Below are 288358 nucleotides of genomic sequence, written 5' to 3'. Positions count from 1 at the left end.
TACTACTTTATATACAGGGTGAGTCATTGGCTCATTCACTATTCCAATAGTAGATTCTTCATGTCAGAATAAACACTTTCTTCCTATACCATTTCTTTTGATTCAGCCCTGATAAAAGATATAGCCATTTTAAGTTTTCATAATGAGCCTTGTCACCCCTGGAAAACAAAATTATCTTCAGAAGAACTAGCTAAATCTGTGACATTAGACATATATGGATCTTTTAAACAGAGTTGTATTCAGCCAATTTTTCAAATTTCACTGATACTTTTCAATTTTTGAACATCAAATTACTCGAAAACGGCGCATTATACGAGAAACTATGAAGAATACTTTCATTTCTTGAAACGTTCAAATATTCATTAGATAGCGTCCAACTCAGTTACAAGAGTTTGGTTCTTTGATTTTATGGTAATTTTATGGTACGTAATGCATGGTCATAATGAGAAAACTGGAAGACGTCATATCTTGTGTTCGAAAATGATTCTTCAAATGAATGGTGAACTATATTCCGAAATTCATTTAATTGGATAGAGAAGAGAGAGAACTGAAATAAAAATTTTTTATGGTTTTTCAACAGCTTGTAGCTCTTAAACCGAACCAATTCGAAAAAAATGTTTAAGGAAAGAAGTGATTTTTTTGACCTCAAGAATCTACTTTCATCATTTTTGAGTTATTTCACGTTGAACATGAAGCTGTACTGTTTTTGTTGATGTGTTCCAGCTGAAAAAATTTTCCGTTGAAGTCTCCTTTGACTAGCAAGCTATAACGCAGCGTTTAAAGGATATTCAATTAATGGTCGAAAATAAAAGACAATCTTGCAATTCTCATTAACGGCTCTTAACAGGGACATTTCGTCGAAATTAATCAGTGAGTGCAGATCTAATTCCTGAACCTGCAACGGTGTGACAGTGTATTTAACCGGCTGAAAATAAAGGACAGGTCCATAATGCAATCCATTCCTGGAGTGGAAATTGGAAAGCGGTAAATGGAAAAATTCCCCCCGCTGATTTCGAACAACAATTTATGGAATTGAATCGGGTTGTTTGTTCGTTCGAAATCTGCCATATTTCGGATTTCCGATTCGGGCAGGAATTGGATTTTATTAGATGGTTCGGCGCCGGAATGCTAACAACAATCTGTCCGAACTATTGCAACAAAAATGGCCGAAAATTCTATATTATTCTTGTTCCGTTGGTAGTACAGTCTTTGACATATGTCAAAAAATGTATACCATAATCATAGACATGGACTGAGCAATATCAGCGTGAAATTGGCTTTTTTATAGAGAGAGAGAGCCATCTTTTTTTTATCTGTTGACATGACGAGAATGTGGACCGACCATCAATAAAAATTCTAGAAAAAGACAAAAGTAGCTTACCTGATGTTCAGTTTCTCCCTGTCACTTTTTTTGACCGTATTGAATGCACAGGTGGAAAGGCAATGCTCAGTCCATGTCTCTATGTCTATGACCACAATAGGCAACAAACTCTATGGAATATACGAGGATATATTCTAAGCCTACTATATAGAACCAAACGAAATTTCAATGTTAAAATATTTTAGTACTCAACATATTCTCCTCTCAATTGGATACATTTATTACAGCGAACCTGCAAAGTCTCTAGACTTTTCAAAAAAAATATTTTTTCTTGCTCTGCAAACCAGACCTCCACAGCTTTTATTACCTCCCCGTTGCAAGAAAATTTACGACCTTTTAAACTTTTTTTCAGTTGAGGAAAGAGATGATAGTCGGATGGAGCCAAATGTGGTGATCAAGGGGGGTGTTCTAGTAATTCAAACCCAAAATCACTAATTTTTTGCATGGCAACATGAGATTTGTGTGCAGGGGAGTGTCCTGCAAAAACAAAACACCTTTGGATAGCTTTCCACGTCTTTTCTCTTTAATTTTTTCTCGTAGAGTGGTCAGTAATGTCGAATAGTAACCTCCGGCTATTGTTCTACCCTTATCCAAAAAGTCAATCACGATTACTCCATGGCAATCCAAAAAAACTGAAGCAAGAACTTTTCCAGCAGATTTTTGGACACGAAACCTCTTAGGTCTTGGAGAACCAGAGTGTCACCATTCCATTGATTGTTGCTTTGTTTCTGGATCGTAGAAATGTACCCAAGTCTACATCATTTTCGAATCAAGCATAGATCGAACGCGATGCTTCTAACCTTGCACGCTTTTGGTCAACATTCAAACATTTGGGGATCCATTTTGCAGCAATTTTTCTCATACCCAAATGGACGTGAAGATGATGAACGCGTACGTATGAAATATTCAGTGCTTCAGATATCCGTTTTAGCCCAATTCGACGGTCTGATCAAGTCCAATTTTTCACGGTCGCATACGAAGGACATGGATCACCAAGGGTATTAAGCATATCTTCGTAAATCTGCTCACCTCTTAACCCTCTTAAATACAGGGACTTGATGATGGCTCGAAACTCCAATTTTTCGATTTTCAAAATTTCGGTGGACATCTTCTTTCTTTTAATTTATTGCGTAACTCTGGTTCACTTTTTTAACCTCAGACATCACACTGACACTTCTAATGAGTTATTGTTCGTTGCTATGGTAACGCCATATTTTTTTATGAATGGAACTGGTCTAGGCTAACTAGATATCAATACATCCTCGTATATTTATATGGAGAAAAATAGCCGAATGAACCTCCAGCTTATTTACGAACTCTGACAAGAATTTTCAAGTGGATGTTTCCCATCCGATGATGAATAAGAACTCTGTACCGTGCAGAACAGAAGTCCCTAATTTCCTTCATCTTCATCTCCCAGAAATCGTTCTTCCGGTTACGGAAATGGCAACTTCGCGAAAACGGAATACTTGATGACGCTAGCTGGCATCTTTGAACTTTCGTTCTCGGTAAATAATCAGCTAATCCCGTTACTGACGACATTCCCCATCCTTGGGAGAATCGAATTTTGCTCCCTAATGAACACAAGCTGAAATTATGGGTTTTCTTTCCGTGTGCGAAACGTGGAATCAAAAATAGGTCCATATCTCTCCAGATGAAACTAATAGAAAGTCATCCCATCATATGTCGTGAAAATTTTTATCTTTTTCTCCACCCCAAAAGGTCCAAGCCAGCCGATAACCCTCAGTCTTGTTGTTGTCAATTTTCCCCTTATAATCCACCGTATAAACATAAATATACTCCCATTTACATGACTTTGTCTTTGGGATTTATTGATGTAGTTCAGCGTTCTGCTTGTTCAGCTCAAGATCTAGACGGAAAATTATCAGAGGGAAATGGAAAATGAAGCACTTTCCCAGAGAAATGTTCTGATGCCGCCATAAAGATGAACGTAAATTTTTTACGGTTCATCAAAATGGGTTTATTGACAGTAAACGATGAGCATATCCACGATTTGAATTGATAGGGACGTCCCTATCAATATCAGTATGTAATACTGTACAGTATTATCAATCAATTATCAATTTCTGCATTCGATCTACGTCAAATATACAAAGTGAGAATTTGAAATTCATCAAACCAACGCAGACATTTGAGCACAGATTTATAAACAAAGAATTCCTCTTCTTTTTTATTATCCTTCATTGAAGATAGGACCGATAACACATCGAGGAATGCATGGAAAAGAGTGATATTTGAGAATACCAGTACTGTAATATTTTCTCTCAGTTTCAGTGCACTTTGGTTCGGGGATGAGTTCAAGATATCAGAAGAAGAATGGTCCTTATTCTATGGCATTCCTGACATAATAAAATTGTCGTTAAAAATTGATATTCACTTGTATGCTACTAAGATGTCTAAAAACATGGTGTATGCACTGATTAGATTTTGTTTTTCCCGCTTCGAAAATAAGAGATAAGTTTCGTTTTTCCCACTATAGGTAGCGCCGTTTAGGAATTGACAGTTGTCAAATGATATTTGAAAATAATTTGATTGCATTCCTACGACTTGCGAATGTGCTGTATTTATAAGCGATTATTTGTGTGTGAAAATGTATTACTTTCGAGAAAGGTCGTACAACATTCATTCATTGAACATGTCGTTCAGTTTTCTTTATGGACAATCAAGAACTACAGCTAAGAATTCGGTGTTTTTGGACTATCGCCCTTTGTTGTTGGAAATTGAGGCAGAGCCAAATCAGATGAACATTCGGGACGGATAGAGCAACAGTTTTATGGCAACTTCACCGATATTTAATCGAAGGAACTGTATTGAAAATACGTAATGTGAATTGTGAGCATGTATTAAGAAACAGAAATATGTTAATCTGTTCGAGTCTGTTCTTCAAATATTCTTCACAAGTATATTGAAAATTGCGTTTCAGTCAACTGAATATATTGAATATTCCGCCAATCAACTGTGTTTTATTGAAATCATATTGATTTGCCTTCCTCACGAATACAATTTGACAAACAAAAATTATCTTGAAGAAAAATAGAAGTACTCCTTCGAGTCCTTCTATAGTGTTGAAATATCTGCAGATTCGTTTTTACAACGAAAATACAAGTGTAAATCACAAATATTCGTTAACAACTGATTCTTTGATGGATCAGGAACACATAGAGATGACTGTAATATTTGATCGATATAAACGCAGAACAAAATAAAGCGAGAGAGTATCATAAGATTTTCTTTCATAGAACAAGGATAGAACATGGTGGCGCCGCCATGAAACGAATCTCTTATTTTCGATTTAGTCCAATGTCATTCCATTCAAAAATTGACGAGTGCATACACCATATTTTTAGACATCTTATATGCTACTAAAAACCTCCTTATCCACTCGACTCTCAACTGTGTGAATAAAAGCGAGGAATAACAGTTTTATGAGATGAATCTTTATCTTCGCATGCATCCTAAAATGAAACGATAAAAATTTATGGATTATCAGAGATTGGAAACTTTCAACTGCAATTATGAAATTATTAGATTTTTCGACATTAACTTCCTAATCCTATTCTTGATTGTATATCCAGCCATTTATTTCTTCTTCAACTATTTAATGTGAATCAGGATTTTCTCGTCATAGATTTTGAAATGTGACATTTCGTTTGAAAAATAAACACTTCAAAATTACAGTTTTAGTTCGAATTCCTAAGATGAACGGGTTGAGATGAGATGAAGGGTTGATTTTATGGCTCCCCAGTTTGTGTTGGGTATACTTCTGGGACTTTTGATTTGCTATTACCTATATTGCCCAGATGATGTCCTCGATAGAGTTACGTGGCTATTCTACAACTTCGCGTACGGTTAAAACTATTGAAATCTGGAATGTTTCGAAGTGAGTAGCTGATTAGCCTTAAGATCAGAGATTTTTAACTCTTCCATTTGTTATTTTCAGCCAATTGGCACTTCAACATTGAACAATGCAAATTGGTAAACGGTGGATTTGGGTGTGCTTGATCATTTTGATCTGTTTCTGGATTGCTATGCATGAGGAGCTCCTTCAGTTTGTAACTGATTTGATGAAGTGAATGTAATGAAGACATCAACAAAAATATGAATATTATCGACTATTTGCATTATGTATTGTCTTTTCCTGCTTAATTGATATTTCATGATACTGGAAAAAAGTTTTGTTCAAAATCTGTTTTAGAAGCTGAATCGGAAATGTCAAATAGGTACTATTAGGGATGATAGTAAACCAAAACGATGTTTACTAATGAAGTTTTTAAGGATCCTCAGAATGTCCAATACAATTTCCATGAAAGAAAAGTGAAAACAGGGGATCACACGTTTTGGAATATTTCTGTGGGGCCTATTTTCCGAAAAATAACATTACAATTTTCAATTCTGCCATTATGTAGTATTCTATTACCAGTTTTGTTATTTGGAGCGAAAATTTATAGGGTATTTAGGAGAAAATCATCAATTCGGACGAATCAAATTCATCAAACTCAAGATTTTCAAATTATAATTTACATTTTTTTAATATTCCAGTCAATTCTATCTGAAAAAAGAAGAGGGTTACCTAAATAAACCATATATACCTTAAGTCAACTTTTTCTATGGAAAAAAAATTCAAATAAGGAAAAACAGTCTGTGGCTTCCAGAAACAAAGATGGAAACTAAATATTCGATGTTCCTATAAATAATTTTCAAATTTCATGAATTTTTTATGGACTTTCAATGAATCCCAACAAACCATTCATCAGGTACAATTCAGGAAGATTCAGCATTTTGTAATATATCTTCTTGGTACAATTCAAAATGCCAAAATAATTAATCGAATTTCTGTAGTTTCTGGAAGTCACAGACATAGATATAGACTCTGTGTAAGATGTCTAAAACATGTGTTTTAGACATCTTAACTCTGTGCGTCATTTGAAATAAGGAAATAGTTCCACCGTCACTCTGCATGTATTGCATGAAACCTCCAATTACTTATTGGTAGATATGAAATATATGATATTTTTCCCATAAAAAAAATCTGGGAGAGATTGGGAAAAAACAATCCGACACATCTAGAAGCAGGCAGACGGTGCGCTGAAGGGGAAACGACAGATAGACATTAAGGCCACACTCCACGCGTTAAGGAGGGAATGAGAGTTGACAATTTTCATCCACATATCACCAATAAAATCCGGATGTTCGGATGTTGAAGGACCGAGACCGCACATTGCAGAAGCTCTCAAGGAAAAACTGGAAAGTGACGAAAGCGGTTTATTCCTGTCGAGGATATTATTTTGCCGGCTTCTATATTATAGGTTTATGAAGCAGAAATGTCACGAGTATGTCAGGCGGTTTTCCAATCCCTCGATCTTGAAAATATGTCTATTTTTACCATTGAAAATCAGCTTGAAAGGGGAAACATTCTGAATTTGGAAATTATAATACCATTGAATTATATCCTGATTATGTTTATGCAATTTTGTCGCTAAAGAAGGATTATGGCATCTGGTGCAATATTTATTCGTTCAAAGTATGAATTTCAACATTGGAGGTTGTATCTTTTATGGTTTGAAAATGAGAAACGTAGGCTCTGTGGATGAGATAAGGCAGCATCTGAACACATACAAGTTTCCAACACTGGCTGGCCTAAGAACCATACATACACATGTGGAAGCCAGTCCTGGATTCCTGACGAAGTAACAATTTCATGTCCTCTGGTGGCTCGGCGATAAGAGCGCTTAACCGGCAATCAGGAGTCGCAGGTTCGAGTCCCGCTTGCAGAGATAGTTTTTTGCAATTCAATAATTTGTCTACACACCATTAATTTTCCATATCTGTTCCTAATCCAATGGATTTGTCAACACCATCTCCTTATACTTGAATAGTAGGTCCTTTTAGTGATGTTTCATTTCTGTCTACCTTTTTCACATTTTGGATATCGATAACACCTGATTCTAACAATGTAAAACCTCCCCCAATCTATTAGACACAAAATCCTCCTCCCCTCGCACCCCTAGCCTGGATATATCATCCGTTCTCGCCCTCAATTCGTCGTGAATATTAAAGTGCCACGTGGCGCAGAGAACAGCCTATAAAATTGGAAATTTATGCTCTTGTGGGCCATTTTATTTCACGGTTGCGGCATTCCGAAACGTTAAGGAAGAGTTTGGGAGTTTGGAATTCTGAGGACGATTACAATTATTGTTCGCAAGGGCTCGGATCACGTAGTCACGACGATGTAATAATTCCGCGTGCCATATTGGTTCGAAAATAACATTTTACTTTTACTTCTTTAGAGAGAGGGATGGTTGATAGATTCGCAGGGTTTTTGTTAGGGAAAGGGTATGGGATATGGAAATCGGACGTGACGTAAAATATATACCCTTACTTTTTGAACTGAAAACATCTTAATGCAGATCTTTGTGGAATTTGAGTATTTCAATTTGTAGGAGCATTTCCCCAAAACTAGGGAAATAATCACCTACCAGTAAATGGCAACATTGAAACCACAGTGATCCCGCCAGGCGGCAGTGGTGTGAGAGAAGAAAGTCTCTCTCGAGATCTGTGGACGCATGCGTGTCATTAGTTTTCTGGCAGTTGTAAATCGAGCGAGTTGTACGGAATGAACTGATTGTTAATCAAGTCCACTTAAGGACCACAAATTCAAGGAAATATCGTCAAATCATATAAATTTTATTGAAATTCAGATCCAAAGAAAGACATCAGAACACTTCAGTTGTATCCACCAATCTTGAGTCAGTCGTATTCACGGTACATTTGGAGGATATTAGGTTGGGTAGGCATACGAAGTTTCAAGAAACGATCTCCTGTAGACTTTTTCTTACACGGCCTATGAAATTAAGACATCTTTTTCACATAATACTTCAAGCGAATGTTTATTGATATAAAATTGAATTCGTATAAAAATGGATCAGATTATGATTTCGACGCGTTCCTCTGTCAGCCGTACCTTATTGCGTCTATCAAACAGTTTATGCGGCAGCCCAAATCTTCGCTGGAAAAGAAAAGGTACCATATAACTAAACCGATAACCAGCCACCCCAACAGACTCATCTTGTTGGATTGTTCGGTAGGGATCGGAGCCTGATGCTGCAAAATGCCAAAATGGTTTCTTAGTGTGATGCCGATTTTAAGTAGTACTCACACCACATCCACATTTCGGACAAGAGGGGTTATACATGACGAATCGTTTGTTATTGGACATGTTCAAAGATGCTTCACTAACCTATTTTTCACATTGAGATTTTTGGATATTCCTAGTCGACAATTTGGAAATCTGTCATAAATGGCAGATATGGAAAAGTGGCCCTGATCTTTGCTCTCATAGAAGTCGCTATACCTTCTTCTTTCCTGAGTCGTGAATATCAGATCAGGTAAAATAATCTTAGAAATAGTAGAGTAGAGGTCTGAAACTGAAGTCAAATATCTGAAAATAACTCTATGATAAGCAAGCTTTTGTATAACAGTCATATTGAATTTTTGAATAGAACCTCGCTAACTTGAACCATAGTTGTTTCATCCATTGATATATGTCTATGGCTCATCATCGTTCTCGGAACGGGCGCGTTCCGCAACTTTGTATGGCCAATCCATCGACTGTTTCTCATTCTCCTGAAAAGTTTGGAATAGCTCGTAGACTAATTGTCGACCATTCAAGTTTCCTCCCCTATTAAACACCTATCAATCTATAGCTTAGTCTCCGACAGTCGCTAAAGCAGCCGAGCGAAGTTCGACTGGAAGCAAAAGCAGGAAATTGGATTGGCGGAACAGCGTCAGCCTGATAGATTCGTTTAAACTGCGATCGTTTCGGGGGTAATTATTGCGGTCGAAATCACCACCGACGAAGGGTGAAATCGCCCAAGTCAGGTCCGTCAATAACATTCACGTCTGTCCCTCACTGAGGGAGCCCGGAAACCAGGAGGCCAGTATAAGCGGTTTAAGGATACACTACATCAATCCCTAAAATCAGTTAATGCTAATCATAACTGGGAACAACTAGCGTTAGACAGGTCACAGTGGAGGTCTTTGGTCCACAGTTATAGTGGAGAATCGAGAAGGATACAGCGGCGGCCAGATCTGGTTGGAGACTATCCATGCCCTGAGTGTGGAAGGATCTGCAGGTCACGGTTGGGTCTCTTTAGTCACAGGAGGGCACACAGTCGCAACTAGCACTAAGAAGTTACAAGTCTGTTCGAATTTTTTTTCTTCTTCTTTTGTAGATTTATTCCCGGTAACGGGATACAGCAATGAATGAATGAATGAGCAGTCTGATTTCCACCCTTAGGTACCTGTTTATCATTTCCAATAAAAACTTCTTGAAATCTCCACCGTATATTGAATCAACCACTAGAGAGATTTTCCATACAAAGAAGAGAAAGCTATCTATGAAAGCTATCCCAGACCAATTTGACAGATTGTACTTTATCGTATGGATAACCATAAAATAGTAAAATACGCGGACATAGAGTCTATTTCTACGGTAAAATAGAAGCAGGAGTGCGAACACAGAATACCAATAGTCATAATTCCAAATTGTAAAGAATTTTTGGCAACACTCGTCGAAAAAGAGTCTTCCACATCACCTCCCTTTCGAATTCCCTGCCATAAAACTGAATAATCATTTCCATAGCGGCTTATTTCGAAAAACCCCATCAGCCCTAATCATTTCGTCGAAAGACAGTCACAATGAATTAACCATCACTTCCTGAGTAACTTACCACACGCGGGTTCCTTCTCCAAACCTCCCCCCACCACAGTTTTCCAACCCTCCGGAAAAACTGTCATCCAACAGGGACCGGCAAAGAAATATGGTAATAAGTGGAGGCGACGAAACGTCCGCAATTATAACCGCTAGAAGGAATTTCCATTTTCCGTCTCTGGATGCGGCCCGTCGCAAGTGGAAAGGAACACTTTTCATTTACATAATGAGATAAGGGAGGGGAGGCCAAGATGGCATAATTTATTCAAGACATTAAGGTATTAACGTGTAGAGAGAACTGTTAAATGACAGCAACGCCAGACCCTCCGAAACTAATTAGTTGGCGATTGCAGTTACAGTTCGTTACTGTGTTTCGGCAGCATCCTACAAGGGTTAATTTGATAAGGCAGTCTGCAAAGCAACAGACTATCGCAGAAAAAGAAAAGGAATTCATTGGTGACAATTTCCTCATCTATGGACAATTTCCCCTGGATATGACGTTTGCCCGGGAAAGTCTCTCTGTGTTTCATTCATAGAGAATACATCAGAGTTATTCAAATAAGAACTGGAACATTAACACATAACTACGCAGCATTTCTGCTCGAGATGCTCCAAATTACAATTGAATTATTTCTCAAGCTACCACCCTGGGTCCACTTTATCCAAATAGTCCCAAGAATAGAACGTGAGGAAACTAAACCTAGTAATAAACGCCTTCTGCCTTCTTGACGTGCTTAGAGATTGCATTACCACATTCTCTGGGTCTAATGGCCACTTCAATCATCTCGGGAACAGTTGTTAAAGGGAACTCTGCATGTTAGGGGAAATTTAATGGAGGCATATATAGAATTAGCACTGCGAATCGGCAATCGGCTTATACTTTCTTAAACGGTAAAGGGAATACTTGAAATACCTGCAGTTCTTATTTATAGAATTTATAAAAATAAAGATTCGAATCAGAGTGTTTATAAAAGGTTGCATAGAAACACAATTCATAGAGTTTGAAGCATAGACATATGTCTATTATTTGAGCTTCTGTGTTTGAATGTCAAAGGTTAAATAGCGCAGATCTCAAATTCTTAATTTCATCTCATTCAAATAATAAAGAGCGTCTTTTCCTCTAGAGACCACTCGCCGCCTCATCGCTTTAATTCCATTCGTACCTGTCTGCTCTAACAAAAGCAAAGGTAGCTTTCTTAACTAACTCGAGTTAAAGAAAATTTCCGAATCTTATATCTCGAGTTTCACCAAACTGGAGCTTCCTGAAAGCGCAAACTTCTTGTTCATCTGCAAAAAGTTCTCGGTTATCTTTCAATCCTCTGTGAATTAGAACTCTAAGCTTTTCGTGGTCGCTCTGTTCATAATTATGTAAAATTTTAATGTGAATTATGTCTGGGGATATCCCCAAAGTTTCACTTCTTTCCCGGGGACAGGACCGTAACGCAAAAAAATCGAAGAATTGGAACGCCAAGAAACTTTTAATTCCTTTCCGGATACTTCAGAAAAACCAAACTCGGTGTCTACATAGGAAGTGTTAAGCTGCATTCACAATAAATTCGCGGGCCGAAGTGCACTTGGGCACGAAATTCACCATTCCCAATAATCTTGGAACCAAATACTCAAATGAATCAAAAATGTAACTGATCAAAACATAAGCATCAGCATCATCTATAGCCGGCACGAAATTCCTTGCCGAAGTGATAGTTTGCAACTTGCAAGAAATTTTGTCTTGAATTTCATTGTGAATGGTAACGGAGAACGCCATCTGCAAAGCTTCCGTGCCAAATTGCACTTCGGCCCGTGAATTGATTGTGAATGTAGCTTTACTGCACGTAGAATATAACGAAGTTTTTTTAATTGCCTTTTTTTCAATCATCTGTTTAATTTTTCTGCAGGTGGCGCTGCTTCGGATGACAACTCCGCCATCTTGAATATTTTATATAGGCGATTTTTTATGAAATTCTTTATTCTGACAGTTCTATATTAAAAAAGACTCATCTTAAACACTTACTTCTTCTTGAACATTAGGGGTAGGAGTGTCATAGTATTATAAATAAAAAGCGATATCTTCGATAAGTTTTACTATAACCCAAACAATGTTATAGATTTAAAACAGTTTTGAAAACATTATAAAATAAGTATCAAAATAAATACAACATATACATAATAAAAATTCGAAACTTTTCAATATTATATAAACTTACATCTTAGCGTAATATAAACAAGATTTTCTTCATGAAGTCTTGAATCATACAATAAAACATTCGTTGGAACACTTTAGGATCGTGTACAAAATAATTATTGCTTAAAATTGCAGGTCAAGAGAAGTAAAAGTAGAGCTCTCCTTGTAAAACGGGTCAAAGACTCAAAAATCAATACTTTCAGAGTGAGCATTCGGTACCCAGAGAAATTTAAGAGTACTCTAATATTTGAGCTAGATACTTACAGATGTTAAATGTGACCTGATATTCATAGATACGCTCTAATAGGGACCTGAAGATTTCAAACATGCAAAAAAGACAATTCTCCATCCCTGCTGAATAATTGGGACATTTGATGAGACTAAAAAATTTCGAATGTTTGAAGAAAGATATTGAAGTGCTTTTAAATACAATCAATCGATGACTAGAAGTGACGATTATCATTTCTCAAACAAAAAAAAAAAGGCTGTAACATCCAACTGTCTGATATTGTTGGTTTTAATTCCGAATGAAAAAAAATTATGATTCGTGTCAGTACTAGTCACAACTGAAATGTAAATAAACACAACGAATCGTTAATTTAAAAACAAATCAATAGAAGTAATGTGCAAGTATTCATAAATATTTAGGCTCAGTTCGATTCGAAGGTGAACAATTATTGTTTTTTTACTTCTGTCATGCTATCAATTAAATTTCAGTTTTTATATGACACTCTAACAAATTGTCAAAATCGTTTGTTGCCATTGGTTGATGTGGGGCAGGAGAAGGCTGCCAATGGGTAAAAACTCGCTTGCCCCACAGTAACCAAAGGCAACCGACGATTTTGACAGTTCGTTAGAGTGCCGACGAAAATTTCGAATTTTGACGTTTAGTATTACAGAAATGAGACCAATATCAGACTATTCGAATAACTAGGAAAAAAAGTTCGAAAACAGAAGAAAAAAGCGAAGGTTAACCAAAATGGCGCACGTTCGATTGACAGGACAGGTAAAAACTTGTAGAAAATAAGGAGCTTTCAGAAAACTTCGACGTCAATCGGGCTATCGAATCGATGCTCGGCATTTGACAACAAAAACCGTCAAATGTCGAAATTCCACAGCCACCTCGACGACGAATTTCTTCGAACGCTTCACGAATCGATTTCACACAGAATCCTCATTGTGGCTTCAATTTCGAAAAAAAGGTGTGCGAATCTAAAGCTAACATTCCCCGTGAGAACTAAAGCATCTCTATCCGATAATCTTGTCATACAATACACAAAAATACTTCTATATATCGTGATCTCTGAATGGAATCTTATTTGGAATAATATCACTATTTTTTCATATTTTCAGTAGGATTAAATCAGTCATGTCATACTGTCGTATTTTTGGCTCTGGCCAGGGGGCCAATTCGGAGCCTCCGATGCCTCGGGAGACGGGGCCCTCGTGAACGCGTTCATGAAGGATTCCTGAAGCCTTTCGCGGAAGGTTTTGTATTCCATATCAGAAAAGTCGGTTCCGAAGTTGAAATCTGCCACTTCGACGATAAACCTGGAAAGTGGAAGTGGTTATTTTCGATATTGGCCTACAGCCAATGGAAAGAGAAGGTGGTTGACCAAGGTTTCTGCCTTAGCAGACATCATCAGAACAACACAACTCACACTTCCCCACCCCAAAATTATTATATCATCATTGAATTCACTGAGTTTCAACCTTATGACGGTAAACTTATTGCATATATTTCTCCTCACCATTTCAAGATCATCAAAAAAAAAGTGTAAGAAAAATTTTTAAAAAAATTTTCAACATACCTTTCACGATTCTGTATGTAATAGGCCACCCCGAAGACGACCGCGACTATCGCCACCAAGCTGAAAGCCAAAGGTACCACTATAACGGATAACTGAGCCTGCTTCTTAACTGAAAAAGAACAAGAACATATTTCAGTGGAATAAGCGTCGATGATTCTTCTTGTACTTCAAAGTCACCTTCGTAAATTGTAACCGCTACCGTCTTCACCACTTTGGTGACATCGTTTTCTAGGATCAGGAGAACAGTGTGCTCCTCGGCATCCCCCAAGTATCTTTGAATCAGGAAGTTGCAATTTCCCAACGTGAGATAGGAACGGCACGATTCTGTGCCTGTGGCATTATAAGACCCTCTGTAGAACTTCACACAGTATCTCAGAGATGGCGACCCGTTACACGATACTACCAAGGCCAATATATCCCCATGTTGAAGCCAATTGTTCCCAGTGACATTTACAGAAGAAATAGGATCTGGAATATAACTTAAATTTCAAGAGACAATTCGGCTTAAAATAGCTGCTTATAACAAGTTTCATTGGGAAGCTCCTTCCATGGTCACTGTCACTAATGTCAGTTGAATCTTCTGACAGATACCCATAGATTTGGATTATTTTTTATATTTTCTATGTTGTTTGGAAATTTTGACATTTTGTACTAACCTACTGCAAATGGTTTATAATCATTTCAGATTTACTTACCTTTTGCTACAATTTTCCTGGAGAAATAACCATAAGCATTGACGTCATCAACGGCAACAGTACCATTGCAAATATAGGGGAAACTACCGTTATAAGGTTGCAGCGTCCCATTAACATTTATTCTTATATTCTGGATTTTATTTGACACTGTATTATTCAATCCCTGTTCCACACTCCTCTTAACTTTGAGTGTCTTGTTAACAGTTTGTTGTTTAGGGATCGAATTTGTAGGAACTGTAGTGGTTGAGATATTGATGGGATTTTTCGTTACGGTTGTACTGTAAGCTACTGTGGTTGGTTTCGCAGTCGTGGTGGTGGTAGTCGTAGTGGTTGGTGGTGGGGGAGGATGAAAATCTGCCACCATCAATGCATCGATGGTATGCTCCTCATCGGATGTTGGGAATAAATGTGAAAACTGGGCATTATTCGTCGGACCATAATAAATACAATCAATAAACCAGAAAGTTGTGACAGATGTCGCATTGGAAATGAAATTTGCATCAAGCTCTGATAGCTTCACAGATGAAATGAGTGGTGTATCTGTTGATATGAATTGATTGTTTCTCGTTTCATTTTTCTGAAAGACCTGCAGATTACCAGTTAATGTACCTGAAAAATAATGCAGATAATGGTAACAAGTTAGAGTAGGAAATCATATTTCTTATAAGCATTTCATAATTTCCCATATGCACAGCAGCTATTGTTCACTTTTATTTGTTAACGAGTCAGTTGAGAAGTGAAACTAATATGTTAAAGATAAAAACAAAGTCGGAAGTGTACAATACAGTAATTCGGAAGTGCACAATACAGTAGTTACTCCCTTAGCGCAATTCTCTACGAAATGTATTACTAACCTGATATAATGAATTGGGTTCGACTAGATGTGATTGCATAATAAAATAAATAGATTTTTTTCTCAACAGTGACTTGAACTTCATATTTTCCGGGGGGATACTTATGATCATATTTGACATCCCAAATTGACACTGGCTTATCGGATTTGATCTAAAAATTACACCTTGATCAAGTATTGTACAAAAAATTTTTAACTATTATATTATCAACCTCATGTTGATGTTTTGGTATGGCATTATCCTCCCAATAATATCTGAATTCCCCGGAGGCCAGGTTGTTTCCATGATAAAGAGTTGCAGTAAAACGGATTGTAGCACCTCTTACTACCGGTCCGTTATTTTTTATTTCGACGGTATAGTCCTCACATTCCACAACACCTAAAAATAGAACATTTTTTTTTACTTTACAACAGATATAATTTTCCCTTATCACTCACTTAAGACATGAAGAAATATGACACATAATACGGGCCATTTCCATCGAGAAAACATAATGAAACCTCAAAATAACATCAAAATTTATTCGCCAACCACCTGACAACGACTGAAATTAAATTTCCAACTGAAATAAGGAAAAAAATGATATGTTAAGAAAAGCAAGAAACATCTGATCGTGGTTGTCAAACTGACACTTCACAAAAATATTTACAGATCGCTAGTGACATGACATTTCGGTGCAAGGTGCAATGGACTAATTTGGAAACTCCAAAAAAAAAAACAAATAATGATATAATAAAAATTCTGAAATTTCTTGCACCATTTAAAATTACTCCACTGCTTACTAAGAATGAACTAGACTGAAAAAGAGAAAATTCACATAACCTTTCGTCAAAAGAATAAATAATACAGGTCGCTCATCGTTTCATTACAGTTATTTTTTTTGAATAGTATGACTTTTCTGAGTCGATCTGCTTGAATTCGTTAATTCGTATCCTTAGCTCCTGCATGAAAGTCAATTTTATACACCTGTCTACTTTCTCCAAGTTAATTTGAAAGTAAACAACGCCATTTTGTATTTGTATTTCCCGTTCTACAAAAAATTGTAATGGAATTCCTGAGAAGTGAGACTTTACTTTGAGGCCAAAAGGTGACTTAATGAGGTGAGTGATTAATAAGTCTTTTAGAATTTTTCATTGACGAAGTTTTCTGAATTACAGATAGTGAGAATCCAATAATGAGGAGTAATAATACTAATTTACTTTAGTCAAAACATTACTGAAAAATTAGAAATCATGTCTGATGCACGCATTCCAAATGTTGGTACTGTCCCTAAACTAGGAAGGGTGAATGAAATATGTCAGGAGTGGATGGTTCGCGAAGATGGAGCTATGGCCTACCAGTTACAAAACCAAGAAATCAGACAACATTACTCAGGTAACAAGCAACGTAATGCAATGGTCAGAGAGGATTTCCCAAAGGCTAAAACTGAGCAACAACGAGAGCAAGAATTGGCAGAACAGGCAGCTGCTGTTTATCGGAGGATGCTGGAGGAACAAGAAGAAGTTGATCGAATATTAGCAGAGAGATTGAGCAAAAAATTGGAACTGGAGGAGAGAATGAAGAAGAGTGCAGCAGATAGAGAAAATTTGCATGTTGCTAAAAGGCTCCAAGATGATTTCGTGAAACCACCAGTGCTTAGACAACTCAAGCCCCCTCAGGAGTCTTATATTCAGGCTGGGGGTTCAATGGGTAGGAGTGGCAGGTTATTTGAGCCTGAGGAATTAGAATCCACCTCTCCTGATATAGGTAAGGAGATATACGCTCTGTTTTCATTGAGTGGGGCAGAAATATGTTTTTCATAGCCAAAAACTGGTTGATTTTGCATAATGTGGTGATATTCTAGAGTTGGGACCATATATGGAGCTCCCTCCGTCCGAACAAATATCTTCCATTTACAATGAACCCTATGTGGAGAGAAATGAAGCTCAAAAAACGCAGGAGGAAGCTGATGCTGAACTAGCAAAGATGCTTCAAGAGGAAGAAGGTAATCTGGAAGAGTGCATTATGCAAAGAGATAGACTACTGGCAATCGAGGCTCAGGACAAAGAATTGGCTAAGGTTTTGCAGGAAAGGGAGAGAATTAAAGCTAAAAAAGCTAAAGAGAGGGCAAGACAGAAGGCGTTGGCCAAAAAACAGCAAAAAAGACAGGAGGAATTACAAAACCAAGATGTTATAATGCCAGATGATGCTTATTCAAATCCTGCAGACATGATATTACCTTCGACAAGGTAAGAACCTCAGTTTATATATAAATCATTTGTCAACATAACATGACACATAACATAACCTAACCTAACCTTACATTCACCCTGAATGGTGTCACAGTGACAGTTTTCCTTGAATTTACTCACCTAAAATTTCTTCTGTGATCCTTTGCCAATAAAAAACAGCGTTTCTTTTAGGAATACCATTCCGAATTTACCCCCTCCAAACAACTGTACGCCTCAGACATATGACGAATACGAAGACAACTACAGTCTACCGGTAGACAGGGTAGAATCATCCAGACCAAGTGCAGACTCATCTAGACCAAGTACCGAAAGTGGTTTACCCGATTACCCAAATTACACAGCCGGTCGCGAAGAAGCGCCAACGAGGCCCTCGCATTTAGCCGTCAGACCAGTTTACAAGCCCCGTTATCCGGATCCAGAAGATTTGGGCAAGCCGCATCTCAATATTGCGATGGCTATCGATCCAACTTATCCGAAACAAGACTTGGCTCAATCTCCTGGTTCTTACATACAACATATGTCACCGGCTAAAAGCGTTTCTTCGAAGTCGTCTTCCAGGAGTTCGCCGAGTAGTTCTTCGAAAGAAATGGACGGCAGATTGGAGATGACTAATGCCCCTCCTTATATGCCTATTCAGGGACAAAAAAGGACTGCTTCTTTGGAGAAAAGAAGAGTTAGAGATGGCTGCAAGCAGCAATGATGTTGGTGCTCTATTTATTATGAGAATCCTCTCAGTAGTTTTGTTACTAGATATAATTGTGTTTAAGCACAATACTGCAGTTATGTCCATATCAAAAACCGTGATAAAAGTTGAATATTTTCTTATATTGCATAAAGTATATGGCAACTGATATTTTTATACTTTTACAAATATACTTTTTGTACTGGCTTGAGTTTTTTCATTTATTCACATTTAATGATCAACTTCGGAACTCAGTTCTTTCCTAAACATTAGATTAAGATAATCTTTGCCACTTGTTAAAAAAAAGTAGCCAGTAGCCATGACGTTTGTTTCGTACCAAGTTGATGTCAACAAAAAATGCCTCTTGACAATTTAGCAGTTCTGTGTTTACCATAGACCTAATAAAGCGGTGTCTATGGTGTTTACTGATTTGTCATTACATTCCTAACCTGGAAATCCTTGAATGTTGTCATCTGTCTTTCTGATAGATTCCATATGTTTATTTATTTTCTTTAAAAAATAAAATATTATGGACGAGCAAAATATTCCCATTGATATTCACGTGAACAAACTGCTGGACTGGCTTGTGAGTCGTCGACATATAAATAAAGAATGGCAGAAAGGCGTATTGGAAATACGAGAAAAAATCAACAATGCAATCCAGGATATGCCAGCTCACGATGGTATAGTTAAATTGTTATCAGGACAACACATAAACTACTTCCACTGTTTGAAGATTGTTGAAATCCTCAAAGAAACGGAAGCTGATTCTAAGAATATATTTGGTCTTTACGGTTCACAACGAATGAAAGATTGGCAAGACATAATTTCTTGCTACCAGAAAGATAACAAATATCTTGCGGAAGTTTCTCAGATTCTGTTGAGAAATGTAAGCTACGAAATCCCCAACTTGAAGAAACAAATTAACAAGTTGGGGCAGGTTCAATTAGATTGCCAAAAGAAAATTAAGGAATACACTAAAACAGAAGTGACTTGTTTGAAAGAATTTGAAACCTTATGTAAGCAACTGGGAATTCCTGGCAAAAACATTAAGAATGAACTTTTGGAGCTCATCAAAGACCTACCAGAAATTTATGAGAAATCTGCTGAAAAACTGAAAGCAGTTGCACCAGCGATAGATTTATATGAAGCCTTCACCGAGTATCTAGCTGGCGAAAAACGTGAAGTTCTTAAAACCTTGAAATATTTGGTCAAACATGGAAATACAACAACTTATGAATATGTGAAGGGAAGAAAACCAATTAAAATTGATACACCAGAAGCAAAATCGCCCTCAGAAGGTACAGACAATACTTCAAGCAATGAAATAGATTTTGGAGATGATATAGACTTTGGAGTTGTGAACGAAAGTATTGACTTTGAAATTAGTTTGATCGATGAGAATGCCGATGGCTCTGCAAAAACTGATGATGAATTTGAAATAATTGATCATTCCGATGCAAGTTCTAAAAGTGCAGATATTGAAATTGAGGTAGTTGATGACAATGGTATAGCCACAGGTACTGATGCATTAACTTTATTGGATAACCCCTCAACAAGGGAAAATATCATAAACAATCTTCTTGAACTACAGGCATTCTTAAAATTACGTACTTTTGAAATAAACCAAGAATCTGATCTTTTATGGATTCCTCAAATGCAAAACACACCTTCAATCATTCAGCTTCAGAACTTAGAAACAATAAGTGCACTTATGGACGTAGTTAGTGAAACTTTCAATGAAATCACTGATAAAAGGACCCTGCATCTGCATAATCTGAAGCACTCTACAAACTATGTAGATATTTTGACTTCCCAGTTAAATCAGAAACTATCGCAAGTGAACAGAATGAAAACATCTAAAGCTGACATGGAAACCAAAGTGTCCAACTGCCAGAAAGAAGCTAAAGAGTTAGAAAAGCAGACTTTGAGGGTTATAACTCAAACAAAAGAGATCCAGAAGCAAATTGAACAAGATGTGTCAGCTAAGTATAAGGGGAGAGTTGTAAATTTAGTTGGTGCTATAAGTGTTTTGAAATTGAGCTGAAATTTTCTGTGTATATGATTTTATAATAATATATAGGGTTTATTAAAATGGTTATGCTTGTTATATTGTTGCTAATTGAACAAAAACCTTCAATGTTTTTCTATACAAGATGGATAAAAGCTCTAGGTGAAAATAGTATTGTGTAATCTTTTTCCTACGATGTTGAGCTTTTTGTTTGATACCATTAATTCTAGTTACAAAAGTGACACCAGGTGGCGCACCATAATGTGATATGAAAGGGATCGAGCATTTTTTCAAATGAAGAAATTCACGCAAAAAATATTCTTTGGCGTTAAGCATAAATCCCAAATTACCACGTTTAAATATGGATGCATCGCGATATTTTTGCAAAATGAAGATTCGAAAAATTCCCTTACCTGACGGTAAGTTTGATAGACCTACCGGTCATAGAACCAAAGAGTATCAACCCTTTGATAGAGCGTTATGCTGTGTTATCAAGAATGCTCATGTCGTCAAGTTTGTCATGCACACATGTGAAAATTCATTGAACATCTTGTGTCAAAATTTTGACGTGAATTTTATCCCAAATTGAAAAAAAAGGACCAACGTTGCGATGAATCAAATTAGAAGTAAAATTCTCGGCTATAGAAGAACCCTACCAGGGATATTTCAGTATTGCGCGAGTTCTTTAATCACGGCTTCCAGAAACCTGTCAAGAGCGCAGACTCGACATGCCATAGCTACTGCCCAAGATGTGGCAACCGAAGCGTGCGCAGTGAGGACGCACAAAGGGTTGGTTCTCGGCCTTTACACAAATCCAGACGATTTCTTAGACGTCGGCACCTTGACTCCTACAGGACAGAGGTACAACAGCTATGTGAACAACAGAATCATGGAACTTCTTCATTTTACCGGACCACCGCCGAGGAAAGGGGTAGTTAGGATATTTTATGACGTGGACAAAGCTTTCGATGCTGTGGCTGTTGTTGGGCTGGGAAGGCAATGCCAAGGGTACGACGTTTTCGAACAGATGGACGAAAATAAGGAAGCTATAAGGATAGCAGCGGCTGCTGGATGTCAGGCGTTGCAAGATCTCCACATGAGGAAGATATGCGTAGATAGTTTTGGCCACTCGGAATCGGCAGCAGAAGGGGCGGCTTTAGGTACATTTGAATTTTATCTCTGCAGCTGTGCTGCAGGTGTTTATGATGATGCCACGATATAGGTGGTATCTATCTATATTGAAATATTTTCAATTGCACTTTCCGATTCTGCAGGTGTCTGGCTGTACCAGGAGAAGAAGACGAAGCGAAACCAGCTTATCATCCCTCTCCTCGAGCTCCACGACGACTGCGATTGGACGGGATGGCAGATAGGTCTGCAGAAGGCTGCGGCCCAGAACTTAGCCAGGCAGCTGATGGACACACCCGCGAATCTCATGACGCCGACTTCCTTCGCCCAAAACGCGGTGGAAGTACTGTGCAAGTCCGGGGTTAACGTGGAGGTGAAAGTCAGAGGCTGGGCGGAAACAAACAACATGAACGCGTTCTTGGCCGTATCGGCGGGTTCCTGCGAACCTCCGATATTCCTAGAAATCAGCTATTACGGATGCTCGAGGGACGAGAGACCGGTGGTCTTGATCGGTAAAGGGGTCACTTACAACAGCGGAGGGTTGTGTCTGAGGAATCTGGCCCATCAGCAGTTGATGAGGGGTGAGATGTCCGGCGCTGCGGTTGTAGTTGCCACCTGTAAGGCCGTAGCCGGCCTTCAACTCCCCATCAACGTCCGCGGTCTGATACCCCTCTGCGAGAACATGCCCGGATGCGGTGCAGTGAAACCCGGGGACGTCATCAAGTGCAGCAATGGGAAGAGCCTGTTCATCGAGAGCACCAAATGCGCAGGTCGTTTGGCTCTGGTCGACACAGCCTTCTACGCTCAAAACTTCTGGCCTAGGTTCATCATGAACGTAGGAGCCATATCGGCCTGCACCAGGAAGAGTTTCGGGCAATCTTGCACTGTGGCGAACACAAATTCGGAAGCCTTGTGGGAGTACATGTTTGCCGCCTCGATGCACACCGGAGACAGGGTCTGGAGGATGCCTCTGTGGAAACATTTCACTCGATTGCTCACTGAAAACCACGAATGCGACGTCAAGGTAAATGGGAGGGCCAGATCTACGGATACGCATTACGGAGGACCTTGCAAAGTTGCTTCTTTCATAGACGCGTTCATGCCAGCTGGCGATTGGATCAATCTGGACACCATGGGAGTGATGTATTCCACGGGAAATGACTTCGTTTATTTGAGAGAAGGCATGTCGGGTCGACCCACCAGAACCATAATCGAATTCTTGTCCCAAATAGTTTGTCAGAATGCTTGCGCGTGATGTGTGCATGATACACCTTGTCAATGTGAATGCCAATAAAAATCATACTTCTTCCACAATTTTTACTCAGTGAATGGTTAAATTAGTTGAAGCGAAGTCCAAGCATCATACAACAGATAATTTTGAGTTAATCTATGGTCCTACTTGATAAAAAAATCGGTGTTACTATCATCTATGATTATAACCTCAAAAATAAGAAAATTCAATCTTTCCGAAAATGATATAAATATAAAAAGTCTAAAAATCCAAATAAACAAACCGTTCTCTTTGAAAAGAACTGACTCAATACCGAGAAAATGTTTTCGAGGACTTGCTTCACATCTCAGTTCAGAGATTATACAAGATCGATACAAAATAATAGAGTAAGTTGTGATATTCTGAGGTTCATCACGATTAATGCATAACTTTTCAGAAAACCATTCAGTTATATAAACTGAAGTTCTCTACTACTTCTATACTTAGGACCGATGAAATAGACAGTCAAAAGTATTCACCAAGGGTACTGATACATATGATATTCCTGGTTTCGTAAAGTAATGAGTTTGTTGTAGATCATAAATGATGGTTCCTTAACGAAATCAGTATATTTAAGAAAAGTACAACAATTATTTTCAAACACAAATATTGGTACTCTGGGTGCTGCTGGTTTAGTGGTTAACGCAGATGTAAACTCAGAAAAAGTAACGATTAACTCACACGTTGTAGACCAAAGCCCACAAGGAAGCAGTACAATTATTTCAGATGTTGCTGACCAAACTGCATCAAGAATATTAGATCCTACTGTTAATGTTATAAATGAAAATATTGTAAATGCACCTGAGTCAACTGTTGTAGATACCACTATTGCTGCAAATGCACCACAAGTTACCACAGAAGAGATTGTAGAAGCTACTGTTATATCGTCTCAAGCCAACACAGAAAATATCTCTTCTCAAAATATATCAATTGATCCAATTCCTGAGCCTCCTGCCATACCTGATTATTTGCCTGTAGATGAAGTTGTTCAGCAGTTGAATGCTTTAGGACAACCCACATTTGCCTCTATGGGATTGGGGGGATGGACTCCTGTTGGACTGATCCAAGAGTGTTTTGAATTTTTCAATGTAACAATAGGAGTACCATGGTGGGGGGCTATTGCTTTAGGTATCTCGCTTGCGATTTAAATTAATTTGGACAAAAGATACAGTTTTATTTTTTTAGGTACTGTGATCATCAGGTTGGCTATGTTTCCGTTAGTTATTATATCTCAAAGAAATGCAGCTAAAATGAATAATAATTTGCCTGGACTACAAGCTATTCAGTTGAAACTAACAGAAGCACGGCAAAGTGGCAATCAGCTTGAAGCAGCTAAATATTCTCAAGAGATGATGATATTTATGAAGGATAAGGAGCTGAATCCCTTGAAGAATTTGGTAGTTCCACTTGCACAGGTGAGGATTCTGTATAAATTTAGGATTTTTTGGTTTATTTATGGAAATATTTTTCCAGATGCCAGTATTTGTATCTTTCTTTATGTCGTTAAGACAAATGGCCAACTTACCTGTTGAGAGCTTGAAAACAGGAGGAATTTTATGGTTCACAGATTTGACCCTTCCCGATCAATACTTCCTGTTGCCAATTATAACTAGTGCAACGTTATGGGCCACTGTAGAGGTGCGTAAATTCATTTTTTTCATTTAAGTTATTTGTCATGGTACTAACTCAGTTTTCAGTAGATTAAATATCAGATTTGAAAATTTCATATTTGTTTTCAGATAGGGGCCGATACTGCAAAATTATCTAGCCAAAATGCGCAGATAATGAAGTATGTTTTGAGAGCCCTTCCAATTGTTATATTACCGTTTACGATAAATTTCCCTGGGGCTATATTGGTTTATTGGGCTTCCTCCAACTTTGTATCCCTAGCTCAAGTTGGTTTTCTGAGGTTACCTAAAGTTCGGGAGTATTTTAAAATTGAAAAACAGATCAAATTCGATCCAACAGCATTGCCAATAAAACCAAAAGGATTCAAGGAAGGATTAACAGACTGTAAGTTTTTATCCATCGAAAATAGTAACAGAATTCTTATTCATTGTTGATATCGGGATTCCAGCTTGGACTAACATGAAAATAGCCAGGCAATTAGAGGAAAGGAGAAGACTTGACGAAATCCAGTTCAGAAGAGCAGGAAAAGGACCAATTGTTAAAACATACAAATACGACCCCACCAAACAAACAAGTCCTAGTAATTCAGCGGCAATAAGTGCCAAGGAAAGATAAATGTATTCTAATTTTGTAAATATGTTATGAATAAAGGTTCCCAAAAAATAAATCTATTTTTACTTAACACATTCGTTTAATCATATTGTAGCTTCAACAAATTCTCATAATAAACAATCTCAACAGGTTTAATGGATTGAAAGTCTGAAGTTAAGTACTTGAAATTTTGATGAGTTTGTGTTTTCAACCAAAGAGAATTAAATGATAAGAAAATATTTTACTCAATCAGGTGTTCACAGCTTCTTTGTTTGGAAAAATTTAGCCTTTCTTTCTTGGTATGCAATCGTTAATTACGCTGATAAGGTGGGTATTTTCTAAGGCTGCAGCTACCCTTTCCTTATCAGCTAGTTGTTTATTGATGGCTTTTTCAGCATTGTGAGTACCGGGAGTTACCTCTACAGTTACTTTGAATCTGGGAGGTAAACATCGTAAGAGTTGTACCCTTATTGATAATCCTATTAGTGTTGCCATACTGCAATAAGGGATTGTTGGAGTGAAATTTATCTTGACATAATTTTTTTCGTCGCTAACATCTATTAACTCTTCTTGGACTACATTCAGATCTTCCAGTGTGACAGGATGTTCTGGATCTATTATATGTCGAATGAGGTCTGTAAAAGAGATTTTAACTAGATACTACGTACGTACGAATTGTAGCGATCAATTAATTTACCGAAAACGTTTTTATTGTTGAAGACTTCAATTTCTTGCGTATCTTCGGCGATCGTTTCATCTGGTGTATTGTTTTCTTCACTCTTACAGGTGCTCTTATTTTTCAAGACAGGATTAGGGTTTTGTTGACAGCAGTGTTCACTTCCACAGCCTCCACTACTCATATTTTTGGTTGTAAATAAACTCGACTATTTATCAACTAAATGAAAATATTGAGCCTTGCTAATTTCATTAAACGATTAAATAAATTTAATTTTTAGGTTAGACTTATGTCATTATGACATTGATTTTTCAATTCTTCTTCTTTTGGCGTATCGGCCATCATCACAACGAATTTGAATCATAACTTTTTGATTCTGGGAACTGCATAAATTATTGGAAAAGTATAAAAGTAATCATGCTCCTGGTTAAAGATCCCTATTGAATAATTTATTGAAGACGTTACGTTTGCAGCTTATGAATAAATTATATCAGATAATGAGTTTTTAATTACAAAATCAATAACATAAGTTATTTGAAATGTGAAGGTGTTTCGTGCAATATTATTGCGAAGTTAGTTTGGAATGTTTGAGGAACTAACAGTTTGTTCGAGACACAATTTTCTTTTTTCGCTAACTGATTATACAAGCTTTTTCATGAAATCCGTACTTTTTTATCATACCTACTTATAACTTTTTTAATTGAATGTTGGCTTTTATTTGAAGACAACTTGAAGGTAAACGCCAAAGTAAACATACCCACTATGTCCATTTTTCGATTCGAATCATTATTAGTTCCATAATTTCTCGAGAATTATTCTGGAAGTCGCGGATATTTCACATACTCTTCATTGGGTCGTAAAAAAAGAAGATATTTGAGATTGAAGTGTATATCACACTTCTGAAATTTTTATTCAAGTATGATATAAATGATTTTCATTCATTATGATATAAAACAACTTAATAAATGAAAGAGTGTCCAGTCTATATCAGTTTTAGCTGTCTGGGACTTCAAGAGAAAGATCTGCATGTACACAGTATTGGTAATCATTTCCCAAACCATAGTTTTCTCACCCCTCACTGACCGATTTCCATATCGAATGTAATAACCCTTCAAATCACCAGCAATTTTGATGGGACAAGTATCGTGAATTAAGTGACAACCTGTCAAAGCTATAAGGGCATGAAATGATGTGCTGACGTAAATGTAAAAGCCTCAAGTAGATCGGAATGATTTTTCTTCGGGAAAATCCCTGACCCAACCTCCTATTTCAAGATCAGACCCTGCTTTCACGCAGATCAATAATTCAGCAAAGCGCAGCATCCAGACAGGGCCGTATTGGAACTGTTTTCCACCCATTCTCACCACCTACTTCGAAATGATGCATCAGCAAGACACGTAAACCCATAAACATATTACCCTGATTTTAATATGTTTATGGGTAAACCTAGTCATCCTATTCACTGAAGCCAACGAATGCTTTTATCAACAGAAACCAAATGATCAACTATGGACAATAAACTTGCGGTTAAGTGTATTTAGGATAATATACAATGTTTTTATGGCTTTTCATTGTGTTGCTGGATTTATGAGCTATCATTGAGAGTTCGGAGTCGGAAATTAAACAGGGTGTCCACTAGTATCTATCTAGAGAGCCGAATGATAATACACTTAAAATTTGTCATTATTATAATGCATGATCGGGATCTATTCCACGAAAACATTCTCGTCTCGATGGTACTGCCGGTAATACCGGAAGTTGTGCCAAACTTTATTATTTCGATAAAGGTACCCCATATTTTTGGATTCTTCCCAAAATTTCAACTTCGGTTTATCTGAACTTCCCCATACCCAAACCTCAAGTAAGATTCAAGATTATTCCTGGGAAATTTCAAATGCAACACTATAAATCTAAACTACTCATCAATTTTGGCCACCATACTGAATGACTCATCCTAAGGGATTGCATTCTTGTTCACAAATGTCCAAAATATCCAACAATATTTCTGGTCCTTCGAGTCGGATTCTCGACCGAAGGCGCCAGCCCGTCTCTGTCCGTTTCCTAACTGATCTACGTAGTCCATTGTGGAGAAGTGAGTGAGTCACTCTCCCACCGTTCTAGACGGTTGCCGACAAACAGCCGCCACTGGTCGCAGTGCGTTTGTTGCCTGATTCTGTCGTTTAATCGCGAAACTTGCAAAACTCGGTAACGCCGGCTCCAGCACCAAACCCCAGTCACCCAGTTCTGGATGGATTCCACGAAACTATGCCCGGTATAAATGAAGATGCTGATGAAACAGACATTTGAGTTTAGGTAGGTGTTCGTTTTGATATTCTCGCTGGTTTCTGTACCACATCCAATGGGTGTAAACAACATAACACGAAGAGGTTAGGTTGTTCTGTTACCTGTTAAGTTGATTCCGGTGGCTTTCCAGTGAATTGTTCCGTTGTTAAGTGCTTTCTAGTTCTTGGTGGATGCTTCTGATGGATGTGAGGATATTTGAAGGATTATAGAGGTGTGAATACCCTTCAGTGATCATTAGGGTGTGAATTTCTTGTTTGCTTGACGACAGAGCCGAAGGAGCTCCCCAATTCTTTAATGCAATTGTTGCCCTTTTATAACACCCCCAGAAATTTCCAGATGTTGATGAAAGATTTAAAATTGTCATTCACAACTAATTAATTCAACAAGAAGTGGTTTTTCACAAAAAATTTTGGATTTAATTGATTGGAACTAGAAAATAATTAAAGCCATCTTGATTATAAATTCAATTTTCGATTTCAGAATAAGAAAAGGGGTAAAGACTGACAGGAAGTCAGGGAGCTTATGCGCGTTTGTATCAAATTCATAAGTAGGGTGGTCGCCCATTCAAGTATTGAATTCCCTCAAGGCTGCTTGGTCACAGAAAAAATCTGTTTTTTCCAAAACTATCAGATCAATTTGGTTTAAAACCATAATCTGAAATTATAATAATAATAGAATAGTTATTGATGTACCTACGCAATTCGTAGTTTAAGGAAAAATTCATAAGACTACCCACTAGAGTGTCCAATAGAAAAAAGTTCAGAGCAGGCCATTTGAAAAAAAATTGGCCCATTGACATTTTTCAAAAGTCATTTTGGAAAAAACGCAATGTCTGTCGGACCACCTCTGTAGAGCGATCTGAAAAACTGCAGAAGTCTTGAAAACTCTAGGGTAAATTTAATGAGAAAAATCATACATTTACCTCGAACAGCATACACGGTAAAATCTCTAGTGCAAATCATCCTAGATCAAAACCATGAAATTTTTCGGAAAAAGAAAATTTTTCGTCAAGAAGACGCACAGATAAATTTTGGTGTAGTTCGTAATTAGAATTTTTTGTATAGATCAAGAAAGTGAAATAAAAATTGGGCATTCCCATTTTAAAAGTATGGTGGTACACTTTCGGAACACTCTATAAAGTCAAAAATAATTTTTGGGTTAGTAGAGTCTATTCCAACACAGTTTTAATCATTCCTCTAATCTAGATAAACCGTTTCGAGTTTTATAGAACTGTTTTAATTCTGCTAATAAGGCACATCGCAATCTTTCATCGAATAACAAAACTAAACAGTTTATTCACATGGATTTTGTATAGACTAAAGAAGTGTAATAAATAAAAAGATTCACGAGGCAAGAATAATAATATTCCGATGTTTGAGTAATATAAAACATATAAACATTTTGTTTGTGTTTACCAGGAATAATTTTTAAGTTACATATGACGTTTTGAATTTCCACTTTCCAAAAGAGCTACGTCTTCATAAAAGAACGCGTATAGCCAAGTAAGAACAATAAAATTCCTCGATATTATATGTCGGAAGAACTGAGAAAACCTTGATAATCCATTCTATGTCGTGCATACTAGTACAAAATGAATTTCCATAGCCTACTTCGTACTTCATCAGAACGAACGCTTGTTACATCAAATAAATTCTAAGTATATACCATATACAGATTTTTTTATGTTACCTACTATATCTTTAATCATACGTAATTGAATATAATTGGTCAAGTGAACAATTTATCCAACCAATTTACTGATGTTGTTTCATAATTAATAAAATAGAAAAAATGTGTTAGTAGCAAAGGTATATCAAATTATATCGAATTGCTCTGCTTGAAAGGAATATTTAATGAGCTCCAATTTTATCGTCCATTGAAATGTAACGTTACCGTCTGTTACGTGTCATTGAATTCATCAATAACATCGTCATATTTTTTTATTGATGAAATACGAACGAACAATATTTGATCGATTAATAAATTATTATATCTAGAGTGACTATGCACCTATCGTGAATCCCTAGTTAAAGAAATCTTGGTATTGCGCTCTTTAATTTGTTTTATTGATCTTTGGCACGACTGGATCGGTTTTGAAAGGAAAAGCAGTGAAGGAAGGTTACGATTACTGAAAAATCGATTTTCACGACTAAAAGTAGTGAAAATTGCTTTTAGAAAATTCAAGAAAGTAGTACCTAGTTCGATGTGGTGAGTTTTCCGGAAAATTGTGACTGTGTGGTTTCTCCCCCAGCGATCAATACAAATTTAGTTCCTCTGTGACAATGTATGTCCAGGGAATAGCCTACAAAACCGCAACAAAAGAGCCATTGAAAAGCCTTTCAGCAATTTCCGGGGGGTAATATTTTCCGACACAAAGAAAACGGCAATTCAGTAGTTTGAAAGGAAATCTCGATCGATAATTCTTATACAATGTATTCCGAAATTGGTACGTCAGGTTCAGTGACAGCCAACAGTGGCAGCTTCAGTTCGAATGAAAATTTTTCTTTCTACGATCTCTTGTTGAGACGTTGAGTGGACCAAAACCACTCCACAAATGAAACACATCGTTGTTTATTTTTCTGATGGATTATTTTTGGTGCAAGTGCAAAGTTATAAACAGAATCACCTGGAAGAATAAGCTCTCTCAACAGAGTTTGAAATCTACGAGGATATATTGATATCTAGTTAGCCTAGACCAGTTCCATCCATAAAAAATATTGCGTTACCATAGCAAAGAACAATAACTCATTAGAAGTGTCAGTGTGAAGTTTGAGGTCAAAAAAGTAAACCAGAGTTACGCAATAAATCAAAAGAAAGAATATGTCCACGGAAATTGTGAAAATCGAAAAATTGGAGTATCGAGCCACCTGTATTCAAAAGGGTTAAGAGGCAAGCAGATTTACGAAGATATGCTTAATACCCTTGGTGATCAATGTCCTTCGTATGCGACAGTGAAAAATTGGACTGCAAGCTTCAAAAGAGGTGAATTTTCCATTGAAGATGATGACCGATCGGGAAGGCCAGTTTCTGTGTCAGTCCAAGAAAATATCGATGCAGTTCATGACATGATTTTATCAGACCGTCGAATTGGGCTAAAACGGATATCTGAATCACTGAATATTTCATACGAACGCGTTCATCATATAGTTCACGTCAATTTGGACATGAGAAAAATTGCTGCGAAATGGATCCGCAGTGCAAGGGTAGAAGCATCGCGTTCGATCTATGCTCGATTTGAAAACGATGTAGACTTCTTACCGAATTGTTACTATGGATGAGACTTGGGTACATTTCTACGATTCAGAAACAAAGCAACAATCGATGGAATGGCGACACTCTGGTTATCCAAGACCTAAGAAATTTCGTGTCCAAAAATCTGCTGGAAGAGTTTCTGCTTCATTTTTTTGGGAAAGCTATGGAGTAATCATGATTGATTTTTTGAATAAGGGTAGAAAAATAACCGGAGATTACTATTCGACATAACTGACCACTCTACTGGAATAAATTAAAGAGAAAAGACGCGGAAAGCTATCCAAAGGTGTTTTGTTTTTGCAGGACAACGCCTCTGCACACAAATATCACGTTGCCATGCAAAAAAATCGTGATTTAGGGTTTGAATTACTAGAATACCCCCCTTATTCTCCAGATTTGGCTCCATCCGGCTATCATCTCTCTTCTCAACTGAAAAAAAGTTTAAAAGGTCGTAAATTTTCTACGAGAAGGTAATAAAAGCTCTGGAGGTCTGATTTGCAGAGCAAGAAGGAACATTTTTTTTTAAAGGTCTAGAGACGTTGCAGGTTTTCTGTAATAAATATCCAATTAAGAGGAGAATATGTTGAGTAATAAAATATTTTGACTTAGAAATTTTGTTTGGTTCTATAGTAGGCTCAGAATTTCTCAATATATCCTCGTAATTTCAACTATGTTATCGCCCGTTTTGGAAACGCTGTATTTCTGCACTCCAGAAGATCATTAATGGAAATAATGCACAAAAATGAACACTCCCTGCTCTACGTGATGCAGACCATTGTGTTATGAATGGCCGAGGCACGATATTTCAATGTTTTGATCTATTTTCGTGATAGCTATCCACAGATCCTGCTATTACCTCCGATGCTTAGCGTGTGAGGAAATATAATTACCAAGTGCGCAACTATCATATTCATTATCGTGCATCAAGATAAAGGTTATAATTGTCGTTGTTTCCTATAGGTTTATGCATTTTTTTCTATGTAAAACACCCAACAACTGAGTAGTAGATGTGACGCAGATCTTGAACTTGAAATATCGTGCTAAATAATTATTTCTAAGCTTGACTGAACGATCTCATGATAGGTTTTCGGAAAATTATAACTAATCAACAACTTTTCTTCATGAAAATGGCATTCAGACTGAATTTTATTGGTCTTACCATCTCAATATTCATTATACATGAAGAGACCACCTGTCTCCAAATTGTCCTATGCCATCCCTGCTCAGGATAGTAATAATAGAGGACTAGAATGCTTTACGTAAATTGCATTTTTCAAGAATATTATCCCGACAATAAAACTTTGTTATTCTATTTGATGAACAAATAAATATAGGACATCACGCTGAATTTTATAGTGTCGATAATAGTCTTTCATCCATTGTTGTAATCATCAGTAATGTACCGTAGTGAATTCATCGAAAATCCATGTTCATTGATTATTTACTTGCAATAACGATTGAGGTCATATCGTAAGTTTCGCGAAGCCTTGAAATATGGAATCATATATCGCAATTGTGATAATTTAACATTTTATATGGATGTTGAAGGCAGTCAATTAATCTTATCAGAGTTTTTCACGCTTTGTTCAAAGCAAATGAACGTCGCTGCAACGGAAACGGGTGAGAAAAATAGTGATTTTTTTTTTCAAAATAATTACTGGAGATTGACAATGTTTTGACTGCTTGACGAGTACTAATAAATGTGCCCATATCCCGACAATGACGAGCCTTTTTCAGACGAAAACAAATTAACCGATATGTCACAGAAACTAATCGATTACCTATCTCAACATATTTCAACTATAATTGGTTGTTCCTATTCAAACGTCACTTAGCATAATATGATGAATGTTCATTTACTGCCGTCTAATATTTTAACGCGCATTCAAAAAAATTTATAGCTGACTTGAATTTTGATGAATAGTCCAATAGTTTTTTTTTTCAACAAGATGAAGCCACAGCACACAGCTGCAGAAACCTAAAAGCTACTTCAAAGAATGATGTTGGGATGAAATTACCACCCAACAGAGTGAAAAGCAAAACCTAATATCTTATTCCTTCAGACAATTTACGACTACAATATGCCATATGTGATTGATGCCGTCGACAATATTAGTGCTTGCAGTAGAAGTGTTAAATGACAAACCCCAGCAGAGTTCGATTTCAAGATTTATTACTATATAAGTATAGAAGACTTGCTCTTTTTGAATATGGATCATATCAACCTCTACGATAGTTTTTCTTGGAGCTACGCGTGACGGAAATCGGAAATGGACCTTCGAAAAATTCTGTGAAAGATGAGGTCAGTTAAAAACTCGTCATGATCTAACTGTTACACTGAGATCGATGAAATCTCGAGATTAATCACTAGAAGAGTTACTCTTTTTGAATATGTATCACATTGATATCTACGATGATTTTTCTGGGCGATACGCGTGTCGAAAATGAACCGTCGAAAAATTCCAAAAATGAGGTCGGTTAAAAATTCGTCAAGACCAAACGGCTGTATCGATGTTATTACTATACTCTATTCACTTTTATTTTAGCACTCGGTTGGCCATGGAAATTTGACAGATTTTACTCTGTATAGTACGAAAATGTGCGGTTATGAAGCTTGTCAAAACATTTTTTGGTTTTAAATCAACGCTATGTTGCCCGTTCTACGTAAAAGTTTCTGTTATTACGTATTTTATCACAATGTCGTATCTCTTCGGAAAATATGGGACGAACATAACTGAAGTTTATACAAACTGACTGAGGCATACCAAATCCAGTTATTTGCATGGAAAATACAAGAGATCAGTATAATATCATAATATGCACTAGCTTGAGGAGAGTTAATGTTCGTTATCTTCTTTGGCTAAAGTTTGAATACGTTACATCAGTTGTAGATTTCAAAAATATTAACCCGAAGATGAAACGCAAATGATGCAGTGGTTTGGAATGGGTATCTCCCGAATGAATTAACAGATAATTACAAGAATTTTAAATTCTTCAACAAAAATCATCTTGCATCAATATAAGTGAAAGGAATTAAAGGTAAAGTTTCAAGTCTTGATGAACTTCACCTTTGAACAAAAATTTCACATGAATAAACAATTAACAAGACAACTGGCGCGTATTTGTGGCTGTTCATCTTAATACATTGATATAATAATAATAATAATTAGGTATTTATTGGTACCTTAAGACATTTACAATGTATAGGACAACTCAAATGAAAAATAGAAAAATCAATTTTCGGGAACTTATTCTATGATGATATTAATCGAAAATCCTGTAGTAAACTTTTCGCATTAATTCACTCAAACATAAAATTATCAAATGCCACCACCTTTTGGGGCTCTCAATATAAGGAAATTCTTTGTCATCCTCCTCATTCACAATCTTTCTGATTGTGGAAATATTCAGCTGAAATATAAGTCGTTTAGATTCAGATGAAACATTATATAAATTCTCTTACATTGAATATGTTCGCTACCGTCTGACGTATTGTGGATTTTAGAATATCAGGGTATAACTTACTGTTTGAGCGGACCTGAATTCTAAATAGCACTTCCTGAAACCCTGTCTATTTTTTCAATCACTTTCGGCATTTTCGTAATGAAAATTGATATTAGTTGTGGCAACGGCGCTATGACATTAACGACATTTCATGAGTACCAACCCTTCTCCGTTCTAGTTACAAAAACTTGAGAAAATTATTTCATGGCCAATCGACTGCTAAAATAAATGTGAATGGAGTATAATTGAACGTACTAAAAACGTAATACCTCGATTCATCCACAAAATTACGATACATAGGTTTATGTCAACATTGTTTATATACATATTTTCATTTTGTGAGCATGTAATGACGATTTTTTTCGAACGCGCGTTATAATCAAACTTTTAAACATGATCGACTTGCGTTAAAGTTTCGAATGTTCCTTTTCGTGCTAGTAGTGTCATTAACTATACTATTATATAATTTCATCCCACCTAAATGAACCGAACCGATAAAAGACAGAAAGATATGATTTTTTTCACGTCCATCTGATCCTCGTTATAATTGGAAATTCTTCGATTTTCGTGCCTGGAATATCCGTTAAATATTTCATGATTCCCCCTCCACATCACACGTGCGTCAATCGGAAAATATGAAAATGACGGTAAAACCTCGTATCTAATGCAGATGGAAAAAGCTTTCCCACATCCTACGGCCTGATTCTATCCGGGAAAATTCACGATGAGAGCTTGTCCAGCGTACTCGCCAGCCTTCTAATAAACTGCGCTATTTTTATCGATTTCCCATCAATTTTTCAATCGATGGTTGTTAACATTGTTGTTCTTATAATTCGAAGAGCAAACATCGAGTTGGCGACGAACTTCCTCTTGGCAACGCAACGAATCTTCGGAATAGGTGCACTTAAATTCCTCAGTCAAGGTTGGGGAAAATAGGGCGAGATTGTCGCCAACTTTTGGAATGGTTAGCCTATTTTCACTCGCACATGAATCGCACAAAGAACCTTCATTAAAAACGTAACGCAGCAAGAAGAACATGAGGAATGTTGAGAATTTCACACAGAAGCTTCACTCTTCGAACAGACGCGATGAAAGTATTTTTCGAACCTTGAGAAAATACAGAGTGCGAGTAAAAAGTAACGCACAAAATCAAAATCTTCGTTGTTTACTGTTTTGTAGGAAATTCTCGATTTTTATTATGAATCATGCAACTTCTCATGTATAATCGAGGAATTCGCTAAGAACTCTCTAGAATAGATGTAGGGTTACTAAAAACATACCCTTTTTTGAGCTAGTAACTCAGAAATTATCTTCATTTATTGCTGTATCCCGCTACCGAGAATAAATCTACGAAAAGACTCAAAAAAAAATATCGGTGCGATCAAACCTATAATTTCTTAGGGCTACTTGCGACTGTGTGCCCTCCAGTGACTGAAGAGACCCAACCGTGACTTACAGGTCCTTCCACACTGCAGGCATGGATAGTCAACAACCAGATCTGGCCACTGTATTCTTCTCGAGTCTCCATTATAACTGTGGACCGAAGACCTCCACTGTGATCTGTCTAACGCTAGTTGTTCCCAGTTAAAATTGGCATTAACAGATTTTATGGATTGATGCAGTGTATCTTTAAACCGCTCATACTGACCCCCTGGTTTCCGAGCTCCCTCTGTGAATTCGCCATACCGAGCTATTTTAGGGAGTCTTGTGCCTTACATCCTCAGAATGTAGCCGCTCCATCTGAGTCAGGCCCTCGTTACTTGAGTCTCTATTGTTATACAACTCGCGATCTGCAAGACTTCTGCATTTGAAACTTTGTGGAACCATCTGATGTGCATTATTTGTCTTAGATGACGTTGTTGCGTTTGTTCAAGCTGTTTAATATGTCGCTTGTAGGGCGTCCAGCTTTCGCTTCCGTAAAGAAGCGTTGGGAGTACCACTGCTTTGTAAACAGCTGTCTTGGTCTTCAGATTGAGTTCGTGATTTTGAAACACTATGTCCTTTAGCTTCCTGAATGCCCGTGAATCTTCACAAGTATTCGAACTGCTCGACCTGTTCCAGATTTTCATCCTCCAGGCTGATATCTCTTTGAAGGCTATCTGGCGGACTTACCAGGATTTTGGTTTTGTTAATATTGAGTCTAAGGCCTAAAGCTCCGTATATATAGCGTCCAACATTATCTGTAGATCCTCTGAGCTGCGATAAGTGATAAGTGAGCAGTCGTCTTCATATTGAAGTTCCATGATTGTTCTGAGGCGCTTCAGGTTAAACAGGCCTCCATAAAATCTGAATTTTAATCCAGCACCTCTTACAGGCATACTCATGTCAGCAATTATCGAGACAGCTAATCTCATCTTACATTAATATCAAAATTACAATAATAAATTGATAATCTAATGCTGCCCTATGAAATGAGCATGTTTTCGAACATCAATCACTTCTAAAGTGTATGTCTTTGACCTCCAAATATTTATGTGAAATTTGGTAAGACAGAAAAGAAATTTTTTCAATTTCGAGCCTCAAGATACGTGATTTTTTGGCGTTTAACAATTCCAAGAACTAGAAATCGATGAATTAATAGCAGCATCGAAGGAAACAACATGTTTTCATCACGTTAAGAGTCTGCCTCTAGATGATCGCCATCCTCTGTCAAATCAGGTTATCTGGTGGGGTTTATCCTCAGCATCAGTGTTTTCAGGACCCAAACACTTGACCTATTTACGAAGGCGTCTATTGGAATGGACCGATTCCCTGGGGGGAAGGGAATATGACCAATAGGGTGGTCTACCCATTGCAGCAGGTTGCGGTTCAGCAAACTTTCGATTCAGACCGCAATTTGCCTAGAAGCGGCCGATGTTATTCCTGGAGGTTGAAGGAATAGGAAGCGGTGTCGGGTTTGATCGCGGTTTTATTGAAATTAGATGGATATTTTATTCCGTACCTGAGGAAAGTTGAGAACATCAATTCGATGGTATCACTCACTTATTGAATTACTTACTCGATAAAGTTCAGTTTGCGGTATAAGATCTGATGAATATGAATATAGAGAACTCCTATCGATGCCTACTTCTCGATAAATTCATTTATTCAAATTTTTTAGAGTCGAGAAATAATATTGAAGAAGTCGTGTCCTATTTGAAATGGTCTTATGCAATTTGGGATGGGGTTGGGCAGCCCAGGAGAGAAATTTGGAATATACACGAGAGTTTCAGATCAACATAAGGGGGGTACTTTGGACCCATATTAAATATTAGCCCTGTACACAGGGTGAAATTTTAACCACGTATTCTACATCAAAAATAAGCCATTGTTTGTCATACAAACATATGTCGAGAAATGTTTCCTCTCCGAGATACGGGGTGTTAAAATTATAGAAGAAAAAATGTTTTGTATTAATAACTTTCACACTGCTTGAAATATTTTTATGAGATTTGAGACATAGATTTTGTGCGTTAAGGAGCACTTTTTGCATAACATCATTTCTTTTCTATTCTACCAGTGGCGTCCGTACTGCAGCGAGACTGAATATTTTCGAAACCGTAGTAAGCTTTTTATTGATTTATCAAATTTTGGCGATTTCTTCATGCATGAGAATGTGTTTTATTTTTTTAACCGGAAACGGTGCCTCGTACAGCAAAAAGTCAAGAGACCGAATTTGCTCCAAATTAAATAGGGATTCGAATAGTAATTTTTATTGTCGGAAAAACCAGTGACGTATCATTTTTTTAACTAAAAATATTCAGTGTCGCTGCAGTACGGACGCCACTGGTAGAATAGAAAAGAAATGATATTATGCAAAAAGTGCTCCTTGACGCGCAAAACCTATGTCTCAAATTTCATAAAAACATTTCAAGCAGTGTGAAAGTTATTAATAAAAAACATTTTTTTTTCTATAATTTTAACACCCCGTATCTCGGAGAGGAAACATTTCTCGACATATGTTTGTATGACAAACTAGGGCTTATTTTTGATGTAGAATACGTGGTTAAAATTTCTTGGTTACGATCTGGACCACCCTGTAAAGGGTGAGTCTTTGATTCGTACAACTATTTTAACACTAGATTCTTGAGGTCGAAAGAAACACTTTTTTTTCCTTACCAATCTTTCCGAATCAGTTTGGTTTGAAAGATACAGTATGGAAAAAGCATAAAAATATGTTTTTTTTTTAGTTTTATCTCACAAACGGTTTCATCGAATCAAATGAATTTTGGAATATATAGTTTTTCATTTTTTTTATGAATCTTTTTCACACACAAGATATCACCCACGTCTTCCAGTTTTCTCATTATGACCATTCGTACAATAAAAATACCAAAAATCTAAAGAAACCAACTCTTGAAACTAAGTTGAAAGCTATCTAATGAATATTTGAACGTGTTGTAAAATGAAAGTATTCTTCATATTTTCTCGTATAATGCGTTACTTTGGCTGAATGCAACTCTTTTTAAAAGATCCACAGATGTGTAGTGTCACAGATTTAGCTCGTTATTTTGAAGGTAATTTTGTTTTTTCTTTGGTGGCACAGCTCATTAAGTCATTATGAAAACTTAAAATGGCTTTATCTTTTATCAGGGCTGAATTGGAAAAAATGGTATGAAAAGTGTTTCTTTTGACCTCAAGAATCTACTGTTAAAATAGTTGAGTCAAGACTACAAGGGATCTGTGTAAGACAGCGCATTAAAATTTCAAAAAACAAAAATATCATCGAAGATACTTGAAAGTGTCAGATTATTAGTTAATTATATAATTACATGTCGAAAAGTCCACATTCCGAACATCTGAAAATCTGAGCGTTACGATAGGAAAATGGAGTAGATCAAACTCGTGAACAAAAAAAAAAGTCATCTTCACATGTAAAATATATAATCTGGCCCTTTTCACGAGACGAAGCATTGAAAAAACGTTGATAAAAATTATAAAAACCAGTTTTTCTGAAATAAATCAAATCAAAGTTGTATATCATGAGATTCTCTACAAGTTTCGTCTGAAGCAATTCTTTACACGTTGAACCGTTTTTGAGATAGAGCGCGATGAGTTCAAGGCGTTCAGCTATACAGGTTGTCTTTAAATGAATGCAACAGAATTTGGTCACATTCCCGGGACAAAATTAGGCCCCTAAGAATAGTCTTTTCTTCTTATCTCAGAATCCGGTCATACGAAAATCACTGAATTTGGTACACAGGAGTTTGATGATTTTCGAAATCTCATAGAGCTACACCTATTTCGGTGATGGACCGTCTTAAGACACTTTTTACTGGGTCACAATGTCTTTCAAGCCACTGAACTTTAACCGAGTATTTGAATCCCTTGAAAATTGTTAAAATTGTCAAGCCCATTCAATTAAAAAACTTGTCTCTTGCAAGATTTCTCTGTCAATAATTCCCAGATCCATTTATTGGGGGATCAGAAAGACAAGAACGCTATTCCAATTCGGAATTCAGGAATGAAACTAGTTTTGTCGTTGACCCCGAATGAATTCAGTGAGGTTCTTGAGCCCGTTTTCGTTCTAAATCGTCGTCAATTAGCGTGAGAGTCAATCGTACGAAAATGTGTTTGCATACAATCAATCGTGCATGTTGAATAAAATATATGACGAGGATGACAATGCGGAACGAATTTTTATAACTAGTTCCACTAGAATAAGCGCAACGGGTAGTAGCTGGAATTTCTCAGTAATTTCTGATAGTTGTTTCCTACATTGAAATAGATTGTTTACGTCTACACTGCTACCTTGAGGTTGAGACTGATGTTAGAGAGAGCCATTTTTGAAACCTATCGACAGATATATCATAGAAACGAGACCAGATGATTTTTCTATCTTAAGTGATTGAAACGATGGATGGAAAATAGAAAGGTTACGAGGCATTCAGTAATCAGGTAATCCTTAATTCTCCCTCCTCCCCTCAGTTACTGCCAGACATTTTACGTGCTTGCTTAGGCGGCAATGTCCTTCAAGTCAGTTAGGTTTAGCCTTTTTACTGATATCCAGATACACTTCAGATCTTCAAGGTTTCTTTCTCCCTTTGTTATACAACTGAAAAATTCCTAATCAATGAAAAATGTTAGTGTTATTAGCCTCATCGAAAACGATATGAGACCCAATACACCCAAAATATGAAATTAATGAAGAATTGGGTAGTCAATAGAAAGGATATGGGATATAAGAAAACCTATATTTTCGTGAAAAACACTCAGCTCTCTCCCTGTAGGTAATTGTGACTAAATGTAGGTCTTCACTTTCTCATTTTCCAGTTTATTTTGTTTTGAACTCTGCCTCATTAAACTAAGGTAGAATTAATGTCTCCCTATGCAGAACTGATTTCACACTTTCAATGTGCAACAATTGTTCGAGGGAGGAAGGAATACAACGTTTTAGGGGCATCTATAACCCCTAAACTGATGCAAATATCCAAAACCATTTAACATTATTATTCGTTGTTATTTACGTCTTATTTCTTTACAGGATGACAGAATCAACCAGGCTAATGCAACAAAATGACGGCAAAACGTAATTGGTCCAACTTTGCTGTCTCCCTCCTCGCACTCTTCATGGTCATAGCAGTATGGCAGGTCTTTTACTCGCCCAACATCCCCGTAGAAATACCAAGATACACCAAATCTGCCTACACCCTCTACACCAACACCAGCAACTACGTCTACCCCATAGACTCCCTGACAGAGATCGACTACAACCAACTGATAGACCTGAATTTCACCTTTCAAATGAACAACTTGGTCTGTAACGAAACATCACCCTTAGTCCTGGTGATGGTACACACCTCGCCGAAGAATTTCGCCAAGAGGAGAACCATCAGGGAAACCTGGGGTAGATACAGGGATAAGGTCAAACTTCTGTTCGTTGTAGGCGACGTGGAAAACTCCACGCTGAAGAGGAAACTGATCGAGGAGAACCAGAACTATTCCGATTTCACCCAGGGATCTTTCAAGGACACCTACAGGAACTTGACCTACAAACACGTCATGCTATTCAAGTACGTCATTTACCACTGTCCCGAAGCTAGATACATCATGAAAACTGACGATGACGTGTTCGTCAACATGCCGACCATGATGAACTTCTTAACGCAAGAACTTTCTCCTTTCGGCGCTGGAAATTTATTGTTTTGCAACAGCAGGGCCAACTCTAGGGTGCTCAGGAGCTACAGATCAAAATGGCGAGTTTCTTTCAGTGAATACCCCGCCAAGAATTACCCAACATACTGCCCGGGATGGTTCTTGTTGTACTCGCAGAATGTAGTCTTCAACCTTTACAAAGAGGCTCAGAAATCCAAGTATTTTTGGATCGACGACATCCATTTAACAGGGACGCTGGTCAAGAAGCTCAATCTGGTCCACGAGGACTCCAAGCCTTACATGATATCGCAGGATGAGTTGAATGACGTTGTCGACGGAGGTAACATAACAAGGCCTTTCCTGATTGGACAACCGAATCTCAGTGAAAAACAGATACGATCCCTTTGGAATTACGTAGATTCACATTCTGTGTCTAAAAATATTATTCAATAAGTTTAGCTAGATGTACCGAGTATGGAACATATGTTGTAGACACATTCCTGGAAGAAACACCCTTACAAAATCAATTTAACTGTTGAAAAAACCTCACAGTGTCCACAACATATATTCTCTACATCCCATTATGATATATTGAATATTTTTGTATAAAGAGAGAGATCAAGGAAAGACAAATAACTCGTTGTATAAGGACAACTACAGTCCATATACAACGATGCGGTGGTTCATAAATGCGCCAAGCTAAATGTCCATAGTCTGTCTATATTAAGGAATAGTTTTTATAATGTTCAACAATTAGTATTAACAAATGTAGTGGATGAAATGGTATTGTGAAATTCAAAAATACATTCCCTAATCGTGGAATCCTAGGACATTACAAACTTAAAGCAAATTTATTGAGATTCAATGTAGGAAATATCGCAATATTAGTTTATCCACGAGACTGAAATACGATATTTAGTAAGGACACTTCAATGAAGTCATTTCTTATTATTCTGGTACTAATTTTCAAACAAATACTCTCAATATTTGAATTCGATTGGAAAATACATTACTAAGTGAATATTTATAGGTTAAGCCAAATCGGTATATCTATAACGGAATAACTTAATATGAGAAGTACATTTTACAAAGTTAAATACACCAGTTATACAGAGGGATAACTGAACTAATAATGAGAGATCATCACAATATATCTTTCATGTTCAAATGTGTCCAAATTCGCCTGCACAAAATTATGAATGGTCACACAATATTCATTTTTATAAGGTTAAAATTATTTCTTCTCTTATTGTCTTTGTGTTATGTTTCATCATTCTACGAATCTATTTATTAGGAGTAGAATTTTCGACCAAATCTGTTTCAGAGTTACGAATGAAATTTATGTTTACCCTAAAAATTCTACGAAAGTAATGAATAAATTAATGAAAAACATCAATGAATGAAAGTGTTACGTAGAGAAAAGGCCATAAAAATATCCTCGATAATATTTTCCTCTGATCAAACTTAATGAACAACAAATCGACTGTATCAACTTCTATATAAAAAAAGTTCACTTATCTCTAATTAATACTTCATCAACTGAACGACTGAAGTTGAGAACTCAGTCAGCGTTTAATAACTTTGTAGCCTGGCTATCTAATCATGCCGACTGTATTTTTGTTGTTGAATAGGTGAGTGTTTACAATCTTCTAATGTAACTTTTAAATGTTGAAAATTCTCAGTTCGAAAATATCTAAAATTAAGTAAATCAGTGCCAAACATGAGAAAATTTAATACCGAGCACATTTTTACACGAATTTAATATCTAGAAAGATCCACGATACATTTCACGAACCATTCAAGAACAGAAATTGAATTATTTTCCTGATTATTATATTATCCAAGACTGTTCTCTTATGCCAAGTTGATTTTTACTTTACAATTATTTTTATATGAATCATGAGTTGAAATTAATATTACAAATTTGAATCGCCAATTTGAAAGTATGTACAAATTAATTTAGTAAAGAAAAATTTAGTAATTAGATCATTCCTCAACAGGATGTATATATTATTATTATTCGGTTTTTTGTATCATAAAATTTTTTACACTCCTATTATTAGTATACCTTTATTATAATTGAAGCACAATATTCTCAAATATTTTAGGTATAAGTTATAAAAGTAAACAGTATGCTAAGTTGAAGGCTGTTATATTTGATACATAATTGCATCTTTTCTGGAAACAGTTGATTGTGATTTTTGTGCAATGTTAATTTTTTTCTCGTTGCTTTTGATATTATATTCACATTGTAGGAGCCTACGTTAAATCTCAACTTCTAAAACTACAGAAGGCCTATTATATGAGATTATTTTAGTAGTTAGGTAGAAAAACAATTTTCAGAATTTCAGACATTTCCATATTTATATTTAGATATTGAAAGTGCCTTATTCAGAAATGAATAAGTTTTGAACTAGCTGAATTCAGTTTGTGATTTGTTTTTTGATTAATTTGTGAGGGTCCATGTTGAAGTACCTAAAAGTAGGATTAGTATTTTGAATGGATGTTCTTTTTATTTTATAGATTTGTCTGCAAGGTGAAACTCTCGATTTATAAGGCGATTTTTTTGCCGTCTGTCTGATTTTTGAGTCTTTTCAGTTTGCAGTTTTTATGGATCTGTACTTATATTTTTATCGTTTTAAGAGGTCAATGCATATTTTACTACTGAAATAGTCGAGTCGTGTAGGTTATGGATGGTTAAGATCATAGTTGCCATATAGTATTCCCATGTTTCGAATATACATATATGACGAAAATGATTATTTGAGTTATGATGTAGATATGTTGAAAAATAAACATCATTTAAAATGCGTATATGGAAATTGTTGTTTGATTTCGGAATGATTTCACAATAATTCAAAAGCGTGATTTAAAGAGTGTGTCATATTGACGAAACAGAGCGAATTTTTTGCAATAAAAAATTGATTTGATTTTGATTTTCCACTGAACTTCGGACAATCCGAAACTTCCACATTTTATAATAGTTTGAAAATACTATTGAGACGAATAATCTGGTCTCAAAGAAGCTTCCTTGTTTCTCCTATCCTATATATTGTTATCGAACACGATAAAACATAAATATCCACGTTTATTTTTATCTATTTTGAGTTTTTCAAATTCCGCCTTGTGTAAATTGGAGGTACTAGTAGAGCTACTTTTATCTTGATTGTTAAGTATTGAAAACATGCTTGAATTTTTGTCATAAATATGTGCACAGTAGAATATGGTTTGAACTTTGTGTTGAAGTATAATTTTGTTCTTTCGACTAATGAAGATACAATCTCGCTTTCGAAGCATTACTGATCGAAATATGTAAATTCAGCAATCGCGGTGAAGGTCCTCATTAATAGAAATTGAAAGCAGTGATAAAATTCCAGTTGATAATTATTATATCCTTTGCTTTAGAGGGTCCAGTAGATAGCTGTATACGATAAAGCTTGAAGGGCAGCTAAAATGAAACACTTCTTAGAAATCTATTTATAATATGATACATACAGTGATCTCTACTTCACTGATAGCATACAGGGTGAGTCTTCGTACAAATTTTCAGCAATAGATTATGGTGGTCAAAAGAAACACTTTTTTTTCTACCACTTTTTTCGATGCGTCCTTAATAAAAAGATATATGTATTTTAAGTTTACATAAAATGAGCTGTGCCATCCCTGGAACAACAAAATTACCTTCAGAATAACGAGCTAATTCTACGACACTACAACTTCTGAAAAAAGTAGCATTCTGTCAAAGTATCTAATTTATCGAATTTCATGCCGATACTTTTTACTTTTGAACATCAAATTACTCGAAAACGGCTCCTTTTACGAGATGAAGAATACTTTTATTTCATAAAAAGTTCAAATATTCATTAGATAGCGTCCAACTTAGTTTCAAGAGTTGGGATCTTCGAATTTTTGGTATTTTTATGGTACGTAATGGCCATAATGAGAAAACTGGAAGACGTGGGTGATATCTGAAAAAGATTCATCAAATAAATGAAAAACTACATTCCGAAATTCATTTCATTCGATAAAACCGTTTGTGAGATAGAACTAAATTTTTTTTCATGCTTCCTCAACAGCCTGTATCTTTTGAACCAAGTTGATTCGGCAAAATGGTAAAGGAAAAAAGTGTTTCTTTTGACCTCAAGAATCTACTGTTAAGATATTTGTACGAGTCAAAGACTCAGCCTGAGAGGTACCATAAACCATGGTATATGAAAGTCTGTGTAGGCTCTACTATCAGGAATGTTTATCTGCAAATTTAAAACTCCTCTCATGCCATAAGGTCTGAACTAAACTAAACAATTTCTGCAAATTCCAAAATCTCCCTCTGTTGGGAATACGAAAATTATTTCAGCAATATGAAAGGACGGAGTGCAGTATAGAGGTTTATCATAAAATTCGTCAAACAAATACGTATTATTCTACGAAGAAGAAAACGACCAAACGACTGATGATATAGACTATAATGGGCGTTATTATATTTATGTTGCTAAGTATATCTAGTACGATTCATTGGCACATATGGCACAAATGGAGCGTCTGATCGTGATAGTTTAATGACAACATTTAAAGATAAAACATGAATCGAATTGTTTTCGTGTGAAGAAAGTGAACGGAATGTTTTTATCGATTATTTTTACCTATTGTAAGTATTTCATTGATTCACGATGAAAATTCAATTGGATTTTGAGAAATAATTAGAGTCAGTTAGATTTTGATTTCCTGTCAAAAAATAACTTTCACCTCCAAGCTGGACGATCAAATATGTTTGAGAAACTATTTTCAAAGAAAATTAATATCAGAAAAAATATGTTATAAACCTATTTGGAGATGAAAGTTATCACATGTTTTTGGGTACCATGTGAAATACGAAATGGAAAAATTGTTTGAAAGTATTATAGTATACAATTAAGTATAAAAGGATTTGAAGTCATTGGTTGATATTTCGAACCTTTCGTACACATTCGCAAGCAAAAATTATATAGTAGAAAGATAGGAAACGAAGAGACTTTAAGTGACGTGAGCGACATCTGTATTTCAAATGTATTTTTAAGGCCCTAAGACTGGTTAAAATATCAATTCTAGGGACATTTACAGAAACATATGAAATTTCAGATGGCCATTCTGATTAAAGTGGTTTTAAATGTTTTGATTCTCGTACGGCCTTTTGTTTATCAAACTTGTTCTAGTTGCTGATTATTGAACTTCTTGTCTAATTTCTTGGTAAAACTTCAAAATATCGTTCAAAAATTATTGTATGGTAAAGAACTGTGGATCAAATAAAATGAATTTTACTAAGGAAAATGGGAATGTAAGTATCAAAACTGGTAACATGTGACTCGGTCATTCATTGATTCTTATTTTCAGTGCTACGAAGTGGATCAAATTTTCAGGGCGTAAAGGCCTCCAAACACTACTGACTTCACCATGTGCAATGAATATTTTACTTCAATTCAATTGAGAACTGTTCAGCCACGTAAATTGTTGTAAGCAGGAAGCATCCCTTGCATGAAGGGCCCATTTAGGGGAAATTATGACTTTTATACGTCCATTCAAAGATTCTCAATTGCCTTCAATATATTCAAAAATGCAAAAGTTTTATGGATTTCGATTTGGTAATCGGGTGACTGTCAAATTGTTGTTTGGAAAGTCAAAGTTTTATGAAACCTGCAGTGAGTGTTTTGGTTATTCAATAATCAATTTGTATATTGTTTCATAAAGAGACCATACCATGAAGAAATCATAAAAAGCATGAAGAAATTATACTAACGGGCTTGAATACGGGTCTTGTATACCTCTGTAAGGTTTTTTCAATTGTGGTTCTGAAAATTTTGTAAATAATATGTCAGTAACGGAAATGTGTATCCTATGACGGTAAACTGAATATTGGTTCATATCAATTTTCGATATAAATTGTACAAATTCAACTTAGTTTATTAATTCAAAACGTTTTCACAGAAAAAACACCTTTGTCGTACCTATAGCAGATAACCAAATACTCTTGTGTCCTTGTCAAAGCTCTATTCGTTGTCCATAATTTAAAATTTTTGTAAATTTCTTATAGATTGCAAATAAGAATTTATCACATCCAACAGCGTATTTCATTCATATCAATCGATTCCAAACAATGTTCAGATGAAAACTAACGTCCTGGTCACAAAACAAAACCATCCTTTTGTTTTGTCGCTCAGGATGTTTGTTTTCTGGTCTCAACAAGGTCATCAATATTGAAATTCAATACAAGGAATAGAATTCGAATTTCGCGCACCTCAATTATAAAACAGAAAACTGTATTGACAATACGTTTTTAGCGCCATCTCATTGTCAAATGTGTTTTCACTGGCCAAAATGTAGTCGGTTTTTAGTACTAGAGATATGAAGGCGTTTCCTATCTTTCTACTCTATAATCATTGATTGAAATTATCTTGACAAATGTCATTACGATCGTTTTCTTCCAGGTCAATCTGAACTGATACAAAACAAAACGGTAGAATAATAAGCGAGTAAGATCCAACCACCAAGTCCCGAAACTAATGAAGAAATCCCGCAGTACCAAACCCAATGAAGACCAGATTATTTCTCATACCGCTGATACCTATAGCTATCCTATTCTTCCTGCTCTACCGAATATTCGAGGAACCGGATGACATATCCAACGTACCCCATTCCCTGGTGGTGGAATTCAAGAGGTTCACCGAACCCTCACATTCGACAAAAAAATTGGGATACCAGGAGAAGGATTATCACCACCTCCTCGACATAGATTTCAGATTCAAAACTCTGTCCCTCGTCTGTGGAAAGCACCAGCCTTTTTTGCTGATCTTGGTCCACTCGGCTGTCGGTAACTTCGAAAAGAGGAGGGCCATCAGAGAGACTTGGGGAAGGGGGAGTAATGAAGCCAAAGTGGTGTTTCTTCTTGGGTCCAGCGTTGATTCTGAGATGATTGAGAGGATACGGCAAGAATCTAACTCTTTTTCTGATCTGGTTATAGGATCTTTCCTGGATACATACAGGAATCTGACTTACAAACACGTGATGGGTTTGAAATACGCGTTGTACCATTGCAGTTCAGCTGTATACGTCTTGAAAACTGACGACGACGTGTTTGTTAATACGCCGTTCTTCGTGGAGCATATAAAGTCGACCATTTCACCATACGGTGCGGAAAAACTACTGATGTGCAACGTTTGGCATGGTGCTAGTGTGGCAAGATCACACAGGTCACGGTACAGGTTCTCCTTCAAAGAATTTCCTTACAAGAGATTCCCAACATACTGCTCTGGTTGGGTGGTGCTTTACTCACCTGACGTGGTGTTCGATCTCTACACTCAAGCACAGCAATCCCAATATTTCTGGGTGGATGACGTCTTCATAACTGGGATTTTGGCGGAAAAATCCAACATTCCACACTTCAATTTAAGAAACATCGTCATATCTAAGGGAAAAATGGATGAGATTGCTGATGGAAGATGCGATGCTACCAATGGGAAAATCTTGCTGGGTAGACCGAACATAGAAAGTGATTTAGTGAGGAAACTTTGGGCTTGTGCTGTATTGAGTGATAGGCAGATCAATTCTTGATGTGATCAGTTTCGAATTGGGTGTTTTTCAAGAATGTGATTTTTTAGAAATCGTTTATTTTTCTCTATAAATCAATTTTTCATTGAGTCAGAATCGTGTAATTTATTTATTTTTTTTCATTAAATAATTTTTTTTCAATTTTACATCTTAGAGGGAGAAGAAAACAAGCCGTTTTTGGAACTCTAAATCTCTGCTTATGTTCTTCCCAGAAGTTCATGATTTTCAATTCAGATTTTCTACTCAGATTGAGGAGATTTTCAATTCAATCCAACAAATATAACAGGAAATATCAGATTTCAAATTTGTCGTTAAAAAGAAATTTTGAATTTTCCTTTTTAGTTCACTTTGGAAAGCCCCGTTAGGTGTAATCAACTGTTTGGTTTTCAAGTACTTCAAAATAATTTCAATCCATTTCAAATCCTAAAATTGACACATATACACTCACCGGCAAAAGAACTCGGCCACCTAAAATTTGCTGAAGTTCGTTGTTCAAGAACTTTTGTAATTTTTCACCGATTTCAATTGTTTTTACGCCAAATTGTAGATAAATTCTTTGGGATTGAAACAAACTCTAGAAAAGACTTCCAAAAATGTTGAAAGCCTGTATATATACAGAGTGTTTCGGTTAGTATAGGACGACGAAGAATGTTTCCTCGAATTTCATCCCAGAGATGTTCAATCGGATTCAGATCCGTGCTACTTGCTGGCCATTCTAATCGTTGGATATCAACCTCATCCAAATATAGGTTAACAATATTCGCTACTTGCGGTCTTGCATTGTCGTGCAAATGAAGTCATTTCCAACAAACGGAACATAGGGAATAGGGCTTCCTGAGGAACGTCTTGTATGTAACGTTGAGCATTTAGAGCTCCGTTTTCAATAAATAATAACGGTACGTGCTTCTCCTGATAAACTGTGTTTATAAAATTTCAGGTTTTATTTGAATACATGTAGGTACGAGGATATATTGAAAAATTGTTAGCCTACTATAGAAGCAAACAAAATTTCAATGTCAAAATATTTTATTACTCAACAGATTCTCCTCTTAATTGGATACATTCATTACAGCGAACCTGCAACGTCTCTAGACCTTTAAAAAAATGTTTCTTCTTGCTCTGCAAACCAGACCTCCACAGCTCTTATTACCTCCTCGTTGGAAGAAAATTTACGACCTTTTGAACTTTTTTTCAGTTGAGGAAAGAGATGATAGTCGGATGGAGCCAAATCTGGTTAATAAGGGGTGTTTTCTAGTAATTCAAATCCTAGAGCACGAATTTTTTGCATGGTAACATGAGATTTGTGTGCAGGGGCGTTGTTCTGCAAAAGCAAAACACCCTTGGATAGTTTTCCGTGTCTTTCCTCTTTAATTTTTTCCCATAGAGTGGTCTATAATGTCAAATAGTAATCTCCGGTTATTATTCTACCCTTATCCAAAAAATCAATCATGATTTCTCCGTGGCAATCCCAAAAAACTGAAGCAAGAACTTTTCCAGCAGATTTTTGGACACGAAACTTCTTAGGTCTTGGAGAACCAGAGTGCCGCCATTCCATCGATTGTTGCTTTGTTTCTGGATCGTAGAAATGTACCCAAGTCTCATCCATAGCAACAATTCGGTTTAAGAAGTCTACATCGTTTTCAAATCGAGCACAGATCGAACGCGATGCTTTTACCCTTGCACGCTTTTGGTCAACATTCAAACATTTGGGGATCCATTTTGCATCTATTTTTCTCATGTCCAAATTGACGTGAACTATTGATGAACGCGTTCCTATGAAATATTCAGCGCGTTCCTATGAAATATTCGGTCGCATACGAAGGACATTGATCATCAAGGGTATTAAGCATATCTTCGTAAATCTGCTTACCTCTTAACCCTTTTAAATATAGGTACTTGATGATGGCTCGTTACACCAATTTTTCGATTTTCACAATTTCGGTGGACATCTTCTTTCTTTTAATTTATTGCGTAACTCTGGTTTACCTTTTTGACCTCAAACTTCACACTGACACTTCCAATGAGTTATTGTTCGTTGCTGTGGTAAAGAAATATTTTTTTTATGCATGGAATTGGTCTAGGCTAACTAGATATCAATATATCCTCGTATCTTCAAAAGAAATCAAGAAATCAAGGTGAAATATGAACTGAAAGATGGCGAAAAGGATTGTCTTTGTAATAAACTAAGCGTAAACTCTATAAATCCCCCGAGCTGTTTCACAGGGTGTTAAGAAATTGGCTAACAATTACATGGTTTTTTTCACCCTGTGTAAATAAGCTTTCAACTTTTTTCGAAAACTTTTCTGGGCGTTTGTTGTGACACCAAATAATTTATCTACAATTTGGCGTAGAAACAATGGAAATCGATGAAAAATTACAAAAGTTCTTGAACAACGAACTTTTAGGTGGCCGAGTTTTTTGCCGGTGAGTGTATGTAGTAACGTTACTGCTACGAAACCGAGTTAGTGGAAAATCGGCATGCGGCGCTTTTTCCAGACGATGACAAATTTCCCGCTTGCTTTTCCTTGTGGGGCAGTGTACCCGTCAGTGTAAAGATAACCATAGCCTCATAATGTCCACAGTTTTCCGACCTGCGGTTGCGCTCTCACTTTGTCAGTGGAATACGTTTTCTAATAGCGAGGACAGTTCGATTTGTTTACTGGAAAATATTCTAGTTCATCTGGACGCTAGTTTGAATTGGATCAGGAAATAATTGTTCGTGCAACTGATGCAGAAAAGGAATTTATTCGGCCAATAGCGTAAGTTCTTTGCGCTTGAAAATTGAGTGAGCTTAGTTGCTTCGAGATTTCAAATATTATCTTCAAGAACATGCTCAACAGTCATAGATTTGATATTCTTCTGCTTAATTTATCGTACTTTTTTTTAATGTTGTACAATGCAACCTTCGTTGAAGCCCTTCTTGGCTTCAAATTGCTTGATTACGAAAAATTAGTTTGTTTTAGGCATAGAATCTTACGAAGAAAACACTTTCATGTATTATACACATGATAAAAAAATTTATCCTTTTGAATCGTGATATAGCACAACTTTTGATAATGGTCTGTTTAACATTTTTATTCTTTTATGTTCGGTTTTTGTAGATTTTGTTCCAAAAACTATGTTGTCGAGGTATAACAGGTTTTTGCGCTTCTTTTATCTCACTCTATTTCATGCGTTTCGTTGTATTTTCTCCCAAATTTCTCTTTAAATGAAATTGACTACTACAATTTGTGAAAATCCAGTTCTGATGAAATTTACTGGAGGTTATCGATACTTTAGATAAAGGGTCCTTTTCATAGTTTATTGTCATATTGCAGAGGGAGTTCTTGAATATAGTATATTTTCAAAGGATAATTTTTTTTCTCGTTTTCTACAAAAGTTTCATTCTTCTGTTTTAGATTGTTTCGAAACAAAAGATTGATATGACGACAATTGTAAGCAATGGTCATCATCATGAGGACTATGCTAAAACTGTTTTTGGTGGAGGTGAGATCGATCATTCCTGATGCAATAAAAACTGCTGAAGATGTTGAATGTCAATAGATAGCAAACTCAAGTTTTACATGCTGAATTGTGAAGCTTAAACTGAATGGATTTTTCTGTTGACGCCTCTTGCTTTTCACCTTATTTGTGTTTTTTAATCGCTTCTAGCAGCACACATTACAGTTCCTAATTCCGAAGTAGTACAGAATTTAAAACTCCAATCTTTGAAGACTATCAAGGCAAACACTAGAAAGCTATTGACGAACTCTACATCCATATATGTAGGCTGTGAAAATATCCTCTTTATAGGCGATAGTTTTATGAGCAGGGGTTGATTTACCTTTCAATCGCTGATTCTACGTGAAATACAGTTCAGAAGTTATTTCTGTCTCAGCGTAAGTGCTATTGGATCGATTAATGGAAGGAAAACATTGTATTAGTCCAGTGGAGGTGTTTGGTTTTGTAACCGAACATACATTTGTGGTGTTTTTTACTGGCTCTTGTGTAAATACGCTAAATCCAGAATCATGGCACATTTATTTTCAATCGGAAGACATGTCATGGTAGCCATCTTTGAAAGAGTATATAAATGACAATATCTGTAATATACAGGGTCGGAGAAATATTTTCACAGTAGATTCTTGAGGACCAAGGAAAGATTTTTTTCCTATACCATTTTTTCCGAATCGGCTTGGTTTTAAAGATACAGGTTGTTGAAAACCATAAAAAAATTTCACAAACGCTATCATCGAATGGAATTAATAGTTTTTCATTCATATCTTTTTCGAACACCAGATATCACCCACGTCTCCCAGTATTCTCATTATGACCATTACGTACCATAAAAATACCAAAAATTCAAAGAACCCAACTCTTGAAACTAAGTTGGACTCTAATGGATCTAATGAATATTTGAACGTTTTGTTAATTGAAAGTATTCCTCATATTTTTTGGTATAATGCGCCGTTTTCCAGTAATTTGATGATCAAAAATTGAAAAGTATTTGTGAAATTTTGGCTGAATACAACTCTGTTTAAAAAATTCATAGATGTGAAAGGTATTTTTGTCTTTCTAGGGTTGGCAAAGCTCAGTATGACAACTTCAAATGGGTATATCTTTTTATCAGGGATGAATCTGAAAAAATGGTATAAAAGAAGTGTTTCATTTGACCTCAAGAATCCACTGTTAAAATATTTGTACCAGTCGAAGACTGCATGTTGGTACAGTTTCATTTATGCAAAATACAGGCTCCAAAAACATCTGGTTATAATCCAAAATGATTGCTTGCTTGTTGTGATTCAACGTTATCTCCATAAAAAATCCATGAAAAATTATTGATACATATATGAATTTTACTCTTCACTGTCCACCATATCCGGCTTATATGCATACCTATTAATTTTCATCAATTATGAAGCAAATTTGTCTAAATTTAGGTTTTTATGGAGTTTTCCATTATTCCGCAACAATTCAACTAGATATACGCTTAAAAAGTCTGCATCGAAACCTGCTTTGATTAAATTACAACACTTGATGCATCAATGCAAAATGTCATCAGTAATAATCACATGGCATTTGATAGAAATGCACCGAAAAATCTCATCAAAAAATCATAATTTTTATTGATTTCAACTATTGTTTTATAGGTCGTGGAGATCATGAAGGTGAGTGATATGTGTAATGGTTATGATACTAATGATTATGTAGGGTGCGTGAAGTTATTACCCTTTCCAACCACCTGAAAAAGCTATTTTCGACAGAGAAACGCGTGTGTGTGTGGTAATCACCCATCGTAAGTGAAATTCCCGTAATTTGACACAAATTAGACATTTTACCATTGAAAAATTAGGTCCCTTAAATCTGATGCTATCAGATGTTCAAATTGAATTAAATTATTATATGGTATACGTCTAATTACAACTGAACTTGATATATTTTTGATAGGTGTATTGATTTCATAAAAAATCGTTCAAGTTGCAAGATATCGAAAAAACCACGAAGATCCTGAAGCCGGCTTCTCATTCTCCAGCTACTGGACCAATCTAGAAAACGTTTGAGGCTTTATTTTGACCAATTTTACCGTCTGTCCCAAACACTCCCCTTCAAAAACACTCTGTATTTCGTTCATTTGAACCAGGGGGTGGAATTATCTACTGCTCTTCAGTATCGAACAAGGTAAATCGAAAGATTTTCACCATTGTTGAAACTGGAGAGGCGCCAAAGCGAAAGAAAAGTCATGAAATTTTCACTTTAAACCCCTTATCGAACAGGCAGGATTTTGTTTGATCCTAAAATGAAATTATCGGGAGAGCTTCTTATCTTCTTTGGCGAGGTATTATGCTCGTGTATTTCCGTCAAATTGAGCCTCACTTTGAACCTTTTGGTGTACGAATCCTCTGCGAAAAAATTGACAGTGACAGAGACAAAAGAACACACAGTATTAATGAAGTTATTAGAAAGAACTTGTAAGAGTATAGGTACAGGGTGTATTTGAAGGTGAGGCTTTTTTTTAACAGAAGGTAGAACTGGTCAAAAAGAAGCGTTTCACTTATACAAAACTTTCAAAATGACAAAGTTGAAAAAAAAATTAAATGATCACCGAAATAGATCCTAATTACGACCCTAGACCCTTTGTTAGCTGAATTATCGCAATGCAGTGGGAAAAAACTCATCTCCTGATTCGACCATGTGGTTTCGTTTTTAGAATATTGGCTTGTTCGATATTTACGTAATGAGAATGTAAACTAAGGATTGCCGAATTGTTCTCATTATTTTTAAGTAACTTACACGATTTTATGAAATGGCTCATTTCGATATCATCTGACAGAAGATACTTAGGACACAAGTGTGAAAAATAGAATAATACTTCAAAATGTCACCAATAAAATTCGTCTAAATTATTCACGAATTTTTTCACAATGGGCCTCACAATCTTCTTGTTCGAACGTTCCAACAATCGTCGTAAAAATGGGATGATATGGGGAAACATCATAGCAGTTTTTCACTTAAGCTCTTTGAAGAAACTGCCTCGATTTTCTTCATTTTTTTTTCACCCTAAATTGCACGATACAACAATTATGATTCTCTCAAAAGTGACCTGATGCATCCAATCCGATGAACTTGGTACTGAACCATTCTATGTCCATCCATATTTTTATGTTTTCTTTCGTTTTTGCGATGCCGGGGTCACCTTCCACAGTCCCCTACTTGAAATTCAATGAAATTTTGTCGAACTTCTAGGGGTTGTATCTCAGCCATCTTGGATATTTTATATAGACAATTTTTGGTTAAACTTATTTTGATGAGTTCTACCTTCTGTCGAAAAAAGCCTCACGTTTGAAAACACACTGTATTTTTGTATATTTTTCGCGATAAAAAACGATCGGTTTTTCAACAGTGTGATTTTTGTGTTATCGTTGGTTTTCACAAAAACATACCACGTGATAATTTGACCAACACATTTTCCTAACGGTTGCAACCTTCTCAAATTTTGATCCGATTACTTACCCAAGACATGTGTACAATAAATTGTCAAAATTGTTCAAAATTCATTAATAGTGAATTCATTGTTTCGGCACTCAGTGAATCTATCATCGGTGATGAATAACAGTCACAAACCAATTGACAACACTGTTTCCCTAGCAGATAATTAATTTCCTAATATTCGAAGTTGAATTCGAATCCCTGGAATCCCCAGCAGACCTCAATGATTCCATAATGTTATAATCCTGAATTACTTAAGATCCAATTTGATTTTGCGTCTCTAATGGTCTACGTTATCCCATCTCCCTGGAGGTTTCAGCCGATTCTCTGGAAACTCGGATAATTAATTGAAGGTACACATAATTAAAAATGGTGGGATGATGGCGAAGACGACCGAGTATTGACCTGATGGTTTTTTAATGAGGAAATTGGATTACACTCCAACTTCAACATTGTTTTGTCGAAAAGAGGCGAAAAAGTTTTACCGCTTCAACCAAGGTTTCGATCTCAGAATATAAATTGATATTTGCACTTGCTCGGTTTGTAGTTGACGTCGATTTTTTAGAGAGTTCCTTGGGACTTCTGACTCGGATGGGATATCTGTTCAAGGTTGGGAAATATTTGTCGCCAGATCAGATTTTTTTAATTTACAAGGAATACATCAGACAAGGTCTCGAATACTCATCCTATGCATTATAATTCTTGGATTCTGATATTGGATTGATGTAGCCACCTGAAGATGCTATTGTTATAGCGAAACATGTGTCGTGGTTTAAAAGCTGATCTTTGTGAAAATCATTTAGTATGTTTAACGTTCTTGAACAGCAGTACCAACTTCGCAGAAGGAATCAGAGCATTAGATCAATAAAAACCATGTCTGAATATTCACGAATGGTTGGCCATAACCTAATGGTGAATGAGGGTCATCTAGGCCTTCAGAAGCAACTTTTCTGAAAGGCCTAGATGAGCTGGATTCACTATAGATACTAGCCTATGACCAACCACTCGTGAAATACTCTGTAAATCTCATAGCACTCGTTATGTACGAGGATATATTGAAAAATTCTTAGCCTACTAAAGAACCAAACAAAATTTCAATGTCAAAATATTTTATTACTCAACATATTCTCCTCTTATGTGATACATTTTTTCCCGTAGAGTGATCTATAATGTCGAATAGTGATCTCCGGTTATTGTTCTACCCTTATCCAAAAAGTCAATCATGATTACTCCATAGCAATCCCAAAGAACTGAAGCAAGAACTTTTCCAGCAGATTTTTGGACACGAAACTTCTTGGGTCTTGGAGAGCCAGAGTGTCGCCATTCCATCGATTGTTGCTTTGTTTCTGGATCGTAGAAATGTATCCAAGTCTCATCCATACTAATAATTCGGTTTAAGAAGTCTTCATCGCTTTCAAATCGAGCACAGATCGAACGCGATGCTTCTATCCTAGCACGCTTCTGGTCAACATTCAAACATTTGAGGATCCATTTTGCAGCAATTTTTCTCATGTCCAAATTGACGTGAACTATCTGATGAAAGCGTTCGTATGAAATATTCAGTGCTTCAGATATCCGTTTCAGCCCAATTCGACGGTCTGATAAAATCATGTCATGAACTGCATCGATATTTTCGGGGACTGACACAGAAACTGTCCCGATTGGTCATCATCTTCAATGGAAAATTTACCTCTTTTGAAGCTTGCAGTCCAATTTTTCACGGTCGCATACGAAGGACATTGATCACCAAGGGTAAAGCATATCTTCTTAGATCTGCTTACCCCTTAACCCTTTTAAATACAGGTACTTGATGATGGCTCGATACTCCAATTTTTCGATTTTCACAATTTCGGTGGACATCTTCTTTCTTTCAATTTATTGCGTAACTCTGGTTTACTTTTTTGACCTCAAACTTCACACTGACACTCCTAATGAGTTATTGTTCGTTGCTATGGTAATGCAATATTTTTTTTTATGCATGGAACTGGTCTAGGCTAACTAGATATCAATACATCCTCGTATAGGCTGAAGTCGCTTTAATTTGTTTTCCACCTTAGCTTGTCTCTGATTTATCTTGAGTAACTAAACCAAAAAGTTCCAAGTTTCCATTGGTTAAACCCTGCTCTGTAAGGAAAGTGCACCAATCAAAGATTGAAGACCCAAGGTTATTGACAAAAAATGTTCTGCAACCGTAACTGGAAGACCTTTGTGGGGTTTGAGAAAAAAATAATCCTGAAACAAGAAGTAACGACTGAATATGGGTCCTGACAATGAAACATTTCCAGTACCTAAATATTCACATTCTCTTTCAGCGCAGGATCGATGAAGGAATCAATTCCAAATTCCCGAATTAATTTGGGACTCATTGCATCTTCTATGGATTCCCATCGTGACCTTTATCCCAACTATTCCAAACTAACCAACCTGGCTCTTTGAAATACCTTCGTATCCCGTGTATCCCAGGGAATTAACGGTGTAATTAAATTCGTATTGAGATAAACAGGAAGAGACAACTCCAAGTTCGTCTTATTTAAATGTCAAAATATTTATGCGAACTAAGACACAGGCGTAGCTCATCAGCAGACAGGGAAGTGTCTTCGAGATTAAAGTTCGAGCTCTCTGGGAAGGGAGTTCTGCTTGTCTCTTGAGCATATTTCGCAACTCGATTAGGCTTTCAAACTCGAGGAATGAATTCACTCCGAGGTATGAATTCGATTGAAATTCTTCTTGAAAGGAACACTAAACGGATATATTGAAAAATTCTTAGCCTACTATAGAACCAAACAAAATTTTAATGTCAAAATATTTTATTACTCAACTTATTCTCCTCTTAATTGAAAACATTTATTACAGCGAACCTGCAACGTCTCTAGAGCTTTCAAAAAAAAGAGTTTCTTCTTGCTCTGCAAACCAGACATCCATAGCTTTTATTACCTCCTCGGTGGAAGAAAATTTACGACCTTTTAAACTTTTTTTCAGTTGAGGAAAGAGATGATAGTCGGATGGAGCCAAATCTGGTGAATAAGGGTGGTGTTCTAGTAATTCAAACCCCAAATCACGAATTTTCTGCATGGCAACATGAGATTTGTGTGCAGGGGCGTTGTCCTGCAAAAACAAAACACCTTTGGAGCTTTCCGCGTCTTTTCCCTTCAATTTTTTCCCGCAGAGTGCTCAATAATATCGAATAGTAATCTCCAGTTATTGTTCTACCCTTATCCAAAAAATCAATCATGATTACTCCATGGCAATCCCAAAAAAACTGAAGCACACACCTGGAGCACATTTTTGGACACGAAACTTCTTAGGTCTTGGAGAACCAGAGTGTCGCCATTCCATCGATTGTTGCTTTGTTTCTGGATCGTAGAAATGTACCCAAGTCTCATCCATAGTAACAATTCGGTTTGAGAAGTCTACATCGTTTTCAAATCGAGCACAGATCGAACGCGATGCTTCTACCCTTGCACGCTTTTGGTCAACATTCAAACATTTGGGGATCCATTTTGCAGCAATTTTTCTCATGTCCAAATTGATGTGAACTAAATGATAAACGCGTACGTATGAAATATTCAGTGCTTAAGATATCCGTTTTAGCCCAATTCGACGGTCTGATCAAATCATGTCATGAACTGCATCGATATTTTCGGGGACTGACACAGAAACTGGCCTTCCCGATCGGTCATCATCTTCAATGGAAAATTTACCTCTTTTGAAGCTTGCAGTCCAATTTTTCACGGTCGCATACGAGGGACATTGATCACCAAGGGTATGAAGCATATCTTCGTAAATCTGCTTACCTCTTAACCCTTTTAAATACAAGTACTTGATGATGGCTCGATACTCACAATTTCGGTGGACATCTTCTTTCTTTTAATTTATTGCGCAGCTCTGGTTTACTTTTTTTACCTCAAACTTCACACTGACACTTCTAATGAGTTATTATTTGTTGCTAGGGCAACGCAATATTTTTTTTATGAATGTAACTGGTCTAGGCTAATTAGATATCAATACATCCTCGTGAACTAAGGGTGCAAGATTCGTTACTATACACGTAGATGAATAATTTTTTCATTGGCAAAGGATCCTTGAATTCTTAAAAAAAAAACAAAGTCTAATTTGGCTCTCGGAACAAGATCAGATTGATGATCAACTGAGCGTCTGGTGGTCGGCGGAATGAACAAATTCCCATTCTGTTTCTCTCGGTGGAGACGAACAAACCACAATCCCATATTTAATTAGATGAGCCGATCTAAAAACTTGCAAATTTTCCGTCTGAATAATTCATCCCTCGGACCGGAAGCCATCTCGATGACTGCGAAGAGAGCTGCTGAATGCCTCATTAGCAAATTGAATCGAACCGTCTCTCTTGCAGAAGTTTCTCGCAGTCGGGGTATGAGAAATTTCCGCAACTTCTGATGGGACCGAGCGTAACATCTTGAGCGATATACACCAGACAAAAACCGTCGGAGTTTGGGGGACTGAAGAAGTACGTAATTTGTTCATTTTCCCCGACGAGTTGTATGTGCTGTTCATTTGTTTTCAGGCGTTAACGTTACGAGTTTTCTGTCGAGTTTTAACGATGCTTTCAAGAGCAGAAAGTATATTCTTACTCCAGTTATCCTACGCTTTTGTTTACACGGTGTTGAAGGAGTAGAATACCATGTCCAGAAGGTGCTATTTTAAACTGAGGCCTACTGAGGGGCGTTACAATGAAAGGAAAGTATCCTCCTGGTAAAATTTCAAAGAATTTTATGAATCTGTGACTTCCAACTCTCTCTAACTTTCTAACTCCACAACCAAGCTGTTAATGGTAGGATATTTATGCTGCGTTACTAAGAACTAAGCCCTAGGTTGTAGATGCAGAATTTGGCATTTTGTCCCTCATCAGAGCTGTTTTCGATATTACTATGTCGTCTATAGCTCTTCCTCCAGTTCCACAGTTCTGATGAACTCCAAGGAGGTTACTTCTTCGCTCCTACAAGTTTATTGTTCTGTTTAACCTGAATCGCCTCAGAGCAAAAACCCGTACAAAATTTATCACAGAACTTCAATATGCAGACGACTGCGCACTTACCGCTAGCAGCTCAGAGGATCTACAGATAATGTTGGACACCTATAAACATATATACGAAGCTTTAGGTCTTAGACTCAGTATTGAAGAAACCAAAATTCTGGTAAGTCCGCCAGAAAACCTTGAAACATATATCAGAATGAAGGATGAAACTCTAGAACATGTTGAGAACTTCGAATACTTGGGAAGCTAAAGGATAGAGTATTTCAAAATCACGACCTAAATCTGAAGACAAAGACAGCTGTTTACAAAGCAGTGGTATTCCCAAGGCTTCTTTACGGAAGCGAAAGCTGGACTCCCTACAGGCGATACATTAAAGAGCTTGAACAAACGCAACAACGTCATCTGAGACAAATAATGCATATCAGATGGTTCCACAAAGTTTCAAATGCAGAAGTCTTGCAGCGCGCGGTTTGTGTAACAATTGAGACTCAAGTAATGAGAGCCCGACTCATATGGAGCGGCCACATTCTGAGGATGGAAGACACACGACTCCCCAAATTAGCTTTGTATGGCGAATTCAAAGAGGGAGCTCGGAAATCAGGAGGCCATCAATCCCTAAAATCAGTTAATGCCAATCATAACTGGGAACAAGTAGCGTTGGACAGATCACAGTGGAGGTCTTTGCTCCAAAATTATGATGGAGACTCGAGAAGGATACAGCGGTGGCCAGATCTGTTTGGTGACTATCCATGCCCGGAGTGTGGAAGGATCTGTAGGTCACGGTTGGGTCTCTTCAGTCACAGGAAGGCACACAGTCGCAAGTAACCCTAAGAAATTATAAGTTTGATCGTACCAATAGTTTTGTTTTTGAGTCTTTTTGTAGATTTATTCTCGGTAACGGGATACAGCAATGATGATGATGATGATTGTTCGTAGAAAAGAAAGTTGGAGTTCCCAAGGCACTTTTTGAAGGGATCCATCTTTGGAAGAATCTGCCAGAGTGCTTCTCTTTCAACTTTTTTCTTCTCCCTGAACCTTTTCTTGTAGGTATATTTTCCTATTCCACAGAAGGATTCAGGGCCAATGAAAGGAGGTTGTGAGTGAACCAGACTAATCCCAGAAAACATAACTCTTCTTTTTCTGTTTGTTCAATTCAATCGAACATTCCGAGAGAACTTTTCAGGTGATTCCGAAGAACCTCGAAAGTTCTCCAGGTTGATCTGAATGAATTATTCATAGCTGTTATGACTGGGGAATATTAACGTTGACAAAGTGAAAATTCAATATCTATGAATAATTTGTGTTGGGAGATCGATATTCTATGAATTTTTCAAAGATGGCCGAATTTATTGGGTGAAAAAACCATAGCGAAGTGCATATGAATTATTGATGGGAGTAATTCGATTATTCTTGTTTTTTTTTTGGCGACGTATATAATATAAAATTCATGATGAATATTCAGATTGATCAGAGTAAGATTGACAGAAGGGGAAATGAAGAAATTGTCGGGTTCAGCTTCTGAACTAGGTGCCCCATTCAGGATCAGTTAGGAATTATTCACATTATTCACATCTGAAACGATAAGAACGAAAGTACATATAAAAATAACAAAAAGAGTTATTTGCCTCTGGCACACAGTCAGTTATAGGTTGTAGATCACGAATATGCAATTAGAATTTTTGTGGGATCCGTATTTTGTAAATAAATAATATTTAAAAAAAACTGGTCAACTTTGAGGAACTGTAGCAGCCAGAAAGAAAGGACTGAATATATGCTGGTTTGTTTGGTTCTTTGGAAATAGAAAAAACCAACCTACATTCGGAAGGTCCAAAATTTCCGATTTTCCATCTATCACAACTTGAAAAATAAATTTTTTCAAAAATATCTGTTTGCATATTCGTGTTCTACGCCTTCGAATTAGTGTACAGTATAAATTTGGTTTTGATGGGAGACCAAAAATATTTTTCAAAAAATCGCAATTTTTCCATACATATGTATGGAAAATTTGAAAAATTTTCGATCTCCCCGATTTCCACCAAAATTGGATTTTTTACAAAATCGGGGGCGTAGATTACGAATATGTAAACAGAATTTTGCTGAAAGGATTAGTTTTCAAGTTATGGTCCATGAAAAATCCCAAATTTTGGACTTTCGCGGAAAAAATCATAAAATCTGAACAGTTTGTAGTTGTTGAATAAAAGTTGGTGTTTTCCATTCGCAATGGAAAAAAATCAGCATATGTCAAGTCTTTTTTTTTCTGGCTGCTAGAGTCAATCAAAGTTGTCCAATTTTTTCGATTGTTTTCCCAAAATACTGACCCTAGGAAAAATTTTATTGTAAATTATTCGTAATCTACGACCTCGAATAAGTCAAAAAATGACACGGGTTGATATATCAGTGGTTATTCATTTGAAAATTGAAAGAAATTCAAAAAACTTCTGACACAGCATCACAAACCTGATAGAAAATCACTTCTATATATCTTCGAAAGCACCCAAAATTTTCACCTGCAGATCGCAAGTGCGTATTCAAAAACTTCCTTTCTCTCTACTCCACTACTTAATATCCTGTATTTATAGGTCTGCGTGGATCTTTTTATGAAAAAGTTCAAATTTTTGCAAAGGTTAACGCAATTTCATTTTTATACTTCAAACACCTGCATTTGTTTGTCCCTGTTGGAGTTCAAAATAAACTTAGCTTTATACATGTTTAGACGTTAGTTTTTATCACTTATATGCCTGTTAAATATTAATTCTATAAGATGATTTTATTATTAAATGGTAATTTCTTTTATCCTGTTCCAGTTATTGTGGATAACTGAATGAATAAATTGGGCTTCGATTTCTATACTCCATTCACATTTATTTTAGCAGTCGGTTGGCCATGAAATAATTTTCTCAAGTTTTTGTAACTAGAACGGAGTAAGATTGGCCCTCATGAAATGTCGTTAATGTCATAACGCCGTTGCCACAACTAATATCAATTTTTATTACTGAAATGCTGAAAGTGATTGAAAAAAGAGACAGGGTTTCAGGAAGTGCTATTTAGAATTCAGGTCCGCTCATTCAAATAGTTATACCCTGATATTCTGAAATCCACAATACGTCAGATGGTAGTGAGCATATTCAATGTAAGTGAATTTAAATTATGTTTCATCTGAATCTAAACGACTTATATTTCAGCTGAATATTTCCACAATCAGAAAGATTGTGAATGAAGAGGATGACAAAGAATTTCCTTCTATTGGGAGACCCAAAAAAGTGGTGGCATTTGAGAATTTTATGTTTGAGTAAATTAATGCGAAAAGTTTACTATAGAATTTTCGTTGAATGTCATCGTAGAATAAGTTCCCGAAAATTGATTTTTCTATTTTTCATTTGACTTGTCCTATACATTGTAAATGTCTTAAGGTACCAATAAATACCTAATTATTATTATGATATCAATGTATTGAGATGAACATGCCACAAATACACGTCAGTTTTCCTGTTAATTGTTTATTCATGTGAAATTTTTGTTCAAAGGTGAAGTTCATCTTGACTTGAAACTTCCCTTAATTCCTTTTACTTATATTGATGGAAGATGATTTTTGTTGAAGAATTTAACATTCTTGTAATTATCTGTTAATTCCTTTGGGAGATACTCATTCTCAACCACTGCATCATATGCATTTCATCTTCGGGTTAATATTTTTGAAGTCCACAACTGATGTAACGTATTCAAACTTTAGCCAAAGAAGATAACGAACATTAACTCTCCTCAAGCTAGTGTATATTATGATATTATACTGATCTCTTGTATTTTCCATGCAAATAACTGGATTTGGAATGCCTTCAATCAGTTTGTATATACTTCAATTATGTTCGTCAAATATTTTCTGAAGAGATTCGACATTGTGATAAAATACGTAATAACAGAAACTTTTACGCAGAACGTGCAACATAGCGTTGATTTAAAACCCAAAAATGTTTTGACAAGCGTCATAACCCCACATTTTCGTACTATACAGAGTGAAATGTGTCAAATTTCCATAGCCAACCGAGTGCTAAAATAAAAGTGAATGGAGTATATTTATTGGTGTCGTCTCTGACGCTCAGCGTCGCTTGTTTGTATAGCTTTTAATAAATGCAAGCTGCTGATCTCGTGAAATATATTAATTTCGTCTGACATCACCCGGAAAACCGCCTCGCTCCCCCTATCCGAAACCGATGGACCAAAAACGACAGAAAAGAACGAGAACGTCGAAAAAACCGAACCGTAACTCGATCAACGTCTCCAGAAGGTCCCTAATTACTGCCGAAGAACCTACTCGCGTTTTTTTCGAGGCCGAAAAAAAGATCGCGAACCCGTCGGTTCTTCCCGGAAGATGCCGGAGCGGCCGTGGGCGGGATTTTCCGGAGATCCTGCGAGTCCAGACTGCTCTGCCGCACTCGCAGAATCCGGTGCTCCAGTACATCGAGCCGCCCCGTCGAGTTGAGATGCGTTGAGCCCCCAGACCGCTTGTTTTCCGTGGGAAAATTGAAAAATGGTGGAAGGTTAGTTTTTTGCGTATCTGGTGGTAATGTGCATGAGTCGATGTTGCTCTGAATTTTTCCTAAAAGATACGAGAGCATGTTTCGAGTTTTTTTTTAATTTCCGGTGGAAAAACTTGAGAGAAAGTTCGAATAGTTGTGACACTTTTATATGGAAGGTGTTTCGTAAACATCGGGGACAAATTCAGGATATTGTTCTATGAGTTATTTGGAGTAGAAAAGGCCCAGAAATGCATCGTTTCCAAGTTACAGGAAGTTTTCAAAAAGCTTTTCAAATTACAAGAATTGTTGAATTTGGCCTCCACCAGCTAGGATAGATGCAAGAGTCTTTAAGAGGAAAATATCTCATATATTTGGAAAACATGTAACGCCCTGCATAAAAGAAGGCCTACAGGACCTTTCCGACTCCAAATAACCCAGAGATTAATATATACTCCTTTAACTTTTATTTTAGCAGTCGGTGGGCTATGGAAATTTGACACATTTCACTCTATATAGTGCGAAAATGTGGGGTTATCAACGCTATTTTGCCCGTTCCACGTAAAAGTTTCTGTTATTACGTATTTTATCACATGTCGAATCTCTTCGGAAAATAAGTGACGAACATAAATGAAGTTTATACAAACTGATTGAAGGTATACCAAATCCAGTTATTTGCATGGAAATCACAAGAGATCAGTATAATATCATAATATATGCATTAGCTTGCAGAGAGTTAATGTTGGTTGTCTTCTTTGGCTAAAGTTTGAATAGGTTACATCAGTTGTAGATTTCAAAACGATGACATTAATCGAAAATCCTGTAGTAACTTTTCGCATTAATTCACCTAACCATAAAATTCTCAAATGCCACCACTTTTTTGGGTCTCCCAATAGAAGGAAATTCTTTGTCATCTTCTTCATTCACAATCTTTCTGATTGAGGAAATATTCAGCTGAAATATAAGTCGTTAAGATTCAGATGAAACATTATATTATATAATTTCTTTTACATTGAATATGTTCGCTACCGTCTGACGTATTGTGGATTTTAGAATATCAGGGAATAACTTTTTGAATGAGCGGACCTGAATTCTAAATAGCACCTGGAACCTTGTCTCTTTTTTTAATCACTTTCGGCATTTTCGTAATAAAAATTGATATAAGTTTTGGCAACGGCGTTATGACATTAACGACATTTCATGAGTGCCAACATTACTTCGTTCTAGTTACAAAAACTTGAGAAAATTAATTCATGGCCAACCGACTGCTAAAATAAATGTGAATGGAAACTTTAGGCAACTCCATAATTCTCAACCATCTAGCAGGAAATTAAAGAAAATAAATTTCCTTCCTCTGATGGGAAGTAAATATTAACATTATCTAATATGTATCCCATGATTTGATACCAACCTTGATAAAAGTTGAAGTTTTCTCTCTAAATTAATGGGATCAAAAATTTCTCAAGTCTTCTTAAGTCCTTAAGCCTCAAAAACTTTCTTAATACAAATTGCGACCTCAATTTGTCAGTGTTCTTGAGCATGCCTGGGATTTTGATAACCTCCAGAAGCTTTCGTTTTTCCAATTATCAGTTTTTTAAGTTTGGCTGAAAAATATAGGGACATCACAACATATTCAAGTGAAATTTCGATTCAAGAGTATGAAATGATTCTTTATATGATTTCCTTGATGGAAGGATCTCTCCTTGCAAGCATACACAGTAGTCGGTCATCATATTAGAGTCCTTCTTCAATAACATGTTTCCATTGTCCCTGCTTTTCACTTAAATAATCGTCCAGATTTACTTGGACGTGAGTGTAAGAGTGGATTTTTAGGAATTGTTTCATCCTAGATCTCGATTGCATGTTCAAAATAAGCACGATACACCTAAATCAAACCAATTGCAACCTCTCAATTCTATTTCACTGGTCGATTTGACTTATCCGAAATACACTAAACAATTCTGGCAAACAATACGAGGTACCCATGGCTTTTCTTGATTGCACAGCTTCAATTTGGGCTAAGCACTGAAGATCTATTATTATTTTTCAAAATTTTTTGAAGACACAAAAGTCCCAACCAATCGTTTTGACCCAAATCGAACAGAACAAACCAATTTCACCTGTCTCTACCTTAAAACCCCCCCGATCGTATTTATATCTATCGATGAAATTTAGCGGGAAACTCCTGGGTTGCAATCCCAACGGGTCACGTGCCCAAGCTCTGAAAGTTGGGGTTGGAACATTAAATTCCCATTCGATTGCCCTCTTTTCTTTCGTACGGGCTCAGTGATCACTGCGAAAAGCGAAAACACGTAGTCAATCCTACAGGATGTCCCTTCGGACACGTGACAGGCTGGAAGAATGTCGAAAACTGCATTTTTTCTTTATTCGCCTCCCTCATAAGAATACGTGATATGGCAGGGGTCTTATATATGGTGTCCTGATGGAATCCGGGTTATATTTATCTGTTCTGGGGGAGTTTTTGTCTCTTTGTTTGAATTATTTCAACAATTTCTTCTTTAAAAAATGTTCCAAGGTAGATATTTGCTAAATCCTGGATTTCTTGGATTGGTAAGTGGAGTAAAAAACAGATACACAGTATGTCAACATTATATTTCGACACATAATGATAGAGAACCCAATTAACTTCACTTTCCTGTATATTTCAACTACACCTTACCCCCTGGAAATAATCGTCTTTCCCATGATTTATATCTTCAAACAACGACGGAGAAAGCCTCCGTGACAACAAATTTTATCTCCCGCATATTTGAATAATACCTGCTTGGAGGTTGTCAAATAACGGTAAAGCCTAAAGTGATTTAAGGCCTCAAGGAATTCAGGAAGTCGGACTCCTCAAAATAGAACGCTATATTACCATTCTAGGAGGTTTTGTGAGGTGCTTCTCATGTATACAGGGTGAGTCTTTGACTCGTACAAATATTTTATCAGTAGGTTCTTGAGGTCGAAAGAGACACTTGGTGGGCGACGAAAAACAACACCTGCTAAGGATCGTTTCATCACCGTTTCGGCGAGAAGAAACCCTACATCTACGTGTAGAATGCTACGGAATACTCTTCGAAATGCAGATGGTGTCCAAGTTTCCATCGAAACCATCAAACGACGTTTGAGAGAGGTGAATCTAGGTTCTAGACGTCCATTAAGAGGAGTTCCATTAACACGTGATCATAAGCGTCAAAGACTGGAATGGGCAAGGCAACATATCAATTGGAACGATCGATGACGTAGTGTCCTTTTCACTGATGAATCCAGATATGGACGATTTTCAGATTCTCGAAGAATAAGGGTATGGACAATCCCACGCATACCCCGTAATGCCCAAGAAGTCCATCCATTCCGAGGGGGTAGTGTTATGGTATGGGCCGGGATATGTTTCAACGGGCGCATAGATCTACACATTTGTCCTGGGAATATGACACCCTTACACTCAAAGGAGCATGTCATTGACAATGTTGTGCCAAATTTTCACGCTGCTATTGGTCAAACATTTCAATTTCTAGACGATAACGCTAGACCGCACCGTGCAGCCATAGTTGAGAATGCGCGCGAGGAGCTTGGTATTCCACATTTACCAATACCTCCGTACTCACCAGATTTGAATTGCATAAAACATGCATGGGATATGCTCCAAAGAAGATTAGATAATCATCAACCTACCCCAGAATCCTTAAATGATCTGAGAGAGCTTCTGTCCTGATTATTTTCCTCAAGAAATTTTCAACAACCTCGTGTGTAGTATGCAAATAAGATGTCAAGCTGTTATTGATGCCCATGGAGGCCTCACATTGTATTGATAGTCTTAAAATGCTTGAATTCTCTGGGAATAAAATTTCGTTATTTTACTCGATTTTTCTTAACCACCCTGTATACGCTGCAGACCTACAGGCTAAAACTAATTTGCAACTTGAAATCATATCAATATGAATTTTTATCACAAAAATCTTATTTTAACTATATTTTTTTGCAATTTAAGTCAATATCCCAATCCCATGTTGAGCAGTTTACATAACAAGATCTTTCATACTCTACACTAATATGCATGGTTTCTCCTTTATACTAAGAAAGTTGGTAAAACCGGAATCTTCAAATATTACGACACTCTACAGCCTACCTTAAGACTCAAATATCGCTTTTTCATGTCAACTTCCCTGTCTATGTAAACAAAAAAGTTAGGAGAAACCCTTATTCGCAAGAGAAACATTCAAACGAATTGAATTTTGTTATTTCATTCCGTCAACAACGATAAGGCTTAATTTTTCCAACCTCGTATTTGTTTTGTTCCCATCTTTCACGCCTTGGTGGCCATTTTCCTGTTCATGCGGATAATATGTACCCAGTAACCTGTGGAAAACAACATTGTTGAAATGTGGAACGGGCATATTCAATTAAAACCAAATTTTCGGCTCAGACACAAAGCCTCGTAATGTGGAATGCAATCGGAAATGTAATTATGAACACGCATAAAGAAGTCTCTTCTTTATTTCTAATAACAGCCCTCGGAATTCCCCCTTTTTCCTTGTTCGTATTTTGAGGGATGTAGATTGAAAAACAAAATTCTTTTATCAGTCTTTCATATCTATTTTTCAAGACTAAGTACTCTGGATAGCTACAATGAAATTTGTTTAGTCATAGTTCCTAATTAATCAATAATTCCTTCAGCTCTGGGCTTTGCTCATTAGTTCGTTTTGAGGTTTGAATTCTTCCAAACGCATTGGGGATAAGGAAGTATTGTAGCTGAACCCATAGAACACGAAAAATAAATCGATATAATGAAGCTTCACCACGGCATGTGCTAAGTTCAACAGCTTATAAAATAACTTTTCAATAAGAGGTTTCATTTTGATATTAAATAAAAGATAAATCAATGGATGTTTATTTCATTGTAGAGAGGAAGGTATGCCATCAATAATGGGAAACGATATCAGCCAAATGGCCAGCAGTTAAGGGTTAATTTTAAGGGACACTTAACACTAAGTGCGTTTGGTGCAAACGGGTCTTAATGAACAATATCCTCAAATTAATTTTATACGGATAATAATATGATTTTTCATCGAAGACAGATTATAACTTTCTATTGAAAAACCTCAAGAGTCTTCCATCATCATCCTGAATGTTTACAGTTTCTGGACTATGACAGATACAGATATTTTTATAGCCCGCAAACTTTCTTTGATTTTACTCGGCTCACAAAGGAAATGATAAATTTCCCTGCCCAGAAGCAACTTTCCACTACATTGTTTCAATTCAATTTTCGCCGCAATTTTTCTCAATTTGATGAAAGGTATATAAATCAAGCCTGATGAAAAAGTCGGACAAATTCATCATATTTCACCGTCCGAAAATGTTTTTGCACACTCGGCGCCGTAGATGAAATAAGTTGAAAGAAATGGTTTCTTTTCCCTTACTTTCGCCCGTATGTTGGAGCAAGATGAGGTGAAAATTCGCCAAGCATGTATGAGAAAAAAACGCTGGGATGAGTGGTCAGGTAATCTTTGGAATTTTGTGTCCAATTACTTAGCTTCTGCTGTCTGCTCTCCCATTTCCCAGGTGATCTGTCAAATTGGGGTTTTGGATTGTTATTGTAATAAAATTATCAACAAAGGTTTTTACGGACGTGTAAAGAGCATTCATTATTCAATCCAACTTCAGAAATGGAGTCAAAATAGAAGGCGAGTTGAGGTATTCTATTGATATAAATGTTTCAGATCCAGTTTTCCGATATTTCTGTGGAATATACTGGTACTGTTCCGCGGTGTGTTAGCATGTTCCGTGAAATAGGTACTGTTTAAACAAAAAAAGAAGTTGTAGATCAAACAAGAAGGCCCCATAGTTAATCAACAATGTTGAATATGTGATGACAGAAGCTCCACGAACCTCTGCTGGGAGAAAGAAGATATAAATCTGCTATATGTAAGGATGCCTGTGTGACAAGATATTTTTTAATGGTTAACACCAAGTTTTCTTGAAATTTTCCAAACCAAATGATAGATTCCCTCAGATCCCAAATGACGAATCTATTTTTAGCGACGCGTTCATTTGACACCGGTTATATAGGCAGGTTGACATTGAAATATCGACCCGATAGTGGTTATCCATCAACAGTAGCTCTCGTTTACTCTCCATATTCTCAATATTCTTCGGAGAAACCGCTCAATCATATGGGAAACCGACGAAAAAGTGCCACAAACTCTTTTTCGCGTCATCCCAGCATCAGATCCGAATCCAGCAATAAAGGAGGATACAGCCGAAGGTTTACAACGTGGAATCCATTAATCTCTGCATGTAGAATCACGTGAATGTCGCTAGGACCCCATAAAAAGTTGGGAACTATCTGCAGCTTTATGAGTTTGAGTGCTTCATCTTTTACGATGGAGCCGAGGAAGTCTCGGTATCTATTGCTCCTAGGAAGTCACTGTTAACAAGTGATACGCTGCATCTTTCAGCAGATTCAAAATAGTCCATTTAAATCTACTAATCTGGTTAAGAGCCAATCCAGAAGTAGGAAGGTTGTAAGAAAAAATTTCCTTTCGAATCCGAAAATCTTTTCTTTCTCAATATTTCCGCCTAGGAAAAGGAAACCTGTCAAGTGCAATACCTGGTACATTTGTCTCCGATGCATTGGTACACTCTCTTTCCCAAGGACCATCGAAATCACGATCAGTAATGTCGGGAAGGTCCTAGAAACCACCAAATCCCATCATACATGTTAGATTTAATAAAACACGTGGTTGGTACTTTTTATTCACAAAGTAAGATGGCGGTCGGTTATCTAGCACGTGGAGGCGCTCTAACAAAGGGTCAGGTACAAAGCGTACCGCCCGACAAGGTAGTTCAAGTAATTGTGTCTGCTCCTGCTCGGCCTATGCCAGAGAGAGCAGGTAACATTGGAGCACAGAGTTCACAGAGCATAGGTTCTATACTCTTATTCTTCCTTCGACATTCGTCGTCGGACATTATCAGTATATTTTAAGGGGGGTCAAATTAACATTTGCTAACATACATTATTCTGTTCAACCTCCATCGACCACAGTTTCATCAGATTCGCTCCACAAATATCTTCATAATTTTAGGGATTGTCGCCAACTTTACCCATTCAGAGATGCCTTATTCGGATGTCTATATTGAAACCATTAGTTCACCAGCGTTTCCACCTGGAATCTAGGACTCTGCACGAGTTCGTTCGTTGATTCCGATGAGGCTATAGATTCCCTCATCAGAGCGTGGAATAGTAAATTAACCTACACGCCGAGCGTTTAAAATGGGAGGGTCGTTGCACTGTTGATCCGGTTGACATCGGGGTGAATTGCCACAGTTAATTTTCCTCCCCACCAAGGGGATGAAGAGATTTTCAACTAGGGACAGATTTGAAACATTCTTCCTTACTTTTTGTGAAGCAGTTTATTCTTCTTATTATACCAAAAGAAGATTAAAAGAGCCGGCATTTGTATGGAGTATCTAATTGAATTTTTTTTACCCTCTTAAGTTCTGTTGCATTAGGAGTAGGTATACGGGGTGAGAATTTGACTCGTACAAAGTACAAATATTTCAACAGTAGATTCTTGAGGTCAAAAGAGACACTGTTTTGTTATGCCATTTTTTCCGATTCGGCCCTGATATAGCCATTTAAAGTTTTCATGATGAGCTATGCCACCCCTGGAAAAACAAAATTACCTTCAGAATAACTAGCTAAATCTGTAACACTACACATCTGTGGATCTTTTAAACAGAGTTGCATTCAGCCAAAGAACCCAACAACTTTTATTTTACAAAACGTTCAAACATTCATCAGATAGCATCCAACATAGTTTCAAGAGTTGGGGTCTTTAAATTTTTGGTATTTTTATGATACATAATGGTCCTTATGAAAAAACTGGAAGACGTGGATGATATCTTGTATTCGAAAAAGATTCATCAAATAAACGAAAAACTATACTAAGAAGATAAAACCGTTTGTTAAATAACATTTTGTATGGTTTTCCAACAGCCTGTAACTTTTTATTAAACCAAATCAATTCGAAAAAAATTGTATGGGATGGAAGTGCTCCTTTTGACCTCAAGAATCTACTGTTAAAATATTTGTACGAGTCCTACGAGTCAAGGACTCGCTCTGTATATGGAAGATAGGGAAAACGAAGGAGGAATTTCAAATTTCTTCTACATAACTGTCATGAAAGAGGCTGGGATTCTTATCCCAGGCTGGGATAAGACTTTATTAAAATGAAATCGCAAAACCATACTGTTGTCATATCCACCTAGATTTCGAAAAATATCAGAACATTCAGTATCCTCCTCTAATCGCTCCTTGTCAGTGCCGAGCATCTCTTATTATTTTAATTAACACAATTAGTTATTCCAATGAAGGGCGAACAGTAGGAACGAAAAGACTCCCTTAATAAGGACGATTCTGTTAATTAGGGAAGGCAGTAATTGTTCTTTATTTTTGTTCGATCTCTTTTTCGAGATGTCAGGTCGTTTACGTTGCGAAGAATGTAAGTTTCATTCCACAGGGTTTTATGTTTGAGCTAAAGCACGGAAAGAATCGTTAATCTATTGACCTCAAATTTTTCGATTTTCTTAGCTTTTTTCAAACCGTTTTCAAAGGTGAGGCTTTTTTTGACAGAAGGTAGAGCTCATCAAAATAAGTCGTTAAACCAAACATTGTCTATAGAAAATATCCAAGATGGCTGAGATACAACCTGAAGAAGTTCGACAAAATTTCATTGAATTGTGGAAGGTGACTCCGGCATCGCAAAAACGAAACAAAACATAAACATATGGCTGGACAATGAATGGTTCAGTACCAAGTTCATCGGATTAGATGCATCAGGTCACTTTTGAGAGAATCATAAATGTTGTATCGTGCAACTTAGGGCGAAAGAAAAATGTAGAAAATAGAGGCAGTTTCTTGAAAGTACTCATGTTAGTTATGTTGAAAAAGTTCAATGATGTTTCCCCATTTCATCCCATTTTTACGACGATTGTTGGAATGTTCGAACAAGAAGATTGTGATGCCCAGCATTGTGAAAAAAATCGTGAATAATTTAAACGAATTTTACTGGTGAGATTTTGAAGTATTATTCTATTTTTTACTCTTGTGTCCTAAGTCTCTTCTGTCAGTTGGTATCGAAATGAGCCATTCGATAAAATCGTGTAAGTTACTAAAATAAAATAAGAACAATTCGGCAATCCTAAGTTTCCATTTTCATTATCACGTAAACATCGAACAAGCCAATATTCTAAACGAAACCACATGGACGAATCAGGAGATAAGTTTCCCACTGCTTTGCTATAATGCAGCTATTAACAAACGGTCTAGGGTCGTATTAGGATCTATTTCAGTAATCATTTTCAATTTTTTTTTCAACTTTGTCATTTTCAAAGTTTGTATAGGTAATTTTTGGCGAAACGACCAGTTCTACCTTCTGTTGAAAAAAAGCCTCACCCTCAAATACACCCTGTATATATATATATATATATATATATATATATTTATATTAGATACTCCGTTGTACCTACTATGCTGCAAAGTTGTATAAATAATGATATGATATTCCCGACCCTGTAGCAGCTTTCATTTCACAACCAGTCAACTCTGTTCAAACATCGCAATTGTCTGCGAACTGCGACACATCCTCAACCAAACTAATTCATACCACCACCGAGACTCAATTAACCACCGAATGGATCTAAGGAGATAATCTCATAAACTCAATCTGGTTCCAACTCAAACAATTTCCTCTCATAATCCGTCATTGCACTGATGCTGCCAGAGGCCGACATCCCACTTCGCACGCATGCATAAATGTCACATTGATTGGCATACGGCAAACAGATAAGTTTCAGTTCCTGACAGTTCAAGTTGAACATTGGCACATAGGCACAAGTACAAACACGTAGAGATGAGGGCGATATCGATTTCATTTGCGTGAAACTGAGCATTCCGCCGTATTATATCCCAAGGAAACGAGGTTGAAAACAGCGTTAATTACCAAACCGCCATGGGTATTGAGGCTGTGGAAAGGGTATTAACAGGATACCTCTTTCAAGGACGGTTAGATAATGCGATGGAGCGGTTCGAGGAGTGTTTGTTAAATGTAGAAAGGGGTTGATAACAATGGTTTTTATCACATAGCACGTGGATTTAATATCCCTCCTGTCCTTTTCCTAGTCTTCAAGGTCCAAGGGGGAACGAAAGTGTGAAAACTAAATATAAGATTCTTTCTAAAGCCTATAAGGGTAGTGCCCTAGTATATGCTAGGACTAACCTGGACACGGAAATACACAACCGTATCAATTCGGCATCACGGGCATTCTGGAAGCTAAAGGTCAGAGTGTTTCAAAATCACGACCTCAATCTGAAGACCAAGACAGCTCTTCACAAAGCAGTGGTCCTCCCAACGCTTCTTTACTGAAGCGAAAGCTGGACGCCCTACAGGTGTCACATTAAACAGCTTGAACAAACGCAACAACGTCATCTAAGACAGATAATGCACATCAAATGGCTCCACAAAGTTTCAAATGCAGAAGTCTTGCAACGCGAGAGTTGTATAACAATTGAGACTCAAGTAACGAGCATAGACTTATTACCCCGAGTAATATGTCTAAAATAGCTCTGTATGGCGAATTCACAGAGAGAGCTCGGAAACTAGGAGGAAAGTATAAGCGGTTTAAGGATATACTGTATCAATCCCTGAAATCAGTTAATGCCAATCATAACTGGAAACAACTAGCGTTCGACAGATCACAGTGGAGGTCGTTGGTCCTCAGCTTTAATGGAGACTCGAGCAGAATACAGCGGAAGCCAGATCTGGTTGGTGACTATCCATGCCCAGAGTGTGGAAGGATCTGTAGGTCGCGGTTGGGTCTCTTCAATAATAGGAGGGCATACAGTCGTAAGTTGCTCTAAGAAATTATAAGTTTGATCGCACCCATTAGTCTTTTTGTAGATTTATTCTCGGTAACGAGATTCAGCAATGAATAAATGAATGAACAGGATACTGGATAGTTCGAGTACATATAAAAATGAGGAAAAAAACATTTTTTATTGATGTATTAAGGATTAACCTGGCTCAAATGACAACAGTGAGCATGAAGAATAAAGATTCTACCTGATGGAGCCTGCATACTTAAAAAAGGTAGCTTCTGTTACAAACACTTCGAAATCAAGGTTGAGGGTTCCTCTAGCTATTCGTAGTGCTCTCACTCTATTCGATTTTGTGTCAATGGGGTCGGCAATGAAAGAATTGGCAAGCTGTTGTAATGTCTGCGGTGGGGTCAGATAGGCGGTGTAATTGCTCTGACATTGCAGACCAAACATTCGAATTAAGAAAAGAGTTGGACCATAAGGGTTTACGCCACTTCAGTCTGGGAATCGAATTTTGTGCAATATCTATAGGACACGATTGGAAATGAGTCGAGAAAGGATAATTCAGTAGTTATCACATAAGAAAAGAATGCAATGAAAAAAATTAGGTCCTATTTTTCAAAGTTTATCATCATCATCATCATCATTCCTGTATCTCGTTACCGGGAATAAATCTACAAAAAGACAAAAAAAAATCAAAGGGCCAATTGCGACTGTGTGCTTTCCTGTGACTGAAGAGACCCAACCGTGACCAACAGATCCTTCCATACTCCGGGCATGGATGGACACCAACCAGATCTGGCCACCGCTGTATTCTTCTCGAGTCTCCATTATAACTGTGGACCAAAGACCTCCACTGTGACCTGTTCAACGCTGGTTGTTGCCAGTTATGATTGGCATTAACTGATTTTAGGGATTGATGTAGTGTGAATTCGCCATACATAGCTATTTTGGGGAGTCTTGTGTCTTGCATCCTCAGAATGTGGCCGCTCCATCTGAGTCGGGCCCTCGTTACTTGACTCTCAATTGTTGTACAACTCGCGTATTGCAGACTTCTGCATTCGAAACTTTGTGGAACCATCTGATGTGCATCATCTATCTTAGATGACGTTGTTGAGTTTGTTCAAGTTGTTTAATATGTCGCCTGTAGGGCGTCCAGCTTTCGCTTCCGTAAAGAAGCGTTGGCAGTACCACTGCTTTGTGAACAGCTGTCTTGGTCTTCAGATTGAGGTCGTGATTTTGAAACACTCTGTCCTTTAGCTTCCAGAATGCCCGTGATACCGAATCGATACGGTTGTGTATTTCCTTGTCCAGGCTAGCCCTAGTATTTATGAAGCTTCCCAAGTATTTGAACTGCTCGACCTGTTCTAGAGTTTCATCCTCCAGGCTGCTATCTGTTTGAAGGTTTTCTGGCCGACTTACCAGAATTTTGGTTTTGTCGATATCGAGTCTAAGGCCTAAAGCTTCGTATATACGTTTATAGGTGTCCAGCATTATCTGCAGATCCTCTGGGCTGCTAGCTATAAGTGCGCAGTCGTCTGTTGATAGGATAACGTTCAAAGCCCTAGTTTTCACCTAATCATCCAGCTTACCTACCACCGTAAATTTCATTAGAACCACCCAATCAATCGGAATCCTCGACGAACGTCCATCGCAAATTGGGATGCAGCAGAAAAATTGGATTTCCTTGGACGTGCAGTCGTATAATCAAAGCCCGAATTCATCAAACCAAATCGCTCGTCGTGTTCACATGGGATTCGATTCGTCCCAATCTGCATATCATTCAATTCCTACCGTGTTTCATATACAGAATGAACGTGGTTTCCGCATTAATTCCAGAATGGTAATGAGGAGAGCAAGAGCCGCCGCAGAATCAAACATCGGGCTTCGATTACGGACGAGCGATACCTCGGTGGTAAATTGAAAAACGAACGGGAAAAGTTTCTCAATTATTCCTCGATTTGAATCTGGAGAAATCGTATTTTTTTTAGTGTGGGGTTGATCGGATTCTATTGCTTCAGGGAAAAGTTTTGATGGGTTTCTGGTTGTAGGGGAATTTAATATCTGATTAGGCTGAACGATTACTTCAGGTTTCCAGCACTACTGTTATAAATTGCTATGGATTTAATGTGCATATTATTTTAGATTAATTACAAATTCATCTTTGAACGAGTGGAAAACAGTTCTTGTTCAATGGTTTTGAAATTCCATACTTGTTTGGAGTTTAGCTGCTTGAATATAGTGTGAAAATTGTATTGGCATTCGAAAAAATAGAGCTGAGTTATATTACGCTGATGTAAAATGGAAAATCAGGCATATCTGATGAGAAACTTGGATGCTACAATTGTGGTAAACGAGTCAGCTGAATGGTATTCGACAAGAAGAACAATCTAAGATTTCTTCCCTTAGATACCTACTTGCGAAGAATATCTAGATGAAGTTTTAAGGAATACCAGATGAGGAAGGTTCAATCTATGAAAAATGGCTGATATGGGATTGACTTAATACCATACCAGACCAGAGGCAATAAAGTGACTCTACTATGGGTACCAGGGCACTGTGGTGATGAAGGAAATGAAAAAGCCGATGAACTTGCAAAAAGATCATCAAGGTTAACACTTGCTGGTCTTGGAAATCACCAATGCCCATCCACGTAAGCGACGCATTCATCCATGCACCGCTAAGGGAGGGTGGCCTGGGAGTATTCTGTATGCGGGACAAAATCTCCATTATAATCTCTCGCAGGATGTGGAGACTGAGAGGAGTTACGCCAGTTCTGAACTGCGTCGTGGAGAGCTCCTCAATCTGGATGAATAGGGTGGCCAGGATGATAAAACATCTGAGTAAAGTGTCAGTTGCATCGCCACTAACAAGTTCGTAAAAAATGTCTACTGTTAGGCAAGAAAACTTATGAAAAGTTTCAAGCATTATCCATGCCCTTCCCAAGATACCCTTCAATCAATTTTTATTGATAGTTTCATTATTTTCAATGAAACACTCCCAAAAACGCCACTGATCAGATTAATCCTCTCTATCGCATTAAGGGCCGACCCAGATCGCAAACCCACCCTAATGAAAACAAAACGAAGCGGGGTGAATATGGACCCACGTTCGTATGGCGGTGAAACTTAACCCAATTATGGCTTTTGCATTCGGAACAACCTCAGACTAATCAAGCTGAAGGGCAGATGGGATAGTCAAACGAAACAATGAAACTTCCTGATGAAATTCCAGGTGGTCTTGTCAAATATTCAACAGATGGTTGGGTCGTGGAGGAGTTTGGCTCTTGTCAGGGCCACTTGCGAAGCGTGTTTGACTGCGATTCATGACGAATTAAAGGAATTCGAAGCTGTAATGATTGGATGGAGAGGTTTATGAGGTGGTCTCTATGGATCGACGTACTGCGAGAAGTTTATTCTGTGGGGAACTTGAGACGTCAGTCCAATTTGTTGATTGAAAATTCAACTGGTGATCCTTCTGACTACCTTGGAGGTTTAATTTCATTAAGGTCCTACATCGAATTGAAATTAAAATCAATGGTATCTGTGGAATATACCAGCACTTCAAGTTTGATGGAAATTTAATTTAATTTTGAGGAGTAAGTGAAGAGTGAAAACTTCTTAATCATTCCCTCATATATTCCCAGTAACTATTCATCCATACTGAGTATTCTTTTGTACACTGCGCAAAAAAATTAACGCACATTATGGAAATCTCAAATTTATTCTACAACTGAAGGTGCTCTCAAGGATAATTATTTTTATCAGAATTATGCATGCATATGTTATCCACTTTCAACGGTTTTCTTCAATACAGATGTTTTTTCCCAGCAGGAATAAAAAAAGATGATATTATCAGATTTTGAATGTATTGGCTCCATTCTAAAATCAGTTGTTCTCGATCAATTCTAGTGATCAAAAGTTTTTCCTTCGTTTGATTTTCTCGATCGCTATGCAACGCGAAACACGCAATTTGACCCAAGAGGAATGTGCCAAACGGTAGTTTTGCGAGAAGAAGGGTGGACATACACAAGAATTGCAGAAAGGTTTGGAGTTTCCCATACAAGTGTGTCCAGAATGTTGCAGCGATTCAGGAAGACAGGTATGAATGTCCGAAGACCAGGTAACAACTGCCATTCAAGAACGTTACTTGAGAGATTCTTCGTTGAGACAACGGTTTGCAACGGCTCGCCTGCTTCAAATTCAGCTCAAGCAAACTCATGAGGTGCAAATTAGCACTCAGACAATAAGAAATCGCCTCAGAGAATATGATTTAAGGCCTCGTGTCGCGGCAAGAGGCCCAGCTCTTACCCCAGCCCATCGAAGGGCGCGTTTGGATTTTGCGAGAGAGAATATCCATTGGAAAGAGGCCGATTGGGAAAGAGTTCTCTTCACAGATGAGTCTAGATTCTGCCTCTACCATTGTAATCGACGTTCCCTTGTATACAGACGTCCACTTGAAAGATATGCTCAGTGCAATTTCCTGAATACTACTGGTTTCGGGGGAGGATCGATTATGGTATAGGGTGGAATATCTTTTACTGCTCGCACAGACCTAGTGGTCGTTGATAATGGAGCTATGAATGCTGATAAGTATATAAGGAACATTCTTGAAGAGCATGTAGTGCCATTTGCCCCACACATTGGTGAAAATTTCATTTTTATGGACGATAATGCCAGACTCCATCGTGCGCGCATCGTTCAGGAATACCTTGAAGAGGTTGAAGTCTCTCGAATGGAATGGCCAGCAAGAAGTCCAGATCTCAATCCGATTGAGCAGGTTTGGGACAACCTCAATAGAAGGCTGAGAAGTTCAGAAAATCATCCAGCTACTCTCAATGACTTAGGAATCCAACTCGGAGAAATCTGGGAAGGATTAGATCAGAACTTTTTAAGATTACTCATTTTGAGTATGAACCGTCGTTGCCGAGCTGTAATTAACGCAAGGGGTGGAAATACCAAGTATTAAATCACTTATCAGCATTTCAGTATTTTGAAAATTGTTCATTTCTCTTCTTTCACATAAGATTCGGTGAAATCCTGAATTTTTCTTCCATTTAATGTGTCTTGTTTCGTTTAAAACCATCCCGAGAGAAAATAAAAAATAAGTTATAAAGTCAATGTAGAGTTAACTTTCATTAAAATTGAGATTTTCAGAATGTGCGTTAATTTTTTCGCGCATTGTATGTCAGGCAAAAAATTTCGATTTCTATAGATAAACGTTTCCGTTTCTTCGAGAAACACATAATGTGCCCACATGTCCCAAACGATGGGGTTTGAAGTGGCTGCTAATGGACCAATTCACCAGAAGAGTCAAAAGTCGATCTCCCTCAGGAAACGAAGTCCCCAATCTCCAGTAGCTATTATTATTTATCGTCGTCTTGTATCTCGGGTCTCATTATATCGCCTATATCTCAATCATTGAGAACATTCCCAGATTTCTCCGAGTGAATTTGGGGAAAACCCGGTTCCCTAATGTCTTCAACTTCCTGTAATTTCCTGGCCGAGATAGGAATCTATGGGAAAGTTCACAATTCCGATAATTACATGGTCGGTTGGAAATTTTATGGAAGTCTGCACTGTTTTTAAGCTGCTCAGAGGAAGTTGAAGACTACTGGAGCAGTGGAGAATAAGAAAGTTTTTGAGGATGGGCTGAGGGCGCTGGTATACAGGGTGTCCGTAAACAAATGCGAAGGATTTAGGGAGATGATTCCTCGTTGAAAATGAGCAGGGGTAGTTCCTATAATTTTTTTTTCGAAATTGACCCCCTTTCCAAGGTACAGCCTTTGAAAGGCGAGGACGAGTTGACAGTTTTTAATCTTTTTTACGGGTTCTAAAAAACACTGGCTCATAAATCTATACATAATATGAAGCTATAAGTAGATGTTACTCACACAACTTTTTTAGATTTCATAAGTTTATTATTAGGGTTTGAAAATAACAACCCCTTTTGATTTTCCTTCAAAAATTGCTTTCGTGGGATAGATTTTCGAAAAATATTATAAAATTTTCCTATGATTTCCTATTCAATTCTAGAGAAAAAATGTCTCTTGCAAAATTTCGATACTTTTCTCGGAATGAATAAAAACTTACAACCAGTATACGAAGGTCTATGAGGCAGAGAGTTGATGCATATATTTTAGCGGGAGGTAGTCATTCTATGGAACACTTATACACGATGAAATGAACAGTGATCGGAACTGCTTGTAAGTTTTTATTTATTCCGAGAAAAGTATCTACTGTATCGAAATTTTGCAAGGGACTTTTTTTTCTCCAGAATTGAATAGGAAATCATAGGAAAATTTTATTTTTCGAAAATCTATCCCACGAAAGTAATTTTTGAAGGAAAATCATAAGGGGTTGTTATTTTCAAACCCTAATAATGAAATTATGAAATCTAAGAAATTTGTGTGAGTAACATCTACTTACAGCTTCATATTATGTATAGTTTTATGACCCAGTGTTTTTTAGAACCCGTGAAAAAAATTAAAAACTGTCAACTCGTCATCGCCTTCCAAAGGCTGTATCTTGGAAGGTAGGCCGATTTCGAAAAATATTCATAGGATCTACCCCTGCTTATTTTCAACGAGGAGTCATCTCTATAAGTCTTTTGCATTTTTTCACAAACACCCTGTATATAAAATTTGGACTATGTTTTTGGCGTTCATTGTAACAGAAAAACTAATGCCAAACCTGTAATCCCCAGCTGCAGTGGATTTGGGATTTCCACGACATATGCAGACACTAATTATTACAGTCAGAAAAGTTTATGCCTGACCGAAAAGTTGGGGAAGTTGGGGAAACAACCCTTTCATTCGAGCGTCTGACGGATATTATGTATAATGTATCTTGAATTACAGGTAGTGGGTTTTTGTTGGGAAGTTTGTATTATGTGGAGATTTCAGGGTTATCCCCATAGGATTTGTTATTGAGTTTGAGTTTGTTCCTAATTCAGCTCGTGGAATCAATGCTCCACTGTTTCCAAACATGGGTTGTCCTGTTGTCTAAAATACATGAATTATATTCAGTAACGTGGTCAACATCGGAGGTGAGAATTTTTGTAACTAAACATGAAAGAACCTAAATACAGTTTTGTTGAATTTGAAATGTTAATATCAAGCTCCCCTTTAAGAGAAGCTTGAAATTGAAACAAGTACTTTAATAAACTAACCCTAATGTGACTTGTTTTTTATTCCACATTTTTTATATCCGGATGTTTGTTTTTTCATTGTTGTTTTGTTATGAACGTAACTGTCATTAAATTGCTCCATGTCTCGTTGAAGAAACCCCTATTTTTGTGAATTTCTTTCGTTTCAGCTGAGCAAGTAGTGGAGGAGTCAGAAACATGCGGTAAAATCTTGACTGTGCTATCATGGATTCTGGTATGCTTGACTATGCCATTCTCCTTGATGGTTTGCTTCAAGGTAAGACGTTCATACTAGCCCATCTTTTTCAAAAACTCTTCTAGTCGTTTTTTTAACTGGGGATATAACTGGTTGTTTCTTCCAGGTTGTACAAGAATATGAACGTGCTGTTATATTTCGTCTGGGTCGCCTTCTTTCAGGAGGAGCCAAGGGACCAGGTAAATTAAGGATTTATATTATGGCTTTATATTCTTAGGTTCAGTTAAATTCGAAAATCAGTAAACGCCTGTGATTATTTTCACTTCTTTTAAAGTGTTGAACTGTGCTCTGTTCCAATAGAACACAACATTCATTATGATTCCTTAAAAAGTGTAACTGAAATCTAGATATAAATGCGACTGCTTACCACAAAGTTGGTGACAATTTAAAAAAATCCTTCAATCATCAATTATTCATGTCACCGACTGAAAATTCATTTGTACTCGAAACATAATTCCCCTTTATCGTGAAACATTTCTCAAAACAACCCAGAAGGCGAATTATGTATTCAAAAATACTCTACCAACTCGACATCATCTTCAAGATAAATAGATTGCAATAATACAATGAAGAAAGCGAAGCAAGGAAGGAATAACAGAAATCTCCCTCTGAGATCTTATGAAAATTCTTGTCCCCTTAAAAGCGGAAGGAAAGTCTGTCACGTGCGTGGAGAAATCGTAACTGCTGGCAGAAGGAAAACCAATTGCTTTTTTCAATCCACCTGTTACCTCCCTCCTCTGCAAAACGACGTTTTCACATGGCATCGTAATAAAAAAAGTGCCTACAAGCTAGGAGCACGAGTGCGACTCCGGATAATGCATCTTGGAAAACACACTACATAAATTTCAGATGCAAGCAGCTTGAATTCGAGATGAATTGAATTTAAACTGAGTGAACGTTGAGACAGGAAACCCTGGTTTCTGTCTTGAATATTGGAAGAGTAGTCGTGTGTGTTCCTCCTGGATTCAATCGAATATTAATTGTTTGCTGCGAGATTGGATGGAGTGGCATTTGACATGCATATGGATTGGTGAGAGTTCCATTCCATAAAGTGTATCAACCTACGTTTTCTGTGTTCCATTCTTAGTTGGAGAGACGACGATGCTAAATCGGCATTTACTTGAGCATCGTCGACATCTAGTGGATTTTGAGGATTAGATGGTAGAAAAAAAAGAAGATTCTATGATGTATGCAGTTTCAGCGGTGGGGAAAGCGTCTGCAGGTTCCCAAAGATGTAAAAATAATCGTCAAATGTACATACTCGAGCGTGTCAGATTGAGATTCTGTATGTGCCTACGTGTCTCTGATAATAAACTATTGTTGATCTGATAGTTTGCGTGGTGGGGCTGGCCGTACACAAGAGTTGAAAAATTGTTTTTTCGAACGTGTAATATTTTCAACAGGTATGTCAATTGAAACCAAAGGAAGATACTTTCAAAGAGACTGACAATTCGGACGTAATGCAAGGTCACAGCTGTCCTTTGAAAATGAAAACAAAATCCGTACTTGTACACTTGTACAGGGTGGGCAAAATTCGTTGTCTACTGGAGGGATCACGAGCACTATAAGAGCTACAAGGAAACGAATGACACATTTCCTAGCTTTTTTTCAGAGAAACAAAGAATGATGAAAACCGTAGCCTACTACGATTCTTCGTTTTTGAGTTATTAACAAAAAATGAGGTTTTGACGAATTCGAAAAGTTCTCATAACTTTTTTGTCTTTGAAGTTACAGATCTGAAACTTGAACCTTCTTAGGCACTTTTATATGTAGAATCTATCAACAAAAATTTTTTTCCAATTCAAAAACAATAAATTCAATAATAGTTTGCCCAATGATTCGAAAGGAAAAAATATTTTGAGCTCGTCGGTGGATTCTACATGTAAAAGTGCCTGTAGAAGGTTCAAGTTTCAGATCTGTAACTTCAAAGACAAAAAAGTAATGAGAACTTTTCGAAATCGTTAAAATCTCTTTCTTTGCTAATAAATCAAAAACGAAGAAACGCAGGAAGCTACGGTTTTCACCATTCTTTGTTTCTCCGAAAAAGAGATAGGAAATGTGTCATTCATTTTCTTCTAGCTCTTATGGTTCTCGAAATCAGTAGACAACGAATTTTGCCCACGTTGTACATACACGAGCGTGTCAGATTTCCTTACAGATGGTTAATCTCGGTATTGCAGACGTGTTGACCCATTAATCTGACACTAATCAGGGTTGGTTTTGTTAATCTGGCAGTTTGAAGATGATAACAAGGCATTTTTTTCAAATAGCTCTTCCTGTACCTCTAATCGTTATTGTACTAATGATGAAAGTTGTAGATAATAAAATTCTGTACAACTTTTGTCTGAAGCAATTTTTCATACCCTTAACCGTTTTCGAGCTAAATGGTGATAAGGGCGAGGAGCTTAGCCACACATGCGAAAGGCCAAGGTCAATGTATAATCCCAGTATAATATACATTCATCGCCGTATATTTCGAAAACGTTTGAACCTTGAAAAAATTGCTTTGAAACGATTTGAAGTCCAGTAGAGGATATTTCAAAAAAACTGATTTTTGTGACATTCATGGCCAATTTTTATTGTTTCGGCTAAGAAACAAAGCCACAGCTCTCGAGAATGTACACGTGGCGCCCTCCCACACATTTTCGTCAAGATCAAGAGAATATATAGGTAGTTGTCAACATGTAATTAACCATATACATAGGTATATCTTAATCTGACAAGCTCAAGTATGAACTATGATTTTTTTCACTATTCTGACAGGCTGTCCGAGACAATTTCCCTTATATACAGGTTTAATTTTTGGTAGAGGTTATCTACAGTATCCAAGGTATCTCATATTAATCTGACACACTCTTGGGCTCCCCAACTATCTGATATAAGAGGAATTTATGGAGAACCAATCCTAATCTTGAGCAGAAAATTTGCATTTTCGGGTGTTTGACCATGAAATTTCCCCCCTTCAAAATCGATTAGGAAGTTAAATCATTCTTTATTTGGGAACAAATTCCTCTCAAAGTGTTTCAGAAAAAAATTCCACATGATTGAAGCCAAGACCCAAGTCCAGATTGTGTCGTCTCTTCGACCCAGTCTTACCCCTAACTTCCACCCCAAACCGCTTCCGCAAGCTACTCGCCATCAGCAAATTTTTCTTCCACCTATATTGATTCCACTTTCTTGAATAAACACGGTCCAGTGGATAAAGTGAATTTCCCCGCCTGTTCTGCCTATATTGGATTTCTCTCAAAGCAAGGTACATAATGGGGTTACTCAACAACCTCCCCAATTATTCGATTGTTTGCCCGCGGTTGTATCGCCCCTTTAGATCCTGATAAGGAGAACCTTCGATAGGAGTGATGTTTTCGAGGAACTGTTTTGTCTCCGAAGATGTTCAGATAGAAGTGTCAAGATAAATGTTTGTCTTCTGACCCAATTTGGTTTCATTTTAAGGAATTTTTTTGAAAGTCTATTTGGCGAGAACTTACTCCCATATTCCATTCCATTGCTGTATCCTGTTACCGGGAATAAATCTACAAAAAGAAGAAGAAAAAAAAATTGCGAACAGACTTGTAATTTTTTAGGGCTACTTGCGACTGTGTGCCCTCCTGTGACTAAAGAGACCCAACCGTGACCTGCAGATCCTTCCACACTCAGGGCATGGATAGTCACCAACCAGATCTGGCCGCCGCTGTATTCTTCTCGAGTCTCCATTATAGCTGTAGACTAAAGACCTCCACTGTGATCTGTCTAACTCTAGTTGTTCCCAGTTATGATTGGCATTAATTGATTTTAGGGATTGATGTAGTGTATCCTTAAACCGCTTATACTGGCCTCCTGGTTTCCGGGCTCCCTCAGTGAATTCGCCATATAGGGCTATTTTGGGGAGTCTTGTGTCTTGCATCCTCAGAATGTGGCCGCTCCATCTGAGTCGGGTTCTCATTACTTGAGTCTCAATTGTTGTACAGCTCGCCCGTTGCAAGACTTCTGCATTCGAAACTTTGTGGAACCATCTGATGTGAATTATCTGTCTTAAATGACGTTGTTGCGCTTGTTCAAGCTGTTTAATATGTCGCCTGTAGGGCGTCCAGCTTTCGCTTCCATAAAGAAGCGTTGGGAGGACCACTGCTTTGTAAACAGCTGTCTTGGTCTTCAGATTGAGGTCGTGATTTTGAAACACTTTGTTCTTAAGCTTCCAGAATGCCCGTGATGCCGAATTGATACGGTTTTGTATTTCCGTGTCTAGATTAGCCCTGGTATTTATGAAGCTTCCCAAGTATTTGAACTGCTCGACCTGTTCTAGAGTTTCATTCTCCAGGCTGACATCTGTTTGAAGGCTTTCTGGCGGACTTACCAGGATTTTGGTCTTGTCGATATTGAGTCTAAGGCCTGAAGCTTCGTATATATGTTTATAGGTGTCCAACATTATCTGTAGATCCTCTGAGCTGCTAGCGATGAGTGAATAGTCGTCTGCATATTGAAGTTCCGTGATGAACTTGGTACGGGTTTTTGCTCTGAGGCGCTTCAGGTTAAACAGGCCTCCATCAAATCTCCCATAGTGGTACAAATAACAACTGAAAAATAGGTTTCTTAGAGCTAATTTTGTTTCAGACTCCCTCCAGTCTGATTATCTTCCCAAATGCAATTAAACTTTTTTCCGTGTTGAGTGCATCTGGATGGGCATCATTGTGCCTTCTCTTTCGCCTAATGCAACTGCCGTTTCTCTAATTAAATAATTTGCCGTCGGAGATTCACCGTCGAGTATCAATGGAGTAAGCTTTTTTCCGCCTTATTGCCCTTTCCAAAGTTATGTTGATAAATTACTCTCTCAGCTTTCTCACTCTTTGCCTTATGCTTCGCTCCGAAGGAATTGAGTGTTCGGCCCCTGTTTCTTCGGAGATCGTGTTGACACTTTAAAAGCTTTTCGTTCTCGATACTGGCAGTTTTTATGGGGCATTATTGGTATGATTTTCGTGACTGAAGAGAATTAGGCTATGACGAGTCGTCATTTCTGTATCTACGAAATATACAAGGTTTAAATGAGTAGTTAGATCTTTCGGATGAAGAAATGGGGAATTCTCCTCAATTTGGGTTATCAATGCATATTCAAGTTTAAACTGAATAATTATGAGTTTCATTCATGATTTCTTCAAATGCACCGCGGAAACTATTCAAAATCATCCTTCAAATATGGGGTTTTAAAATTTGAATCGCTTTGTGCGGAGTTTACGATTTGGCAACAGCGCATACAAGACAATGGAAAGAACAATGTCCGATCAGCTTGTTTATAAAATAACAGCTGTTGATCTACAGGCGCGTACTTACTGGCGAGATTCAACTGCAACCAGCCATAAAAATCCCATAAAATTTTACGATCTTCCTCGTTCGTCGCAGACTTCATAGACAGCCATCTTTGTCTATCTCATCAAGATAATGTATTTGTTGTCCTTTATTATCAAGGCATATTTCAGTCGATGTTGCCAGCTTGAGCAATTCTCACAATACGCTTTAAATTTTGAATACCCATTTTTATTTTTCATTTTTAAGTGCTTAAAATAATTTTTTTTGGGAAACGGTTGAAATGGTTATTTCAAAATGTGACGTTTCAAAGATATTTCATAAAAAACACACCATTTTCGTCAGAAGGAGTATTCCCCATTCTTCAATTCCTTCCTTGAATATCAGAAAACTGGCGGAAATGAAATTGAGCATAAATTCTATGGCGAGAAGGCAATAATAATTTGTTGCATTGATTTATTTATATTATTAGTTAGGTTTGGTTTCAAAAAATTGCTTTTTCCTAATAGAGTAGGAATAACTGTAAAAACAATTTTTGTGTTTCATATTTTGTTAGGGAGAATCCATGAAAAGTTTCAAGAAAAATACATACTCTCATCTCGTACCTACTTTTGCATAGAATTTCATGTGGAAATCTCTAGATATATTTTTTTCCAGGAATATTCTTCATTCTTCCCTGTATCGATGCTTACGCAAGAGTTGATCTAAGGACAAGGACATATGACATTCCTCCCCAAGAGGTATGTACCAAACCAAATGTTTCATTTTCAATTCGTTGTCACAGTAAAGAAAATTTTGTTATGGTGGATATTCTTCAGTTCAAATCAACAAGCTAAGAGGGCAATGCAATTGTAGAATTTGTGTCTTATTTCAATCTCCATTCGGAATCAATTTTGAAACAAACTTCTGGATCTTCGTTTGAAAATTGCAGCGTTAATTATCATAATTTTAGGAAATATTCGTGGCAGGTTAAGTTTATTGTGTAGAGAAAATTTTTGAAAACCCAACTCGTGAGATTTTAAAATTAAGGGAAATATGCAAAAAAGGATTCATTTTTTATCTTGATGAAACGAAAAGAGACCAAAAAGTTTTGTAATAGAAAAAAATTGTGAAATAGGCTGTCTATTTGGTTATAATACAAATCATCTTCCTAAAATGATATCCTAGCTTTTTACTAATAATGAATATTGTTTATCTTTTCGTTCATTCAGATTTGGAGGGAGTGGAGGAAAAAAATTAACTAGAGGAGAATGAAGTATTTTGTGATCAATGCTGAATATTTTCGGGGTTCTCCTGGCACATATCCAGAAGGTCATAAATTAGATTCAATCTGCTTCGTTCATTCATTCATTGCTGTACTCCGCTACCGAGAATAAATCTACAAAAAGACTCAAAAACAAAACTATCAGTACGATCAAACTTATAATTTCTTAGGGCTACTTGCGACTGTGTGCCCTCCTGTGACTGAAGAGACCCAACCGTGACCTACAGACCCTTCCACACTCCGGGCATGGATAGTCACCAACCAGATCTGGCCGCCGCTGTATCCTTCTCGAGTCTCCATTATAACTGTGGGCCAAAGACCTCCACTGTGATCTGTCCAACGCTAGTTGTTCCCAGTTATGATCAGCATTAAATGATTTTAGGGATTGATGCAGTACATCCTCAAACCGCCTATACTGACCTCCTGCTTTACGAGCCGCTGCAAGACTTGTCTTGGTCTTCAGATTGAGATCGTGATTTTGAAACACTCTGTTCTTTAGCCTCCAGAATGCCCGTGATGCCGAATTGATACGGTTGTGTATTTCCGTGTCTAGGTTAGCCCTAGTATTTATGCTAGCTTCCCAAGTATTTGAACTGCTCGACCTATTCTAGAGTTTCATCCTCCAGGCTGATATATCTGTTTGACGGCTTTCTGGCGGACTTACCAGGATTTTGGTTTTGTTAATATTGACTCTGAGGCCTAAAGCTTCGTATGTTTATTTATAGGTGTCCAACATAATATGTAGATCCTCCGAGCTGCTAGCGATGAGTGAACAGTCGTCTGCATATTGAAGTTCCGTGATAAACTTGGTACGGATTTTTGCTCTGAGGAGCTTCAGGTTAAACAGGCCTCCATCAAATCTGAATCTCAATCCAACACCTGTTACAGGCATAATCATGTTAGCAATTATCGCAGCCTTGTTTTATTCCAGGGTTGGTTAAGAAATTGTCGGTTGTAGAGCCATTATGCTGAATTCTCGCGATGTTATAGGTATGGAGGCTTTTACACAGAACGTTAGTCTACTTACTATCCGCTACTTTAGTCAACTATCCCTTCCTTGAGGGGTCAAACAAAACAGGATTTAGTCGGAATCAAAATTGAAATTGAGCTGGAATTATAACGACAGCCAGCAAAGATCACGATGGCATTGCCGTCCACAAAAATAATTCATTCCACACGCGAGCCCAATTTTTATCACTTTCCACATAGCAACTTTTTCGACCGTTTAATACCCCCGATTTAAAATGCAAATCGCGCCCTTAAAGTTCCATAGTTGCCATCATGAATATTTCAGCGGCCGGATAAACTTTTGGGTGTACCGAAGTGTTGAATCTTCCTGTAGGCCATCTCCTATCTGGGCCCGTTAAACTTTCACGGTTAACGTAGGGCCCAAATGCCGTATAAAAGTCGGAAAACGTTGTAATCCTTTTAGGTTCTCGACCAGTTCCGCATTAAATCCTGCAGATTGTTCGGAAATTTGTTTCCGCCAGATCAATCTTGCGGGTTTCGCCCTACACTTGGCCAGTCGATCAACGATCTGGATCGATGGAGACGGTACCTAATTTGGGAAGTGGTTTCCTGAGAATTACGTGCAAGAGTTTACCGAAACTCAGATGAGTTCACGAAGTTTGATTGACCGATTATGTTTATACTGGATCAAAGTTGTCGCCAAGTGCGTCATGGTTGTTTGGTCCTGATTGTCAGGAATTATATACATTTATAGCCTAGGAATATACAAAGTGAGTCTCTGACTCGTACGAATATTTTAACAGTAGATTCTTGAGGTCAAAAAAAAACACTTTCTTCCTATACCATTTTTTCCGAATCGGTCCTGATAAAAAGATATAGCCATTTTAAGTTTTCATAATGAGCTGTCTCAACCCTGGAAAAACAAAATTACCTTCAGAATAACCAGCTAAATATGTGACACTACAAATCTGTGGATATTTTAAACAGAGTTGTATTCAGCCAAAGTACCCAATTTTTCACAGGTAGAACTAAAAATAACATTTTTAATGGTTTTTCAACAGCCTGTATCTTTTAAACCGAGCCGATTCGGAAAAAATGGTAAAGGAAAAAGTGTTTCTTTTGACTTCCAGAATCTACTGTTGAAATGCACTGCGCAAAAAAATTAACGCACATTCTGAAAATCTCAATTTTAATGAAAGTTAACTCTACATTGACTAAATAACTTATTTTTTATGTTCCCTCGGGAAGGTTTTGAACGAAACAAGACACATTAAATGGAAGAAAAATTCAGGATTTCACCGAATCTTATGTGAAAGAAGAGAAATGAACAATTTTCAAAATACTGAAATGCTGATAAGTGATTTGATACTTGGTATTTCCACCCCTTGCGTTAATTACAGCTCGGCAACGACGGTTCATACTCAAAATGAGTGATCTTAAAATGTTCTGATCTAATCCTTCCCAGATTTCTCCGAGTTGGATTCCTAAGTCATTAAGAGTAGCTGGATGATTTTCTGAACTTCTCAGCCTTCTATTGAGGTTGTCCCAAACCTGCTCAATCGGATTGAGATCTGGACTTCTTGCTGGCCATTCCATTCGAGACACTTCAACCTCTTCAAGGTACTCCTGAACGATGCGCGCACGATGGGGTCTGGCATTATCGTCCATAAAAATGAAATTTTCACCAATGTATGGGGCAAATGGCACTACATGCTCTTCGAGAATGTTCCTTATATACTTATCAGCATTCATAGCTCCATTATCAACGACCACTAGGTCTGTGCAAGCAGTCAAAGATATTCCACCCCATACCATAATCGATCCTCCCCCGAAACCAGTAGTATTCAGGAAATTGCACTGAGCATATCTTTCATGTGGACTTCTGTATACAAGGAAACGTCGATCACAATGGTAGAGGCAGAATCTAGACTCATCTGTGAAGAGTACTCTTTCCCAATCGGCCTCTTCCCAATGGATATGCTCTCTCGCAAAATCCAAACGCGCCCTTCGATGGGCTGGGGTAAGAGCTGGGCCTCTTGCCGCGACACGAGGCCTTAAATCATATTCTCTGAGGCGATTTCTTATTGTCTGAGTGCTAATTCGCACCTCATGAGTTTGCTAAAGCTGAATTTGAAGGAGGCGAGCGGTTGCAAACCGTTGTCCTAACGAAGAAACTCTCAAGTAACGTTCTTGAATGGCAGTTGTTACCCGTGGTCTACCCTGTCCTGGTCTTCGGACATTCATACCTGTCTCCCTGAATCGCTGCAACATTCTGGACACACTTGTATGGGATACTCCAAACCTTTCTGCAATTCTTGTGTATGTCCACCCTTCTTCTCGCAAAACTACCGCTTGGGCACATTCCTCTTGGCTCAAATTGCGTGTTTCGCGTTGCATAGCGATCGAGTGTAGAAAATCAAACGAAAGAAAAACTATTGATCACTAAAACAGGATTTTAGAATGGAGCCAATACATTCAAAACAAGATTCAAAATCTGATAATATCATCTTTTTTTATTCCTGCTGGGAAAAAACATCTGTATTGAAGAAAACCGTTGAAAGTGGATAACATATGCATGCATATTTCTAATAAAAATAATTATCTTTGAGAACACCTTCAGTTGTAGAATAAATTTGAGATTTCCATAATGTGCGTTAATTTTTTTGCGCAGTGTATTTGTAGGAGTCAGAGACTCACCCTTTATACAGTGCGGGTGAATATGTTTAGGCTATTCTGGACATTATGCAAAAATTTTCGATGAATTCAAAATTCAAACATATTATATTACGGGAAATATCGCACATTAAAATTCACAATTTTGGAAAAATGCCATGGGAATTGGAAGGAAAGGAGTTGGTCTTGTACAGTTGATTCGAAAACCTATTTCTGTCACGGCAAATTCAATGACTGCAATGATTTCGAAAAGACTGAACCTTTGCCTGAAATTCGGAGTATTTTCCAAATTTACACGCGAGAAAATGTGAAATGTAACAATTTCAGTGGGGCTCATAATTTCCTTTTTGGTTTCGATTCTGAATGTATCACGCTTTGGAGATAAAGATAAGAGCTCACTGCATATTCGTAACGACAGCACAAAAGTCACTCTAGAGCTACCCTGAAAAAAAAATCCTGTCATTGGATATTCTAAGGATCGTTATCTAAACCATAGAAACGAAGCCAGCACAAGTATACGAGTTGAAGACCCGTCATTCGCCTCTACTCAACCGCAAATTTCAATTTTTATATGCATATATTACAAGCTTGCATGCTTCCATATGAGCATATCTATTTCCATCCCCGCATCCCCCACTGAAAATATCCTTTTCTCGACTATTTTCCTAGCGAGTTCCACCCCAGTAATAAGAAATATTCAGTGTACTCTCAGACGTATCAGTCCCATTTTTAAATGCATATATACGGACGGGAACCTTATTACAAACCCGTAACTTTTATATTCTCTACGTTTTCCGGTATGTTTTCCCGTTATACGCTTCGTTTGGTAGTCATAGCCTAGCCCAGCGCATAAAATAGCAGATATATTCATTCCGAACAACAGTGGATGTATGTATTGTTCGATTTATAATTCCAAAGGCCTTCGAACTCTGTATACCATCAATAAAAGGGCTCGATAATTGGAAGCTGTTTTCCCCCTTCAATTTTTTTTCCGGCTGATGAGTTCCGATACTTGTTATTGTTGATGCAACTATGGACGCGTCAACGGTTGAAGCCTGGTTTTCTGGAAGAAAAATAGAGGGGAAAACGTGGAATTTGAAAGGAAATATTCATTGCTTTTAACAACAATTTTAGGCTTTCCAGTGTTATTTTTCTCTGGTCTAAGTAAAATACAGTAAAATACATAACTCATCGATCGATTTTTGTGTGTGGACAGCTATAGAACTGAATTTTCTCCAACAAAGCACTCTGATAGTTTTATTTGTGTCTGTGGGATTTGAAATGAGGTTATGATTACCTCACAGTTACGAAGGTGGCTATAAAGACAGCTCCTAGAGTCTGAGAACACTGATCATACATATGCCGACACTACAGACACCAGTTTCATCACCCACGTCTTACAGTTTTCTCATTATGACCATAGACTCCTGAAAAATTGAAAAAAATAAAGTATGAAAGCAAAGAAACAGATATAAAACAAGACAAAAATTAATCTACGTGTTTATAAAGTTAAAGCAAATCAAACATTATGCAACATTAGAAGATCAAAACGATTTTTGAATGAATTGTTGCTGGGTGAATATACAACTTCTGTTGGTAATGAGTTCCAGCCTTGAAAAACTATTTGTCAGGAAATAAAAAATATCTGTGATATTCGGAAAATTAGGTACTTTAGCTGAATGCAACTCTGTTTAGAAGATCCGCAGATGTGTATACTCCATTCAGATTTATTTTAGCAGTCGGTTGGCCATGAGATAATTTTCTCAAGTTTTTGTAACTAGAACGGAGTGAGGTTGGCACTCATGAAATGTCGTTAATGTCATAACGCCGTTGCCACAACTAATATCAATTTTTATTACGAAAATTCCGAAAGTGAGTGAAAAAAGAGACAGGGTTTCAGAAAGTGCTATTTAGAATTCAGGTCCGCTCATTCAAATAGTTACACCCTGATATTCTAAAATCCACAATACGTCAGACGGTAGCGAACATATTCAATGTAAGAGAATTTATATAATGTTTCATCTGAATCTAAACGACTTATATTTCAGCTGAATATTTCCACAATCAGAAAGATTGTGAATGAAGAGGATGACAAAGAATTTCCTTCTATTGGGAGACCCAATGAAGTGGTAGCATTTGAGAATCTTATGTTTGAGTGAATTAATGCGAAAAGTTTACGACAGGATTTTTCGATGAATGTCATCGTAGAATAAGTTCCCGAAAATTTATTTGTCTATTTTTCATTTGACTTGTCCTATACATTGTAAATGTCTTAAGGTACCAATAAATACCTAATTATTATTATTATATCAATGTATTAAGATGAACAGCCACAAATACGCGCCTGTTGAATGTTTATTCATGTGAAATTTTTGTTCGACGGTGAAGTTCATCTTGATTGAAACTTCCTTCAATTCCTTTTACTTATATCGATGCAAGATGATTTTTGTTGAAGAATTTAACATTCTTGTAATTATCTGTTGATTCCTTCAAATGGAATGGGGAGATACCCATTCCCAACCACTGCATCATATGCATTTCATCTTCGGGTTAATATTTTTGAAATCTACACCTGATGTAACGTATTCAAACTTTAGCCAAAGAAGATAACGAACATTAACTCTCCTCAAGCTAGTGCATATTATGATATTATACTGATCTCTTGTATTTTCCATGCAAATAACTGGATTTGGTATGCCTTCAATCAGTTTGTATAAACTTCAATTATGTTCGTCACATATTTTCCGAAGAGATTCGACATTGGGATAAAATACGTAACTACAGAAACTTTTACGTAGAACGGGCAACATGGCGTTGGTTTAAAACCAACGTTTGACAAGCGTCATAACCCGACATTTTCGTACTATACAGAGTGAAATGTGTCAAATTTCCATGGCCATCCGAGTGCTTAAATAAAAGTGAATGGAGTATAGTGTCATAGATTTAGCTTGTTATTCTGAAGGGAATTTTGTTTTTGCAGGGCATAGCTCATTATGAAAACTTAAAATGACTATATCTGTTTATCAGGGCCGAATCGGAAAAAATGGTATAAGAAAAAAGTGTTTCTTTTGACCTCAAGAATCAACTGTTAAAATATTTGTATGAGTCAAAGACTCACTCTATATGGTTATTTCTTGTCAAAAACTAACTGCCAATAAATTTTAAATGTACTAATATCAAGAACTCTTAATATTAAAATCTACTCTTCTTTCGTAGGTCCTGACGAAAGACAGCGTGACGGTGTCGGTGGACGCGGTGGTCTACTACAGGGTGTCCAACGCAACAGTCTCGATCGCGAATGTGGAGAACGCCCACCATTCCACCCGTCTGCTGGCCCAAACCACCCTGAGGAACATAATGGGACAGAGACCGCTTCACGAGATTTTGAGCGAGCGGGAGAGCATCTCCCAGCACATGAAAGCACTGCTCGACGAGGCTACGGACTCCTGGGGCATCAACGTGGAGAGGGTCGAGATGTAAGTGAATTAGGGGGCGAGCTTATAAACATGCGGCAGGACGGAAAAAATAAATAAATTGCTAACCGCGTTACTGTTTCTGAACAGGGGGTGGATTGACTGGTGGTTGTTTTTCATCTCTCGTGATATAAAAGTAATGGGATATTTATTGTTGACCTAATTTTTGAAGGTGCGTCCATTATTTTTGGGGTTTGGTGAGTGGCAGAGGAAGAAGGTTGGTTTCTTTGTGTTCCAGATAATTTGATAACTTTTACGAGGATATATTGAAAAATTCTTAGCCTACTATGGAATAAAACTAAATTTTAATGTTAACATATTTTATTACGCAAGATATTCTCCTCTTAATTGGATACATTTATTACACATTACAGCGAACCTGTAAGGTCTCTAGACCTTTAAAAAAAAAGTTTCTCCTTGCTCTGCAAACCAGACCTCCACAGCTTTCATTTCCTCCTAGTTGGAAGAAAATTTACGACCTTTTAAACTTTTTCTCAGTTGAGGAAAGAGATGATAGTCGGATGGAGTCAAATCTGGTGAATAAGGGGGGTGTTCTAGTAATTCAAACCCCAAATCACGAATTTCTTGCATGTTAACATGAGATTTGTGTGCAGGGGCAAAACAAAAACACCTTTGAAAAGCTTTCCGCGTCTTTTCTCTTTGATTTTTCCCGTAGAGTGGTCAGTAACTTCGAATAGTAATCTCCGGTTATGGTTCTACCCTTATGCAAAAAATCAATCATGAATACTCCATGGCACTCCCAAAAAACTGAAGCAAGAACTTTTCCAAGCAGATTTTTGGACACGAAACTTCTTAGGTCTTGGAAAACCAGAGTGTCGCCATTCCATCGATTGTTGCTTTTTTCTGGATTGTAGAAATGTACCCAAGTCTCATCCATAGTAACAATTCGGTTTAAGAAGTCTACATCGTTTTCAAATCGAGCACAGATCGAACGCGATGCTTTTACCCTTGCACGCTTTTGGATAATAATGGATAATTTTTATGCTCTTTCATAGGAGTGAGTTATTCTGTAGCAATATCATGATCTCCCTTAGAAGGATTCTTTGTTTGAGTTTCTGTGGCAATGCTTATTATGGTTTCAATACCTGGGAAGTCTGTTTTGAGAAGAAGAATCGAATATTCCTCCTCTCTCTCGGTATATGATCTGTCTGGCTTCTCAAGCTATTTTGGGGTTGATTCCCCTTTTGGAATGATATTTTGCAGTCTAGCTGGCAGCCATTGAGTTCTGCTGTGTGAGTTAAAGTTGTTGGTTTTCACAAATGTCTTGAAAATTGAGCCTCTTGGCCTTCCTAGTCTTCCTTTTATACTCAGTAAGCTTTTCAGCGTTCCTCTCCAACAACCATATCTATTGAAGAGCCGAGAGACCTCCAACCTCAAGCTTGGGTGGGGGTTTGATACGTGATCACCAAGAAGCGTAGAAAAGCCATCTATTTATCCCCTTTCAAATGAAAACAACCACGAATGAGAGGTATTGTATCATCCCCTAGCACAGGAACAGTTCTGGAATGATTCTGGAACATCAGATACGTCTCTGAGTAAATTGAATACGCGAAGATGAATATTTAGTTATTCAATAGCTGGGTATACCTACATCTATATTTGTTGAACGACTTAGCATATTGAGCTCATTGCAAGACGGAGAAATCAATCGAATCTACCGTTTCCAGTTCAGCGACCTTCAGCTGGAACGATTTCATTCAGTTCAGGGCAGAATTGGGCCTGAGCTATTTATTGATGGTTTCACGCATCTGTTCGCATGGATAACACTTATGCGGGTATGAAATATGAATTATTCAAATCCATTCGTATGCCCATTTTCCTGCTTCAATTCCAGATATTTTCAAGCTTTTGAAAAGATGATTCTTGATTCTATAAAATAGGAAAGAAGAAAGTGAAGCTTTGATGATCATTCATTTTGAAAACGCGGTATACAGGATTAGTCTTTGTCTCTTACAAATATTTTAACAGAAGATTCTTGTGGGCAAAAGAAACACTTTTTTCCTATACCATTTCTTCCGATTTGGCCCTGATAAAAAGATATAGCCATTTTAAGTTTTCATAATGAGCTGTTCCACCCCTGGGGAAACAAAATTCCCTTCAGATAACAAGATGAATTTATGACACTACACATCTGTGGATCTTTTAGACAGAGTTGCATTCAGCCAAAGTATCCAATTTTTCGAATATCACAAATTTTTTTATTTTATCAATTTACTTACAATTTACTACTTTTATTTTACAAAAGGCTCAAATATTCATTAGATAACGTCTAACTTAGTTTTAAGAGTTGGGTTCTTTGAATTTTTGGTATTTTTATGGTACGTTATGGTCATAATGAGAGAACTGGAAGACGTGATATCTTTTGTTCGAAACAGATTCATCAAATGAATGAAAAACTATATTCCGAAATTCATTTCATTCGATGTACGAAGGCGTAGAAGGGCCACATAATATTTTAAAAATATTTTTCCTTAAATTCCGACTTTGAAGTCGGAATTTAGTTAAATTCCGAGTTCAAAGTCGGAATTTAACAAAATTCCGAGTTCAAAGTCGGAATTTAACTAAATTCCGAGTTCAAAGTCGGAATTTACTAAATTCCGAGTTCAAAGTCGGAATTTACTAAATTCCGACTTCAAACTCGGAATTTTATTCAGTTCCGAACTTCTACAGGGTGTTCTACGACGACGTAGATTTGTTCCTGTATTACAGTTTGCTTATTTAAAAATATTCAAATTCATATATTACAAGGTGTTTCCACATTTATGATGAATGAATAATTATATACACAGGGTGTACATTATTATTTGAGTTTTCTTCTATGAGAGGTCATAACAATGATATGACAACCTTTTACAGACATGACATGAATATTTTTTTAGACATAAATGTTTTTTAGGTATATTCCGGATATTTTATGAAAAAATTTCATTCTCATATGTACTCGTGAGGCTATCTCGCAATGGACAAGGAATCAGTACACTCCGCGAGGTACACCCGGTGTGCTTTGATGTTTCTTGCATGAAGAGGTCATTACAACGGTGAGAAAACCTCATATAAGCAGCTCTATGACGAATTGGTTCATTTCCAAAAATGCTGAGATATTCATGAGAGGATTCAGATTTCACAAAATAAACACGTTGTTCTTTAATGAATATTGAACTTGATGTATTTTATTGGAGATAATTGTCATTAGGTCCATGTTTTTGAATAATTATGAAATTATGGTCGTAGACAGGTAGAGGTAAGGTTGGGCACAACCTCCCCCCACCTCAGTACTGAAATAGTAACCATAAAATAACATTGAGCTACCAGCCCCTCCCCCCTCTCTGTATATATGGAGAAATAATCTATGTCGTCGTAGAACAACACCCTGTGCATCTAGCCTGTATCGGTTTCGAAGCAAATAAAATTCCGACTTCAAAGTCGGAATTTTACTAAATTCCGACTTTGAACTCGGAATTTAGTTAAATTCCGACTTTGAACTCGGAATTTAGTTAAATTCCGACTTTGAACTCGGAATTTAGTTAAATTCCGACTTTGAACTCGGAATTTTGTTAAATTCCGACTTTGAACTCGGAATTTTGTTAAATTCCGACTTTGAACTCGGAATTTAACTAAATTCCGACTTCAAAGTCGGAATTTAAGGAAAAATATTTTTAAAATATTATGTGGCCCCTCTACGCCTTCGTATCGATGAAACCGTTTGTGAGAAAGAAAATATTTTTTTATGGTTGTTCAACAGCCTGTATCTTTTAAACCGAGCCGATTCGGAAGAAATGGGAAAAGAACAAAGTATTTACTTTGGCCTCAAGAATCTACTGTTAAAATATTCGTACGAGTCAAAGACTCACTTTGTATAAGATAGTATAGTTGAAAGTAGTATGCACTTGTAATATTCTTGACAGACACACGTGATTTTTTGGTAGCACCGACCTTCAAACAGTACTTGTCAAAATTTCATGACATTCTGACCTATAGTTTAGGGGCTATACAGTCGTTTTAGTGAGACCCATTTTGTTATTTTAAAGATAGTGGGTAGAAAGCAATGGTGATTTCTCCTCAATTTGGGTTATCACAGCATATGCAAGTTTAAACTGAATAATTATGAGTTTCATTCATGAATTCTTCAAATGCACCGCGGAAACTATTCAAAATCATTTTTCAAATAGGTATGAGGTTTTAAAATTTAAATCGCTTCGTTTCTAGTTTACGATTTGGCAACAGCGCCTAATAGAAAATGAAAAGAATAATGGCTTGTTTATAAAATAACAGCTGTTGATTTACAGCCATCATAAGGCGCGTACTCACTGGCGAACCTCAACAGCAACCGGCCATTTAAAATCTCCATAAAACTTTATGACCATCCTCGTTCGTCGCAGACTTCATAGACAGCCATCTTTGTCTATCTAATCAGATAGTGCATTTATTATCCTTTATTATCAACTCATATTTCAGTCGATGTTGCCAACTTGTGCAATAGAAACGAAACGCTTTAAATTTTAAATACCCTTTTTCATTTTTCATTTTCAAGTACTCGAAATAATTTTTTTGGGATGTGGTTGAAATGGTTATTTCAAAATGTGACTTTTCAACGGTATTTCATAAAAAATACATCATTTTCGTCAGAAGGAGTATTACCTAATCCGTGTGTTTCTCAAAGACTGTTTTGTTGTAGAAAAACACTGTTGAAGACGAGAAGTGGTCTGTTAAAAATGATGGGTACTTTGCACCAGGGAAATCCATTATCATTGATTCTTATGTTGTATTTGAAAGGGAACGTTCAAACGCCGTTGATGCTGAACGGTCTGGTCCACGAAAATTGGCAATTCTTCCAAAATGCCCACAAAACAGTTTCAATAGACCGAAAAATAAAGCCGCACAAAGGGAATCGGAAAGTTAGGAGAGTATTGGGATAAATGTATCACTTTTCAAAGGACATAATGTTGATCAATATAAAGTAGAATATAAAGGGTCAACTGTCACGAAAACGCTTCGTAAAAGCGAGTTGATTCAATCTCCCGAGTACTGACCAAAATCCCACCCACTGGAGAAATACCAAACGTGAATTCATACACTCAAACGTCCTTTTTCCCAAATCCTCCCCCGTCCGAAAGCCACATCCCCCGCGCGATTTACAACGTCTATTCAAACTTCATAACTTCAACAGACCGATCAAAGTAACGCCGCTTTCAACATGGGAATTTGGACAGCCGTCTGGATTTGGGATTGGGCGTGTTCCAAACAAAACGAACGGTTTGGAAGGACAGGAATTCCCATAGCAATAATAGCTGACCCTTTCAGGGGTCCTGTCGGTCATTATTCAATATTCATATTCATTTTCATTCAGTTCGCTGTATACTTTGTCTTTGAATATCGTGCTGATGTCCCTCTATGACTAGGTATACGTCTAAATTGGGTGTCCTATCTGTATGGCTTCCTTATATGGATGGGTTTTATTGGAGCGTCGTGGAGACCTAGTGGATTTTGAAGATTAGATGGTAGAAACAAAAAAGGTTCTATTCTTTTCTTCGAGCGTGTCAGATTTTTAGAGGATGTGCTAATTGGACCCAAGGGAAGCTACTTTTCAAGAGACTGACAATTCGAACGTGACGTAAGGTCTTAGCGGTCCTTTGAAGATGCAAAAACAGAATCGAACGTGTCAGATTTTCATACAGATGGTTAAACTCGGTGTTGCAGACGTGTTGACCCCTTAATCTGACACTGATTAGGGAGGGTTTCTCATTCTGGCAGTTTGAAGATGATAACAAGGCATTTTTTCAAATATCTCCCTTCCTGTACCTCTAATCGTTTTTGTATTTATTATTGAAGTTGTAGATAATAAAATTCTATGCAAGTCTTGTGCAATTTTTCATATCCTTATTCGTTTTTAAGCTAGAGGGTGATAAGGGCTAGGAGCTCAGCCACACATGCAAAAGGCCAAGGTCAATGTAGAAAACCAGTCTAATGTACATTAATCGCCATATATCTCAAAAACGTTCAAACGTAGAGAAAATTGCTTAGGACGAAATTTGTAGAAAATGTTATGCTCTACAACTTTCACAATGAATGCAAAAACAATTTGAAGCCCAGGAGAGGAGATAATTAAAAAAAAACTGATTTTTGTGAACTTAATGGCCAATTTTTATTGTTTAGGCTTGCTGAAACTGTCAGATTACATTTTTTCCATTATTCTTGAATCATTTGCTTCAAATTGAGGAAAAAAGCCACCGAGAATGTACACATGACGTTTTTACAAGTTTGGCGCCCTCCCACACATTTTCGTCCTAAATTGTCAGATTAAGAAAATGAAAACTTTTTAACATTTAATTAATCACATATACCTATCTTAATCTGACATTAATCGAGTAAATCCCAAATTTTCCTCTTGGGCTCCCCAACTATTGGTTTCTGACGTAAGATACACCTTTTCGCTTTTTGAACTGACCACTGAAACGGTGTAAACCACTCTAAAACCTCAATATCAACCGAACAACGGTAGGAAGAGATATTTCTACCTACATACATATGGATATTTGTATACGTTACTTTTACTTTTACATAACATTTTATGCAGAGTGTCCACAAAAACTAGAAGTATCTAAGCCCAGTGAAACGAAAGAGATTATTACCTGATAATTGGTGAATCATTATAAAGAAGAAGAATGTTTGAAAAATAGGGTTTTTTCTTAGTCATTGGTTCATAGATTTGAACTCTTGGGAAAAACCGGGTGACTTCACCCTTATTTCTCACAAATGTTCGAGATGATCGATGTAGATCATGCTAAAAACCAAAGTAGGTTCCAAAAGAATCCATCGATCATAAGCCGACCTTCTTAGCTTATAAAAGCATCATTGGCCCTCGGCTAAATGGAGCATCTGAAAGATAATTGAAAGGCTGTCCTCCCTTATCAATGAGAACGAAAAATAAACAAACTCCCGGTGAAAAACGGACACCCATTTAATATTCCTATCTGCTTCTGTCTCCCGCGGGTGCTTTGCCGCAGACCGCCGGGATAATGCAGATCGAACAATGAAAAACTTCCTGATGGGTTTATTTTGTTATATATTCCGTTTCGTGTTTACACTGGAAACTTGGGGGTTATTCTTGAAGGGAGTTCTTTTGGAAGTTGATTCACGTTTTGCTCACAGAAGGAAAATCAATTTTTTATTGTTTTTTCCAGAAAAGACGTACGTTTACAACAATACTGGATGTTCTGTTCGCTCTGTCACTTAGTATAAGTGTTTTTTTATTGTTTTTTCCAGAAAAGACGTACGTTTACAACAATACTGGATGTTCTGTTCGCTCTGTCACTTAGTATAAGTGTTTTTTTATTATTTTTTCCAGAAAAGACGTACGTTTACAACAATACTGGATGTTCTGTTCGCTCTGTCACTTAGTATAAGTGTTTTTTTATTGTTTTTTCCAGAAAAGACGTACGTTTACAACAATACTGGATGTTCTGTTCTCTCTGTCATTTGGTATAAGTGTTTTTTTATTGTTTTTTCCAGAAAAGACGTACGTTTACAACAATACTGGATGTTCTGATCTCTCTGTCTCTTAGTATAAGTGTTTTTTTATTGTTTTTTTCCAGAAAAGACGTTCGTTTACCAATTCAACTCCAGAGGGCCATGGCCGCCGAAGCAGAGGCTGCCAGGGAGGCTCGCGCCAAGGTCATAGCGGCCGAGGGTGAACAGAAGGCCTCCAGAGCACTCAGAGAAGCTTCCGAGGTCATCGGGGACTCCCCTGCCGCCCTCCAGTTGCGATATCTGCAGGTGATGTTTGCGTTCGCTTGGAAACTTTGTTGCATGACTGCATGCCGCACGTAAAGGAAGGGATTCCTACTCTTAATCTTTCTTAACTCGGTGAAAAAACAACTGGGAGTATAACGTGAGATGAATGTTCCTAAGGGACGTCGGGACGGAGGGTGGTTCAATCGAATTATAGGTTCTTTTACACGGGGGTAGAAAAATTTTGTTAGAGTTGGGTAATGCTTTGAAAAACGATGAGGTGTCAGGATCCGTGACAAATTGGGATGAATACTATCCTTTTTTTGAAAGTCTCCTTTCCGATAGTCATGTATACAGGGTGAGACTCATACAAATATTTTAACAGTAGATTCTTGAGGTCTAAAGAAACACTTTTTTCCTTTACAATTTTTTCTGATTCGGCCCTGATAAAAAGGTTCTCATAATGAGCTCTGTCACCCCTGTAGGAACAAAATGCTCTTCAGAATAAGTAGTTGAATCTGTGACACTAAACATCTGTGGATCTTAAACAGAGTTGCATTCAGCCAAAGTACCCGATTCGTCAAATTTCACAGAATTTTTAATTTTTTAACATCAAATTACAAAACGTTCAAATATTCATTAGATTGCCTGCAACTTAGTTTCAAGAGTTGGGTTCTTTGAATTTATGGTACGTAATGGTCATAATGAGAAAACTGCAAGACGTGGGCACTATCTTGTGTTCGAAAAATATTCATCAAATAAATGAAAAACTATATTCCGAAATTCATTTCATTCGATAAAACCGTTTGTGAGATGGAACTAAAAATATAATTTTTTATAGTTTTTCAGCAGTCTGTATCTTTAGAACCGAGCCGATTCGGAAAAAATGGTATGAAAAAAGTGTTTATTTTGACCTAAAGAATCTACTGTTAAAATATTTGTACTAGTCAAAGACTCGCCCTGTAGTGTACAGGGTAGACAAAATTCGTTGTCTACTGAGGGTATCTCGAGAACCATAAGAGCTTGAAGAAAACGGATGAAATATTTCCGAGCTCCTTTTCAGAAAAACAAAGAATGGTAAAAACCGAAGCCTACTACGATTCTTCGTTTTTGAGTTATTAGCAAAAAATGAGATTTTGACAATTTCGAAAAGTTCTCATAACTTTTTTCTCTTTGAAGTTGCAGATCTGAAACTTGAACCTTCTACAGGCCGTTTTTTCACATAGAATCCACTGACGAGCTCGAAATATTTTTCAATTTTGAATCATTAGGCCAACCTTCGTTTTTTTCTATTGAAACTTTTATTGAATTTGTTATTTTTGAATTGGAAACAATCTTTTGTCAGTATAGTCTACGTATAAAAGTGCCCGTAGAAGATTCAAGTTCCAGATCTGTAACTTCAAACACAACAATGTTATGAGAACTTTTCGAAATCGTCAAAATCTCATTTTTTACTAATTAATCAAAAAATCGCAGAAGGCTGCGGTTTTCACCTATCTTTGTTTCTCTGAAAAAGAGCTAAGAAATGTTTCATCCGTTTTCTTCACGCTCTTATGGTTCTCGTGATCCCCTCAGTAGACAACGAATTCTGCCCACCCTGTATAGTTGGAAAGCCCAAGAGGAAACTTTTGTTTTTACTACGGCGTGTCAGATTAATATAAAGGGAGATACCTTGAACCATGTGGAGCACCTTCCTATATAAAAAATCAGTACTGTATCTCTCTGCGTAAGACAGCGCAGCAAAATTGTAAAAAACTAAAATATCATCAAGCATACTTGAAAATGTCTGATAATATGACATTTTGCATCTTGAGCTCCTCTGTGGTTCAGCAACAAATACCACATGGTTTCTTATATCACCGTTATGCAAGCTACCACCAAAGAGTAACCAACTAAACTAGGTTACTCTTTGCTACCACCTACCTTAATCGATTTCGGAGGGTAAGTGCTGTGCCTAAGGTTGCGTTAGGACACAGTAACAAAGCCTACACAGAACAAAACTGGTTCTCCGAACTCGTACAAGCTCACAGAGCTTCTGAATTGTTCTTCGGTAGCTGCAGGATATAATAAATAAAAAAATATATAAAAAGGATTGATAAGGAAAAGTATATGACAAAAACAACAAAATATACCTACCAGTTTTTCCCGAAAGAACACAGATGTATAACACAGATCTTCCAAATAACTCAACAAAAGCCAAGAATTAAAAGAAATTTATACATGATACCTATATCAATTGTTGAGCAATTTAGTTATTTGTGAACAGAGTATAGCATATTGTAGCTATTATTCACGTGTAGGTCGGACGTTTACCAGACGAGACGAAATCGCGTGAACAATAACCATCATGACATTCTCATTGAAAAATTCAATACTTTCCCAATAATACCTAAAAAGACAGGAATGTATTGGGAGCAAAATAGTCGCAATACCATTAAACAACTCAGATAGCGATATTCAATATTTGAATAGGACCCGACGAACCAGCAATTAATCATAATCGAAGTAAAATCCGACGTTTCATTTCCGATTTCCACCGACGCGTTTCCAGACGGGCGAATATCGATCTCAACGTTTCCGAACAAGTCCGCATCCTAAACTTACGTATTACGTATTAATTATTCCTCCAAATCCGCCCGGAAGTAAGGCCACGTCAACTTGAGTCCTTTGTTCGAATTCATATTATTGCCGGTGAATTATTGGAGGAGATATTTCTGGGAAATAACCAGTTAGATTTCATTTATAATGGAGCAGTTTCATCGATTTCAGATTACGCAGGCAACGTGGCAAATGCGTCTTCGGAATGAAAAATGTATGTGGTTGAAAGCGATCCTACTTCATTGCCTTGTTTTTTATGGGGGGCGCGGTGGAGAGGAGGTTTTTAAGGTTTACAACCCGATTCAAGGTTAATGGCGGTGTTTTTCGTTTCGTAAGGGTTTGTATAATGAAAGGTGTATTCTCCTTCGAAGTACGCACGTAGAGGATCATCTGAAAGCCTTTTACAAGAATGTCCTCTAAAAATTTCATGAGGTTCAGTACAACCGTTTGGTCATGACGAATTAAGTCAATCTTTCGTCAACTTTCGATAAGTGTATCGCCCAGAAAAATCATCGTAGAGCTAAAAGAGATGCAAATTCTGAAAGAGCAACTCTTCCAGTGATAAATCCCCAAGGTTCTAATTGGATTCATTGCGATCATAGACATATAGATATGGTATAGAGTCTATGATTGCGATAGAATTCAATATCGTTCGCGACTAATTTCCATAGAATTTTGATGCGTTGGTCGATTTGGATGATTTAAACACTTTTCGGCATTATCTTGAATCGTAGATTGAGAAAATTGATTCATTCGGAACGAATTTCCCAAGGTTCAGAAAAAACATTCCACCTTATCACCCTTTTTTTTGAGATCTTGAGGGGACCAAGTTTGTGACTTCATCAGGAAAAAACTAGTCTTCTCAGACAACTACCGATTTTATTCTAGTTGGATAAACTAGTTAGGAAAATCCTATGAGAATTTCATGGACCTCAGTGCTAACGTTTGGTCTTGAAGAATTTTTAAGTGACCCCATCTTTTTCGGAGTTTTTCGAAGGTCAACTTTTGACGAATGTATCTCCCAGAAAAATCATCGTAGAGCTGAAAGTGATACTTATTCTGAAAGAGCAACTCTTCTTGTAATAAACCTCCAAAGTTCTAGTTGGCTTCATTGCTAATCATAGACATAGATATGATATAGAATCTATGATTGCGATAGAATTCAATATCGTTCGCGACTAATTTTCATAGAATTCTGATGCGTTGGTTGATTTGGATGATTTAAACACTTTTCTGCATTGTCTTGAACTTTAGATTGAGAAAATTGATTAGTTCGGAATGAATTTCCCAAGGTTCAGGAAAAACATTCCACTTTATCACCTTTTTTTTGAGATCAAGTTTGAGACTTCATCAAGCGAAAACTAGTATTCTCAGACAACTCCCGATTTTATTCTAGTTGGATGAACTAGTTAGGAATATCTTGTGAGAATTTCATGGACCTCAGTGCTTATGTTTGGTCTTGAAGAATTCTTAAGTGACCCCATCTTTTTCGGAGTTTTTCGAAGGTCAACTTTTGACGAATGTATCTTCCAGAAAAACCAGCTTAAAGCTAAAAGTCTTACATATTCTGAAAGAGCAACTCTTCTTGTCTTGCCTTGTTGGTATAGCCGGTCCGTATAGGTAAAATTCCTGATAAATCAGAAAGACGCCTGGTCTTGGTTTTGAACCATCTGTATAACATTTAATGATATATCGGTTGAGGTTTTGGGGGTGACTTCCCTCCCCCTATCTCTCTTTCTAATTCGTGGTGAATTTCGCTATCAAATGCCGTGGTAAATGAAAACATTTGAGGTATCTTTTCTCAGTTTGTGGGAAATGACAGCCGATCAAAAAACCGAGAGCCTTTCATGGAGCATACCTGCGTTTATTTTTAATTGAACGGGGAAAATATTTATCCGACCTACCCCCACACGTGCGATTTCAACAGTCGGCCGCTTCAGTCGAAATTGACGTATCGAAAAGAACCGATACAGATTTTATTTTCGATTCGACGGGGTGGAAAATCGAGTTTGAACGTTTTTCGACGTTTTCCGCAAAATCGAGAGGTTTCTCGTGCTACGGGTGTATCCATATTAAATAAATAGGTATTTTCCCCTGATGTGGAGCTACTCGAAGTCAACAAAGCGTGAAGAATGAGATGTACCATCAAATTTGAAAGAATATCAAAGCATCATTCCACGCTGAATTGGATCTCCTTGAATTGATTTCAACAAAGCGTCGTTTTCTACATTAGATCCAGAAAACCACTGACTAGAGTAGTCACCCATTCAAGTACTTCAGCTTCTTGCAAAGCAAAGTTAAGTGGTTGCTTTTTCTACCCCTTGCTATTATAGAGGATCGCCACTGAAAAATTTTTGCTTGCCTTCTCGTTCTCATAGAATATATGCTCAATTTCTATCAGTTTTCAAACTTCTGAGAACAAAATTAAAAATTGCTTTTCATTAAAGACTCACACAATTTTTGACAAGGAGTCAGCTCTTAAATTTTTTCGTAACTATTCATCTACACCCCGTATATTCCTATTAAGAAAACCTTCCCAAACGTTATTTAAGACGAAGAATAATTCTCTCGATCTGCATAAGGAGAAACAATGATCTCCTTCGTGGCGGGAATTCTAAAGTAAAGTTCTCTGTGAATGCAAACATAAAAAGCCATTAAGAATTTCCAATCGCGGTTCTACGTAAAGTAGTATACGTTTCACTGGGCCCAGAGAATAAGAGAAAATATGAATCTTTTTGATCCCGAACGATATATCAAGCTTATGCTCTTTTTGATCTGAAAAATAGGAGAGGAATCCCTTATATTCACGTATATAGCATCGCATCATTCTTAGTAAGCACGAATGTGTCATATATTTTCGAATGAAACTGTAGCATGTCATCATCATATATTTATAAGCATGTCAGAGTAAAGCCCTTGCTTCCCATTCACTGCCAAAAACAGATGGACACTTCGAGAAACATTGAATTGCGAGATATAGGTTGATCGAACATCCTTTCCAAGTTTCTAGCCGAACAAGATGAGAATTTTCATCTCACATAATAGTGACAAAATCGAAATAACAATTTATTATACGGGGTAGGTGCTGCAGAGCCGATGAGTTTCAAAGGGCTATAAAAAAATGATGAAAGAACGAAAACGACCATTTTACAGTGCCTTCACCCCTTCATAAGTTTTTGTACGGTTACCTAGAATCAATGTAAATTTTTAGCGAATATTGTCTTGTGAAATTCTGAATATGTTGGTTGCTGAAGGTACTTCAAGGCAATACTCAATTCATTCGAGATAAATTTTGAAAGTCATGATAGATCCAAATCTTCGGTTGAAACTAGGGGTCGACAAGATAAGAATTCTTGTCTTGATGATAAAACTTCTTGTCTTGAGAAAAAGTGGAGAAAAAAAATCTTGACTTTTCCTCCACCACGTTCAGTTCAGTGAGGTTATTATTAGCTAGTCATTTGATGTTCACCTGAGTAACCCACATACGTGATATACAACTGTATGAATGTCGATAAAAACTGAGGTGTGCAACATAAGCAGAGTGTATGAAGCTACATTTCGTCTTTGCCTGGAAATTCTGGCCATGAATAACACACTTTACTATCTGCGTGTGCAGTCAGCCCAGATCCAGATATATAGACAATACAGTAGAGAACTTGATAAAGCAGCGGATCGTTTGATGAAGATAAGCTCGTAAATTCACACGCGAATTATGTGCCAAATACAGAATGAACAATATGGATTGCCATCTCTTTGTTTCCACCCAGATTTATGAGGTTATCTGGAGGGCTCTTCGAAATTGTGAAAGGGGGATGGATTATTTTTCAATTCGACCACATGTAAATGTAAATGGAATTTTCGGTCTTAATTCACAGGAATATCTGATATTAACGTATACCTACTTAAAAAGTCCACTACGGTGCTGATGTTTTTAATTACAAACTATTTGCTAAAATTTTGGAGCCCAAGTACTATTTGTCAACTACGAGGAGATATTGAAAAATTCTTAGCCTACTATAGAACCAAACAAAATTTCAGAGTCAAAATATTTTGTTACTCAACATATTCTCCTCTTAATTGGATACATTCATTACAGCGAACCTGCAACGTGTCTAAACCTTTTAAAAAATTTTTTTCTTCTGTCTCTGAAAACCAGACCTCCACAGCTTTTATTTCCTCCACGTTGCAAGAAAATTTACGACCTTTTAAACTTTTTTCTCAGTTGAGGAAAAAGATGATAGTCGGATGGAGCCAAATCTAGTGAATAAGGGGTGTGTTCTAGTAATTCAAACCTTAAATCACGAATATTTTGCATGGCAATATGAGATTTGTGTGCAGGGGCGTTGTCCTGCAAAAACAAAACAACTTCGGATAGCCTTCCGCGTCTTTTCTCTTTAATTTTTTTCCGAAGAGTAGTCAGTAACGTCGAATAGTAATTTCCGGTTATTGTTCTACCCTTATACAAAAAATCAATCATAGTTACTCCATGGCAATCAGAAAAAACTGAAGCAAGAACTTTTACAGCAGATTTTTTGACACGAAACTTCTTAGGTCTTGGAGAACTAGAGTGTCGCCATTCCATCAATTGTTGCTTTGTTTCTGGATCGTAGAAGTGTACCCAAGTCTCATCCATAGAAACAATTCGGTTTAAGAAGTCTACATCGTTTTCAAACGGATCACAGATCCAGAGCAATGCTTCTACACTTAAACGCTTTTGTTCAACATTCAAACGTTTGGGGATCCATTTTGCAGCAATTTTTCTCATGTAAAAATTGAAGTGAACTATATGATGAATGCGTTCGTATGAAATATTCAGTGCTTCAGATATCCGTTTTAGCCAAATTCGACGGTTTGATAAAGTCATGTTATGAACTGCATCGATATTTTCGGGGATTAACACAGAAATTGGCCTTCCCGATCGGTCATCATCTTTAATGGAAAATTTACCTCTTTTGAATCTTGCAGTCCAATTTTTCACGGTCGCATACGAAAGACAATACCAAGGTATTAAGCATATATTCGTAAATCGACTCACCTCTTAAACCTTTTAAATACAGGTACTTGATGATGGCTCGATACTCCAATTTTTCGATTGTCACAATTTCGGTGGACATCTTCTTTCTTTTAATTCATTGCGTAACTCTGGTTAACTTTTTAGACCTAAAACTTCACACTGACACTTCTAATGAGTTACTGTTCGTTGCTATGGTAACGCAATATTATTTTATGCATGGAACTGGTCTAGACTAACTAGATATCAATACAACCTCGTAGATCGAATCTCCACTTTCGGGAATAAATATAAGGATCAAAATCTCCTGCTTTGCTAATTCATCCATTCCCGTTTACTGAATCATCTCATTAATAATTTAATATTAACCTGCGCCCTTCATTCCGAACTCTTTGGTGTCGAAAAGTAATTAATAAATTCCTCCTACATTCGAGCCGTTTTCCCTCACAATCAACCGGTGCATCTTGGTCCTCTTTTGGATCGTTTGGCGACGGAAATATGAATTGCAGAATGTACGAGAATCCAGCGAAATCCAGTTGATTGCTTTGTGACTTGCTGGTCGAATACGGGGTCAGATTCCGGAAGAATGCATCCTTTTGCGACCGGGATTTTTGATTCGAAATTAGCAGCGTTGAAAGTCGGGAGATGGCAGGAAATTGCTGCGACAGAAACCGGGTCAGCATCCAGACGAATCCCTGAGGGAACATCCAAGAAATAGGGGAATGTTTAATACTTTCCTTCTCTTACTAGCTGAATAGGAAATGTCAAGCAATATTTCTGGGGATGCTAGAACATCAAAAAATAAGTGTTCGAAACCGCTGATTAAGAGTGTTACAACCCTGGGAAAGGGGCTAACGAAAATGGTACCGTAATACATAAAAATATTACACTGATCAACAATTGATAGGGTCACTGACCTTCCATCAATCTATTTTAACCCTTTCAGCACCATTTCATTTCATGAATCATGAATTACTGAAAAATACACTGCGCAAAGAAATTCACGCACATTATGGAAATCTCAAATTTATTCTACAACTGAAGGTGTTCTCAATGATAATTATTTTTATCAGAATTATGCATGCATATGTTATCCACTTTCAACGGTTTTCTTCAATACAGATGTTTTTTCCCAACAGGAATAAAAAAAGATGATATTATCAGATTTTGAATGTATTGGCTCCATTCTAAAATCAGTTGTTCTCGATCAATTCTAGTGAGTTCTTCTTTCGTTTGATTTTCTACACTCGATCGCTATGCAACGCGAAACACGCAATTTGACCCAACAGGAATGTGCCCAAGCGGTAGTTTTGCAAGAAGAAGGGTGTACATACACAATAATTGCAGAAAGGTTTGGAGTTTCCCATACAAGTGTGTCCAGAATGTTGCAGCGATTCAGGGAGACAGGTATGAATGTCCGAAGACCAGGACAGGGTAGACCACGGGTAACAACTGCCATTCAAGAACGATACTTGAGAGCTTCTTCGTTGAGACAACAGTTTGCAACCGCTCGCCTCCTTCAAATTCAGCTTGAGCAAACTCATGAGGTGCAAATTAGCACTCAGACAATAAGAAATCGCCTCAGAGAATATGATTTAAGGCCTCGTGTCGCGGCAAGAGGCCCAGCTCTTACCCCAGCCCATCGAAGAGCGCGTTTGGATTTTGCGAGAGAGCATATCCATTGGGAAGAGGCCGATTGGGAAAGAGTTTTCTTCACAGATGAGTCTAGATTCTGTCTCTACCATTGTGATCGACGTTCCCTTGTATACTGACGTCCACATGAAAGATATGCTCAGTGCAATATCCTGAATACTACTGGTTTCGGGGGAGGATCGATTATGGTATGGGATGGAATATCTTCGACTGCTCGCACAGACCTAGTGGTCGTTGATAATAGAGCTATGAATGCTGACAAGTATATAAGGAACATTCTTGAAGAGCATGTAGTGCCATTTGCCCCAATCATTGGTGAAAATTGCATTTTTTTGGACGATAATGCCAGACCCCATCGTGCGCGCATCGTTCAGGAGTACCTTGAAGAGGTTGAAGTCTCTCGAATGAAATGGCCAGCAAGAAGTGCAGAAAATCATCCAGCTACTCTTAATGACTTAGGAATCCAACTCGGAGAAATGTGGCAAGTTTTCGAATTGTTAGCCCCTGTAACTACTTCAAGGACTCAATAAAAATTTGCAAACCATAGTATTCATGTAGAAGGCGAAGTGATCTTTCAATTCAGGTAGAGCTCACCCTATTGAGAATTTAGGGATGATAGCTCCTACACCTAGGGTTGAGGAGATTTCGGCTTACAATTCTGCTCAAAATATGTCCCCCTACAAATAGAAATTGTCCTGTACCGGCATTTTCTCTGAAATCATCCTTGCCGTGACATAATTGGGCTGGCAAGTTTTCAAATTGTCACCCTGTATGTAGAAAAAATATTTTCGTGACAAATCCAGACACATCGCATACCATCAGCAATATAATTTCCGAGTTCGATACAGAACTGTTGAAAATGGAAATATGTCCAAGATAATTAACATTTCAACGGGGGACATCAATTTTAGTCGCCATTAATGTCAGTGGAATCGATGTTCATATTGAGTTTTCATATCGTTAAAGGACCATACGATAAAATATCGATTTCATGTCGAATAGGTCGGTTTAAATCGTCCGGACATCAAATCATAATTAGGAATTGATGTATTTCAGACAGCTTTAAGGGTTGAAAAGGGCAACGGTCAGAAATAACGAAAAGCAACTCTGAAAATAACATACAGAACAAGATTAGTACTACCCAGTGAAAGGGAGACATTTTTTTAACATAATTCATGAAAAGGTCATACACTTCATCGGTGTGCCAGATATCAAATGGCTGAAATAGCCAAACACCACATCATTCTGAAGGTATTTTAGTTTCTCTCAGTAAAATGCTTGAATCATTCTGTTCTAGGTTCGAATAAATGTTGAAAGAAGAAGAATTAAGTGAAGTAAATCGAGAAAATAAATATTCAATCGAATTTTAGTCCATAGGGTGTTCAAAGCACATGTCTAGTACAGGGATCTGTATCTGTAATCTATATTTTCCTAATTTCAACACTATCTTCAAAACTTAGAAGAGATTCGTGATATTTACAACAACTCTTAAATTACCTCATAAGAAAAAAGCCAAGAGTGCTTAATCTGAACGAATGGCATGCAATTTGTCAATTCAAAATGAAAAATTCCAGCGCACCCTGTATATATCGATTATATGAGTGAGATAGGATGGAGGATACAGTTTTTTTATGCATGTTGTACATAAAACAGGTAGAAATTTAGATGGCAAAGCATGTTTTCTAGATGGTTCATAGATAAATGTCTTGTTCATAAATATTGATGAATATAGTTCAGTAGTTCGGTTACATATTGAAGAATTATGAGCTAGGATCGTTTTCGAAAATTATTTACGATGTGATACTGATGCCTATCACCATACATTTTTCGTATAAGTATTTGTATCACCTGTTTAGAAAATGATACAGTGGAGCTTACAGAAAGTTAATGTCGGGAATATAATAGGACATGGAAAATATTATGACGTGTCAAAATATCAGACAGAACATATTCCGTGATTTGAATAACTCATTTAATTCCAGTATGCTGTTTTATCTCCATTTTATATTTATGGTTTCAAATAAATTGGGGCATATAATATTCAATACAGGATTGGAAATTCCATATGGTTGACTATATTTTTAATATTCTCTTTTAACATGATTTATTAGATTAGACCAATGTTCTAGTTCTTCCAGCCATACACACGATAGATGAAACATAATAAAGTTTTAGGGGATGATTATATTTACATCCAAATAGACAATCTGCCCATGCAAAAAAATTATATCACCTTCATATGGGCAGAGGAAACATAACTTCGGAGAGATATGTCTGTTGTCCTTCCTGAAACACCTTCAAGATTACAACTGAACCTACGCAAGATCACAAATTGAATAAGGATATCTGAAATATTTTCCAACAGATACTTCATCATATTCCCTTCAAACTGGAGGTTGTCTCCCTCTAAAAGAAAAATTTTGCTCTTCGAAATCTTGCTTCTTCTTTTCTTGAATTTACGTCTGCGAATATGAACATACTGTATAATGTGGAATTCATCATCATCCGATCGCATAAATGGACATTCTGTTCATTGATGGAAATAGATAGCACTTAATGAATCTTAATTTCGAAGTTTTACTATAACCCATATATTGTTTCATTAATTTTTCTTATTTTCTCAATCAGTATTTAGTCTAATTGGATATAATCTCTTTTGAAATTGAAAATGCAAGGCATTATTGATAGCTGAAGTTAAAGTTTCAAGTTATATTCGATGAATTTCATTATCAGAAAACATTAAGCAGTGCAGTGGAGTTCAGCAAAGTACTCAGAAGCTCATAATTCTTCAATGCCCATGAACTTTTCATTCTGAACAATAAAATATTGATGAAAATGCAATGAGCAAGTTTTCTCCATGCATCGATTCACCTTAATTCATCACGTTGAGTATCTAACCGTAAATTTCTTGAGTACAGACCCTGAACACGATTTCAACGGAGAAAAATTCTACGATTGTGTTCCCCCTGCCAATAGACATAATTTCCTACTTTATGAAGAACAGGAAAGACTAAGAAGGGAAAACCTCGAAGCAGAACATCAAACAGTTAAATGTTTCAATACTCACATGTTATGAATGTTGTTGAAAATTATTAAAAACAAGTTTGTCCCCCAAAACTACGACTAAATATCCACGTGAAGAAATATGCCGATTAATTTATTGTGAAAAACAACGAACGATATTTTGTTAATTGGAAAAGCAATCGTGGAAAATTTCAGCAGTCTTTTCAAGCTTCAGTCGCATATTTTGTCATGCAGTGAAGCGTTCGTTAATTAAACCTGATGGAACCCATTGAAATAATATATAATGAATAGGATGAAATAATCACATCTCAAAAAATTCGTGGATTGAATGTAGGCATTCATCAATGGAAATTTCGGGAAATAATTATATTGGATATGCGCGAATGTCTGTTTTGATCACAGAGTTCAATTCTCTTTCGTCATCTGTGAAATTGTGAACTTTATTTTCACAATCACAATCATCATCGCCTGATCAAAACTGGTGGAATTTTCCATGGAATAATGGAAGTTTCCACCTGATCACTCGATGAATAAATCGACCGGCTATTGTGAAAAAAAAGTGTTCATGAAGTGGCATCAGAACCCTTCAGGTATTCCTCAGTAGTATTTTTGCAATGTCCGCTTGATCCTTTGGGAACTTGCAAAAATATCTCCTGCACCAGCTGACGAGTACCTTGGTTTTGAGCTATTTCGAAAGCTTTTGAAATTAGAGGAGATTTTTCCATCTTGGATTTCACCAGCTTCACGATTTCATCGATACACCTTGAAATTTCACTACGTCGTCAAATTCAAATGAATCAAAGCGTTTCATGAAGTGAATATTTCGTTATAAAATGATGGAAATCTAAGTTTTAATGTCCGGCAGGTTCTTTTTGATCGATAATACGCTGAAGTTTGAAACGAGAATTCAATATCGAGGAATATTCATTAAATCGATTTTCACTTAACGATATGGTAATAAAATAGAATTGAATGGCTGCTTGAAGCAGTTATCCTAATTTCTCATGGAGAAAAAAATTGAATAGTACTTATAGGGATTGAAAACATTGTACAGAACTGAAAACTCCTTCATCTTTTCAACAAGAAATAAAAATATTCTGGATTCAATAAAAAAATATTCAACGTATCCTGAAAAAATAAATCAACCACCGTAATAATGAACCAATATCAGTGGGAATCAGCATATCGGCAATTATGTCGTGTGTCATTATCAAAAAGAAATTTATAGACCAATATAAATGTCAGAGTGCGATATGTGGAAGCTTGAAATAAACGAGTGAAAAATGAGTATTGGATTATGCGATTGTGACACTGCGTTACAGAGTGGGTGATGGTTAGTTTTAAAACCATATAATTTCAACAACTAGAGAACCCTCTAACGTTACAAAAAAGGGATTATCTTTATCTATGTCATTTCATTTTGAACATATAGCAGAAGTCTGCTGCTTTGTCCAGTAGGATTTCATTTTTGTTGTGAATCAAGTAGGCACGTCTCAGAGTACGAAATTCTTACTAAAACACCTCTGTTAGTCACAATGGTTCGTTATTTAGGTACCCAATAAATATATGAACCATCACTTGAATTATAAAACTTGTGAATCAACTCATAATTCTTCAATATGCCCTGTTTCCTTGATAGTTCTTTAGGCTATGACATTTTTGGTATCATATTGAAAATTCCTCTCATTTCCAATAGAGTGTGTGCAAGATATCTGCCTCAAGAAATTCTACAATAATATTCCCATTCCCTGTCGACTTATTTGCAAGCATGATGGGCAAACGCAAAGACTGAAGATGCTTCAGACCAGAATTATTGTTATCTACGTGTTATGGAATGTGATATTTGCTGAGAACTTTACTTGGTTTGGAACCATGTATATTCCCTAATTCTGACGATGTTTTGTATTGCGATATCTTAAATAGAGATGAGTAGAAATGATTGTTGATAATTTTGAACGTGTAAAATATTGTTGCTGACTGTGTCACTTAGTTTCAGTCCGATAACATATTCTTATTTCAAAAAATTGTTATTTAGTTATATAAGTACAAAATCTACTTTTGATTGAACGATCATTCTGTATAATCCAGAATGATAATGCTGACGTAGGCTTTAAATGTTTTTATTAAAGAGTTGTGTGGGATCAAACGTCATTGTAGATTCATCAACATATCGCACACAGTAGATAGGAATAACTTCTAAACTGGCCACTGAAATCAATGTTAGTATTGTTATATGATTTTTAATACACCTAACATCATCAACTAGTCACACCATGAATTTTGTCAAAACATCGTACTACTAACAGGGTACCTACTCTCAAAAATTTTTTTCAATCTAAGTATCCTTATCAAAAACAATGGAAGCGTCTGAAGAAATGATGAACCGATATTCAGTTTCAATATATTCTGAGAAGAATATCGTATGCTCGAAAAACTAATCTATCAACAAAAGCAAACGGTATAGGTACTAAAGGCAAATTATACATATCACCCTATTGCTGTTTTATGCATGGTTGATATAGATAGTTCACTTCCCACAAAAATTCTCAACAGATTTCTTCAGAAAACTTCATTTATTTTGCTGTTTCATGCATAGTTCATAAAGTTCACTTCCCAAAAATATTTTGAACAGATTTCTTCAGAAAACTTTTACATTTATTTATTTTTCAAAGTTTTGGGACACAAATATAAGTTATTTCCACATCTGATAAAGAAGCTTTGAAACCCCTCCAAAAATCGACCAGTTCAATAATTATCAGAAAAATCGTCAAACAGTTATAGAGAATGACGATACGTTCATCACGATACGTCAAAATGACGAATGGTAACCGTATGGGAGAAATAACTGCGATCTAATCTAATAAACATGGCTGGACGTAAACTTGCCATGAACCCTTTTTCATGACCAAAAATTCGAGGACACCGTGAAACTTTGCTGTTTATGAGAGCAATGAATATGTGGCGTCGCTTCTAAAATTCAATTATCAGGGTGAAGGACTGGAACTTGCTGAAATGATAAAGTTTGAGGTGAAAAATTTGACTCTGCTCTTCGAACGCCAGTGAGGGTTAGGTTGAAATGAATGTTCAGTCCGAAATTTGAGTCAGAAAAAATCTGGCATTATATTTCAATAAATTATCAATGCTCCTCTCATGCCTTAGGTTCATATATCACAGGATATTAAGGTGATAGTCTAGCTACGATCGGGGTAGTGTTCATTTCATTCCCTCGTGCTTTACGTGAATTTTAACCAAGCAATATCATCAACAGTTCAAGCACGTAACATATGGGATACTGGTGCTGGAGCAATTAAAGAAATGTTCATCATTTTCTAATTGCGGATAAGGGGAGAGATGAAAGAGTATAATTTCAGGTTGCTATTAACACAGCGTCCAATTAAAAGATGGGGCTTCCAAGGATGAAGTCTATTTGATATATCAGCCCAACCAGGAAAAATTTGGCAATGTACTCTGACCGCTGCCACCAAAAATGAGATGTACTAACTTTGATTCTCCTCATCTATGAACTATTCCTCAATAATCACTTCAGAGAATTAATGTGTGACTCTAAGCACATTTTCACTTCAAAAATCTAAGGACTTGTTTGTATTGGGCGTTCGAAACATGAACTCGAAAAAAATTGCAATGAGCATTGAGGGTTTTTGAGAAATTGTACTGGCTTAAACCTGTAACAATTTTACGGTTTTCACAACTGAAGAAATATACTTAATTACACATAAATCACTTGATAAGACCAATTTTCTGAGTGAGACTGTGTTTACACCCCCTGGCATAATGGAGATATCAGGGTCGATATCAATTTTCTCTACTCTTTCCAACCAGCATACACTGGAAATTTAACGATGGACGATAAAGTTGCAAGGGTATAATCCCCCAATTCTTCCTTCTATTCCTTCCGTAGACTACACCTTTAAAAGCGTATCATAGTCGAGCAGTTTGAAAACGTAAACGAATATAAGGAAGGATAAGGGTTCACGACTGACCCACGCAAATAAATTTGTTTCAATTTTTCCTCTATATGTAACAATCCTGCCATCGCTTTTACCCTAGCTCTTCCAGTTTCTGATATCCTGGGACACCCTGTACTTTCTGTGTTTCCCATTCCATATGGTGTAAACCAGTTATTTTATGATCAGTCATAAAATAACTCCTTACTCATAGATGAAAACAATTTGTTTCGAGATTGCTGTGAAAAATTAGCTTGAGAAGTTCATTGGTTCATCTCCCACCCAAATATCATTCCTTCTTACCGTCCTTGTTGGACAATAAAGTATTTTGGAGCCGTCAAAAGTGTCCTGAAACATATGTTACAAAACATAGTGAAAACAACCTATGCAAAATCGATGCTCCAATGTTGAATCTGTGGTAACACCATCAGTTTTACTGCCTCATAAATACAGCCATTATAGTCGTTCACAATGGTTCGTACCCTGACCATAAATCAATGCATACTCTAGTGAAAACGTGACTCAATATATGATATACCCAATAGGAACACGCCTAAAGGAATCTGTTACATTGTCCTAATAATTCCTAAGATATTTTTCATGCCCAGAACATATTGTCATATATTATGTTACCCAATATTCCAGAAAGCGGCGAACAATAAATTGAAGGATTCATTTTATTCTAACTTAGACAGGAAAGAATCAATTTAGATTATGGCCAATTGTTGAATACGTTTTCGAAAAATCTTGAGAATGAGGAAATATGCATTAACGCAACGAAGCAAACAAAATAGCTTCAGCAAGGTGAATGAATTTTCATTTGTACAGTTCAACTTCACTCATTAGGTCATGACACTGGCACAATTGAATATGGCATTTTATTTTTGCAACATAAATCATTGCATCACTTAAAATTGCTCCATGAATTTCAATCTCAGAGTTCAACTCGAAATGCTTTCATCCATCATATTTTATCATGCAACTGATCAAAAATAATATTAATAATTTCATGAAATAATTCATGCTTTTTGATTTTTGATCAGTGACCATTTGGCCAATGACCAAACGAATAATGAATATTCTTTGAAATTACGCAGACTCTTAACACAATATCAGCGGAGAAGAATTCCACGATTGTTTTTCCTTTACCGATTGATATGATAACGTATTTCATGAAGGCCAAAGAAGCTATGTAGATTCGTGAGAGGAAAAAATTCAACCATGCCTCTGTAAAAGGACTCGCAGTCATTGAGATTGAAAGATAACCCAGAGCCAAATCTCTGACACCACTTGAATGTAAGTTTTTTCACTTGTACTTGCACATATGTATTGAGATTTTAAGGATTATTATAAAATAATATATAATATTATATATGATGTTTCAAATTTATATCAGTATTCTATATGTCATGTGTGGACACTGTAATTTAAGAATTATTAAATAAAGTATGGTAAGGCAACGTTTTTGTTGAGTGGCTGTGGAACCTATCAAAATATCCAGCATTCGATCCTGTTTCTGAAATCCAGACGCAAAAAAAATTAATTTGCACTTCACCCAACACATCTAACTATGATTTTTCTTGGAGGGGTAAAATACCGAAAAAAATGGGGTCACTTGCACACTTGCAGAACATTTATCAGCTTCACATCTACGATGGTTTTTCTGGGAGACACACGTGTCGAAAAATCGGCTTCGAAAATTTGGGAAAAATGGGGTCATTTAAAAATATCTTTACAATGATTTTTCTGGGGTAAGATTGTCGACATTTAAACTTCGAAAATGGGGTCATTCAAAAATTCGTCAGAATCAAATGGTTGCACTGAGGTCATGAAATTTTCAGAGGATATTTTTGAATAGTTAATCTATCTAGAAAAAAATCGAGAGTGTCCTTTGTAGAATAGTTTCTGTGTAGTGAAGACACAAACTTGGTCTTCTTCAAGTCGATTATACCCTAAACTAATATACAAACGCTTGTTCAGACATTGAAATTCGACAAAAATCAACTGAATAACTATCATCAGACAAGTCCGAATGGGATTAATACTAGTTCCGTCTCAAGATTGAATAGCAGCAGTCCAGATTAGACGCAATTTCCCAAAGAACATTTCAGACGGAATAAGAAGCCCTTTGTTCAAGGTAAGTGCCATAGTTCCATCTTTTTCCAGCTCGTAAATGGCAACCGATTGCATTGTGTACACTTTCAGGGGAATCATCTTATTCGTACCCATCTGAATAGAAATGATTAATCCAGTGAATGTTCCCCCTTCCCAATTTTCATCCAATTTACCTCGAACAAGGGAGTTTTCCTACAGATAGAGACGGAGTTTTTGCAATTATGACACGCGTCATTTGTTCAATTCTCCTTGGTGGAAATGTAATTAAAATTGGGTGATGCAGATGGAGTTGGACGGTCTAAACAGGGCATTCATGAATGGAGCTAGGATTAGACATTTGATCATTATTTCCATTTTTTCTGAACATCAAACCGTAATGAAGGGTTTAATAAAAGTACTTTTGCTTAGTACTGTTTGATTATTCATTTAAAATTGTTTTTTGTCAATGGAACCTCTTTTCCGTTCATTAATTCATTGCTGTATGCCGTTACCGAGAATAAACCTACAAAAATATTGAAAAAAAATCGGTGCTATCAAACCCTAATTTCCTAGGGCTACTTGCGACTGTGTGCCCTCCAGTGACTGAAGAGACCCAACCGTGGCCTACAGATCCTTCCACTCTCCGGGCATGGATAGTCACCAACCAGATCTTCTCGAGTCTCTATTTTAATTTGGTGGACCAAAGACCTCCACTGTGATCTGTCTAACACTAGTTGTTCCTAGTTATGATTGGCATTAACTGATTTTAGGGATTGATGCAGTATATCCTTAAACCACTTATACTGTCCTGCTGGTTTTCGGGCTCCCTCTGTGAATTCACCATACAGAGCTATTTTGGGCAGTCTTGTGTCTGGCATCCTCAGAAGGTGGCGCTCCATCTGAGTCGGGCTCTCGTTATTTGAGTCTCAATTGTTATACTACTCGCGCGCTGCAAGACTTCTGCTGAAATTTCGTGGATCCATCTGATGTGCATTATTTGTCTTAGATGACGTTGTTGCGTTTGTTCAAGCTGTTTAATATGTCGCCTGTAGAGTGTCCAGCTTTCGCTTCCGTAAAAAAGCGTTGGGAGGACCACTCTGCTTTGTAAACAGCTGTTTTGGTCTTCAGATTGAGATCAAAATACTCTGTCCTTTAGCTTCCAGAATGCCTGTAATGCTGAATTGATACGGTTGTCTATTTTCTTGTCCAGGTTAGCCCTAGTATTTATAAAGCTTCCCAAGTATTTGAACTGCTGGACCTGTTCTAGAGTTTCATCCTTCTTCTCCGTGGTAATTTATTGAAAGAATGTAAACGTTGATGGTCAAAGGGTGAATAGTGAAGTCTCCCTTGTTACATCATTTCTTTCTTTTCATAACGGAAGGATTTTAATGAGAAAGCTTCAGCATCGTGTTCGAAGAATTCCAAGGCCATTACGACTGATTAAAAGGAAAGAAACCGTTCTTGAAGTCAGCCCGAGAGAAAAATAATTATTTTGTCGAGTCAGAAACGACAATTTGATTTTCATTCTACGCCCACGAATTCATTATTTCGCAGATTGGAGACCGGATCCTATTTCTTTGCCACTGGTCTCTCAGGTATTATGTGTCGTATCACGAAAAAGCGAAATAATTCCGAGGTAGGGATGGAATTCCGGGAAAAGATCTGGGATACGACAGTTTTTCCATCTCGCTGGATGAGATTCTAACCGAGTGCATTCCAGAGTTTCCTAGGGGTTTTGATCTTCTCAAGCAATTATTGTAGCAACTGATATTATCTGTATTATTTTCATCGTATGTTTTTCAGCTGACCACACTGTTCATTTAAGTTGGGTTTCATTGAAAATCGTGATTTTGTTGCTGCTTCATTATTATGAAGTGAAATAGAACAGGAAAATTGCTACACTTCGAAAGGGCTCCATTTTATCCGTAAGTCAAACTACACTGCTGAAAAATTAAAGAAAATCAGATAATCTGCTTTCATGTTATAATATACAAAATGAATCTTTGACAGTAGATTCTTGTGTCAAAAGAAACACTTTTTTCCTTTACCATTTTTTCAGAATCAGCTCGGTGTAAGAGATGCAGGCTGTTGAAAAACCATAAAAAAATTATTTTCAGTTCTATTTCTCAACGGTTTCATCGAATGAAATGAAGTTCCCAATATAGTTTTTCATATATTCGGTGAATCTTTTTCGAACACGAGATATCACCCACGTCTTCCAGTTTTCTCATTATGACCATTACGTACCATAAAAATACCAAAAATACAAAGAACCCAACTCTTGAAACTGAGTTGGATGCTATCTAATGAATATTTGAAAGTTTTGTAAAATGAAAGTATTCTTTTTATTTTCTAGCTATATAGCTCTATAGCTATAGCAAAAAGGTGTTTCTTTTGACCTCAAGAATCTACTGCTAAAATATTTGTACGAGTCCAAGACTCACCCTGTATAAAGAGAAATAAAAAACGATTTTGTATATGTACTGATGTATTGACTACATAGCAAAGAAATCAGAAATATGAAGGTTCTACTTGATGGAGTCTGCAGGTCCAACAAAAAGGCAAAACAAAATCAGAATATTTCCTGAAACTTTTTAGGGTTTTCACTCCCAATCTCTATAAACAAAACGATTTTCAGCTGCGTAAACTCTTGCACTAATTTGTCAGGAGCAAATCAAGTAGAAAAAATTCTTGCCTGACAATGAACTGAAAAAAGAACCTTGAAATTATAATTATATATAGTTACGTTTCGGATTCTATATCAGACTCCTTCATCTGACGAAAATCAATTTCCCAAAGTCTTCTGAATTGTAGCTTTTATTTGACATCAATAGTTGCAAGAATTTACGCAAATCCTTTATTTAAATTTTTTGTTTCAGAGATTGGGAGTGAAAACCCTTAAAAGTTTGAGGATATGCAGAATCCAGAAAGAATCTCAATCAATATCCACAATCAGAATACTCTCTCTTTCGTTATATTGTAGATATATAGAACTAGATAGAGTTTAAGATAAAGAAGAGTTGAACCTCAATGGGAAATCAAAAACCAGAAATTAAATTTTATGAACTTACATTTATATTTATATTTACTTCAAGAATATAATATAATCAATAATTCAATACATTAACAATAAACAACTAAAAAATCTCTCATATAATATGGTGAAAAGTCAACAACTAAAAACAACATATTAAAAAACAGAAGAAGAATAACAAAAATTGATAGTAGTGAAGTGTCTCTTAGTAACTTTATTATTGGAAGGTAGCACCCTTAATTTCTCCCCAATATTCCATACTTTAAAGTTACATTCCATAAAATTCCAAAGGTTGAGCTAATTCTGCAACACCTACCCCTATGACCCCACAGGCGCCGTCACAAATAATGAATATCCCAAAAAACACATAAAAGCGACACTTTCAGTTCCAACCCATCAAACAACGTCAGTATTTCGAGCAGTACATAAAAATCCCACCCTCGAAATGCGTCCAGAAATCATAAATTCACGACGAAATTCACTCCGCTCCTGCATACCAGGCTGCGATACGCCACTCCTGACAGCGTCCTGCTGACGCGTGTGGTTATTTAAATGCCGCTCGTGCAGGGCTGCTGTACGTAGTTCAGACAGAATCCCTTGTTTCCCCGATCTGCTGGGGCTTCCACCCCATCCGTGTGAAACCATAGACGAAAGGGCTTCACGATACCTGGAAAGGAGAAAACAATGATTGAAATCAATGCTTATTCGTGGGAATTAACATAAGGTGTTAAAACGGGAGGATTGGGGGAGGGGGATGTGACGATGCTAGAAAGCCTTCAAGGGAAATGTTGTGTGGTTTACATTATATTGGATTTCAGTAGCTGAGATGAGAAGCCCAAGATATTCAGGAAAGGGTTAAATAAAATCATTAATGTGAAAATGTGAAATATGTAAAAATCGAATTTTTTTATTTTCTGCTGAAATCAGGAATTTTTTTTCGTAATCGCACACAGATATTTCCCATGGTCGATGTTCCATTTTTCCGATTGCACATGTTATCACATTTTTTGAACGAATTTTTTGAATTGGAGACAGCGGTGGGATTCATTATTTTAATTCTGAGATGCATAATTGAGTTTCTCCAATAAATTTTACCAATTGTTTGCTGGTATAATGGAACCTAACCTGGCATAACAGAAATGTTCTTCTGTATCAATTTCATCAATTGGAAGTTTCTATATAGCATCGTTGTCTCAGGAACTTTACTAATTCGGTAAGTTTCAGCCATCTTAAGAGCTCCTATTCGAAAGCATAATCTAAATTATCTTTCGAGACGTTACGTGGAAACGGCATAAATAGCTAATTGGATATTGTTGTTTCCAACAATAAATTGTTCCTATTAGGGTTCATTTACAACGAGGGATTATTGTTTGGGATAATTCAGTACTAATCCCTTCCGATTGTGTAGTTTATATAATGGATATGTCGAGTAATTGTATATGATTAATACTGCTAAGGACTCCTCTATGGTCCTTTGAGATAAGCGTGTTTATTGTCCTCAAATTTCGACAGTGATTTGAAGAAAAATTTCATAAGAATTTCTCTCAAACTATGCAATGATGATTATGCCAAAAGTCATGCAACAAAATACTGTGTTGCATTTGGAAAAGTCCCGTCTTTGACTCGTACAAATATTTCAAAAATAGATTACCGAGGTCAAAAGAAAACACTTTTTTTTATACTATTTTTTACGAATCGGCTCGGTTCGAAAGATACAGGCTGTTGAAAAACCGTGAAAAAATGATATTTTTAGTTCTATCTCACAAACGGTTTAATAGAATGAAATGAATTTTGGAATATAGTTTTTCATTCATTCGATGAATCTTTTTTGAACACAAGATATTACCCACGTCTTCCAGTCTTCTCATTATGACCATGACGAACCATAAATATACCAAAAATTCAAAGATCCCAACTATTGAAACTAAGTTGGGCGCTTTCTAATGAATATCCTCACAATTTCTCGTATAATACGCAGTTTTCTAGTAACTTAATGTTCAAAATATCTGTGATATTCGAAAAATTGGGCTTAATTCAACTGAGTTTGAAAGATCCACAGATGTCTGGTGTCATAGATTCAGCTCGTTATTCTGAAGCATAGACATAGAGACATGGACTGAGCAATGTCAGCATGAAATTGGCTTTTTTTATAGAAAGAGAGAAATGATGGTCGGGAGAGAAGGTATCTCTTTTTTGTTCACATAGAGGTGAGTGTGGACCAATCACTACTCTAGAAAGAGACAACTGCATTCCCGACGTGCGTTTCTCTCTGTCACTTTTTTGACCGTATTTCATGCATAGATAGAAAGGGAAGGCACAGTCCATGTCTATATATCTATGTTCTGAAGGTAATATTCTTATGCCAGGGGTGGCATAGCTCATTATGAAAACTTAAAATGGCTATATATTTTTGTCAGGGCTGAATCGGAAAAAATGGTATAGGAAAAAAGTGTTTCTTTTGTCCTCAAGAATCTACTGTTGAAATATTTGTACGAGTCAAAGACTCACCCTGCATTGATAATTCAGTTGCTAAAAATAATTAAGAGGTGTCATTCAAAAGAAGAGAACCTACATACTAGCAAAGGTATAGAATAGAATGATCAGGTGATGCCAGAGCAGAATTGTGAGGTGAACTATAATAAAAAAAAAAAATCATAGACTCACTTCTTACAGTCGTCGGGTTCAGGGTGACATCAGCGCTTAGAATACCACCACAAATCCTGTCAACGTTTGCCGAAGGACCAGATGGTGGTCTACCAACATTAGAAACCATCGGAATGATTAAGTAATCAGATTGGCAGAAGTTAGAACTTCCTGTACTACCCACCATTGCAGGCACGTTGGTATTGGAATTCCCGCTGAGCGTGAACGATTGAATTGGGTCATTTTCTGAAAAAGGACCGTATATAACGTGCATAAATTCCCAGGAAAACGTCAATTTTCCTCTCACCTGGATCTGGACACTGGGTGTACTGTACCCCGCAAAAATTCCTGTCTTGTCTGATGCATATGCCGTAGTTCTGGTTTGATAGTTGAAGTCCTTCGGTAGGATCGTAGTTGAAGGACGTTATTTGTCCGCTGACAGACGAAAAATACTGCAGGCACCCTTCATCGGCTGAAATTTCCGTCAGTTCTTAATCTTAAGTCTTTGTTCTTAGGAAAGATGGTGGTAAGATTCGAACCAATTTTTTTTCTGGGCGTTCAGTATGTCCTGCACCCGTTAAATAAGGTTAAGCATCGCTTGAATATCAATAATATTGTTCATTTATTCTGTTGTCCGATACTTAAGTTGAAGAAATTTTTCCTGGGTGCAAAACTCTAATGTCACTAAGTATACTCCATTCACATTTATTTTAGCAGTCGGTTGGCCATGAAATAATTTTCTCAAGTTTTTGTAACTAGAACGGAGTAAGGTTGGCATTCATGAAATGCCGTTAATGTCATAACGTCGTTGCCACAACTAATATCAATTCTTAATACGAAAATGACGAAAGTGATCGAAAAAAGAGACAGGGTCTCAGGAAGTGCTATTCAGAATTCAGGACCGCTCATTCAAATAATTATTCCCTGATATTCTGAAATCCACAATACGTCAGACGGTAGCGAACATATTCAATGTAAGAGAATTTATATAATGTTTCATCTGAATCTAAACGACTTATATTTCAGCTGAATATTTCCACAATCAGAAAGATTGTGGATGAAGAGGGATGACAAAGAATTTCCTTCTATTGGGAGACCCAAAAAAGTGGTGGCATTTGATAATTTTATGTTTGAGTGAATTAATGCGAAAAGTTTACTACACGATTTTCGATGATTGTAATAAGTTTTCGAAAATTGATTTTTCTATATATTTTTCATTTAACTTGTCCTATACATTGTAAATGTCTTAAGGTACCAATAAATACCTAATTATTATTATTATATCAAAGCATTAAGATGAACAGCCACAATTACACGCCAGTTGTCCTGGTTATTATTGTTTGTTCATGTGAAATTTTTGTTCAAAGATGAATCTTGACCGAAACTTCCTTTAATTTCCTTTTACTTATATTGCAAGATGGTTTTTGTTGAAGAATTTAACATTCTTGTAATTATCTGTTAATTCCTTCGGGAGATACCCATTCCCAACCACAATGCAACATATGCATTTCATCTTCGGGTTAATATTTTTTGTAACGCATTCAAACTTCAGCCAAAGAAGATAACGAACATTAATTCTCCTCAAGCTAGTGCATATTATGATATTATACTGATCTCTTGTATTTTCCATGCAAATAACTGGATTTGGTATGCCTTCAATCAGTTTGTATAAACTTCAATTATGTTCGTCACATATTTTCCGAAGAGATTCGACATTGTGATAAAATACGTAATAACAGAAACTTTTACGTAGAACGATCAACATAGCGTTGATTTAAAACCCAAAAATGTTTTGACAAGCGTCATAACATAATCCCACATTTTCGTACTATACAGAGTGAAATGTGTCAAATTTCCATGGCCAACCGACTGCTAGAATAAAAATGAATGTGGTATAATTATATGCATCGATCGCCCACTCAGAATGTATCGTAGATTCCAATTCAATTTCAATCCGACTGGAAAGGTGCTCTAATGCAGTATATTCTCGACTAAATTGCTCCGGTGCAATTGAGCTGTGACACGCAGACAAATATTCGATTTCAAAGTGTGCTTGAAGCCAGGTATTCTTCAATTAAATGGACGTGAATTTCAGTAACCAAGCCAATCCGCATATGTTACGTGCATCCATCGGAATGCTCTGATAGAATCCTTAATCACGGAAACGTGTGTGTTTGCCGGTTAGAATCACACCGACCCCTGACAAATCAAACAGTCCTAGCAAATACAGGAGATGGTTGAAACAATGGTTTCATTTAGAAAATGGCTGGTTAGGCCTCGATAACAGGATGATCAATGTGTTTTATTTTGAACGTGAAACGATGTTTTCATGTTGACGATGTAAACAAAAAGAGACAGTTATATACAGCGTGACACAAAAAAGATGCAACTTAATCTTGTGTAAATACGCGTTTCCCATCACAAAATCCGCAGAGATACACAAATATTCGAGAAATTAGAGTAAAGTACTTCGAAGATTAAAAAAAGTTATTCATTTCATCAATCCTATGTTTGTGTCAATATCGTTGCTTTGCAATTTTTCACTCTGCATTTTCCCAAATTCACTATCTGAAATTTGATTTGTATATTTTGGTGGCGTATTGTTGGCCTTTTTCTTTAAACCACTTTATGAATTCGAAGAATAAAAGGAAAAATGTTGTCACTGTGAAAATAACCATGACCATTTCTAAAACGTTTTGTGAGAGTATTCCTTCCACTGAGTTCTCAAATTCAACGAGGAATTCACCCTGTGTTTTTAAGGGTTGAAATGTAAATTTCATTCCCTCGAAATTCTAAATGAAATCTGCTACAGCCATACGAAAACTCACACACCAAATCCTTAGAACGAAAGTTATACTTTTTCTTCTTTGTTCTAAAAGGGAAACATCTTTCTAGGGGATGAATTTTACTCTTACCCTTATAATTAGAACTGCACGGAATCTGACTAATTCTTATTTTCCAAGTTCTATTGAAGGATTCTCCATTGGTGACCACGGAGAGTACCATGGAATTTTGGGGGTCGCTTCCAGCATCAATATACACTGGAAAAAATTTTGGGCGAAGTTTCATTGAAAGAAGATTTATAAAATAAATTATATGAGCAAAAAAGTTGAAGAAAACTGAAAAAACCGGGTGAGTATTTGACTCGTGCAAATATTTTAACAGTAGACTCGTGAGGACGAAAGAAACTCTTTTTTCCTTTACCATTTTTTCCAATACGGCCCTGATAAAATGATATAGCTATTTTAAGTTTTCATTATGATGCTGTGCCACCCCTAAGGAAACAAAATTCTCTTCTAAATCTGATTTGATTTGTGACACTAATCATCTGTGGATCTTTTGAACAGGGTTGTATTTGGCAAAATAAAAATTTTTCAAATTTCACAGATACTTTTTGATTTTTGAACATCAAATTACTCGAAAACGGTGCATTATACGAAAAAATATGAAGAATGCTTTTATTTTACAAAACGTTCAAATATTCGTTTCAAGGGTTGGTTTCTTTGAATTTTTGGTATTTTTATGGTACGTAATGGTCATAATGGGAAAAGACGTGGGTGATATCTTGTGTTCGAAAAAGATTCATCGAATAAATGAAAAACTATATTCCGAAATTCATTTCATTCGATAAAACTGTTTGTGAGATAGAACTAAAAATAACATTTTTTATGGTTTTTCAACAGCCTGTATCTTTTGAATAGAGCCGATTCGTAAAAAGCGGTATGTGTATCTTTTGACCTCAACAATCTACTGTTACAATATTTGTACGACTCAGAGACTTACCTTGTATATGTATATTGTATATCACTTGATTTATTTGAGTTCCTTACTCTATAAAACTTACTATGATTTCCCCTGTTCATGCCACAAATGATTGGTACAGACCCGGGTGATCCTGCTATAATGAACTGATCGTTCTCACAGATATGATTTTCACTTTCAGGTCCCATCAGAAGAAATTCATCGAAATCAAGCCTGAAATTCAACACGTATAAATGCATTAGACAGAAATTCATTTAAAAAAAAAGATATTTACCTGTACTGGCAAATGTCTGGACTCAGTTTTTGCAGGGTTATTTGGCAAGTTCCGATACCATCATAAGGTTCTGGATAGTTGTAATTGACGAAGAGTGTTCTGTTTTCTCGGAGGATTGAGCCACAGGCCTTTAAAACTTCGACAAGAAAAAATCATATCATGCCAAAATTGAGGGAGGACACATACGAGAGGTTGAACCAAAACAGGGTGAAAAAAATTGAGAAACAAATTATGTAATTCGAATTTATCGAACTTAATTTCGAGTTTTTTGTTTCCACGATAGCGAAAAAATCATCAGTTGAACGTGACTAACGTGATAATCAAAAATTGGTCATTTGAATCTTAAGAGCCGTAATAATGAGATTTTCGAAGCTCTGCTCTCTTGAATTTTAGAATATTTATGCCCTGATGTTATTCGGTGAAAAAAGTTTCTTGCAGACCCCAGATTCCTTTGATGTAAAAAGACTTTTTATATGAACTAGAATGTATTAAAAAAAATTCATTAACTAATGAACAAATATTTCGATCTTGGACTAAAATCAAAGAAATAACAATTGATAAGTATGCCTCGTTATACGTTCCTATTCCTAATGCTTTCAAAGCTATACTTACAGATACAGCATGTCCCATAACCAGCCGCACAAGTTCCATCAGATGTTCCTCCTCTTTGAGAGCATTCCAAAACGCTCAAACAAGTGCCCCTGTTTCCAGAAGAACTAAAGCATTCTTCTCGATCGAATTGCACCAACGTGAATAAGGACAAAACTACGGGATTTTGTAAAAATCAAATCTATATCGAAGTATTCAATACTACATAATTGCTATTTTGCAGTAGATACCTGTACAGGTACACGTGTACCTCTAATAATTTGAATGAATTATATAGAATACAAAAAAATTTCCACATTCTGCTTTCCTGTAATGCAGCATTTTGAGGTATAGTATATACAGGGTGTTCATTGATGATGCGGCAAAATTGCAGCAGGTGATTTATTGTTGGAAAACGTTAATATTGATTGAATTGAAAGAGTACCTTTTACCTTATGTATAAAGGTGCCTTTATTTTAGAGGCAGAATGAGTACTACTAACTCGTAGTTATAGGGAGCAATTGTAATGATACCGAGATGAAGTGAACAGTTCAAAATTACTCACATCTTCCGTATCTGCTCTGATTCAGCATTTTCACCTGTTGGCTCTTGATATTTGGCGATTTTTCCTCAATACCAGCAGTGAAGGCAACACAATACAAGCACAAAACGACGATTTTCTTAATTTCCATTCTGGCCCAGTTCTGAATCATCACAAATTAACACGTGAGGAATTCTTGAAAAGCTGTACGGAATGAAGATTCTTTTATAGACTCGCGATTATAAATGACAAATTAAAGAATGGGCGTTAATTTAATGCTCAATTTAAGAGTAAGGTGTTGCGGATGTAACATATTTACGCAATAACAGGAAGGAAGGTAGTTGAAATGTGCAGAAGACAAATAGGAAGAAGCAGGGCTGAACTGAATGTTTGATCATTGAAAAGTGCGAGTGTTTCCGCATGTTGATTTTTTCACAGGTGAAGAATTCTTCGTAAAATTCAATTCTGTACGTTCGTCAGGCCGTATAAACACAGAATCCTTCCGCTATAGTATAGTACCTACAGCATAAACTCCAAAAACTGTATTCAAAATGTTTTTGCCAGTGAGAACTGATTTTGAGTATGAATGAGAGGTGTTGCGATAACTTATTTTGAAAACTAGTAAGAAAAACTAACAGATATCGAACATGTAGTTTTGATTACAGTTAATCATTTCACTGACCACTTCACAGAACTCTAGTCAGCGATCGGTATCATCCTCATTCAGTTCCTGAACCAATTGGATCTTAAAAGGATGGAATTTATGTTGTTTAAGGATTTTCATTATTGTTGTGCGTGAGACACACCAGATACATCGGACAATTTCCTAGTGCTAAAGGTGGGTTCCATTGCTACATGACCTAAGACAGCCACGTCCCTCGCTTCGTCTCTGTCATGCACCCTTTTTTTGTTTCCAACTGAATCAGTAGCGTCAAATTTGGAAATCAGTTGCACAACGTAAGCAAGCTTCCTTAAGTGTTATTTTTACGGCCGGTTTCATAATCAAACCTAAGGCCGCTTCAACTTTAAAGCTTCCTTTAACCCTACTGGACGTTACGTTCAGTTTCATAATCAAATTAAAAGTCACACTTTAAGCTTAAAGCTTCCTTTACGTCCAGTTTCATAATCAAATTTAAAGTCACTTTAAGCATAAAGCTTCCTTTACGTCCAGTTTCATAATCAAATTTAAAGTCACTTTAAGCTTGCTTTCATGTCATTTTTACGTCCAGTCTCAAAATCGAATTTAACGTCACTTTAAGCTTAAAGCTTCCCCTACTGTCATTTTTACGGCCGGTTTCATAATCAAACCTAAAGTCCCTTTAATTTTAAAGCCTCCTTTAACCCTACTAAAAATGACATTAAAGGAAGCTTCAAGCTTACGTCCAGTTTCATAATCAAATTTAAAGTCACTTTAAGCTTAAAGCTTCCTTCAGTGTAGGGTTAAAGGAAGCTTTAAAATTAAAGCTATTTTAAGTTTGATTATGAAACCGGCCGTTAAAGTGACGTTAAATTCGATTATGAAACTGGACGTTAGTAGGGTTAAAGGAAGCTTTAAGATTAAAGCGACTTTAGGTTTGATTATGCAACCGGCTGTTAGTAGGGTTAAAGGAAGCTTTAAAACTAAAGCGACTTTAGATTTGATTAAGAAACCGGCCGTTAGTAGGGTTAAAGGAAGCTTTAAAATTAAAGCGACTTTAGGGTTGATTATGAAACCGGCCGTTAGTAGGGTTGAAGGAAGCTTTAAAATTAAAGCGACTTTAGGTTTGATTTTGAAACCAGTCATTAGTGTCATTTTTAAAGAAAGCGTTAAAATTGAAGGGACTTTAGGTTTGATTATGAAACCGGCCGTGAGGAAGCTTTAAAATTAAAGCGACATTAGGTTTGTTTATGAAATCGGCCATAAGGTAAATCAAAAACATGGTCCGTCTACTTTTTTGGACGAAAATTCAACAATACAACTAACAAATACCTTTGAAATGTGTATGATATGAATAGTACTCTCGAGATAAATTCCACACATTGCCTCTCTCAAAATTTTCGCTGTTATTTCATTATCGATGGATATTTTAAAGCGAAATTTTAGGGCCAGATAGTACACGATACGATCTTCAAAATTAGTTATGGCAAAACCCCTCATCCCTATTCAAAATCAAGGGGTCGTGCTCACCCCCGTCAGGGGGTTGAAGTTTCGAGGTTAAAAAGATTGGAGAAGTTGTTCCCCCTCGAATCAAAAATTGACGAGTCCGAGCGATTTTTCATTTTCATTTTAAAGTCGGAAAATCGAGATGTTAAGTTTTCCTTGGACCACCCTGTATATGTATTAAGACCTTCCCTTTCACATAATCTCATTTCCCCAATAAGATTTCATGCCCTACGATCATAATTACATTTATTGATGTATAATTCTACTGCATTTCACTTTTTAATGAATTTTGTCTCATAACCCCAGGAGATAATTCTTAGAATGCACGATAAACACATTGAAATTTGACCTCTTCAAAATTGTCACTCTAACCCCACCTTATTAAGGTCCAGATTCAATTTTAATTTTGTGCTTGATTCCAAAAATTTTTTCGTTAGAATTAATATAATGCGAGGACCAATTTTTGTGTTCATTTTTCAGAGAAAACTTACCAGTACCCTTTTAACTGTGTCAGAGACAATGGCATAGTAAGATTCAAAATTTATTTGCATATATTCAGATAAAATACATTCGATAATATGAGCAAGATATAGTTAAGGTATGAGAATATTCCCATGAGATAAAAATATATAATTATTTTAAGACACTTCTTGGAAAGACATTTCATGGCTACTCCAATACCTAAATGACATTCAGATAGGTTCAGCAATCACATCATCAATAATTAGACTATATTAAACTACAAATTGACTTAAGAAATATAAAGGAATACAAAATTCACCTATGAATAAGATACAAATACATAAATTGGACAGTAACATTCAACTATATCCAAAAATTCCTATTATATTCATCACTAAAATATTGCAAAAATGTATGTGAAAAATCCACAACAAGAAACGTAAAAAATCAAACATAAAACCACCACCGATCCACAATTTACAAAAATTTCTTATTTATTACAGTTTATCACAATACTCGATCAAAAAATTGTCTTTAGGTTAATCGAAGAGGGTGATGAATATGAGAGAGCATATCGATTAAAAAACCTGAATGATCATCACAAAATCAACATACTAAAATACGTATGTAGATTCATACAAGCAAATATTGGAAAAAATCTTAAGTAGGTGATTCAGATCCATTTAAAAATTGTCCCTTTGTACAGAGATCTGGGGTCAGAAAGTCAAATCCCCAAAAATAATGGCAGTTATTTCAGAGGGCAGTCAATAAAATTCCAAACGGAATTAAGTAGATATCTGTGATCAATTTGAGCTTTAACCTAACCTAAAATTTAGGGACTGCACATCACTGGTTTACTTCTTCTTGAACTGAACCAATCTAAGAAGCATACTCATAATACAAGGAACTTGTTTTTGGCGGTGCATCACTGGGGTATCAGGAACGTTACTCTCGAAGTCTATGGCTACACGTTGATTGACAAATGTTAAGATTGTCAGGAGATCACATTCATAAGCGCGAGCCTCTAATTCCCTCGTTAAGGCTTGAATGAACCAAGAGCCTCTCGTTGTGTTGCGCCAAGAATAGAAACCTTCGAAATGAATTTCAACATCACAATTCACCGAACACAACTAGATTAAGAAAAATGAAAAACCTACCTTTAACAGTGGAATACATAACGAGGAAATCTGCTTGTAGGGGAATTCTATAAGAGGCAACAACATCACCATCCGTTTCAGTTCTTGTGAACATCTTCACTCCAGGATCCAGCTTATCTCCCTGGCAAGCCTGAATGAAGAACAGTTTAGGCTTTCCAGCAAGAGTAGGGCACTTATCTGGAGTAAAATAAGACCACAAAATATCTGGTTTGTAATGGGTATCTTTCGCATAAATGATTCCTTGTTCCCCATGAGATAAGATTGAAACAACGATGCAGTCATGTTCTGAGTGGTCCATTTTTGATGCTATAAAGAGAATGTAAATCTGTGAATTCCTTGAAATTAATTAAATTTAACAAATTCTCACCTTGTGCAATATGTTCTTCGATAGCATGGTACTTTACGTCTTTGAACACCTGCACATCGAAATTCAAATTGGTTAAGCATTTTTTCAAATTATTACAGTCTTCCCCGGTTCCTGCCCTCGGTTTCAAACCAGCAACATCAAAATTTTCGTGATTGAATATCAGGGCCAGTCCTCTCTTTTTATGATTCATATTGTAAAATATGGCATCTCTTTCCACAGGCATTCGGGCATATATCTCGCCATAAGTGGGCCTGTGAAGAATCAAACTGTATATCCAATACTATAAAAACTTTGAATGACTCACTGTGTGGTCCCAAAAGCATCTCCCTGATCGTTATTTCCATTCTCATTGATAACACCTGCATCACCAGTATCAATGGGTTGTTCGAAAGTTTTTTCAATGATCTCAACTCCTATAGTGTCCACCCCAACCCCGTTCGATGAAGCCATCGTTTCCAACAAATATCACGAAGAGCAACTACTTGTTACGTTGAAATTTCTGCGAGTTTATAAATAAACTTTTCGGGAAAACCCCAATTTTGCGCGGCTAAATATTTTTCACAGAGTGCTACAGCACAAAATCACTTTTGCCAATCAATAATGAATATTGATAGGCAATGATTCCATGAACAATATCTGAAAGAAGATAAGATTAACGCAACACAAAGAGTTTACCTGTTTACGGAAATCCTATTGTTTGTATTGTTTATATTCTTAGATTACCAAGCATAGAAAAGATGTGATAATGGCGTTCTCGGCGTGTTCATTAAGCGAAGTTTGCCGCATTTGTGGTGACACATAGGCGTAACAGAAAACGCTCCCAGCTTACAGCCCAAATTACAAAATTAAAAGATGTATTGGATGATTCTGCAATGATAAAGGTTTAATACATTTTATTTTCAACAGGTACTCGACATGTAATCAGTTTATTCAAATTGTTCTTTTATTATGAGGTTATTGAATTATCCGTCCACCATTTGCGCCGTATCGATCCACTTTCAATCTACACCACTGGTTTTTCATCAGAATCAAAAAGGGATTTGGGTTTTTGTATAAATTTTTTATTATCTATTTTTGATTTACGTGTTGATCACTTAAAGTAAGCTGATTTTTCTGTAATAAAATCATTTGAAGGTGAGATATGTTGAAATTCTATACATATCGTGAAAAAATCACCCACACCATGTCATGTTTGTGTACCAATTTTGGAAATCCTGTTTTGGAATGATTCATTCCGTCTTTGAAATCAAGGTCACAGGTGATCAATCTAATAAGGTAAATCTTTTACTCCCCAAATCGAACGCTTTTGTCCATTCCACATCATCACAAAAAATAAATTCTTAGCCATATTAATGGATTGTACCAATATGAAGTTCCAATTACAATCTGGTAGACTTATGCCACTTATTGGATGTAAGAAATAAATAATGATACAAACAATGATATTGATCGTTCTCGCAATAATTTCTGTTTAATTTTTAGTTGGCACCTACTTGATTACTGGAGATCAACTGATATACCAAGTACTCGATCAAGCTTTGGCTTCGGGTTACAGACATATAGGTAAAATTGATCTTAATTTTTCAATTCTAATCATTATTAAATATTTTTTTTTTTTCAAGATACTGCAACTGTATACCACAATGAATCTTCAATTGGGCGAGCTTTGAAAACTCTTTTACCAAAACATAAATTGAAAAGGGAAGATATTTTCATTACCTCCAAACTAGGTTAGTTGACATTTGATTTGTAGTCCTGGGAATTCCATAATATGTTCTCATTAATTTTTCAGCTCCAATAGATCAGGGGGAAAAAGCTTTCTCTGCTGTGCAGGAGTCTTTGAGAAACCTAGATTGCGGGTATTTGGATTTATATTTGATACATTGGCCAGGGGCTGGAAGAGTACCTGTAGATAGTGAAGAAAACAGGAAACTTCGTTCTCAGAGTTGGGCTTCTCTGGCGAAGGCTGTGAACGCAGGCTTAGTTAAAGATATTGGAGTGTCTAATTATACTGTCAAACATTTGAATGAGTTGTTGGCCAATGATTGTGGAGTGAAACCATCAGTCAATCAGGTGGAATAGGTATTTATCTAGAGTAAAAACGAAAATTTAATGTGTTAGTTTTTCAGGTTGAGTGGCATCCCAAATATTATCAGACAGACCTCTTGAATCTTTGTAGGCGTGAAGGAATATTATTACAAGCATATTCTTCTCTGGGAGGTACAGGAAATTCCAATCTTCTCAAAGACCCAGTTGTTTCTCAAATTTCAACTCTGCTTGGAAAGTCTCCTGCTCAGGTTAGTTGAAATCTTTATGAAATTTAAGGGTGTTCATCAATTTACATAATAAAATCGTTCATAGGTTCTGTTACGTTGGGCACTTCAGCAAAACATCTGTATAATCCCAAAAGCTAGATCGGCAGAACATATAAAAGCTAACATCGATCTCAACTTCGTTATTCCAAATGAAATGATGACGCAACTGAACAATTTGAATTCGAACGAGAAGTTTGCTTGGAACCCTGAAGTTGTAGCATAATTGAATCTGTTTGTTTTTGTTGATCAATAAATTATATTTAATTGAGTTAAAATGGGAGATTCACATTTTCCTGAAACGATAGCGAAAATCTGTCTTGGGAAATTCAGTTCTCTGCCGAGAAGTGGAAAACCGGCATCTAACCAGTGGACAGTGTTGTCTTGTATAATTCAGGAGGAAAGCTCTCGTTTCGAGGTTGTAGCTTTGGCAACGGGGTCTAAATGTATAGGGAGTAATAAAATGTCGCCTATCGGTGATATTTTGAACGATTCACATGCAGAAGTGATTTGTCGTAGAGCATTCATGCTTTATCTGTACGAAGAGTTGGAACGTGCTTTATTAAATCAAACCTCACTAATTGAGTTCAAGCCCGAGTTGTTGAAATTTCAATTAAACGAGGAGGTTAAGTTTCATTTTTTCACAACGATGATGCCTTGTGGGGATGCTAGTATCTTTCCGAAAAGTGACAACAATAATACTGGTGATGTATTCAAAAAGGAAACAAGCAACGTTGATAAAAAGAGATCAATGAATTTTAATGAATCGTTACCCAAAAAATTGAAAATGAACGATGGTGATATTCATCGTACAGGTGCTAAGTGTTTAAAAAATGATGAAAGGCAAGATCCCAAGGGAGAAGGTGCTGATTATCATATTACCGGTGTTGTAAGAACGAAACCAGGTAATGTTTTCATTGTCAATGAATATTGACTACTATTCAAGTTAATTCTTTCAGGACGAGGAGATCCTACACTCTCGATATCTTGTAGCGATAAAATTACCAAGTGGTGTTACTTAGGTTTGCAAGGAGGTCTTCTAAGTAAATTTCTTGAGAAACCAATTTACTTATCGGCTTTCGTTGTTGTTGGCGACACTCCTTTCAGCAAAGAATCATTACAAAGAGCATTATTTGATAGAATTGGGAACATTGAACTGGCTCCACCGTTTGGCAAGAAATCATTGCTATTTTTTCAGGCTAAAGATGCAACATTTACTTTCCAAAAAGCTGATAATAAAGATGTTTGTCCAAGTTCTATTATGTGGTATAAGAATGGAGCTTCTCAGTAAGTTGAACTATTCTCTCTGTTGAACTATTGCCATGTATTTATATTTCATTTAAGGAAACCTGAAGTAGCAATAGAAGGAAAAAAACAAGGGGTAACTAAGAAAAATCAAGGTTTGAAATCATCTAGATTAAAAGTATGCAAAAGTGAATTGCTTGGAAGATTTAAATTACTTCATCAAAAAGTTCACACCAACATCGATACTTGGAGTTACTCAGAATGCAAACAAAACATGTTAGATTATCAATTGAATTGGAAAACCCTGAAGTCAAGGCTGGGAATGTGGCCAGAAAAAAACGAAGCCTTGTTGAAATTTACTTGATTAAAAGTAATCTAAAAAGTATCTATTAGTTTTATTATTCCACGAATTTCTACTACTGAGTATATATAAAAAGAAACCATTGTTTATTTATAACTATAATTTAATGTAGTAGCTCAAAATTACTCTAAAATACTAAGGTAAAACATAGAAGAACAATGAATTCATGAAAACACGTACAAATACTTAATAGTCTTGAGATTGGGATTTGGAAGATTTTCCAGAGGTACCTCCTCCACTGGTTCCAGTTTTCTTTGGTAGGAGAACGGCTTGGATGTTGGGAAGCACACCACCTTGGGCAATGGTTACACCAGATAAGAGTTTGTTCAACTCTTCGTCATTCCTGATGGCCAATTGGAGGTGCCTGGGGATGATACGGGTCTTTTTGTTATCCCTAGCTGCGTTTCCTGCCAATTCCAAAACTTCGGCAGCTAGATATTCCATGACGGCGGCAAGGTAGACGGGGCCCCCAGCTCCTACTCTCTCAGCGTAGTGCCCTTTACGGAGTAAACGATGGATTCTACCGACAGGGAATTGCAGACCAGCACGACTTGAACGGGTCTTTGCCTTAGCTTTAACTTTTCCACCTTTACCTCTTCCACTCATGATTGATTAAATTATTGGGACACTAACTTGTAATAAAAAACTAGTCAACTCGCTGAGTCTTCGACGGCAAATGAACGTAAATATGGAGGAGAATGCGTAAGTCAAACGGAAGACAGTTAAAAAAGGCGCGAACTATATTTTTTCTGTGATGTCATGAGCGGATTCAGTGGATATCTTCTTCTTGTTGTGAAGTTCGTAACAGGGAACTCTAAGCAGTGGCGTATCTGAGAAGGGGACAAGAGATATTACATATATACTAATCATTTTATTGTAATACACGATATAATGTGTTTGATCTTTAATCATGGTCAAACATTGAATTTCAACTTGAAAGCCTCATGGTTGAGACTCAAAGTGCTTATTCATATTTTTTTAGTATCGTGAAGTGGTGAATGAATTTTATTTTGAACATAGTTTGTCTATCGTCATAATACCAGATAATACCTACCTTAGAAAAAGCCATGTATTTTTTTTTGGTTGTTATAAAATAGGTCAGCTTTGGAACAGAATGAAACAATCATAATATAACAAAATTTATTCATTACATGTAAGATATAACAAAAACAAGATTTTTTTTAAAAGTATCATCTCGCATACAATTAACGTGATAATATTGATCATCCACTCATTTAGACATGGTTATCAGTATCTCGAATGATTATCTCCTACAAATAGAATCTCTAGTTAGGATGAAAAACACAGCAAGTAAGAAATGAAAATATTCCTTCCGAATGAATTGCTAAAGACAGTCGTTTTTCGCTTAAATAGGAAAAGTTGAAGATTAGCTAGAAGTTTTCGAACTAAAAAACGAAGACTAGTTGATTTTGTGTAAAAAGACACAGCAATTACACAAATGGGTAGGCATTTTCGTAAAAATTTGTAATATAGAATAAAACTTTTTTTCTTTAATCACATCAACTCCACCATGTCTTGGTTAGGATGGATAATGCTGACCTAAAAATATAACCGAAACTAAACCTCATTCGTTCATTCTAACCCAAAATAAATAACTTATTGGTTTCGATCCACAACATATAAATAACTAAATTAGTACAAGTACAGGGGTGAGCAGCCATACTTTATCACATTAAGATAGTCGTTCTGAAGATTCACTAAATGGTGGCATTCCGTCTTCAATCACAATCATTTTAGTAACCCTTGATATATGCCGAAAGGTGTGTTTTCTCTTCTTCAGATAATCCATTCTTTAGGGTCCTCCTCACTGAAATAAACAACTGATATTTATCCAGTATTCTCACAGAATCTAACAAATATACAAACATGCTGTTAATGAAAGGAAATAAAACACTTTGACATTTTTCCTGGAACAAAATACTCCTGGAAATAAGGTTGTGATCATATCATCAGTACAAATATTTGCATCATTATTGAAAAATGTTCAGTTTGATCCTACCATATGATTTAAAAGCACTCAATAATAATATAAACAAAACAAAGGCGAATTGAACTGAATATTTATCAATAATGATGCAAATATCTATATGTGGCAACAGTGGCACATATATCTGCTTCTGAATTTATTAAGTCTATGGCCTTTGAGTATTCAACCCACAGAACACCTTTAAACACATTTAACCCTTAATACTAATACTCAATGCCTATAGACGGCTGTGCTATGACATGGACTTAATAAAGAGTCTATCTCTCAAATTCAGAAGTAGATATCCGGTTGCCAGTGTTGCCACATAGAGATTTTGCATCTGATATTAACCTTACAGCATCTTCAACGTGGTGAATCTTCGACTTGAGCATATATTTCGGTAGTGGATTCCTGGTCTATAGCGTTCTGTTTCAGCCACAAAATTATTACAAATGCCACCACTCGACCCCACCCAAAAAAACTCAACAAGAAACAATAATGAGAAAAATAACCACACCAAATCAGCGGTTAATTCTGCCAACACACCAACTAAATCAAACACTATGATTAAGAGCAAGCATGCAGTTAAACCCTCAAGTACCACGTACCAACTTCAGTTCGACTAAGGAGAATCTTGATTACTATACGGGTTGTTTTCTCTCGTTCGAGAGCGTTTCACTAGATTAAAAACCATAATTCAGATTCGCCAATTATCATAGAGCTGAACCATAGCCTCCTCTATGAACAACATCATTGAGAACAAGACTTGGCAACGCCGCAAACTGATAAATTGAGGTTACTTTTTTTTTAAATCTCTTGATGATGTTTTGAAGCTATGATCAACTCTCAACAATAAATTATCTAGAAAAGATTCAACTTATGTGAAGGGTCAAATGATGAAACTTACATGATTTTCTATCAGCGTGCCTCGTCCTCTTCCTTTCTCTCGGCGCAATCCTGGAAGGTCCTTTGGTGGCCGTCTTCACCAGGCTCTCCAGGATTTCGTCGTCGCCATCAGTCAAATTTCCGTTGGTGCTTCCCAGGAAGGATCTGTTGCCATCTCTACGGGTTCTTCTCAAGGGTAGGGTGCCTTGGAAGCTCTCCACGTCCGACAGATCGCTGCCAAGCAGTTGTCGGAGTTCTGCGTCAGCGCGATCTTCCTTAGTCTTGAATTTTCCGACCTGTCACAACGGAGATTGAGGTTATGGGTGAGTTTTTGATTTTGCCTCGGAATACTTACATCGGTTATCATCTTTCCTCGCGTCTTGTTTCTCTCTCTATGATTGGCTTTCTTCTCCAACTGTTGCAACACCCTTTCCCTCGTGGTCCTATATTCTAGAGCGAATTCCGATATTATCTTGCAGAATTCATTTGGCTTCGTATCACTGATTTGATGCAGAGGGATGCCCAGCCATAACAGAAATTTATGGAACCTGAATTCAAAGACATCTCAACCATTGTTTCCTAGAAGTCTTTCAAGCTTCCAAGAAATAGTATATATCATTACTAGCAAGGTAAGAGGGTTTTTACTGGCGAATGGAGGAGCCGCAGGCGAGTCAGTTACCTCCTTGAACCAGTAAAACCCGTTACCTTGCGTGTATAGTTTTATATTTTATTCGTTTCTCATTTGTAAAAAGGTTAGATAAATTCCAAAAAATCTCAATAATTTGTCGTAAATGTCGTAAGCTATGGAAGCGTTGCCATGAACATGTCTGTTCATTTTTCTTTACATTTGTTTTGGCGAAAGCGAAAATGAATGTACCAAAAGAAATTATTGAGGCAGCCAGCAGTGGAGCTTCAAGTTTATTACCTGCAAAATCAGGACCCAAGGTACGAGCGAGAATACGACGACTTCAAAAAGTGGCAAAACAAAAATAGTGTGATTGGGGTAACTGAAGATGTTTGGTTGGTCTACTTGCTAGATTCAGCCCTAATACTTTATGGGCAAAATGGTCTATGCTGAAAAGCTGCTTGAAAATGAAAGAAAATGCCCCTGTTCGCAGGTTTGTTTTCCTTAAAAAATTTATTGAAAAATATGACGTTTAGTTGTCATTTGCAGATTTCAAAAGGTAATAGCGTTTCTGAAACGAAAAAATGAGCGTTATACGCCAAAAATGGCCAAGGTATTAAGTAAAGAAGAGGCTGAACAATTTCTTTTACATGCTCCTGATGACCAGTGGTTGCTGGCGAAAATTGTAACAATATTTGGGATTTTTGGATGTTGTCGATGTGACGAAATTTTCTCCTTAAACATGAATGATGTAGAAGATATTTTAGCACTAAAGCGTGCAGGAGGGTGGAAGAGCACCGAAATTGCGATGAGTTATGTCGATGATTCGGTCAACAAAAAAATCGAAATGTCTAGCAAATTATTTGGTAGTAAGGAGAGTACAAATGTTCTGCAGTCCTCGAGTTCAGCAGTTTCTGAGTCAACAGATGGTTCATCATCATCAGTATCAACTCTTTCATCATCAAAAATCTGTGTTACTGGAAATTACAATTGTACCAACATATATGACGATAAAACAAAATTTTCTAATGTAAATAATACTAGTAACTTGTAAAAATTTCGCAAATTAACTCTCAGTTTTACAAGTTAGTGACTTGATAAAATAAACTTTCTTGATTAATATTGTGTTTTTGGAAACTGACGTTTACAAATGAGAAACAAATAAAATAGTTTGTTCGCTTACCTATTCATTACCCTCCTATGGATGATGTTCAACAATATTATCCTTTCGGCGCAGTCCGACAAGAAATCCGACATTTTCCCCTTGATCATCGTTGTGCCATCGTGCTTCGCGATCAGTTTCAGATGATCCCAGGACGCCTTGCAATCATCCTCCAGCCTCTGTATGCTCAAGGTCAACTCGTCGAAATCAACCTTGGACGCTCGAGTAATGGCTCCGATCTGTCGAAAAAGTTTTATCGGTTATTTCCCAAGCTGGACGTTGGAAATATATTTTCGTTACCTCCGAGTATAGATCCGTAGCTTCCGGGAACTTCTCCATGACTATATGGCAAAGGTGGTGCAGCAAGGAATGTTTATGAACGGTGTCCTTGACCTCGGGTACCTTCGACAGATATTCTATTTGAAATCCCTTCACCTCGGCCCCGTTAAGAAAATTGCCTGAAAGAGCGATATCGGTCATTGGTCCTTCGGGCGGGATCATTTCACTACACACTCACCTATGGAGAGCAACGTGCTCAGGATGCCCCGGAACGTTTTGTTGATCCTGAGGAGTTCTATACCCTGCTTGAGGTCCATGAGAGGCTCGGCTATCTCCCTCTCGGTGTTCTCGAAATCCAGCTTGAAGGCCCACAATTTCAGACGGGCCTGCAGCTCGGATATCGAGGCCAGGGTGAGTAGGAACTGTTCCGCGCTTCCCAGTGGAAGATCAGGGTTGGCGGCTTGCGCCTCCTGGATTTTAGTGCGCTCATCCTAAACAATTGGTTCGATTCAGTGTCATTTATTGACAAGTGACATAGGGTGCAAGTGTCAATTATGAATTACACCGAGCTTAACTACTCCTCCTTATGCTTAAGTTTGGTAGTCAGTTTAACATTAAGACGAAGAGAATTGAATACTGAGAGCCACAGGAGGTTTCCGCAGAATCACAGAGTTGTGAAGATAGGGGATTCATTTGCTTATACAAGAGCGCTTACCAACTGGTAGATAGCAGACTCACCTTCGTCGGTAGCATCGTGAGCAGCTTCTCTATGCCCTCTCTGTTCATGATGGTAGCGTCCATTTTCAAGATGGCGGCCTTGATCGATCTAGGTGGAGGTAATTTGGTCATGCCGATGTTGATGGCGTTCGATCTCTTGGGGTCCAAGACTATGATTTCCTTGTTCTTGTTCATCTCTTGTTGTTTCTAATCGGGAATTGGGATTTTTCAGTATTTCTCTTAACGAGGGTATGGATAAACACCAAATGGGGGTAGTGTATGAAGGGTATCATGCATTATCGTGCAGTGTCTTCGGTGTGATGGAAGATGTTAGTCATGTGCTTTTACTATACAATATACACATTAAACAATATGAATGAAGATGATGGAAGGCTATATGACCAAAAGCGTAATCGTCTTCCAGATGTAAACATAAATGGCATTCATGAAGTTCCCGAAAATTTCTGCTCAGAATGAGTTGTTCTAACGAATCGTTCAATAATACTTGACTTGACCCCAAAAACTACTTTCAACCTGTCGTTTTTTGGTGTCCATAAAAAAGTGTACAAAAATCTACTGTGTCAAAAAAAAATGCAAAATACTGGCCACCACCACCGAAAAAAGGCACTCACCTCCTGCTTTCAGCACATGCCAGATGGGGTCACCAAGAGAAAAAGAAAATGCTAATTATTACGTGTTCACTTAGAGAAAGATAAGTCAAAATCGCCAGAAGAACAAAGTTACACCCTAGAGAAAAATACCAAACACCCAAAGAAAAATAAAAACAAGCGAAGCCTTAATAATATGCAACCAAAGCGCAAAAGAGCGTAGAAATCCAAAAACCAGTATCTGCGGAAATTTTATCTTATTATCTTTATTATAGGAGTATTTCACACTTCTCTTGGTCTAGGTTTAGTTGTGCAACTTTTTGATTATTAGTAATCATATTTCGTTTCGCTTATCTTAATACGGTAATTATTTAAATGATATGATCAATATTAGTCGAGTTTGCGGAATGAACAGACAATACACGAAAACGAAACTGAAAAATGTCAATACAGTTACGAAAACTTGTTCAACATAAGTACAGGGTGCCACAGAGCTGATTGACGAGTTTCAATGGGCTATATGAAACAATGGTAAAAGTTGGAGAAAAACGTTTCTATTTATTTGAATTAGTACACCCCATTCACTTTTATAAAAGCACTCGGTTGGCCATGAAATAACTTTCTTAAGTTTTTGTAACTAGAATGGAGTAAGGTTGGTACTCATGAAATGTCCTTAAAGTCAACAAACGTTGCCACAGCTAATATACTAAGGCCCGGTACTTTCACCTTCGAATAAATTTTATTCACTGTCAATAAGTATCTGTCGAATAATTTCCTATCTGAAGGATATCTTATTTCGGTGCTTTCAGATGAAATTATTTGACGAATAACAATTCTGTGAAAACACGGTATACTACTTTTCACTGATTAATGTAAAATAAGAGACCGCATTGTAGAAATTGTCATAATTCCAACTAGAAATCAAATATTCCGTGAAAATCACACAAAAAATAACCATACATCTAGAATCTAAAAAATTCAACCAATAATGACGTACCGACATTCGATCTATGACAAATAAAATTTTATTAACGAGTTTCAATGACAGATTTATTCGATGAATAACACTATCTGAAAGTGAAAAGACTGCATTTTTACTTATCCTAAGAATAAGACTTATTTATCGAATAAATTTAGTTATTCGCACGTGAAAGTACCGGGCCTAATGCAACAAAAATGCCGAACGTGATTGAGAAAGAGAGAAGACAGAGAGTATATGTGCTTTTTAGAATTGAGGGCTGCTCATTCAAATAGTAACCCTGATATTCTAAATACTAAAATATATCAGGCAGTATTTTGTTTCAAGTTCATTTAATATACTTTTGGGGGTCGAAAAATACGTAGTATTTTTTCAATATAATTTTAAACTAAGATGTTTCGTTTGAAATTATTTGAAACGAAATACCTCAGTAATCCCAGAAATCAGTAGTCAAATTTCTTCACATGTCTCACGTTGTATGTATATTTAATTTATTCCTCATATGTTTCATTATTCCGAAAATATAGTACCTACATAAAATTTCGCTTCTTCTGGGAGTTCTTATCCTTGAAACCTTTCAGAAAACCTTGAAGTTGGGCGTTTCTCTTACCTTGGTCAGAAGATCCTTGGCTCTGGACTCAAACAGATGCTCCAATTTCTGGGTGTCTACACTGACCGGACTCAGCTCGTCCCAAATGTGACCAGATTTCAATTTGGTAGAGGACGAGACGTCGTCTCTGACTTCCTTCCAAAACAGCTTCACTGTTTTCTTGTTTTTCTTTATTGGTATCTTTGTTTCGTTTTTTGGTTTTTGCAGGTTTGTACTGAATACAGGCGGTGGGTTTGGGGCCATAGGTGGAGCCCTGAAAGAAGTATTTATACAATTATTTCACACAAAACACGATGAAAAATTCTACTCACCCTAATCTATTGGACAAGGGAGGTGGGGGCGGCGCTACTGGATGTTCCTTCAACAAGGGAGGCGGTGGAGGGGGTATACCATTGCTGACTTGGGTTGGGGCAAGGATGTCAACTTCATCCTCGCTACCCAGATCCGTGAAGTCCATGTCGCATAGGTTCAGACTTCTCTTCATGTTGGCCACCAACTCTTCCCATCTCAGTTCATTCTCTGACTTCTTCACCTCAAACTTAGGAACATTTTCGGCCGTCGGACTCTTGACGACGTCTACTTTGGACTTGGATTTGGCCAGACCTAGAAAAAATGACGTGAAAACGTGAAGGACAAGGCAGCGCTTCAACCTCGAGCAGTTGATTAATTAATTCGAATTTTATTTACGATTCAAGATGTCAATTTTATATGAAGATTGACAAGATAACTGTCATAGAATGATATCTTAGATGCATTGATACAAAACAAATCAATCAATAGGAATAAATAAAATGTTAGAAAGAGAAAAAAAGAGTGTGAATTGAAATTCTTTTATGAAAAATCGATTTTGATATCTATTTCATTAAAAAATTTCATTCTCATATTATTATTTGTTGACAAATGCGTACTAAGTGACAAGAGGACTATAACTAAATTCAATTTCAAGATGGCTCAACTGTTTTCGAGCTAGAGGGTGATGAGGGCGAGGAGCTCAGCCACACATGCTAAATTCCAAGGACAAAGTAGAATACCAGTGTGAGTCCTTGACTCGTACCAATATTTTAACAGTAGATTCTTGAGATCAAAAGAAACACTTTTTTTTTCTACCATTTTTTTCGATTCGGTTCGATTTGAAAGATACAGGCTGTTGCAAAACCATAAAAAAAATCTCACGATATTATAGAATGAAATGAATTTCGGAATATAATTTTTCATTTATTTGATGAATCTTTTTCGAACACACGCCTGCCAGTTTTCTCATTATGACCATTGTACCATAAAAATACGAAAAATTCAAAGAACCCAACTGTTGAAACTAAATTGAATGCTAGCTAATGAATATTTGAAAGTTCTCTGAAATGATAGTATTCTTCATGTTTTCTCGTATAATGCGTCGTTTTCGAGTTTTTTGATGTTAAAAATTAAAAAGTATCTGTGAAATTTAAAAAATTGGATACATTGGCTAAATACCACTATGTTTGAAAGATCCACAGATGTGTATTGTCACAGATTTAGCTAGTTATTCTGAAGGTAATTTTGTTTTTCCGGGGATGGCACAGCTCATTATGAAAACTTAAAATGGCTATATCTTTTTATCAGGGCCGAATCGGAAAAAATGGTATAGGAAAAAAGTGTTACCTCAAAAATCTACTGTTAAAATATTTGTACGAGTCAAACACTCACCCTATATATCTCGAAAACGTTTGAACGTAGAGTATTTAGAGAATGTTATGCTCCACACCTTTTACAATTAATGCTAAAATGATTTGAAGCCCAGGCAAGTAGATAATCCAAAAAAAAATTATTTTTTTAACCTTAATTTCTAATTAAAGTAAATCCCGAATTTACCTCTTGGGCTCCCCAACTATCACTGAAAATCTTGATATTCGATGATAAAAACTATAATCAATGTCACCCTATTCGACTAATGCTCAGTTGCAGGTCCATTAAGATTTGATGCCCCATCAAAATTTTAAACTGTCATTTTTGAAGGGTGAAATGGACTCCATTTTGATGGAGTATTAAATTTTAATGGACTCTCCTGCAACTGGACTTCGGTAGTGTATTAAGTTTAAGGAAATATGGAAGGAAGCACTTCTTCGAGAAAACGTCACAGAAAAAAAATACAATTTTGTCTGATCAAGTGTCGTCGAGACCACTGACAGTTGGGGGAACCTCCGATGGTTTTCTGCGACCAATCTGGTTTATTCCAACTTTGAGCTTAAAAAAACTTCTCACCTTCTTTAGCCTTGGAGATCAGGCCCGACATATCGCCGATCCTGTTGATCTTGCTCTCCTCAGTAGGACTGTGCAGGATGTTCTGACTGGCCAATTTCTGGGTGAGGTCCTTCACCGTGTTCTCCCTCTTCAGCTGCATCAGCAGATTCCTCTCGTTCTCGTTCGAGTTCTCGACGTCCGCCTCCATCTTCTCCCTGCCCTCCTGAGTTTCGGAATTCTTGTTGTACATCATGGAAAGTATCCACGGCTGATTCGCGAGGCCCTCTTCCGATTCCATCTTGTTGACGGCGTTCAGGAGCGGCGTCAGATCCTTCCTGGACGAGTTCCTGTTCAGGATGTTGCCGTTGTTGTTGATGCGTTGCTGGAGAGCGTTGGTGTAGTTTCCTGAGGGCGTAAACGGAAATTTCTGAGACTTTCACAGTTGGATATGAGTTGATAATAATACATAACTTGACGTCAGAACCCAAGAACTTGTCATGGTTATTTTGCTCCGACGCGACGTCTAAACAATAAAATTCACATTTGGCAGACGTGGCCAAAACATGGCCACCACAGCATAAACCTGTTCTTACCGGTGAACACAACATCGATGTAAATCCTTTCTATCATAGCAGAATACGTACCGTTAACTTTGTCGCTATTGGTTTCATCCCCGCTTTGGACTTTCCTGTACATTGAGATGGTTTCCTGTTGTTGCTTCAGGAAATGTCTCTGTCTTTCTGCTCTCTCCCTACGCTGTCTCAGAGCGGGCGTGACTCCTGCTTCACGAGCTGAGCAAAAGCAGAAAAAAAGTTGTAAGCTAAGCAAAATGGCACGGTAAATATGTTAAGTGCGACTTTTAGACGGACATTAGGCCAAACTCTTCATCAATCGTTCAAGGGTTAATGATAAACTGTTGGCAGTAAGAGCCTAGTTGCTATATACGTTGAGAATTGGATATGAGCTGGTCTGGGGTTGGGGGATTCTTACATGAACCAACGTAGGGTATGGCAGAGAGGTCGAAAGATCTAAACGCAACTGTAGACCGGTCTTGGGATAATTGTCCCTCGTCAGTACAGTGCAGCGTTGAATATTCCCATATACATACGAAATCGGGGTGAAGTTTCGAGAAATTCTCATTATCTGTCCCGCAAAGACTGAACCAAAACTCACGAGTCAAAGGTTCGTCAAGGAGTAACAGTACTTCTTTTTCGATGGATTGGTCTTCCTGTTGATACTTGTAGTACTGGTGTTTGGCTAGTTCGATTAAGATCGTAACATTTGTTGATTTGTACGAGAATATATTGAAATATTCTTAGCCTACTATAAAACCAAACAAAATTTCAATATCAAAAAATTTTAATTGGACACATTTATTACAGCGAATCTGCAATGTCTCTAAACCTTTCAAAAAATAAATGTTTCTTCTTGCTCTGCAAACCAGACCTCCACAGTTTTTATTACCTCCTCGTTGGAAGAAAATTTATGACCTTTTAAACTTTTTTTCAGTCGAGGAAAGAGATGATAGTCGGATGGAGCCAAATCTGGTGAATAAGGGGGATGTTCTAGTAATTCAAACCTTAAATCACGAATTTTTTGCATGGCAACATGTGATTTGTGTGCAGGGGCGTTGTCCTGCAAAAACAAAACACCTTTGGATAGCTTCCCGCGTCTTTTCCCTTTCATTTTTTCCCGTAGAGTGGTCTGTAATGTCGAATAGTAATCTCCGGTTATTGTTCTACCCTTATCCAAAAAAACTGAAGCAAGAACTTTTCCAGCAGATTTTTGGACACGAAACTTCTTAGGTCTTGGAGAACTAGAGGGTCGCCATTCCATCGATTGTTGCTTTGTTTCTGGATCGTAGAAATGTACCCAAGTCTCATCCATAGTAACAATTCGGTTTGAAGTCTACATCGTTTTCAAATCGAGCACAGATCGAACGCGATGCTTCTACCCTTGCACGCTTTTGGTCAACATTCAAACATTTGGGGATCCATTTTGCAGCAATTTTTCTCATGTCCAAATTGACGTGAACTATATGATGAACGTATTCAGTGCTTCAGATATCCGTTTTAGCCCAATTCGACGATCTGATAAAATCATGCATCGACATTTTCGGGGACTGACACAGAAACTGGCCTTCCCGATCGGTCATCATGTTCAATGGAAAAGTTACCTCTCTTGAAGCTTGCAGTCTTGAGACTGACCAGCAGTTCCCTGTGCCGCTGGTGCAGGAGCACTGATGAAACGGTGGAAAATATTCTGTTCATCTGCAGCAACCTTGATGTGTGTGTAGGAAACACAACACCCACGATTCCTATGGTAAGAGGGACTCCTTCCTGTCGACTTGAAGCGTCTTTGTCAGCGTGTCTCAAGGTTTGAGGAGCTTCTTCAACTACAAGCAATCGATGAACAATGGGTCACCAGGCCTCAGTTCGGCCCGGTGGGACACCACACGTAGAAGAAGATTACCCTTCAGCCTCAGAAGCCCTATGAGCGAGTCCGGGAACCAGTTGTGTTCTGTTTAGACTTTGTTACTGTGTCCTCACGCCACATCGCTTTTAATTTCAACACAACAGTGAATGGTGGCCCATAAGGTATTGACTAGAAAAGTTCTTCTCTAGCCCGGGATCGAACTCGGTACCTTGCGGTCCTAAGTCCTAGCTCCAACCATTGAGCTACGGATTATAAATATTGATTTCGACTAACCAGCTCTATTCCTGTGGTGAGAGGGACCTTTTTCAATTGAGTCGCGTATGTGCTATTATTTTGAGTCTCTCAAACATAGTGCGGAGGAAATATGGGCCACGAGGCCTTGATTCAGTCTGAAATTGGCGTCGCACGAGAAGAAGAAGACTGTATAGCGAATGTAAGACGAATGGTTGGGGGTCCTATACACATAAAAAAGCTCAAAATCTCCACTTACCTTGGTTTCCATCCTTGTACCTCCCGTTCAGATTGGGATCGGGATTTCCCAGTTCCGAAGAGTGGGAACTGGACGTGTCATCGTCCTCTTCGCGATTAGTCTGCGGTTGCAAGCAAAGGCCGACATTGTTGTTATTGTTGTTAATGCTATTCTTTTTGTTCAATGCGTACACGTTCGATGTACCTGTCGAATGCCTCCTACTCTTCCGTCTCTCCGTCGAATCGACCATCGATTTGCGGCAGCGCAAGGTCTTCCTTATGTTCTCGTCGAGGAGTCTGAAGGGGTTGCCGCTGGTCTCCTCGCCGTCTTCGTACTGGAGCACCGCCTCGTAGATCTGGAACTGCTGGAGCAGGTCCAGGTCGGTGCCCGGCTTCGACATGTATCTTTGGATGATGTGCTCGATGCCCTGTTCCTCCAGGGCGTCTGGAAAAAGCTAGTTTTACTCGCGATAGGGAACGACAGGAAGGCTTGTCAGGGTCGGCAGGGCAGTACAGGGTGAGTCTTTGATTCGTGGAAATATTTTAATAGTTGATTCTTGAGGTCAAAAGAAACACTTTTTGTACAACATTTTTTCCGAATCGGCTCGGTTTAAAAGATACAGGCTGTAGAAGAACCATAAAAAAAATGTTATTTTTAGTTTTATATCTCAAACGGTTTTGTCGAATGAAATGAATTTCGGAATATAGTTTTTCATGAATTTGATGAATATTTTTCGAATACAAGATATCACCCACGTCTTCCAGTTTTCTCATTATGACCATTACGTACCATAAAAGTACAGAAAATTCGAAGAACCCAACTCTATAAACTAAGTTGGACGCTATCTAATGAATACTTGAACGTTTTCTAAAATAAAAGTATTCTTCATATTTTCTCGTATAATGCGTCGTTTTCGAGTAACTTGATGTTCAAAAATTAAAGTGTATATGTATGTGAAATTTCAAAAATTGGGTACTTTGGCTGAATATAACCATGAAATATTAATGGAATCAACAATTCCGAAGGAATTGTCGTTCCAATAACGTGAGTTAGTCATGAACTATCATAGGAAATCCCAGAGAAGTCGAAAAATTCAAGTGCAACTGTAGACCGGTTTCGGGATCATTTTCCCTCGTCAGTACAGTATAGCACTGAATCTCTCGATCGGAGGATGGTGGTCTTATCCGATCTTGGGACGTCGCTTTGAGATATCTCATCACGATACGCCACCTGTCACGCAAAGACTGAACCAAACCTCACTTTCTCTGCAGACTCCTACAACAGTTCATGGCTCCCAAGTTCAACTACTTCCCGCAGTCATTGAATGTGCAAACATTCATCAAGGACCACGGGCGAATTGAGGGGGTTGGCTCACTATGACCATACTCTGGTCCGGAGAATTCAATACAAAAAGAAGGAATACTGTATAAAAAGATATACAGTACTCCAAGCGCCTAACCGGACGCATCGGAAGAATGAAATATTAATGGAATCAACAATTCCGAAGGAATTGTCGTTCCAATAACGTGAGTTAGTCATGAACTATCATAGGAGCGCAGAGAAAGTGAGGTTTGGTTCAGTCTTTGCGTGACAGGTGGCGTATCGTGATGAGATATCTCAAAGCGACGTCCCAAGATCGGATAAGACCACCATCCTCCGATCGAGAGATTCAGTGCTATACTGTACTGACGAGGGAAAATGATCCCGAAACCGGTCTACAGTTGCACTTGAATTTTTCGACTTCTCTGGGATTTCCTATGATAGTTCATGACTAACTCACGTTATTGGAACGACAATTCCTTCGGAATTGTTGATTCCATTAATATTTCATTCTTCCGATGCGTCCGGTTAGGCGCTTGGAGTACTGTATATCTTTTTATACAGTATTCCTTCTTTTTGTATTGAATATAACCATGTTTAAAAGATCCACAGATGTATAGTGACACAGATTTAGCTGATTATCCTGGAGGAAATCTTGTTTTTCCAGGGGTGGCACAACTCATTATGAAAACTTAAAATGGATATATCTTTTTATCAGGGCCGAATCGGAAAAAATGATATAGGAAAAAAGTGTTTCTTTTGACCTCAAGAATTTACTGTTGAATTATTTGTACGAGTCAAAAACTCACCCTGTATAGAAATTCTAAAATTTACATAGCTCTCAATCAATTTTATTGAAATATAAAAAATCTGTGGGTAATGAAACTTCTTCTGCAGACTTCTGCTGTTTCAATTCAAATCCATCGTCATCTGTTCAGTCTGTGGACAAAATACGCTCATCTCAAACTACTACTAAAAATCACTTTTAGGTGAGCATTTGTTGGTCCTTGTGAAACTCCTGACGTATAGTTGATTCGTTAATCGATACGGTGCAAATTTCATCACACGAAGATAGGCTAACATGCCAAAATCTTGTTCGAAAATGAGTAGTTTGGCGCAGAAGGGTTATAAGACATACGGGTGTTTTCAAAGGTGAGGCTTTTTTCTTGATAGAAGGTAGAACTCATCAAAATAAGTCGTTTAACCAAAAATTGTCTCGATAAAATATTCAAGATGGCTGAGATACAACCCCTAGAAGATCGACAAAATTTCACTGAATTTCAAGTACGGAACAGTGGAAGGTGACTCCGCCATAGCAAAAACGAAACAAAACATAAACATATGGCTGGACAATGAATGGTTCAGTACCAAGTTCATCCGATTATAAGCATCAGGTCACTTCTGAGAGAATCATAATTGTTGTATCGTGCAATTTAGGGTGAAAAAAAAGTAAAAAATCCAGGAAGTTTCTTGAAAGTGCTCATGTTAGTTACGTTGAAAAAGTGCTATGATGTTTCCCCATTTCATCCTATTTTTGCGACGATTGTTGGAATGTTCGAACAAGAAGATTGTGATGCCCATTGTGAAAAAATACGTGAATAATTTAGACGAATTTAGTTGGTGAGAATTTGAAGCATTATTCTATTTTTTACACTTGTGTCCTAAGTCTCTTCTGTCAGTTGATATCGAAATAAGCCATTTCATAAAATCGTGTAAGTTACTAAAAAATAATGAGAACAATTCGGCAATCCTTAGTTTCCATTTCCATTACCACGTAAATATGGAACGAGCCAATATCCTAAACGAAACCACATGGTCGAATCAGGAGCTTTGCGATAATTCAGCTAAAAAACGGTCTAGGGTCGTATTAGGATCTATTTTTAATCATTTTCAATTTTTTTTCAACCTTGTCATTTTGAATGTTTTGTGTAGGCGATTTTTGGTGAAACGCTTCATTTTGACCAGTTCTACCTTCTGTTGAAAAAAAGCCTCACTTTCAAATACACCCTGTATAGAACATAGTAAAAATGGATCTGCCGACCCACGATAAATGTTCACGTGCCGCCACTGGAGAACGACGCCTGGCTACCGTAAACGGCCGATGAACGAATGTCATGTTTTCGCTCCATCGCTCTAGAATGATCAATTCCTCACCTGTTTGATCGTAGTAGGTATCCTGATCGGGAACCCCATTCAAAACCTTGTTGATCAACGTGGTGGCATAGATGAGCAACTCCGTATCGGCGGAATCGAAATCCCTCAACAGTTTCATCACGTTATGCCACGGCAGAAGGCCCTGGGAACAATCTACAGCCTTGACAGCTTTGACCAAAAGCATACAATTGGAGTCGGTGTATTCAACGAAAACCTGTAAGAAAACTGTTTAGGCAATACGACACAAACCTTTGGAGTATTTGAGTTCATTACTTCATGGTCTGAAATCACCCAACAAAAACCTTCATTACTCACCAAAAGCAGTTTCAGCGCCGTCTTAACAACCAGCCTAAACTTGGAGGATATGAGGCTGTACAACCACTGGATGGTAGAGTTGTGTTCCATAACGCCGTTCATGCCATCTACGTACAGCATCACCTGACCGAGCGCCCTCAGGATGTAGTTCTGATAGTTCTGATCCGCCTCCGAGCCTACTTTGATCAGACATGACAGACCGTCGTTCTGGACAAACTCGTGCACCAGATCCTTGTCCTCTTGGAAGATTTGTTTGAGGGAGAACAGCGCCCTTCGTAGTTCTCGTCCCTCGGACGTGAGGAGCTTTTCTGAAAGGGGAAATTTCGGTCAAGATCCGGCTCGAAGGACCAATAAATGAATGGACGGCTGCGTCTTTACGGTTCGGATGAACTGGTGGTGAATTGTTGGATATGATTTCACTGCTCCACAAAGGTTAAGGAAGTTCAGGAATTTTGTGACCGTTTCAAAAGATGCCGATTGCATTTATGAGGAATCAAATGTTCATATTGGTTTATGGATATTCAAAATTGGACTTTTACCTAGAAAAACACAAGCTACATTCATTCAAGTTGGAAATGATCAATATAATATTTCGAATTAGATTGAGCATTGGCTGCATTTTGGTAAAACCTAACAGTATTTCAAATATTTTTCTAAAGAATGATTCCAAATATACTTTAATTCCTTGGTTTCATTGAATTCAGTTGAGATAGAACTTATCGTATGTCAAATTAGTCAAACTAGAACAAAATCGTTTTTGGAATGAGTCTTTCACACAAAAAAAGAATGAATTACATTTGCTGTAAGAGTTCTTCATAAATATGTCGAAAAAATTTGAATAATTCTATTGTGGTTTGTACCACGTTAATGAGAAAACCAAACATCTACAACAGAATTCCCACGTTCAGTGAAATAAAGGAAAACTGTTCGGAATAAGTACGGATACAAAAAGCTCATGCGATAATTGAAAAATTTTCTCTTACTCACCTATAATTGTGTGTACCCTGACTGAAAGTTGGGTCCGTAGTACAATGGAATTCTTTTTGCTGAAAAAAAAAGTACATATATTGAAATGGTGTAGATTCTAACAGATCTTTTAACAAAATTCTATACGTTGGTTTCTTTTAGGATATACTTAATAGGCAAAAGTTGGTGGAAATTTAGATGAAAAAAAGAACAGTAACCTAACTAGTATTTGTACTAAAACTATTTTTCACCTATTTGTATAACGAGCGTTGAGAAAATAGTCACCATGTAAGCGATGGAAATTGGAATGTCTATTTTGCACATTCTTTCGGCTATGTCATGTGAAAATCGAGCAATCACCGGTGTAGAACTGAATATTCTGTGATTTTTTTCTAGTTTAAAATAATAAATCACTCTTATCGTAATCTGTGGGAAGGAGCCATTAACCTGTTCATCTAAATCACGATAAAACATGTTGCAATTCTTCGATGTAGCGCCTTTATCTGTGGGAGGAATATCTATTAACATGCCGTTTACGCATTGCAATTTATGTAATGATTTCATTAGTAGGTGTCGCTTATGCGACTCTAGAATATTAACTTAGAATTTGACATACATAGAGGTGAATTAGAATGGCCTGCGAAATTGAGAAGTAAAAGATTTCTCTCAGATTCACCTGGGTTTCATGAAGCTTGATCGGGGAATCAACGCTTGATTGACGAATAGACGTCAATTGGTTTTCAATCGATAATTCAGTCATGATCATTCAGAATATCATTCTCGCATCGAATTATGATGTTCATACGTCCATTCAATTATTCTCAATTGCTACTTCTTCAATATATTCAGAAATGAAAAGGTTTCTGTGATTTCGTTTTTGAAATCGAGTCACTGTAAAATCGTTGATCGGACTATCAAAGTTTTATGAAACCCGCTGTCAGTCTTGACTGCTGCAGATAAAACTTAACTAGTTTCGTTAAGCTAATTATTTTTTTGATAATGAACGATATCCTTAGTTGTCGTTTTGTTGGAACACCCTGTATACGAAACGGATTCTGTGATAAAACCCTTCAACCGAGGTCATATTATCAAATTTTTTAAGTGCTCAATAACCTATCAGCTTCTGCGAACTTTCTCAGTGTAAAACGACCTAGAACGTTGCACCTACACACTGGTATCGTATCGGATGACATATTGAAGTGACATATCGGGTGGCTGCCATAACAATGGCAAGATGAAATACCGTAACTTGGGAGAGGAAGCGTAGAACCGTAAGAAAAAGAAGTTTGCAGCATTGAGAAGGGAAATGGGAACGTGTTAACTTTTCCAACGGGTTTATCATTTCAGTCCGTTCTACAGTTCTGCAATAAGTTCATTGAAAGGGGTTTACTTTTTCATTAAAATTTCTGGTTTCTTTGAAGTTATATTAAAAAATATTTTGCATCTTTTTAGCATCGAAAATTTTCATGGAAATGAAAAATAGTTTAAAGAAATGAAGAAAAAAACGAAGTGAATAGAGAGACATCTTGAAACGTCAAGCATCGCTCATGCTTTCTCACCCTGTATACAGGGTGAGTCTTTGACTAGTACAAATATTTTAACAGTTGATTCTTGAGGTCAAAAGAAAAACTTTTTTCCTCAACCATTTCTTCAGGTTCGACCCTGATAAAAAGATTTAGTCATTTTAAGATTTCATAATGAGCTGTGCCACACCTGGACAAACAAAATTACCTTCAGAAAAACTATCTAAATCTGTGATACTACACATCTGTGGATCTTTCAAACAGAATTGTATTCAGCCAAAATGTTCAAATTTCACAGATACTTATTAATTTTTGAATATCAAATTACTCGAAGACGGCGCATTATGCGAGAAAATATGAAGAGTACTTTTATTTTACAAAACCATCAAAAATTCATCATATAACGTCCAACTTAGTTTCAAGAGTTGGGTTATTTGAATTTTTGGTATTTTTATGGTACGTAATGGTCATAATGAGAAAACTGGAAGACATAGGTGATATCTAATAATCGAAAAAGATTAATCGAATAAATAAAAAACTAGATTCCGAAATTCATTTCATTCGATAAAACCGTTTGTGAGATAGAACTCAAAATAACATTTTTGTATGGTTTTTCAACAGCCTGTATCTTTTAAACCGAGCCGATTCGGAAAAAATGGTAGGAGAAAAAAGTATTTCTTTTGACCTCAAGAATCTACTGTAAAAATATTTTTACGAGTCAAAGGCTCACCCTGTATATCGCATCATCCTCTCAGGTATTTCGGTTTGTATGTCGAAAGTCGTTAGATAAGAAAGTAGGATAATCCGCTTTGTGGAAATATGATAGCACCAATTTCGATAAATCGAAATTTATTCAATTGGAACGGTGTTATGTTAAATATAAAATCGTTAAGAAATTGTGCAAATTACAAACAGTTGCATACTCTGACCATGTAGGGATTTCGCAATAAGCTTTGAGGGGTTCTTGCAGCGTATTTCGGGTGGCTTTCTTTTCTCCTTTTTCGTTCTGGCCATTTCACGGTTCCGTTATATATGCGATTGGGACGTTTTGAAAGTTGGTACCGATCGGTTTACGAGTGGAAGTCGGATTTTCGATAATGAACCGTAAAAAGTAATACGAGGACTCAATCCTATCCGATTATCGGTTTTACGATGGGAAATTTGAGAATAGATGAGCAGAAATGATGTCGATTGCTAATTAAGAATGTGAAGCTGCTCCAGATGATAAATTCGAGAAAAAATTTTTGATTTATCCTTTTCTGATAGTGAAAATCAACTTTTTTTCATTCAATCCATTAGTTTTAAAAATATTCGCATTTAAATGTTGTACAAGTTACCAGTTCAACCATGCTGTTTATATCAATTGAGTTTATACACATTTATTCTGCAATTTCGATGATTTCTGCAATAAATAAACGGTAAACGAAATGACCAATTATGTACAAAAATTAAGTTTGAATATATCGAAAACGAATGGATTGAATAGAAAAAAGTTAAATATGCTGACCACAGAATAGAGAGGCATTTTAAATGAGGTATAACTTGCCCCATCTGCCCTATTTAAAATATAGCGGTTGGGGTTGTAAAACTAAGGGTTGAAGCGATACGGTTTCGAATTTGATCTCAGAATCTATACAGAGTATCTGTAAACAAAAACGAAGGACTTAGGGAGATGATTCATCGATTAAAATAAGCAGAGGTAGTTCCTATAATTTTTTTTCGAAATCGATCTCCCTTTCAAGATACAGCCTTTGGAAGGCGATGACGAGTTGACAGTTGTCAATTTTTTTACGGGTTCTAAAAAACACTGAGTCATAAAACTGTACATAATATAAAGCACTAAGTAGATGGAACTCACAACCCCTTGTGATTTTCCTTCAAAAATTGAGTTCGTGGGATAGATTTTCGAAAAATAAAATTCTCCTATGGTTCGCCATTCAATTCTGGAGAAAAAAAGTCTCTTGCAAAATTTCGAAGCAGTCGATACTTTACTCGGAATAAATAAAAACTCACCAGCAGTTCTGATCACTGTTCATTCCATTTCATCGTATAAGTGTTCCATAGAATGAAAGCTAAAATACATGCATCAACTCTCTGCCTCATAGACCTTTGTATACCGCTTGTAAGTTTTTATTTATTCAAAGAAAAATTTTGCAGCAGACTTTTTTCTCCAGAATTGAATGGGAAACCATAAAAGAATTTTATTTCTCGAAAATCTATCCCACGTAAACAATTTTTGAAGGAACATCATAAGGTTAAAGGTGTTGTTATTGTCAACCTCTAATAATAAAATTATGAGATCTAAAAAAATTGTGTGAATGACATCTAATTAGTGGTTCATCTTATGTACAGTTTCATGACCCAGTGTTTTTTAGAACCTGCAAGAAAAATTTAAAACTGTCAACTCGTCATCGCCTTCCAAAGGCTGCATCTTGGAAGGCAGGTCGATTTCGAAAAAAATTATAGGAACTACCCCTGCTTATTTTCATCGAGGAACCATCTCCCTAAGTCCTTCGCATCTGTTTACAGACACCTTGTATAATTCGGTTCAGCCAACCTACAGACCCATTGTTTCATCTTCAATTACCCACTCTGTACCTTTTTTCGTACTTTTCATCCAGCGCATTCACCACTCTGCAACCAATGATTGCTTGTATTGTGCACATTGTACAATTACACTTCTCTCCTAGTAGAGAGAGCGGGAAAAACTACAAAAAGGTGCTCCATTAATATAAGAGTTGGCCCATTCTAGCATATTTTTACAAAAAAGGAATATCGAAGATATGAATTTCGTACGTTGGCATTGACTTGATACACGTAAATATCATTTCATCATCTTCCGAAACTCCTTATTGATGCAGGATGAACGTTGTATTTCCTAGATTTTTTCCCCAAAAACAGGTGAAACTCTTCGAAAGAAGTTACTTCCCTCCAGAAGTCAAACAATATGGAATTACATTCATACAATTCGAATTTTCACTCGATCTCTCCAATTCGGAGAATACAATTCTAATTAACGAATGCGTTTTCTAATTGAATTCGGTAAAATACGCAAAATTTATTCCTTACCATAAATCTCGATAATTACATTACAGAGATCACTTTCTATCATTTATTTCAGGACATCTGAACAGGCGATCGCTGTGGTAATTGTATGCAGAAATGTCGCGTGAATTTAAAGTGGCATATAATGGTCGCGGGTGCTTTTCACGAATGCATAATCAAGTATGCGTAGGAGAGTATCTTTTGTTTTTACTTTTACCCGCGTGGAAGAGATTCTCAATTTCGAAACGAGCAGTTGCATGCTGAATTTTTGGACATTGATATCGAGGTTGTGCATGCTGCCATTGTATATGGATAATATTTTATTCATGCATATACAGGCTGGCGTATGTGTGAGAATTACTTCTGTCCTTTTTTTGCTCATTTTTCACTCAAAAACCGAGATTTTCGAAATGGATTTTTAGTGCTATGGTGGAAGCTTTGGCAACGCTGATTTATAGAACCGGAGATCTCAATGAATTCTATAGAATATAACAGGAGATATCGCAGATTGAAATTTGCAGTTTTTGAAAAATACTTCGGAGATGCAAATCTCAATGAAGGGAGAAATTTAACGAAATAGATCAAGCGTATACGAAAACCTTCATTTTCATACCAAATATTTGGATATACAAAGGTGGGGCTTTTTTGACAGAAGGTAGAACTCATCAAAATTAATTTTTTAATCAAAAATTGTCTATATAAAATATCCAAGATGGCTGAGATACAACCCCTAGAAGTTCGACAAAATTCCATTGAATTTCAAGTACGGGACTGTGCAAGGTGACTCCGGCATCGCAAAAACGAAACAAAACATCATATGGCTGGACAATGAATAGTTCAGTACCAAGTTCATCGGATTAGATGCACCGAGTCACTTTTGAGAGAATCATAATTGTTGTATCGTGCAGTTTAGGGTGAAAAAAAAAGTAGAAAATCGAGACATTTTCAGAAAGTGCTTATGTTATTATAGTTATGTTGAAAAAGTGCTATGATGTTTCCCCATTTAATCCCATTTTTACGACAATTGTTGGAATGTTCGAACAAGAAGATTGTGATGCCCACTGTGAAAAAAAATCGTGAATAATTTAGACGAATTGTATTGGTGAGATTTTGAAGTATTATTCTATTTTTACACTTGTGTCCTAAGTCTCTTCTGTCAGTTGGTATCGAAATGAGCCATTTCATAAAATCGTATAAGTTACTAAAAAATAATGAGAACAATTCGGCAATCCTAAGTTTCCATTTTCATTACCACGTAAATATCGAACGAGTCAATATCCTAAACGAAACCACATGGTCGAATCAGGAGATAAGTTTTTTCCCACTGCTTTGCGATAATTTAGCTAACAAACGGTCTAGGGTCGTATCAGGATCCATTTCAGTAATCATTTTCAATTTTGTTTTCAACTTTTTCATTTTGAAAGTTTTGTATAGATGATTTTTGGCGAAACGCTTCATTTTGACCAGTTTCACCTTCTGTTGAAAAAAAATCACACCTTCAAATACACCCTGTATAACACTGTTTACGAGAAAATCGAATTTTCATCTTAGTGTTCACTCTAAAGAGCTCTCTGAAGTCTATTGAATCATAGACTGTATGGTTTTCAGGAAACTTCAAAACAACTTCTATGCGCTCCATATTCTAGGACAGTAATAGAACATCCTGATTTTCAGACAGAGTAGCAAATAGGTCATTTTAGGGGGTCTAACCAACCCCTTGGTCATTTTTAAGCCGAAGGACTTCCGAAATAGAGTTTTTGTGCTAGGGTGGAAGCTTTGGCAAGAATCGGAGATCTTGATTCATTTGAAACTGGGTCAGGGCGTAAACAGAAGGAAATTCATCATTGAAAGTCAGAGGTCAGATCAATTTGTTGCTCATTTTATTGGAAAACATCGATTTTGATAAAAAGAGTGTTTGGAATTTTGGATGTTCTTGGTCACTTCATGGGGAGAACAGTAGAGATGAAGGAATATTTTTTTAGATTCTATAAATCATTTGTAAGGCAATGAAATGAAAATTTTTTATGTTACAATTGAAAAATCTGGACCAACAAAAATTAGAAAAGAATACCCAAAAGTGTTTCACCTCAAGAACGTTTGGTCCTTGCAAAATAACAACAGGAGAATATAATCATTCTTTACCATTAAAACTCAGGACTAACTGCGAGTTTAAAAAAAAGACTGACCTTGGAATAAATTGTGGATCTATTTATGGATATTGTATCGAGTTGTTGGACCTCACTCCCATCCCAAAACCGTAAAAATTACCTGCAAAAGTAGCACACAGGCCCCAGAGAGCAGTTCTCGCCGAGGGCCACCAACAAATCAGATTCCCGGTGAGCAATGCTCCTGCAGGGCTCCTCCGACATAAAACCACAATGGTCACCCTCCAGGCTACACTCCTCCCCGTAGTCCCCATCAGTCGACTCGCTGGTGGTGGCCTCCATCGACTCCAAGGAGTTGGCCCTCTTGTCCTTCCTATCTGCATCGTTCAGATTGCAGAAGTGCCAGAAATGGCTGGACCTGGACTCCAAGGAATCGAACCATTGGGTCAGGATATCCGAGGAACTACACTCGCTGTCACTGTAGAAACTCTCGAGCAAAAGACCGTCTTCTTCCATTTCGTCGGTTGTCGGCTAGAACCTAGTGTTCGTTCTGCACATTTGTCTCGCTATCCGAAAAAAAAATTCGTAGGTGTGCGATAGCTGCATGTTATCGTTCCGGAATGTGCGAAGTCAGACGAATGGAACTAGGAAACGTTAATGAGTCCCTATTTCTGTATCCGCTGGGAGTTTTATTGAGAATGGACAGCTAATTAGTCGAAGAAACGTCTCCGAGATAGCCTTGAGTGTTCGGGCTGTAAAAATGTAGGAAATTTCTTTCACTAATTAGCGTCCCAGATTGGTTTCTTTTCGTACTGACCAGATATTTCAGGAATGTTCTGTTGGGTGTTTTGTTTGTTTACCTATTGAGTTTGGGTAACTTTTTTTGTTAAATTCGGGTGCGAGGTGTGTGCGATAGTCCTTCTATGGACTGAAAAGTCCAAAAGTGAGATGAATTTACTACATTTGTCTGAAGAATTTAAATAAGTTCGATGATTTCTTGTTATTTTTCAAGAAATTAGAGCTCTTATGTGATAGCTGCCAAAATAACAACACTATACAGGGAGACAAAGTTTCGCTAAGCTCTTTTATTATATGTGCTTCGTTTACGTTTCATCTACTGATGCTATTTGCAGAAAAAAATTAATCTTATTGCCAGTTTAATAATCAAACTTAAAGTCCCTAATTTCAAAGCTTCCCTTAACGGATAGTTTCATAATCAAACCTAAAGTACCTTTAATATTAAAGCTTCCATTAACCCTACCAAATATGACGCCGGTAAAGGAAGCTTTAAGCTCAAAGTGACTTCAAATTTGTTATGAAACTGGACATAACACTACTAAAAATGACACAAAAGGAAACTTCAAGTTTAATGTGACTTTAAAAATTGTCAAACAAGAAACTAAAATCTAAGGTTTTACTAGGAGAAGATATTTAACCACTACACCCAGATTCTTATTGCATAGAACCATTTGGTCCTATTCTTAACGAAATACACAGTGAAGAGAAAATAATCGAGATGTTTCTACCGAAACACACCGAGAAAAATGATTTACATACTGTAGAACTTGCTTCACCATGAAACAGCGACGTTTCCTTAACTGTTATTAGTTTATACAAGGTCAGTTTTTGAATTGTACGAATATTTTAACAGTAGATTCTTAAGGTATAAAAACACTTTTTTCCTATACCTTTTTTTCGATTTGACCCTGATAAAAAGTCATTTTGAGTTTTCATATTGAGCTGTGCCCGCCTGGAAAAACAAAATTACCTCCAGAATAACTAGCTAGATCTGTGGCACTTCCCATCTGTGGATCTTTCAAATAGAGTTTTATCCAGCCAATGTACCCTCTATTTTTCAAATTGCACAGATACTTTTCAATTTTTGATCATCAAATTACTCGTAAACGGCGCATTATACGAGAAAATATGAGGAATACCTTTATTTTACAAAACCTCGAACATTAAGGTGCTCGCTTCGCTCACACGTTCAAATATGTCAATCATTAATCGCCTTCATTAATAACCTAGTTGATTAAATAACTATTTTTTTATGGTTCTTCAACACCCTGTATCTTTTAAACCGAGCCGGTTCGAAAAAAATAGTGAAGGAAAAAGGGTTTTTCTTCCCCTCAAGAATCTACTGTTGGAATATTTGTACGAGTCACCCTGCATACAGGATGTTACTAAATTGGAGGTACGAAGAGGAGAGATTGCTTAAGTAATTTCAAGAAAAAAGAACCCATAAACATGGGATTGTAAACGTTTCGTTTTCGAGATACAGGGTGGTAAAGTTTGAATTTTTGGATTTCTCTGAGGAGAGATTTCTCTCGAAATCGGTAGCACATACGAAAAAATTACAAGAGACCATAATGTGAACTATCAATTATAATATATATGCCAAATTTCAGTTACTATAAGTTACTAAAAGAGATAAACAGGAAAAAAATTCTAAATTCAACACTCTGTACCTCGAAAACGAATTGTTTGCAGCCCCATGTTCGTGAGACTCTTTTTCCCACAAAGAATCTGCTCGTTTTGTTTGTACCTCCAATTTAGGAACATTCTGTATGTATGGTTGCAACGAAACATGACAATTTTGAAAGAGTTATAATAAATAATACAGGGTTGAAACTGAAGGTGATTCTATTTGCCACACGTTTCAAAACTTCACGGTAAATCAGAATTTGTGCTAGCATTTCTACTGACATATTATTGTCTAGATATTTAACCAATAGAAACAGTTTGTGCGAAGAACAAATATTGGTCTCCGTATGTGCATAGCTGTAGGCAGTCAATGCTCGCAGTTACACAGCAATAACCGATTTTATTCGTAAATTCACCGTTGCATCTTGTCCTGCCCCGTTAGGATGTATCCACCCAGCATGATTCCCGAGAAGGATTTGCAGTGAAGCTAATAACAACTATCGTATACGATTAAGAGAAAAGTGCTCAGCGTATTGGTTTGATCCTGAATCTTAATTTTTAGAAAGTAGTACTACCAGCTTCGCAATAACTAATTACCATTATATGAATTTTTGCGAGAAAACAAAAGCTTAATATATGTGGGTCTGGGTCTTGATTGTTTATTTTCATAATATTGTTAAGGCGAATATTTAATCAGTCACAGGCGTGAACTTGGTGATGAAAAAATTGCATATACATATGTAAGTATGGGATGGAATGAGGAAATTAGAGAAAATAATTAATTCTCCCAATTAATGGCCAGATAGTTGGTTATTTCATCAGAGCTGTCTATAATAGTAATCATTCATCTTAAACCAACACATCGTATGCTTGGATTGAACAGTTACCAATATCATAACGAGATCTCCATTACATTGTCTTTTACGTTCACGTAATGTAATTGATCTTAAGCTCAAAGTTTTCAATTATGCAGGGTGAGTCTTTGACTCGTACAAATATTTCAACTGTAGATTTTTGAAATCAAAAGAAACTGTTTTTTTCTTTACTATTTTTTCCGAATTGGCTAGGTTCAAAAGATACAGGCTGCTGAAGAATCGTAAAAAAATGTCATTTTTAGTACTATTTCACAAACGGTTTGATCGAAATTAATTTCGCAATATACACTGCGCAAAAAAATTAACGCACATTATGGAAATCTCAAATTCATTCTACAACTGAAGGTGTTCTCAATGATAATTATTTTTATCAGATTTATGCATGCATATGTTATCCACTTTCAACGGTTTTCTTCAATACAGATGTTTTTTCCCAGCAGGAATAAAAAATGATGATATCAGATTTTGAATGTATTGGCTCCATTCTAAAATCAGTTGTTCTCGATCAATTCTAGTGATCAATAGTTTTTCTTTCGTTTGATTTTCTACACTCTATCGCTATGCAACGCGAAACACGCAATTTGACCCAAGAGGAATGTGCCCAAGCGGTAGTTTTGCGAGAAGAAGGGTGGACATACACAAGAATTGCAGAAAGGTTTGGAGTTTCCAATACAAGTGTGTCCAGAATGTTGCAGCGATTCAGGGAGACAGGTATGAATGTCCGAAGACCAGGACAGGGTAGACCACGAGTAACAACTGCCATTCAAGAACGTTATTTGAGAGTTTCTTCGTTGAGACAACGGTTTGCAACCGCTCGCCTTCTTCAAATTCAGCTTGAGCAAACTCATGAGGTGCAAATCAGCACTCAGACAATAAGAAATCGCCTCAGAGAATATGATTTAAGGCCTCGTGTCGCGGCAAGAGGCCCAGCTATTACCCCAGCCCATCGAAGGGCGCGTTTGGATTTTGCGAGAGAGCATATCCATTGGGAAGAGGCCGATTGGGAAAGAGTTCTCTTCACAGATGAGTCTAGATTCTGCCTCTACCATTGTGATCGACGTTCCCTTGTATACAGACGTCCACATGAAAGATATGCTCTGTGCAATTTCCTGAATACTTCTGGTTTCGGGGGAGGATCGATTATGGTATGGGGTGGAATATCTTTGACTGCTCGCACAGACCTAGTGGTCGTTGATAATGGAGCTATGAATGTTGATAAGTATATAAGGAACATTCTTGAAGAGTATGTAGTGCCATTTGCCCCATACATTGGTGAACATTTCATTTTTATGGACGATAATGCCAGACCCCATTGTGCTCGCATCGTTCAGGAGTACCTTGAAGAGGTTGAAGTCTCTCGAATGGAATGGCCAGCAAGAAGTCCAGATCTCAATCCGATTGAGCAGGTTTGGGACAACCTCAATAGTAGGCTGAGAAGTTCAGAAAATCATCCAGCTACTCTTAATAACTTAGGAATCCAACTCGGAGAAATCTGGGAAGGATTAGATCAGAACATTTTAAGATTACTCATTTTGAACCGTCGTTGGCGAGCTGTAATTAACGCAAGGGGTGGAAATACTAAGTATTAAATCACTTATCAGCATTTCAATATTTTGAAAATTGTTCATTTCTCTTCTTTCACATAAGATTCGGTGAAATCCTGAATTTTTCTTCCATTTAATGTGTCTTGTTTCGTTCAAAACCTTCCTGAGATAACCTAAAAAATAAGTTATAAAGTCAATGTAGAGTTAACTTTCATTAAAATTGAGATTTTCAGAATGTGCGTTAATTTTTTTGCGCAGTGTAGTTTTTCATTTATTTGATGAATCTTTTTCGAACACAAGTTATCACCCACGTGTTTCAGTTTTCTCATTATGATCAATACGTACCATAAATACACCAAAAATTCAAAGAACCCAACTCTTGAAACTAAGTTCGATGCTATCCAATGAATATTTGGATGTTTTGTAAAATAAGAATTCCTCATATTTTTTTGTATAATGCGCCGTTTTTGAGTAATTTGATGTTCAAAAATAGAAAATATCTGTGCTATTGGGGAAATTGGGTACTTTGGCTGAATGCAACTCTGTTTAAAAGATCCACAGATGTGTAGTGTAATTATTCTTGTTATTCTGAGAGAATCTTGTTTCTCCAGGGGTGTCTCAGCTCATCATGAAAAAAGTGTTAATTTCGACCTCAAAAATCTACTGTCAAAATATTTGTATGAGTCAAAGACTCATCCTGTATGTAAGTCTGGTTATCAAGGATTTGAGTTTTCAACAAAAGTCCTCCCATACCAATAGCCCCTCAAACGTTTGCTCTGAAGTAGATATCTCATTTCTGAAGTGTAAAATCGGACACTATCCAGCCACGTTTTCCTCAAAACGTGAACCACAACTCAATGATGAATTGCTGAGATAACAAACCAAAGATCCATCCATTATCTCCCCGACTTATATCACGGACGTGACAGTCCTTAAGGCCATGAGAACCGAGCGCGACCCACGCTCCGATCTGTTGCAATATTCACCCATATCTAGGTACCACGGTAAATCATCCGTCGATCGATCTTCGGCTCCAACACCTGTTGCAGCAGCGACTGGATGAAGTCGGCTGGACCGGTCTTGTCCCTCGCTAGCCAGCAGGCATAGGTAACCCACTGACCGAGCGCTGCGAACTCGCGAGATGAGCGTGGATCCATTCTTCTAGAACCGAGGAAGACCAGGTTTCGCCAGCCGTTTAAAGATCCACAGATGACGGTACCCACGCGACGATTTGCACGAGGATTTGCCCCACGTCTGATATTCATGGTTTTTTGCCCTCATTTTTAATGAACGACTTGTACAAATACACTGCGCAAAAAAATTAACGGACATTCTGAAAATCTCAATATCAATAAAAGTTAACTCTACATTGACTTTATAACTTATTTTTTATGTTCTCTCGGGAACGTTTTGAACGAAACAAGACACATTATATGGAAGAAAAATTCAGGATTTCACCGAATCTTATGTGAAAAAAAAGAAGTGAACAATTTTCAAAATACTGAAATGCTGCTAAGTGATTTAATACTTGGTATTTCCACCCCTTGCGTTAATTACAGCTCGGCAACGACGGTTCATACTCAAAATGAGTGATCTTAAAATGTTCTGATCTAATCCTTCCCAGATTTCTCCGAGTTGGATTCCTAAGTCATTAAGAGTAGCTGGATGATTTTCTGAACTTCTCAGCCTTCTATTGAGGTTGTCCCAAACCTGCTCAATCGGATTGAGATCTGGACTTCTTGCTGGCCATTCCATTCGAGAGACTTCAACCTCTTCAAGGCACTCCTGAACGATGCGCGCAAGATGGGGTCTGGCATTATCGTCCATAAAAATGAAATTTTCACCAATGTATGGGGCAAATGGCACTACATGCTCTTCAAGAATGTTCCTTATATACTAATCAGCATTCATAGCTCCATTATCAACGACCACTAGGTCTGTGCGAGCAGTCAAAGATATTCCACCCCATACCATAATCGATCCTCCCCCGAAACCAGTAGTATTCAGGAAATTGCACTGAGCATATCTTCCATGTGGACGTCTGTATACAAGGGAACGTCGATCACAATGGTAGTGGCAGAATCGAGACTCATCTGTGAAGAGCTCTTTCCCAATCGGCCTTTTATTTGTATGAGTCGACGACTTACCATGTATAATCGGTTTTTCCTACTTGTTTCATTTTTCTGGGTTCATTTTTTCAGATGATACGTATCAAAATATGTTTAGGAGCTTTTCCTTTAGAAGTGGTCTTCATGATACAAAAATAATGCTAATAAGGTTGCTAAAAGCAACGCCCTTTGCCAAAAAAATAGCAGTCGTATACTAATCTGTATGAAAATTTTTTTCCTCAAAAGAATGAGAAACCTTAAAAAAAGAACAGTTCTGAATTCTTCGAAACTATGCAACATATTTCGATTCTTCCTTGTTCTCTTGCCAATTAGATACACAGTATGTTCAGTTGAATATCTCAGTAAATACTGAGCATTGAAATAAGTACCTTCATCTATAATCACCTGTGGATGTAAATACATAGTAGGTACCATTATTTATAAACAATGGGAAAGAATCATTAATGAATGTTCCGTTAATTCCGAACAATACGATATTCTCATTCGAAAAATTCCACCAGGTATAACAAACTCGACATTCCACAAAGTTTCTCACGCCTTGTATCATCTGGAACTAATGAGACGAACAAATACAACATTCAAACTCGTATTTTTATGATTCTGAGTATTTATTTACAGTTTTCATCGTTCAAATTCGAAATGAAACTTGAGGCGGTGAATTTCCATCAATTCATCAAGAAAAATACTACAACCCTTGATATATTCGCAGTTTAGATTCTCGGACTTTAAGATTTGAAAGAGAAAGATGAAATATTAATCACCCAGGGTTTTTGTAGGAATCTACCAGATAGAACCTTATGAAATATCGCTAGCAGCTTAGAGGATCTACAGATAATATTGGACACCTATAAACATATATACGAAGCTTTAGGCCTTAAACTCAATGTCGACAAAACCAAAATCCTGGTAAGTTCGCCAGTAAGTCTTGAAACAGATATCAGCCTGAAAGATGAAACTCTACAACAGGTCGAGCAGTTCAAGCTTCATAAATACTAGGGCTAACCTGGGCTGGAAATACACAACCGTATCAATTCGGCATCACGCGCATTCTGGAAGCAAAAGGACAGAGTGTTTCAATATAAGGACCTCAATCTGAAGACCAAGACAGCTGTTTACAAAGCAGTGGTCCTCCCAACGCTTCTTTACGGAAGCGAAAGCTGGACGCCCTACTGATGTCACATTAAACAGCTTGAACAAAGGCAACAACGTCATCTAAGGCCTGCCGCAGACATGCAACTTTTCAGTTTTGCAACTGTTTAGTTGCAGAATTGAGCACAATGAATTTATATGGGGCCGCGCAGACATGCAACTGAAAAGTTGCAGCGATTGCCTTTGTGTGCGCCCTCGAACCGCTTGCAATCAAACTGTTGCGCAACTGAAAAGTTGCATCTCTGCGGCAGGCCTAAGACAGATAATGCACATCAGATGGCTCCACAAAGTTTCAAATGCAGAAGTCTTGCAGCGCGCGAGTTGTATAACAATTGAGACTCAAGTAACGAGGGCCCGACTCAGATGGAGCGGCCACATTCTGAAGATGCAAGACACAAGACTCTCCAAAATAGCTCTGTATGCCTAATTCAAAGAGGAAGCTCGGAAACCAGGAGGCCAGTATTAGTGGTTCAAGGATATACTGCATCAATCCCTAAAATCAGTTAATGCCAATCATAACTGGGAACAACTAGCGTTAGACAGATCACAGTGGAGGTCTTTAGTCTACAGCTATAATGGAGACTCGAGAAGAATACAGCGGCGGCCAGATCTGGTCGGTGACTATCCATGCCCGGAGTGTAGAAGGATCTGTAGGTCACTGTTGGGTCTCTTCAGTCACAAGAGGGCACACAATCGCAATTATCCCTAAGAAGTTATTAGTCTGTTCTTTTGTCTTTTTGTAGATTTATTCCCGGTAACGAGATACAGCAATGAATGAATGAATATGAAATATTTTTAACAAGATTAAGTAGCCTCCGAAACAGGCCTGAAAGCTCTAGGCTTTCTTTAGAACGACTACGTATGTTCATCTCATGGGGTGCTATACAGGGTGTGCATGAATATTCGAGAAAAAATTCAAAAGGTGATTCCTTCTCAGTGTATATAAACAATGACCCTAAAATAGATCTTGCTGTACGACGAGGACGACTCGGAATCGTCGCGTGTGTCGACACCTTTATGGCGTCATCTGTTGCCGATCATCCACATGGTAAATCTCATCTGTGCCGGTATTTATGCAATTATGCGCCCAGCCCTCTGGTGCACTAGAAACCGATGCTAGAGGTTAATCTGACCGTGGACTCCAATTAGAAGAAGTCCATCAGATGAAGAAGTCGGCGTTTCCCACAACCCGAGAGGGGTCACTGTGTGAAAAAGGCTATCAGATTGAGGAAGCGTGAAATTTGGACTGATACACTCACAACAGGACTTATTGTCCTCTTGAGTCGAACGTCCAAGTATGAAATTAATGTTAATGATCTAGAAACGTCTCGTTTTTTCTTCATAACATGATGTTCTACTTGAGAACGGTGGTCTGTAGTATATTTTTGGAATAAGTCGATTATTTCGGGAATTTTAATCAACGGAATATTTAGTTTTTTAATAGAAAAATTAAAGTAATTTGTTTTGCAGAGGGGTCTACTGTATACAACAAAGATTATAGAGTAGAAAGATGGGAAACGAAGCGACTAAAGTGATGTGAGCGCCATCTGCTATTTCAAATGTGTTAACTGAGACCCTAAGACTGGTAAAAATATTGATTTGAGGGCCATTTGCAAAAGCATATAAAATTTTGTAAGATTTAAGATGGCTATTCTGATCAAAGAGGTTTTGAATGTTTTGATTCTCCTACCGCTTTTTGTTTATCTAGCTCCTTCTAGTTGCTGATCCTCCAATTGTTTTGTGTAATTTCTTGGTGCAAACCCTTTTGTGGTTCGAAAATTATTGGATGGAGAAGAACTGTGGATCAAATGGAATAGATTTTTCGAAATTAAAATTTTTACTTCACTAAGGAAAATTGAAATGTGAGCATTAAAACTGGAAACATGTGACTCTGTCATTCATTGATTTCAGTTTGGTAATCGAGTGACTATCAAATTATTGTTTGGAAAGACAAAGTTTTATCAAACCTGTTCATTCATTAGTCAATTTGTATATTTTGTCCTGAAGAAACCATATTATCATACAGAGATCATAAAAAAAGCATAAAGAAACTATATTGACAGGCTAACATACTCGTACAGGCCTTGTACAACTCTGATAGGTTTTTTTTTATTGTGTTTCTGAAAATTCTATAAATAATATTTAAAGAACTGGAGAGTGTATGCTACGATGTAGGTATATTGAATATTGGTTCTTATTTTTTCTTTATTCTGGTGCTCGGTTTAGACTTTAACTTTTTCCTATTTCATGAATTGAAGACAACTTTGAGTTCTCATGTAATTTTCATCCAAGGACCAAATTGAGTAATTGTGATTTATTTCACATTTTTTATGCAACGAAAAAAAATTAACCTCACTTCGAAAAAAAACTGTAACTATCTGTTGTGTTATTGTGTTATTTTATTCATAATAAAAACAAAATTCATATAAAATATTGAAATTCCTTTCAAAAATTACTGAATAAATGTTGTAATGGTATGGTCAAATCGTCTTGAATTTAATTTAGGGCTCAAAGCAACTAAAATTTCACCTCCGCAAACTCAAGAAACTAAATAACATGATTTTCACTAGGCTGTGAAAGTAAAACACCTTCAGTATTGCCTTCACCAACCAGAAGAAGTTTGTATTAGTGAAAAACGTGTGGTGGTAAGAAGTGAAAATGCTGTAAATCAGCTTCTTCAATTTAGTTATGGATTTTCATCAAGAAAACCACATCATTTCAATATGTTAATTCAATAGATAATCCGTATATTCAAAAAAATTCGTATATTATGATAACCAACACCAATTGTTCGTTTTTCTGTAGGTGATCGTGAAATGACGAACAACAAAATTGCATGTAGATGCTACTGAACGTCGGATCTGTGTAATAACAGCTTGCATCAGATGGCTTGCAACGACTCCACATCATTATCTCGAGGAATAATTGCAGATCAAAAAAATGCTTATTTGTATTTCACCATTATTATCCAATCCGATATCCAGCTTACTCTCCGAAATTTCTCTCTAATAACATTGTTCCCCTGTTCACTTTTCGGAGCGGTTATATATTTTCACTTTTCAATGAGCTTTCTTTATCCAAATTCAGGATGACACACATTTCTGGGAGGTATCATTATAATACGCGAATTCCAAAATGTTTCTACTAATGTATTCCCGCATAGCTTTCGGTTTCAAAACGTAGAACGTGCCTTACATGAATATTCCTCTATGAATATGAATATATGTATGATATACGAGCCGTATTGAGTTATTTCCGAAAGAATATTGGTTTCGTAACGGAATGGATGTAATTTCGTCTTGATGGATTTTTTATTGGCAAAACGCCGAATGAAACTATGTATGTATTGTCCCATAATATGCAATAATTCAGAAATTTTATATGTCGAATTACGATTGCACATGTAGAATCACTTTTGGTATACTCCATTCTCATTTATATCAGCAGTCGTTGGCCACGAAATAATTTTCTCAAGTTTTTGTAACTAGAACGGAGTAGGGTTGGCTGTCATGAAATGTCGTTAATGTCATAACGCCGTTGCCACAATTAATAAAAAAATTTATTACGAAAATGCCGATAGTGATTGAAAAAAGAGACAGGGTTTCAGGAAGTGCTATTTGGAATTCAGGCCCGCTCATTCAAATAGTTATACCCTGATATTCTAAAATGCACAATACGTCAGATGGTAGCGAACATATTCAATTCAAGAGAATTTATATAATGTTTCATCTGAATCTAAATGACTTATATTTCAGCTGAATATATCCACAATCAGAAAGATTGTGAATGAAGAGAATGACAAAGAATTTCCTTTCACTGGGGGGCTCAAAAAAGTGGTGGCATTTGAGAATTGTATGTTTGAGTAAATTAATGCGAAAAGTTTACTACAGAATTTTCGATGAATGTCATCGTAGAATAAGTTCCCGAAAATTGATTTTTCTATTTTTCATTTGACTTGTCCTATGCATTGTAAATGTCTTAAGGTACCAATAAATACCTAATTATCATTATTATATCAATGTATTAAGATGAACACCCACAAATACGCGCCAATTGTCCTGTTAATTGTTTATTCATGTGAAATTTTTGTTCAATGGTCAAGTTCATCAAGACTTGAAAATTCCTTTAAGTTTTTTTTACTTATAATGATGCAAGATATGGTACTTATTCACTCAGACCCAAACATAATGATTCTGGATATACAGGGTGATTCACAACTTAAGGCGAAAAATTTAGGAACTCATGCAGGCTGGTATTTCTGATAAAATTTAAAATGAAATTTTTGGAAACATAGTGCTATAGATTTCGACTCTTAATTGCTAGAGGCGAAATTTTCGGAAAAATTCTTTCGAAAAACATAGTCAATGATAGGAAATGAATAAAATACAAATATTAATTATTGAATAGGATTGAAAGGTTCAAGGAAAAATCATCCGAACAATCAGACGATCTTCATAAACGTAGGAGTATTGTGGAAGTCACAGAACGAATTATGTATTGAGAAATTTTGCCTCCTAGACATTTCCTGAAGTTGCAGAGGAGATATTGGGCGATTGCAAAACTTGTCGCTTTGGCTTTTAAATGATTACATAATTGTATTAACCCATTTTTCTTCGTTTCAGCTCTGATTCTTCCTTCGAAATTTTAAGTGCCGAGGAATTTGAGGAATCTGAATATTGTTTCGACAATCCATATACATATTGCCAAATATTCATTAATTTCAGAATTGAGCGCATTTTATTAGATTCTCCACAACATATAAGCTCACAAGTCACAAAAGTTAATCATGTGTACCTATGTGTGAGATTTCAGTTGAAAATTGGAAGAAAACACTGATCTCATTTGAATAAATCATTATAAAAATTCAAGATGATCACAACGCTGGCTCAATTATGGGTTGGAAATAATTCATCTTTGAAATACCCACCATTAAACATATTTTACTATGTTTTTTGATGAACTTATAAAAACTTAATTATCATACCGAATGTTCAATGTGAGATTACCCATTTGAATTAATTAAATAGTAAATATGTATATCAAATGTGATGATTTACTATTATAACTTTGTTTTTGAGAGCAAATATAAGTCGATCTCACACATCAAAACGTGCAAACGTAAATTGATTTCATTTAACTGAGCAGGGGGTAAAAGTTGAAATATTTATGATCGTTTACATATTTCAGAAATTTGAGGTGTCTTTGCACCTTGGTACCTAGAAGAATCAGGATAATAATGCATTAATGAATCATTTGATGATTGTTCTGTAGTCTACTCAATATGAATATTCAACTACAACTATGGAATTCTTTTTGCTTTTGGTAAACTGTGGAAATATCAGAAGGAATTATGATTTTTCTTGCTTAATTCAAAAGATCGTTACGGTAAATAATGAACCAAAGTACCAAATGGAAAAATCGATATCACACTATTATATTTTTCGAATTTTCATGATCTAGGTATCAACCAGGGAAATGTTGAATGTTTTGAGAATATCATGATGTTTTTTGTCAGCATTGAGCACAATAGTGGTTTGGCTCGTACAAATATTTCAACAGTAGATTCCTTAGGTCAAAAGAAACACATTTTCCTTTACCATTTTCTCCAAATCCGCTTCGTTTGAAAGATGCAGGCTATTGAAAAACCATAAAAAAATTCTATTTTCAGTTCTATCACACGAACGGTTTGATCAAATGGAATTAATCACGGAATATAGTTTTTCATTTATTTGATTAATCTTTTTCGAACACAAGATATTACCCAAGTCTTCCAGTTTTCCCATTTTGACCATTACGTACCATAAAAATAACAAAAATCCAAAGAACCCAACTATTGAAACTAAGTTGGACGCTACCTAATAAATATTTGAACTATTTGTAAAATAAAAGTATTCTTCATATTTTCTCGTATAATGAGCCGTTTTCGAGTTCAAGTTCAAAAATTGAAAAGTATCTGTGAAATTTGAAAAATTGGGTACTTTGGCTGAATACTACTCTGTTTAAAAGACCCTCAGATGTGTAGTGTCACAGATTTAGCTAGTTATTCTGAGGGTAATTTATCTTTTCCAGGAATGGCAGCTCATTAAGACAACTTAAAATGGCTATGTCTTTTTATCAGGAGAAAAAGTGTTTCTTTTGACCTCAAGAATCTACTGTTGAAATATTCGAACAAGTCAAAGACTCATCCTGTATATTCCGCAAACTTATGTTTTCTGAGGATATTCGGTACAAAAGGAAATCTTGTCAGAATTAACCAACAGAACATTCATGAATCCATCTGGAATTTCTGGTACTTCTAGAATTCCGGTAAAGAACCACAAAAAATTTTATATACCAAAAAATCATCAGCGTTATCCACTCAACCTCCGGTCAAGACGCCACCCGCGCTCCAATACCAACAGTATCACTTTCCGATCCGACACGAAGGACCACAAGACTAGACCGCCTCCGCGCGCACCTGATCAGCGACCGCGTTGCACCACGCACTAATATCAAACCGCAAGTGAACCGACAACAACAGGTACTCCTATACGCTAGAACGTACTATCGGTACTGCCGCTGTCCAGAGATCCACGATATGCTCTTCCAGTGACACAATTCCGGGACCCAGATTCACCGTCGATCGTGCAGCTGTCTCTGTGTCGATTTATCGAGCCGAACAATAGGTTCCGAATGCAGTTTCGTTAATGAGGAAGGGATACGGAGGAGATAAGCGCTGGGCGGCGATCCTACACGGCTATCGGTAAGATCTGATGATCACCTTTTGCGGATGTCCATTGTGGGAAACGTACCGTGGTGATTATGACGGATGACGGTGCCAAACTGGCGAACCGGCGCTATATCCGACCCGTTTCGGCGAGGGGGTGCCCCAAGGGCCCGCTCGTGGGCCGTCGGAATTGTCAGAATTGGATTTGGGAGGTTTTTGGACATTTTGGTCGGACGAAGGTTTTCTGCTGGTGTCTTTAAAGGGCAATCACTTCCAATTCAAGTCGTTCCTTATCGTTTGGATACCAATTTTTAGGAAACGATCTAGCAAATTTGCTAGAAGATTTTCCTGTGGATATGGTATCAGCACCACGGAGCACCAACGCATGTTGGACTAAATGTTGACTGGTTAAACCAAACTTTCAAGGGGAGATGGATTGGTCAAGTCCTATGGTCTTCGAGATCACCTGACTTGAATCCTATGGGTAATTTTGATTGGGGGCGATCAAAACTACAAGTTTACGCGATGAAAATTAATGGTCCAGAACGATTAATGGTACGAATTATTATTAATGCAGTAAGATCCACTCAAAATAGGCGAAACATGCAATAACTAACTATACGACTCTCGTATTTTGAGTTGCCAAGCCTGTATCGATGCGGTATTCTTGAACATTCGTGTTTCATAACGTGCGTTCAAAAAAATTCGTCGTCAAGTAGGCTATGAAATTTTGAAGGCTGATGTTCGGTGGCTGAACGTATGTCTTTCCTTGAATTACTTCATCTTCCCAAAATGTAAACAATGATGACATTAACCTATATATCGTAATTTTGTACGGAAAGGCACTTTTCAGAAAAGGTTACCTGTAAATTTCACCCAACTTTCGAAAAGCATCTCTTTCATTCTTCGTAAAAATTTTAACCGTCCACTATTTTCATACGTAAGAGACATGAATCTTGAATTGATCGTGGTAGTATGTTTTTTTGTAAGAAGGTCCTACTTACTTCAGTCATATGAATAGATCACAGTAAGATTCTCAATAATGTGTTTATTAATTCTCTATAAATATTGAATTGATTCAGTCATTACTGAAAATCCATGACTAAACTAAAAGAACTCAATTACATGAAAATAGCTATTGGACAATTTATTAAAATTCAATTCAGCTATAAAAAGGCATGATGCTTTCTCCTTCATAACGTTCTGCTATTGAAGTTCCATAAAAGAAAGTAGGTCCACATTTTGCCTTTGACTGATGCATACTGTCAGTATGCATCAGTTCAGTATGATACTGAACTCCAATTTTTCTCGGATGCTACAAGGTTAGGTAATCACAAGCTTTTCAGTTTTCTGATAACATGTCAATCTTTATGGAAACAAATGGATATCTTTTTTTCAAAATCGGGTGGCATATGCCAACGGATACTCCATCCACTTGAGATGAAATCTGAAGAGAGGTTTGTCGAGCTTCTGTCACCATGTTTTCATTATTACTGAACTCTAGAGTTTTCTTTTTTGGTATACCACTTCCTTTTTTGTTTGAACATACCTGTTTCGTCAACACATCGCAAAACAGTACAATGGAAAAATTCATTCTTAATAATCAACAGCAACATAGGCTTCAATGAAGTCGCCGGAACAGAATATTTCCATTTTCCTTCAATTTTCTTTCCAATTTTGAAGTAGAATTCAATAGTAAAAGTCTTTCACACGACCGTAAAAACCATCTTTATAATTTGCTGATAATTTTAATTCAACAACAACCCAAAATGCTAAAATGACAGTTCAACTGGAAAATAGTAAAGCACGAGCTAAGAATTACGTTTAGACACGAAATATCGACTTTCAAAATTCCATAGCCGACTTGACGACGAATTTTTTTGAACGCACGTTATTATGTTTTGAAGTTGAGAATTGATGACACGCAGAGACTTATATCTCAAAAACGAAGCTATATACAATAAGTTTCTTTTGAACTTTTCATCGGAAATAATATCAGTCTGTACAGCTTCCTTAATTTTTCGCCTCGGATTTCGAATCACCCAGTATATACATGGTAAGTCTTTGATCCGTACAATTATTTCAACAGTAGATTCTTGGGTTAAAAAAAAAATAATTTTTTCCTTCACCATTTTTTCCGAATCGGAACGGTTTAAAAGATACACACTGTTGTAAAACTATAAAAATGATATTTTTAGTTCTATCTCACAAATTTTCTAACACAAGATATCACCCACGTCTTCCAGTTTTCTCATTATAACTATACGTACCATAAAAATACCAAAGATTCAAAGAATTCAACTCTTGAAACTAAATTTGTAGATATATAATGAACATTTGAACGTTTTGTGAAATAAAAGTATTCTTCATATTTTCTCATACAATGCGTTTTCTATTAATTTTATCTAAATAAAAAATAAAATATCTGTGAAATTCGAAAATTTTTTTACTTTGGACATTGGCTGAATAAAACTCTTCATAAAAGGTCCACAGATGTGTATTGTTACAGTTTTAGCTAGTTATTCAGAAGGTAATTTTGTTTTTCCAGGTGTGGCACAGCTCATTATGGAAACTTATCTATATCTTTTTATCAGGGCCAAATTGGAAAAAATGGTATAGGAAAAAAGTGTTTCTTGTGTCCTCAAGAATCTCTTGTTTAAATATTCAAACGAGTCAAGACTTATCCTGTACACTATATGTGTGTTTATCAGGTAGCAGTCTCAGTTATTTATATTTTGTTAAGAAATAGAATAAAGAGATGATAATATGTATTTACAATTCTGAAAAAACAAAATTTTGAAATAGTCAAGGGAAATATTTCAAAAACATTGTAAATAATAAACCATGAATGAGACAGTTTGAGTTAAAGTTACACTACAATAAAAAACAAAGTAAAATTTCTGAGAAATTCGGATTTTTTTGAAATTCTATCTCAGAGAAACTGAAAAAACTTTATATTTCATTTTCATAGTCACCATTTCCCCGAATACTAAACATTTGAATCAGCTGTTCAGAAAGCTCCGATCAACAACGCCGAAATAATTCAAAACACGTTCATTTCGTGTATGACAAGAGGATATACCAAAAAAATATTCCCAAGGAAGTGCGCGAAAGTGAAATTGGACCAGTTTTTTATCGCATTGAAAATCGTAAGCGATCTTTGCGCATTCAGATTCTCACCGACTCGTAAAGGATGTAAACTTCATCTTGTAAGTAATAAACGAGCTTTCAATTAGCGTTTTATGAACGCCCATGCGAATGTCAAATAATCGAGATTCGGTGGGAAAAACAGGCCACAATGAGTTTCGTTTTCGGCGATTAGAAATCAAAAGTGTGAAAGGGAAGAAAGCGAGGTATCAGAGTTGGCTTAATGAGGTGGGGGCGTATAGCTGATTCGATATGCATCCAATTATGATTTCACGAGCGGTCCCTGCAATTTACCATGGGAAGGCTGCATCATTGTTCGGATAAGAATGATTTTTTCGATACTATCTACACACAGGACCCAACTGGTTCTCCAAGCTCTAAGGAGCCTAGATACCTTGGTAGCTAGGAAAACAGCTAGTGAAACGCACATTATGGAAATCTCAAATTTATTCTACAACTGAAGCTGTTTTCAATGATAATTATTTTTATCAGAATTATGCATGCATATGTTATCTACTTTCAACGGTGTTCTTCAATACAGATGTTTTTTCCCAGCAGGAATAAAAAAAGATGATATTATCAGATTTTGAATGTATTGGCTCTATTTTAAAATCAGTTGTTCTCGATCAATTCTAGTGATCAATAGTTTTTCTTTCGTTTGATTTTGTACACTCGATCGCTATGCAACGCGAAACACGCAATTTGACTCAAGAGGAATGTGCCCAAGCGGTAGTTTTGCGAGAAGAAGGTTGGACATGCACAAGAATTGCAGAAAGGTTTGGAGTTTCCCATACAAGTGTGTCCAGAATGTTGCAGTGATTCAGGGAGACAGGTATGAATGTCCGAAGACCAGGACAGGGTAGACCACGGGTAACAACTGCCATTCAAGAACGTTACTTGAGAGTTTCTTCGTTGAGACAACGGTTTGCAACCGCTCGCCTGCTTCAAATTAAGCTTGAGCAAACTCATGAGGTGCAAATTAGCACTCAGACAATAAGTAATCGCCTCAGAGAATATGATTTAAGGCCTCGTGTCGCGGCAAGAGACCTAGCTCTTACCACAGCCCATCGAAGGGCGGGTTTGGATTTTGCGAGAGAGCATATCCATTGGGAAGCGGCCGATTGGGAAAGAGTTCTCTTCACAGATGAGTCTAGATTCTGCCTCTACCATTGTGATCGACGTTCCCTTGTATACAGACGTCCACATGAAAGATATGCTCAGTGCAATTTCCTGAATACTACTGGTTTCGGGGCAGGATCGATCATGGTATGGGGTGGAATATCTGTGACTGCTCGCACAGACCTAGTGGTTGTTGATAATGGAGCTATGAATGCTGATAAGTATATAAGGAACATTCTTGAAGAGCATGTAGTGCCATTTGGCCCATACATTGGTGAAAATTTTATTTTTATGGACGATAATGCCAGACCCCATCGTGCGCCCATCGTTCAGGAGTACCTTGAAGAGGTTGAAGTCTCTCGAATGGAATGGCCAGCAAGAAGTCCATATCTCAATCCTATTGAGCAGGTTTGGGACAACCTCGATAGAAGGCTGAGAAGTTCAGAAAATCATCCAGCTACTCTTAATGACTCAGGAATCCAACTCGGAGAAATCTGGGAAGGATTAGATCAGAACATTTTAAGATCACTCATTTTGAGTATGAACCGTCGTTGCCAAGCTGTAATTAACGCAAGGGGTTGAAATACCAAGTATTAAATCACTTATCAGCATTTCAGTATTTTGAACATTGTTCATTTCTCTTCTTTCACATAAGATTCGGTGAAATCCTGAATTTTTCTTCCATTTAATGTGTCTTGTTTCGTTCAAAACCTTCCCGAGAGAACATAAAAAATAAGTTATAAAGTCAATGTAGAGTTAAATTTCATTAAAATTGAGATTTTCAGAATGTGCGTTAATTTTTTTTTCGCAGTGTATATTCTGAAAGAGAAACACTTCTCGTAATAAGTCTCGAAATTCCCCATCTGACACCATCTTTTTTGGAATTTTTCGAAGGTCAACTCTGGAGTCGCATATCTGCCAGGAAAATTATCGTAGATTTAAATGTGATACATATTCTGAAAAAGCCACTCTTCTTGTAATAAATCTGAGAATTTCATCTATCGCGGCAGAACTCTTTGGTCTTGAGGAAGTTTTAACTGACCCCATCTTTTTGACAATTTTTCGAAGGTCAACTTTCGAGTCGCGTATCTTCCAGGAAAATTATAGTAGATCTAAATGTGATACATATTCTGAAAGAGCAACTCTTCTAGTAATGAATCTGAGAATTTCACCCATTTCGGCAGAACCGTTCGATCTTGAGGAAGTTTTAACTGACCCCATATTTTTGACGGGTTTCATGAGTGTCTACCAGTTTTTTCGTATTTGATTCCAAAGTGTCACCATAGGAAACACTGAACCAAAATCCCAACAGTTCTCATCTGCATATCGCGAAATATTCACACGATCAAGCAGCTTTAAACCGGCAATAAAGTATGATTTGACTGTATCCTGCGACTAGTTTCATGAAACGGTACTTAACGGTTGGAAATTACAATAATGTAGCATAAAAATGTCAACCGCAAGAAAACTATCCCACCATTACGCGAACGCTCTTCATCGGCCGATAAGATCGCCTAGAAATAATTCATTAAGGCTAGGAAAAAGTGCCAAGAACGGAGGGAAAAAATTGGAGCGATAGACGATGAGTCTGCGAAAGAGAAATAGCGGTTCGCGATGAATGTTAATTTTCGATCGTATCTCTTATCTGATGTATCTCGATCAATTTGTGGACGGGGTCAAAAAGCGAACGAATCAATTGAAGGCTCAGCTACGCCTTCTATTATCCACTAGATATGGCATAGACTAGGCTCTAGCTTCAAGCCCTAGAGGTTGAAGTTTTGGTATTAATATTTTCCCTGTGCTTGTGTTTATTACTAACCCTTCGCTCATTTTTGATCAAAAAATCGAGATTTACGAGCTTTTGTGTTAGGTGGAAGAATAGACAACGCTGATTATTGAAATCCCAATTTGATCACACGCATATAACAGCAGATGCGCAGATCTGAATGTGATACATATTCTGAAAGAACAACTCTTCTAGTAATAAATCTGAGAATTTCATCCACCTCGACACAACCGTTCGGTCTTGAGGAAGTTTTAAATGACCCCATCTTTTTGGGAATTTTTCGAAGGTCAAATTTCGAGTCACAAATCTTCCAGGAAAATCATCGTAGATCTAAATGTGATACATATTCTGAAAGAGCAACTCTTCTTGTTATAAATTTCAAGATTTCATCCACTCCGGCACAACCATTCGGTCTTGACGAATTCTCAAGTGAAATTTGCAATTTTTGAAAATGCTATTTCAAAGATGACAATCTAAACGAAAGGAGGTAGGTTCACGAAATTGCTCGCAATAGATTTAGCGCATTCGAAAACCTATATTTTCCTACGACAATTTAAAATATCTGGCACTGTTCAGGAGAAAATATTTTTTTTTTGTTTTTCCACTTTTCATTTTCGAGTTGACTTCGAATAGTTCTCTGGAGTGCTATTCTCTATTGAATCATCGACTGTTTGGTATTCCAGAATCTTCAAAACATCTTCAATGCACTCCATATCCTAGACAGAGTTGCAAATAGGTCATTTTAGGGGGGTCTCTAACCCCTTGCTCATTTTTGACCCAAAAAATCGAGATTTTCGAAATCGATTTTTTGTGCCTTCGTAGGAGCCTTGGCAAATCCGATTAAGGAACCGGAGATCTCAATTGAATAGTAGGTATATAACAGAAGATACCACAGATTGAAATGTTTGAAAAATGCCATTTTCAAAATGAGAATCTAATCGAAGGATGTAGGCTCTAAGGCTCTCGAAATTGCTTGCAATAGATTCAGCGTGTTCGACAACCTATATTTCCATACCGAACTTCCCAATATCTGACATCTCTGATGGAAAATATTTTTTTCGTTTTTCCATTTTTCATTTTCGAGTTCCCATTGAAGGACTCTCTGGAGTGCAATTCCCAGTGGCAGCCATGGCCGCCACGGGCTCTTGGCCTTGTAGAATGTTGAATTTAGTCGAATTATTTTCACTCATTCTATATTTGAATTATTTCTCAGTATCATCAGGGAATTTTTTGTCACGATGTGCTAATATCTGGCCTACTTGGACTTAAGGCAGATCCGCCACTGAGAAATACACTGGCAGGAAGCACATCTTCGTACGCAATTAGAATAACCAATTGACCATCTACATATCCAGCGAATTTGTTGTTAGTTGCGATCAGGACTCATCCTGACAATCACCGTTAATGTAATTAAAGACCGACCAGTTGTACCGCTTAACGAGCCTGGCTGTAATCTTGTTTTTGCTCGGAAGATGTACAGGCTCTAGATTTTCTTTCAAAAATGCCCGTCTCCTTCAGTGAAAGTAAACGAGTCTACCGTTGTTTTTTCTGCGTTCAGAAATCATGAATGAATGGAAACGAGAGAACTGGAATAACATTTTAAGGTGGTTACACTGATTATAACTGGTGTGCAAGGAAGAAAAAATCTATAGGTTTGAATTGGGTTTTCGAATGAATATTTTAAAATGGACTCTTTGTGAGTTATTAACGAAATTCTTCCTTTTCTTGAAGAAAGTTCCATTCGAACCTTGAGTATCTAACATATATCGTCAAAATGTTACTAAATGGAGGATTTTCACCCCCGAGGGTATTGAGTGGTAACTTTCATGTCTGTAATTATCTTTTTTTTTTTTTTGAGGAGCGGATTTATTTTGCCAAATGATTCGATCATTCTCTGGACAACTTTCCTTTATCAATTGATGTTTCCTGCTCTCATCAGCAAAGCAATAGGACATGGCATCCATTACTGATCGAAAGTATGATTGATGAATGGCAGAAGCTATTATTCAGAGGAAATTAACAAGTTCAGGACCAGCTGGGCAGCCTTGATCTTCAGAACATTGACCTTCGAATTCACGAATCTACCAATTGTTCGATTGTATCATTTCGCAAGGTTCCCATATGATTTTGATGGAAATATCACCCTATCCCGGAGATGCTGTTTCATGTTCATTCCTAGGAAACTATTTCAATTCAATTTTTTTCATTTGGATCATCCAGAAATCACTTTGAGCTTGACGAACGATGATTAATATTGTTGCATCAACGATGATAGAGAGTAATGAGAAGGAGAACGATCGCTGCTTCGAGACCACAGATTATTTGTCCCCTAAAGTATGTACCAATAGGTAGTTCATATTTTATTATTTTTGCCAATAGCAGCGCTGGCGATCACGGGAGGGCGAAATTTTGATTTAAACTAGTTGAAGTTGGCTGAGTAAACTGTCTTCCTGGTGACAGATGATTAGAATATAATCATTTTCGCTTTCTGATAAGAGAACAACATATGACCATGGTGAAATGTTGAAGCGTGCGCTAGTGTGAGAGTGGTTTGGCATCGGAAATAAAAGGAGAAGAGATAGAAGTTCAGAGTGCATTTTTGAGAGAAAATTGGAAAAAAACCCTACCTCAAGAATCGACTCGGAATCAATTTGTGTGTCAAGAGCACTTTTGCGATGAAGATATCAAAAAAGATGATGGATTCATTATAAACGAAATCGAAATTTTCATCCCTCGTGAGAAGTGGACTTTTCTGAATAAGAATATCTAATCTATAAAACTAGATGGTTCAGAAGTGGATATTCTTGAAAAATTTTGTTGGCATAACATAATATATGGTTTAAAACGGTTCTCAGCTGAGTATTGGAAATAGAATCTACTCTAAAAAGTGATCAACCTGAGATTGCTACCTTTTGTTGTCTTGATATGTGTTACTCCTCACTGCGAATGTACATAATTTTGAAGATTACATTAAACCAACTAACATATCCTGTTTTCAATAAACAATGATGAACATATTATGTAGGTATCATTTTTTGATCAGTGATTCCTTTTGAATTTCATTGTTTTAGACATTTAATATGAATGAATAAAGCTGATTACTTAGTACCCCCAGTGAATTATTTATTTTATTGCATATAAATCAGAAAATTTGTACATTCATTATAGATTTGAAGGAACGTATTTGAAAAATCATCAGAAAAAACTACGATGACACATAACCTAAAATAAAATGAAGGCTGTATACATTAGTGTTCTGTGGCTGTTCATTTCAAATTGACGCTTAAATCCCCAACCCTTATCGAACAACCAAGCGATAGCAGCGACTCCTATTTTACCAGTTTTTGGAGTTACATTTCTAGTACGGCAATCGTTCTTCTCTCTTCTCTCCATAAACTATAATACATATTGGTTTCACATGCAGGAGGTAGTTTTTTTCACTTTTTCTTAAATATTTCAAAAATTACGTCTTCGACTTACATATCTTTCAACAGTATATTCATGAGGTCTAAAGACACATTTTTTCCATTTACATCCTTTTTGATTCGACCTAGATCAAAAAATGTAGCCCTTTTAAGTTTTCATAATGATCTATGCCACCAATGAAAAAACAAACTTCCTTTCAGAAAAAGAAGCTGAATCCATTCCACAAACATCTGTGAATCTTTGAAACAGAGACATTCTCTGCCTAAGTACCCAATTTTTCGAATTACTCGAAAACTGCGAATTATTCGAGAAAATATGAAGAATACTTTTATTTTCCAGAATGTTCGAGTATTCATTAGTGAGCATTGCACCTTCTTTTAAGAGTTGGGATCTTTGGATTTCTGGTATTTTTATGGTATATAATGGTTAAAATGAAGAAACAGGAAGTTGTGGGTGGAATGATGTATTCCGAGAAGATTTATCAAATCAATGAAAAAGTATATTCCGGAAATCATTCCATTTGATAGAATCGTTTATGAGGTATAAGGTGAATAGACAAAATGTTTCTTTTGACCTCATGAATCTTCTGTAGAAATATGTTCAAGTAGAAGACTAACATTTACATTGGAATGAGTACAAAAATGGTCCCATGTCACATGGAAATCTGTGGATGGTTCTAGAGATACAGGGGCTGTAAAATTAATAATTTATCGTATATTGCAGATTCTTTGGGAAAAGATGAAATTTTCACGAATTTTTGTATTTATACTCGAACCTTATAGATTTAATTGAGAAATCAAGACATACTGGTAGTGATAAACACACTGTTTGCATAAAAAAAGAAATAAATATCAAATATCCATAAAAAACTAACAATTAAATAAGAAACACATAACTTGGCGAAATATACAAACATTCTGGAGTAATTCCTATCAAATTCACAAAAACCAACCTGATTCGGTAGCCCAGACAGTCCTCGACCAGGAATCCCATATTCTCTCCGTCGGTAAGCCACAATTTTTTTTTCGTACTTCGACCCAAATCTACGGGGCCCCACGAATAGCCGTGTCGTTTGTTCGAATATCGCGAGCGTTATACTAACAACAAACATTCCGAGTTTATTGCAGGTGGTGAAATCTGTGTCGCTAATAATAAATCCCAGGATTCAGAGAGAATGATATGAGTAATATTCGTGTGTAAGTCTAGTTGGCACCGACTTGAAAAAGCGAGGTATGGGAGCGCCCTCATAAAAAAGGATTCTGTGAACAGTCAAAGAGTATAACATCACTGTACATGCAACAAGCATCACTGTAAATGCAAGCTGCATAAAAAACCTGCAGTGAATTACGAAAAAATTTTGAAAGGATCGGAGAGTTGAACCCCTTTTCACACTGAAGCCACTAAGTTGTATCTGTAAATGGTAGCAACTCATTTTTTGCGTGAAGATATCATGCCCAAATAGGTAACGATAGATAACACAGGCCAACAAAATGAAAAAAAAATTTGGTTCTTTTACATAACGGTAACAAATATGGCTCAATTCCTATTGGTCATTCTACGACCATGAAGGAAGAATATGAAACAATGGCATTAGTTTTGAGAAAAATTAAATACGAAGAACATCAGTGGTCAATTTGTGTTGATTTAAAAATGATTAACTTCCTCCTTGGGCAGCAGAGTGGTTATACAAAATATCCTTGTTTTTTGTGCCTTTGGGACAGCAGAGCTAAAAATGAGCACTGGGTTAACAAAAATTGGCCTTCAAGAGATGTCATGATTCAAGGAATACAAAACGTGATCAACGAACCTTTGGTTTCAAGAGAAAAAATCTTACTTCCGCCCTTGCATATCAAGCGAGGCCTAATGAAGCAATTTGTGAAGGCTTTAAATCGAGATGGAAATTGTTTTGGGTATTTGTCACGTAAATTTCCTGGCATTACCACGGAAAAACTAAAAGCTGGTATATTTGATGGTCCTCAAATAAGGCAACTTGTTAAAGATTCACAATTCACAACATCAATAAACGAGACTGAATCTAACGCTTGGAGTTCATTTGTTCAAGTAGTACAAAATTTTCTTGGCAATCATAAAGCAGAGAATTACGTAGACTTAGTGGAAACTATGCTTTCAAATTTTAATATTCTCGGCTGTAACATGAGTATAAAAGTTCACTACCTCCACAGCCACCTAGATCGTTTTCCAGAAAACTTAGGTGATTGTAGTGAAGAACAGGGGGAAAGATTCCATCAGGATATTAAAACTATGGAAGATCGTTATCAAGGATGAAGGGATAGCCACATGATGGCGGACTACTGCTGGAGCCTTCAGCGAGACTGCCCTAGTAAACTCCATTCTAGAAAATTTTTATGTGATTAGTGACTAATGTAATTATGTAAATTAAGTTTTTGCAATAAATACTTAAATCCTTGTATCTTTGTTTTTTTTAACTGTCAATAGTAATATTATATATTATAACAGTTATAACGTAAATTATATACACAATTTTTTTTAAAAATCTCAAAAACTAGATCTGATAGACAAAATCTGAGAACTTTTTTACATTCTGCATCCAAAAATTACACAGGAACAGTTAAAAAATCGCAGGCACCAAAATGTGTGTTGGCCTGTGTAATAGTAGAGTGATGGTGAGATGAACATTTTGAGTACAGCAATTCTTTTTTACGAACCTAAAATTGGCGCATGTCTACCTAACCCATGGGAACGTTGAACAGGGGACGAGCGAGACTTGACCATAAGTTTGTTTGTCAGGAGAAACATTGAAAGAAAACAATTTCCAATGACCAACGATTGTCTATGTCAAGGTTTTCATCATCAGATGTATCAGCGTATGAAATACATATTTTCTATTTCAGTGTCACTCTCCCTTTCTTCCGAGATGTTTTCACTCTTTTGAACCTTTGTATATTTTTTTGTATTTATGTATTTCTATTATCCAATTTTCATTTTTTGAAGCCGACTCCCCCTACTTGAGCTAGACTCATGGAGTTTCGTATTCCACTACTCAATTCTGTAACCCGAAAATTAGCAAAGCCATTGTTCGAAAATTTCGAACGAATCCCAATCTGATTCGAAAAAACTTCCTGATGGATTTTGTGGTTCATGAGTTCATTGAGATGGCATTGAAAATGTTTTTCTCGACATTGAGTTTGAACTGTCCGAAATAACAATAGATGATTTTTCGTATCGGTTCCCGTACCCAAGAAAATTCATTGTAACCAACTGTTACACTGGTTACACATGCATGCACGGTAGTGGTTTTGAAACGATCATGAAACTGAAATAACCCGCACTCTATGAAATAACACTTTGTTTTTTATTTTAGAAGATCTGGCATTCATCCTATTGCTAACTCGAATCTGATGCAAAACAGGAATTTCGGTTATTTTGATTCCTAGGATTAGGAAAGGTGGATGCCAATAATTGTCGTATGGGCTCAGACAATCAGAATTGGTCTCAGATTTTAGGTATGACACCTATTTGAGTGGCTCAAAGGAAAAGTGATCTAACTACAATTAAGTGAAATGTTGGAAATGAAGGTTCCTTCATCCTAGTCCAATAATAATGCTAATTCAGCAACAAAAAGTTGTTACTCTTTGATAATATTATAATAATATCCTTGACACTGACTGACAGGACAATAAAGTTAGGTTAATGAAATGACAACGATCATCGGCAACCGGCCAACCAATGAAAAGGCTTTATTGGACTAGAATGAAGTTGCATCAAAATGAAAAACTGAAATATCACTAGATATCAAAACTTAAGGGCCCCTTACTTAAGATTCTGTTGAGCCACAGTCGTGCAACTGGGAATAAAATTAAGCGTCCATTAACTTTAAACGAGGCTTAGTTAAGTACTCCTTTTATGGGGGATTTGGTGCAAACGCGCCTCAAAGTCTCAAACTGTATACAAATAAAGCTAATTTTCTATTTATTTCAAATCATTTCATTCGAAATTACCCTGGGGAAACAAAAACCAACATTCTATGAATGCTCGATGTCAAACATTGAAGTTTTATCCATTTTATCACATTTGACATAAGTATTCATTCAACCATAGACAACAGATTCAGGTTGTCATGCCATCATCAGGATTTGCTTGCATTTCTTAAACCTGCGTTCTTTCTCGAAGTTTCTGAAATTATTTTGACTTCTCTCGTGTTACATTAAGCGGAAACGATCGTATTTGACCTACCGCCAATTTGTGCCAATTCGTATCTGTTAACAGCGAAGAAAACCGTATCATAAAATCCGATAAATCATCTTCGCTCAATTGCAGCATCTCCAATTTGTCAATACAAACGAGGCTGTATAAAGAAATAATTTCCATCGTTGTCAGTGGCCACAGATTATCCTATCAACCGGCCAGTGTTGTTGGTTCTGATTGAAATTTATTATGATTGGCAATTATTTAACACTCGGCACAGTTATGGGCAAACAGACAATTCGTTAACGTCGCTCCACGGATGGATTTCTGTTAGGAATCTTATCCGTTTGTTTTTTTTTTTCTGTACGCGGGCTTGTCGTCCGGTTGGTTGTGGTCGACGTTCGTGGCTTTAGAATGATTATTACCGTTAACTGCCACAGAGAATCATTAGCGTATCTTTAATAGCTCTTTTTAGGCCTCGTAGCGAAGAGTCAGATGGTAAATCTTGCGTAATTTGAACAGTTATTGTTTGCGCATCAGTTCCTTCACTCAAAGGGCTGAAACCATGATCGTAAAACGGTTGAATATCAATTTAACCAGAGAACCTCGATTATTTCAGTTGGGGCCATTTGTATAATGGAGGTTATAATCAAGTACATCTTTGGTCGATGTTTTCCAATCATATTGTGAGATAACAATCATATACGTTCTCAGTTTTATGTACTAAAAAGAGTAGAGTAGTATACAGGGATGCTGGAGATTTCTGGCCAAAACTCTCAGAGAAATTGTGAAGTTAATAGTCTGTAACGTTTCGCGATTTTTTGTAGAAAGGGAAGAATATACAGTTTCACCTATCCTCCACAGATTTTGGCGTATTGGCATGATGTACAGGGTGGGCAAAATTCGTTGTCTACTGAGAAGATCTCGAGCATTATAGCAGCTAGAAGAAAACTAATGGCACATTTTCTATCTCTTTTTTCATGACTAATCCAAATCTGAGAATGGAATCGGCCTATCATTTTTAGATTTCGAGTTATAAACAAAAATTGAGATTCTGACGATTCTGAAAACTTGAACCTCCTTAAGCACTTTCATACGTAGAATGTACTGACGAAAAATTTTTTTTCAATTCAAAAATAACAAATTCAATAAAAGTTTGCATTTGAAAAAAAAAGTTCACCTAATGATTCGAAATGAAAAAAATATTTTGAGGTCGTCAGTGGATTCTACGTAAAAAAGTGCCTGTAGAAGGTTCAAGTTTCAGATTTGTAACTTCAAAGACAAAAAAGTTATGAGAACTTTACGAAATTGTAAAACACCAAAACGAAGTATCGTAGGAGGCTGCGGTTTTCACCATTCTTTATTTATCTGAAAAAAAGCTCTGTACAAGTCGAGATGACATACTTCATGAGAAAATCAACCATCTTTTTAGGTTAGGAGGAAAGCTCAACGTGTTCCTGAGATCAAAATTCATCGTAGAGGTCCAACACATTACTGATTTTTCTTTTTTTTCCCACTGTTACAAATATACAGGGTGAGTCTTCGACTCGTTCAAATATTTTAACAGACATTCTTGAGGTCAAAAGAAACACTTTTTTCCTGGAAAAACAAAATTACCTTCAGAATAACAAGCTAAATCTGTGACACCACATATCAATGGATCTTTAAAACAGAGTTGTATATCTAGCTACACATCTGTGGATCTTGGAATTGGACTGCAAGCTTCAAAAGAGGTAAATTTTCCATTGAAGATGATGACCGATCGGTAAGGCCAGTTTCTGTGTCAGTGCCCGAAAATATCGATGCAGTTCATGACATGATTTTATCAGACCGTCGAATTGGGCTAAAACGGATATCTGAAGCACTGAATATTTCATACGAACGCGTTCATCATATCGTTCGCGTCAATTTGGACATGAGAAAAATTGCTGCAAAATGAATCCCCATATGTTTGTATGTTGACTAAAAGCGTGCAAGGGTAGAAGCATCGCGTTCGATCTGTTCTCGATTTGGAGAAGATGTAGACTTCTTAAACCGAATTGTTACTATAGATGTGACTTGGGTACGTTTCTACGATCCAGAAACAAAGCAACAATCGATCGAATGGCGACACTTTGGGTCTCCAAGACCTAAGAAATTTCGTGTCAAAAAATCTGTTGGAAAAGTTCTTGCTTTAGTTTTTTGGGATTGCCATGGACTAATCATAATTGATTTTAACCTGAGATTACTATTCGACATTAATGACCACACTACGAAAGAAAATTAAAAAAAAAAGACGCGGAAAGCTATCCGAAGGTGTTTTGTTTTTGCACGACAACGCCCCTGCACACAAATCTCATGTTGCCATGCAAAAATTCGTGATTTAGGGTTTGAATTACTAGAACACCCATTATTTGGCTCCATCCAACTATCATCCCTTTCCTCAACTGAAAAAAAGTTTAATAGGGCGTAAATTTTCTTCCAACGAGAAGGTTATAAAAGCTGTGGAGGTCTGGTTTGTAGAGCAAGAAGAAACATGAAAGATCTAGAGACGTTGCAGGTTCGATGTAATAAATGTATCCAATTAAGAGGAGAATATGTTGAGTAATCAAATATTTTGACATTGAAATTTTGTTTGGTTCTGTAGTAGGCTGAGAATTTTTCAATATATCTTCGTAGTGTTGTGCTTTAAAGACAGAAATCTGGTAGATCGATCTATGATAACTCAGCGCATAGAATGTCGAATTCCACGCCCTACCCATCCAGCATCCATCGTTTCATCCGTCACCTAGACGATGCACAAAAAACCTGTCACATCTCGCCTGTCAGCGACCACCGAGACGCCCCAAAAAAAAACCGTCTTTCGACTCGCATAACTCAGCGTCCGTGGACGATAATTGAAAGGAAGCGGATTAGAAAAACCAACCCGATGTGTGAGATGAGATTCTACTCCGCGAATCTGACCGAGGCTGATGTTGCCGACGATGCGGGACGTATAGGTCCCGCAATACCGGACTCTGGCAGCCGGAAAAATTCAGGAGCTCGCCGAGGCAACAGGTTTCCCTACGGCTTTTCGGACCGTTAGCCATCAGTCATTCTATAGTTCCCCGTATTCTGTCGGCTATGACGATTCACTCCTTGTTTCTTCGCATAGTATGGATTTTATTCGGAATTCTAAACAAGCGATACGCCCCCTCGTGTCAATTTTTGTAGATTAAAAGTTAATACATCATGCTTAGTCCATGGCAATCCCAAAAAACTGAAGCAAGAACTTTTCCAGCAGATTTTTTGACACGAAACTTCTTAGGTCTTGGAGAACCAGGGTGTCGCCATTCCATCGATTGTTGCTTTATTTCTGGATCGTAGAAATGTACCCAAATCACATCTATAGTAACAATCACAGAACATTAATATAAGAGAAGTGCAAACGTGGTTCAAAACCAGTGCAACACGATGACATTTCATTGGCCGCCATTTCGGTAGGTTCGAAGAAAGTTATTGGCGGGAAATTTGAATTCGCAGGTATATTTTACTAGGTTATATTGTTTTCAATTTGAATGTTTTTGTTATGGGGATAAGTAAAACTGCAAGATTTACCGAAAGTAGTGAATTTATTGAATTTCATTCACATCATGAATAGAAAAGAATTATAACAATGATAATGACTGAAATATATACAGGAAAATGATTCAGGTTCCAATAAATTTTCAGAATGGGATATTAAAATGAAATTTTTTAGGGTAGATATCAAATAATTCTTTAAGTACATGATAAATATTCCAAGAAGACAAGTGTAAGTCTACTACGAGACTATCATATTTTGGGCAGAGTTACGAAAAAACCTACCAACCCCAATGAAACAGATTCAGATAAACAAAAAGAATAATCTTCACAATTTCAAACCGAGTCATAAAAAAACTTAAGTTGAATTATTACAAGTATAATAAAATAAAAAATTTATTAGGTGGATTTTCTTCTGATTGAATTGAATGTTATTTCAAAATGGGATGTGGCTTGTCGATGGTTGTTTTAATTAGTAGTTGAGTATTGCTTATTTCCACGTATTCTGAAACCACCTCTAGTTTATTCTTATAATGTACTTCTCATATTGTTGGCTGCTAAGTTTTTGTATAAGCTCGATTTTCATTTGCTTCAAAGAATAACAACTGCACATAAAATATAATAAAAAGAAGGAGTGACTATTGCGAAACTTGACTCTTGACTCTACTAAGATGAAATTAATTAGTCAAAGCCAATGATCACAACAAATACAAACAGAATAGAGTCAAATTTCAAGTTACATCGGCCAAAATTTTGATATACTCTATATACATAAGATATACATATTTACATTGAAAAATAATAGGTTTCGAATGGAACATACTGAACCATACCACTTTTTTTATCACAAAATCGTTACTTCAGTCTTCCTTTGGCTTTGCTCCTCAAGATTGTGGTTCATGAAAAGAAATATACTGTAATTAAAACAAGTTCTAAAATATCAGGAACAACTAAAATACTTACTGAATAAATAAATATAACTCAACTCATTGGAGATTATTGCACTAACTGACGTAAATCTTGACCAAAAACAACACAAGCACATACTAAAAGAAATAGGTTATCTTTAACCGACCCAACTCTGCCAAAATGATGCAAATCTCCATGACGACGGCTAGACTTGTTTACATCTGCCAGCCGACATCTTGGTAGGTAATTTCAGACCACAGAGTGTTTTGTTGCTGGTTTTAGTTCATCAGTTTCACCCCCCTGGTAACAATTCGGTGTAAGAAGTCTACATCTTTTACAAATCGAGCACAGATCGAACGCGATGCTTCTACCCTTGCACGATTTTGGTCAACATACAAGCATATGGGGATTCATTTTGCAGCAATTTTTCTCATGTCCAAATTGACGTGAACTATATGATGAACGCGTTCGTATGAAATATTCAGTGCTTCAGATATCCGTTTTAGCCCAATTCGACGGTCTGATAAAATCATGTCATGAACTGCATCGATATTTTCGGGCACTGACATAGAAACTGGCCTTCCCGATCGGTCATCATCTTCAATGGAAAATTTATCTCTTTTGAAGCTTGTAGTCCAATTTTTCATGGTCGCATACGAAGGAAATTGATCACCAACGGTATTAAACATATGATCGTAAATCTGCTTACCTCTTCACCCTTTTAAATACTTGAAGATGGCTCGATAGTCCAATTTTTCGATTTTCACAATTTCGGTGGACATCTTCTCTCTTTCAATTTATTGCGTAACTCTGGTTCACTCTTTTGACCTCAAACTTCACACTGACACTTCTAATGAGTTATAGTTCGTTGCTATGGTAACGCAAAATTTTTTTTTTCCGCATGGAACTAGTCTAGGCTAAAGTACAGTTTTAACATCTTCAAAATTGTATGTTTTCAACAAAAGTTTCCAGAGTAAATTTTTTTCTGAGCACACCGTAGTAACCTTGTGAGTAACATTTTTGATCATGTTGAATAGGCTGATTCATCCTTAATATCTCGAAAACCAAGACACTTTCACTAGAACCAAATTTTGATATTCTGGTAAAAAATGAATTGAGCTATCACCATGTGCTGGATTGACGTCGGTTTCCCGGACACCCTGTATAAAAGGAACAGGTATATCTTCATATCGTAATGTAAGCTATTTGTTTGGAAGAAAACTACCTTGAACCTGATTCTCATTCGAAGAGGAATAAAATCATTTTTCGATATTCAAAAAAATATTTCTTTCAAGTTCGGCCCTTTCCCTATTGTGGGGGGGCCATGGGCCCCCCAGTGGAACCGCTCGTGGGATTGTCTTTATCCAATGTTAATAATATTATAACTGACAGCGAAATTTACGCCTTTCGTTTATGCAACACATCATACAAGCTAGTTCAGCGAGGAAAGTATTCAAGATAGTCGTTCATCTTGGCTGCTCAGTACCAGAGTGAGATTTCAATGATTTCATCTTCTCAAATTATACCATTGCACTCGTATAGGTGGCGGTTTTTGTGTATTACCGTCTATTTAAAAAAAAAGTACACTAAAAACAAAATTCTATTATTTTCACCTGAATTGTTGATCCACGACACGTGTTTCGCTATCACAATAGCATCCTCAGGTGGATGAAGGTAATCTGTTAACCCTCACCCACCTCCCTTTTTAGTTCATTTATGCATTTTCAAGTATCGGCCACATCGATTCAATATAAAAAAATAATTCACAAATACCAATTCAACATAAAAATAGAGTAAACAAAGACGAGGGTTCAATAACGATCAGTTGTAAAATGAAAAGGAAACGCTTGGCACTAGACAACGTATAAAAATATAAAAAAATCTTGGCAGAATGTCCATATGATACAAAAATTAATTCCGAAAACCATAAATTAATCGCTATTTTTAGCGAACCTAAACCTTGAAAACCCGATAATTTGTTTTTATTGGATATTGTCTGCCACCCAAAAATTCCGTCTACCTGAGATGCAATAGAGACTAACCTATATTTAAAGATCGTCAAAAAGATATTTCTTGCGCTCATCGTAACTACACATAAATGGACTAGCCTACCTAGGAGTATTTCAGGAATGCTTTTCAAGAATACCCATGACGTTAGTCATAGAGGTGAATGAGAAGCACCATTCATTCATTAAATCTCTAGGATATGGCGAGAGAACTCAGAATATGCCTATTTAAATTCTAAGGGATCTATAATGATAGTTAACGATGGTTTAGAACATAATTCCTACATAGGTATGATGATTATCCTATAGGCGTGTAATTCCTCAAATCTGATCTGGGCAGAAAATTGCTAATAATTCAGCAATTCAAGATTGCTTTCATATGAAAAACCAACACTATTTTTTGTCAAGAAAGCACTTCGCAAATATTCCATCTATTATTTGTTATCTATAAATAAGAGGACCCTCACATTCTTACTTTAGTCAAGCTTGATCGAAAGAGCATTATCCCTATACTCCATTCACATTTATTTTAGCAGTCGGTTGGCCATGAAATAATTTTCTCAAGTTTTTGTAACTAGAACGGAGTAAGATTGGCACTCATGAAATGTCGTTAATGTCATAACGCCGTTGCCACAACTAATATCAATTTTTATTACGAAAATGCCGAAAGTGATTGAAAAAATAGACAGGGTTTCAGGAAGTGCTATTTAGAATTCAGGTCCGCTCATTCAAATAGTTTTACCCTGATACTCTAAAATCCACAATACATCAGACGGTAGCGAACATATTCAATGTAAGAGAGTTTATATAATGTTTCATCTGAATCTAAACGACTTACATTTCAGCTGAATATTTCCACAATCAGAAAGATTGTGAATAAAGAGGATGACAAAGAATTTCCTTCTATTGGGAGACCCAAAAAAGTGGTGGTATTTGAGAAATTTATGTTTGAGTGAATTAATGCGAAAAGTTTAATACAAGAATTTCGATGAATGTCGTCGTTGAATAAGTTGCCGGAAATTGATTTTTCTATTTTTCATTTGACTTGTCCTATACATAGTATATGTCTTAAGGTACCAATAAATACCTAATTATTATTATGTATTATATCAATGTGTTATGATGAACAGCCACAAATACGCGCCAGTTGTCCTGTTAATTGTTTATTCATGTGACAATTTTTGTTCAAAGGTCAAGTTGATCTTGACTTAAAACTTCCTTTAATTCCTTTTAATTATATTGATGCAAGATGATTTTTGTTGAAGAATTTAACATTCTTGTAATTATCTGTTGATTACTTCGGGAGATACCCATTCCCAACCACTGCATCATATGCATTTCATCTTCGTGTTAATATTTTTGAAATCTACAACTGATGTAACGTATTCAAAGTTTAGCCAAAGAATATAACGAACATTAACTCTCCTCAAGCTAGTGCATATCATGATATTATACTGATCTCTTGAATTTTCTATGCAAATAACTGGATTTGGTATGCCTTCAATCAGTTTGTATAAACTTCAATTATGTTCGTCACATATTTTCCGAAGACATTCGACATTGTGATAAAATACGTAACAACAGAAACTTCTACGTAGAACGGGCAATATAGCGTTGATTGAAAACCCAAAAATGTTTAGACAAGCTTCATAACCCCACATTTTCGTACTATACAGAGTGAAATGTGTCAAATTTCCATGGCCAACCGAGTGCTAAAATAAAAGTGAATGGAGTATAGGAAACCTGTAAAAAAAAGTTTCATAGCAATGTTTCATTTACAAATATTCTTCAAACCATAGGTTAGTAGCACAAAAGCTAAGAGTACTTCTCCCTCTTTCATTTCATCGAAGATTCACAGCTAATTACCGGCAAAGAGTACTCACTTTGATTGAAAGCCCTCGAACTCCTCCTGCTGCTCGCTGATGGAAGCGTCGAGGTCAAGGTAAGAGCCATAGTCGCCGTCTTTGTACAGCTGCAGGGCGGCATCGTCCAGCTGGAACAGAAAGAACACAATATGATATACAACTCTACGAAGATGCTTTCGTTCACTCTCGCGCTCTCTGAACCGGAGAACTGGGTAAGGAAATGACAGGCTGGCGAAGCGTGCCGTAGCTAGATTTATTGTTATTAAGTGTGGAAGTATGGGAGGTGTCATTTATCAGAGTTATGTTCGTTTCGGGATGTTTTAGGATTTAGGTATTGATTTTCGAGATTACACTGCGCAAAAAAATTAACGAACAATCTGAAAATCTCAATTTTAATGAAAGTAAACTCTACATTGACTTTATAACTTATTTTTTATGTTCTCTCGGGATGGTTTTGAACGAAACAAGACACATTAAATGGGAGAAAAATTCAGAATTTCACCGAATCTTATGTAAAAGAAGAGAAATGAACAATTTTCAAAATACTGAAATGCTGATAAGTGATTTAATACTTGGTATTTCCACCCCTTGCGTTAATTACAGCTCGACGACGACGGTTCATACTCAAAATGAGTGATCTTAAAATGTTCTGATCTAATCCTTCCCAGATTTCTCCGAGTTGGATTCATTAAGTCATTAAGAGTAGCTGGATGATTTTCTGAACTTCTCAGCCTTCTGTTGAGGTTGTCCCAAACCTGCTCAATCGGATTGAGATCTGGACTTCTTGCTGGCCATTCCATTCGAGAGACTTCAACCTCTTCAAGGTACTCTTGAACGATGCGCGCACGATGGGGTCTGGCATTATCGTCCATAAAAATGAAATTTTCACCAATGTATGGGGCAAATGGCACTACATGCTCTTCAAGAATGTTCCTTATATACTTATCAGCATTCATAGCTCCATTATCAACGACCATTAGGTCTGTGCGAGCAGTCAAAGATATTCCACTCCATACCATAATCGATTCTCCCCCGAAACCAGTAGTATTCAGGAAATTGCACTGAGCATATCTTTCATGTGGACGTCTGTATACAAGGGAACGTCGATCACAATGGTAGAGGCAGAATCTAGACTCATCTGTGAAGAGAACTCTTTCCCAATCGGCCTCTTCCCAATGGATATGCTCTCTCGCAAAATCCAAACGCGCCCTTCGATGGGCTGGGGTAAGAGCTGGGCCTCTTGCCGCGACACGAGGCCTTAAATCATATTCTCTGAGGCGATTTCTTATTGTCTGAGTGCTAATTTGCACCTCATGAGTTTGCTCAAGCTCGGTTGCAAACCGTTGTCTCAACGAAGAAACTCTCAAGTAACGTTCTTGAATGGCAGTTGTTACCCGTGGTCTACCCTGTCCTGGTCTTCGGACATTCATACCTGTCTCCCTGAATCGCTGCAACATTCTGGACACACTTGTATGGGAAACTCCCAACCTTTCTGCAATTCTTGTGTATGGCTACCCTTCTTATCGCAAAACTACCGCTTGGGCACATTCCTAATTCTTAATCTGAGGTGGTCATAGAAAATCGAGATCAAGATGGTAATAGCCCAAAAATTCAGATTTTGTGTTGCGGTATTCAGGATCGTGTTGAGAATAATCAGTTTTGTACTGGGTAAGTCTTTCACTCGTACAAATATTTCTATAGTAGATTCTTGAGATAAGAAGAAACACTTCATTTTGTTCGAATCAGCTCGATTCAAAAGAAACAAAAAGAACATGTTGAAAAACCGTAAAAAAGTTCTAGCTCACAAACGGTTCCATCGAATTGAATTAATTTCGGTATATATTATAGTTTTTCATTCATTTCATGAATCTTTTCGAACATAAGATATCACCTACATCTTCCAGTTTTCTCATAAGTACCATTACGTAATACAAAAATATCAAATATTAAAAAAACCCAACTCTTGAAACTCAGTTGGACGCTATCTAATGAATATTTGAACGTTTTCTGAAATAAAAGTATTCTTCATATTTTCTCATACAATGCGTTTTCTATTAATTTGATCTAAATAAAAAATAAAATATCTGTGAAATTCGCAAAATTTTGTGCTTCGGACATTGGCTGAATACAACTCTTCATATTTTCTCGAATGAGGCACCGTTTTCGAATAATTATCTGAAAATTTGAAAAATTGGGTACTTTGGCTGAATACAACTCGGTTTAAAAGATGACACTGATATGTAGTGTCACAGATTTAGCTTGTTATTCTGAAGGTAATTTTGTTTGTCCAGGGGTGGAACAGCTCATTATGAAAACTTCAAATGGCTATATCTTTTTATCAGGGCCAAATCAGAAAAAATGATATAGGATAAAAGTGTTTCTCTTGACTTCGAGAAACTATTATTCCTAAGAGTCGAAGACTAACCCTGTATGTTCTAGTTCTATGGTTAAAAATACAGAAGTTATTGAAGATCTTTTGTGACCAGATATTAAGCTGGGTCTGGACTGTCAAGGCTTTCTGGGATGTCAATAATTCTTGAATGGACTATATTCTGTTGAATGATGTGTCTTCTCTAAAACGAATAGAATCATTTCAGACAGAACTTCTTTCGCCACGTTCTCGACCCATATGCTCCGCACTTTTTCGATGCACAGACGATGATAACGCCCTCCTTCGTGATTCAACGTCACTTTCTGATCTTTTATTACTTAATGAGCGTTTCTCTGATCCCAAAGTGGAAATTTCATCGGAGGGTAATGTTTGAACGGATCTAATTAACATGTACGTGAGCCAGTGAGCTCAACTTTCACTTATCCGGGTTCTGGTTGCCCTCACAATATTATAATTACGATGATGGATCTCCTGCTGCATAAGATTTCTACAGGCGGGTTTTTCGAAGAACGCCGAAATACCTTTTGTATCGAATCGATTCGATGTTTTGGATTTGGCCTTCGGTTTGCCACGGTTTCTCTTCTGTGGACGCGACCTAAGGATGTGGAGATTCTGATGCGACCAACGCAATGATATATGTACTTAAAAATGCAAGGAAGTTCAGATATTTCCTGAAACTTTCAAGGGTTTTCACTCTCAATCTCTAGAACAAAAAAAAAAAAAATAAACGATTTTCTTCTGGGTAAATTCTTGCACTGATTGGTCATTAAATCAACTAGAAAAAATTGTTGCCTGACAATGAACTGAAAATAAAGAACTTTGAAATCTTCTGAATTGTATCTTGTGACATTGTGACATTAATTGTCAGTACATAGAAACAGAGACTGCATAGAAACGTTGATTCATTTAATTTGGAAATTACCGGATGACAGTTGCTTCTTCAGTAAATTGATCCAAATATGATCTATTTCTACCGAACAATTTGCCAAATTATTATTTTGATCCAATAAAATACACGTAGATAGACTCTTTAATCTTTCGTTTATAATGGTCTGGCTCATTAAAATTTTTGTGTGGTCTCATGATCTGCGATCTGTGTTCTGTCATCTATTAATTACTTTATTTTTAATATCATTTTTATGTTCGTGTTTTCTTATTTCGAGAGGTCTAGACGTATCACCTGTAGGTTTCACCACAAATACAGGGAATGACTACACACCGAATTTCGTATAGTTATCTCCAAAACAAATGATTATCTTGATTTTCAGTTTTTTCGAGATATCTCATGAACCATCAGAGATATTTGGGAACTGTTTACACCCACCCACTCATCCTTGAATAACGCAACTTTTTCGTGATTTAAGCTACCCTGTATTTCTAACGGTTTTCGATATCCCTGAAGTCCCCTAAGTCCCCAAAGTCCCCTAGTCCTCTAAATTAGTTCTAACCCTGTGTAGAACATAATTTATTATCTCTTTCTATGAATTCTAGACCAGATATTGTTTTACGTTCTCACAATCAACAATTATGAATGATTTTTGTAGTAGGAATCGGGTTAAACTATAAAATCTATTTGTATACATTTTCAATCATCTGGATTTGTTAAGTAAAATTATGTAGTACCACCCCACTCAATCATTCCTCAAAAAATGTGCTAATAGCCACTCCAGCTTCTATCTCATATACAATATATTCAAGATAGAATAACACAAAACATGGTGTGCAATTGGTTTACTCATTCCGATCTTTTACATCCATACATACGAAGAATACGTGTACGAGGATACAAAACAAACACTCGAATAGTCTTTGTATGATGTATTATATTCATGATAGCACGATGCTTGTGCTATACATACATTCACGATGATAGATCAAATATTTTTTTATGAGTAAAGTGGTTGTTGGTTGATAACCGGTAGTAAAGTAATTTCCTTTCGTGATCCTAAATCAGTGTGTACTAACAAACAGGCATGACTAAACTATTTGAGAGGGTAATTCCAGATTTCCTGTTAGCTATGAAATTCTTGGTAGTGTTAGATGACATATCATCAAACATTATTTGAAGACAACCATATTTGGAAAAATGTAGAAATAACCAGAGGAAATCTACTGGAATTAAAAATTGTTTCATAGGGACTTGTGAATCTTCGAATTGACAGAGCGTGAAGCGTTAATTTTGCCATTGCAACTGAGCTTTTGCTTTCAACATTCTACCTCGGGTTTTTCGTTAAACTGGTTGTTGACCAGAAACCGCTTCCAAACGTTGAAGAACTCGTTCATTGACGCTTATCCACAAAATTAATGACCTCACTGATCCGGGTATGAAAGAGTTGGTCAAATTATTAGCACTCGTTCGATCCGCTATATCGAGACCAATTTCTGAAGAAGTTTTACAGGAAGCTGGATGTAAAATATTCAATTTTGAAGCTGTAATATATGAATAAAAGATGATTATGAAATTGTACTAAAAAAAACGAGAAATAGTTAAATTATTTGACGGAACATATAATTTTACTTTCCTTCTATGGTTTGCGGAAGTGACAGACGGATCAAGCAGTTCGAAATAGGTTTCTTTCCTTGTTTCAAGTTTTTCCTTGATAAGTTTTCATTTTATGTACAGGTTATCCCGAATTGCTTGATTTTGTTTCTTTCTGGAACTCCTAAATTAGATAGGGAGAAACCCTGTGAGGAGTTCTGGCGTTGATTTTGGTGTAAAGTACATTAGTGGAAACTATTTTACGATATCTTCAAGTTTCCAGTCATAAATAGGGCTGATTTAGAGTAGAGAGTCAGGATTTGTTTACAGAATAATGGTACTCAATGTGAGAACTTTTTAAAGTGTTTTCGGAAATGAAGAATTTATGGCACATTTTCAAAATCGACAAAATATTAAACGGTATCATATTACCGCATAATCCCAAATCCACAATGGTTAAAAAACAGAAAAATTCAAAGAATTGTGGCCTCCCATTTTTTTCATAAGCCAATAACTACTGAACCGTTGAGTTTTTACCGAGGTTTTCAACCAACGAATGGCACATTATTGAAACTACTCAAGTAGGAGACTTGAACCACCTCAAATATTTCGATTCAAATTTCGCGCTGGAGTGAGACAGTTGCTTAGTGTCGCCAATCACAATTGAGATAGTTGAATCTGACATCATCATCACGTCAATTTTCCGTACAAAAACGTAGAAGCTATATAAATTTATTTATTTTACGGCACTGGCTTAGTGTCGCGCTAGACAGAGAAGCATCGAATGTTTGTACCACAACAAAATAAATACATTCATAGCACGTCAATGTCCATTCCATGTATACTCCATTCACATTTATTTTAGCACTCGATTGGTCATGAAATAAGTTTTTAATAACCAGAACGATGTAAGGTTGACACTAATGAAATGTCGTTAATGTCATAACACCGTTGCCACAACTAATATCAATTTTTATTACGAAAATACCGAAAGTTGAAAAAAGAGACAGGATTTCAGGAAGTGCTATTTAGAATTCAGGTCCGCTCATTCAAATAGTTCAACCCTGATATTCTAAAATCCACAATACGTCAGACTGTAGCGAACATATTCTCTGAATCTAAACGACTTATATTTTAGCTGAATATTTCCGAAATCAGAAAGATTGTGAATGAAGGGGATGACAAAGAATTTCCTTCTATTGGGGGACCCAAAAAAGTTGTGGCATTTGAGAATTTTATGTTTGAGTAAACGAAAAGTTTACTACAGGATTTTCGATGCATGTCATCGTAGAATAAGATCCCAAAAATTGATTTTTCTATTTTTCATTCGACTTGTCCTGTACATTGTATATGTCTTAAAGTACCAATAAATACTTAATAATTATTATTCTATCAATTTATTAACATGAACAGCCACAAATACGCTCCAGTTTTCCTGTTAATTGTTTATTCATGTGAAATTTTTGTTCAAAGGTGAAGTTCATCTTGATTTGAAACTTTCTTTAATTCCTTGCACTTACATTGATGCAAGATGCTTTTTGTTGAAGAATTTAACATTCTTGTAATTATCTGTTAATTCCTTCGGGAGATACAGATTCCCAACCACTGCATCATATGCATTTCATCTTCGGGTTAATATTTTTGAAATCTACAACTGATGTAACGTATTCAAACTTTAGCCATAGAAGATAACGAACATTTACTCTCCTCAATCTAGTGCATATTATGATATTATATTGATCTCTTGTATTCTCCATGTAAATAACTGCATTTGGTATGCCTTCAATCAGTTTGTATAAACTTCAATTATGTTCGTCACATATTTTCCGAAGAGATTCGACATTTTGATAAAATACGTGATTACTGAGACTTTTACGTAGAACAAATAACATAGCGTTGATTAAAAACCCAAAAATGTTTTGACAACCGTCATAACCCCACATTTTCGTACTATACAGTGTGAAATGTGTCAAATTTGTATGGCCAACCGAGTGCTAAAATAAAAGTGAATGGAGTATATTTATGCTCTAAGGGACTCAACATATTTTCATTTCAAATCGAATCGAAACACAGGAAAAAATTTGAACTCTCTGGTCCGAGAATACCAGAAAAAGTGCGAAAAATTCGAAGTTCACGCATGTCGCTCTCGAGTGCATAATCATTTCATCATAATTTGTCGGGCAACGTCTATTACCCCGAGCCGGAAATGTACCTTCTAAACGCGACCGTGAAAGTGAATCAGTCAAAATAAGACACGGGGTTACTGACATCCAGTTCGATGGCCCGGTTGCCCATCTCCTCCTTCTGTGTCTCTTTTCTCGAACACAGCTCGAAAATAAAAAAAAAACTCAAGGTCGTAATTACAAAACGTTTTACACGGTCCACCGGTCGAAAGTTGAAATATTTATATTGGCTCCGGTTTTTTGCGGTACCGCCATTGTTCTGTTTCTTAGCAGCAGCGTTTTAATTCCGATCGACTTTTTCTGCGGCCGATATATTCCGGTAAGTTTCGGTTGGGCATAGGCCAGCTGGTTCTGCGAAGATAGGGCACCCGGATTGCAGAACAACAGAATATCTAAACGTTCTTGTTCGACAAGATTATGGAGGTAGTTTTTTTTTCGAGTAAAATCACCAGAGGTTCCTCTGGGGGACAGAAGTCTGACTGTTCTTCCTCTTTTCGATGAATTAGCTACGCAGGACGATTAGAGAAGTAAAATATGGTCCCAGCCTTCCTAGGAGATTCCTTATTTCTAACGGTCAAAAGTCTCGTGACAATCTGTTGGGTTTCCAAGTAGCCATATTGAAAAATTCTTAGCCTACTATAGAACCAAAGAAAATTTTATTGTCAAAATATTTTATTACTCCACATATTCTCCTCTGGATTGGATACATTTATTACAGCGAAACTGTAACGTCTCTGGACCTTTAAAATGTTTCTTCTTGCTCTTCAAACCAGACCTCCACAGCTTTTAAAAAATTTACGACCTTTTAAACTTTTTTTCAGTTGAGGAAAGAGATGATAGTCGGATGGAGCCAAATCTGGTGAATAAGGGGGGTGTTCTAGTTCTAGGCAATCACGATTACTCCATGACAATCCCAAAAAATTGAAGCAAGAACTTTTCCAGCAGATTTTTGGACACGAAACTTCTTAGGTCTAGGAGAACCAGAGCGTCGCCATTCCATCGATTGTTGCTTTGTTTCTGGATCGTAGAAATGTACCAAAGTCTCATCCATAGTAACAATTCGGTTTAAGAAGTCTACATCGTTTTAAAATCGAGCACAGATCGAACGCGATGCATCTACCCTTGCACGCTTTTGGTCAACATTCCATTTTGCAGCAATTTTTCTCATGTCCAAATTGACCTGAACTAGATGATAAACGCGTTCTAATGAAATATTCAGTGCTTCAGATATCCGTTTTACCCCAATTCGACGGTCTGATAAAATCATGTCATGAACTGCATCGATATTTTCGGGGACTGACACAGAAATTAGCCTTCCCGATCGGTCATCATCTTCAATGGAAAATTTAGCTCTTTTGAATCTTGCAGTCCAATTTTCCACGGTCGCATTCAAAGGACATTGATCACCAAGGGTATTAAACATATCTTCGTAAATCTGCTCACCTCTTAACCCTTTTAAATACTTGTATGATGGCTCGATACTCCAATTTTTCGATTTTCACAATTTCGGTGGACATCTTTCTTTTAATTTATTGCGTAACTCTGGTTTACTGTTTTGTCCTCAAACTTCACACTGACACTTCTAATGACCAGTCATACAAGCTTGGCTACGAAAAATCGATCATTTTCGTCATCTCTTGATGGTGTAGGAAAGAATTTCAAACGGAAACTGGAATAAATTGTTCATAATGTTGAAATCTAAGGTGAATCTGAAGTTCACCTACACCCACCTGAAGAAGCTATTGTGATTAAGAAACACGTGTCGCGCTTTAAAACTCATTTTGTGAAAATCGCATAATCTGTTTTGAATTCAATTATGGATTTTCATCAAGTATAGTTCAATATTCGAAGACTATTTCAATCCCAATGGCTGTCCAATATCTCTAAAGAAGATAGAGTATTCTGAAAACCTTCTCTTGAATCTCTATGGTAGGAAATAACATATCACCAGAGTTTTTTCCCTGCCTGGGCGACCTAAGCCTGTTGCATCGGGCGAGATCTAAGATAGTCAGTTCCAAGAATGTCGATAGCAAGGTGTCGCATTATGCAGACATCGCATGGTTACACAAACCGTAATCTGTATTCTTTATTGTGCAAAAGAATATTGTTAAGCCCACGTGGATGCTGGGAAAGTGATCGCGATGGTATCCGGGACGATATCGATTGATTGCCCAAACGAATTCCTCCACATTCCAGAAGAATTCTTTCACTGTCTCCTAGAATACCAACAAGGAAATCTAGTCTTCTGTAAAAAAAACAATATTCGAAATTATTGCTGCTTTTTTATTCTTCATTGAAAAAATGTCAACAGTTCCAGTTTAGTGAAGACTATTCAGGATCAAGGATGATACTTTCGAAGCTACGATCGATTAGTTTATGGAAAATATAAAAACGATTGTACTTGTCTATTTTTATCCTCTTTATGGTTAACTATAGCATCTGTTAACCGGTTGAATGAACATTAATGGCGCATGCCATGTGTGAAATCACCGGTAAATTAGATGCTTGCTATATTAATTAATTAGAGAGAATATAGCGTTGGTTGAATGTTGAATGTCCCAAACGACTGAGTAAAGATAGGTACCTAATAGATGTCCCATTCCTTGCGTACAGCCTCTGCACTCTATACCAGGGATGGAGGGTAGTTTTTTGTTCTAGAAATGGATAAACCTTTTATTGCTGGGGATAATTTGGTAATTGATGCAGCTATTTTATCCACTCTTTTTTATTATGGAGATCAAATATTCAAACTGACTGAATTCAAATTAATTTTTCTTCAGGTTTTATGAGGACAACTACAAGCATTTTCTCTTATTCTCAATGTAACTCAGAAACCACGAATCATTGTCCCATTTATCAATTTCAGGATGGTTTTAGGGCTATTCATGCCGATTCCGAATACTTCTTTTAATTGGGTTGTGAATTTTAGGTCAATTCGACATATAGAAGCTAATTTTTTTTATCTCACATTTCCTTGCTTTCGTGTTTTTCTATTTCAGATAAAATTTTTGGGTCACTAGGGAATGCCTCCATGGATTTTGTTTTTCTTCTAGAAAAGAATCATTTTCTGTAGTCGAGATACCCTTCAATATGAAATATTTCAACTTATTTTGTAAACATTTTTCATCTCCTACAATCCACTACACTCACGGGGAGAGAGGGTTTTTAACTGGGGTTTTTCTCTAAGCTCTTGTATCATATGCACAATTATAAGGTACCCCGTTATCCTATGGTAAAACTGTGGTAGTTTAAGTGATTCTCTGCCTGAGGCTACAGAAAGTTGAGTAATATAAACAATGTGTTACATTTTATTAAAGAAAAATAACATTTTTCATTTTTGGATCATTATCGAACACTTTTTCAAAAGGACATTTAGGTGAGGAAAAATTTAAAGCTTATTCATTCAATTAGGAAATGATCAATGCTTTCAATATCTACCGATTTCTTCTCACGTTTAGTCAAAACACGTCACTAAAGCGTCATCCAGAACTTTGACTCGGTCTGGTGTTTTTGTTTTTATGTACGGTCAAATTAACGTGATTTCACGCTGTTATTACGTTTCATATTGATTAGTTATGCAAATATCATTGTACTATGTTTATAGTTGATTCCCTATTTCCAAACATGTACATCTGGCGTTATGTATTATACTCAGATAAGAATACTTTTATCTTGGGTAGTTTATTGACAGGCATTTCGAATAAACCAAGTTAAATCGATGAGTTTCGAACGATAATTTGTGGATTTTTGTTGCTGATGAACTTCTGAACAGTCATCGAATCGTCAACAAAATTCCGTTGCAGTTTCACTGAAAAATAACGATTCGTTAAAAAGCACGATACGGCAAAAAAACCGTACGAAACGAACTGAATACATTGATTGAGAAATAATACAGACATACTCATAACGATTTAAACTTCGTTAAACGACTACCAAGGTTCATCGTTCATTGGATGTCACTCATCATTATAGAATTCTATAATAATCCCTATTAAATTACTTTCTTTATTATTGAAGCACTTCAAATGACATACGTAGAGGATTATGGATTTAAATTAATATAATTTTCTGGGTAATTGCAGATTAAATCGAATTAACTGACGCATTAACTTGGCCTCAACACATCGTCTGTATTTGTTGAAGTGAAAATCAATAAAATCATTAGTGGCGAAACTCATCAGTTTCAAACTCTCTTACAACGAAAATCTCATAAACATTTGTTCCCTTGACAGGTCAGTGCTTTCTTATTTTCATGGTTTTATGTATTAAATCAGAAGATTCTTTATTTTCCAATGTACTCGTTGCACTTCCTGATAACAGTAGATTCATTAACGCAGGTTATTTTATTAAAATCTACCGTGTCTCCTTTACCGTGCTTTTATCGCGAGCCAATGAGATTTTTCACGCACAAACACTTCGCCTTGTATGCAAATTCATCGCCGTTAATATACACTGCTCAAACATTGAACTGGACAACCTGGGTACACGTAAAAATATATATAGAGAAAAGAAAGTTTCGTATGTTTATGTAAGAGGAAGTATTGATATCTAGTTAGCCTAGACCAGTTCCAAGCATAAAAAAATATTGCGTTACCATAGCAACGAACTCATTAAAAGTGTCAGTGTGAAGTTTGAGGTCAAAAAAGTAAACCAAAGTTACGCAATAAATTGAAAGAAGGAAGATGTCTAACGAAATTGTGAAAATCGAAAAATTGGAGTATCGATCCATCATCAAGTACTTGCATTTAAAAGGGTTAAGAGGTAAGCAGGTTTGCGAAGATATGCTTAATACCCTTGCTGATCAATGTCCTTCGTATGCGACCGTGAAAAATTGGACTGCAAGCTTCAAAAGAGGTAAATTTTCCATTGAAGATGATGACCGATCGGGAAGGCCAGTTTCTTCGTCAGTCCCCGAAAATATCGATGCAGTTCATGACATGATTTTATCAGACCGTCGAATTGGGCTGAAACGGATTTCTGAAGCACTGAATATTTCATACGAACGCATTCATCATATAGTTCACGTCAATTTGGACATGAGAAAAATAGCTGCAAAATGGATCCCCAAATGTTTGAATGTTGACCAAAAGCGTGCAAGGGTAGAAGCTTCGCGTTCGATCTGTGCTCGATTTGAAAACGATGTAGACTTCTTAAACCGAATTGTTACTATAGACGAGATTTGGGTACATTTCTGCGATACAGAAACAAAGCAACAATCTATGGAATGGCGACAGTCTGGTTCTCTAAGACGTAAGAAGTTTCGTGTCCAAAAAATTGCTGGAAAAGTTCTTGCTTCAGTTTTTTGGGATTGCCATGGCGTAATCATGATTGATTTTTTGGATAAGGGTAAAACAATAACCGTAGATTACTATTCAACATTACTGACCACTCTAAGAGAAAAAAAATTAAAGAGAAAAGACGCGGAAAGCTATCAAAAGGTGTTTTGTTTTGGCAGGGCAACGCCACTGCACACAAATCTCATGTTGCCATGCAAAAATTTCGTGATTTATGGTTTGAATTACTAGAACACCCTCCTTATCCACCAGAATAGGCTCCATCCGACTATCATCTCTTTCCTCAACTGAAAAGAAGTTTGGTGTGCAGAGCAAGAAGAAAAATTTTTTTTGAAAGGTGTAGAGACGTTGCAAGTTCGCTGTAATAAATATATCCATTTAAGAGGAGAATATGTTGAGTAATGAAATATTTTGACAGTGAAATTTTGTTTGGTTCTATAGTAGGCTGAGAATTTTTCAATATATCCTCGTACTGATGGATGACAAACGGTGAGCCTGCCTGAAATGGCAACAATCAGCAAGAATGCTTAGAGAGAGAAAACAGAAGAGAAACGAGCAGAATGAAGGTTTCATCGGGTGGATTCTGCAGATGCTTAAAAAAAAGGTTCCTTCTGTTACAAGCACCTGGAAATCAAGTTGTCAGAATTCGGTCTGCAGTAAACCGTATTAGCCGATCTTGTGAGACTGCTGTAGCTCTGAATATATCACTCCCATGAGTATATGCAGCACTTTCTCACTCTACTTCTTGTTGGGTTAAATCTTCGTTTAACCAATATGCTCATTGTTCAAATTTGAAGGCTTCTAGACGCATGTTAAACTCGGGATATTTAATCCACCAGAAGATTTGCAATGGCCAATTATGGAACATACGACCATGAGGATCATATTTGTGATTCAAATGCAAAACGTTCTCTCTCGAACATCCACTTCAATATTTGAGCAGTGTATATCGTTAGAGGAGTCTTCAACACGATATTCTGGTACCTTTCGTACACTGACAATGCGCACAGAATTCACATTGTTAATTCCTGTTTCCATTCTCGGGAGATGGATGATAAAAATACCATTTATCATAGCGTGGAGCTCGTAATGTTGGTTATTCTGAGTTACTAACCCATGACCTCGGCACTGAATTGGTTTTCACAGGTCGTTGGTCAGACAACAATAGGATCTCGACTAGTTTTTACGCTGAACTGAACATCTCGAGAAATTAGAAGCGTTTTCTTTCCTCTTCGTCCGGCATTTCCATTCTGGCTCGGCATTTTCATGACGGGTAATTATTACCGATGCACTGTGGGAACTTTGATACGATTGCTAACCCCGCTTCGTGGAGGGAAGTAATTATAAACCGAAGAAGAAAGAATCGGAAATTGTTCGTCTGAGAATCTCTTAGGTCTGGTGGTGGGGAGGATTCAATATTAAAATATATTTTGAAAATTTGACACAGTTTCACATATCTTTTGCTTGTACAAATAAACTGCTCCACATGAGTTAGTGATATTGACTTAAATTGCAAAAAATTATAGTTAAAATTAGAGTTTTGTGATGAAAATTCATATTAATATGATTTCAAGTTGCGTATACAAGAAAATAAGTGAAATAACGAAATTTTATTCCCAGAGAATTCAAGCATTTCAAGACTATCAATACAATGTATGGCCTCCACGGGCATCAATAACACCTTGACATCTTAGTTGCATGCTACACACGAGGTTGTTGAACATTTCTTGAGGAATTTGGTTCCATAAACGGGGCAGAAGCTCTCTCAGATCATTTAAGGATTCTGAGGTAGGTTGATGATTATTATCTAATCTTCTTTGGAGCATATCCCATGCATGTTCTATACAATGCAAATCTGGTGAGTGCGGAGGTATTGGTAAATGTAGAATACCAAGCTCCTCGCGCGCATTCTCAACTATGACTGTACGGTGCGGTCTAGTGTTACCGTCTAGAAATTGAAAAGTTTCACCAATAGCAGCGTGAAAATTTGGCACAACATTGTCAATGAGATATAGTGTAAGGCGATCATATTCCTAGGACAAATGTGTAGATCTGTGCGCCCGTTAAAACATATCCCGGGTCATACCATAACACTACTCCCTCGGAATGGATGGACTTCTTGGACATAGCGACAATTACGGGGTATGCGTGGGATTGTCCATACCCTTATTTTCGAGAATCTGAAAATCGTCCATATCTGGATTCATCAGTGAAAAAGACACTACGCCATTGATGGTTCCAATTGATATGTTACCTTGCCCATTCCAGTCTATGACGCTTATGGTCACGTGTTAATGGAACTCTTAATGGACGTCTAGAACCTAGATTCACCCCTTCAAACGTCGTCGGATGGTTTCGATGGAAACTTCGACCCCATCTGCATTTTGAAGAGTATTCCGTAGCATTCTACACGTAGATGTAGGATTTCTTCTCGCCGAAACGGTGACGAAACGATGTGTTTTTCGTCGCCCACCAAGCCTTGGTCTTTCCAACACGGAACCTGTCTCCCTGAACCTATTCCAAAGTCGGGATATCACACTTCGGCTGACTTGGAACCTTTCCGCTACAAGAACCTGAGTTAGGCCACCCTGTAGCATTCTAATAGCCCTATTAGCCTCAGCGTTTGTTAATTTACGTCTTGGTATTTTCAGAAAACTCGTTTCAAATCGAAGCTGTTGATAAACTGACTGAACGAAATTCATTTCATTCGATAGAACCGTTTGTGAGATAGAATCAAAAATAATTTTTTTATGGTTTCTCAACAGCCTGTATCTTTTAAACGGAGATGATTCGGAAAAAATGATGAAGGAAAAAAGTGTTTTTTTTTTACCTCAACAATCTACTGTTAAAGTATTCGAATGAAATCGGTGAAGATTTTCTTCTAGAATGAAAAAATCGACGTGTCCGAGCGTTTTCGAATAAAAAGAACCGCGTTTCGTTTTCAAAGGCCACTCTGTATACATAAATCTATTTTGATATATTCCACATACGTTTATAAGAACCGATTCTTTCCAGGAATTATAAGAATCCACTGTTTTCTCACGGCACATCTCATTAGAAGACCCCAAATTCCGATCCCGATTAAAATTGATATGACATACGGTCTACTGAATACACCTGCTGCTGTCGAGGGGGTAGTGAATTAAATTACGCCTCAATTCTTCAAACTCCCCTGAGCAACCGTCTTGACGTCCACGATTATGCTTCGTTAACGAAAGTCACCTCCGCTGAGTATCTCTTTCTTGTCGTCCGAAGATTAATTTCTGTCTCTGGAACGCTATATGGGTATTGGTGTTGGATGTCATATACGTACTTAACACATGTTGACAGGTTCATGCGTCTTATTCGAAGAATAGCAGGGTGTTCAGGTGGTTCCTATGATGTCGAGTTGTAATATGGGGTGTATTAGTGAAATTCCGATGAGATGTTCACAAAGAAAGGTTTACTTTGATGGTTTTTGATCTTGGTATTCCATTCCTCCACGATATCTAGTTAATACAGGGTGGGCAAAATTGGTGATACATGAACTACAACTTTTTAACCCAACGAAATAGAGGAAAATGAATGTACGATTCATGTCGTCTTTTTTCGAGAAACTAATAATGACATCAACTGTATTCCTCTATTTTTTTTTTGTTTTTGAGTTATAGGCCAAAATTAAAATTTGGGCGATATCAACTTTGGTCATTATCTCCGTTTATGTTTGTGATAGGATGTTGAAATGAAGACATTATACAGACACTTTTTGATAGCAATCTAGTGGCGTATTATGATTTTTTCCTACAGGTTTATTTGCTGAGCTATAACATAGAGTTGTGTTTTTTTATGATGATAGTAGTTTAATATGACTTAAAAGAATCGCCATTTTTTTACCGTTTCAAAAATATATCATACATCGCCCAAACTACTGTATTCATAAAAAAAAATACATCTCTATGTCATACCTCAGCAAATATACCTGTTGGAAAAAATCATAGTACGCCACTGGATTGCTGTCGAAAAAGTGTCTGTATAAAGTTGTCATTTCAACATCCTAGCTCAAATAGAAACGGAGATAACGACCAAAGTTGAAATTCTAATTTTGACCTATAACTCGAAAACAAAAGAAGATCGCCATGCATTTTCCTCTATCTCGTTGGGTTGAAAAATTTGTAATTCAGGTATCACCAATTTTGCCCACCCTGTACATCTGTGCAAATCTCGGTGCAAATTATAGTGGACACGCTAAAGGTCGCAATTTTGAAGCTATCGGCCTCAATTTCGATAGGATGCTAATAGTTGGGGAGCCCAAGAGGGTAATTCGGGATTTACTCGAGCTTACCAGATTAATATAAGGGGAAATAACAGGGTGGCCCTGTACAGTACCTCTACCAAAAATTAGACCTGTATATAGGGGGAATTGTCTATGACAGCCTGTCAGAATAGTAAAAAAAATCGATCATTGTATCTACTTGAACGTGTCAGATCAAGATATATGTGGTTGATTACATATTGAAAAGTATATATTCTCTTAATCTGACAATTAAAGCGTGATGAAGATATGTGGTAGGGCGTCAAACTTGTTCGTGTACATACTCGTGCGCGGTGGCTTTTTCTCTTAATTTGAAACGAATTATTCACGAATAGCGGAAAAAATATAATCTGACAGTTTCAGCAAGCCGAACCAATAAAAATTGGCCATAAAGGTCACAAAAATCAGTTTTTTTGAATTATCTCCTCACGTGGGCTTTTTGCATCCATCATAAAAGTTGTAGAGCATAACATTTTCTACAAATTTTGTCCGAAGAAATTTTTTCTACCTCTGGACGTTTTTGAGATATATGGCGATGTATGTACATTAGACTGAGTTTCTACAATGACCTTGGCATGTGTGGCTAAGCTCCTCGTACTTAAGTTCCTATAAATCGGAAATGGTTGGGAGTATGTAAAATTGCTTCAGACAAAAGTTCTACAGAATTTTATTATCTACAACTTTCATAATGAATACAGAAACGATTAGAGGTACAGGAAGGGAGATATTTAAGAAAAATGCCTTGTTATCATCTTCAGACTGTCAGATTAGGAAAACCCCCCTGATTAGTGTCAGATAAATGGGTCAACACATCTGCAACATCGAGATTAACCATCTGTATGGAAATTTGACACGCTCGTGTATTTTAAAAGGACCGTTGTGATCTTGCCTCATGTCCGAAATGTCAGTCTCTTGAAAATTAACTTCCTTTGAGTCCTCTAAAAATCTGACACGTTCGAAAAAAGTTTTTTTTTCACCATTTTCGAGTCTTCCGTACGGCCAGCCCCACCACGCAAACTGCCAGATTAACATGAACACGTAGGGCATATACAGTTTCTTAATCTGAAGATTTTTTTACATCTTTGGAAACCTGCAGACGCTTTCCCCACCGCTGAAAGTGCATAGATCATTTATTTCTACCATCAACTATAAGAAGCCTATCGGTTTCAGTTGGAAATCGAAAAAACGGATTGTCGCAAGTAACACCAAAGGAGCGTTTGGCTGTGTTCTGATCATTACTCAACCCTCTACTATTTAGTTATAGCAGCTATCTTGTTCTCCCACAATTGGAGCCTCTGAAGCATCGCTCCCATTACCATCACTTCCGCCATTTTCTTCCAACCAAACCGAAACCAATCCTTCACCCCAAGGCCCAAGAACGGTTTTATGCATCTTCTGCCTGCTTAACAACGTCCAACAATAAAACGCCTCTGGCGCCTCTGAATTGGCACGGAACGATAACAAAAAGCTAGGAAGGAAATGATCTCGAAATGTTCTCGTTATTATCTGCCAGGAGATAAAGCCCCGTTTAACGCCTTTTCATAATCGGAATACGTCGAATACTGGCGGTTTAGCGACATTAAAAGAAGCGTGAAATCGTTTAATACTGGCATTATCGAATATGCATACTGGGTAACGGGACGCTGTAAACGCGAACAGAGATTTGTATCGCATCACGGGTAAGGTCCTGTCGGATGACGACGAAGATAACTGAGAATTTTGGCACATATTTGAGAATATCGAATTAAGAAAACTCAAAAGAGCCCGGACAGGAGTACTTCATGCAATGAACAGAGATGAAGATATAAATTAATAGAAAAAGGCTTTCGGAATTTGCTCACAATCGATTCTGAAAAAACAAATTTTCTTGTGATAAATTTCAAGATTTCATCCACCTCGGCACAACTGTTCTTTCTTGAAGAAGTTTTAATTAAACCCAACTTTTTGGAAAATTTCGAAGGTCAACTTTCGAGTCGCTTATCTTCCAGGAAAATTATCGTAGATCTGAATGTGATACATATTCTGAAAGAGCAACTCTTCTAGTAATAAACCTGGGAATTTCATCCATCTCGGCACAACTGTTCGGTCTTGAAGAAGTTTTAACTGACCCCATCTTTTCTGAAATTTTCAAAGGTCATCTTTAGAGTGGATTATCTTTCAGGAAAATTATCGTAGATCTGAATGTGATTGATATTCTGAAAGAGCAACTCTTCTAGTAATAAACCTGGGAATTTCATCCATCTCGGCACCACTGTTCGGTCTTGAAGAAGTTTTAACTGACCCCATCTTTTCTGAAATTTTCAAAGGTCATCTTTAGAGTGGATTATCTTTCAGGAAAATTATCGTAGATCTGAATGTGATTGATATTCTGAAAGAGCAACTCTTCTAGTAATAAACCTGGGAATTTCATCCATCTCGGCACCACTGTTCGGTCTTGAAAAAGTTTTAACTGACCCCATCTTTTCTGAAATTTTCAAAGGTCATCTTTAGAGTGGATTATCTTTCAGGAAAATTATCGTAGATCTGAATGTGATTGATATTCTGAAAGAGCAACTCTTCTAGTAATAAACCTGGGAATTTCATCCATCTCGGCACCACTGTTCGGTCTTGAAGAAGTTTTAACTGACCCCATCTTTTCTGAAATTTTCAAAGGTCATCTTTAGAGTGGATTATCTTTCAGGAAAATTGTCGTAGATCTGAATGTGATACATATTCTGAAAGAGCAACTCTTCTAGTAATAAACCTGAAAATTTCATCCATCTCGGCACAACTGTTCGGTCTTGAGGAAGTTTTAACTGACCCCATCTTTTTGGAAATTTTCAAAGGTCATCTTTAGAGTGGATTATATTTCAGGAAAATCATCGTAGATCTGAATGTGATACATATTCTGAAGAAGCAACTCTTCTAGTAATAAACCTGAGAATTATATCCATCTCGGCACAACCGTTCGGTCTTGAGGAAGTTTTAACTGACCCCAACTTTTTGGAAATTTTCAAAGGTCATCTTTAGAGTCACTTATCTTCCAGGAAAATTATCGTAGATCTGAATGTGATACATATTCTGAAAGAGCAACTCTTCTAGTAATAAACCTGAAAATTTCATCCATCTCGGCACAACTGTTCGGTCTTGAGGAAGTTTTAACTGACCCAATATTTTTGGAAATTTTCAAAGGTCATCTTCAGAGCGGATTATCTTCCAGGAAACGTATAGTTGATCTCAATGTGATAGATACATATTCTGAAAGAGAAACACTTAAATCTGAGAATTTCATCCATCTCGGCGAAATCGTTCGGTTTTGACGACTTCTCAAGTTAAATTTGCAATTTTTGAAAAATGCGAAGATGTAAATCCATACCAAGGGAAACAGGCTTTAAAAATTGCTCGCAATAGATTCAGCGTGTTCGAAAACCCATATTTTCATACTAAAATTTCAAATATCTGGCCCAGTTTAGAAGAAAATACTTCGAAGAGCTCTCTGGAGTGCAATTCTCTATTGGATCATCTACTGTTTGATTTTATAGAATATTCAAAATAACTTCAATGCACTCCATATCCTAGGACCGTAATACTACATCTTGATTTTCAGAGAGAGTACCAAATAGGTCATTTTAAGATATATTAGTGGTTATTCATTAGAAAATAGGAAAAAGAGAGAAAGAAATTCGAAAATCTAATTCGGTTCAGATCGAATTTTTGCGATAGTCGAAGAACCCATAATTACAATCAAGCGTCAGATTTTATCTCCGCCTCTAAACGGGATCGCTGCCATCTTTCTCGAACAAATTGGACACCTAGTTTCACCCACTTCCGCCATCGGTTATTTTGTTTTTTTCGGACGATCGACGTCTCGATCTTATGACACTCGTACGATTTTTCATGACGCTATCCGACATCCAATCTGCTCACGATTCTAGGTAAAGAGGCAATTACCTCTTATCTCCAGATTTATCGCCAGTCCTTCGTACCCGGAATCGGTCGATCGGGCAAAAATCCGGAGACAATAGGTCTGGTCATCTCGTGGACTTTTTTAGGTGGAAGGCAAGGCTCTATGGCAGCTAGTTGAAGCGTCAGAAAGTTCACGCTCTTCTCAGAGTCAAACAGGAGAGTGTTTGGCAGATAGACAAAAAAGAAGGACATCAAAAGAAGTAGAGAAAGTTTTATCACGATGATAAAAAGACTTAGCAGAGCAGGTCAAGGGTAGCTGATTCCAAGTATCGACCACTTTCAAACTCACCAAGAGCATCATGCAAAGTTTGCTTTTGTAGGCCATTTAACAAGCTCACAAAGAACTGCTTGCACTAGTCAGGAATAATTTCAGTTTATACCTGGGTATTCTTACTGATTACTCAACATATTCTCCTCTTAATGGGATACATTTATTACAGCGAACCTGCAACGTCTCTAGACCTTTCAAAAAAAATGTTTCTTCTTGCTTTACAAACCAGACCTCCACAGCTTTTATTATCCCCTCGTTGGAGGAAAATTCACGACCTGAAAGTTGAGGAAAGAGATGATAGTCGGATGGAGCCAAATTTGGTGAATGGGGGAGGTGTTCTAGTAATTCAAACCCTGAATCACGAATTTTTTGCATGCCAACACGAGATTTGTGTGCAGCGGCGTTGTCCTGCAAAAACAAAACACCTTTGAATAGCTGTTCGCGTCTTTTCTCTTTAATTTTTTCCCGAAGAGTGGTCAGTAATGTCGAATAGTAATCTCCGGTTATTGTTCTGCCCTTATCCAAAAAATCAATTATGATTACTCCATGACAATCCCAAAAAACTGGAGCAAGAACTTTTTCAGCAGATTTTTGGACCCGAAACTTCTTAGGTCTTGGAGAACCAGAGTGTCGCAATTCCATCGATTGTTGCTTCGTTTCTGGATCGTAGAAATGTACCCAAGTCTCATCCATAGTAACAATTCGGTTTAAGAAGTCTACATCGTTTGCAAATCGAGCACAGATCGAACGCGATGCTTCTACCCTCGCACGCTTTTGGAATTTTCTACGGCTGTGATATGAGCGTGGTTATCAGCTTTTCAGAATAAAATTTATGTAAGCGAAAAATAACTCTAGTTTTAGTTGGTGCTTTATATCTGTGTAGGTAAGCCTGCTCGTTTGCAGTTCAGAAGATCCAATATAAGATTTATCATTTCGTTCGGGATCATTATTAAGTTGTTAGAGAAAATTTATTACCGGCTTATCTGATGAAGCTATTTCTTGGGCACAGGGGGTGAAAAGTAATTAAAATGTATCTCGAAGTGGTTCGTATTTTAATCGAAAGACACCTGGGCATAGCCTTAATGAGGCAATAACAGAGACCTGTTATAGAATGCAGTGAAACTTCACTTCATAGAATAACATACAATGATGTTTTGAATAGTTGAATTTGGGAGTTCTAGGCAACCATCTCAAGGAGGAGATACTGACAGAATGTATATTACAGAAACTGTAGAGACGAGAAGACAGGAAAGGACTTAGCCCAAGAAATTTTCATATCATCTTTTACACGAAATATTGAACCTCGATCAAATCCAGTAGTATTTGGAGCTTTGTAACATTATTAATGGGAGTAATAGATATTCCAATGTGATACTTCGGGCTTACATGGATTCTCTTTGAGTATTTTCGACAAGAATTATTTCCAAATTCAAACGGATTCACAAATTATTTTCATAGCGACATCTTTCTTACCCGAGACAGAACAAAATACTTCCTGAATAGAATCAGAACCGAGCCATGCAATCGCGTGAATCCATTTATCCTTCTAGACAAGAACCGATTCTGCTCTTTTCTGTTATTATACGGCCTCACAATTCGCATGCCTCAATAAAGATTATAGCGTTCCTGCTGTTCTTACGACTTATTTGATTTATTTCTCGAGCCACGTGAAATATCGAAATTTAATGAGCAGTTCACGTTTTGCCCTATGTGAAGTTGAGCACATGCTGCAACTGAACGAGCAATTCCTCTCTAGGAGCAGAACAAGCTCTGCTTCTTCGTCGAGGTAAAGATAATGTTGTATTTTATGGCGTTCAACGCTTTGGGATATTCTGAATTATTCGAAAATCAGAACTCATTTTGCTACCTGTCAATGGGGTTCATTCGAACTTATAAGGTTCGAATTTTCTTACATACAAGAATTTCATTCATTTGATCTTATTGAATTCGCAGATTTATTTCAAAATTCTTCACACATACTCCGTTCACGTTTATTTTAGCAGTCGGTTGGCCATGAAATAATTTTTTCAAGTTTGTGTAACTAGAACGGAGTAAGGTTGGCACTCATGAAATGTCGTTAATGTCATAACGCCGTTGCCACAACTAATATCAATTTTTATTACGAAAATGCCGGAAGTGATTGAAAAAAGAGACAGGGTTTCAGGAAGTGCTATTTAGAATTCAGGTCCGCTCATTCAAATAGTTATATCCTGATATTCTAAAATCCACAATTCGTCAAACGGTAGTGAACATATTCAATGTAAGAGAATTTATACAATGTTTGATCTGAATCTAAACGACTTATATTTCAGAAGAATATTTCCACAATCAGAAAGATTGTGAATGTAGAGGATGACAAAGAATTTCCTTCTATTGGGAGAGCCAAAGAAGAGGTGGCATTTGATAATTTCATGTTTGAGTGAATAAATGCGAAAAGTTTACTATAGGATGTTCGATGAATGTCATCATAGAATAAGTTCCCGAAAATTGATTTTTCTATTTTTCATTTGACTTGTCCTATACATTGTAAATGTCTTAAGGTACCAATAAATGCCTAATTATTATTATATCTATCTATTGAGATGACCAGTCACAAATACGCGCCAGTTGTCCTGTTAATTGTTTATTCATGTGAAATTTTTGTTCAAAGGTAAAGTTCACCTTGACTTGAAACTTCCTGTAATTCCTTTTACTTATATTGATGCAAGAAGATTTTTGTTGAAAAATTCAACATTCTTATAATTATCTGTTAATTTCTTCGGGAGATACCTATTCCCAACCACTGCATCATATGCATTTCATCTTCGGGTTAATATTTTTGAAATCTACAACTGATGTAACGTATTCAAACTTTAGCCAAAGAAGATAACGAACATTAACTCTCCTCAAGCTAGTGCATATTATACTGATCTCCTGTATTTTACATGCAATTAACTGGATTTGGTATACCTTCAATCAGTTTGTATAAACTTCAATTATGTTCGTCACATATTTTTCGAAGAGAATCGACATTGTGATAAAAAACGTAATAAAAGAAACTTTTACGTAGAACGGGCAACATAGCGTTGACTTAAAACCCAAAAATGTTTTGGCAAGCTTCATAACCCCACATTTTCGTACTATACAGAGTGAAATGTGTCAAATTTCCATAGCCAACCGAGTGCTAAAATGAAAGTGAATGGAATATACATTAGATTTTCCCCCAAAATCCACTTTTCATTATTTTCTCATTGAAATCGCCGATGCATTTGAACTACAATAGAGGGCCCATTGCATCTACCACATGACTGAACTACTGCTCATCGGAACTACGGTCTATGTTGACCTGCCAGCTAGATCAATCTCTCGTTTCGAAGGTATAAGCGACCGTGTAAAATTCGAAACTGTTTCTCGGAATTAAAACCCGAAATGAGATTACATTGTGACTTTCGGTCCGGTAGAGATCGCATTCGTCATCGTTGCACTCATGTAACGTTTCAGAGGTAATCTCGACGCATTCCACGATCTGTTATGGACCACGGATCCGAATATGGTGAAAAAGTGTTTTTTAATGTCCATTAAATCGATTTCTTGTTACGTTATCGATGTCGGGAACTTCCTTGTTTATTTACCGGACTCTCCGGTTGGGTAACGTTTCGGCTCTACGTGTGAAATTGTGAAAATGATAAATGGATGGATTCCATTATACATAGGTGAAGAATTCGAGGTATTTCACGCCAATAGGGATGCGGAAATATGGCGTAATGAGTTCGGATATGGACGTCGAAGATTAACAGGCTTCAAACTAGTATTTAAAAAGATGATCAAGATGAATTTTTTTTTCTTAGGGTTAGAATGTATCCTTTTGTTCTAGATTGGTTACACTCACTTATCTACGTGGATCTAACAAATTAACGAATTCCGAGCAATCATTCCAAAGACAAGCAATTACATTCGTGTTATTCGTTCGCAAATCTGAAAGTGCTCTAGTGCACTGCTAAGAAATAAGATAATCAAGTCGTGGGGCATTGTGTATTCATTCCATTCAACTTACTCGGCCGTAATAACGAGCCTCCTCAAGCTACTCCTTATATTAGCGCAGATTGAGACAGTCTATTCAAATACTCATTAACTGTATCGTTTCAATTTTAATCTTTTCAATTTGTGTTTCGAAATGCCTGTAAATGACGGAATGGCTGGTTGGATAACAAGAAGATGAATGGGTTTAACGTTTTTTCTTTACGATATTTATCGCTGACATCGCTTAAAACTGGTAAATGGACAGGATGACCCAGTTAAAGCGGAGACGACAGAAGAAAATTAATTAATTTTCACTGCACTGCCACTTTGTAGAGCTCTCCTGCTGGTAGATGTTAATAAGATTGTGCAATTACCTCGTGGAGAAGGTGCCAATATTGTGTGAATTGTAAACGATTAACTTGAGCTGTTTTTACTAACGTTTTCTTGAACAAATTTGGAGGTACATAGGTTTTGCCATGAATGTGTCAAGGCCATGTGGTTAAATTCATTAAAAATTCAAGCCCCGATCCCCAGATTGGACTACGGCAGTCTATTCTCTATGAATATTGGATTGGTGTGGCCAATACTGAATGAAAATCCATAACTAAACTGAATGAACTGAAAATGGTTTTCATTACGAGGATATATTGAAAAATTCTTAGCCTATTATCGAACCAAACAAAATTTCAATGTCAAAATATTTTATTACTCAACATATTCTCCTCTTAATTGGATACATTTATTTTAGCGCACCTGAAACGTCTCTAGATCATTCAAAAAAAAAAAATGTTTCTTCTTGCTGTGCAAACCAGACCTCCACAGCTTTTATTACCTCCTCGTTGGAAGATAATTGACGACTTTTTAAATTCTTTTTCAATTGAGGAAAGAGATGATAGTCGGATAGAGCCAAATCTGGTGAATGAGGGGGGTGTTTTAGTAATTCAAACCCTAAATCACGAATTTTTTGCATGTCAACATGAGATTTGGGTGCAGGGGCGTTTTCCTGCAAAAACAAAACACCTTTGGATAGCTTTCCGCGTCTTTCCTCTTTAATTTTTTTCCGTAGAGTGGTCAGTAATGGTGAATAGTAATCTCCGGTTATTGTTCTACTCTTCTCCAAAAAATCAATCATGATTACTCCATGGCAATCCCAAAAAACTGGAGTAAGAACTTTTTCAGCAGATTTTTGGACACGAAACTTCTTAGGTCTTGGAAAACCAGAATGTCGCCATTCCATCGATTGATGCTTTGTTTCTGGATCGTAGAAATGTACCCAAGTCTCATCCATAGTAACAATTCGGTGTAAGAAGTCTACATCGTTTTCAAATCGAGCACAGATCGAAAGCGATGCTTCTACCCTTGCACGCTTTGGTCAACATTCAAACATTTGGGGATCCATTTTGCAGCAATTTTTCTCATGTGCAAATTGACGAGAACTAAATGATGAACGCCTTCTTATGAAATATTCAGTGCTTCAGTTATCCGTTTAGCCCAATTCGACGGTCTGATAAAATCATGTCATGAACTGCATCGATATTTTCGGGGACTGACACAAAAACTGGCCTTTCCGATCGGTAATCATCTTCAATGGAAAATTTACCTCTTTTGAAGCTTGCAGTCTAATTTCTCACGGTCGCATATGAAGGACATTGATCACCAAGGGTATTAAGCATATCTTCGCAAACCTGCTTACCTCTTAACCCTTTTAAATACAAGTACTTGATGATGGATCGATACTCCAATTTTTCGATTTTCACAATTTCGGTGGACATCTTCTTTCTTCCAATTTATTGCATAACTCTAGTTTATTTTTTTGACCTCAAACTTCACACTGACACTTCTAATGAGTTATTGTTCGTTGTTATGGTATCGCAATATTTTTTTATGCATGGAACTGGTCTAGGCTTACTAGATATCAAAATATCCTCGTAAAATTCTCTTGTTAGAGCTCCTGACTAATAGTCCACCAAACTCCTAATCTGAGGGAATGAAGTGATGTTTCGATTACAAAAACATTCTCTTCTTAGCAAGATCGGCACACTCGATCCTGAAGAATAGATTATTTTCCACTCGCTGATATGCAGCAACAATCCAGAAAGCTTACTTGACAGTTTACATAGAAAATAGTACTACGAATTACATTTGGACACAGAATATGGACCTTCGAAAGCACGTTGCATATAAAGTAAATGCCGGGTGTCCCAACAAGTCCTACAGGTAACTTGAATTATTATGTCATACATCATCATAGTGATAGAACATTCTATTCCATGGTACAACAACATATACTAGAAAGCATCTTGAACTAATGAAACGTTTGTAGGAATTTTGTTTCGTTCAACATCCTCGACCACTTTTATGACAGGGATATGCACTGAATGGCCGATTTACGATCGTACCACCTCATCGTCGATGAGGAAAAGGTGGACCTCCAACAAAGGGCCGCGGTTTTAACACCTGTACACCTAAATCACACACCTGTCCATCCATTCTTAAGCCCGGAAACGTCAAAGTGCCTCTCTTCCTTGAAACCGATATTGGCGTCAAAATAAAAACGTCCTGTTCGCGATTTATTCCTTCTTGTTTGTCTCCGGTACGGAAATAGCAGTTAGAAGACTGTAAAACTTGGGTCGTCGGCCTTCCTGGCAGTAGGACTGGGTCGACGTTGCCACTTCCCAAAATTTGGGCGACTTTTGCGATTTTACTCAATTAAACAAATGCATTTCTCCAATACAGATTCGAATTCACTTCTCTGTACAGGGTGGGCAAAATTCGTTGTCTACTGAGGGGATCTCGAGAACTATAGCAGCTAGAAGAAAACGGACGACACATTCTCGAGCTCTTTTTTCTTGACTAATCCAAAACTGAAAACAGATCCAGTCTAACGTTCATGGATTTTGAGTTATGAACGAAAATTGAGAAATTGTCATTTTCAATGAAGCTGAATAACTCGTTTATTTGAACTCGTATTCGAAATCCGTTGTTACATTCTACAGGCACTTTTTTATGAAGAATTCGAATATGATATCATTAAATTTTTTCATCCAGTCATTTTCCAGATACGACAGGGATTTCCGATTTTTCAAATGTAAACTATAGTTGAAAGTTCTCTCATTCTGCTGCAATTTTTTTGCTGATTTCAAAAATGTATCATATGTTGCTATTCACGTTAATATAACATAAGAAAAAAAATTCAATACTTTTTCCTGCTTTTCGATTCACTGTTGAATTTTTAGTAGGCTGCCGTAACCATAGCAACCGTTGAATATGCATTATATTTTGTGAACCTGAGCCTCTATGATTGAAATCACGGATTGCTGAATAAATATTTCGATGATTAATTTGCCATCGTTTGTTCTCGCGATGTTTGGCATGCTATCTTACGATGGTTGACCATTCGAACACTACCGTTGACAGACGTACCTATTTTTCATCATCTTACTTTTGTAAAAATCATAATTATTGACAGCTTTCGTATTTTATTTATATTACTGACTCTTTAAGTTTCTTTCATGAATTGAGAAACGATAATTGAATAAATTTTCTTCTTTAATAATCAGACGAAAGTCTTTTACTCTCTTTTAAAGGATATCGATCTCGATATATAAAAGAAATAATTATTCGACAGTCTGTGATTCCTATCACACAAGGTTGAGTTCACATAGGATTATGTGGAGTTCACAAACCATAATGCATTTTCAACGGTCGCTATGGTTACGCTAGTCTACTAAAAATTCAACAGTGAATCGAAAAGCCGGATAAAGTATTGAATTTTTTTTCTTATGTTATATTCATGTGAATAGCGACATATGATACATTTTTGAAATCAGCAAAAAAATTGCAGCAGAATGAAAAGACTTTCAACTATAGTTCACATTTGAAAAATCAGAAATCCCTGTCGTATCTCGAAAATGACCGGATCAAAAAATTTGACAATATCATATTCGAATTCCTCATAAAAAAGTGCCTGTAGATTGTAACAACGGATTTCGAATACGAGTTCAAATAAAAGAGTTATTCAGCTGCATTGAAAATGACAATTTCTCAATTTTCGTTCATAACTCAAAATCTATGAACGTTAGGCTGGATCTGTTTTCAGTTTTGGATTAGTCAAGAAAAAAGAGCTCGAGAATGTGTCGTCCGTTTTCTTCTAGCTGCTATAGTTCTCGAGATCCCTTCAGTAGACAACGAATTTTGCCCACCCTGTACTTGAATTTATTCAACTCAATTTCAAATTATACAGAATCTCTCCTGAATATATAACCACAATCTGTAATCAAAAATTATTTTACATATTTTATCTTATGATGCCTATATTCACACTTTCACCAGTTCGATTTTTGTTCAATTATTTCTTTATTATCGTTATGTATTTAGACCACCTTTTTATTATACATTCTCATAGCAGACCTGGCAACATCGACACAAATTATGGCCCATTTCCTCATCTATTTTCGGAAACTTGGGTTAGTTACTTCATCAAAATGAAGAGTCTCTAATGACCAGGTTGCGCAATCGGGAACTCCATTATATACGACTTCTGTCAGCGCAAATGTTGAACAAATTGCTTCGGTGAAATATATGAGTGCAACTAATTCAGCGATATTGAAAACGGACAATTGAAAGCTCACCTTGCATCCGAAAGAAGGGGAAAGAAAAAGGAAGAGAATTAATTGGTAAATTGTGCAATATATATTTTTTTTTATTTCAGAAAGAAATGCAGTTCTCATATTACACAGGTCAACCAAAGACCTAGGGGGTAAAAGAGGACCATATGGTTACTCAATCATATCTTATGCTCATATGAGATATTGGATGTTTCCTGACAATCATTGAATGGACCCCGTTGAATCGATTTTCATATATATTGCAATGTATTTGACACGCTCAAACAAATTCAAAAGCAAAAAAACAAGAAGAAAGACCTAGACAAAACAGATGTTTTGGACAAAAATGGGATGTGAATGATCTCCCTTACGTAAAATGTACATGTCCTAAACAGTTAAATCTGACCTGGCTGACATCTTATTCCGTGTCTCCTGGTTGACTTCCTGCATTTCATCAACATATCAACATAGAAATATGCTTATCTGCCTGAAACCATCGAGCCGCATCTTCAAAGAGTCCGAACGTTAGAGAAGAAGAAGAAATGGTAATGAGGTTCAAAAAGTGTCTTATCTGAGTAGGAGTATCATGAGAAAATCGAAAAGTGAGGCATATAGGCTGGGCTATTTGGTAGTCGTCACAGGAATCACGTAGAGTTTGCTTTCACCGATTTACATCATTTCATATTTAACAAGGTGGAGGTTGCATAGAATATTATTGAGGAAAAATTAATGGTTCAGTCGTATTCGTATTATAAAAGAATACATTTTGAGCTCCAAATTTTCGAATCACAACTGTCGTTTTGAGAGCTGTCATTTTCGACAGATGACAATTGGAATGTCATTATTAGAAATAGAACGAACGCTTCGAGAACATTTCGAAATTGTGAAAACTCTCTATAAAAACGATTTAAATTTTGCAGAAGTAGTTCGTAAAGGAAAGAGTGAAAGGTTAGGTTGACACTGTCAATTAAAGATCTCAAAAGAACAATAATTCCATAATCAACGAAAAAGATGTAGCGTGGTAAGACCTGATTTTTAGCCAATTTGCAGTTTTACTTGAATGCCATTTGTCGTGCAGAAGAACACAAATGCCATCTTCCCGTCAAACAAGCCGGATGTCATCATGTCATAACTTTTTTCTTATCGTTGCCATCGTTATTCGAGGAGAAGAATCCGTTAGGATTACATTTGTAAACGGGAGATTTGTACTAATTTCGGCGTAATTACCGGCAATTTATGAAACAGTCTTCAATTTGGAAGAAAGCACAGATTACGTTAGAGCTATTGATTATGTAGAAGAATGAGAAACTTATGAATACGAAATAGTTTGGCTTCATGGTGGGCATATCGCTCGAAAGCCGAGCTTACTGTGGTTTAATGAGTATCATTGAGAGTTGAAGGACAGGAATTGATTAGATGGTTGAAATGCATTCATTACTGGTTTATGTTTTATTGTTAGGAAAATGAGTTATTCTTAGAATTCATGATAATATGACGTTCTATTCCATTTTTGTCATGTAGAGATAAGACTAGATCACACAGTTTCGAATTACACTCAGTGCAGAACACCCCCCTTATTCACTAGATTTGGCTCCATCCGCGACTATAATCTCTTTTCTCAACTGAAAAAAAGTTTAAAAGGTCGTAAATTTTCTTCCAACTAGGAGGTTATAAAAGCTGTGGAGGTCTGATTTGCAGAGCAAGAAGATACATTTCTTTTGAAAGGTCTAGAGACGTTGAAGGTTCGCTGTAATAAATGTAGCCAATTAAGAGGAGAATATGTTGAGTAATAAAATATTTGTACATTGAAATTTTGTTTGCTTCTATAGTAGGCTAAGAATTTAATTTGTTCCTCATTTGTAAACGTCAGTTTCCAAAAACACAATATTAATCAAGAAAGTTTAATTTATCAAGTCACTAACTTGTAAAACTGACAGTTAACTTGCAAAATTTTTACAAGTTAGTAGTATTATTTACATCAGAATTTTTTTTTTATCGTCATATATGTTGAAAATCATGGTACAATTGTTATTTCCAGTAACACAGATTTTTGATGATGAAAGAGTTGATACTGATGATGATGAACCATCTGTTGACTCAGAAACTGCTGAACTCGAGGATTGCAGAACATTTGTACTCTCCTTACTACCGAATAATTTGCTAGACATTTCGATTTTCTTGTTGACCGAATCATCGACATAACTCATCGCAATTTCGGTGCTCTTCCACCCTCTTGCACGCTTTAGTGCTAAAATATCTCCACCCGAATCCGCAACCATAGTGGCTCCAGTTCTGCGAAAAGAGTGGCCGGTGTATAACTCTGGGTCTTTTAAACCTAAATATTTCGCTATTTGCTTTGGGACACCACCAATAGTGTGCTGGCCAGCAAGGGAAATGCACTTTCCATGTCGGTATGTCAAAAAAAATCTTAGGCTTTCTGTTCTAGAAGGCCGAAGATTTACATATTTTCTGTATAACATGCAGGGCTTGAAGCTTCAGCCATCATCGATTATGGTGAATCTTCTTGTTGTTAAATTTTTTGTTTGCCGCAATGCCACAATAACGTATTTTCCCATATCTTCTACATCATTCATGTTTAAAGAGAGAATTTCGTCACATCGACAACATCCAAAAATCCCAAATATTGTTACAATTTTCGCCAGCAACCACTGGTCATCAGGAGCATGTAAAAGAAATTGTTCAGCCTCTTCTTTACTTAATACCTCGGCCTTTTTTGGCGTATAACGCTCATTTTTTCGTTTCAGAAACGCTATTACCTTTTGAAATCTGCAAATGACAACTAAACGTCATATTTTTCAATAAATTTTTTAAGGAAAACAAACCTGCGAACAGGGGCATTTTCTTTCATTTCCAAGCAGCTTTTCAGCATAGACCATTTTGCCCATAAAGTATTAGGGCTGAATCTAGCTGATAGTTGATTCAAGTAGACCAACAAAACATCTTCAGTTACCCCAATCACACTATTTTTGTTTTGCCACTTTTTGAAGTCGTCGTATTCTCGCTCGTACCTTGAAGCTGATTTTGCAGGTAATAAACTTGAGGCTACACTGCTGGCTGCCTCAATAATTTCTTTTGGTACATTCATTTTCGCTTTCGCCAAAACAAATGTAAAGAAAAATAAGCAGATATGTTCATGGGAACGCTTCCATAGCTTACGACATTTGCGACAAATTATTGAGATTTTTTTGGAATTTATCTAACCTTTTTACAAATGAGAAACAAATAAAATATAAAACAATACACGCAAGGTAACGGGTTTTACTGGCTCAAGGAGGTAACTTATATCCTCCATTCGCCAGTAAAAACCCTCTTACCTTGCTAGTAATGTTATATTCTATTTCGATATATCCTAGTAACTGACCCCAGGGACTTTTGGGGAATTTTTCGAAGGTCAAATTTCGACACGCGTATTTCGCAGGAAAATTGTCGTAGATCTTAATGCGATACATATTATGAAGGAGATTTTAGAAAAATGCCATTTCAACGATGAAAATCAAAACGAAGGTTCCTACCATCTATCTTCACAATACACTCAGTCTCCACGACGCCCGAGTAAGTCCTCATTTAGCAATATGGGCTCTCCTACTAAGAAGATAATGGAGTGTTTAACTCCCAAAGAAACAGAACTCTGAGTACTGGTGGTGGTGATTTGTCCAGCATGGTGTGTAGAAGTTCGAACAGCAAAAACAAGGACCTGGGGATGATCCACGAAACCCGAATTTGGAAAACTGTTGTTTTTTTCCCAGACGCACCCCATCAGCCACACAAGAGCGATTGCAGGACTACGTTTCACGAAACAAGATGTCGAAATGTCGGACAATCGTGCACAAAATGTTCCCCGACCGGGTTTGCTCGTCAATCTCCCAAAGAGCTTCATTAATTCACGTCCGATCACGATGTGGACTATTTCTCGTATTCCGAACGATCGTTCAGCGTTTTTGTGCAACGAATAATAATAAACCATTTTCGATGTGCATAAATGAATGCAAATCGCGTTCCCGAAGACGTGAGCTTAGTTTTCGAATCAGAAACGGCAATAATAATCGACGGATAATGATATTACGACAATATGCTTATGAAACATTCATCGGCGAATATCTGGGCATTTGTGGGATGTTATCTCGATAATTCGGCATGCTTTGAGAGCTTTGTTCGGATATGGATAGACACTTGACCTTTAGACCTGACCTGTTCGCAGAAAACGCTGCCACAAAGGCAGGAAATGAGCCAAGGTTAGGACTTGACGAATAGGAGGCTCTTTGCAGATTCTACAATAAGAATCATAGGCGTAGACAAGTAGAAGCCAGGGTCTGCTCGGCCCCTACAGAACTCTTGATGTCCCTTCACTCCAGATAAGCACCAAAATCGGCAGTTTGTTGGCCTGAGATGACAATAACTGCCAAATTTGATAAAAAATTGGTGCATGGTTTGGAAGTTACAGCTTACCATAAGTTCCGCTGAAACTAATAGATCACTCTGTATCTCAGAAACGAAAAACCTCAGCACACATTTAATTGTTGATTTCTGGTTCCTCTATAGGTACCATCTACTTACCAAGGTGTGTCTTTGACTTTAAGTGTTCTAAGAGTAGATTCTTGAGGTCAAAAGAAACACTTTTTTCTTATACCATTTTTTAAGATTCGGCCCTGATAAAAAGATGTAGTCATTTGAAGTTAGCTGTGCTATACCTAAAAAAACAAAATAACCTTCAGAATAACTAGCTAAATCTGTGACACTACACATCTGTGGATCTTTTAAACAGATTTGTATTCAGCCAAAGTACCCAATTTTCCAAATTTCACAGATATTCTTTGATTTTTGATGATCAAATTACTCGAAAACGGCGCATTATGCGAGAAGATATCAGGAATACTTTCATTTTACAAAACGTTCAAATATTCATTAAATAGCGTCCAACTTAGTTTCAAGAGTTGTGTTCTTTGAATTTTTGGTAGTTTTATGGTACCTACTGAATAGTCATAACGAGAAAACTGGAAGACGTGGTTGCTATGTTGTGTTCGAAAAAGATTCATCAAATGAATGAAATACTATACTGCATTCACATTTATTTTAGCAGTCGGTTGGCCATGAAATAGTTTTCTCAAGTTTTTGTACCTATAGAACGGAGTAAGGTTGGCACTCATGAAATGTCGTTAATGTCATAACGCCGTTGCCACAACTAATATCAATTTTTATTACGAAAATGCTGAAAGTGATTGAAAAAAGGGACAGGGTTTCAGGAAGTGCTATTTAGAATTCAGGTCCGCTCATTCAAATAGTTATACCATGATATTCTAAAATCCACAATACGTCAGACGGTAGCAAACATATTCAATGTAAGAGAATTTATATAATGTTCCATCTGAATCAGAACGACTTATATTTCAGCTGAATATTTCCATAATCAGAAAGATTGTGAATGTAGAGGATGACAAAGAATTTCCTTCCATTGGGAGACCCAAAAAATTGGTGGCATTTGAGAATTTTATGTTTGAGTGAATTAATGCGAAAAGTTTGCTACAGAATTTTCGATGAACGTAGAAAGTTCCCGAAAATTGGTTTTTCTATTTTTCATTTGACTTGTCCTATACATTGTAAATATCTTAATAAATACATAATTATTATTATTATTATATCAATGTATTAAGATGAACAGTCACAAATACGCGCCAGTTGTCCTATTGATTGTTTATTCATGTGAAATTTTTGTTCAAAGGTGAAGTTCATCTTGATTTGAAACTTCCTTTGATTCCATTTCCTTATATTGAAGCAAAATGATTTTTGTTGAAGAATTTAACATTCTTGATATTATCTGTTAATTTCTTCGGTAGATACCCATTCCCAGCCACTGCATCATATGCATTTCATCTTCGGGTTAATATTTTTGAAATCTACAACTGATGTAACGTATTCAAACTTTATCCAAAGAAGATAAAGAACACTAACTCTCCTCAAGCTAGTGCATATTTTGATATTATACTGATCTCTTGTATTTTCCATGCAAATAACTGGATTTGGTATGCCTCCAATCAGTTTGTATAAACTTCAATTATGTTCGTCACATATTTTCCGAAGAGATTCGACATTGTGATAAAATACGTAATAACAGAAACTTTTACGTAGAACGGGCAACATAGCATTGATTTAAAACCCAAAAATGTTTTGACAAGCTTCATAACCCCACATTTTCGTACTATACATAGTGAAATTTGTCAAACTTCCATGGCCAACCGACTGCTAAAATAAAAGGGAATAAAGTATATATGCCGAAATTCATTTCATTCGATACAATCGTTTGTAAGATGGTTTTTCAACAGCCTGTATCTTTTAAACCGAGCCGATTCGGGAAAAAATGGTAAGAGAAAAAAGTGTTTCCTTTGACTTCAAGAATCTACTGTTAAAATATTGGTACGAGTCTAAGACCCACCCTATATAGGTTGTTTTTTACGTGGATTACCTTGTATGAATACAGAATCCTGTCCTCAACTAACCATACCTGATTGAATTTAACTTTGATTTGGAAGTTAAATTTTCTCTTTTCCATTTATCATTGGAGTAGAATGTATCTGCGTGATACATTGAACCCCAACATTCTGGGATATTTCTTCATCGAGTCATACACCAAGGTACGTTTCAAGATAAACGTCAGTCGATTTTTCATCCTTCTAACCACAATCGTAACTCATAACCAGTTTTTCCTATATATGCGACTATCGAAGCCTCAACGAGACTAGACAGTCGATGTAATTGACATTGACCCAATCAATTAATCGGAAGATGATAAATATAGACAGGCACTCCGTGTGTTTATCCTACGTTGGAAGTGTTTGAACGTCAAATGTTCCATTTCCTCATGCGTGATCTCTACGTTGACTTCTGAGAGTTTATAGCAGTCATATAAGAAGTGACAAACCTATAACGTCAAGAACCAAGATGCATCTATAAACTTTCGGGTTTTTACTGAAATCTAATTCCTTCACGAACATCTATATTTATGCGGATATGAACTGCTAACGTGTCCTTTGAAATACAATAAAAATACGCGTTTATTTTCATAGACACGACGACAGGAAACGTTTTCTGAAATGAATTACGGTGAAAATAAACGCGAATATGGATACGAAAAGAGTTCTTTACTGAACTCGCTTGTTGCAATTTATCTGGTAATACCTTGAAATACATTGCGCAAAAAAATTAACGCACATTATGGAAATCTCAAATTTATTCTACAACTGAAGGTGCTCTCAATGATAATTATTTTTATCAGAATTATGCATGCATATGTTATCCACTTTCAACGGTTTTCTTCAATACAGATGTTTTTTCCCAGCAGGAATAAAAAAAAAATGATATTATCAGATTTTGAATGTATTGGCTCCATTCTAAAATCAGTTGTTCTCGATCAATTCTAGTGATCAATAGTTTTTCTTTCGTTTGATTCTCTACACTCGATCGCTATGCAACGCGAAACACGCAATTTGACCCAAGAGGAATGTGCCCAAGCGGTAGTTTTGCGAGAAGAAGGGTGGACATACACAAGAATTGCAGAAAGGTTTGGAGTTTCCCATACAAGTGTGTCCAGAATGTTGCAGCGATTCAGGGAGACAGGTATGAATGCCCGAAGACCAGGACAGGGTAGACCACGGGTAACAACTGTCATTCGAGAACGTTACTTGAGAGTTTCTTCGTTGAGACAACGGTTTGCAATCGCTCGCCTCCTTCAAATTCAGCTTGAGCAAACTCATGAGGTGCAAATTAGCACTCAGACAATAAGAAATCGCCTCAGAGAATATGATTTAAGGCCTCGTGTCGCGGCAAGAGGCCCAGATCTTACCCCAGCCCATCGAAGGGCGCGTTTGAATTTTGCGAGAGAGCATATCCATTGGGAAGAGGCCGATTGGGAAAGAGTTCTCTTCACAGATGAGTCTAGATTCTGCCTCTACCATTGTGATCGACGTTCTCTTGTATACAGACGTCAACATGAAGATATGCTCAGTGCAATTTCCTGAATACTACTGGTTTCGGGGGAGGATCGATTATGGTATGGGGTGAAATATCTTTGACTGCTCGCACAGACCTAGTAGTCGTTGATAATGGAGCTATGAATGCTGATAAGTATATGAGGAACATTCTTGAAGAGCATGTAGTGCCATTTGCCCCATACATTGGTGAAAATTTCATTTTTATGGACGATAATGCCAGACCCCATCGTACGCGCATCGTTCAGGAGTACCTTGAAGAGGTTTAAGTCTCTCGAATGGAATGGCCAGCAAGAAGTCCAGATCTCAATGCGGTTGAGCAGGTTTGGGACAACCTCAATAGAAGGCTGAGAAGTTCAGAAAATCATCCAGCTACTCTTAATGACTTAGGAATCCAACTCGGAGAAATCGGGGAAGGATTAGATTAGAACATTTTAAGATCACTCATTTTGAGTATGAACCGTCGTTGCCAAGCTGTAATTAATGCAAGGGGTGGAAATACCAAGTATTAAATCACTTATCAGCATTTCAGTATTTTGAAAATTGTTCATTTCTCTTCTTTCACATAAGATTCGGTGAAATCCTGAATTTTTCTTCCATTTAATGTGTCTTGTTTTGTTCAAAACCTTCCCGAGAGAACATAAAAAATAAGTTATAAAGTCAATGTAGAGGTAACTTTCATTAAAATTGAGATTTTCAGAATGTGCGTTAATTTTTTTGCGCAGTGTATATAAATCTTTGACTATTCAATGAATCGAAGAATTTTCTCAAGGTCTTCTATTCTCAGATTTACGAATAAACGCGGAAATATCACTTTTTCACCTGTTTTATCCTAGGTTCCATCTTTATGGTGGACAGCCTAACGGAGAGTAGGCACTGAAGAGTAATCCATTACTGTAACTCGAACAAATCTTCGATACCATCGACTTTTGTTACCATCTGACCAGAGTTCGCGAGCCTGATCTAGTTTTCAGAGTAATCGATATGCCGCCTCAAGTACGCGTGAGAATATGGTATTATTCAAATTCGAGAAAGTAGAACAATCGATAGCGACAGTGCGGTAATGTTACACAACGCGAAGGTGGTTACTCATTATTCAAGATCTTTGTTGTCGGCTCGTATGACCCGATATTTCTTCTTGGATTTCTGCCTCATTCCTTCCATGAAATTTACTGAGATTGGCCAAACATAATCTCAGTTTGCAGAGGGTTTTAAAACAGGAATTTCACTAGCTTGTAATAAGCTTTCGAATAAAAGAAAACCTGCGACCTGAACACAGCCAAAAAGAAAAAGTCTAATGGTGTGAAATCGCAAGAAATTGGAGGCCAATTCAAAAGGTCTCTGCAAGAGATCATCAGGACCATGTTTCTGACCGAAATTCCCCATCACAGTCATTGTCCCAGATTGTCCTACATAAAGGGTTTTCCAAGTGCATTCAGATTTGTCATCCTGAACACACTGCATTCACTGATTTGTTTGAATGTGAATCTATGAGTCTACGCCATTTAGTCATGGCTTAGTACTCGAGCGATCAACGTTTACAAAATTCTGTCGAAATAATGAGTCAATAATTTCAATCTTCGTGATTGTCGTCACTCAAGAATAATTTCTCGATTGGTTCGTGAATTTGAGTCCAGATTTTCTCCTACTGATGTTCCTGTACCAACTAGGCAAGGAAGAGCAAAACGGGTTTGCACGCCAGTCAGAAGACGTACTTCCTGGTTGGAGAAAACACACGGCGTTGAGAAACGATTCTCTACTCTGTTTTCTGCATCCAGCGGGTTTGCACGCCAGCCAAAATCGCACTTCCAGCGAAGAGAACCCAAAGGATAAGGGAAAAGAGAGCAATATCGAAAAAAATTTATAATACACGACAAAAACGTCATGGAATCAACCGGTGTTTCACTTTAAGACTGATTTCATGATGAAAAAGATGTTCCTGTAGCGATTAGGCAAGGAAAAGCAAAAAACTATGCAAATATTGCGGCGGTACGTTAGTCCATCCCAAACCTGTCGATTCCGCGACGATTATGAGAATTAGACCTATTCCCAAGCCTCTTACAAATATCATTGTGAATTTTGCGAAAGAATCTCATCCTTCACCCATAAAAGATCCAGCTCACTAAAAATTTGAGGACTATGGAGTCTAAACTCGAGTCTAAACCATTCAAAGCGTCGGACTTTTTCAAATTGCCCTCTGTGAAAGATTGCAGCAGATCCAGAATTTCATCGAAAAATCATCTTGAGTGATTAGGCTCATTTTTGGCTCGGTGGCTTTATCAATAAGTAAAAAATCCACATGTGATTAATGAGAAATCATTAAATTCACCAACTTGCAGGTTATCGGTGGATGTTGATGGGTTCTACGAACACTTCTTAACGTTGAAAGGCGCTGGTCTGGAACTTCCTGCTTTATCCCAAAGCCGATAAAACATTTCTCGAATAGATTTCAGCAGGATTCGACTCTAGCCATCGACTGCGGTCCCGTATGGTGCTGGATCCGAGGATGTTCACCCGAGTATCGCAAGGGTATTGCCACCTTGGAGATTTTATTATCGGTCGCGGTTTATAATTTACAATGTGGATCTTCTGACATGTAGAGCTGGTTTGGGAGGATTTGTGGCGAAATTCCATTAACGTCTCAATTTCAGATGTGTGGCCTCTGTTGTAGGAATCACGTAAGGTTTTTGGGATGATACGTGCCGTGAAAAAAGATACGGAAACCGCCGTCTCCGCTGATTTTTTTAAGGCAGCAGATACCGTGTGAATTGACTTATGTTACAGGTGAGAGGATCCGTGTTTCCTAGAAGCATTCTTTGTTTGTCTTATCTGAGAACATTCTGTTTTATTGGCTGCATTTTTTGTAACAACTGGTGGTTTCAGTCGAAGACAAGATTCCATGTTAGCGACAACCAGAGAAAGTCAAAATCAGAGTACAAAACTTTACTTGTTGACTCGCAATAAGGAACACAACACAAATAGCAATGCAAAGGATTCACGGAGTGAATCGGGAAGAAAGAAGAGTGGGAAACCGATCCCAAACGCGCCACGGGTGTTACGGATTCTTTCGCCAGCTAGAACCAAGAATCACACCTAACGGCCAATGAAGTTGGGAGTCAAAACAACGGGATTGTAGGTTTGAAGAAACGGTTCTCTACTGTTTTCTGCTTCCAACGGGTTTGCACACCAGCCAGAAATCTTACTTCCAGCGAAGAGAAAACCATAAGGACGAGGGAGCACGATCGAAAAAATTCATGATACACGACCAAAATGCCATGGAATCTACCGTTGTTTCATTTTGAAACTGAATTCATGATGAAAATGTAGGATATCAACAGATGAATTCATGTCAGCATGTCACATAGTGAAGTTTCACAGAGAAGTGATTCAGATATGATATGATCCACTAAATTCAACTCTTTTTCAACACACTGTAAGCTACAAAGAATTTTACCTTGCTTTGACAGGCAGTACTCGAATACCGTTTTGATATGTTGTAATTCGGCACCAAGACATTCTCGATAACTCTTGGATATGATCGAAAGTAGATTGGTACCAATCCTAAATGATTTAAAGGCTACCGATTTTATGAAGAAAAATAGCTGATATTCGTTTATTCTACCCTCAATTTCATGGAAGAATCGCTGAGGCTCTGAGGAAGGGTACTTAGCTGTGGATAGACTCGCCAGCAATGGTACTGTAAACCAATCTCAGTCATCCACTTTCAAAAAGTCTCAAGCCTTTTTTTACATCGTACTTAGGTACTTTAGGAGTTTTCTACAGTTGTTCTGCATGTGTTTTTGGACAGTTTAAAGTATTCAAGGAGAGGTTGAACTGGACGTTACTAACATCCTCAAGCGCAAACTGACACATGTCTGCCATACCTTCTGGATGACTCTACTTTGAAGAAGAACTGAATGATTTCCTCATTAAATCGTATATGACCAACTGTGGAATATTCCCACAGTTGCTCTTCATGTGTTTCAGGTATTCAAAAAGAGGATTACTAACATCCTCTGGTGCCAACTGACACAAAGAACATGCAGACATGTACATGTCTGCCCTTCCTTTTGGGTGGCTATTCTTAGAAGAAGAACTGAATGATTTCTTCATTGAGTCATATATAACCATAGAATAACTCATGTTAAAGCGATTGCCCTCCCGTATATCCAGGATTCTCAGCCAGTCTCTAATACATCTCGACATCTAACAAGCTGCTGTATAATCTCCCAGAAACCTAGTAGAATTCCTGCATAATTGCACCGCATCCGCATATCTCACAGGGGAAGGATCCCAGGCAACCAACCAACCCATAATTAGCATACAGCCTTTTATCTCGCAGGCCAATCAACACCAAGAACGGCCATTATCTCGTCAAAGCGAAGACGTAAGACATCCGCGACTCCCTCGTTAACAATACGGCCCGTTGAAATACGTCGACGTCTTGCCCACACATCATTTAGAGGAATCTTCAACTTAACATATAATGCAACTTACGGAGGTCAGACCTCACCCACCGCCTGACAGCCCGTCGAGAGCGAGGTGGCTGCGAGCGCCGGTAGGAAAAAAAAAGAGATTTTGAAGCGTGTCGACAAGGACGCAGGCGTGGGCGATGCGATAATAAGACCAATACAAACCAAAAAAGAAGTAGTATACACTCAATGGCATGGATGCCAAAAACATCGGAGTGGAGGAATCGAGGGCAACTTTGACAAACACGAGGTGCATCCTGACATCTCAAACCCATGGCAAAAAGAGACCAAATTCTCCAGAAATGTCAATGTGTCATATGTGACAAGTAGCTGTCAGGTTGACAGTTGATGTCAGAATGACAGCTGACATATGGTGTGACATTAGAGATTCCCTGTTTTAGATATAGGCAAGTGTCAGTCACAGACTCTGACTCTGACAACTCTGACAAGTTCGCCTCTTATCCTGTGATTAAAGTCACACTGACAGGTCTTCTGAAGAAGAAGAAGAGAGCTCGATAGCTCTGATCTCTGCGACACTTCCGTCTTGATCATTGTTCGAAATCGCGGTTTAATTTTACGTCGATTCCACGCAAGATCAGAGCTCTCCCACGCTGTTCGTAGTCATTCCTAGGAAATAATCATTGCCGATAATTAATAATCCACCATTGTTCATTTGTGGCTCGTGAATGGTCGGGAGGGTATTAACTGGCAACGCTACTTTTATAAATTACAGCGTTACTTTTGCCAGCATCGGGAGGAGTCAATGACTGCGTTTATGCGTGAGATGTCGGCGCTCAAATTGGAAAAGATTCAGATGGTGAAACCTTAAAAGAGTTTGAGCGATCCATATCTTAATGCAGATAACGTTGAAGAAGTAGTTTCTGTCTCTCACACAACTGTTGTTTACCCCTGACCATCGCTGATTGTAGGTTTCTAATATTTTTTGTCACCTTTATAACAGTAAATAGATACTTGAGGTCAAAAGAAACACTTAGGTATTTCATACACCATTTTTTCCGAATTGCCTCGGTTTAAAAGATACAGGCTGTTGAAAAACCACGAAAAAACGTTATTTTTAGATCTATCTCACAAACGGTTTATCGAATGAAATAAATTTCGGAATATAGTATTTCAATTATTTGAATAATCTTTTTCGGACACAAGATATCACCAACGTCTTCCAATTTCTTCATTATTACAGTCGTAGATTTAGCTAGTTAGCCTGAAGGGAATTTTGTTCATTGTGGCACAGCTGATTACACAGGCCAACAAAATGAAAAAAAAATTTGGTGCCGGAAATCTAACATCTGATTTCAGATGTTTTTAATGTGCTGATTCCAAAAATGCCACCAGATTTTTTCTATCAGCTCTAGTTTCTGAGATACACGTTACAGGTTAAATGGTATATTGACAGTTCAAAACGTAGTTTAAAATGTGTTCTTTTACATAACGGTAACAAATATGGCTCAATTCCTATTGGTCATTCTACTACCATGAAGGAAGAATATGAAACAATAGCATTAGTTTTGAGAAAAATTAAATACGAAGAACATCAGTGGTCAATTTGTGTTGATTTAAAAAGGATTAACTTCCTCCTTGGACAGCAGAGTGGTTATACAAAATATCCTTGTTTTTTGTGCCTTAGGGACAGCAGAGCTAAAAATGAGCACTGGGTTAACAAAAATTTGCCTTCAAGAGATGTCATGATTCAGGGAATACAAAACGTGATCAACGAACCTTTGGTTTCAAGAGAAAAAATCTTACTTCCGCCCTTGCATATCAAGCTAGGCCTAATGAAGCAATTTGTGAAGGCTTTAAATCGAGATGGAAATTGTTTTGGGTATTTGTCACGTAAATTTCCTGGCATTAGCACGGAAAAATTAAAAGCTGGTATATTTGATGGTCCTCAAATAAGGCAACTTGTTAAAGATCCACAATTCACCACATCAATGAACGAGACTGAATCTAACGCTTGGAGTTCATTTGTTCAAGTGGTACAAAATTTTCTTGGCAATCATAAAGCAGAGAATTACGTAGAATTAGTGGAAACTATGCTTTCAAATTTTAATATTCTCGGCTGTAACATGAGTATAAAAATTCACTACCTCCACAGCCACCTAGATCGTTTTCCAGAAAACTTAGGTGATTGTAGTGAAGAACAGGGGGAAAGATTCCATCAGGATATTAAAACTATGGAAGATCGTTATCAAGGACGATGGGATAGCCACATGATGGCGGACTACTGCTGGAGCCTTCAGCGAGACTGCCATAGTAAACTCCATTCTAGAAAATCGTATAAAAGAAAATTTTTATGTGATTAGTGACTAATGTAATTATGTAAATTAAGTTTTTGCAATAAATACTTAAATCCATGTGTCTTTGTTTTTTTATCTGTCAATAGTAATATTATATATTATAACAGTTATAACGTAAATTATATACACAATTTTTTTGAAAAATCTCAAAAACTAGATCTGATAGACAAAATCTGAGAACTTTTTAACATTCTGCATCCAAAAATTACTCAGGAACAGTTAACAAATCGCAGGCACCAAAATGTGTGTTGGCCTGTGTTATGAAAACTTAGAATGGCTATATCTCTTTATCAGGACCGAATCTGAAAAAATGGCATAGGAAAAAAGTGTTTCTTTTGACCTCAAGAATCTACTGTTAAAATATTTATGGATATTGGAAAGCAAACTTAAGTACGAATCTAAGCAAGTTAAGGGAGCTGGGAGAAGTAGAACATATTTGCAACCACAACTAACAAGATTTCTCTGCGGTCCATAAAAAGGAGATGAAAACGTAAACGCAGTCAACGGCAGTACTAGCTCGAGCACTTCCCATACATTCTTTATGCCCGTGGCTCTAAATGGCCTCGGGTTACACCACAACGATGGTGAACAGTAAGTCGCTAAGTTATATCTGCTGGGAGTTTTTATTCCTTCGCAATATAGGTATCGCTTTGATTCGCAAAAATGTGCGTTCACCCCGAGGGAAATAACTCCCCACGACGTTCTGAGCTATTTTACGCGTGCGGGAATGATTCAGGTTTATCGGCATCCAAGATCTTATCACAGACTGCTAGCAGGGTGAACGATTAAGACTGCTGGCTGCACTTAGGGGTCTACCAACTCGCGAAAACTCCGAAAGGATTCACAGAGATTTGGGTGGAAACTGACTCAAGTACGTTGAAAAAAATCAAAACAGACCTCAGGGTCACAATGCAGGAAATAATATGGGTCTAATCTACGAGGATATATTGAAAAATTCTTAGCCTACTAGAGAACCAAACAAAATTTCAATGTCAAAATATTTCATTACTCAACATATTCTCCTCTTAATTGGATACATTTATTACAGCGAACCTGCAACGTCTCTAGACCTTTCAAAAAAAATGTTTCTCCTTTCTTTGCAAACCAGACCTCCACAGCTTTTATTACCTCCTCGTTGGAAGAGAATTTACGATCTTTTAGAACTTTTTTTCAGTTGAGGAGTTGCATGGCAGCATATGATTCGAGTGCAGGGGCGTTGTCCTGCAAAAACAAAACACCATTGGATAGCTTTCTGCGTCTTTTCCCTTTATTTTTTTCCCGTAGAACGATCAGTAATGTCGAATAGTAATCTCCAGTTATTGTTCTACCCTTATCCAAAAAAACAATCATGATTACTCCATGGCAATCCCAAAAAACTGAAGCAAGAACATATCCAGCAGATTTTCGGACACGAAACTTCTTAGGTCTTGGAGAACCAGAGTGTCGCCATTCCATCGATTGTTGCTTTGTTTCTGGATCGTAGAAATGTACCAAATTCTCATCCATAGTAACAATTCGGTTTAAGAAGTCTACATCGTTTTCAAATCGAGTACAGATCGAAAGCGATGCTTCTACCCTTGCACGCTTTTGGTCAACATTTAAACATTTGGGGATCCATTTTCCAGCAATTTTTCTCATGTCCAAATTGACGTGAACTATGTGATGAACGCGTTCGTATGAAATATTCAGTGCTTCAGATATCCGTTTCAGCCCAATTCGACGGTCTGATAAAATCATGTCATGAACTGCATCGATATTTTCGGGGACTGACACAGAAACTGGCCTTACCGATAGGTCATCATCTTCAATGGAAAATTTACCTCTTTTGGAGCTTACAGTTCAATTTTTCACAGTCCCATACGAAGAACATTGATCACCAAGTGTATTAAGCATAAAAAAATCTGCTTACCTCTTAAACCTTTAAAATACAGGTACTTGATGATTGGTCGATACTCCAATTTTTCGATTTTCACAATTTCGGTGGACATCTTCTTTCCTTTAATTCATTGCGTAACTCTGGTTTACTTTTTTGAACTCAAACTTCCCACTGACACTTCTAATGAGTTATTGTTTGTTGCTATGGTAACGCAATATTTTTTTGTGCATGGAACTGGTCTCGGCTAACTAGATATCAATACATCGTAAATCAAGACTTCAGATGGCGCATTTCCTACAGCCAGTTGAACAATTTTCGTATGATCTTTGTTTAAAGCTGGATCGACCAAGGATACAATCGACTGGCCATCCAGGTCCCCTGATCTGAATCCCCCAGACTATTTTCTAAAAGTTGAATACGTATATCGGAAAAATGTGCAACTTACCCTATGCGGCGATTTGAGCAGCCTGTGTATCGCAGCAAGCTGGTTGATCAGCGGCAGATTGACGCTGAAAGTGTGCAGGGGCGGCCTGGCGGGATCCGGAAAATTCGAACTGTACGAAAACGGATCCACGTCGTTCAGATACTGCACTCGGCACGTTAGAGACATCGCGCACAGACCGTCGTTCACGAAAACGGCGTTTTTCACACGTCGATGTCACTGCATGGTCAGTTTTCACTGAGATAGAGATCTGTTAACGAAACGGACAGGCAGATCCTCGTCTAGCCTTGACATACCCGAGGAATTTCGAGTGGTAAATGTTGAGGCGCCGCGCTAGCTGAAAGACAATGGGAAAAAATTATTGGGAGTTGTGTTAGTGATGTGTTGGCCGAACCGGCTAAGGACGGGATCTGTGCCGAATTATGATGATGATCTGGCTGTAATTGCTGGTTCTCGCCAATTCCAGGTATTACCTATTACGTTGCGACACATTCGAACTGCAGATTTGGAGAAGGCTGGTCCATACTCCGTTCACGTTTATAAAAGTAGTCGTTTGGCAGTGGAATAATTTTTTTTTTAACTAGAAAGGGAGTGAGGTTGGTACACTTGAAATCATAGACCGCCGACTGGCGGTAAATTTCTGGTTTCAGTTCTTCAGTTCCGCCTACACAGGTTAAGGTCAAATTTGACAGGTCGATCATTGTTTTTCTGTCATATTCGATGTTAATGTTAAAGGCCATAGAATTTTCATCTTCGACAATTTCTGTCAGATGAATCGATAAAAGAAAAGCGACTATATTTGGGATAAATATATTTTTTTCATTTATGACTAATGAAACCGATGAAAGTAGAGGATTTAAATATGTAAATGAATGAGCTAGGTGAGGAATGCATTTATAATAGTTGATAAGTTTGTTCATGTTCACTCCGACATTGAATTCTGAATGTCTTTATATCATCATCATTTGTTCAGAAAGAGTGAGTCTTCGATTCGTGCGAATATTTTAAGTGTAAATTCTTGGGGTCGAAAGAAACACTTTTTTCCTATACCATTTTTTCCGATTCGGCACTGATAAAAAGATATAGCCACTTTAAGTTTTTATAATGAGCTATGCCCCTCCATAAAAAAATTACCTTCAGAATAACTAGCTAAATCTGTGACACTATATATCTGTGGATCTTTTGAACAGAACTGTATTCACCTAAAGTATAGTCCATTCAAGAATGATTGACATCTCGAGTGGCTATGGAAAATCAAATTTAAGTTGGTAATAATCCCATAGTTGAGATATTGTGTTACGAAATTCAGGTTGGTATTGTGATTAAACATTAATCTATAGACCTATTATATGTGAATATCTATGCACTGACCAACAATAATTTGAATTTTGTATTGCTGTTTATGTTCTCAATTTAATCGCACAGATTGAATACATAATTGTTTCAATTTTGAAAGCGGATTAATATGCTCTGAATTTGATTATTTCTTCTTCTCAAATATAATATTTTTCTAGGTTATATTTACATATTCAAGTTCTGTGATTGAAACTACAGAAAGTATTGAAGATCTTTTGTGATCAGATTTTAAGCTGCGTCTGGACTTTCAATGCCTACTGGGATGTCAATCATTTTTGAATGGACTATACCCAATTTTACCACAGATACTTTTTAATTGTTGAACATTAAATTATTCTAAAGTTTTACTTCACAAAACGGTCAAATATTCATTAGATAAGTCCAACTTAGTTCCAAGAGTTGGGTTCTTTGAATTTTTGGTATTTTCATGGTACGTAATGGTCATAATGAGAGAACTGGAAGTCGTGGGTGATATCCTATGTTAGAAAAAGATTAATCAAATCAATGAAGAATTATATTCCGAAATTTATTTCATTCGATGAAACCGTTGGTGGGATAGAATTATAAATAAAATTTTTTTATGGTTTTTCAACAGCCATATATCTTTTAAACCGGGCCGATTCGGAAAAAATGGTAAAGGAAAAAGTGTTTACTTCTACCTCAAGAATCTACTGTTGAAATATTTGTACTAGTCGAAGACTCACTCTGTATCTTAGCCTTTAGGAGGGACATTCATTATCTTGGCTTTGAATCCTTGTGAAAATTCTTATTATAGTGTAATAAGAACCATACCAGTATGTAATAGATTCTAACAAAATGTTCCTGATGTCAATCAAATGTATCTGATTTCGACAAAATATAACAGATAGTGCTGCCCCTTCACTTATTTATGCTTAGTGTTAAGACAGCTACACTTATTGTTGCTGTGATCTCATTAACTATTGTGGTGAAGCTTTGTGATGGAGTTATTGAACGACCATTTGGGATTATAGTGGAGGAAAGTTGTGTACATGTTTTATCTATGTGTATCTTGATATGAGTTTCTGTAAGACCTTATCAATATAAATTGTATAATTGTCTCCCTATTTCTTTACCCAAAACACCTTTCGTAGGTGTACCAGGAACTGTATTCGAGGGATCACTAACTAACCACACTTCATATGTGTATAAAGTTTGAAAATCAAACTATCCTTCCATACAGAGTCATATACTGCAGATGAATCCACAAATGCCCATAAGACTTGATGAAAATATTGATAAAAAATTACTGAAACACATCCTCACTAGAATCCAACCATATTTAGGTCTACAGATGTACTATCTCTCAATTTCATTCAACCATCCATGTCAGTAACACCTAACAAGAAGATAAAACTGAAAAAATGAAGCTACTTCGATCAATGATCGCCTTAAGAATCCCAATTAACGGAGAGAATCCCAACGCCATAACGCACGCAATTCTGGTCAGCGTAACCGTATAACCGCCTCAAAATTAGAAACCCATCGGGTCGTTTCGTAGGTGTAATATTCCCGATATAGCAGAAAACGAGTCTAGAACCGGCGAGGAACGCACCTGAACAGCTTCAATAAATCCTATTAATAGCTCCAAGTACCTGGAGCACCGGTCCACCTCATGCAATAATAAGACACCGAGAGCGTATGTGGGTTCTTGCATGATTATGAATGAACACGTACAGATGGACGTGCGAAAGCGTACCGCCGTCTATCAGTGACAGCTGGAAGTTTTTGACGTTTCCAGGTTTCGTATATTTAGAGTAGGTACAAGTAGAAAAATGAGTAGTAGATTCGAAAAAATATCATCTGAAAATCTCAATTTTAATGAAAGTTAACTCTACATTGACTGTATAACTTATTTTTTATGTTCTCTCGGGAAGGTTTTGAACGAAACAAGACACATTAAATGGAAGAAAAATTCAGGATTTCACCGAATCTTATGTGAAAGAAGAGAAATGAACAATTTTCAAAATACTGAAATGCTGATAAGTGATTTAATACTTGGTATTTCCACCCATTGCGTTAATTACAGCTTGGCAACGACTGTTCATACTCAAAATCAGTGATCTAGAAATGTTCTGATCTAATACTTCCCAGATTTCTCCGAGTTGGATTCCTAAGTCATTAAGAGTAGCTGGATGATTTTCTGAACTTCTCAGCCTTCTATTGAGGTTGTCCCAAACCTGCTCAATCGTATTGAGATCTGGACTTCTTGCTGGCCATTCCATTCGAGAGACTTCAACCTCTTCAAGGTACTCCTGAACGATGCGCGTACGATGGGGTCTGGCATTATCGTCCATAAAAATGAAATTTTCACCAATGTATGGGGCAAATGGCACTACATGCTCTTCGAGAATGTTCCTTATATACTTATCAGCATTCATAGCCCCCTTATCAACGACCACTAGGTCTGTGCGAGCAGTCAAAGATATTCCACCCCATACCATAATCGATCCTCCCCCGAAACCGGTAGTATTCAGGAAATTGCACTGAGCATATCTTTCACGTGGACGTCTGTATACAAGGGAACGTCGATCACAATGGTGGAGGCAGAATCTAGACTCATCTGTGAAGAGAACTCTTTCCCAATCGGCCTCTTCCCAATGGATATGCTCTCTCGCAAAATCCAAACGCGCCCTTCGATGAGCTGGGGTAAGAGCTGGGCCTCTTGCCGCGACACGAGGCCTTAAATCATATTCTCTCATGGATTTCTTATTGTCTGAGTGCTAATTTGCACCTCATGAGTTTGCTCAAGCTGAATTTGAAGGAGGCGAGCGGTTGCAAACCGTTGTCTCAACGAAGAAACTCTCAAGTAACGTTCTTGAATGGCAGTTGTTACCCGTGGTCTACCCTGTCCTGGTCTTCGGACATTCATACCTGTCTCCCTGAATCGCTGCAACATTCTGGACACACTTGTATGGGAAACTCCAAACCTTTCTGCAATTCTTGTGTATGTCCACCCTTCTTCTCGCAAAACTACCGCTTGGGCACATTCCTCTTGGGTCAAATTGCGTGTTTCGCGTTGCATAGCGATCGAGTGTAGAAAATCAAACGAGAGAAAAACTATTGATCACTAGAATTGATCGAGAACAACTGATTTTAGAATGCAGCCAATACATTCAAAATCTGATAATATCATCTTTTTTTATTCCTGCTGGGAAAAAACATCTGTATTAATGAAAACCGTTGAAAGTGGATAACATATGCATGCATAATTCCGATAAGAATAATCATCATTGAGAACACCTTCAGTTGTAGAATACATTTGGGATTTCCATAATGTGCGTTAATTTTTTTGCGCAGTGTATTTTGAACCATTCGTGCGTTGCTCAAAACTTAAGGAGTGAAATTTCAGATGGATCATAAGTTTTCACCTGTGTTCGCTTTCAATCGCTCAGTGACAATATTGACCATATTATTCATATCGATATAACATATCTCACCAATTCTCTAAACAAATTTCTCATTTTCACTCGATTAGTACCGGATGAATACCATTATTCGCATCGGATTTCATCTCCCATTCACGAAAATTCTACATAGAGGAAGCCATAAAACACGATAGTTTTGGCAGCTGCGATAGCACAGAATTACCATCCTCATTTGAATTTTATGACTCCGAATGAATTGATTCGGGCGTTTTGGATCATTACGCATTCAAATCCGATTCTTTTCTATCAGGATGAACGATAATTCATGAACGCTGGTCGATTTTATTGCACACCTCGCTGAATTTTCGCATAATGATTGGACAAATTGGATGTCCCTCTTGGATTTCTATGTAAATCATGTGAAATACATGTGATGATTTGAGGAAAAACATGTCAAACTTTACGGAGCAAGTTTGCCTACTCCACTATTGAGAATTCTCGAAAGATGGGTACTGTCTTGACCCAGCGTTGAATTCTCCCAATAAAAGGTTAGTTTAGATGTTTCCCAAGCATTTTCGAACAGATTTCTCCAAATAAAATGAATTAATAGTCTGGCAAAGTCGGTATAGGAAATATGTATATTATAGAATTAGGATAGCAGTACAGTACTCAATAGAAGGTTTAATTGATGAAAACTTTTTCTTTCAAGTGAAATTGACATTCACTGAAAAAAAATATCTGTGTTTCATGAAATATATGAATTTTAAAGATTTGAGTATGCTATTTTTTTTCTTAATGTACAAATTACCAGTGTGCTTTCTGTACAGTTTCCAATTTATATGCGATAAAACAACATAAATTATATTTTAAAGCATCAGTATACAGGGTGTTTTCAAAGGTGAGGCTTTTTTTGACAGAAGGTAAAACTCATCGAAATAAGTGGTTCAATCAAAAATTATCTATATAAAATATCCAAGATGGCTGGATAATGAATGGTTCAGTACTGAGTTCATCGGATTAGATGCATCAGGTCACCTCTGGGAGAATCATAATTGTTGTATCGTGCAATTTAAGGTGAAAAAAAATGTATAGAATCGAGGCAGTTTCTTGAAAGTGCTTATGTTAATTATGTTGGAAAAGTGCTATGATGTTTCCACATTTCATCCCATTTTTACGACGATTGTTGGAATGTTCGAACAAGAAGATTGTGATGCCCATTGTGAAAAAATTCGTGAATAATTTAGACGAATTTTATTGGTGAGATTTTGAAGTATTATTCTATTTTTTGCACTTGTGTCCTAAGTCTCTTTTGTCAGTTGGTATCGACCTGAGCCATCTCATAAAATCGTGTAAGTTACTAAAAAATAACGAGAACAATTCGGCAATCCTAAGTTTCCATTTTCATTACCACGTAAATATCGAACGAACCAATATCCTAAACGAAACCACATGGTCGAATCAGGAGATAAGTTTTTCCCACTGCTTTGCGATAATTCAGCTAACAAACAGTCTAGGGTCGTATAAGGATCTATTTCAGTAATCATTTCCAACTTTGTCATTTTGAAAGTTTTGTATAGGTGATTTTTGGTGAAACGCTTCATTTTGACCAGTTTTACCTGCTGTTGAAAAAAAGCCTCACCTTCAAATACACCCTGTATAGTGAGGGTCATCAGCTCCATTCATAAATCATAATAACCAAGAAATTGATGAAATTCCCAAGAAATCACTGAATTCAACAAGTAGATAATACATGTCTAGAATTTTTCATTGAATGAAGTAAGTAGGTACATTAAAAAATGATGGCTTGATCTTCATGATCACATACATAAAGGAGAACACTTTTGTTACATGAAAAGAGCAAAAAGTGTCAAGTTCAGATTTTCAACTGATCAAGAAGATTCTGTTTCTAATAACGGACAAATACATTTGGAGTCAATTCTTGTAACAAGGTTTGTTTCCAGTTTCTTCGGAAAATGTACTCTGAAATGAATATATGTATTGAAAGAACCATCGATGATTTGCAAACATCGATGTATAGTTTACACATCCCTTCCTATCATACGAATACCCCTCTATGGCCTTATCAGAGCGAAGTTGGTGCTGCAAACAGTGCAGCCCCCCAATCGTACGAACAGTATTCTAATGCTGGCATTCTCCTTTCTCATCGAAATCTATCAACGCAAACATGGATGGACCATTCGCCTCATTTTTCTCACGATCAACACGATTTTTCTTTATGTAAGAAAACCGACGATTGTAACTCCTCAACGATTTATTGCGCTTATCGCATCTTCCATCTGCGACGGGACAATGAACAATAATAACAATCGACATCTTTATAAACAACGTTGTCGCCCGTATGTACCGGTCGAGAGACCAAACTCCGCTCATCGACTGCGCACCTAACCTTGAATCCGAATTATGAACCATAGATTAGGGTTATTGGTTTCGCGTCCCTCGGGCGTCTAGATCATGCCGAACGCAGCGCGGTTCTTTTCGTTAATCGATCGGTATCTTCCATTATTGTTATTATACATAGTTGGGCGAATTTAAAAACGCGCTAATAGCCCGATTGTAATGAGGCAGCGGCCTGTCGCAACTGCGAACGCTGCAAACGAAGGTAATGGCCATGAGGCGAAGAAGAAAAAAGTCTGTGGCGTGGGAGACCGGCCGTCGGCAAGGCCCACGAGATTGCTGGATAGCTGGACCATAGAATGTGATATAAGATCTCAAAAATGAAATTCTGTCATTTTTGACAGGTGACAAGTGACGAGGAGATCCCGGCGGGACAGGATCAAAGTCTAATGAAATAACTACTTCAGCAAATATATTTTTTTCTACAATTGGAAAGACTATACTACACAATTCTCACTACAAAGCATTTCACTGTCACAACGTATGGAAGTTTCAGTGCTTTTCGATTGATTATTATAATAGCGAGACATGTATAGATAGTGTTTCTCAGTACTCGTTAAAAATATGGTCCTCTTGAAAGAATGATCCAAAATGTTATACCTAATGACCTCATTCATGTTTCAAGGTGAGCTGATGAGCTCTTTAATTATCTTTTAACGGCAATCAAAAAAGATTCGACATGACGTCGATTCGTCTGGTCGTATATTTTTCAACGCCACTTCTGGTATACACACAGCGAAACCTGCATGTCGTTCCATGTCATCCTTTCTCTCCTCTCGCGAAGACCACACAATTCACTAAAGTGTGATACAACGTCTATCACACATTTTACTGGTTAACGGGCCAATTAAGAGGCCGCCTAGCGTGTGTCCTCTGGACCCCACACAATGATCGTAAGATTTCGTCAAGTGAATACCTTTCAGTCATCTTCTCCGCAATTCACTGATCTAAGGGTCCATGAAATGTTATTTACGGACAATGCGACGAAATTGATGCAAAGCAACGATAGACACGAGCAGGAGGCACGCATAATCTGGATGTTTTATGGCAGAGACGAGACTAGAGAATGAAGCGGAAAATTTGGGAGAGTCTGAGGCAAAGTTGTACAGCTTAAGTTCGAACCCAGATCAACTTTGACAATTCAGTCAACTTTCGACAAGTTGCACTAGGTTCAATGTTGATCTCGGCTCGAATTCGAACTCTACAGGGTGTCCCAAATCCAAAATTCGATGTCCAGTGAGGGAATATCTCGGAAACTAGAAGAGCTAGAGCAAAACCGATGGCACGTTTCTGAGCTTTTTTCAGGGAAACAGAATAGTAAAAACCGTAGCCTCCTACCATCCTTGGTGTTCGAGTTATTAGCAAAAATTGATATTTTGACGATTTCGAAAAGTTCTCATAACTTTTTTGTCTTTGAAGTTACAGATCTGAATTTTGAACCTTCTTAGGCACTTTAATACGTAGAATTTACTGACAAAAGCTGTTTTCAATTCAGAAATAACAAATTCAATAAAAATTTGCAATTAAAAAACGAAAGTTCGCCTATTGAAAAAATATTTTAGCTCGTCAGTGTATTCCATAAAGTTTTTTGAATTTCTTTCTCGTTTTTTCAATTTTCTACTGAATAACCACTGGTATATCTATGGGAGATGATTCCCCAACATAAGGGTTCTGTAGCGTCCCTCGAACAACTGAAGAACATAAGAATCATCACTTGAAAGACTGGACCTGGTCGAAAGACCCTCCCAGTGAAAAGCAAGATTTGGCTATTATTGATTTACTACTGAAGGCATTTCTAACGACGAGGGTGATCCTCCACCAAGATCAGCAGAAGGTTTTTGATGCGGAGATGATATTCCTCCCAGTGCAATTGAAGGACAAGTTGTGTACCTATAATTATTTATTTTTTTCTCCATTCATCATTAAGTCTTCGTATAAGTTTTGATGAAAGCTTTATTATTCACTTTTTTCCTCGTGTTCTGCTCTGTTTCTTTGTTTCAGATATTATTTCGAAATGGAAAGAGGATAAAGAAATTTTTATATCAATGGAAAAGAAGCCCTTCAGTATTAAAAGCTTATTCTGTAAACAAATTTGTCATCACTACACTACTCACGGGGAGACAGGGTTTTTTTACTGAGGTTTTTCCCTAAGCTCTTGTATCATACTCCAAATTGTATGTTACCGCGTTACACTAACCTCTGCTAAAACTCCTACATATGCTATATTGTTTGATATCCAAAAATGTATTGCTTTCAGATCTGTAACTTCGAAAACAAAAAGTTATGAGAACTTTTCGAAATCGTCAAAATCTCAGTTTTTGCTGATAACTCAAAAACGAAGAATCGTAGAGAAATAAAAAAATATTCATCAGAAATATAATCTTAACTATTCTAACGCTATTGAATACATTGACAGAACAAAACGTGAAGGATCGCTGAAACATGGCTCATCTAAACCTGGAAGACATAAACCTATTCCTCTATGTCTCCCAGCCTCTCAAAATATATACAGGATGAGTCTTTGACTCGTACAAATATTTCAACAGTACATTCTTGAGGTCAAAAGGAACACTTTTTTCTTCCACCATTTTTTCCGAATCGACTCGGTTTAAAAGATACAGGCTGTTGAGAAACCATAAAAAATTGTATTTTCAGTTCTCAAAAACGGTTTTATCGAATGAAATGAATTTCGGAATATACTTCTTCATTTATTTGATGAATCTTTTTCGAACATAGGATATCACCCAGGGCTTCCAGTTTTTTCTCATTATGACCATTACGTACCATAAAAATATCAAAAATTCAAATAACCCAACTCTTCAAACTAAGTTGGACGCTATCTAATGAATATTTAAACGATTCGTAAAATAAAAATATTCTTCATAATTTCTTGTATAATGCGCCGTTTTCGAGTAATTTGATGTTCAAATATTAATATAAGTGTCTGTAAAATTTGAGAAGCTGGGTACTTCTTGGTCATTCCGTAAGCAACATCGAACAAATATGAAACAAAAAGAAGATAAAAGGACAAGACCGTCCTTCGAATTATTCAAATACTAGAATGCGATAAGCGCCAGCAAAATTGGCCACTCCGTAGACCGTGAAGAAAAAAATCGAAAGGCCAGGCTATACGGAATGGGTAATTTGCTCGTATCGTTGAGTTTGCATTCGATGGAATACATAAATTATTAATGGCCTGTTATCTAGTTCTGTATTCCGCGAGAATTCATTCAGTGTAAGACACTGTACAAGGAAAAAGTATGGATGGAATGATACCTGTCTTATGTGCTGGTCGCTTGATATATTTCTCAGTCAGGAATTCCAGTTTCACTTTTATTCCCAGCACCGAAGAATTCGTAATGGATATTCATTATAATGAGAAACAAGGCGTCGAATATTTAATTTAATACACGAAAATATTAGAACAAAAAAACGGACGTGAGTCTTTGACTCGTACAAATATTTTAACAGTAGATTCTTGAAGTCAAAAGAGACATTTTTTTTCCTTACCATTTTTTCCGAATCTATTCGGTTTAAAAGATACAGGCTGTTGAAAAATAATGAAAAAAGTTCTATCTCACAAACGGTTTCATCGAATGAAATGAATTTCGGAATATAGTTTTTCATTTATTTCATGAATCTTTTTCGAACACAAGATATCATCCACGTCTTTCAGTTTTCTCATTATGACTATTACGTACCATAAAAATACCAAAAATTCAAAGAACCCAACACTTGGTTGAACTAAGTTGGACGATATTCAATGAATATTTGAACGTTTTGTAAAATAAAAGTATTCCTGATATTTTCTCATATAATGCGCCGTTTTTGATTAATTTGATGTTCAAAAATTAAAAAGTATCTGTGAAATTTGAAAAATTGGGTACTTTGGCTGAATAAAACTCTAAAAGATCCACAGATGTGTAGTGTCACAGAATTAGTTAGGTATTCTGAAGTTAATTTGGTTTTTCCAAGGGTGGTACAGCTCATTATGATAACTTAAAATGGCTATACGTATCTCTTTATCAGGGCCGAATCGAAAAAAATGGTAAGGCGAAAAAGAAAGTGTTTCTTTTGACTACAAGAATCTAAAGAATCTACTGTAAAAATATTTGTAGGTGTCCAATTACTTTTGGATCAATTTCATAGAAGATACCCCAATTAATTTCAAAAACGAATAAAAGGATAGTCTTCACATCATACAATATTTCAGGAATTTTCCTGATGCAAAAGATTAAAACAATCAACTGAAAGGTAATAAAGAAGTTTATAAATTTGAATGTAGTAGTAGCACTTTTCTACACTCGATATGATTTACACCAGTGTAGAGGAAGTGTAGTTTATCTACACATAGTCAAAAGGAGATGTAGATAAACTACAACTCCTCTACACTGATTTAAATTCAATCAGCAAATGAATACTGAAATCGAGTGTAGAAACGTGCTACACTTTTTATGCAGGACCTTGTGTACAGGATAACCCAGGCTTGAACCGTCAAATGTTCAGGATCTGTTGATCAGGAAAAACAAAGATTTTTTTATTCTCATGAACTTGTGTCATAACTTTCTTCGTTTTCGAGATATATGTTGTCGATATTTCAGAAAAAAAAATAGATTTTAATAAAGAAGTATTATAAATACTTCGGCTGCTTTGGATTGAACTTGACATGCTCATTTGGGGTAATAAGGGACTTCTTTCAATACTTTACGAATTAAATTATTCATCCTAGTGGCGCACCTCAATGAAACCCAATTGACATCAGGACAAATCATTGTCTCCTCAGTATTTTTCGTATCTCGCTTCGTTTTTGGGATAGCTGACAAACAATTCCTCGAAACAAACCGTATTTTCTCAGGATTCGATAATCATATGAAATTCACTACTTGGAACTGAGTGGCAAAGAGCTGAACATCTGGGAATCAATGGAAACTTTTAAAAGCAGTAATAACCCGGCACTAAAACTGCTAAATAAACAGACGACCCTATGTAATACCCCACTTCTCAAACCATAAAAACCACCAGCCAAAAGTAGATACAAAATTCTCATCCTCCATAAAAGAGGCAGGTAACTGAAATTGACGGATCTTAGCAGGCACTGGGAAGAATTCACGATATTCATCTAGCATGCAACAAACTAAATTTCCTGTGTGTGATTCCTAAAATTCAGTCACAGAGTAAATAACTCTTCATCCAAAAGCTTAATTTTAGGTGTGATAATGTTATAAAAAGAAAAGGTTCGAATATCAATCCATTTCCGAATGAAACAACCTGTACATGAGATCCGTCCGCGATACAGCGGGCAGATCTGACACCATCTCTCGTAAATGTCAAAACGAGCAAGCGACTTTCTCCCGAAAATGTAAATTTTCGAGATTTAGTGGACTCCCGACTGTACTGATGTCGCTGTTTTCGAATCTCCGATATTTTCTCTCTGCCACGGTCCGTACGAATTTATGATTTCGTCCGTGACATGAAGATTGACCCACGAACAGTTCACCCACGCCGATGGCGGTTCCTGCAGACCAGAGAACAGACTGAGAGATATGTTCCGAAGACTGTTTTTGGATTTCTTAGACATATGTTGTCTTACTTTGTCACACAAGCAAGGGATACGGAAAAAAAATTGAAATTTACCTATACTTCATTCTTCATTCACATTTATTTTAGCAGCCGGTTGGCCATGAAATAATTTTCTCAAGTTTTTGTAACTAGAACGGAGTAACAGAACATGAAATGTCGTTAATGTCATAACGCCGTTGCCACAACTAATATCAATTTTTATTACGAAAATGCCGAAAGTGATTGAAAAAAGAGACAGGGTTTCAGGAAGTGCTATTTAAAATTCAGGTCCGCTCATTCAAATAGTTATACCCTGATATTCTAAAATCTACAATACGTCAGACGGTAGCGAACATATTCAATGTAAGAGAATTTATATAATGTTTTATCTGAATCTGAACGACTTATATTTCAGCTGAATATTTCCACAATCAGAAAGATTGTGAATGAAGAGGATGACAAAGAATTTCCTTCCATTGGAAGACCCAAAAAAGTGGTGGCATTTGAGAATTTTATATTTGAGTGAATTAAGGCGAAAGGTTCACTACAGGATTTTCGATAAATGTCATCGTAGAATAAGTTCCCGAAAATTGATTTTTCTATTTTTCATTTACTCGTCTTATAAATTGTAAATGTCTTAAGGTACCAAGAAACACCTAATTATTATCATTATATCAATGTATTAAGATGAACAGCCACAAATACGAGCCAGTTGTCCTGTTAATTGTTTATTCATGTGAAACTTTTGTTCAAAGGTGAAGTTCATCTTGACTTGAAACTTCCTTCAATTCCTTTTACTTATGTTGATGCAAGATGATTTTTGTTGGAGGATTTAACATTCTTGTAATAGTTGTAATTATCTGTTAATTCCTTCGGGAGATACCCATTCCCAACCACTGCATCATATGCATTTCATCTTCGTGTTAATATTTTTGAAATCTACAACTGATGTAACGTATTCAAACTTTAGCCAAAGAAGATAACGAACATTAACTCACCTCATGCTAGTATCCATATTATGATATTATACTGATCTCTTGTATTTTCCATGCAAATAACTGGATTTGGTATGCCTTCAATCAGTTTATATAAACTTCAATTATGTTCGTCACGTATTTTCCGAAGAGATTCGACATTGTGATAAAATACGTAATAACACCAACTTTTATGGGCAACATAGCGTTGACTTAAAACCCAAAAAGGTTTTGACAAGCGTCATAACCCCACATTTTCGTACTATACAGAGTGAAATGTGTCAAATTTCCATGGCCAACCGAGTGCTAAAATAAAAGTGAATGGAGTATATATTATTTCTTGACAACATTTACATTTACACCTCGTATAAAGGATGTTACGAGTAGAGCACAAAATTGCTAGCCATTTCGCTGTCATAATGTCACAATGATTGTAGTAGTTGTAGTGGGGTTATTCACAAAGATTTCTTTCGGTACTAACGTCACTATCATCACAAAGACTCGTTGAATAATATAGGTACTATTTCATCATTTTAATTATAGGTATATTTGAAATGAGAGTATTTATTCCAGTCAACGAATCTGTTGTAAGAGCCTTGAAAGTGACTAGTTCCACTGTACCATCACGAATTATTCAAATTATTTCTTACAGCTGCAGACGAGTCTAGTTTTCAGAATATGGGGAGTCTGAGAGAGTTAAACCCCTGTTCACTCTGAAGCCACTTAAGTTGTATCTGTAAATGGTAGCCACTCATTTTTGTGTGAAGATATCATGCCCAAATAGGTAACGATGGATAATAGTAGAGTGATGGTGACATTAACATTTTGAGTATTGCAATTCTTTATTTAGGAATCGAAAATTGGCTCATGTCTCTCTAACTCATGGGAGAGTTGAACTGGGGGCGAGAGAGACTTGACCATGAGTTTGTTCATCGGGAAAAAAATTGAAAGAAAACAATTTCCAATGACCACGATTTTCCATGTCAAGGTTTTCATCATCAGAGGGTATCAGCGTATAAAATACATATTTTCTATTTCAGAGTCACTCTCCCTTATTGCGGAGATGTTTTTTACTTTTTTAAACTTTTGTATATTTTTTATATTCATTTCTGTTATTCGATTTCTTTTTTTTGAAACAAGCTATTATCTCAGCTCAGTGTGGAAAACTTGGAACACTGATTATGTCTTCTGACCATAGCATGGGTCAAGTCTCCCGCACTCCCTTATGTTTGTAGAACAATATCAATAAATGAAATGAATAAAACTAAATAACACCACGCACCTATTAAACTTTTCAGATAGTGTAACAAACAAAATTCATACAATTTCTTAATTCCTAACAATGAAAAGACGTTCAACCCTCTCACTTCCGAACTGTTCTGATGGCGGCCAAAATGGAGTCGCCACTAGTTGTGACTTGTTACGAGTATGTCGCAAGCTATTTACGATACCGGTAGCGCGAAATTTGAATTGAAATATTTGAGGTGGTTCAAGTCTCCTACCTGAGATCTGGGGTAGGATCGGTATAAATTTCCAAGTTAAGTCAATAATTATAGTAGCCACTGACTAGTGACTAGTTCACATTTTACTTACACTAAAACGGTTGAACGACGACCAATATTAACAGCTGATCAACTACTGTTCGCATAGTGAATGACATTGAGCATTGAAATCTTATACACCCACTCGATGTTTGTGTGTATTAAACCGAATAATGGCCACTGGTTCAGGCCATTGTTCTAAGCGAATAACTACATAAATCGAAATTCAATGCTATATACATAGAACCGTTGAAGTGAATGGGTTAAGATGTTTTCCAACTGGCTCTGCGAGTAGATGGCGAAGTTGTGGAGGTCATGTTAGCTAAAAATGGGTTTTTGAATGGTCTTCTAATCAACTGAAACTCATGTGTTAGTTAGTGGCTGTGCACAATTCACTAACTCGTTTTTTCTGGGTGAGGAAATTCTTTCTTTCTCATCGAAAAGTTTTCGAAAAAATTCGTCAATTTCCTTAAACACCCTGTATCTAGAAAACTAATCGTTTGCGGTCACTTGTTTATGGGACTTTTTTTTCTTGGAATTTCCTCTTTTCGTTTGTACCTCAGATTTGGAACACTCTGTATACGTCCATTCAATGATTCTCTGTTGCTTCTTCTTAAATACAAGGTGAATCTTTGACTTGTACAAATATATTAAGAGTAGATTCTTTACGTCAAAAGAAACACTTTTTTTCGATTCAGCCCTGATAAAAAGATAGACCCTTTTTAAGTTTTCGTAATGAGCTGTGCCACCCATAGAATAACTATAGCTTAATCTGTGATACTACACATCTGTGGATCTTTGAAAAAGAGTTGTGTTCAGCCAAGGTAGCAAATTTTTCAAATTGAACAGATATTTTTATTTTTGAAGATCGAATTACTCGAAAACGGGGCATTATACGAGAAAATATGAAGAATACTTTTATTTCACAAAACATACAAAGATTCATTACATAGCGCCCCACTTAGTTTCAAGAGTTTGGTTCTTTGAGTTTTTGGTGTTTTTATGGTACGTAATGATCATAATGAGAAAACTGGAAGACGTGGGTGATATCTTGTGTTCGAAAAAGATTCATCAAATAGATGAAAAACTATATTCCGAAATTCAGTTCATTCCATAAAACCGTTTGTGAGATAGAAATCATAATAACATTTTTTTATGATTTTTCAACAGCCTGTATCTTTTAAACCGCGCCGATTCGGAAAAATTGATAAAGGAAAAAAGTGTTTCTTTTGACCTCAAGAATCCAATGTTGAAAGATTTGTACGAGTCAAAGACTATCCCTAGGATACGCCGAAAAAGATTTTCTTTCCGTATGACAGATTGAAATCTCAACTTATTACATATAACTCTTCACGATTATCCTTTGCAACATGGAATAGACTGAAACAATACTCATATACCAGCTTATATCGTTTCGGAGAACTCCCAACTACGCCAGTTCAGACCGAACAAAATTACGGATCTTAATGAATAAAGCTCGGCGTCATTTCCCGAATTTTTTCGTGGTCGAACAATCGCCGAAGCGTTTCGTTACTCGTTTGTCGAGTTCTCGTTCTTTTCGGAATCCAGTCAGGCCGACGATAATTCACGTAGCTCTCTTTAGCGGCCAACAAAAGAATATCCTGATGGCAATTAGAGAAGAGGATGCTCGGCGGTTGTGCACTTTACCAGTCGGCGGGTATGAGTACCTATATCGCGAAATTTGGAACGGAGTTGAATTCGCGCTGTTTGAGCAACGATAAGATTGTTTAACGTGTGAGATTGTAGGAAGTTCTCACGGAAATCTGGGAAGGTTAGGCGAGGTTACTCACACTGGAAAATCGGGAGAATCATCCAGTATAATTTGATCGATTGCGAGTAACACTACGACGAGTAGACCGCTATTTTAACGTTAAAATCACGGTTTTATCCGTTTTGTACACAAAAAAGGTTCGCTGAACTGGGATTGTCAAGGTTAATAAAACACGGTGTATAAGGAATCGTGTAGTTTATTCCTTTTTCGAAACTGCGAAGGGGGTTATGGATTTACTTTTGTGTACTACTCATTTTCTTTGTAGATTGTAGCTTTTAAAGGAACTGAAACATATTCTTGATAGATTCAGATACCTCTTATAGATTTCTCAGACTTGAAGTCCCCAAAGCGATTTTCAATGTATTTATGTCACTTAGTATAGTGGTTACTTCGTTCACAATTACTCGCTACTTCATTTTAATGTTAGGGGCCGGCCTTGACATTCATGGCCCTCTTCGAATCGAAATCCTCAGTCCCAGAATAAAAAAAAAACGATATCCGGAACAGTAAATTGCGCAGTCCAAAGAACCGTATTATTAAAATATAGCGGGCATTTCACCAAACAGACGACAGCGATAAATCAGAATTTATATTGCCATGTGGGCAGATTACGTTTACGAATTGTAAATCATCCACCCCGAAGTCGAACACGTTGAATACGGTGCCGTAAAGTTTTTCCTTCCTCCATCGGAGGAATGTACAAATAACAGTCATATAGTGAGCACAAAGACAGATTGAATTGGAGGCGAAAGCGAAACTGTGATTTATGTCGTGGTAATTTTGGTTCGTTATTTTGAAAACGGCGTTGAATTTATATATGGGTTTATTTTATAATTAATCGTTCTCAATCTTTCAAAAGACGGTAGGGGTAATTTGAGACGCAGCGGTTTTGACCGAGACGTTTCAAGACAGTAGAAACGTACTTGCGAAGAGATTTGGGTGATATTATCTTTATTATTGATGGTTAAACATTCTCTATTGAAATGTGAAATAATAAGCAATACTGCTGAAGAATGAAGATTCTTCTGTAGTTGGGGAGCCCAAAAACGATCATTGTACATACTCGTGCGTGTCAGTTTAAGGATATACATATGTGGTTGATAATATGTTGAAAATATATATTTTCTTAATCTGACGAAAATATGTGGGAGGGCGGCAAACTTCCAAAAAAAAGTCACATGTACATTCTCGAGGGCGGTGGCTTTTTTTTAATTTGAAGCTATTGATTCAAGAATAACGGAAAAAATATAATCTGACACTTTCATCTATGGGAGATGATTCCCCAATATAAGGGTCCTGTAGCGTTCCTCGAACAACTGAAGAAAAGAAGAATCATCACTTGGAAGACTGGACCTGGTCGAAAGGCCCTCCCAGTCAAAAGCAAGATTTGGCTATTATTAATTTGAGTACTGAAGGCATTTCTAACGACGAGGGTGTTCCTCCACCAAGATCAGCAGAAAATGTTTGACGCAGAGATGATATTCCTCCCAATGCAATTGAAAAACAAGTTATTTACCTATGATTATTTATTTTTTTCTTCAGTCATCATGAAGTCTTGAAATAAGTTTGGATGAAGGATTTATTATTCTTTTTTTTTCTCGTTTTCTGCTCTGTTTCTTTGTTTCAGATATTATTTCGAAATGGAAAGAGGATGAAGAAATTTTTTATATCAATGGAAAGGAAGCCCTTCAGTATTTAAAGCTTATTCTGTAAACAAATTTGTCATCACTACACTCCTCACGGGGAGACAGGGTTTTTTTACTGAGGTTTTTCCCTAAGCTCTTGTATCATACTCTAAATTATATGGTACCCCGTTACACTAACCTTTGCTAAAACTCATACATATGCTAAATTGTTTGATAACTAAAAATGTATTGCTGACATTCAAAAGAATATATATATATATCAAGCCGAAACAATAACAATTTAACATAAAGGTCACAAAAATCAGTTTTTTTGAATTATCTCCTCTCCCGGCCTTCAAATTGTTTTTGCATCCATTATAAAAATTGTAGAGCATAACATTTTCTACAAATTTTATTCGAAGCAATTTCCTCTACGTTTGAACGTTTCTGAGATATATGGCGATGAATGTACATTAGGCTGGGTTGACCTTGGCCTTTCGCATGTGTGACTAAGCTCCTCGCCCTTATCAACCTCTAGCTCGAAAACGGTTGAGAGTATGAAAAATTGCTTCAGACGAAAGCTGTATACAATTTTATTATCTACAACTTTCATAATGAATACAGAAACGATTAGAGGTACAGGAAGGGAAATATTTTTTTTTGAATGCCTTATTGTTATCATCTTCAAACTGTCAGATTAAGAAAACCCCCCTGATTATTGTCAGATTAATGGGTCAACACGTCTGTATGAAAATCTGACACGCTCGAGTATGTACAAGTAACATTTTTTTCTGCATTTTCAAAGGAACGCTGGCTGTGACCTTGCGTCACGTCCGAATTGTCAGTCTCTTGAAGAGTACCTAGCTCCCATTGGGACCAATTAACATATCCTCTAAAAATGTTACTCGCTCGAAAATTTTTTTCCCATTTTCAACTCTTTTCAACCATACCACGAAAACTGTCAGATTAACATGAATTTATTATTAGGGACACTTTTGGCATATAAAGGGTGAATATTTGAGAACCTGCAGACGCTTTCCCCACCACTAAAAGTAAATACATCATAGAACCTTTTTTTTTCACAACCTAATTTTCAGAATCCACTAGGTCTACACGACGCTCGAGTAAATCCTGATTTAACATCATCGGCTCCCCAACTACTGATGGTGGAGTCTGCAGGCTTAAATTTTGAAATCGAGATTTAATATCCTCTAGCTCATTCATTCGGCATTCTGTGAATAAGGTTAGCAATTGGAATGTTTCGCCAAATGCCTGTCAAAGCATGGGCGAGCTGTTGTTATGTCTGCGGTGGGTCAGATAAGCGGTGTAATTGCAGTCACATTGCAGAGATGTTACATGTGAGACAGCTGGCTCATCCATTCGTTTTGGAGTACATATGTACAGCAATACTTATGTACTTTTATTATATGTGAGTGCAAAGTAAGTTCGAAAATCAATTTAAATTTTTGTACATTCTGTACGAGTGGGAAATGAACATGGAGAATACTCCACTTTCATGGCAATCACATAAAAGAGCCAAGTCGCCATTTCTAATGTTCCTCATTTCCAATGCTCGTCATAACTTTCGAATTAAACAATAAAACTGAAACTTAATTTGGTGCAGTTACTTTATGACCGACAGTAGGTACTGTAATAACTCCATTACCATATATCCAATATAAAACCCACACGGTTCTCAAGGAAGAACAACGTCAAATTGATACACCTTCAAGGCGTATGAATTCAATAGGATTCGATATCACCTGAATGTTCTCTGTTTTATTTTAACGACAAAAAAGACAGATCGATTTGGTCGGTTTTAATTCCATGCATCAAATCGTTCTCTAAAAGCGATTTCATTAACTCTTATCAGAGTATTTTGGGGAAACCAACAATGAAATCTATTTGTTCACCTTCCACGGATACCTACATGGTGATTCACCGATGTGTTAATATTCTGGTACGATAGGATGCGGTCTTGATTAGTAGAAGGCATTAAAGTCATGGTTATCTCCACTCATCAAACAGTTTTCGATAGGGCAATCTGTTATATGATTCTTGGCCTCGATTATTATGATGAACAATGCTGCCTGGCGATAAGGAATTGTATTCATTTTGTATGACAACAAAGGCCGAATAAAAAATATGAAGATTGAGGCATATTCAAGGGCTGAAATCACGAATTTTTATACTTTGCTACCCTGAATATTACTTTATCCAGCAGTCGTTTTTACTGTTGCCATTTCATGCAGGTTAACCGTATGTTGACACCCAACTTATTGTTGGAATGTTAGGAAGAAAGTGTTTCTTTTGACCTCAAGAATCTACTGTTAAAATATTTGTACGAGTCAAAAACTCACCCTGTCTTTTACTGTCTTATAACAGTAGACTCCTGGAGGTCAAAAGAAACACTTTTTTCCCTTTACCATTTATTACGAATCGACCCGGTTTAAAAGATACAGACTCTTGAAAAACCATATAGAAATTGTATTTTTAGTTCTCGATTTCATTGAACGAATTGAATTTCGGATTATAGTTTTTCATTTATTTGATGGATCTTTTTCGAACACAAGATATCACCCACGTCTTCCAGTTTTATCATGACGTACCATAAAAATATCAAAAAGCCAAAGAACTCATCTCTTGAAACTAAGTTGGACACTATATAATGAATTTTTGTGTGTACAAAAACTCAGCATTCAAATCTTCATTGCCCAAAAACTGATGCTGGTTGGTACACCAAGCATTAAGATCTGAGTGAGGCAGGATCACAATCTCAGTGCAATCCGAGACTTCTGCATCAGATGCAAGCACGTTTCTATCTGTACGTTATCGTTTAACGAGTAATCAGTATGAAACTGAAAGTAATTCAGTTTTCTACCGGAATTCAGCGTATAAGTACTAATTGGTTCATTTGGAGGTTCATTATCGGCGTTTGTTACGAGCGGCCATAGAAAGCGAAGTGATCTAGGTGTCAGCGGTAGTGATTCAATGTCATGAAACAAATCAGCGTGACTTTGATTGATCTTAAAGAGGAATATTACGTGAGAACTGGCAAACGAAGAGAGAACGAAGAAACGTGTTGCGGTTAGATTGAACCAGAAAAATAACAAACGAGTTTAATGCAAGAATTTCCTCCTTCAAACCCTTTTCCTCATAATGCTCAATAAATAAACAGGATGAGAGTTTAACAACACAATTCGATGCTACTGGTTCAGTATCGAATAAAAAGCAGTGGTCCTGCCAACGCTTCTTTATGGAAGCGGAAGCTGGACGCCCTACAGGCGACATATTAAACAGCTCCAACAAACGCAACATTGTCATCTTATACAAATAATGCACAACATTTGGTTCCACAAAGTTTCAAATGCAGAAGTCTTGCAGCGCGCGAGTTGTGTAACAATTGAGACTCATGTAACGAGGGCCCGACTCAGATGGAGCAGCCACATTCTGAGGATGCAAGACACAAGACTCCCCAAAATAAAATAGCTATGTATGGCGAATTCACAGAGGGAGCTCGGAAACCAGGAGGCCAGTATAAGCGGTTCAAAGATACACTGCATCAATCCCTAAAATCAGTTAATGCCAAACATAACTGGGAACAACTAGCTTTAGACAGATCACAGTTGAGGTCTTTGGTCCACAGTTATAATGGAGACTCGAGAAAAATACAGCGGTGGCCAGATCTGGTTGGTGACTATCCATGCCCGGAGTGTGGAAGGATCTGTAGGTCACGGTTGGGTCTCTTCAGTCACAGGAGGGCACAAAGTCGCAATAAGCCCTAAGAAATTATGAGTTTGATCACACCGATAGTTTTGTTTTTGAGTCTTTTTGAAGATTTATGAAGTGATGAATGGAGAGAGTCTAAAAGAATGAATCCTTAGAGAGATCAGCTCTTCATGAATAGTTACAAAATATAAAGCAAAAATGTGGAAGAATTCAAACAAAGCACTCTAACATTACCATGAAGAAATAGCAAAATAATTGGACCAGTTCTTCCTTCTGTTGAAGTAAAAGTAAAAACATTTTGTGTAATTCATTTCAGCTGCCTTCGGTTGCATGTTCGAAGAAGCATACATCGCGGTAGCCCATGAATTATCTCCACGAAACAGTCCAACATCTCATAGCGTACAGTACCCCGATCTCATTTGCATTCAGAAGTCTCCACTTCTGCAGAAGAAATGCCCATTATTTATAATCGAAAAGAACGGTCTCTGGTCGAGACATAAAATACAGTGAAATATTAAAATCAAAGTCACGCTCGATCTTACGGAACCTGAAAACCCGTCTACTAGTGTCAGCTGGAAACCGGCTAATGGCGTCTATTTTTCTCTCTCTCACTCTCTCTCGAAAATGGCAAACAAACGGCTGAGCCGGTAACCGCGGTAGATGCGGCCGTAACCGATAGATTTTCGAAGATAGATGTGTTTGCCTTGGATCTCAAAACATTCGAAATAATATGAATGAATCATTGGTCAGCTGTTCATTTTAGATACACATGAACTTTAATATACACAAACACTACTCATGGGTTTGGTTTTGTGGAATCTACAAAACTACACCTTTATAATCTTATGACACTAATAGTGCTTTTCAGACAGAGGTGCAAAGGGATCATTTTAGGGGGGTCTAACGCCTGCTCATTTTTTACCAAAAATATCGAGAATTTCGAAATCGAGTTTTTGTGCTAGGGTGGAAGCCTAGGCAACGCTGATTGTATAACCGGCAATCCCAATTTGATAAGATAAATATAACAGCAGATATCGCAGATTGAAATTTCTAATTTTTGAAAAATACCATTTCGGTGATGAAAATCCAAACTTAGAGAGATAGGGTTTCAAAGTTGCTCGTAATAAATTAAGCGTGTTCGAAAACCTATATTTGCTCACCAAATTTTCGGATATCTGACACTGTTTACCAGAAAATCATATTTTACATGTTTCCATTTTTCAACTTTCGAGTCAGGTATCTAGCAGAAATATCATAGTAGCTCAAACGTGATACACAGGTACTCTAAAAGAGCAACTCTTCTAGTAATAAATCTGAGTATTTCATCCATCTCGGCGCAACCGTTCGGTCTTGAGGAAGTTTTAACTGAACCCAACTTTTTGGGAATTTTTCGAAGGTCAAGTTTCAAGTCGGGTATCTTCCAGAAAAATCATTGTAGATCTGAATGTGATACACATTCTGAAAGAGCAACTCCTCTAGTATTAGCCCTGAGAATTTCATTCATCGCGGCACCACCGTTCGGTCTTGAAGAAGTTTGAACTGGCACTGTTCAGGGGAATTTTTTTTTCCAGTTTTCATTTTCGAGTTGACTTCGGAGAGCTCTCTAGAGTGCAATTCTCTATTGAATCATCAACCGTTTGGTTTTCCACAATCTTCAATACAACTTCAATGCACTCCATATACTAGGACAGTAATAGGACACCCTGATTTTCAGAGAGAGGAGCAAATATGTCATTTTAGGGGGTCTAACCCCTTGCTCATTTTTGACCAAAAAATCGAGATTTTCGAAATGGAGTTTTTGTGCTAGGGTGGGAGCCTTGGCGACACTGATTATAGAACCGAAGGTCTGAAATGGATCGGAGGAATATAACGGGAGATATTCCATATTGAAATTTGAGTTTTTTGAAAAATGCCATTTCGAAGATGAAAATCTAAACGAAGGGAATGTTTGAATGTTTTCATCCAAGCAATCAATTTACTTTCGTAACTGTAAAACTGGGTAAAACTTCATTCCCCTGTCATCTTGTTGATTCACAGTGATTGAGGATATTTGCATTGTATGGCTATGTGAACAGACAACTTGAAGCTATTAACAAGGAACCTCATTGTCAGGCTAGGATTGTTAAATATTTTCTTCTTTAGAATAAAAAGTCTTTCATGTTATCTTTTGGCATGATTCCATAGAATTCTCACTTTTCGTACTAATTTGCAACAACGTAATAAAAGTAATAATGGTTTTTGGACCACTATATTGAATGCATGTTTACCACATAATGAAGTGATACTGTGACTAATAGATTGCAGTTCTGCATGAGAACTCATTTCTATATATCTATTCCCTTTGTGTTTGTTCACGCACAGTGTTGAATGTTGAAAGATAATTAATTGTGTAGATTTATTTAATTTTTTCATAAATTTATGGGGCTCCATTTTATTTTCTGTGAAAAAAGGGTGAAAGCTATTATTTTATGAAAAATTGATCTTGTAGGTATATATGCAGAACCAGTAATTTCCTAACTACCTCGTGAATTATTACGGACAATATTTGTTTATGCTTGCAGGTTGCACAGAGATTTCCCATCACATTTTGTTAGTTTAGACATTTTCTATCTTCGTGCGACCGGTTATTTCTCACGTTCTACTTTTAAATTCATATTTATCAATTGACTTTATGCATTCATCACAAAGCGTAAGCGGTTGTGACAGTAACAGCTAGTTAAAGGTTAAAGTAATATTAAAGGATGAACCTACATTAAATTCACAGTGCGAAAAACATTAAAACAATAAGGAATTTCACAAAAGAGTTCTATTTATGTTTACCTTTCGTTTTCCGTGAAGTTACCCAGAACTGAAATAACCTAAACTGAAAACACTGAATTTTGTGACTTTATGAAGAAATTTCAGGAATACTGAAACTTGTCGTGTTAAAAGAGCTATGCAGATCATTTGAGAATTGCAGATTTGGGTTGTACAAAGAGAAAACATTTTGGTTCCATTCTTCTTCATCATTTGAGTGAAAAAAAACGAGAATAATAACATTTAATTTAAGTTATTTCGTTCCTTATCTTATTTGACATGCTGTACAACCCCAGTGTGTACGTTTTGACAAATAAACAATAAATTTTCGTTTACGACAACCATACAAACAATATAATCACGACAATATTTTTTCCCCAACCGCCTCACAAAATTATCACCTTCGCATCAGCTGTAAATTACCGCCAGCACTTGGATTTCGGAAGGGTGCACCCTTCGAAAAAACACAGATCCGTCCTTAGCCCACCGAACAACTGAAACATAGATACCAACCGTGTTTTCCCTGTGTAGCGACCAATTGGCGAAAATAGGGTTTGGCACCTGAAAAAAAATCGCACTGACGAGATGCAGGTGAGACAGGTGACCGGTAATATCGAAACGACTATGCAGTCTCGCTCAGCCCTGTTTTCAAGGCAAACGCGACACGACTGTCGGCTTTAGAAACGGACAGTTTTGTTGTGTTTTGGTCCGGTCGATCTTTGGGCGAGCTGCAATTCGCGGTCTCAAGACTGACGTTTATTTTATTGTTTGTTGTGTCAGATCTGTTCTTTCGAGGATTCTGAGGAGAACACGGAAGAAATAGGAATTAGGAATAAGAGCGTTATTTTGTGTCGAAGTTCTGCGAAAAACTAATTTTTTCAAAAATGTCAAAGTTCGGATCAATTTAAAATTTTGCTCGCTCAAAAATACGGGTAACATAGCTTCAACCCCCTATATTTTCAATATAGAGGATGGGATAAGTGATACCTACTTGGAATCGCCTTTCTTTGCAGTATTTTGAATGTTTTTCATTCCATTCATTCGTTTTTGAGATATTGAGATCTAAATTTTGTACATAATTGGAAATTTCGTTGAACTTGCTATGGAATCAATCAAATTTTCTATGGTTTCGACGATAAACGTTAACTGTCATACATCATACATCCAAATGTTACTGTTTGTTTCTTTCATGTAGAATTAAGGTAAAAATGGACAGAATGGTTCATTTATTGGCAGAAAGAATGGATCCAATTTAAGGGTGGAGATAAAATTAGAAGCTTGATTGTAATTATGGGTTTTTGCCTGTCGCAAAAATTCAGATTTTCGAATTTCTTTCTCGTTTTTACCAATTTTCTAATGAATAACCATGATATATCTATGAGAGATGATTCCCCAACATAAGGGTCATATAGCGTTCCTCGAACAACTGAAGATCAGAAGAATCATCACTTGGAAGGTGAATTAACATGGTCGAAAGGCCCTCCCGGTCAAAAGCAAGATTGGGAATCTTATATTCATTCATTGCTGTATTCCGTTACCGAGAATAAATTTACAAGAAGACTCAAAAACAAAACTATCGGTGCGATCAAACTTATAATTTCTTAGGGCTACTTGCGACTGTGTGCCCTCCTGTGACTAAAGAGACCCAACCGTGACCTACAGACACTTCCACACTCCAGGCATGCTTGAGTCTCCATAATAGCTGTGTACCAAAGACCTCCTCTGTGATCTGTCTAACGCTAGTTGTTCCCAGTTATGATTGGCATTAACTGTTTTTAGGGATTGATGCAGTGTATCCTTGAACCGCTTATACTGGCCTCCTGGTTCCCGAGATCCCTCTGTTATTTGGCCATACAGAGCTATTTTGGTGAATCTTATGTCTTGAATCCTCAGAATGCGGCCGTTCCATCTGGGTCGGGCCCTCGTTAATTGAGTATCAATTGTTATACAACTCGTGAGCTGCAAGACTTCTGCATTTGAAACTTTGCGGACCATCTGATGTGCATTATTTGTCTTAGATGACGTTGTTGCGTTTGTTCAAGCTGTTTAATATGTCGCCTGTAGGGCGTCCAGCTTTCGCTTCCATGAAGAAGCGTTGGGAGGACCACTGCTTTGTAAACAGCTGTCTTGGTCTTCAGATTGAGGTCGCGATTTTGAAACACTCTGTTCTTAAGCTTCCAGAATGCCCGTGATGCCGAATTGATACGGTTGTGTATTTCCGCGTCAAGGTTAGCCCTAGTATTTATGAAGCTTCCCAAGTATTTGAGCTGCTCGACCTGTTCTAGAGTTTCATTCTCCAGGTTGATATCTGTTTGAAAGCTTTCTGGCGGACTTACCAGGATTTTGATTTTGTCAATATTGAGTCTGAGGCCTAAAGCTTCGTATATATGTTTATAGGTGTCCAACATTATCTGTAGATCCTCTGAGCTGCTAGCGATAAGTGCGCAGTCGTCGCCATATTGAAGTTCCGTGATAAACTTGGTAGGTACGGGTTTTTGCTGTGAGGTGCTCCAGGTTGAACAGTCCTCCATCAAATCTGAATCTTATCTATTCCAACACCTCTTACAGGCATACTCATGTCAGCAATTATCGAGGTATATTATAAAAATTTCAATACTGAAGGGATTTCTTACAATGAGAGTGATCCTTCACCAAAATCAATAGAGAATTTTTGTCGTAGAGTTGATGTTCTTTACAGTGGAATTGAAGAATTGTACCTATGATTAATTCTTTTTTCCTTAGTTATCAGCAAGTACCTATTCGACGCAGTTTGATGATGGCTGTATTATTTACTTTTTCTTTCTCGTTTTCTGCTCTGGTTTTATGTTTCAGACATAATTTCGAGATGGGGGAGAGGATAAAGAAATTTGTATGTCTATAAAAAAGAAGCCCTTCAGTATTAAAAGCTGGTTCTGTAAACAAATTTGTCATAACTACACTACCCCCCAGAAGACAGGGTTTTTTACTGAGGTTGTTCCCTAAGCTTTCCCTTCTTAGATCATAGGCCGAATTGTATGGTACCCACACTAACCTCTGTTGTGCTATATTGTTTGGTAACCAAAAGTGTATGGCTAACATTCAAAAGAATATAATGCTGATAATTTTTTATTTTCATGAAAGTTCAATTTTTGTTGTGATCTTGTCATATCAAGGTTCATATCCAGTTCATTTTGGCCGATGTTTTCGATTCATCCTGTATGAAAAAATTCTCAAATTGCTCAACCCTACGACGGGGATCCAGGTAACCGAAACCATCAACAAAATCTCACGCAATTTAGCGGCTTCTTTAACGAATATCCGCCGGAGTGAAACCGATTAAATATAGCAATGACAGGTTGCCTCGAATGCCGCAGAAACCACCTGGGGTCCCCGCCAACCGACCGTCCTGTGTTTACCTTTTGCAACGGTCGTCGTCGTCATCGTCGAAGATGTCGATACACGATGTGCATCTCTACGATGTTGCTCCTCGCCGAAGATGAGAAGCTGCGCTGAATGGACGACCGACAGGCGTGGGCAGTCTGCAACTCGAATTCCTGTTGTCGTGAATTCATGGGTTGGTCGGAATAGCCATGGGTCAAAATAAACTCGAAGCACCCAGAATCCAGATATGTATGGTCTCTCTCAAAGAGCACAACCACAGCCTTCTCAAACACGAAATAAAGAAGGCTGTGGTAGTAGAACAGATTGCAAATCAGATTCAGAGGAGGAAAAGGTATCCACTCACATAAAACTCATCTGCCTGAAGAGTTAAGATGTTAAGTAACCTTACCTTTTTCAAAATTTTACGATTTTCGACACGCGTATCACAGTAGATCCTTCGATTCGATGAATAGGAGTTGAGCTCATCTATCGTCCACAAATTCGAGGATATATTGAAAAATTCTTAGCTTACTATAGAACCAAACAAAATTTCAATGTCAAAATATTTTATTACTCAACATATTCTCCTCTTAGTTGGATACATTTATTACAGCGAACCTGCAACGTCTCTAGACATTTCAAAAAAATTTTCCTTCTTGTTCAGCAAACCATACCTCCACAGCTTTCATGACCTCCTCGTTGGAAGAAAATTTACGACTTTTCAAACTTTTTTTCAGTTGAGGAAAGATATGATGACTCGGATGGAACCAAATCTGGTGAATATGGGGGGTGTTGTAGTCATTCAACCCCTAAATCACGAATTTTTTGCATGGCAACATGAGATTTGTGTGCAGGGGCGTTGTCCTGCAAAAACAAAACATCTTTGGATAGTTTTCCGCGTCTTTTCTCTTTAATTTTTTTCCATAGAGTGGTCAGTAATGTCGAATAGTAATCTCCGGTTATTGTTCTACCCTTATCCAAAAAATCAACCATGATTACTCCATGGCAATCCCAAAAAACTGAAGCAAGAACTTTACCAGCTGATTTTTGAACACGAAACTTCTTAGGTCTTGGAGCACCAGAGTGTCGCCATTCCATCGATTGTTGCTTTGTTTCTGGATCGTAGAAATGTACCCAAGTCCCATCCATAGTAACTATTCGGTTTAAGAAGTCTACATCGTTTTCAAATCGAGCACAGATCGAACGCGATGCTTATACCCTTGCACGCTTTAGGTCAACATTCAAACAATTTGGGATTCATTTTGCAGCAATTTTTCTCATGTCCAAATTGACGTGAACTATAATGATGAACGCGTTTGTATGAAATATTCAGTGCTTCAGATATCCGTTTTAGCCCAATTCGACGGTCTGATAAAATCATGTCATGAACTTCATCGATATTTTCGGAGACTGACATAGAAACTGGCTTTCCCAATCGGTCATCATCTTCAATGGAAAATTCACCTCTTTTGAAGCTTGCAGTCCAATTTTTTACAGTCGCATACGAAGTACATTGATCACCAAGGATATTAAGCATATTTTCCTAAATCTGCTTACCTCTTAACTTTTTCAAATACAGGTACTTGATGATGGCTCGATACTCCAATTTTTTGATTTTCACAATTTCGGTGGACATCTTCTTTCTTTTAATTTATTGCGTAACTCTGGTTTACTTTTTTGACCTCAAACTGCACACTGACACTTCTGATCAGTTATTGTTCGTTGCTATGGTACTTAACGCAATATTTTTTTTTATGCATGGAACTGGTCTAGGCTAACTAGACATCAATACATCCTCGTAGAGCAACAGGACCTTAAGGAAAATTTTTTAAACTTTTACCGATGGCAGATATTAGTTCATATGCCTGATTATGTATCAGTGTACACTCACCGCTCTTTTGTGGCTAGATTAAAAGCGATAATCTGATCGGACCGTCTCAACCATAAATTATAACCTCAGTTGCAACCATGTTTGTGTCAGGTGTCTTGTAAAGAAAGCAGGAAATGGAAGAGCGCTCTGTAGTACTAACAGGCCTACATATACCAGTTCTCATGTAGGTCTTTTCTGCCCTTGGCCCGGTTATCAGCTAATTACCGAGCAATTCTGAGTTCCTGTTTTCACGTACTCACCGTGTAGACTGAATCGAGAAATTAGGTCTGTAGGATTCCGTATTTTTGGATTTTCCGTGTTTTCGTTCAGCGAGGATCAATTTTGTGGGTGTATACCATGTGAAAGCCACGTCTGATTTATTACCCTTCGTCTGGAGAGGAATAATATACGAGTTGTTGCCTAAGCGCCACTTACACGAAAGATATGTCAACATGAAGTCATGAATTAGCTAGATCCATTTACCTATTTCAGTGTAACCAACAGCATTATGGGATTATGCATATTTTCGAAATAGAAAAACCCTTTCATACATTTTGAAGTAGTGGGAGTCTTGCTCAGGTAGGAGACTTGAACCACCTCAAATATTTTAATTCAAATTTCGCGCTACCGGTATCGTAAATAGCTTGAGACATACTCGTAACAAGGCACATCTAGTGGAGGCTCCATTTTGGATTGGACAAAGAGACATGGACTGAGTAATGTCAGCAACTAATTGGCTCTTTTATAGAAAGAGAGAAATGATCGTCGGGCATTTACCTGTCTCTTTTTTGTTCACATAGAGGTGAGTGTTGTCCAATCAAAATTCTAGAAAAAGACAACTGCATGCCCGATGTTCAGTTTCTCTCTGTCTATATGGGTTATAACAACACAATCTATCGAGGAATGTGTATGAAATTGGGGTTAAGTAATAAAATGAACATTCGAAAGTATTTTTCTCCATCCGCATGATCCTGAACTTGAAATAGTCCTCGTCTCCAAATCCAATTTGTTCTAAGTGGATTAGCACAATATTTTATTACCTTCGTAACGTAGAAATGTTATTGCGTGTTGCGCGATGAGGAGGAGGCATCAAAAGAGCTTTAAAATTGAATCCTGGAGGCGGACCAACTTTTCCAGCTATTCATTGCAACAGAAAGGTTGCACGGTAGTGACTGGCGGTGTATAAATCGAGAGATTTATGGTTTATTTTAGGACGGATTATGATATAACATAATCGGACGTATTGTCCGGAGTAAGGAGCGCGTTTTTGTGGCCATTGTTGATTTATCTAGAATGTTTTATGCGCTTTTATTAAGGTTAAGTCCTTCATGCTATGAAATTGATTGGAGTACCTACATCTTCACTAACGGTGTAGCGCAGAATGTAATGTAATACAGTTACGAGGATGTATTGATATCTAGTTAGCCTAGACCAGTTCCATGCATAAAAAAATATTGCGTTACCATAGCAACGAACAATAACTCACTAGAAGTGTCAGCCTGAAGTTTGAGGTACAAAAAGTAAACCAGAATTACGCAATAAATTAAAAGAAAGAAGATTTACACCGAAATTGTGAAAATGGAAAAATTGAAGTATCGAGCCATCATCATTTAAAAGGGTTAAGAGATAAGCAGATTTACGAAGATATGCACTGAACATTTCATACGAAAGCGTTCATCATATAGTTCACGTCAATTTGGACGTCAAAATGGATCGCCAAATGTTTGAATGTTGACCCAAAGCGTGCAAGGATAGAAGCATCGCGTTCGATCTGTGCTCGATTTGAAAACGATGTAGACTTCTTGAACCGAATTGTTACTATGGATGAGCTGTATCTTTTTATCAGTGCCGAATCGGAAAAAAGTTTCTTTTGACCTCAAACATATACTGTTAAAATATGTCTACGAGTCAAACCTCACCCTGTAGGTTGGCTGGAGAAAGCAACGTAATAGAACTGGAATACTATGAAAAATATGAATGATGATGTTGGATCTTAGCACTGATTCCACAGGCTGTACACCTCTTAGCAATCAACCAAGTTTAATATTAGCTTTAACGATTATTCTATCATCATATTTATAGCCATCGCCTACCGACAACTTTTTCTAGATCATAATTTCAATATTTACGACATTCGATCTAATCACCAGCCAATCATCTTCCATTAATCGATTATATTCCGGTAGCTTCGAATTAATCAAAGTAGCCACATGAATCTGGTCTGGAGATGTTTCGAAAAACGGCAGATTGATTAGTTTTTCTCAAAGTCGAGGAGATTTATGTTAATTCAATATTAGAGCCAATATGTTTCCTTGAAAATGCGATCATTGTAAGGTAATCAAGACGGCAAACTATATTTCCATTAACATACACCGTGTAATGAAAGATTGCGAAAAAAGTGCAGGGAACAAGCGATGACTTCGTTTAAGAACAGACAGTCCACTGTATACATTAAGCACTACTCAGAAATTGAAGTGAATAATTAGACTCATAAAAAATAAAGAAACATTACTCAACACATGGAAAATGCATCAACCAGGAGTTCATTTTTTTTCGAAAATCATTCCAAGGTTTAAAAAAACGATGTTTGCACCTAAGAACTTGTATATTGTGTGAATTAAGGTATATTTAAACGAATAGCAACTCTTCTGAGTTAGTGGGTGATTATTCTTTGTTCAAAATAATGAGGAACTATCAATTAGCGTATAGAAAATTTTGTTGCCTTTCAATTCTACCAACGAAAACGAAAAAATGGTCCCATTTTTGACCGCATGTTGCAAACACACACATCTCATACTTATTTGATTCGCGAAATATGTGTAGACTTTCGGATCAGAAAATAAACGTGGTAAAGTAACAACAAATGTACATTAGCATTGTTAATCTCGGACAATTATTAATTGCCACATATTTCACGATCATAATCGATGCGATAATGTAATAACATATATCTATATTTCACCAAGCCACGCATATTGAATACCGCTGAATTAATTGCCAACATCACAAAGAGCAAAATGTCAATCTGTAACTCCATTGTTCATTTTGAACTTAACAAGAAACGGGAATGTACCGTAGTATACAATTCGTATTTTTTTTCAGAAAAAACTCAACCATTTCTTGATAAATTTCTGCAGAAAATATGGTAATACAGCATGACAGTAACAATGCGCCCATCAGAAATCCTTTCATAAACCGCCTATGAAGGGTATTTCACGGTGCTTCTTCAGGGGTGTGTTGATCTGTCGCATAACATGTCCTAATGATAAATTGTGGGAAGGATGATACAATCTTGGGGAGTTCCCGATTGACTCATTCCATAAAAATGCCCATATTTTCTACCTGGATATGCTCCGTTATTCTGAATTAACAATGGATGTTCGTGTTTTCATAATGGAAAGAATGGACCGCCCAATCCCTCAAAAATGTTATCGGAATTCTGTTGTGTTTATAACACAATTAGGTACCTATATTTTGTCTTTTATTAAATACATATATGTAAAAAAAGCGCATAATATCAATGGTAGCTTCTAGCTTCTTTATAAAGTTTTGGTTCGCGTTCAATGGCTCACTGTGTATATGCTTTTGAGGGGGTGAATACTTAATACTCAAGGGTATATCGAAGAAGAAATTTTCGGAAAGGTCGATATACGTTAAGGCGTTGGTTGTTTTATAAGGATAATTGTTGTTCTCCATATCAATTTGTCAAATTGACCATTCACTGGATAAGTATTTCTTGGATTACATAACGATCCATCTTCTGAGGATTGAGAATGCTTCTGTAGTGAAAAAATTGTTTACTATTTATCGGCCGAAATAGCTCAGTTGGGAGAGCGTTAGACTGAAGATCTAAAGGTCCCTGGTTCGATCCCGGGTTTCGGCAAACTTTTTTCATCGTTACCTATTATTTTATCAAATCCAAATTATTTCAAGTCCTAATGATTAAAGTGCTGGTTTTAACACGCATATAATCTTAATTATGTAGAAGGTTCTTGTCAATAAAATTTGTATGTCTAGAGTATAACCATTATAATTTTTGTCTTTTACTGTGGTGTAACATAAAGATGATACGTCTCAAATTTTCGAATAGACTGCACAAAACGAGATCACAATCTATAATTCATTGACACTGTACATGTGTGTAATTATCCAGTAATTGGTAAAAAAGAATAGGAAGTGAATAATCGATTTTCAATCAATTACAATTTGACTTACCTTCGTTTGTGTATATTTGACCTTAGTACCATCATATCTGAAAATTGAAATGATAAGATCAGCGTCCATTCTCCCAAATTAGCATGAATTCTTGAAATTACCCATGCGATCATCACAAAATTTGAAATTCTAAATGTTTTCTCATTAGTGCGTTACGTACAGACAATGTAACAAAGATAATATACAGCTTAAAAAAATTGACTATAAAAAATGATTATATATCAAATACTTGGAATAAGTTTTTTATTTTCATTGAATTGAATGAAATTTTTCTATACACCTATAGAATTTCGTTTGAAAATTCTCACTTTTACTGAATACTGTTTGAATCATTTATAATATCGCGAAATGTTATCAGAAAATCTAGAAATAACACTAGTCATCTGTTAAGCAATCTTCAATTATCGCATCCACCATTTTATGAATTGAAAAAAAATCACTGGTCGGTTTTGAAGCTATGTACTTTTCCAAGTCGACTTTTTCCATACGAGAGGCGTCTTTTATACGTACACAAACTTTACCTCCCATCAGAAAAAAAAAATTTGGTCCGAGCAGATTCCGAAAGAATATTGAACACAAAAACTTATCATCGGACCTAAGGAAGCTACTCTTGGACACACATATATATGTGTGGTTCAAAACCCAACCCACATGTAACTTCCTTGAATACAAGAAAAGTTTAAGATACAATTTATGTAATTTCGTTTTTTCAATATGTAGATACTGTAGTGGGTTCTTAACCTGTTTGTATCTCTGGTATAAAAAATAAAATAAAATAAATAAATAAAAATAAATACACTCCTCAAACAAATCACATAAACTTACCGCTCCATAACTCCTTGTCCTTCAATATCACCACCTACAGCACTCCCATCGCTTCTGAAATCTCCCTGATAGTCGAATATCTTCTCCATCAGAGGACTCCAAATCTGTGAGGACCCTCCAAGTATGTCATCGATGTTGGTGTGCTTAGAAATGAACAGGTTATCTGGCCTAACTCTACTCTCCGGCACGTTGTCGTAAGGACTCAGTCTACCCCCGTCCTTCGGCATCTCGAGTCCTTCAGGACTTGCTCTATCCCCCAGAGGTATCTGATCGTCAACATTTTCACCTTCCTGGAGCCACCAGGCCGGTTCCCCTGAGTCCTGATGTCGAATAGTTATCAAGGGTTTCTTCGTTGTGTCATCTGCTTCAGCGATGTTTTCTTGGCTGCTCAACCACCAAGCCCTTTCTCCAGAATCTATGTGCCTAATCTTGTGGAGTTCCAAATGCTCGGAATCCAGGGCTGGTTGATTCTTTTCCTCGTTTTCGACTTGGTTCTCGTTAGAATCGTTAAACCAGGAACTGTTGGCGGAATCGTTCTTCCTGATTTTGTACAAAACTCTTCCCAATTCGTCCTTTTGGACCACGTAAGTTCCTTCTGGTGCTTGGCTCTTCTTGTGACCAGAGCTCTCGCTGGAATCCAACCACCAAGAACTCTTCGCCGAGTCATTTCGTCTGATCTTATACATGTTCCTTCCAAATTCATCGGTTTTTTGCTGAAAGTAAACTGTGTCACCATCAGCGTCATTGGAATCCTTCTTTCTGTATGATATCCTACCGTTCTCGTCCTTCTGCACCAAGTATTCCCCATCTAATGCAGGGGTGTTCTTGTGGTCGGAAGACGAGTTTTCACTGGACTCCAACCACCAACCACTTTTCGTCGAATCGTTTCTCCTTATCCTGTACAACGTCTTTCCATTCTCATCAGTTTGGACGTTCACTTGATTCTGCCCAGATCTATTAGCTTCCGAGTTCTCACTCGAATCATTCCACCAAGACGAGTTTCCAGATTCGTTTTTTCTTATTTTATAGATAACTCTTCCGTCTGTCGTCGTACCATCTTCTTTCACCCAATTGGGATAAGTTTCAATTCCCTCTGGTATATCTCCATTTTCGTCCAACCACCAAGGTATCTCCCCAGATGGTACATGACGTATTGGAGGCACTTTTAAAGATATTTTATTAGAATCCTCTTGGTTTTTTTGGTTAACCGACGCTCCCTCAGATGTTTCTTCCGAGCTACCGCCCAACAACCACTTCATTTTCTCCTCAGGCTCCTGTTTGGTCTTGAAGAAACTCGTGACAGGTCCTAAAGCTCTGGTAAGGAATGATTTAGCTTGAGCATTTTGTACGTTGCTAGATTGGTCCCCTCTAGAATCTTCGTGGGGCGTTGAAGGTTGTTCAACCTTCGCATCTTCCTTAGGTTTATTTTTTCCATCATCCTCATTCCCACTAGCGTTAGCTGAGGATAAGGATAGACTCAGATCGGAACTAGGGGACCTCCTACTTCTATTACTGACGCTTTTTTCAGATCCCATCTTCTGGGGCAACTTCGAAACCAAAGAGGCACTGTTATGGAATGATCTGCAACTGGCCAGATTCTCCGAAACATCTGTAGCTTCAGAGTCCTTCACATTCTCAGATTCCGAGTCTGCTGAGCTGACTGAAGTACTCCGTCTGCCCACCCTCTTTTTAGCCATGTCGGACATGTTCAAAATCGATTTTCTGAAATCTTTATTTTGACTAGAAGACAAATGATTCGATAGCGACTTAGATGAGGAATCTCTGGTTGGTATTTGTGGTGGAAGCAGTTTACGTTCATTTTTACCTGCGCAGGGTTTACTGTTTTTATCTTCTGGTACGCAAGAGTGACCTACACTCTTATTCGAACTACTTTTAGGTAAAGATGGAGTGTTCGAAGGACTTTCCTTCTTTTTCGAACTAGCTTGTTCGTTGCCGGAACTTTCACTAGAGTTCGAACTGCTTTTGGTAACTTTCTTGTTGGGACTGGAAAATTTCATATCAAGCATAGAATTCCAAGAGGTTGCAGTTATCCTTGAGGTTCCAGCAAATTTGGAACTTTTGGTAGAGTCGTCCAAACGATCTGACTGTATCGCCTTGTCTATCATTTCGGCCCTGATT

The 288358-nt window shown here is 36.9% G+C and overlaps 15 protein-coding genes, 1 long non-coding RNA gene and 1 other non-coding gene across 30 annotated transcripts; 11 read left to right on the top strand and 6 right to left on the bottom strand.

Annotated features, from left to right (window-relative positions):
- The first annotated feature begins 4759 nt into the window (after nucleotides 1–4759).
- LOC123318799 lies at nucleotides 4760–5526 on the top strand. The gene is made up of 2 exons (XR_006538397.1): nucleotides 4760–5282; nucleotides 5343–5526. It is a non-coding gene; the product is annotated as an uncharacterized LOC123318799 (long non-coding RNA).
- Nucleotides 5527–12178: 6652 nt separating this feature from the next.
- LOC123309877 lies at nucleotides 12179–16616 on the bottom strand. The gene is made up of 8 exons (XM_044893177.1): nucleotides 16477–16616; nucleotides 16092–16216; nucleotides 15866–16032; nucleotides 15655–15805; nucleotides 14801–15409; nucleotides 14283–14573; nucleotides 14106–14214; nucleotides 12179–13845 (listed from the first exon to the last, which is right to left on the bottom strand). Exons 2-8 carry the CDS (start codon nucleotides 16144–16146, stop codon nucleotides 13662–13664), a joined length of 1566 nt encoding a protein of 521 aa, XP_044749112.1. The 5' UTR covers nucleotides 16147–16216; nucleotides 16477–16616; the 3' UTR covers nucleotides 12179–13661.
- Nucleotides 16614–18774, top strand: LOC123309886 (coiled-coil domain-containing protein 50). The gene is made up of 4 exons (XM_044893188.1): nucleotides 16614–16754; nucleotides 16812–17400; nucleotides 17498–17882; nucleotides 18057–18774. Exons 2-4 carry the CDS (start codon nucleotides 16887–16889, stop codon nucleotides 18583–18585), a joined length of 1428 nt encoding a protein of 475 aa, XP_044749123.1. The 5' UTR covers nucleotides 16614–16754; nucleotides 16812–16886; the 3' UTR covers nucleotides 18586–18774.
- Nucleotides 18775–19002: 228 nt separating this feature from the next.
- LOC123320370 (CDK5 regulatory subunit-associated protein 3) lies at nucleotides 19003–20677 on the top strand. The gene has a single exon (XM_044907672.1). The coding sequence runs from the start codon at nucleotides 19097–19099 to the stop codon at nucleotides 20612–20614; it is 1518 nt and encodes a 505-aa protein (XP_044763607.1). The 5' UTR covers nucleotides 19003–19096; the 3' UTR covers nucleotides 20615–20677.
- A 401-nt stretch (nucleotides 20678–21078) lies between these two features.
- On the top strand, nucleotides 21079–23014 carry LOC123322955 (cytosol aminopeptidase-like). The gene is made up of 2 exons (XM_044911057.1): nucleotides 21079–21738; nucleotides 21853–23014. The coding sequence occupies exons 1-2, from the start codon at nucleotides 21189–21191 to the stop codon at nucleotides 22959–22961; spliced, it is 1659 nt and encodes a 552-aa protein (XP_044766992.1). The 5' UTR covers nucleotides 21079–21188; the 3' UTR covers nucleotides 22962–23014.
- A 109-nt stretch (nucleotides 23015–23123) lies between these two features.
- On the top strand, nucleotides 23124–25272 carry LOC123322956 (mitochondrial inner membrane protein OXA1L). The gene is made up of 7 exons (XM_044911058.1): nucleotides 23124–23323; nucleotides 23374–23460; nucleotides 23513–24104; nucleotides 24162–24391; nucleotides 24450–24614; nucleotides 24716–24989; nucleotides 25054–25272. Exons 1-7 carry the CDS (start codon nucleotides 23258–23260, stop codon nucleotides 25218–25220), a joined length of 1581 nt encoding a protein of 526 aa, XP_044766993.1. The 5' UTR covers nucleotides 23124–23257; the 3' UTR covers nucleotides 25221–25272.
- Nucleotides 25273–25276: 4 nt separating this feature from the next.
- LOC123322959 (MIP18 family protein galla-2) lies at nucleotides 25277–26172 on the bottom strand. Its single transcript, XM_044911068.1, has 2 exons — nucleotides 25894–26172; nucleotides 25277–25831 (listed from the first exon to the last, which is right to left on the bottom strand). Exons 1-2 carry the CDS (start codon nucleotides 26054–26056, stop codon nucleotides 25479–25481), a joined length of 516 nt encoding a protein of 171 aa, XP_044767003.1. The 5' UTR covers nucleotides 26057–26172; the 3' UTR covers nucleotides 25277–25478.
- Nucleotides 26173–27974: 1802 nt separating this feature from the next.
- LOC123322957 (beta-1,3-galactosyltransferase 5-like) lies at nucleotides 27975–44828 on the top strand. Of its 4 annotated transcripts, none has more exons than XM_044911059.1 (2): nucleotides 27975–28185; nucleotides 41396–44828. In XM_044911059.1, exon 2 carries the CDS (start codon nucleotides 41428–41430, stop codon nucleotides 42457–42459), a length of 1032 nt encoding a protein of 343 aa, XP_044766994.1. In that variant the 5' UTR covers nucleotides 27975–28185; nucleotides 41396–41427; the 3' UTR covers nucleotides 42460–44828. The 4 variants fall into 4 exon arrangements, with proteins under 4 accessions (XP_044766994.1, XP_044766997.1, XP_044766996.1 ...); XM_044911062.1 differs by lacking the exon at nucleotides 27975–28185 and adding an exon at nucleotides 28200–28387; XM_044911061.1 differs by lacking the exon at nucleotides 27975–28185 and adding an exon at nucleotides 32792–33048.
- Nucleotides 43501–49730, top strand: LOC123322958 (beta-1,3-galactosyltransferase 5-like). Of its 4 annotated transcripts, none has more exons than XM_044911065.1 (2): nucleotides 43501–43637; nucleotides 48465–49730. In XM_044911065.1, exon 2 carries the CDS (start codon nucleotides 48568–48570, stop codon nucleotides 49585–49587), a length of 1020 nt encoding a protein of 339 aa, XP_044767000.1. In that variant the 5' UTR covers nucleotides 43501–43637; nucleotides 48465–48567; the 3' UTR covers nucleotides 49588–49730. The 4 variants fall into 4 exon arrangements, with proteins under 4 accessions (XP_044767000.1, XP_044767002.1, XP_044767001.1 ...); XM_044911067.1 differs by having other exon boundaries at nucleotides 43531–43643; nucleotides 48476–49730; XM_044911066.1 differs by lacking the exon at nucleotides 43501–43637 and adding an exon at nucleotides 45343–45532.
- Nucleotides 49731–51737: 2007 nt separating this feature from the next.
- LOC123319459 (band 7 protein AGAP004871) lies at nucleotides 51738–123497 on the top strand. 7 transcript variants are annotated; one of them, XM_044906459.1, is made up of 9 exons: nucleotides 51738–52343; nucleotides 52983–53070; nucleotides 54714–54731; nucleotides 84274–84380; nucleotides 84466–84538; nucleotides 90312–90394; nucleotides 97777–98036; nucleotides 105647–105827; nucleotides 117963–118226. In XM_044906459.1, exons 2-9 carry the CDS (start codon nucleotides 53007–53009, stop codon nucleotides 118056–118058), a joined length of 882 nt encoding a protein of 293 aa, XP_044762394.1. In that variant the 5' UTR covers nucleotides 51738–52343; nucleotides 52983–53006; the 3' UTR covers nucleotides 118059–118226. The 7 variants fall into 7 exon arrangements, with proteins under 7 accessions (XP_044762394.1, XP_044762384.1, XP_044762414.1 ...); XM_044906449.1 differs by lacking the exon at nucleotides 117963–118226 and adding an exon at nucleotides 123131–123497 and having other exon boundaries at nucleotides 51762–52343; XM_044906466.1 differs by lacking the exon at nucleotides 117963–118226 and adding an exon at nucleotides 123131–123497 and having other exon boundaries at nucleotides 51771–52343; nucleotides 84277–84380.
- Nucleotides 123498–127358: 3861 nt separating this feature from the next.
- Nucleotides 127359–134624, bottom strand: LOC123320008 (the record flags this gene model as incomplete). Its single annotated transcript, XM_044907143.1, has 7 exons — nucleotides 127359–127828; nucleotides 129826–130050; nucleotides 130112–130276; nucleotides 132720–132845; nucleotides 133649–133779; nucleotides 133841–133976; nucleotides 134453–134624. Coding segments are annotated over 7 exons (1074 nt in total), but the record flags the coding sequence as incomplete, so codon positions are not given.
- Nucleotides 134625–137640: 3016 nt separating this feature from the next.
- LOC123309282 (caspase-1-like) lies at nucleotides 137641–139850 on the bottom strand. Of its 2 annotated transcripts, XM_044892325.1 has the most exons (5): nucleotides 139774–139845; nucleotides 139403–139666; nucleotides 139099–139349; nucleotides 138732–139037; nucleotides 137641–138664 (listed from the first exon to the last, which is right to left on the bottom strand). In XM_044892325.1, the coding sequence occupies exons 2-5, from the start codon at nucleotides 139546–139548 to the stop codon at nucleotides 138429–138431; spliced, it is 939 nt and encodes a 312-aa protein (XP_044748260.1). In that variant the 5' UTR covers nucleotides 139549–139666; nucleotides 139774–139845; the 3' UTR covers nucleotides 137641–138428. The 2 variants fall into 2 exon arrangements, with proteins under 2 accessions (XP_044748260.1, XP_044748252.1); XM_044892317.1 differs by having other exon boundaries at nucleotides 139403–139850.
- A 523-nt stretch (nucleotides 139851–140373) lies between these two features.
- On the top strand, nucleotides 140374–141688 carry LOC123309267 (glyoxal reductase-like). Its single transcript, XM_044892291.1, has 6 exons — nucleotides 140374–140511; nucleotides 140581–140661; nucleotides 140721–140828; nucleotides 140891–141171; nucleotides 141228–141395; nucleotides 141460–141688. Exons 1-6 carry the CDS (start codon nucleotides 140451–140453, stop codon nucleotides 141634–141636), a joined length of 876 nt encoding a protein of 291 aa, XP_044748226.1. The 5' UTR covers nucleotides 140374–140450; the 3' UTR covers nucleotides 141637–141688.
- Nucleotides 141688–143040, top strand: LOC123309260 (tRNA-specific adenosine deaminase 1). The gene is made up of 3 exons (XM_044892283.1): nucleotides 141688–142315; nucleotides 142370–142697; nucleotides 142755–143040. Exons 1-3 carry the CDS (start codon nucleotides 141688–141690, stop codon nucleotides 143017–143019), a joined length of 1221 nt encoding a protein of 406 aa, XP_044748218.1. The 3' UTR covers nucleotides 143020–143040.
- A 61-nt stretch (nucleotides 143041–143101) lies between these two features.
- On the bottom strand, nucleotides 143102–143734 carry LOC123309275 (histone H2A, orphon-like). The gene has a single exon (XM_044892304.1). It carries the CDS (start codon nucleotides 143620–143622, stop codon nucleotides 143203–143205), a length of 420 nt encoding a protein of 139 aa, XP_044748239.1. The 5' UTR covers nucleotides 143623–143734; the 3' UTR covers nucleotides 143102–143202.
- Nucleotides 143735–144142: 408 nt separating this feature from the next.
- On the bottom strand, nucleotides 144143–276612 carry LOC123308331 (FH1/FH2 domain-containing protein 3). Its single transcript, XM_044890946.1, has 18 exons — nucleotides 276463–276612; nucleotides 250780–251113; nucleotides 204229–204338; nucleotides 160767–160825; nucleotides 159780–160087; nucleotides 159465–159678; nucleotides 156012–156434; nucleotides 153730–153876; nucleotides 153107–153490; nucleotides 151180–151471; nucleotides 150869–151121; nucleotides 148693–148878; nucleotides 148193–148445; nucleotides 147976–148133; nucleotides 147697–147914; nucleotides 146244–146436; nucleotides 145911–146184; nucleotides 144143–144844 (listed from the first exon to the last, which is right to left on the bottom strand). The coding sequence occupies exons 2-18, from the start codon at nucleotides 250942–250944 to the stop codon at nucleotides 144771–144773; spliced, it is 3711 nt and encodes a 1236-aa protein (XP_044746881.1). The 5' UTR covers nucleotides 250945–251113; nucleotides 276463–276612; the 3' UTR covers nucleotides 144143–144770.
- Nucleotides 276613–284989: 8377 nt separating this feature from the next.
- Trnaf-gaa lies at nucleotides 284990–285062 on the top strand. Its single transcript has one exon. It is a non-coding gene; the product is annotated as a tRNA-Phe (tRNA).
- The last annotated feature ends 3296 nt before the right edge of the window (nucleotides 285063–288358 follow it).

This window comes from Coccinella septempunctata, chromosome 1 (assembly GCF_907165205.1).
Source record: "Coccinella septempunctata chromosome 1, icCocSept1.1, whole genome shotgun sequence".
NCBI classification, from domain to species: Eukaryota; Metazoa; Arthropoda; class Insecta; order Coleoptera; family Coccinellidae; genus Coccinella; species Coccinella septempunctata.
Note: the sequence above shows the minus strand (reverse complement) of the source record. Positions and strands in the feature narration are given on the sequence as shown.

Excerpts from the sequence above, each read along its gene's own strand:
- LOC123309267 (XM_044892291.1), top strand. The coding sequence starts at position 140,451 with ATGGATTGTACCAATATGAAGTTCCAATTACAATCTGGTAGACTTATG. Across the intron at positions 141,172-141,227 it reads TGAAACCATCAGTCAATCAG|GTTGAGTGGCATCCCAAATA; the intron begins GTGGAATAGGTA and ends TTAGTTTTTCAG. Across the intron at positions 141,396-141,459 it reads TTGGAAAGTCTCCTGCTCAG|GTTCTGTTACGTTGGGCACT; the intron begins GTTAGTTGAAAT and ends AATCGTTCATAG.
- LOC123320370 (XM_044907672.1), top strand. The coding sequence starts at position 19,097 with ATGGACGAGCAAAATATTCCCATTGATATTCACGTGAACAAACTGCTG.
- LOC123308331 (XM_044890946.1), bottom strand. The coding sequence starts at position 250,944 with ATGTCTCTAACGTGCCGAGTGCAGTATCTGAACGACGTGGATCCGTTT. Across the intron at positions 151,122-151,179 it reads CCCTTGTCCAATAGATTAGG|GGCTCCACCTATGGCCCCAA; the intron begins GTGAGTAGAATT and ends TACTTCTTTCAG. Across the intron at positions 147,915-147,975 it reads CTACGGATCTATACTCGGAG|ATCGGAGCCATTACTCGAGC; the intron begins GTAACGAAAATA and ends CTTTTTCGACAG.
- LOC123309282 (XM_044892317.1), bottom strand. The coding sequence starts at position 139,548 with ATGGCTTCATCGAACGGGGTTGGGGTGGACACTATAGGAGTTGAGATC. Across the intron at positions 139,350-139,402 it reads GATGCTTTTGGGACCACACA|GCCCACTTATGGCGAGATAT; the intron begins GTGAGTCATTCA and ends GATTCTTCACAG. Across the intron at positions 138,665-138,731 it reads TATGTATTCCACTGTTAAAG|GTTTCTATTCTTGGCGCAAC; the intron begins GTAGGTTTTTCA and ends TTCATTTCGAAG.
- LOC123322957 (XM_044911059.1), top strand. The coding sequence starts at position 41,428 with ATGACGGCAAAACGTAATTGGTCCAACTTTGCTGTCTCCCTCCTCGCA.
- LOC123309275 (XM_044892304.1), bottom strand. The coding sequence starts at position 143,622 with ATGAGTGGAAGAGGTAAAGGTGGAAAAGTTAAAGCTAAGGCAAAGACC.
- LOC123309260 (XM_044892283.1), top strand. The coding sequence starts at position 141,688 with ATGGGAGATTCACATTTTCCTGAAACGATAGCGAAAATCTGTCTTGGG. Across the intron at positions 142,316-142,369 it reads TGTTGTAAGAACGAAACCAG|GACGAGGAGATCCTACACTC; the intron begins GTAATGTTTTCA and ends TAATTCTTTCAG. Across the intron at positions 142,698-142,754 it reads TATAAGAATGGAGCTTCTCA|GAAACCTGAAGTAGCAATAG; the intron begins GTAAGTTGAACT and ends ATTTCATTTAAG.
- LOC123322956 (XM_044911058.1), top strand. The coding sequence starts at position 23,258 with ATGTTTTCGAGGACTTGCTTCACATCTCAGTTCAGAGATTATACAAGA. Across the intron at positions 23,461-23,512 it reads GTCAAAAGTATTCACCAAGG|ATCATAAATGATGGTTCCTT; the intron begins GTACTGATACAT and ends AGTTTGTTGTAG. Across the intron at positions 24,990-25,053 it reads CAAGGAAGGATTAACAGACT|CTTGGACTAACATGAAAATA; the intron begins GTAAGTTTTTAT and ends TCGGGATTCCAG.
- LOC123319459 (XM_044906449.1), top strand. The coding sequence starts at position 53,007 with ATGACGACAATTGTAAGCAATGGTCATCATCATGAGGACTATGCTAAA. Across the intron at positions 84,381-84,465 it reads CCTTGATGGTTTGCTTCAAG|GTTGTACAAGAATATGAACG; the intron begins GTAAGACGTTCA and ends TGTTTCTTCCAG. Across the intron at positions 84,539-90,311 it reads AGGAGGAGCCAAGGGACCAG|GAATATTCTTCATTCTTCCC; the intron begins GTAAATTAAGGA and ends ATTTTTTTCCAG.
- LOC123322959 (XM_044911068.1), bottom strand. The coding sequence starts at position 26,056 with ATGAGTAGTGGAGGCTGTGGAAGTGAACACTGCTGTCAACAAAACCCT. Across the intron at positions 25,832-25,893 it reads CAACAATAAAAACGTTTTCG|ACCTCATTCGACATATAATA; the intron begins GTAAATTAATTG and ends TCTCTTTTACAG.
- LOC123322958 (XM_044911065.1), top strand. The coding sequence starts at position 48,568 with ATGAAGACCAGATTATTTCTCATACCGCTGATACCTATAGCTATCCTA.
- LOC123309886 (XM_044893188.1), top strand. The coding sequence starts at position 16,887 with ATGTCTGATGCACGCATTCCAAATGTTGGTACTGTCCCTAAACTAGGA. Across the intron at positions 17,401-17,497 it reads ATCCACCTCTCCTGATATAG|AGTTGGGACCATATATGGAG; the intron begins GTAAGGAGATAT and ends GTGATATTCTAG. Across the intron at positions 17,883-18,056 it reads ATGATATTACCTTCGACAAG|GAATACCATTCCGAATTTAC; the intron begins GTAAGAACCTCA and ends CGTTTCTTTTAG.
- LOC123309877 (XM_044893177.1), bottom strand. The coding sequence starts at position 16,146 with ATGTTTTCTCGATGGAAATGGCCCGTATTATGTGTCATATTTCTTCAT. Across the intron at positions 14,574-14,800 it reads CAGGAAAATTGTAGCAAAAG|ATCCTATTTCTTCTGTAAAT; the intron begins GTAAGTAAATCT and ends GTTATATTCCAG. Across the intron at positions 14,215-14,282 it reads AGCGGTTACAATTTACGAAG|TTAAGAAGCAGGCTCAGTTA; the intron begins GTGACTTTGAAG and ends GTTCTTTTTCAG.
- LOC123322955 (XM_044911057.1), top strand. The coding sequence starts at position 21,189 with ATGAATCAAATTAGAAGTAAAATTCTCGGCTATAGAAGAACCCTACCA. Across the intron at positions 21,739-21,852 it reads AGCAGAAGGGGCGGCTTTAG|GTGTCTGGCTGTACCAGGAG; the intron begins GTACATTTGAAT and ends CCGATTCTGCAG.